This window comes from Oncorhynchus mykiss, chromosome 28 (genome assembly GCF_057628025.1).
Source record: "Oncorhynchus mykiss isolate SJ-2025 chromosome 28, ASM5762802v1, whole genome shotgun sequence".
In the NCBI taxonomy this organism is placed as follows: domain Eukaryota; kingdom Metazoa; phylum Chordata; class Actinopteri; order Salmoniformes; family Salmonidae; genus Oncorhynchus; species Oncorhynchus mykiss.
The window spans coordinates 14364350-14652688 of NC_143049.1; the positions used below are offsets into that span (position 1 = coordinate 14364350).

Genomic DNA, 288339 nt, shown 5'->3' on the forward strand with positions numbered 1-288339 from the left:
AGCCTGGCTCTTTATCTTAATCCCCCTTACTAAGAGACTATTTGGACTATTGGGGGGCCCCATGAGCAGGAAGTGGAAGGGTAGAGGGGGCAACACCACTTAGCTGAAGGGCTGGCAGAGGAAGGACGCGTCAGAGCTCTGTCCTCTGTCAAGCTCTGGTACTCCTGAAACACAATAATAACTATGGTATTCACACAATACACATTAATACCAGTTGGAATACACTAAACATTAATACTAACGGACTACACAACGTACACCAACAGGCTATCCTCAGTGTCCCAAAACTGCTGCTCATTTGAAACACAGTACTAGGAGTGGATTGTCTTTATTGTCTAACTTCAATGGATCTGACTGAGTGAAGCTGGCTATTGATCCTACATCCATGACCTACTGTATATAGAATAATACTTTTAAATGCATTAATCCTAGATATTGAAACAGGAAATCATATATTGGCACATCACATACTCATCCATGTACAGTATATCACACATACGTTTAGGTAGGAAGTGCCATTAAGAAAATGGAGGGCTTGTGTAAGACAGCTGAGTTTGAAACGTTGCCTTGGGAGTGGCCCCATGGTTTTAAGAGCGGTCGCAACGTAAGCTTCTGCTTCAGATGATGCTAGCACATAGAGTACATACACACGTACATCACTTACACAAGTCAGCCAAAGAAGATGCAAAGAGAGAGACACATTTCAAACATTTTGTTATTTCCCTAATCCAGGAAAGGCTACATTGTTTTATTGGAGTGTTTGATGAATAGGTCAAAGGTCAGCCAAGCATCCAAGCACACAACAGCTAACTCTTTAGCTTTATGCTTTGTTTCACGTTCAGAAACGTAAAGAGAGAAAAAAAATACAATAGGAAAATGAAACAAAAAAAAAAGAAAAACAATATTTACATACTGCATTATAAATATGTCAAATGTACATCATTATACACAAAGTACCTCAAATGGTCAGATAATGTAGCTACATTGAGACCTAACCAAAGTACCTAAAAATATGCTTGAGAACAATGAAGAAAAAAACATTGAAAAGATATCAAAATAGGGTTTACAAGTCAAGGAAGACTGACTGTAAAAAAACAAAAATATTTTCAAATTGTTTGACTGGGAGCTTGTCTGGTCATAGAGAATTTTGGACCCGTATCTACGTCCTGGGTACGTCCAAAATAGTAACCTACTCCCTTTATAGTGGACTACTTTTGACCAGGTATCGCATTGAACTCTGGTTAAAAGTGGTGCACTATTTAGGGAATAGGGTGCCATATCAGAACAGCCCGTCTTTGGGGGCGGGGGGGGGGAACATTTTGCTTAGAATAATGGTTATAGTTATAGTCAGGCAACGTTAAGAGTAGTGGGGAAGGGAAATATTACAAGGGTGAATATGGTCCTATGGCATCAGGTAAGTATATACCTCAAACTCCTCTATAGGAAATAATCTACTACCATATATCAGACATACGTTGAAATGTACTTGAGAATTCATTGAAATACATTGGTGCCGTGGTGGTTTGTACACGTACTGTACACCTACTGTACACCAAAGGAAAAGGCCAACTCGTCCATGTAGTTATAACGTAAGGCTGTCTACAAGCTCTGTTGACCATCAGTCTAAATGTCATTTGGTTGAATCTGAAGGCCAATTCAGGACAACAGGGATGAAAGTGTATACTGTATTTTGACACTATTCCTGATTGACCACAACTTTATATCTTGTGGGTTTGAATAAACTACAAATACCGAGGGAACACAGCGGGAGGGCAAAGCTGGTTGAAATGTCCTCATTACAACCAGTTTATAATATGGTTGTAACCAGGTTGTACTGACGTAATTCCAACCAGTTTAGCCTGCTGGGAAATAACAAAACCATGTAGGTAATGTAACAGGGTTAATATGAAGAGCCTTTGCCCTGTAAACATAAACACTGCCATAGTCAATTTAAAGACCAGAAAACTGGGTTTTAATTTCAAACCTTAAAACGGCAGAAGAGCGAGGAAAATGAAATGTCTCTATATACTTTATGCCAATACCACTTGAATGTTCCTGTTGTGAAAGTCCCTCCTCCATCTTGTTTTGTCTCGTCTAAGTACTTATATATACACATATGATATTATCATGAAGAATTACCATAAAAACTGTCAAGTTATCTTGGCTTTTCTTTCCATCCCATCTTGACCCTTTTAGTCTCTATCTCCATGGTTTGACACTTGAATGTATCTGTTTTGGTCCCTTGAGTAAGGGTGAGCGGTTGGATGGTTCGTTAAAGTCACAATAGTTGTAGAGGAATTGAGAGGGAACGCTTCAAAACGACTCCAGTAGTCAACGTTAATCCACACCACTTCAGGATAAGTCTTATTGGAGGACGAGCTACTGTTAACCAGGGGTTGGAACCAACCAAAATTACTTTCCAATCGTTTTGTTCTGAACAGAACCACTATTTATTTTATTCCGTTCCACTGTTCCGACCAGCAAAATAAAGTACTGAACCAGTTAGAATCCCCAAAAAGTACTGTTTTCTATCATTCCTTTTTGGCCTGTGTAATGAACAGTTTTTTTTTACATTTAGTTCATTAAATTACTTCACCAATCAGTGCAGATAGTGCAGCTTGCTATGGAGCGGGCAAACTAGTTGTTTACATGCGTGATGAACAGACAAGTGTAGGGGGCGAGATGCGATTCCCCCGGGTGGGGAGAGTGAGAGGGTGGAGGAGGAGGCGTGGCTTGGTATGACATGCATTCTCCGAATTCAACCCGCCGAATTATAGCCTACCTACAGAGGAGCGGTTTCTATGCAAGCGCTGGGCCTTGGTGGTCGGTGAGTCCGGTCCACTCTGAGAGTTCCGAGGTGGCTTAATGCTGGACCAGAGCTAGTTAACAAGCTTGTTTGTGCAGACCGGCACCAGAATTAAAAACACGCCTTCCTTTTCGTAGTTAATAAATCCAATGTGAAACATGATAACTATAGTATCCTTAACTAGCATTGAAAAAAAGTGAATCCATTCTTCTCTAGCCAATAAAAAAAATCTCTCCCAATCTTCTGAATCACACTTGTAATGTCAGTACAGTAGCCTATGCTTCGGAGGGGGAGGGGTAGGTAGCCTAAACACGTACAGGCAAAGATTTCCAGCTTGCAGGCAGACACTGGAATACGTTTCTGAGTGACAGAGTGAGGGCTTTGCATAGGCTCTTGGTTACGTAAACGTTATTAACCGGTTCCCATGCTTTTAAAATAACAGGTCTGTTCTGGAACAGTATAGATCATTTCCTCACTTCTGTTTCACAAAAAAAATATTTTCCTGTTTTCAGTTCCAACCCCTGCTTGTTACAGTGGTCTGTACTTGCAAACACCTTTTTTGCTCCAAAACCCTTTTAGTCAAACAACTATAAATGCTAGCCTTTTCTCCCAATGGTGTCCTACACAGATTTACCCAGTCACTTCCTCTCTCTCTTTCACTCACACAGAAGCACACGCGCACACACCCACACACGCACCACATAGTTGTTCACAGCAACAAAAGACAATTATGAGTACCAATATACAGGGCCTTCGGCTACAAGAGGTGAACAGACATTCCATTATGCCTGCAGGGGCCAGGTTATGTGATCTGTGTCAAATAGTTATCAACACTCTTCAAATCCATCCAAAAATTACTCCAACAAAGATCTCTTAATGATACAATTTCCTTCCTTCAATCATTCCTCTGAATGATTTCTGATTGAAGAGGCATCTTTTTTTTTTTTTTTTACAAAAAACAATCGACACGATGCTCATAAAACAGACCCTCAATTTCCTTATAATCATGGATGATTTGCAAGCGGGACATGATCAGGGTGGAAGAACAAATGACTCACTTAACTATCTCCCAAAATTCTCCCATTGTGCAATCATCTCTGAAATGTCAAATTATGATTTAAACCTTTTGCCCGTAAGTAAAGTATTTCAATCATTTTTGACCTTCCACCTACCTAGACATGCGTTGCTTTCTACATTTATTTTATTTTTTACATGAATGGCATGTCAAGAGTTTGATGGCTTCATAGTACCAATACTAACTGGTTAATTTCGAACCTTCTGAATTCTGAAATTGGTGGGCTATGGAGGACTTGTTGTAAACCCTATTAAACCATCTATAGGAATAGTTTCTCTCCTGCAATGACTATGGATGATACCACTCAGCAAACGCTGTGCGTCCAACATGGAAGTTCCTTTGGAGTATCTAAAAGCAAAATGTTACCACGGCGTTTATCTTTCTCTATATAGGCATGGAAACATTATCGGAGGGAATTTGTCATTTCATCAAACGGCACAATATAAACACAGTTTGGCCCCAACAGAGGACAACACGAAAGGAAATGTTCAAGCATAGAAATGAACTGTTTTAGTAGAGAGGGGAGGGGTGAGCCATTCATTTGGTTGATGCTTAATAACAATAAAAAAAGTTTTAAACTGATCATGATCGTTACTGACAAGACAGTACCGCTGTGCCAATGATATGAGGAAAACAACAACCAAACAAATACAATATACAATGTCCACCAGGTAAAACCTGCCTCTCTCAACATCTTGGAATATCTCTATCCTCTCCGTTGCGGCCCAAAAAAGCCTCCACTGCCAGTCGCTCAGTTTAGGTTACACAGTATGAAGCGGGGGACCGGGAGAGTAGTACGGTTACTGGGTCGTCTATGGGGACACAGTGTGTTTATGTTCACGGGCCTTGGTGATCGGTGAGTCAAGTCTACTCCAGTCTGGTCTGGGATGATCCACTCCTGGTCCTACATTATACTGACACTGCGGTTGAGCTCACTGAGGGCATTGTTGTTGTTGACGTTAGGGTTGGGGTTAACATTGGGGTTTCTGCGGCTCATGTTGGGGGTGGTGAGGCTGCTGCTGCTGACCGGGTCGTTGGGGCAGCCGTGCTGGAGCAGGATGTCAGAACACTCCTGGCTTCCTGCCCGCCGGGCGCAGGACAGCGGCGTCTGGCCGCGCGCGTCCCGACTTTTCACGTCCACACCGTACTGAGGGAAAAGATGAGAGGTGTGAGGAGGAGAAGAAGTGGACTGGACAGAGAGAGGTGACATCGTGGTCTAGCTAGTTGAGCAGATTCACTCAAAAAACTCAATTTTACTCCACAGCCAGGAGTTTTTCCTGGTCGTGTCAACATGCTTAGGAAACACTCCTGACCCTGACCATAACATTTTCCCTATTCATCTAACTTTTTAACCATTTATCTTATTCATTATCATTCAATCTATATTCAACCAGGAAGATAATCAACCTTTAATCAAGGTTGAAAACCATCCCCTCTCAAACCACAACGTACTCACCCAGATGAGAAGCTGGGTGATGACCACGTTGGCCATGGCACAGGACAGATGCAGGGCGGTGCGTCCGTCCCCGTCTCCGTACGTCTCGTTGACCTCCTCCTTGGTGCCGTGGGCCAGGAGCAGCACCACCAGCCTCAGGTCGTCCTCCACCACGGCCCGGAGCAGCTGCTGCCCCAAGGGCACATCCGACTGGGGGAGACCCACCAGGAACAGCTTCTGCTCATACTTAGCCCGGATCCACCGCTCCCTCTCCTCCCTGGTGGTGAGGAAAGAGAGAAGAGATATGACATAGAGGGTTAAAAAGAGGGTCAGTGAGGTTACAGAGGACTGAAAAACAAGAAACAATGATACAATTGTGAAATGGGATTTTCTATTAAATAAATAGATCGTTTGTAATCTAAAGCCATGGTAATTATTCACAAGAGGACCTTTTTTGATCGGCGGGAGGGTAGGGATCCAAGGAAATTCTGGCAGGTTTTGGAGTAACTGTAGTCCGCAGTACTCATAGGGCCTAGACCACATGCTGCCACTTAAGATCGATCCTAACAGTCACGCCATTGTCTCAATCATGTATTTTCTCTAATAGGGAGCCTAGTGTAGCCTCTGAGTGTCAGGACACTGACGATGAAAGAGCTCAGTGGAGGGGCCAGATGCTGAAACTGTATCCCACCTGATAATCGTCTGCAGCAAGAGAGTTACAGTCTAGCCAGCTATCTAAAGGTTACACATTGTGAACAGCATGTCTGCTGTGGACAATACAGGACAGGAGGAAAGGGGGACATGTTTTTATCAGTGCTGTCAGCCATCAGTCGGAAAGGGATAACTGGAGGATCCCCCACAAAGGAGACTTCCTGCGCTTGGGCCCCGGCCTCCCCTGGGGTGCCCGGGATGGGAAGCCGATCGATGGGCCTGAATGGCAGACAGAGAGGCGGACCGGAGCTGGGGCTGGGTCTCCTTCAGTTATAGAGCCAGAGAATAGAGAGGAGCAGAGGAGGAGGGATCCATCTTCCTCCACTCTCTGCTAGTCAGACTTCTATCTCTACATCGCTCTACATCTTGAATCTCGACTCCCCAGTTCTCTTTTCTCCCACCCACACACAAACTGCAATACCATCCAAATAGCATTGGATTTAAAAAAAGAAAATCAATACAGTGAATGGCTGGGCATGCTCAGTGTGGCTCTGACCCCGCGACCCCGTCAAGCGGAGTGATAAGGGAAGTAGAAAGGGGCTGTTGTTTGGGCGTCTGGGTGAGTGACAGAGAAAAGGGGCTCACACTGATATGGTAAAACGACTCTGTCGCTGGTTGGAGTGACAAGGATCCCCCAGGACACTGACTGCCAACGGGTCTGTATGGACACTAACGTCACTTTACACTTCAAACTATCAGTAAGTAAGCCTAGCCTAATTGTCCCTAGAATTTCTAAGCAAACAGCTGGCAGGGCTTTCTCCTATAGAGCGCCATTTTAATGGAACGGTCTGCCTACCCATGTCAGAGACGCAAACTCGGTCTCAACCTTTAAGTCTCTACTGAAGACTCATCTCTTCAGTGGGTCATATGATTGAGTGTAGTCTGGCCCAGGAGTGGGAGGGTGAACGGAAAGGCTCTGGAGCAACGAACCGCCCTTGCTGTCTCTGCCTGGCCGGTTCCCCTCTTTCCACTGGGATTCTCTGCCTCTAACCCTATTACAGGGACTGAGTCACTGGCTTACTGGGGCTCTCTCATGCCGTCCCTGGAGGTGGTGCGTCACCTGAGTGGGTTGATTCACTGATGTGGTCATCCTGTCTGGGTTGCCCCCCCCCCCCCCCCCCCCCCCCCCCCCCCGTGGCGGAGGTCTTTGTGGGCTATACTCAGCCTTGTCTCAGGATGGTAAGTTGGTGGTTGAAGATATCCCTCTAGTGGTGTGGGGGCTGTGCTTTGGCAAAGTGGGTGGGGTTATATCCTTCCTGTTTGGCCCTGTCCGGGGGTGTCCTCGGATGGGGCCACAGTGTCTCCTGACCCCTCCTGTCTCAGCCTCCAGTATTTATGCTGCAGTAGTTTATGTGTCGGGGGGCTAGGGTCAGTTTGTTATATCTGGAGTACTTCTCCTGTCCTATTCGGTGTCCTGTGTGAATCTAAGTGTGCGTTCTCTAATTCTCTCCTTCTCTTTTTCTCTCTCTCGGAGGACCTGAGCCCTAGGACCATGCCCCAGGACTACCTGACATGATGACTCCTTGCTGTCCCCAGTCCACCTGGCCGTGCTGCTGCTCCAGTTTCAACTGTTCTGCCTTATTATTATTCAACCATGCTGGTCATTTATGAACATTTGAACATCTTGGCCATGTTCTGTTATAATCTCCACCCGGCACAGCCAGAAGAGGACTGGCCATCCCACATATGCTCTCTCTAATTCTCTCTTTCTTTCTCTCTCTCGGAGGACCTGAGCCCTAGGACCATGCCCCAGGAATACCTGACATGATGACTCCTTGCTGTCCCCAGTCCACCTGACTGTGCTGCTGCTCCAGTTTCAACTGTTCTGCCTTATTATTATTCGACCATGCTGGTCATTTATGAACATTTGAACATCTTGACCATGTTCTGTTATAATTTCCACCCGGCACAGCCAGAAGAGGACTGGCCACCCCACATAGCCTGGTTCCTCTCTAGGTTTCTTCCTAGGTTTTGGCCTTTCTAGGGAGTTTTTCCTAGCCACCGTGCTTCTACACCTACATTGCTTGCTGTTTGGGGTTTTAGGCTGGGTTTCTGTACAGCACTTTGAGATATCAGCTGATGTACGAAGGGCTATATAAATAAATTTGATTTTGATTTGATTAGAAAGCAGACAAAATTACAAATAATTACAAATAGCTCATGGCAATGTGTCATGTTAGAATGATGCCATCGTTCTGAAGACAATGCTCAGACTGACTCGTGGCTATGTCCCAATGTCTACACTAGCACACCATCAGAAATCCATGCCCAATATGTTGCTTTATTTGAAGGGGTATGCTAGTGTGGATATTGGACCAAAGTTTACAGTATACAGTGCATTCGGGCAGTATTCAGACCCCTTGAATTTTTACACATTTTGTTACGTTACAGCCTTATTCTAAAATGGATTCAATTGTTTTTATTATTATTATTATTATCAATCAACACACAATAACCCATAATGACAAAGCAAAAACAGTTTTGCTGATTCTTTTTGCAAATGTAAAAAAACAATGTGCAACTTAAATATCACATTTACAAAAGTATTGAGACACTTTACTCAGTACTTTGTTGAAGCACTTTTGGCAGCGATTACAGCCTGGAGTCTTCTTGGGTATGAAGCTACATGCTTGGCACACCTGTATTTGGGGAGTTTCTCCCATTCTTCTCTGCAGATCCTCTCAAGTTCTATCAGGTTGGATAGGAAGCATCGCTGCACAATTATTTTCAGGTCTCTCCAGTTCGATTGGGTTCAAGTCCGGGCCACTCAAGTACATTCCGAGACTTGTCCACTCCTGGAGCCGGTTTTCATCAAGGATCTCTCTTTACTTTGCGCCGTTCATCTTTCCCTCGATCCTGGCTAGTCTCCCAGTCCCTGAAAAACATTCTCACAGCATGATTCTGCCACCACCATGCTTCACCCTAGCGATGGTGCCAGGTTTCCCCCAGACGTGACGCTTGGCATTCAGGCCAAAGAGTTCAATCTTGGTTTCATCAGACCAGAGGATCTGGTTTCTCATGGTCAGAGTCCTTTAGGTGCCTTTTGGCAACTCCAAGCGGGCTGTCATGTGCCTTTTACTGAGGAGTGGCTTCCATCTGGCCACTCTACCATAAAGGCCTGATTGGTGGAGTGCTGCAGAGATGGTTGTCCTTCTGGAATTTTCTCCCATCTCCATAGAGGAGCTCTGGAGCTCTGTCAGTGACCAACGGGTTCTTGGTCACCTCCCTGACCAAGGCCCTTCTCTCTCGATTGCCCAGTTTGGCCAGACGGCCAGCTCTAGGAAGAGTCTTGGTGGTTCCTAACTTCTTCCATTTAAGAGCGATGGAGGCAACTGAGTTCTTGGGGACCTTAGGTTTTTGCTCTAACATGCTCTGTCAACTGTGGGATCTTATATAGACAGGTGTGTGCTTCTCCAAATCATGTCCAACCAATAGAATATTCCACAGGTTGACAAACATTTTTATATATGTTTTTTTGTGTATTTTCTTAAAACTGCATTGTTGGTTAAGGGCTTGTAAGTAAGCATTTCACTGTAAGGTCGACACCTGTTGAATTTGGGGCATGTGACAAATCAAATGTTATTTTATTTTAATCAAGTTGTTGAAACACCTCAAGGATGATCAATGGAAACAGGATGCACCTGAGCTCAATTTCAAGTCTCATAGCAAAGCGGTCTGAAAGCTTATCTAAATAAGATATTTCTCAATATCTTTAATACATTTGCAAAATTTTCTAAAAATCTGTTTTTGCTTTGTCATCATGGGGTATTGTGTGTAGATTGGTGAGTCGTTTTTTATTTATTTAATCCATTTGAGAATAAGGCTGTAACGTAACAAAATGTGGGAAAAGTCAAGGGGTCTGAATACTTCCGAATGCAATGTATAGTACAGTATGTCACCTGCCAGGCCCACTAGCTTTCAGCAGCACCAGCCTTAACTAAAGGGGTTAATTAGCCTACCTCTCCTCTCCACTGACAGACCTGGCCCACATCACAGCTGCCTTTGTCAGTGCCTGCACGGAATTTGATTAACTGCTAACCACCATTAATAGTTCATAAAGCTCAGCCTAGCAGATAAAGCAGTCACCCTGAACTCTTGCATTGTCCTTTACACATTAAAGGATGTCTAATTACACTGGGAGAAGGGAAATTGTTTTAATGTTTAGTGTGGAGTTCAGTAACACCACAAAGCCTGCATACATGCTTATAACCCGTTATAAAGCATTATACCTCAAGGTTAAGTTAAGTATTACTTATGCGATTCTTCAAATTAGCTCAATGGTACAGGCATACCTCTAAACTCGCCTTACGACTTCCTGAAAAGCATTAAAACAGTGGGGAAAAGGATCTCTCTCGTGGGTGAATAACTATTTTCTTAAGGATGGCGATTGGAGCGGCGATTGGAGCAGCCAGCAGTTTTATGGTGTAAGCCCTCCATCAAACTCCAGTCTGTCATTATGTGAGAACAAGGCCGGTAGCGGATCAATGGCAGACCAGAAACAGCGGATTGCTCTGGTTAGGAGGCTGACAGCCCCACCCCCCATGGTTTTCACTTTCAAACACAGGCACCAAGTCCTTTTAAAAACATTCCCCAGCCCTTCTCTGAAACCCGAGAATCAAGTACGTGTCGAACGTTAAACTATATGTGATCGATTTGGTAATAGTCAGATGTACTGCCTAATATGTTGTTTTGGTAGAATCTGGAATTTGTGATGAAGTCAAATCGGGCAGTTAGCCAAGGTTTGCCTCCGAGAGCTAACCCACTGAATGAATGGGATCCCAGATCTAGGGAAGAGAGCCCAGTGAATTGACATGAGCTAAATGAGGCAGAAAGTTAGCGCCGGGATGTGAAACAAAAAGGCTGAGAACCATTAAGAAGATGTCAAGGTCCAAGAAAGGAGCCCAAGGCCCATACTCACAAAGCAGTCTCAAAGTAGGAGGGCTGATCTGGGATCAGGTCCTCCCTGTTGAATCTTATTCAAAACGATCTAAAAGGCAAACTGATTATATATCCTATTTGAGAATACATGGCCTCGAAGCCACAAAAAGACCTCAATCCCAGTAGTAGGGGTCCAAATGTAACCACGCTGGTACTATAGAGTTCCGTTTAAAAAACTTTAAAAAAGGGAAGCGGCCAGAGGTGGTGACCCAGATTCCTCAGCTGCTACACCACTTGAAAGGTAGTCTGTGAGAGGAAGTGAAATGGTAATCCCGCCTCTGTCTTTTGTTTGAAATAGAACAACAATCCAAACATAGGCAGGGTTTAGGCAGTCAGGGGGAAAGCCGAGATCCTTGAAAAGGACACTTCCTCTCCGCAGGAGGAAGAAAAATAGAAATCGGCAAGATTTAGCATGTCAAAGCGGGAGGAGAAAAGAGGGGGAGAAGGAGAGGAGATAGAGAGTGAACTTCGTAAGCAGGGGATGATGTTCAGGAAACCAAGCCGATGGTTACCCTCGACACACGCGCACACCGTGAAACACATGCACTCACGCATGCACACACACACACACACTGCTTTCGCCACCCTTGCACACATACTTGCTAAAAAAAAATCCTCTGTTGCTTAGGGGACAGAGGGGTCTTGCAGAAGAGAAACTGAGAGCAAAGATCTCAATAATGTCTCTTTAAACGATAAAGCATTACTGCTTGGAGCAGCATGAACTTCCTCAGTAATTCAGTGTTATGTCTGTGCGCAATGACTATACTTTCTTTACCACCTTGTAGCTGACATTTGTTGCAAAAGTTTGCTAAAAAACAAAGCAGAGATTACAGTATCAGGACTAAAGTCGAAAGGCACAGAGGAAAGGCACTAATTCCAAATGTATATAAGAGCGGCATCAGTTGCAGAATAACTTGTGAAAATAAGTGCTTTTATAATTCTATACGAGTTCTGCACGTTTAGTTCCTGAGCTGAGCACAGGATTCTGACCTCCGCTTAATTAAGTGGCAAATGGCGGAATGATTCTCCTCAACCCAGTCCACGAAGTCAACAACACATGACTGCATCCACATAAAGAGGAACAAACAAGGATAATTAGTCAAGCTCCAAAGACAAAGACAAATAGGGATTTATTGAGGGAAAGAGAGGCTGAGACAGAGGGGGCGGGACCATGGTAGCATTGAGTAAAATAGTAGTGAATAGACAAAGACCAGAGAATGACCACTCCAGGCCTCCTTTAATAAAGGTGCCATTGATTGGTCCACACATTAAGGGAGGAATCAGGATGTCCATCCCAACATTACCACCACCAAACGCACACACATGCACACACACACACACCACCCCATCCTTCAAACACAGTCTGTTCCTCCTAAACAATCAGAGTAAGCCCCAGCCCCCTACCTCCCTCCCTCCTTGCCTCTCAACATTCACTGCGGACACATCAAATAGATTCACTGAGAGTGAAGGAGTGGTGGAGGGGGGGACTAGGCAATCTAAACACCCCTCGCAGTGGGAGGGGGGCGGCTTGTATAGGACAGATTCCCATGCAACAGCCGGCCATTTCACTTTCACATATTGAGAGAGAGAGGGAGAGAGAGAGAGAGAGAGAGAGCTGGGAGAAGGGGACAGAAAGAGAGAAAAACAAAAGGGAGAGAAAAAACACACAACAGAGCGAGAAAGCAGGGCCCCAGAGCTTCAAAGGTTGCTAGGGGCGAAAAATGAGAGAGCAACCCAGTAAATGAGACTCACTACAGTCAACAACAGGGGTACAGTTTAGACGTTATCCTTAACCAAGAATAACAACTACATAACACACATGATCTAGAATATAGCTTTCTAGGATAAACACTCCTTTACTCATCTACATACTGTAGAATGTTGGGCCAGAGATAGTGGTTCTATAGTATGGCTCTAGAATGAGACTGTTGTTTTGTTTGGTTGAGCAGTCTGGTTGAACGGTCTGGCCAGTTGTTCTATTGAGAGGCCAGTAGAGGAGCATCTGTGAGCCTTGGGCTAGCAGCAGACAGGGCAGGACGAGTTGAATATATTGTGACATTAATGAGGTTGTCACCGTCCCCATGATGGAGCGGCTGTGTTTTTGTGCCAGAGAAGACTAACACCCTTAAACGCTCTCGCTGTTAACCCCCTACTGCCCCTGTCCTCTCCAACACAACGCTGGGACAATGGCATGTACACCACACATGCACCCAGTCACTTACGACAAACACCACTTGCAGAATTAATTCATTTCACCCAGCTTGACACAAATGAGCCTTCCTTTAATCAGATGGATTTGAAATGAAATGAGTCATCAAATGTAGTTGCACTACATGACCAAACGTACAGTTGAAGTCAGAAGTTTACATACACCTTAGCCAAATACATTTATACCCAGTTTTTCACAATTCCTGACATTTAATCCTCGTAAAAATTCCCTGTCTTAGGTCAGTTAGGATCACCACTTTATTTTAAGAATGTGACATGTCAGAATAATAGTAGAGAGAATGATTTATTTCAGCTTTTATTTCTTTCATCACATTCCCAGTGGGTCAGAAGTTTACATGCACTCAATTAGTATTTGGTAGCATTGCCTTTAAACTGTTTAACTTGGGTCAAACGTTTCGGGTAGCCTTCCACAAGCTTCCCACAATAAGTTGGGTGAATTTTGGCCCATTCCTCCTGACAGAGCTGGTGTAACTAAGTCAGGTTTGTAGGCCTCCTTGTCCGCACACGCTTTTTCAGTTCTGCCCACAAATGTTCTATGGGATTGAGGTCAGAGCTTTGTGATGGCCACTCTAATACCTTGACTTAAGCCATTTTGCCACAACTTTGGAAAATATGCTTGGGGTCATTGTCCATTTGGAAGACCCATTTGCGACCAAGCTTTAACTTTCTGACTGATGTCTTGAGATGTTGCTTCAAAATATCCACGTAATTTTCCTTTCTCGTTGATGCCATCTATTTTGTGAAGTACACCAGTCCCTCCCGCAGCAAAGCACCACCACAACATGATGCTGCCACCCCTGTGCTTCACGGTTGGGATGGTTTTCTTCGGCTTGCAAGCCTCCCCCTTTTTCCTGCAACATAACGATGGTCACTATGGCCAAACAGTTCTATTTTTGTCTCATCAGACTAGAGGACATTTCTCCAAAAAGTACGATCTTTGTCCCCATGTGCAGTTGCAAACCATAGTCTGGATTTTTTATGGCGGTTTTGGAGCAGTGGCTTCTTCCTTGCTGAGTGGCCTTTCAGGTTATGTCAATATAGGACTCTTTTTACTGTGGATATAGATACTTTTGTACCTGTTTCCTCCAGCATCTTCACAATGTATTTCGCTGTTGTTCTGGGATTGATTTGAACTTTTCACACCAAAGTACGTTCATCTCTAGGAGGCAGAACGCGTCTCCTTCCTGAGCGGTGTGACGGCTGTGTGGTCCCATTTTGTTTATTCTTGCGTACTATTGTTTGTACAGATGAACGTCGGACCTTCAGGCATTTGGAAATTGCTCCCAAGGATGAACCAGAATTGTGGAGGTCTACCATTTATTTTCTGATCTTGGCTGATTTCTTTTGATTTTCTCATGATGTCAAGAAAAGAGTTTGAAGGTAGGCCTTGAAATCCATCCACAGGAACACCTCCAATTGACACAAATGAGGTCAATTAGCCTATCAGAAGCTTCTTAAACCATGACATAATTTTCTGGAATTTTCCAAGCTGTTTAAAGGCACAGTCAACTTAGTGTATGTAAACTTCTGACTCACTGGAATTGTGATACAATGAATTATAAGTGAAATAATCTGTCTGTAAACAATTGTTGGAAAAATAACTTGTGTCATGCAGAAAGTAGATGTACTAACCAACTTGCCAAAACTGTAGTTTGTTAACAAGAAAAGTGTGCAGTGGTTGAAAAACTAGTTTTAATCACTCCAACATAAGTGCATGTAAACTTCCGACTTCAACTGTATGTGGACACCTGATCGTCGACCATCTCATTCCAAAATCATGGGCATAAATATGGAGTTGGTCCCCCCTTATGCTGCTAGAACAGCCTCCACTCTTCTGGGAAGGCTTTCCACTAGATGTTGGACTTGCTAACTGCGGGGACTTGCTTCCATTCAGCCACAAGAGCATTAATGAGGTCGGACAATGATGTTTGGCAATTAGGCCTGGCTCACTGTCAGCGTTCCAATTCATCCCAAAGATGTTCGATGAGGTTGAGGTCAGGGCTCGGTGCAGGCCAGTCAAGTTCTTCTACACCGTTCTCGACAAACCATTTCTGTATGGACCTCGCTTTGAACACGGGGGCATTGTCATGTTGAAAGAGGAAAGGGCCTTCACCAAACTGTTGCCACAAAGTTGGAAGCACATAATCATCTTGAATGTAATTTTATGCTGTAGCGTTAAGACTTCACTGGAACTAAGTTCACTGGAACTAAGGAGCCTAACCTGAACCATAAAAAATTATTTATTATCCACCAAACTTTACAGTTGGTACTATGCATTTGGGCAGGTAGTGTTCTTCTGGCATCTGCCAAACCCAGATTTGTCCGTTGGACTGCCAGATGGTGAAGCATGTTTCATCACTCCAGAGAACGCATTTCCACTGCTCAAGATTCCAATGGCATATGGTATATGTTGCTTTAATTATACTCTATAATTTAAAATAGAAAATAAAACACTGACAGTAATTTGCTTCAGTTGGCCTTGCAGTAAACTGTGTACGTAACAAATAAAATTAGATTTGCTAGTTAATTTCCCCTATATACCTGGCTGGTGCTGAAACCCGTGGCATATTGGGTAATTAGTGACAAATCATCTCCAGGGCAGGCTGGGCTAATCAGTGACCTGTGGGTTTCATTTGGAGAGACTGCCACGGCACGGTGCTGAACTGGACGGGAGACCCCAGCTCCGCTCATTAATTAGTCTAAATGAATTACCCCACCTCCACCAGGGCTCCTGGCAAGGCCAGCTATTCTAAAGCCTCTTTGGAGAGTTGGATAGTTGCCGGTTGGCGCTCCTCGCACCCCTAACCTGTGAGTATCCGGAAAGGCTCAGCGCTCTTTGGTTTAGGGACTGGGGCTGTTCTACAGGAGAGAGGTTATAACTGGCTCATTATAGTTTGGATCCTTGAGCAGGCTAAACTACAGCCCTTTCTGCCATCCACACTGGGTTGGTGATTCTTATAACAGCTGAGAATTAGGGATGAGAATGAGGGAAGAATATGAGGGATGACAGTGGAGGGATGCAGTATCAATTCCATTCTCCCAGCCGTGTATCCGTCCAGGAAGGACGGAGTTAAAAAGAGGGAGCAGGTTGGGAGAGGTTAGTGGTGTGATTCATTTTTATTACCGTGCAGACCCTGCAGGCGGCATGCAGGAGCGGCAAATTATTTCTGAAACAAAGTGGAGGAGGAGGCGGGCTCTTTAACTCGCTCTCTCTCCACTCCTCTGGTCGTCAGAGCAGAGCTATTACCTGGCCGTGGCCGAGGGCGATGCGCGGCACAACAACCGACAGAGGGGTGACAGTGAGGTGGGCAGCACCGGTGAGGGATAGCCTTCCACATCCGTCTACGCTCCCAGACATCTTCCACCCCCAAATGAGACATGGGGGAGGAAGGAGAGGTTTGTGTGTGTGTGTGTGTGTGTGTGTGTGAGGTGGAGCCCCCCTCTTCCTTCCCCGTCAAAATAGTCAGTAGTGTTTTCCCTCACAAGTGTGTGTGTGCTGCTTTCTCTCACGAGCGTGTGTGCGTGTGCGCACATAATGTTTTCTCTTAGGAGTGTGAGTGTATAGTGTTTCCTCTCACGTGTGTGTGCCAGACAATTAGAGGTGGCGTGGAAAACACGCCGACTGGCAGACACTAATTAAAGGAACAACTCCCTTCCAATATGCTGACTGGAGAAAGATTTCATTTCTCTATGAGATTTATGGCCCAGGAGAAATATATGTCATCATGATCTATTGATGTATACACACGTCTTTTATGGCACACCAATATCAACATCTTTCTTATTCAGACTTCATTAAATTGTTGGGTGATACATGTAAAACTCTCTCTGAAAGCTGTTGACGGCACTGGAGAAGTCTGATCAAAAATACAAAATGCATTTTGGTTCTTTAAAGATACAAACCACTGCAAAATCCCACCACGACATTAGCCTACACCATGAGTACCGATATCTACATAAATCTGACTACAAAGCAAATCGGTGCAGACCTCTTTCACATAAGAATTCCTAAAAAGCTAAGCTAATCTTGTGGATGAACACCTTTTAAGTTAACATTTAAAAAATGCGAGCCGGCAGAACTAGTGTCGCAGGAGACATTCAATCAGATGTGAGGCTCATCTTCAGGTAGTTACTGAGTCGTTTAGATTAGGTGTCACTAATGTTTAGGAGGAGGTGGGGTGGGAAGGCTACACCAGCTGCCTGGGTGCCATCACAAAGCTGCTACATGTCACCACAGTGACACAATTAACATCAGAACCACTTCGAGCCCAGGGGAGGAGCTAGTGTGGAGACAATAGAGATCTGTATATTTCATCTTAACGTTTCATCTGTATGGATGAGACAACAAAGTAATGGTGGGGATCAGAAGCAAGATAATATATTAATTCCCCTTTTTGTCTCCTAAATTTATACAATAGATGCTTTGAGGTGATATAGAGGCAGGGCCAAGATAATGGTATCTCCTTTCTTCATCAGATTTCTGATTAAAAAAAAATATTCCTCTTTCGTAAAGCAAAATATATATCCTGATTTCAATAATCATCGATCGATGATTACCGATGAGATAATGGCAACAACCTCTTTCCTCTACGATAATAATGGGATTATTATCGTTATTTGTTTGACAGACTAAACAAAGATGCATGTGCTCACACAGAATGAGATGTGATTTTCGTGACAATGAAAAACATTCCTACCCAGGGCGATATAGGAACAGTGACAGAGGTGAGACAGAGGAATCAGTATCAATAATCTTTCATCAAGTCCAGGGTGGCGGAATACTGGAGCCCACAAACCATTCAATAAGTAATCGTGGGCCATCACTCAACTCAAAGCTGCCCTGAGTTGGGTAGAATGGATCGAAGAGGATACGACATCTTTCTATGGACACAGATAACACACGCACGCACTCACGCGCACACACACACACACACACACACACACACACATACACAAACACACACGACGAGTCTATATTACTGCTTGGTATGGCAACAGCACCGCCCTCGGTCGCATGGCACTGCAGAGGGTGGTGCGGATAGCCCAGTACATCTCTTGGGCTGAGTTCCCTGCCATCCAGGAACTCTATATCAGGCGGTGTGAAAGGAAGGCCCGTAAAATAGTTAAAGACTCCAGCCACCCAAGCCATAGACTGTTCTCTGTGCATCTGCACAGAAAGCGGTACTGGTGCATCAAGTCTGGCACCAACAGGCTCCTGAATAGCTTCTATCCTCAAACCATAAGACTGCTAAATAGCTAACTAAAGGGTTAATTGGACAATTTGAGTCAACCCTTGTATTTACTTTTTTCCTTTTGCACTGTCTCTATGCACACTCACAGGACTGTACACACGCACACTGACACTCCAACACACACACACTCACTTAATTTGATCTCTCTAAGTCCTAGACCTCAGCTGAATCTGGTAATGAATGGTGTGGCTGTAGAATGGTGTGGCTGTAATGAATGGTGTGGCTGCCCTTATTGCATGGAACTTCCTTCCATCTCATATTGCTTAAATAAACAGCAACCCTGGTTTAAAAAAACAGATAAAGCAACACCTCGCGGCACAACGCCTCTCCCCCATTTGACCTAGATAGTTTGTGTGTATGCATTGATATGTCGGCTACGTGTGCCTTTTTAACCTCTCTAGGCTAGGGGGCGGTATTTTCAGGTCCGGATGAAAAGCGTGCCCAAAGTAAACTGCCTGCTACTCAGGCCCAGAAACTAGGATATGTATATTATTAGTATATGTGGATAGAAAACACTCTGACGTTTCTAAAACTGTTTGAATGATGTCTGTGAGTATAACGGAACTTATTTGGCAGGCAAAACCCCGAGGACAAACCATCCAGGAAATTGTTTTTTTGAGGTCACTCTCTTTTCAATGGATTTTCTATGGGGATCTAGATTTCTAAGGCACTTGCTTACAGTTCCTATCGCTTCCACTGGATGTCAACAGTCTTTAGAAATTGGTTGGTGTTTTTCCTTTATTTAATGAAGAAGTAGGGCAGTTCAGAACGAGGGTCGAGTGAAGTGTACTGTTTGTTAGAGGCGCGTGACCTGAAAGCTCGCTCCACTTTGTTTTTATCCGCTATTGAATGTAGTTTATCCCGTCTTAAATTTTATTGATTATTTACGTTAAAAAATACCAAAAGTTCTATTATGAAAGTTGTTTGAAATGTTTGGACAAAGATTACACGTAATTTATTTGATATTTTGTAGTCATGTTGCGCGAGTTGGAACTAGTGTTTTTCTGGATCAAATGCGCCAAATAAATGGATATATAACGACGGAATTAATCAAACAAAAGCACCATTTGTGATGTTTATGGGACATATTGGAGTGCCAACAGAAGAAGCTCGTCAAAGGTAAGGCATGAATTATATCGTTATTTCTGAGTTTCGTGTCGCACCTGGCAGGTTGAATTATGATTGTCTGTGTTTGTTTGATGGGGTGCTGTCCTCAGATAATAGCATGGTTTGCTTTCGCCGTAAAGCCTTCTGATCTGACACATTGGCTGGATTAACAACAAGTATAGCTTTAATTTGGTGTATTGCATGTGTGATTTCATGAAAGTTTAATATTTATAGTAATTTAATTTGAATTTGGTGCTCTGCCATTTCACCGGATGTTGTCAAATCGATCCCGTTAACGGGATTTGATCCCTAAGAAGAAAATGTATGTAGTTCTGTCCTTGAGCTGTTCTTGTCTAATGATGTTCTGTATGTCATTCTGTATTATGTTGTATTATGTATTATGTATTATATTATGTATTTGTGTGGACCCCAGGAAGAGTAGCTGCTGCTTTTGCAACAGCTAAATGGGGATCCTAATAAAATAGAACAACAAAAAATACCTAGTGACCTTACAATATACAATATCTTACAATATACAAAATCTACCTATATCACTCCAGTATTCCTGCACATTGTAAATATGTTATTGGAACTGACCCTGTATATAGCTTACTTACTTCTCGTGTTCTTATTTCTATTTCTCGTGTGTTTCTATTCTACATTATGTTATTTTTAGAACTAAATTAATATTGATTACTACATTTTTGGGTTTAGAGCTTGCAGGAAAGACATTTCACTGTACTTGTGCACGTGACATTAAAACAAACTTGAAACATATGTCCTCTTGATACGCAATTCCAAGCAACAATAGCTGTCATCACCTTTATTACAAGAGCATTTGAAGGTACATTTACAAGTTAGTTTACATTTCTATATATTCAAGTTTTATTGTCACATGCACAAGTTCAGTGACATAACTTAACTTGCATGCTCTACCCAACAGTGCAGTAATTAATATTAAAATAGTATTAACTAATAAAAACATGTATTTCATTATATATATATTGTGTATACTGTGTGTGTGTGTGTGTGTGTGTGTGTGTGTATGTATGTATGTATGTATGTATGTATGTATGTATGTATATATATATATACAGTGCCTTGCGAAAGTATTCGGCCCCCTTGAACTTTGCAACCTTTTGCCACATTTCAGGCTTCAAACATAAAGATATAAAACTGTATTTTTTTGTGAAGAATCAACAACAAGTGGGACACAATCATGAAGTGGAACGACATTTATTGGATATTTCAAACTTTTTTAACAAATCAAAAACGGAAAAATTGGGCGTGCAAAATTATTCAGCCCCTTTACTTTCAGTGCAGCAAACTCTCTCCAGAAGTTCAGTGAGGATCTCTGAATGATCCAATGTTGACCTAAATGACTAATGATGATAAATACAATCCACCTGTGTGTAATAAAGTCTCCGTATAAATGCACCTGCACTGTGATAGTCTCAGAGGTCCGTTAAAAGCGCAGAGAGCATCATGAAGAACAAGGAACACACCAGGCAGGTCCGAGATACTGTTGTGAAGAAGTTTAAAGCCGGATTTGGATACAAAAAGATTTCCCAAGCTTTAAACATCCCAAGGAGCACTGTGCAAGCGATAATATTGAAATGGAAGGAGTATCAGACCACTGCAAATCTACCAAGACCTGGCCGTCCCTCTAAACTTTCAGCTCATACAAGGAGAAGACTGATCAGAGATGCAGCCAAGAGGCCCATGATCACTCTGGATGAACTGCAGAGATCTACAGCTGAGGTGGGAGACTCTGTCCATAGGACAACAATCAGTCGTATATTGCACAAATCTGGCCTTCATGGAAGAGTGGCAAGAAGAAAGCCATTTCTTAAAGATATCCATAAAAAGTGTTGTTTAAAGTTTGCCACAAGCCACCTGGGAGACACACCAAACATGTGGAAGAAGGTGCGCTGGTCAGATGAAACCAAAATTGAACTTTTTGGCAACAATGCAAAACCTTATGTTTGGCGTAAAAGCAACACAGCTGAACACACCATCCCCACTGTCAAACATGGTGGTGGCAGCATCATGGTTTGGGCCTGCTTTTCTTCAGCAGGGACAGGGAAGATGGTTAAAATTGATGGGAAGATGGATGGAGCCAAATACAGGACCATTCTGGAAGAAAACCTGATGGAGTCTGCAAAAGACCTGAGACTGGGACGGAGATTTGTCTTCCAACAAGACAATGATCCAAAACATAAAGCAAAATCTACAATGGAATGGTTCAAAAATAAACATATCCAGGTGTTAGAATGGCCAAGTCAAAGTCCAGACCTGAATCCAATCGAGAATCTGTGGAAAGAACTGAAAACTGCTGTTCACAAATGCTCTCCATCCAACCTCACTGAGCTCGAGCTGTTTTGCAAGGAGGAATGGGAAAAAATGTCAGATGTGCAAAACTGATAGAGACATACCCCAAGTGACTTACAGCTGTAATCGCAGCAAAAGGTGGCGCTACAAAGTATTAACTTAAGGGGGCTGAATAATTTTGCACGCCCAATTTTTCAGTTTTTGATTTGTTAAAAAAGTTTGAAATATCCAATAAATGTCGTTCCACTTCATGATTGTGTCCCACTTGTTGTTGATTCTTCACAAAAAAATACAGTTTTATATCTTTATGTTTGAAGCCTGAAATGTGACAAAAGGTCGCAAAGTTCAAGGGGGCCGAATACTTTCGCAAGGCACTGTATATATATATATATATATATAAAGAAAGAAATATAAAGAAAGAAAACACAATAAATAAGATAGGAAGCTATATACAGGATCAGTGCAAATACCAAATGTACAATGTGCAGGGTAACAATATTACTTTACTGACTTTTACAATGCAACTATATTGACTTTCAGTCTATCTATCCACACTTGTCTTACTGACAAATGTTCATTTCAAATGACTATACCATTTTAGTAACTGCAGTACAAACATTTTTAACAATGAGACCAGCAAATCAAAAACCAAGCCGTTGATCACTTAAGTAGTATATCTTTACATATTGTCTTAATTTAGGTCACCAACAGTACAGGCACTACAGACCTGTCTTCTACAGTGGGACAGAGAGTGTGATGGGGGGGCCTCTGTGTGATAGATATGTGACAGGGCCCTTCTGGGGCCAGGGGCCTGGCCCCTGGGGCGGGCTTAAACACCATAATGGGCTCCTTAATTACCTGCTCATCCACACACAGGGTCATTAGTCAGAGAGACGCGCTGGGCCTTAACTGTCACCCAGAGACAAACAACCCTCACTGGGGAGCGGGAAGAGGGGACCAGACCTGGGTGCCCCAGCAGAGAGGAGAAGGAGGGGTGGGAACCAGGGTCTGCTCTAGGGGAAACCAGCTCAATATGTGGGGATTTCCAAACAGTTTGTTTCAAAATCCCTCCAACAAAGCTGGAAAACGGCAGATGGCAAACAAACACACACTAACAGAGAGATGTGGGTTACTGACCTGGTGCTGTCAGCGCCCACCTTGGTGTACCCCTCCAGGGCCCCCTCCCAGACACTGTTGGCCATAGCGTTGCCTATAGCCATCATCACCATGCTGAGTCCCACGGGCCAGTCATCCAGGTCCAGGGAGCGGACCCTTGACAGGTGGGTCCCCAGGTTCCTGTGGATCCCTGAACACTCGATACAGATCAGAGCCCCCAGGTTAAGACTGGCCCAGTCCGGGTCTGGGAGAGGAGGAGGAGCGGAACAAAATTAGCCCTATGTTAGTTACTAATAAGCAAGGGTGATATCTGGCCCATAGCAATCTGGAGACATCATGTTATATACAATACCTGGCACGTAAAGTATTAGGAATCATTGACATATAGCTTGAATGTTGAGAAAGTACTGTACTCACTGGCTGCATCACAGTCCACACAGATGCTGTTCCCTCTCACGTTCCTTATGGACTGAATGGACGCTGCATCACTTTGGCTGCCTAACCGGGACTTTGGGGGAGCAGAGAGAAGTTGTAAACAGGTAAGCAAGAGGGACTCCATGTGTGAGGCATCATTGTTTTGCAGTGAGAGAATGGAGGAGACAGGATTTCAACTGGCTACACAGCACAAAACAGAAGGGGAGAGAAGACTAGAGGCTTTGAAGGCCGAGTGATCATTGAGAGAGAACAAGGGTAAAGAGAGGGGAAGAGAAGAAAGAGAGGAGGAGGAGAGAGAGCGAGAGAGAAAGAGAAGAGAAAGTGGGCATTATATGAAATTGAGTCGGTGTTGCGTTGCGTTTCCTCCCCTGTGTTCTGACACAGGCCGTGTTCCCATCTCTGATGTCTGTCAGCTCTAATAAGAGCTCCCCCACGCTGCACTGCACCTGTCTGACACACAGCCCAACACATGGCAGCTCAGAGAAAGGAAGATTGGGAGGGGGAGAGAGAGAGGGGAGGGGATAGAGAGAAGGGCAAGAGAGAAGGGTGTGGGGAGAGGGGGGAGAGGGAGAGGGAGAATTTTGCATTCACACATCCTTTTGTGGGTGTGGGTGTACTATTTTTAGATTTCAGTGCAGCATTTGATTTAGTGGATCATGAAATAATTTTGATACAATTAATGCATTATGGTTTTAAGGAGGTAGCATTGAATTGGGTACAGTCATATCTAACTGACAAGAAACAGTCCACCTATATCAATGGTTAATTTTCTTCCCCTCGTATTAAACTGTGGAATACCGCAGGGCAGCTGCCTTGGGACATTTCTTTATTTAATATATACAAACGATCTTCCCTATGCTTTAGCTGAAACTCAAGGTACTATATTTGCAGATGATACTACAATTTATGCAGCAAGACAATCGGTTAAACAGGTACAGCAAGCTTTACAAGGAGATTTGGAGAATATCAGGGAGTGGGTTTGCCAAAACAAACTTGTTTTAAACATCAAGAAAACCAAAGTTATGTTGGTCTGTTCAACTAGGAAAAGGCCAAAACAGCATGGGATACAATTAATTATGGGAGTACAAATTGAAGAAGTGGCAGAAACCAAACTATTGGGAGTGCAGCTAGACAACTGCTTATCATGGTCGTTTCAAATAACCAATCTATGTAACAAAATAAAATATTAAAACAGCATGCATAATCAAAAGGATAGCTAAATATTTAACAGGAAAAATTATTCAGCAAATAACACAAGCATTAATTGAGAGTCAGGTGAACTACTGTTCTGTGGTCTGGGGAAATGCATCATTAAGTGAAGTTTGGAGGCTGCAGAATGCACAGAACAGAGCAGCAAGGATTGTTTTAAGGTGGAGATATGGTTCTTCTGTTGCAGTCATGCGCAGTGTTCTTGGTTGGTCATCAATCAACAGAATAATTGAAAAAAACATGCTTATTTGATTTCATAATATACATCATTTAAAACGGCCAAGTTCTATTCGCAACAGTATTCAGTTGGTAAGAGACAGACATTCCGTAAATACTAGGAATAGATTGTCCACCATCTATGCGTTGTCCAGACAGAAAAGAGAAATAGGCAAAATAACATTTCGATTTAGAGCAATAAAGAAATTGAATAAATTAACTGAGCAATCTAGAAACCTTTCAATATATAAATGTAAACATTATTTTAAAACAATTTAAATATAATACATAGAAATGTTGTGGGACTATAGTAGATGAAGAATCAATATTTTTTTAGATTAAGTATTTATTGGGTCATTATGTTAGTATATTATGTATGTTTGTAATAGTGTGTTATATGTGAAAATGTGTTCGTATTATAAATTGTATTTTAATGTTTAAGGACTCTTGGAAGATTAGTCCAAATGGGGACTAAAATAGATCCAAATCAAATCCAATCAAATCCTGATTAGCAACCAGAGATTTTCATAGACAAGTCACGTGGTTAGGAAAAATTCCTGACCCTGAACTAATCATGACTCGACAGACCCACAGTTTCCTCACTGTCTCTCATGCCCACCTTATTCTTCATGCTCTCACAAGACTGCAGGCTGGCAAAGATCTGGCTCTCGATAGCTGTGACCCACAGCTCCCTCTCCTCAAACGTAGACGCCTCGAAATGCCACATCTGGCCCGTCAGAGACACGATAATGAACTCAAACGACTCCTCCGACTCTGGAAAACATAAACCCACATTAGGAAAGTGTTCAGACCCCTTCACTTTTTCCCACATTGTTACGTTACAAACTTATTAAAAATGGATTAAATAAAAAATGTACTCATCAATCTACACACAATACCCCAACATTGCTATGAAACTTGAAATTTAGCTTAGGTGCATCCAGGTTCCATTGATCATCCTTGAGATGTTTCTACAACTTGATTGGAGTCCACCTGTGGTAAATTCAATTGATTGGACATGATTTGGAAATGCACACACCTGTCTATATAAGGTCCCACAGTTGACAGCGCATGTCAGAGCAAAAACCAAGGCATGAGGTCGAAGGAATTGTCTGAAGAATATGTTTGGAACCACCAAGACTCTTCCTGACACAAACTGAGCAATCGAGAGAGAAGGGCCTTGGTCAAGGAGGTGACCAAGAACCCGATGGTCACTCTGACAGAGCTCCAGAGGCGAAGGCGAAGTCCTCCCAGATTGCAGTTCCTAGGCTTCCACTAGATGTCAACAGTCTTTAGAAAGAGTTTCAGGCTGGTTTTTGGAAAAATGAGCCAGAAAATGTAGTTTTTCTAGGTGGCTCCCATTTTGGCTGTAGTGTTTCCAAGCGTGTGAATGAGAGCGCGTTCTTTGGTATTTTCCTCCAGTAAAGACAATAACGATTCTCCGTCTTAAATTGTATCGTTTATTTACATATTAGGGTACCTAAGGTTTGATTCTAAACGTTATTTGACTTGTTTGGAAAGGTTTATTAGTAACGTTTGGGATTCATTTTGTATGCATTTTGATGGAGGGAAACTGGGTGGATTATTGACTGAAGCGCGCCAGCAAAACAGAGTATTTATGGATATAAAGAAGGACATTATCGAACAAAAGGACCATTTCTGATTTAACTGGGACCTTTTTGAGTGCCAACAGAAGAAGATCATCTAAGGTAAGGCATTTATTATATCGCTATTTATGACTTTCGTGTACCACCTGCCTGGTTGAAATATGTTTTTCATGGTTTTGTATGCGGGGCGCTGTCCTCAGATAATCGCGTGGTGTGCTTTCGCTGTAAAGCCTTTTTGAAATCCGTTTCAGTGGCTGGATTAACAAGACGTTAAGCTTTATTCTGATGTATTACACTTGTGATTTTATGAAAGTTAAATATTTATAATTCTGTAGTTTGAATTGCGTGCTCTGCAATTTCACCGGATGTTGGCCAGCCTATAAGAAGTTAAGGACAATTGGGATAAATAAAAATATATACCAGTCTCATTTAAGGATCAAAACATTGACAGCTGTGCCACATAAATTGAAAAATAGTTGGGAAGAGATTTTCGATGTACCGATTCCATGGCACATGGAAAATGACGCCAGACTCAAAACGTAGAATTTTTCAATTTAAATTATTATACAAAATCCTTGCAACCAATATAATGTTATAAATATAAGGGGGATACAACCTTCCCAGCTCTGAAAATTTTGCTGCAGGGAGGCAGAATCATTAGATCATTTATTTTTGTACTGTCCATATATAGCTTGTTTTTGGTCACAGGTCCAGGAATGGCTGACGAATTGTAACATTTACCTAGAGCTAACGCTGCAGGTAGCAATACTGGGTGATTTGAAAAGTCAGAGCCGATCAATAATATAATACTTATTTTAGCAAAAATATTTATCTTTAATTTACAATCTCTAGAAACTATGAGAATGCCCAGAACTTTTGTGAAGCATCACAGCACAGTTGAAAAATATATGGCAAGTACAAATTAAAAGATAGAAGGGAGGGGTTGAATAGAGCTGAAGGGTGGGACTAATTAAAAACAAGATAACTAATGTAAAACATACGGGGTCTGTAAAATGTATATAGGTTCAGAACTTTTGTGAAATAGCACAGTTACAAATATATGGCAAATAGAAATCTGGATGGACATCAGAAGTAGAGGAAGGCCAGTACAAAAAAAAAGAAAAGAAGATAACTATTGTAAGATAGAATGTGTCCGTAAAATGTACAGTTGAAGTCGGAAGTTTACATACACTTAGGTTGGAGTCATTAAAACTTGTTTTTCAACCACTCCACACATTTCTTGTTAACAAACTATAGTTTTGGCAAGTCGGTTAGGTCATCTACTTTCTGCATGACACAAGTTATTTTTCCAACAATTGTTTACAGACAGATTATTTCACTTATAATTCACTGTATCACAATTCCAGTGGGTTAGAAGTTAACATACACTAAGTTGACTGCGCCTTTAAGGCAGTGCTGGAAAATGATGGTGGCACACAAAATATTGACACTTTGGGCCCAATTTTGACATTTTCACTTAGGGGTGTACTCACTTTTGTTGCCAGCGGATTAGACATTAATGGCTGTGTGTTGAGTTATTTTGAGGGGACAGCAAATTTACACTGTTATACAAGCTGTACACTCACTACTTTACATTGTAGCAAAGTGTCATTTCTTCAGTGTTGTCACATGAAAAGATATACTCAAATATTTACAAAAATGTGAGGGGTGTACTCACTTTTGTGATATACTGTATATAAATAAATTTGCAAAAATAAAACAACAACCGGTTTTGGTTTGTAATTATGGGGTATTATCTGTAGATTGATGAGGTGAAAAAAACAATGCAATCCATTTGAAAATAAGGCTGTAAAGTAACTAAATGTGGAAAAAGTGAAGGGATCTAAATACGTTCTGAATGCACTGATGAGTAAATACTGTGAAATAAGACCAAATGAAATCAATTAAGAAACAACATTCAAATGAGGCAAAAGTATTCCTTTACTTAGATTTGTGTTCCTTAGGTATATGTTGTGAAATTGTTAGATATTACCGCACTGTCGGAGCTAGAAACACAAGCATTTTGCTACACCCGCAATAACATCTGCTAAACATGTGTATGTGACTAATACAATTTGATTTGAATACGTTGTTCACGATGAAGCAGGCTTTATGAAAATGTCACCTGTCATCTGCCTGGGCAAGGGCTTTGCAACAACATATGCTATAATACATGTCATAATGCCTCCCCCGTTTACAAGTAATTCATTAACACAATGATAATACACTAGAAAATGACTGATGTAAATCGTCTAGTCCTCTGCACATGCTTTATCTCATAGCCAAACGATTTGTAATTACCTAATTATGGCTATGCAAATATAGCGGGCTCATTTGCATAACGCATGTTTCCCTGCCTCCAGCAGGAGACTGGGGAGGAGGGTACAGACAAGTAGGAGATTGGGCTCCTCCAACACATCTCCCATCAACCCTCTCTTTGCACACCCAGATTGTATGTAATAAACAGAGTTCACAGTCGTATAAAGAGATCAGAATTCCAAGCTCTGGTAAAATCGGTGTGTATGTAAAAAGGGCTTGTGTGTGCTGGAGTTGGGAGGGAGTCAGTACTGAGCTATTATCTGTAGACACCGGACATTTGGAGGTTGGCGACATGGACTCGCTAGTCGATCATCATACCCTTTTCAGACAGAAGATGTGGTATGTTACCCTTTCAAACCGACTCTTATTTACCACTTATTTGCAGGTATACCATTTTATACATATCAGTGGGTAACTGGCAAATTGGCAGGGGTGTTGGGTGTTGTTAAACCATGGGGGCAGTTTGCAGTTCAAATTAGAGAGGGGTTAATGAATTGTGACCCGTTTCAAGAAGCTAGGCATATGTCGCACATCACTACTTCACAGGAGAGGCATTTGAATCTATTTTTTTAATCAAAATGCTTTTTTTTGTTGCCAGAAATGCCTTCTGGAACATATGAACTTTCATGTGCCTTAATAACAAATGTGCATGCCATCTGTAAATACAAATACAATTGTTAAATTAGGAGCCTAGTTGGTTTTGCCAAAGAAAAAGTGAGGACCCTTCCCACTAGCCATGATTGGCTGAGATATAATGCAGAACTGCAAAAGTGTTGCTATTGCTTTCAACATTGCTGCCCTGAATTTAACAAAGATCATTGAGAAGATGTGATGGACTACATTCTGGAGGACGATCGCGCCATGCTCACTCTCTGAATCTGAAAATGAATCAGACGATGAGGAAATCCCTGATTTAGGTAAAATCATTTTTATTGAACCAGACATTAGAGTCATCTGATGACAGTGATGGGGAAGAAACATCAATCAACAGTGTTGTTGTCACGGAAGAAGTTGACAGCGTTTTGAAATCAGTGGAATGCCCGGTGGAAGAAGAGCATGATTGCATTTATTTGATTCGATTTATTAGGATCCCCACTAGCCGACGCCAATGGCGACAGCTAGTCTTACTGGGATCCGACACATAACAAAAAATACATTACAGACCAAAGACTTTACAATTTGAATGCATTTAAAAACATTAACATGTAGTGTGTGTGTGCATCTATCAGTTACACATACACAGAACAAGTAGACCACATGGGGGAGAGGCGTGGTGCCTTGCACTATCTATGTAAGATGGAAGGGAGTTCCATGCACTCATGGCTCTGGATAATACTCTACTTCTCCTTGAATTTGTTCTGGAGATTGTGAAAAGAAGCCTGGTGGCATGCCTGGTTGGGTAAGTGTGTGTGTCAGTGTTGTGTGTAAGTTGACTACGCAAACAATTTCCAACACATTAATGTTTCTCGTAAAAGCAAGAAGTGACGCAGTCAGTATTTCCTCAACTCTTAGCCAAGAGGGGCCTCCCGAGTTGCGCAGCGGTCTAATGCACTGCAATGCATTAGACCGCTGCTAGCAGTGCTAGCTGCGTTACTACAGATCCTGGTTCGATACCGGGCTGTGTCGCAGCCGGCCACGGCCGGGAGACCCATGAGGCGACGCACAATTGTCCCATCGTTGCCCGGGTTAGGGGATGGTTTGGATGGCCAGGTCGTCCTTGTCCCATTGCACTCCAGCGACTCCTGTGGCATGCCGGGTGCATGCACGCCGACACGGCCCCAGATGTACGGTGTTTCCTCCGACACATTGGTGCGGCTGGCTTCTGGGTTAAGCGCACATTGTGTCAAGATGCAGTGCGGCTTGGCGGGGTTGTGTTTTGGAGGACGCATGGCTCTCGACCGTCACCTCTCCCGAGTCCATATGGGAGTTGCAGCGATGGGACAAGACAGTAACTACCACTTTTACTAGGATGTATATGGCTAAGGTGTATGTAAACTTCCGACTTACTGTATGTAATGATTTGTACCAAATACAATGCTCTTAGTTTTAGAGATGTTCAGGACCAGATTATTATTGTTCACCCATCCCAAAAGAGACTGCAACTCTTTCTTAAGGGTTTCAGCGAATTAATTAGCTGTGGCTGCTGATGTTGATGCGTACATGGACACGCATGCTTTGTTTAATGCCGGTGGCAGGTCATTGGTAAAATTAGAAAAGAGTAGAGGGCCTAGACAGCTGCCCTCCGGTACACCACACTTTACATGTTTGACATTAGAGAATCTTCCATTAAAGAAAACCCTCTGAGTCCTATTAGATAGGTAGCTCTAAGGTTGAAAAGACATAACAGATACGTTTTCTCAACGACAGGTTATGGTCAATAATATCAAAGGCTGCCCTGAAATCTAACACTACAGATCCCACAATCTTCTTCTTATCAATTTATTTAAACCAATCATCAGTCATTTGTGTCAGTGCAGTACATATTACGTGCCCTTATCTATAAGCATGCTGATAGTCTGTTGTTAATTTGTTTACAGAGAAATAGCATTGTTTTTGGGCAAACACAATTTTTTTACAACAGTTTGCTAAGAGCTGGTGGCTAAGAGCTGAGCTGGTCTTCTGATAGAACCAGTAAAGGCTGCTTTACCACTCTTGGGTAGCGGAATGACTTAGGCTTCCCCACAGGTCAGAGGACAAAGATTTTCCTCTAGGCTCAGATTAAAGACATGACATAAAGGACTGGCTATAGAGTCAGCTACCATCCTCAGTAGCTTTCCATCGAAGTTGTCAATGCCAGGTGGTTTGTCATTATTGATCGATAACAAAAACATTTCCACCTCTCCCACACTAACTTTACAAAATTCTAACTTACAATGCTTTTCTTTCATTAATAATAATTGGCAACATCAAATGGTTTTGTGATGAATTAGCCATCTGAGTCTATGAAAGACGGAGTTGAATTTGTCATTTTGCCCATAATTTATTATAAACGTTTTTTTGATCTTGGCATCATAATACAGATTCTTCTTCTTTTTGTTGAGTTTAGTCACATTATTTCTCAATTTTCAGTAAGTCAGCCAGTCTGATGTGCAGCCAGACTTATTAGCCACTCCCTTTGCCACATCTCTTTCAATCCTACAGTTGTTTAATTCCTCATCAATTACTGGAGCCTTAACAGTTCTAACAGTCAGTTTATTAACAGGTACAGGTTAATCAAGAAATTCATCAAGTGTAGCATCTTGATGCTCCTTATTAATCACATCAGACTAACAAATATTTTTTAACAACCACGACTCACAACAAAATATTTAGTTTGATCTTTTACACACTATTTTAGGCCCAGCTTTTGGAACTTTGGCTTTCCTGGATATATCCACTATATTGTTATCACTGCATCCAATGGGTACGGATACAGCTTTAGAACAAAGTTCTAGAGTATTAGTAAAAATCTGACAAATACATGTGATTGATCTTGTCCTGTAGTTTTTGTAAACACCCTGGTAGGTTGGTTAATAACCTGAACGAGATTACAGGCACTGGTTACAGTAAGAAGCTTCCTCTTGAGCGCACAGCTTGATGAAAACCAGTCAATATTCAGGTCTCCAAGAAAGTAAACTAAATTTCACACATTTCATACATCAAGCATTTCACACATATTATTTAGATACTGACTGTTATCACTTGGTGGCCTACAGCAACACCCCAAAAGAAAAGTATTCAGATGTGCCAGGTAAACCTGCAACCACAACACTTCAATAACACTTGACATAAAATCTTCTCTAAACATTACAGGCATATGGCTTTTTTTCCTTTGAACCGACCTAGTCATGATTGCGGTAAAGTTTTTAACTGGGCTGTTACCAGAGTGTGTGTATATATATATATGTATATATATACAGTGGGGCAAAAACGTATTTAGTCAGCCACCAATTGTGCAAGTTCTCCCACTTAAAAAGATGAGAGAGGCCTGTAATTTTCATCATAGGTACACTTCAACTATGACAGACAAAATGAGAAAAAAAATCCAGAAAATCACATTGTAGAATTTTAAATGAATTTATTTGCAAATTATGGTGGAAAATAAGTATTTGGTCAATAACAAAAGTTTATCTCAATACTTTGTTATATACCCTTTGTTGGCAATGACAGAGGTCAAACGTTTTCTGTAAGTCTTCACAAGGTTTTCACACACTGTGGCTTGTATTTTGGCCCATTCCTCCATGCAGATCTCCTCTAGAGCAGTGATGTTTTGGGGCTGTTGCTGGGCAACACAGACTTTCAACTCCCTCCAAAGATTTTCCATGGGGTTGAGATCTGGTGACTGGCTAGGCCACTCCAGGACCTTGAAATGCTTCTTACGAAGCCACTCCTTCGTTGCCCGGGCGGTGTGTTTGGGATCATTGTCATGCTGAAATACCCAGCCACGTTTCATCTTCAATGCCCTTGCTGATGGAAGGAGGTTTTCACTCAAAATCTCACGATACATGGCCCCATTCATTCTTTCCTTTACACGGATCAGTCGTCCTGTTCCCTTTGCAGAAAAACAGCCCCAAAGCATGTTGTTTCCACCTCCATGCCGCACAGTAGGTATGGTGTTCTTTGGATGCAACTCAGCATTCTTTGTCCTTTTTTTTACCAAAAAGTTATATTTTGGTTTCATCTGACCATATGACATTCTCCCAATCTTCTTCTGGATCATCCAAATGCTCTCTAGCAAACTTCAGATGGGCCTGGACATGTACTGGATTAAGCAGGGGGACACGTCTGGCACTGCAGGATTAGAGTCCCTGGCAGCGTAGTGTGTTACTGATGGTAGGTTTTGTTACTTTGGTCCCAGCTCTCTGCAGGTCATTCACTAGGTCCCCCCCGTGTGGTTCTGGGATTTTTGCTCACCGTTGTGATCATTTTGACCCCGCAGGGTGAGATCTTGCGTGGAGCCCCAGATCGAGGGAGATTATCAGTGGTCTTGTTTGTCTTCCATTTCCTAATAATTGCTCCCACAGTTGATTTCTTCAAACCAAGCTGCTTAACTATTGCAGATTCAGTCTTCCCAGCCTGGTGCATGTCTACAATTTTGTTTCTGGTGTCCTTTGACAGCTCTTTGGTCTTGGCCATAGTGGAGTTTGGAGTGTGACTGTTTGAGGTTGTGGACAGGTGTCTTTTATACTGATAACAAGTTCAAACAGGTGCCATTAATACAGGTAACGAGTGGAGGACAGAGGAGCCTCAAAGAAGAAGTTACAGGTCTGTGAGAGCCAGAAATCTTGCTTGTTTGTAGGTGACCAAATACTTATTTTCCCCCAATAATTTGCAAATAAATTCATAAAAAATCCTACAATGTGATTTTCTGGATTTTTTCTCTTCTCATTTTGTCTGTCATAGTTGAAGTGTACCTATGATGAAAAATTACAGGCCTCTCATCTCTTTTTAAGTGGGAGAACTTGAAGTGAGAGTCGGAGAAGCAATGAAAACATGTAAGCATCCCAGAAAGTGCTCAAAATAGCCCACGTTAACATACAGTACCAGTCAAAAGTTTGGACACACCTACTCATTCAAGGGTTTTTCTTTATTTTTACTATTTTCTACATTGTAGAATAATAGTGAACAGATCAAAACTATGAAATAACACATATGGAATCATGTAGTAACTATATATTTTTAAATAAACAAATCAAAATATATTTTTGATTTTTTGAAGTAGCCACCCTTTGCCTTGATGACAGCTTTGCACACTCTTGGCATTCTCTCAACCAGCTTCACCTGGAATGCCCACATATGCTGAGCACTTGTTGGCTGCTTTTCCTTCACTCTGCAGTCCAACTCATCCCAAACCATCTAAATTTGGTTGAGATCGGGTGATTGTGGAGGCAGGTCATCTGATGTAGCAGTCCATCACTCTCTTTCTTGGTCAAATAACTCTTACACAGCATGGAGATGTGTTGGGTCATTGTCAATGTCCCGTGGATTGATGAGGAATTGAAAAATTGTATGGTTGAGATGGATGAGGCAAAAGGAATGGCAAATACATCTGGCAGAACAACTGATTGGCAAACATATTGCAAATTCAGAAATCATGTGACTAAACTGAATAATAATAATAAGAAAATACAATCTGAAACAAAGATAAATGACAAAGAATGATAGTAAAAAGCATTGGAGCACCTTAAATGACATTTTGGGAAAAAAGGCAAACTCAGCTCATTGAATCATTCATCACAAACCTCACTGATATTGCTACTTTAATATGTTTTCATTGGCAAGATTAGCAATAGTAATGACATGCCAGCAACAAAAGCTGACACTACACATCCAAGTATATCTGACCAAATTATGAAAGACAAGCATTTTAACTTTGAATTCTGTAAAGTAAGTGTGGAAGAGGTGAAAAAATTGTTGTTGTCTATCAACAATGACAAGCCACCGGGGTCTGACAACTTGGATGGAAAATTACTAAGGATAATAGCGGACGATATTGCCACTCCTATTTGCCATATATACAATTTAAGCCTACTAGAATGTGTGTGCCCCCAGGCCTGGAAAGAAGCAAAAGTCATTCCTCTACCTAAGAATAGTAAAGCCCCCTTTACTGGCTCAGCCAACCAATCAGCCTGTTACCAATACCTAGTAAACTTTTGGAAAAAATGGTGTTTGACCAGATACAATGCTATTTTACAGTAAACAAATTGACAACAGCCTTTCAGCACACTTATAGGGAAGGACATTCAACAAGCACAGCACTTACACAAATGACTGATGATTGACTGAGAGAAATTGATGACACAAAGATTGTGGGAGCTGTTTTGTTAGACTTCAGTGCAGCTTTTGACATTATCGATCATAGTCTGCTACTGGAAAAACGTATGTTGTATGTGTTATGGCTTTACACGCCCTGCTATATTGTGGATAAAGAGTTAACTGTCAAAAAGAACACAGAGGGTGTTCTTTAATGGAGGCCTCTCAAACATAATCCATGTAGAATCAGTAATTCCCCAGGGCAGCTGTCTAGGCCCCTTACTTTTTTCAATCTGTACTAACAACATACCATTGGCTTTGAGTAAAGCAAGTGTGTCTATGTATGTGGATGACTCAAAACTATACACGTCAGCTATTACAGTACCTGAAATGACTGAAACACTTAAAGAGATGCAGTTAGTTTCAGAGCGGGTGGCAAGGAATAAATTAGTCCTAAATATTTATAAAACTAAAAGCATTGTATTTGGGAGAAATCATTCACTAAATCCTAAACCTCAACTAAATCTTGTAATAAATAATGTGGAAATTGAGGTGACTAAACTGCTTGGAGTAACCCTGGATTGTAAACTGTGATGGTCAAAACATTTTTATACAACAGTAGCTAAGATGGGAAGAAGTCTGTCCACAAAAATGTGTTGTTCTACCTTCTAAACAGCACTCTTAACAAGGCAGGTCCTACAGACCCTAGTTTTGTCGCACCTGGACTACTGTTCAGTCGGGTGGTCAGGTGCCACAAAAAGGGAATTAGCTCAGAACACAGAGAGCAAACATTAATAATATGCATGTCAATCTCTCCTCGCTCAAAGTGGAAGAGAGATTGACTTCATCACTACTTGTATTTGTGAGAGGTATTGATTGACATGTTGAATGCACCGAGCTGTCTGTTTGAACTAGTGGCACACAGCTCGGACACCCTTGCATACCCCACAAGACATGCCACAAGAGGTCTCTTCACAGTCCCCAAGTCCAGAATAGTATATGGGAGGCGCACAGTACTACATAGGGCCATGACTACATGGAACTCTATTCCACATCAAGATACTGATGCAAGCAGAAAAATTTGATTTAAAAAAATATAAAAACCGCCAAACCCGGATTCCTCCGTCAGACTGTCAGATGGTGAAGCGTGATTCATCACTCCAGAGAACGCGTTTTCACTGCTCCAGAGTCCAATGGCTGCGAGCTTTACACCACTCCGGCCGACGTTTGGCATTGCGCATAGTGATCTTAGGCTTGTGTGCAGCTGCTCGGCCATGGAAACACATTTCTTGAAGCTGCCGACTATTGTGCTGACGTTGCTTCCAGAGGTAGTTTGGAACTCGGTACTGAGTGTTGCAACAGAGGACAGATTATTTGTACATGCTACGTGCTTCAGCGGTCCCGTTCTGTGAGCTTGTACAACCTACCACTTCGCGGCTGAGCCGTTGTTGCTCCTAGATGTTTCAACTTAACAACAACAGCACTTACAGTTGACTGGGGAAGCTCTAGTAGGGCAGAAATTTGACGAACTGACTTGTTGGACTTGTTATCCTATGACGGTGCCAGGTTGAATGCCACTGAGCTCTCCAGGAAGGTAATTCTACTGCCAATGTTTGTCTATAGAGATTGCATGGCTGTGTCCTCGATTATATACACCTGTCAGCAACGGGTGTGGCTGAAATAGCCGAATCCACTAATTTAAAGGGTTGTCCACATACTTTTGTATACATAGTGTATCATACCGTAAAGTCAGTGGTGGAAAAAGTATCCAATTGTCATACTTGATTAAAAGTAAAGATGCCTTAATAGAAAATGACTCAAATAAAAGTGAAATTCACCCAGTAAAAACTACTTGAGTAAAAGTCTAAAAGTATTTGGTTTTAAATATACTTAAGTATCAAAAGTAAATGTAATTTCAAAAGTATAAATAATTTCAAATTGCTTATATTAAGCAAACCAGACAGCACAATTGTCTTGTAAAAAGAGCGGGCTCCTGGCTACACTCCAATATTCAAACATAATTTACAAACTAATTTCCAGTTAATGAGTCCACCAGATCAGAGGTAGTAGGGATGACCTGGGATGTTCTCTTGATAAGTGAGTGAATTTGACCATTTCCCTGTCCTGCTAAGCATTCAAAATGTAAATAAGCACCTTTGGGTGTCAGGGAAAATGTATGGAGTATAATGTACAGAAACCCAAAATATGACTTAAGTAGTACTTTCAATTATTTTTACTTAAGCACTTTACACCACTGCATAAAGTCAGTCTGTAAAGGGTATAGGTCTTTAGGTGGCTTTTATTTTTCCCATGTTTTTTACCCACTACCCCTTTAAGATATGCAAACAAGCTTGGTTAATTATGCAGGCATGGTAAATTAGTGGGATTTGGGTCTGTGTATGAAAAGGATAATAAGTCCATACATCCATTCCCAGAACCAAAAGTAAGTAGTTGGTTCTGGCTGTGGGGATTGTAGCAATCACAATGCTCTAGTGGAGGGTCTCCTCTTCAGGGGCAAAGCTATAATCCAATTAGCTCGACACCAACTTCAATTATCTGATCTCGTTTGAGATATCGACTACAGGTAACAGAATCAATAAAGACCTCAGAGCTTCTTATTTAAACATACAGTACAGTTAAGGAGTGTTTACATATGGAAGTCTGGGTTTGAGTAATGTTACAATGACTCTCAAAGGCTTAGAGTAACATGATGTGATGCTTAGTTGGTGTCTTATTGAGTCCCTTTTGGTGTTAGAAGGTCCTATTATCCTATCAATAATCATTTGTTAAGGAAACTGAACAAACAATAAAAATATATGATTGAATAAAAAAATTCAGACATTCAGTCAGTTTTTTTGGTTTGTTTTTGTTTTTTGTAGAATTTTGACCCCTTTTTCTCCCCAATTTCGTGGTATCTAATTGTTTAGTAGCTACTATCTTGTCTCATCGCTACAACTCCCGTACGGGCTCGGGAGAGACGAAGGTTGAAAGTCATGCGCCCTCCGATACACAACCCAACCAAGCTGCACTGCTTCTTAACACAGCCCGCATCCAACCTGGAAGCCAGCCGCACCAATGTGTCGGAGTAAACACCGTGCACCTGGCAACCTTGGTTAGCGCGCACTGCGCCCGGCCCGCCACAGGAGTCGCTGGTGCGCGATGAGACAAGGATATCCCTACCAGCCAAACCCTCCCTAACCCGGACGACGCTAGGCCAATTGTGCGTCGCCCCACGGACCTCCCGGTTACGACAGAGCCTGGGCGCGAACCCAGAGTCTCTGGTGGCACAGCTGGCGCTGCAGTACAGCGCGACATTCAGTCAGTTTTATACAAGTATTGTACTTTAAAGAGTGCCTCTTTCTCCTCAACTGTCTCATAATTGTTCATTTTAAAAAAAGCATGACATTTACATTTGCAGCCTAGTTTTCCTCAGAGTCCAATGACGTTACACTTCTGCACTCAGCTTCTAAAAACCTGAACAAAGCTAATTATTTAGTTGACTGGCAATAAATTGGAGGCATTAAAACGCGTTCATTACTGAGATTAAGAAATCAACAAATCGCTGACTTCTTAAACTGTTGAGGTTACAAATCTAACTCTTCATGCGCGGAACAGAACAGTACAGGTAAGACGTGAGCACTAAAAAGGCCAAACCATCAGACAAAAACATTGACCAAACCAGATAGTAGAACAGGCAAATCCCCTAAGACCCATTGACTTTAATGGAAATATCTGTTCAAGTAATTATATTTCTGTGGTAGTATCATAGTATCATGGAGGCAACAGTAGTATTATGATATGCTTGTACAGTATGTTGATATTGCTTTTTCATGCAGGACCTGTAACACAGCCTCACTGTAGAGGTAATTCTGTGTGAAGCAAAGTAATTTCGTTCCACGATTAAGGTCAAAATGTCCTCCACCAAGACGATAAATACCAGGCGTGAACGATACAATGAGGTATTACGGCTGCTATTTCAGAGGCAGCTGTTGCCATGATGATGGCTGAGACAGCTAGCGCTAGGATCATTAGCACTCCCGATGTTCCCCAATGGGTACAGTTAGCCCACGGCTAACAGAGGAACGAATGGGGAGTTCAGTCACACATTAACACCAGCAATCAGCATTAACCCCGTGATCTGACAATATTTATCCAGCAGCTACACAATCAACAAGTCCTTTCCAATTAGATGTGGCCAGGGCAGTGGGCGGACGTGGAGCAACGTAATATGAATCCAATAGGAGGGAACAACTGTTACTGTGGAGAATCAAGAGGCAGATACGATGATTTTCCTTAATTAACATGACCACAATAAAAAATAAATGATAGCCTAATGGCTGTGGTGATGTGGAGTCAAGCAAGGAGCGAAGGCATCTTCTCCTACAGTCTACACAGTATACATGTAACTCCCCAAATAATGGAAACACTTAAGTAAATGGGGGATACAAAGTATATTGAAAGCAGGTGCACTTACACAGGTAAATGTAGTTCCCGAGTTAAATAAGCAATTAACATCCCATCTTGTGTAGGTTCATGTGTAAAAATCTTGGGCAGGCCGTTTTTTTGGCCACTATTTTGGCTACCATGGCCATGCGCCCAATGGATGACAACGCCCCCATCCACAGGGAACGAGTAGTTACTGAATGGTTTGATGTGTGTGAAAAAGATCCAAAGCATATGCCATGGCCGTCTCACGCACCAGATCTCAACCCAATTGAACACTTATTGGAGACTCTGGAGTGGTGCCTGAGACGGCGTTTTTCACCACCATCAACAAAACACAAAATTATGGAATTTCTCATGGAAGAATTGTAGCGGTTCTGGCTCGTAGTGGGCCCAGCACCATACGACACTTCACGTCGGTGTTTCCTTTATTTTGGCAGTTACCTGTATGTCCTCCTGTTCACCATTTACCGTGAATCATAAAACTGTTAGAATGCATTTAAGTCACATAGTCATGATTCATCAGACTGGATGTCTTAACAACAAATACATAGCATTTATAAATAATATAAACTGCAGATTTGGTAAATCAAGAAATTACCAAATTGGTATCATTACAGATCAACGAAGATGATCAGACCTCTGAGCATAAATATTTAGAGATCATTGGTACATGTTTGACACAGAGCTGTCTCTACTCCTAATGGCCGTCCCTCCACTCCACAGCAGATGCTCCATGGGAGAAGTGAGGACCGGAGGACCAGATTAGCACCTCTGGGGATTGGGCTGAGCCCAGCTGAGCTGTCTACGGCAGGCAGAGAGGCAGGGCCAGGGAGGGACACATCTATCCTGCCTCACACTACCTCTCTCTGGAGAGATCGATTCAATGACCGCCTCAGCAAGGCCTCAAGGTGTGAGTGTATATGTGTGTGTGTACATGTGCATGTGGGTGCAAGTGTGAAACTAATGCGTGTGTGTATTTTGACATTATATAGTAGAGACTTTGAGGTGGTGGGGGCGACAAGTCATCGAAGGTGTGGTTTTGTATGTGTGATGGTGTGTATGAGGTCTTGTGCTGGGTTGCGTATGTTGCACGCATCAGGCGGTCACTTAAAGAAGTGCTTTCTGTTCCTGTGAATTAACGTGCAGTTGGGAAGAACAGGCCAAGGCGGTGCCATCTGTAAATGTCACAGGCACTGCTTGCTCATTTTACACATCATTAAAGCCAATATTCCTAACCTGGACCAGAGCAATCAGGAGCAGGCCATTACTGAGACACACACGGCCCCGGGGGAACCGCACCGCACCAAAACGCAGAGCGAGAGGAGAATACTGACACACACACATAGGCGCACATAAACAGACACACACACAAGCCACGACCTAATAGCAAAACTACATTTAGCGATACGCGAAAAGAAAACACTGTCAATTACACGGCGTATCTGTGGGCAGGGCGTTGTGTACAGAGCCGCACAAATGAGAATCTTATTATTCCTTTCTCTGCGACGTGCATTGGGTGGCGTTTGGTTTGGAAAGCCGAGGAGCCATTACTGTAGCTGCTCTGGGCTCCGGGGACAGCTTTGCGAAATGAAACAGAGATGTACGGTATTGTCCGGGGAGGGAGTCAATGACAAAACAAAGTATTGAGATAAATACCCACTATTAGCACAGGGCTGTTAAACCTCCATTTCCCAATCCACTGCTGGACTCCAGAAGACATTAACACTGAACAAACAGAGGTGGAGGAGTCTGGGTATTTATGTACTATACTGTATAACCTTAAACATACTGAGGTAGAGGGTGGGAGTGGAGGAGTCTGGGCATTATAGTATATCGTGTACACTTTATATATAACCCTTAACACACTGAGGTGGTGGAGGGAGTGGAGGATGTTACTGGATGTACTTTATATCCTAACCTCACTGAGGTGGAGAGTTAGGGTTATGGCTAAAGGATTAGGAGGGTTAGGGATTGTAGGTTTCCCGCTCTGGATGTTAAGACATATTTATATAATCATTAAGACGTGTTACTGGGTTACCGATAGTTGGCAGGGGACGGTTATTCTCTGGGAGATGATACAACCACATCAAGGTTTCTTCTGAACGCCCACTCTAAGAAGAGCAGGACATTTGCAATGAACATTTCTCACACCAACTCATTTTCATACATCGAGTTATACATCTATCTCAAATTCACATGGAACTGAGACGACACAACATGTTAAGACATAAAAGTAACTTACGAACAAAAACAGTTAGAAAAACAATTTCAAAACTATTAAGAGACAAACTAAACACAAACAAACTAACAGTTAAAACATTACTGCTATGTCCTTGAACCCCCCCATTTCAAATAATGAACATTTGATACACTTTCCTTCCTTCTTTTAAAAGAGAAATAACATTAATGAAGCTCTCCTCCCTGACAGTCTGCATTAATCAGAAGGGCCTCCCCCAGAACACAAGTCTTTATCGCCCATCGATTTTCCAGTGTTTTTTTTTTAAGGCAGGTGGCATGCGAACGGTTTGCGAGTGGCGCGTACAGAGAGCCCCGATGCCAGGCGGCTGCTGAGAAGCACATTAACGGGCTGTCAGTTGTCTCGCTATGCATCCTGCATCATTCCTTAAGCACATGAGAAGTTCATTACACTGCACACGGCTCTGACAGTGCACTAGGATATTAGGGGCTGTGTCCGTTGTGCACTTCCTCAGAGGAAAGCGTATAGTGGAAACGCAGCCGACACAGCAAAGAGAATTCACATTGCTGCCTCCGCATGTCACACCTATACAATACTGATTCGGAGATGTGTACGTTGAAAGCTATATGTCATTGGAACTGCTCTTGACTTACATAGGAACAACTCGACTTTCAAACAATTGACTCACAATGCAGATGTTACTTTCCTGACTAAAGTGGCCCAAAATGAACCCCACATTTCCCACAGATTTACGAGGTTCTGTGCTAACTTTGCCAGTCTGTCTCTTCCCTCTTCAGTTGAAGGTTTGCATAAAGAACAGAATTAGGAATGCCCTACTGTTATTTTTAGGGACCACAAGTTCTTCAATGGAAAAACTCTGTGGAGCCAAATTGAAGTCTAATTAAGGTGCAGTGGTTTTCCTGGTCATGTCACATGGTCAGGAAAATTTCACTGCCCTACTAATTTATAAACATAACTGCCTGGCTAAGATATCTCCTTGGCTACAGCTCATGGTACAGACACACTGAGAAATCGGACTGTCGATAGGTATAGCACAGTAGGCCGTTCCTTCTCTTGCTAGAATAAAATGAGTCCATGTGTAATGGATTTCTTCCATTGACGGAGGAGAAGCGGACCAAAGCGCAGCGTGGTTGTTTTGATTCATGTTTTAATAAATAACTTAACATGAACAAACTAACAAAAACAAGAAATGTGAAACCGCAAAACAGTCCTATCCTGTGACAGCAAACACAGTGACAGGAACAATCACCCACAAACACACAGTGACACCCAGGCTACCTAAGTATGATTCTCAATCAGAGACAACTAATGACACCTGCCTCTGATTGAGAACCATACTAGGCCGAAACATAGAAATACCCAAATCATAGAAAAACAAACATAGACTGCCCACCCAACTCACGCCCTGACCATACTAACTACATACAAAACAAAGGAAATAGAGGTCAGAACGTGACAGTACCCCCCCCCCAAAGGTGCGGACTCCGGCCGCAAAACCTTGACCTATAGGGGAGGGTCTGGGTGGGCGTCTGTCCGCGGTGGCGGCTCTGGCGCGGGACGCGGACCCCACTTCACCATTGTCTTAGTCCGCCTTATTGTCCGCCTCCGTGGCTTTCTCACCATGGCCACCCCTCTCAATGACCCCACTGGACAGAGGGGCTGCTTGGGACAGAGGGGCAGCTCGGGACAGAGGTGAAGCAGCTGCTCGGGACAGAGGGGCGGCAGCTGCTCGGGACAGAGGGGCGGCAGCTGCTCGGGACAGAGGGGCGGCAGCTGCTCGGGACAGAGGGGCGGCAGCTGCTCGGGACAGAGGGGCGGCAGCTGCTCGGGACAGAGGGGCGGCAGCTGCTCGGGACAGAGGGGCAGCTGCTCGGGCGGCCCCTGGCTGACTGGCGGCACTGGCGGCCCCTGGCTGACTGGCGGCACTGGCGGCCCCTGGCTTACTGGCGGCCCCTGGCGGCACTGGCGGCCCCTGGCTGACTGGCGGCACTGGCGGTCCCTGGCTGACGGGCGGCACTGGCGGCCCCTGGCTGACGGGTGGCACTGGCGGCCCCTGGCTGACGGGCGGCACTGGCGGCCCCTGGCTGACGGGTGGCACTGGCGGCCCCTGGCTGACGGGCGGCACTGGCGGCTCCTGGCAGACGGGCGGCACTGGCGGCTCCTGGCAGACGGGCGGCACTGGCGGCTCCTGGCAGACGGGCGGCACTGGCGGCGCTGGGCAGACGGGCGGCACTGGGCAGACGGGCGGCACTGGCGGCGCTGGGCAGACGGGCGGCACTGGCGGCGCTGGGCAGACGGGCGGCACTGGCGGCGCTGGGCAGACGGGCGGCACTGGCGGCGCTGGGCAGACGGGCGGCACTGGCGGCGCTGGGCAGACGGGCGGCACTGGCGGCGCTGGGCAGACGGGCGGCACTGGCGGCGCTGGGCAGACGGGCGGCACTGGCGGCGCTGGAGAGGAGGAAGGCTCTGGAAGCGCCGGACTGAGTAGCTCTTGTAGCGCCGAACAGGCGGGAGACTCCAGCAGCGCTGGACAGGAGGAAGGCTCTGGTAGCGCCGGAGAGGCGGGAGACTCCGGCAGCGCTGGAGAGGAGGGAGCCCCTGTAAGGATGGGCCGGAGAGACAGCCTGGTACGGGGGGCTGCCACCGGAGGGCTGGTGCGTGGAGGTGGTGACGGATAGACCGGGCCGTGCAGGCGCACTGGAGCTCTTGAGCACCGAGCCTGCCCAACCTTACCCGGTTGAATGGTCCCGGTCGCCCTGCCAGTGCGGCGAGGTGGAATAGCCCGCACTGGGCTATGCAGGCGAACCGGGGACACCGTGCGCAAGGCTGGTGCCATGTAAGCCGGTCCAAGGAGACGCACTGGAGACCAGATGCGTAGAGCCGGCTTCATGGCACTTGGCTCGATACCCACTCTAGCCCGGCCGATACACGGAGCTGGAATGTACCGCACCGGGCTGTGCACCCGCACTGGGGACACCGTGCGCTCCACAGCATAACACGGTGCCTGCCCGGTCTCTCTAGCCCCCCGGTAACCACAGGAAGTTGGCTCAGGTCTCCTACCTGGCGTAGCCATACTCCCTGTTAGCCCCCCCCCAATACATTTTTGGGGCTGACTCCCGGGCTTCCTTGCCAACCGTGTTCCCTCATATCGCCGGCTCCTCTCCCCGGCTGCCTCTGCTCTCCTCGCTGCCTCCACCTGTTCCCATGGAAGGCGATCCTTTCCCGCCAGGATCTCCTCCCATGTGTAGCAACCCTTGCCGTCCAACACATCGTCCCAAGTCCATTCCTCCTTGTGCCGCTGTTGCCCGTTACCACGCCGCTTGGTCCTGTTGTGGTGGGTGATTCTGTAATGGATTTCTTCCATTGACGGAGGAGAAGCGGACCAAAGCGCAGCGTGGTTGTTTTGATTCATGTTTTAATAAATAACTTAACATGAACAAACTAACAAAAACAAGAAATGTGAAACCGCAAAACAGTCCTATCCTGTGACAGCAAACACAGTGACAGGAACAATCACCCACAAACACACAGTGACACCCAGGCTACCTAAGTGTGATTCTCAATCAGAGACAACTAATGACACCTGCCTCTGATTGAGAACCATACTAGGCCGAAACATAGAAATACCCAAATCATAGAAAAACAAACATAGACTGCCCACCCAACTCACGCCCTGACCATACTAACTACATACAAAACAAAGGAAATAGAGGTCAGAACGTGACACCATGCTGTGTACTGACTTGTTAACAACGAACCTGCCGTTTCTACGTGTAGAATCACAATGCAATGAACTTGACAATTAGAGAGCAAAAACCTCCACGTCAGGGAGCCGACAGAAGTGCCAAGAAAGATTAAACAAATGGGCACTTTTCCCAATGTAATCCACCACCTTTTCATCTGAATTGTTCTTACTAAAACAATATAGCTGCATGAAAATGTAATGGATGTACATATTTTACATCTAGCTTTGTGCTTGAATTTTTTTTTTATTTTTAGGTTCAGTTTGATCATGTGCATGCTCATTAGTTAGTTATCTAGCTAACTGAGCCAGGCAGTCACACACACACACTTCATATAGATGAATGGGGTGGTAAATGTAGCACAATGCACACAACATTAAATGTTTTACCAAGCTAGCTATCTAGCAAGATGAAGAAGATCCTTCAATTCAAATCTCCATTATCCCATACTGCCAGTGCCAGTTTGTTTGCTAGCTAACGCTAGCTAAAACGGTTAGAATCGTCATTTAGCACAACATAGCTAACAGGCAGCTGCTTCAATCAAATATTAATCCATTGTGATTATTAGTATAATGTTGCTAACTTCACTAGTTATCTAGTTGTGGCCATCTGGTTAGTATCAACAAGGGCGTACTACAAATTCTAGCTAGCTAGCAACAACATTAGTTAGCTTACATTAGCTACAGTAGGCACAAGCTAAACAACCTACTGCCACCTTGTGGCCTGGAGTATTTAAACTATTATTATTAAAACTTATTATTAAAACTATTATTACACTGGGCAGATGCGCTAAGTACCTTTTCGGCAGTCAGATTTCTCAGTGTGTCTGACCCTCTCAAGACTCCCTCACACATCCTGTTCTTCCCATGTTGACAAAACTGATTGCTCACCTTAAAACGCGCATGCCCCTTTGATTTATGATGCTTCACAACAACTAAAATTCAATTTTGGACTGTATTCCAGGGCTCTGATTGCCCTGTAAATGAGATAAACTGATAGCAATTTATTCAAGGATCCAACCTCTCCTTCCTCCCTCCCGTTCTCTCCCCTTCATTCAAGAGACACAACCTGCATCCTACACTTGAGTGATTTCGATATTTAAGCAATATGTCTGTATTCCGGAAGCGTTCAGTAGAACAGACAAGCTGATGCTAATAGAAAATCTTAGAAGAGAAGGAGAGAGAGGTAAAAAAAAATAGGAAAAAAAGAAATAAACGTGCTTCTTTGACAGAGAACAAAACTTTCTGAATCCGCACGTTTCCATTGACACCACATGCTGAACAGCATTTACAGGTCAAACTATGATCACTCATCCACAACTAGAGCAGAAAGTTCGTCATTTTAAAACACGTGGACACATTTCAATGATTCCAAGCTACTGTATATGGAACAGAACAAAAGGTTGGGACGGACATTGAGACGGGCTAATGTCCACTAATGATTCCCTCAATGCAATGTGACGAGGTGAATCCAACCAGTTTCCCAAGTCCCTAATGATAGCCATCACTCATTCAAGCCCCTAACACCATTATTGGAGTGATTCTGATAGTGTTGGTCCATTAGGGTCTAAAATATTGTTTGGTTTCTCTTTCAGGATGATACAGGGCATTGTGGGTAAGCTTACTTAGGAATACATGTAGGCAAAATCGTGGTGATGTGAATAAGGCTTATACACTGAGTGTACAAAGCATTGAGAACATCTTCCTAATATTGAGTTGTCTCAATTTGTCGGGGCATGGAAACACACACTGAACAAAAATATCAAACGCAATCATTTCAAAAGGTTTTACTGAGTTACAGTTCATATAAGGAAATCAGTCAATTGAAATGAATTCATTAGGCCCTAATCTATGGATTTCACAACACTGGGAATACAGTTATGCATTTGTATAGTCAGATACCTTAACAAAAAAAGGTAGGGGCGTGGATCAGACAACCAGTCTAGCTCCTTTGCATAGAAGCTGTTGATTGTGGCCCGTGGAACGTTATCCCACTCCTCTTCAATGGCTGTGAGAAGTTGCTGAATATTCGCGGGAACTAGAACACGCTGTCGTACACGTCGATCCAGAGCATCCCAAACATGCTCAATTGGTGACATGTCCGGTGAGTATGAAGGCCACGGAAGAACTGGTACATTTTCAGCTTCCAGGAATTGTGTACAGATCCTTACGACATGGGGCAGTGCATTATCATGCTGAAACATGAAGTGATGGATGGATGAATGGCACGACAGTGGGCCTCAGGATCTCTTCACGGTATCTCTGTGCATTCAAAATGCCATCGATAAAATGCAATTGTGTTCATTGTCCGTACCTTATGCCTGCCCATACCATATGGAGCACTCTGTTCACAACCTTGACATCAGCAAACCACTCGCCAACACAGCACAATACACGTGGTCTGTGGTTGTGAGGCCGGTTGGACGTACTGCCAAATTCTATAAAACGACGTTGGAGGCGACTTACGGTAAAAAAAAATTACATTAAATTATCTGGCAACAGGTCTGGTGGACATTCCTGCAGTCAGCATGCCAATTGCACCACCACCACTTAAAACTTGAGACATTTGTGGTATTGTGTTGTGTGACAAAATTGCTCATTTTTGAGTGTCATTTTACTGTCACCAGCACAAGGTGCACCTGTGTAATGATCATGCTTTTTAATCAGCTTCTTGATATGCCACACCTGTCTGGTGTATGGACTATATTGGCCAAAGAGATATGCTCAGTAACAGGGATGTAAACAAATTTGTGCACAGCAGAATATATATACATTTTTGTGCGCATGGAACATTTCGGGGGTCTTTTATTTCAGTTCATGAAACATGGGACCAGAACTTTACATGTTGTGTTTATATTTTTGTTCAGTGTATATATAATTTTGAGTTGCACACCCCCAAGTTTGCTGGATGTCCTTTGGGTGGTGGACCATTCTTGATACACACGGGAAACTGTTGAGCGTGAAAAACCCAGTAGCATTGCAGTTCTTGGCACAAACCGGTGTACCTGGCACCTACTACCATGCCCCACTCAAAGGTACTTAAATCTTTTGTCTTTCATTAACCTGTCTCCTCCCATTCATCTACTCTGATTGAAATGGATTTAAGAAGAGATATCAATAAGAGACCATAGGTGATCATCTGGATTCACCTGGTCAGTCTATGTCATGGAAAGAGCAGGTGTTCATAATGTTTTGTACTCTCAGTGTATGTTAAATACTGTCAAATCAATACAAAGCATTCCTCTCTGCTCCTACGGAAAAACAGAGGGTAAGAACGATCCAAGACAAATATCTTAGATAGGTTAGTGTGGTCATTGTGCTTCTCTATCTTTGACATTGAAACTACTGTACCAACATATCAACAACAGTGAAGGTGATCCGTGCTTGAAACGATGTGGTCAGTGGTCCCATTCAAACTGGAATGGGCGTGTGTCAGTGAAACCATTATAAAAGCGTAATGATTATAAATACTAAGCGTCATTAAGGAGGCGTCGGTGCCAACGCTGTTGCTATGCAGCGTATCAATCATGTTGATTGATCATCTCTGGCTCCAGTGACATCAGTTTTATGGCCTTAGAGATGGGACTGTGTTTTCACAATGCCATCCAATTAGAGCTGTCCATTCATCATCAGACTGGAGAATCATTATTAATTGGGCAGAGGGGTGGCTGCCACTCCCCTGCTGAGCTGAGGAGAGATTCACAGCTACTGGAGCTCAGGGCGGTTGGTTCACACTATGGCTAAAGACTGGAGAACATTAGGGGTGACTATACATAGACATGCACTTCAATAAGGTATGCTAACCAGATGTACTAAGTTTGCACCTTTTTTTCAGGAAGCTTGCCATTTCAGAATGTTTTGACTGGTTTTAGAATGTTTCTGTATTGTTGCAGATGGTTTCAGAATGTTTTGACTGGTTTTAGAATGTTTCTGTATTGTTGCAGACGGTTTCAGAATGTTTTGACTGGTTTTAGAATGTTTCTGTATTGTTGCAGACGGTTTCAGTATGTTTTGACTGGTTTTAGATTGTTTTGACGAGTTTGCAGAACGAGTGTCTTCGAGAACTCTTAGCCTAACTTCTGGCTTACCTTCATTGCCTGCAGACGGCCCGTCTGGCTTGGTGATGCCCGTGCTCTTTTTCCGTCTGTGTTTCTTGCGGTTGGCGTGAGGTGAGGGGGGAGGCTCCAGCTTAGGACTGGTGGCACTGCCCACTCCAGAGCTGCAGGTTAGGGGCTCGCCCATCCCGTTGGCTGTGGAAATACGGAGAAAATCACTGATCAGTAAGAGAAATCAACTATACTTTTGACAGGTTACGTACAAGATGTTTGATACTGTGTAAATACGCACACAGAAACATATTACATTTGGAATTCTAGAAGGGAAAGACGGAAGGCTATGATTCATGAGATATTGACTAGTGATGATGTACCATGTATTATAAAAAATACCAGACAGTGTTAATTCATACCAACCAAATGAACGCAAAGTGATCACAATGAAAAAGATGTCAACCCAGCACTCCGATACTAGCGATCCAAAAGTATCTATACTGCTGTGGCTTTAGAGCAGATAAAGGAAAGACAGACAGGTATGGGGGGCAGGTCAGCTAACAAATGGTTAGTTAGGTTAGCCTCAGGCCAAGCTCTCTATATGACTGTCAGTGACTGACAGGGGGCTAAGAGCCAGCTTAGTTTCTGTTAAGGTATTTTATAAATGTGATATTAACCTGCGCCACCGTTGGGCAGAGATGAGAGAGAGGGATAGAGGGCTGAAGGGATGGAGGGGGGTGTCAGCTTGCCATCTTTCTGGTTTCCTGACATTTGACATCACTTTCCCTCTTCTTTTCCCCCTCAGGATGCCATTATGAGTCCTGGGAGAGATGGGGGCCGGGGGCCTCAGGGGTCGGGGAGAGGGAGGGAGGCAGCGAGGGCCGGGGCCAGTCCATGAGCTCCATATTGCTCTCCTCCTACCACCCCGTGTGGAGAGCAGGCAGGATCCTCCATTGTCTACCATCAAAAGCTCATTGTAGTGTGGCAAACGCCATTCATTTTCCCTTCCCTCTTCCCTCCGCACCTTCCCAGCCGCAGGGGAGGAGGGCGGTAGACAAAAGAGAAGGCGGCTTGGATCAGGGATTATTGCTGTTGTTGTTGCCAGTTGCACATACTCTAATGCCGCCACTGTCGCTGGTTGTGCCATTAGCCACTAGTGTACAACATCAGACATTAGGCCTAATTTGGTCATTACCTTATGGGAGATGGGGCTGTGTTGGAGGGAGGAGAGGGATGTGGGATGGGCTCAGCAGGGGGTGAAGGATGTTAAAGTGGAGGATACTGGAGATCTTTAAAAGGCCTCAGGCGGCCAGGTTGGAGCGTGGGATCACAAATATAGGAACTAACACACTATTAGGCATACATATATGCTTGGGATTCTTTTATTTATCATTGATGTACATCAAAAAACGATGCATCATGTGTCTCCACCGATACAGCTAGTATACCTGCTAGTTGAATTATCAGAATAATATTTACATTTAGATTGTTCTTGATCTTATTTCACATAGATAATAGTCAAACGTGGACAAATGTCTAGAGGAAAGACACAAAAAACAACAAAGACTGATTATTGATTATAGCACCTTAATAGATGCTGCTGGTTTAATAAATAGTATATAGTGACTGTGATGCTCGGTGCTGGCCTAGCCTACTACATCACCAGTCCTCTCCCTCGCTCTCCCCTCCTCTACTCACCGGGTGGTTTTGAATGGCAGCAGAGCCATACATGTAGCCGTGGCGTCTGTTTCAATTTCCCTGCTTCTCCCACAACAGCCCCCCTGAGACCAGTCATTAGCTAGGCGCAGACAGCTGGGGGCACAGGGGTCCACAGAGTACCCCCCTCCCTCCCCTTTTACCTCAGCGTCTGTCCCGCCAGCACAGCTCCGTATGGCAGCTCTGAGAGGAGAACGAAGGGGCCCCACCCCTCCAACCTTGTTCAACTCTGGATGATGACAGGCAGCATTTGTTTAATGTGGCTTGAGGTGAAAGGGGAGGCCTCCCCTCTGGGGGCCCCGTCGTGTCATAAATACTTCTAATTATCAATTTTTGCCCCCAATGTTGTGGAACATGACCCATGATCCGCTGCTCTGCCTGCACCTGAAACATGGGTCATATTCATCAGGGCACACCGTAGCAAAACGTTTTGCGACGGAAAACAAATATGAGGTTGAAATACATTGCCGTTTGTCTTTGGCTCAGACTTCCCTGTCACTGACTCAATAGGTGAAATATGTTAATCTGTCAAGCTACATCCATTGGAGCCATATGATTACAAACTATTATAAAGCCATTGATAGTTGTGTGTAGACAAAATGCTATTACTCACTGATAAGAGGCTGTTAAACCACGCATACACATAAATGAGCAACGCCGTGAACCCACTCTCCGAGGGTCTCTCGAGGAGAGTTGTGACATGCAAAAAACGCATTTCCAATACACACATTCATATTAATACACACTTGTACATGTATGAAATAGGACAAATATTATCACCCACCAAATTATTATTTTTTATAGTGCAGAGTGAATGTAAAAGTCATCTAAAAAGGGACCTACTCCACATTTAAAAAGTGAATCTTTTTTATTGAATGTAAAAAAACTAAAATAATTGTAAACTAAGATGTTTAGATTGTTTTCAGACGGCTTTCCTTTAACTTTTCACCTGGGCCTTGCTCCTTTCATATTTATTTTGATCCGGACAAACTCCCCAGTCCCTGCAAATGACAAGCACCCCCATAACATGATGCTGCCTCCACGATACTTGAAGGTACAAAGGGTTTCACTCGGTGTTGTGTTTTATTGGATTTGACCCAAACTTGTAGTTTTTAATTGAGGCCAAAAATGTATTTGCGGTGTTGTCTTGCAGTATTAAATCAACTTTTATTGGTTGTGTACACAGATGTGCAGAGATAAGATAATGTTTCTAGCTCCAACAGTGCAGTCATATCTAGCAATACACACATCATCCAAAAAACAAACAAACTACAGTATTAAGAAATATCAGAATGAGCAAAATCAGAACGAGTAAATTCAGAGTCCAGCCGAACGTTTGGACACAACTACTAATTCAAGGATTTTTCTTTATTTTCAAACATTTTCTGCATTGTAGAATAATAGTGAAGACATCAAAACGGTGAAATAACACATATGGAATCATGTAGTAACCAAAAAAGTGTTAAACAAATCAAAATATATCTTAGATTGTAGATTCATCAAAGCAGCCACCCTTTGCCTTGATAACACTTTTGCACACTCTTGGCATTCTTTCAACCAGCTTCATGAGGAAGTTATCTGGAATGCATTTCAATTAACAGGTAGGCCTTTTTAAAAGTTAATTCGTGGAATTTCTTTCCTTCTTAATGTGTTTGAGCTAATCAGTTGTGTTGTGACAAGCTAGGGGTGGTATACAGAAGATAGCCCTATTTGGTAAAAGACCAAGTCCATATTATGGCAAGAACAGCTCAAATAGGCAAAGAGAAATGACAGTAAATCATTACTTTAAGACATGAAAGTCAGTCAATACGGAAAATGTCTTCTTCAAGCGCAGTCGCAAAAACCATCAAGAGCTATGATGAAACTGGCTCTCATGAGGATCGCCACAGGAAAGGAAGACCCAGAGTTACCTCTGCTGCAGAGGATAAGTTCATTAGAGCTACCAGCCTCACAAATCGACAATTAACTGCACCTCAGATTGCAGCCCAAATAGTCTTCAAAGTTCAAGTAACTGACACATCTCAACATCAACTGTTCAGAGGACACTGCGTGAATCAGGCCTTCATGGTCGATTTGCTGCAAATAAACCACTACTGAAGGACACCGATAAGAAGAAGAGAATTGTTTGGGCCAAGAAACACGAGCAATAGACTTTAGACCGGTGCAAATCCGTCCTTTGGTCTGATGATCCAAATTTGAGATTTTTGGATCCAACCGCCATGTCTTCGTGAGGCGCAGAGTAGGTGAACGGATGATCTCCGCATGTGTGGTTTCCACTGTGAAGCATGGAGGAGGAGGTGTGATGGTGCTTTGCTGGTGACACTGTCAGTGATTTATTTAGAATTCAAGGCACACAACCAGCATGGCTACCTCAGCATTCTTCAGCGATATGACATCCCATGTTGTTTGCACTTAGTGGGACAATCATTTGTTTTTCAACAGGAAAATGACCTGAAGCACTCCTCCAGGCTGTGTAAGGTCTATTTTACCAAGAAGGAGAACAATGGAGTGCTGCATCAGATGACCTGGACTCCACAATCACCCAAACTCAACTCAATTGTGATGGCTTGGGATGAGTTGGACCGCAGAGTGAAGGAAAAGCAGCCAACAAGTGCTCAGCATATGTGGGAACTCCTTCAAGACTGTTGGAAAAGCATTCCAGGTGACTAACACATGAAGGTGGTTGAGAGAATGCCAAGAGTGTGCAAAACTCAAATTCAAAGCAAAGGGTGGCTACTTGGATGAATCTAAAATAGATTTAAATTTGTTTAATACTTTTATGGTTACTACATGATTACATATGTGTTATTTCATAGTTTTGATGTCTTCACTATTATTCTAACATGTAGAAAATAGAAAGAATAAACCAAAATCCTTAAATGAGTAGCTGTGTCCAAACTTTTGACTTGTACTGTATATACACACTATAAAATGCATTCAGACTTTTTCCACATTTTGTTACGTTACAGCCTTATTCTAAGATTGATTAAATTATGTATTTTTCCTCATCAATCTACACACAATACCTGATAATGACAACCTTTTTGAAAAATTACATTTTTGCAAATGTATTAAAAATAAATAAGTATTCAGACCCTTTACTATGAGACTCGAAATTCAGCTCAGGTGCATCCTGTTTCCATTGATCATCCTTGAGATGTTTCTACAACTTGATTGGAGTCCACCTGTGGTAAATTAAATTGTTGGACATGATTTGGAAAGGCACACATCTGTCTATATGAAGTCCCACAGTTTACACGAGCAATGGACATTAGGCCGGTGGAAATCCTTTGGTCTGAGGAGTCCAAATGTGCGATTTTTGGTTCCAACCGCTGTGTCTTTGTGAGACACAGAGTAGGTGAACGTTCCCACAGTTGTCAGTTCATGTCAGATCAAAAAACCAAGCCATGAGGTCGAAGGAATTGTCCGTAGAGCTCCAAGACAGGATTGTGTTGAGGCACAGATCTGGGGAAGGGTACCAAAAAACGTCTGCAGCATTTACTGTTCCCGAAGAACACAGTGGCCTCCAACATTCTTAAATGGAAGAAGTTTGGAACCACCAAGACTCTTCCTAGAGCTGGCTGCCTGGCCAATCTGAGCAATCAGGGGAGAAGGGCCTGGGTCAGGGAGGTGACCAATTACCTGATGGTCACTCTGACAGAGTTCCAAAGTTCCTCTATGGGGATGGGAGAATCTTCCAGAAGGACAACAGTAAAAAAACATGACAGCCCGCTTGGAGTTTGCCAAAAGGCACCTAAAGGACTCTCAGACGATGAGAAACAGGATTCTCTGGTTTGATGAAACCAAGATTGAACTCTTTGGCCTGAATGCCAAGCGTCACATCTGGAGTAAACCTGGCACCATCCCTATGGTGAAGCATGGTGGTGGCAGCATCATGCTCTGGGGATGTTATTGAGTGGCAGGATCGAGGGAAAGATGAACGGAGCAAAGTATAGAGAGACCCTTGATGAAAACCTGCTCCAGAGCACTCAGGACCTCAGACTGGGGCGGAGGTTCACCCTCCAACAGGACAATGACCCTAAGCACACAGTCAAGAAAACGCAGGAATGGCTTTGGGACAAGTCTCTGAATGTCCTTGAGTGGCCCAGCTAGAGCCCGGACTTGAGCCCGATCGAACAGCTCTGGAGAGACCTGAAAATAGCTGTGCAGCAACACTCCCCATCTAATTGGCGTGAGAGGATCTGCAAAATAAATGTGGGAAACTCTCCAAATACAGGTGTATAAATAATTTTATTTTCTAAAAAACAGTTTTTGTTTTGTCATTATGGGGTATTGTGTGTAGATTGATGAGGGAAAAAACAATGTATTATATTTTAGAATAATGCTGTAACCTAACAAAATGTGGAAAAAGTCAAGGGGTCTGAACATTTTCCGAAGGCATTGTATTTATATATATATTGTGTATAGACAGTACGGACAGTATATGAATAGAAAATGTGTTTATGGTAGTAGTTATGTTGGATGACTAATGACTAGAATACAGTATATAAATATTAAGTAGGTAAAACAGTACGTAAACATTAGTGACCAGTGTTCAATGACTATCAAATCAAAGTTTATTTGTCACGCGTGCCGAATACAACAGACCTTACAGTGAAATGCTTACTTACAGGCTCTAACCAATAGTGCAAAAAAGCTATTAGGTGAATAATAGGTAAGTAAAGAAATAAAAACAACAGTAAAAAGACAGGCTATATACAGTAGCGAGGCAATAAAAGTAGCGAGGCTAAATACAGACACCAGTTAGTCGGGCTGCTTGAGGTAGGATGTTCATGTAGATATGGTTAAAGTGACTATGCATATATGATGAACAGAGAGTAGCAGTAGCGTAAAAGAGGGGTTGGCGGGTGGTGGGACACAATGCAGATAGCCCGGTTAGCCAATGTGTGGGTGCACTGGTTGGTCGGCCCAATTGAGGTAGTATGTACATGAATGTATAGTTAAAGTGACTATAAATATATGATAAACAGAGAGTAGCAGCAGCGTAAAAAGAGGAGTTAGGGGGGCACACAATGCAAATAGTCCAGGTAGCCATTATGGCTTGGGGCTAAAAACTGTTGAGAAGCCTTTTTGTCCTAGACTTGGCACTCCGGTACCACTTGCCATGCGGTAGTAGAGAGAACCGTCTATGACTGGGGTGTCTGGTGTCTTTGACAATTTTTAGGGCCTTCCTCTGACACCGCCTGGTGTAGAGGTCCTGGATGGCAGGCAGCAGAGCCCCAGTGATGTACTGGGCCATGACGAGCTAAATTGGGTTCAAGTCCGGGCTCTGGCTGGGCCACTCAAGGACATTCAGAGACTTGTCCCAAATGTACACATAGTCATTCAATGACTATGTCAGCAGTCTCTAAGGTGCAGGGTAGAGTACCGGGTTGTAGCCGGCTAGTGATGAATGTTTAACAGTCTGATGGCCTGGAGAGAGAAGCTGTTTTTAATTCTCTCTGTCCCAGCTTTGATGCACCTGTACTGTCTCCACCTTCTAGATGGTAGCAAGGATGAACAGGCTGTTGTTCGGGTGGCTGGGGTCCTTGATACTTAACATTTCAATGAACATTTTCACTGCCATCCATTTTCACTGCCATCCACTGCCAAGCCAGTAATGTGGAGTGAATGTAATGTTGTCAATCCCTTTGTATTTTCAAGTACTGTGGTGGCAGCATCACGTTATGGCTATGCTCGTCACCGACAGAGAATGGGAAGATTGACAGGGCCAAAATAAATATGAAAGGAGCAAAGCCTAGGTAAAAAGTTAGAGGAAAATCTGCCTTAGTCATCAGGAAACTTAACCCTGGAATTATGCCAAAGACAAAGACAAAATGGCCTTCCAAAAGGTATTGAGTGTTCCTGAATGGTCCAGGTTTGAATATAGCTGTCCATCAATGATTCCTAACAAAAGTTTGGGACAAAAACAACGGATATACAGTATGTTGCCCTAAGAGTTGTGCAAGGTTGGTAGAATCTTGTTCAAAATGATTCACAGCTGTAATGGCGTTCACATGTGATTCCACCCAGTATTAACTCTTGCGGTGTTCAGACACACATAATCATTACATCCTCATCTTATATCTCTTAGTCATTTTGAAAATGTTCTATCATTTTTCTTTCCCTCTGAAAATGCGGATTAGGTTGTGTAGATCTGTAGTGGGGGGGGGGGGGGGGGGGGGGATATCCCTTTTTAGATCCCATTTTAAGGCAGCAAAATGTGAAGACTGTGCGAGAGGTGTGTAGACTTCCACTAGCGACGGTATCAGGGCCAGCGCCAGAACGAATCAGTCGGGCAGGCATTTGATTTCCATACTAGAGCCATTGAGCCTCGAGGGACCCCCCCCCCCCCTTCAAGCTAATGAGCATTCTGACTGCAACATTCTAAGGGTGTAATTAATACATTTCATATGTGCTATCGCAAAAAAAATCATTTGGTTGTGTTTGTGAGGGTCTTCAGTAACATTTACAAAATACATCTGTTTCAAATAACACAAACGATGGAAACATCAGCAGCCTAAACGTCGTCGTAAGCGCCAAGTGTACTTGATAATAGTGACAATCTGCACCAAAGCAATAATGGCATTATAATGATTATAAGTGTAGATATGACAGTAGTCAGAAATGGTCAATTATTGTCAGCTCGTGCTTACATGGTGTACGTCTTCACACAACGCCATCAGTTGGAGTGTGTCCATGTCACATAAACAATCAAAGCTGGTGTGCGCGTTGCCGACGTTGTTTTTTAATTAAGACGTACGGCAACGCTCTCTCAGCGATGACATTTTGTGCTGACAATCGGCCCATAACATTGTCACCGGCTTTTTCTATCCAAGCAGTACCGTCTCTTCCTCTCTCTGATCTCGTCGGCAGTGGCGCGGGCAACTGCTCAGTGTATACCGTTATGGCTTTTTAGCTCTTAGGCTTCGGAGGTGTAGGTTCAGGCTCAGGCTCAGGCTCAGGCTCAGAACCATCAGAGATGTCATAATGATTAATTTCTTCCCCACCATCGGAGTCATTTCCATTCAGACTTCGTAGCAACGATAACGCAGCATGTGCATCCATTAGTGTTGGTCTTTTTGCCATTGTAAATTATGTACACGCTCATTTTGTACTAGGCCAGAGTGGACTGATAAGACTGCTTGGATTTGGTGGACTGATAGAGGGTCCACACCATTTTCAGTTTATAATCAGAATAGATCAATACAATAGAATGGCCCGCCCTGTTCTTCATTCACAATGGGTGATTACATAGTTATGCATCGTTCACTTCCCCTCGCTCATCAACTCGCCCTTTCATCTCCTTTCTCCCCATGATACCTTACTTCATTTATTGAATCTGTTGCTACATGTGTGAAATTAGTTTTGGTATAGTTTAGGTTCAGTTTTGAGGCAATTATCGGCGTGATTGTCAACTGGGCACGGCACCTTCAACTGTCGGGAGAAGGAGAGGAGCAGGCTCTACTGTCGTAAGAAGGATGGGGCAATGGGGGAAACCCATTTAAAAAATGACATGCCCTCCCAAAACTGGTTATAACAACGAAAGTGTGTTTTAAAGAGAAGTCAAGGACAGAGTGGGGCATGACTTAAAAAATGTCAGAGTAATAAAAAAACAACAATGAGCAGTCCAACTGACTGCTTTAGTGATACTAGAGTGGGTTTTATAGTAAATACGTCATTTAAATATGTCATTTAACTGTACAATTACCTTTTAATGTGGCATGAACACAACCAGTCATGATGGTCAAACAAATCACTTCAAAAAGTAGGTGACCTTTGCACGTTTGTCCCAAAAAATAATTCCAGCGTCCGAAAAGTGCACTATGCACCCACCAACTTTTCTTCAATTCGCAAGTGGCTGAAACTACTATCTCACCAGAGAAAGCATCGGAGAGAGCGAAACAGCGCCCCTCTGACTTACTATATGTAACCCATGTATCTGATGCTGTATGGACAAAAAGAGTATGACATGTTGCCGTCCTTAGCGTTTAATTTGCATACACTTTTTGTCCAGACAGCATCAGATACATGGGATACACATACTGACAGAGGGGTGCTGTTTTGCTCGCTCTGATGATTTATATGAGATTGATGCGTATTTCTGTCGGTGCGCATCTTGGTCAAATAAATTATCAATATTTTAATAATTTTATTTGGACGGGCAAAGAGATACAGTAGAGCGGGCCCCGTAAGGCCCGCCCATAACGCCAGCCCTGAACTGTATCAGAGATTACCTGGCTCATCTGAAGTCCTCCTCAATTCAAAGCGATCCAAATCTGATGGATCACATTCAATTTACCATAATAAAACTTAGCAGGAACGGCGCCGCCGAATGGCTCTCTGTTTAAAATGGAGGTCCTGTAGCCGACTGTTATGAACCGCTCAGAGAGTTCACTTTGGCGTTATTAGCTAGTGGTTATGAGGGGCTGTCGGGAGCGAGAGAGCGAGGAAGCGAACAGCGGTAATGAGGCGCGCTGAGGATCACGAGTCTCTCTCTCCTCTCAGCTAAGTGCCATGCAGCCCCTCTCAGCTTCTCCTCTGCTCTCCTCTCCTGGGCATGCGGGTACTGTGGAATAGGTATCAGGGCTAACCTGTGATTACAGTTTATTACACTCCCGCCAGGGAGATGACAGTTTAAACATGCTTCATGACGAAGACTGTGGACGAGACAAAGAGAGGGCTAACAGCTCGCTAACTGCCATAGAGAGTTGAAAAGAGAGAGAAAGTGAAAGAGAAAGATAGAGGGACAGAATGAGAGAGAGAAGTTTTCATTTAATTTGTAAACGCGTAATTCGAGAGGCTCTGGGAGCACTGTGATTTTGCCGGTAGGTCACTTGACACAGCAGCAGCTCACTGCCTGTCCTCAATCAACGACATCGGCTGCAATTAATGGCAAAAAAAAATTGAAACAATCACCGCTTCCCCCTTATTATCCTCAATTAGAATGCACTAATCAAGGCCTGATCACGCTCTGCTGCTCTCTTAAAACTAAATGTAAAACTTCATTACGGACCTGGCGTGGAAATCAAACTCCACATGCAACACGCTCTCCAGTACCCGATGGGAGGGCAGAGTGGAGTTACAGCAGTACCCAGTGAGGGAACCTGACAAACAGAACTGCCTGGTCCTGCATTCACTTACGCATTGCCTTCGCACTGAAATACCTTCACCAGAGAAGCCTGGGTGAATACCTTTAAAACATACATACTTCAGTGTAAAATAAATAAATAACTCTCACACCCTCAGACTTGGTCAAACTGTTTCCTGTTTCCCAGATGCCCCCATGTTAGCAGGACACTACATATTGTACAACAACAAAACTTTGACGGGGGGGGGTCAATGTTCGCAGATAATATCACAGCACTTAGGTGCCAGTTGAGTCTATTTCTCATTGAATCTAGGCGTAAAGGATGAAGTATATGAAGGAGGGAAAAAACAAGCCCTGTGCGGGTCCAGATTAAGAGTGTTCTCTTGAATTGCGAAGCAATAGACAAAATGCGGCTGAGATTTAATCAAAAGGCTGCGTTCAATATTCAAGAGACGTAGCGAGCTCCCCACGCGTCTCCTTCTGCCTCTCCCTCAATAGGTTTACAAATGAGGACATCCTTTAAATAATATGGAAATGGTTACCTGGGCTAAAATACATTTTATACTTCAGCCTATCAGCTTTTTTTTTCTATATTCATTTGGCTTCCCAGAAGGACAGTGTTTTATGTTGACTTGAAACCGTGACGAAGGATAACGGAGTGATTGGGGGCGTACTGAAGTCTATTCAAATAGTCAAACATGAAGGGTTTGAGCGGTGGACCGCCCACCTATTGATTATTGAAGAAACCACTAGGGTGAAAAAAATAAAGGGGTCACAATTAAATCAAGTATTATGTTGTTACCTTCTAGTCCTCCAGTCACATATATTGGATGACCGTATCCTGCTAACATGTTTTAATTCAGATCCTCTATTTACAAATGAATGTACGGCATACTCAAAGAATGCTTGTGAAATGTCAAAAACACACGCAAAAAAATGGCCTTAAAGTCTACTTGTTTTCAAGTTTTAAAGCCCTTCTGAATTTCCCCATTGTATGGAATTGGCAACGCAAGAACAGGGGACAAAGTAACATATTTACCCTTTGATGTGACTTCTCTAATGTATCTATCATTTTCAGCTCATTTGGCTCATTCGTGGTTACCTTAAAGAGAAGCATTTAAATAATTGAAAAAAAAAGAGAGTAACGGAGGGAATTGTAATTCTGGTCTAGGAGAAGTCTAGATGGTAGCTAATGAGTTATGTTAATATGAAGTCAAGTCCTCTTAGTTTACCAAACAAGGAAATAGATTTTAGCTGGCTGTTTAGTAAGTAGGGTGTCCATAGATTGGGATGACAGCACAGTGTTTGGCAATACACATATACAAATCACATCAACATTCACACACCACATTCACCAGACACGTGCTTCTCTCCTAAACAACATGCACAACGCATGTAGCCTAGAGTACAGACGCAAAAATACATGCGAAAACACACAAATATGCATGCACGCACACACACACACACTCACAGCCACACATTTATTTGAGAGGACCCCACCACGCTCTCTCCTCTAAGTAATTCTGCTTTGGGCATGCTGCTGATGGGAGAGGAGAGGGGTAGTGGGTGATGATAGAAGTGCCTGCCTTCCTGCGTCCAGGCAGAATTGATCGTTTGGCAGTTCCAAATGAGAGACGGGGCTCGTCTGCGGAACCACGAGGCCGTACGCGCAACGCAGCGTTGGACTCCAGCAGCGCTCGTAAAGAGCGCTCTTTAAACTGCCGGGGCCCCTGGGAGCCCGTGGGGAGAGGGCCGCCGCCGCAACCGCACTAATGAGAACTAGCAGAGTGCAAACATGCATGGAAATGACTGTTATTCTGTTGATGTGCATTTAAGTGCTTTTTTACTGCCAACCACAAAGAGAGGGGAAATAACTGGTGATGAATGGTACCCCGGAAAGCATTCATTTTCCTATTGCGGAGAGAGAGAGGGGAGGGGGGAGAGAGAGAGAGAGAGAGAGAGAGAGAGGAGCCGACACGCATAGCGAATGTATTATTTTACTTCACTCAAGTGCGCTGACAAGGCTCTATGATGGGGAGGGAGCGGAGTGAGGGTGCCGGGATGGCAAATAACCTTCGCTCACTTCCTCTCTTCCACCGTCGTCTTTCGCTTCTGTCAGATAACAATACGCGAAAAAGTCACAGCGCCCAAAGCCCTGATCACCTCATTACGAAAACAAGCTTTGTTATATTCCACCAATTCCAGGTCCTATTTATTAGGCACCAAACGGACGAAAACTGATTGAAACAAGGAGGGACTACCTGAACTTGCCCAATAAGAAATGCTCATTTTAGCTTTCTGTTGCAAAACATTTTGCTACAGTGTGGCCTAATGAATTCGACCCCGTGCACATCTGTTGTACCAACACTGATATGACTGCACCAGATCTGTTCTGGATGTTTTCTATTGTTCATTGTGTGTCTGTCTATTTCAATTACATTGAATGGCTGAGACTTCATTGAGAAAATAATGGGAGTGGAGAGGAGGAAGATAGAATGAGGGTAGAAAACAAGGAGAAAGGATGGAGGAAGAGGGCGGGGGGGGGATGCTCGTCAGTCTCACCGGCCCCGGTGCTTGCACTGGTGTTGATGACGGCCTCGTTCCATTGGTCGGCACTGGAAACAGAGAAGGAGCGTTGGTGCATGCTGTCCTTACTGCCACCGAAGCCCACCAGGCCTCCTCCGCTGACCGAACGCTCTGACTGGAGTGATGTATTGCTGTTAGAATGGGGCGCACCTGGAGAGAGAGGGCGAGAGAAAGAGAATTTAAAATAATGTAATGCATACCTGTACATGGAGGTGCATTTCACTGAAGTTAGAAGTCTCTTTTGTAAATCCAAGTGTATGTTGCATCAAACAAGCCATATACACGGAGTGGATAAAGCATGACACAGACCGACAAGGTGAGTCCAGGTGAAAGCTATGATCCAGCATAGTAAAGTTGCACAATGCTGCCGCCACCTTCCTTGTGTTCTTTCTCTGTGTTACATGTGTAAACCCTCCTAACCCGTCTGCCTCCCCTCATCTCCCCCTCTCCCTCTGCCTCGGTCTCTAATTAGCCCTTAATTAACAAGATACACTGATCGCTAATTATCTCGCCTCATCCTTCTGACTGCCACATCCATCTCTCCCGCCGTCGGCAGGCAGGTCCCCTCTTTCTCACCGACTTCCAATCAAGCAAGCCACGGATGCCTCCCTGCCTGCCTCCCTTTACTAATTCATGGGATAGGCAGCGCAGTGTGGGGTCCTTCCCTCCTGTTCCAGTCTCGACAGCCACACAACACAATAGATCCTGACTTGACTTCTTCTACAGTTATAGCTATAGTTCCACAGAATGCATATTTTCATCTAGAGTGTATATATATATATATTTTTTTTTTAAATGTATTTATTAAATTAAGCTTATAATAATGATTTTCCTTTCTACCAAAATGATGTCAATTAAAACTTAATTGATGAACTATTCCCGACACTAATTCACAAATCAAAATAACCAAAATAAGTCCTCCTTGGTTGATTAGGTAAATTATCTACATGGTATTCATCAGTAAATCAACAGCCTTATCAAGTATGGGTTTTTATTGTCAGAGGTGCAATAAATAAATACATACTATAAAAGTTGCCCATGAGAGTTTGTTACCACACACATTAAGCCCAACTAGAGATAATAGAGTGAAAGTGTAACAATACGACCTACTCCTTAGGCTGTACTAAAAACAAAGAGAGTGATCAAGTATACTATAATCTCCGCTGGATATTCTCCCAAAGAAATGATAGACTAGAAGCAATAATTTAGCAACAGACTTAATATACTCAGAGCAAAGACTTATGAGAGGGTAGCAGTCAAAAACTTTGTTTCGGTAAAAGTCCTATATTTATTTTATTAATTGTAATAAGATGACTGACAAACAGCACACACGGCAGGGCCTTTTTATATCACAATTACAAGACTTTATATTTTAAAAAAAATAATGTTTGATTGAGGTTTAACAACAACAACAGTTGCTAGATATACTGTAATGTGTGCCGTGTGTAAAGTAAACTAAGCGGCGCTGCGCTCTTGTTAGGATAATACGTCCTTCTCATTAGCGGGAGTAATAAGTGTATCAAATTCACATAATCATGTCTAATTAGTATCAGTGTTTATCTTGTTGGGCCCGGGAATATTTATCTTCAGGTCCCAGAGGGGAGGGAGGGATTGCAGCGAAAGAAGGGAGTAGAGAGGGGGAACCATGCTGGGGAGTGCTGGCTGAATTAGCATCCCCAAATCAGGGCATTGGAGAGAAGAAAGAGAGGAAGGGGAGTTCGAACCCCAGGAAACATTTATTTCAAAAATTTAACTTTCTAGACTGTAAGTGAGAGAAGATTCATCACATTTAGTGAACAGGATAGAACAGATTACAACAGATTAGAACAAAATGCCTTAAAATTCGCCTGGAAAATAGTGCCATCATCGAACAGTGCTTAGTATTATTAGTATATTTAATATACAGTGCATTCTGAAAATGTTCAGACTCCTTGACTTTTACCACATTGTTACGTTACAGCATTATTCAAAAATTTACAAAATAGTTTATTTTCCTAATCAAATCTACACATAATACTCAAAAATATAATATTGTACAAGTGTATATAAAAAAAATATGACATTTGCATAAGTATTCATACCCTTTACTCAGTACTTTGTTGAAGCAGTGATCACAGCCTCAAGTCTTCTTGGGTATGATGCTACAAGCTTGGCACACCTGTATTTGGGGAGTTTTCCCCATTTTTCATTGCAGATCCTCTCACGCTCTGCCAATTGGATGGGGAGTGTTGCTGCACAGCTATTTTTAGGTCTCTCCAGAGATGTTAGATCAGGTTCAAGTCCGGGATCCACTCACGGACATTCAGAGATTTGTGCCAAAGCCACTCCTGCGTTGTCTTGGCTGTGTGCTTAGGGTCATTGTCCTGTTAGACTGGGGCGGAGGTTCACCCTCCGAGGGCCTCTCTTTACTTTGCTCCGTTCATCTTTCCCTCGATCCTGACTAGTCTCCCAGTCCCTGCCGCTCAATAACATCCAATAACTCAATAACATCCCCACAGCATGATGCCACCACCATGCTTCACTGTAGGGGTGCTGCCAGGTTTAGTCCAGACATGACGCTTGGCATTCAGGCCATAGAGTTCAATCTTGGTTTCATCAAACCAGAGAATCTTGTTTCTCATGGTCAGAGTCCTTTAGGTGCCTTTTGGCAAACTCCAAGTGGGCATGTGTCATGTGCCTTTTGCTGAGGAGTGGCTTCTGTCTGGCCACTCTACCACGAAGGCCTGATTGGTGGAGTGCTGCAGAGATGGTTGTCCTTTTGGAAGGCTCTCTCATCTCCAGAGGAACTATATAGCTCCATCAGAGTGACCATCGGGTTCTTGGTCACCTCCCTAACATTCCAAGAATGTTTTTGACAACAAAATGTTAGTTTTTTTTCCCATACATATATTTTTACAATGACAGATTCTTGGAATGTTATGTGCACAGCATCTATAACATCCACCACAGAACATTCCCCACACATTCTCATTAGGTTTCCAAGTATTTTAATAACACAATATAGCAGTAATGTTTTTAGAACATACTGTGAGAGCAATCGAAACGGTTCTGAGAAAACATTACGGGAACATTCTGCTAATGTTGATGGAGATATTATTTTAAAAAACGCCCATAACAACAAGTAGGGAATATTCCCACAATGCTCTCATTAAGTTATAGTGTGACATTATGACATGATTGTTCCAATAACGTTCCCTAATCATTCATGTCTGGATTCAATTCAATTGGTTCTGAGAAAACATTACTGGAATGTTTCGATAACATTAATGGATATGTCATCCGAGACACCTATATCAACAAGCAGGGAAGCTTAGATTTTGTAGGATCTCTATGCAGGGAAACGTTCCCCGTTACTCTTATAAAGTCACAATGTGATGTTATGAAATGATTGTTCCAATAACGTTCCCTAAACATTTTTCAGCAATCATGTCTGGATTCAATTAAATTGGTTCTGAAAAAAACATTAAGTCTAAAAGTATCTGGTGTTAAATGTACTGAAGTACGTACAGTGGTAGAAAAATCACTCAGTTGTCATACTTGAGTAAAAGGAAAAAGGAAATGGTATAAATCAAATTCCTTGTATTAAGCAAACCAGACGACACGGTTGTCTTGTTTAAAAAAAAATTTTTTACGGACAGCCAGGGGCACAATCCAACACTCAGACATAATTTACAAACGCAGTATTCGTGTTTTTTTTTTTTTTTTTACCTTTATTTAACTAGGCAAGTCAGTTTAGAACAAATTCTTATTTTCAATGACAGCCTAGGAACAGTGGGCTAACTGCCTGTTCAGGGGCAGAACGACAGATTTGTACCTTGTCAGCTCGGGGATTTGAACTCGCAACCTTCCGGTTACTAGTCCAACGCTCTAAGCACTAGGCTATCCTGCCGAGTGAGTCCGCTAGAACAGAGGCAGTAGCGATGACAACGCGTTATATTGATAGGTGCGTGAATTGGACCATATTGCTGCCTGAACATTCAAAATATAAAGAGCATTTTGGGTGTCTGGGACAATATGTGGGAGTAAAAAGTACATACTTCTTTAGAACTGTTGTGGAGTAAAAGTAAAAGTTTTCCAAAATAAAAATAGTAAAGTACAGATACCCCAAAAAACAAATAAAGTAGCACTTCAAAGTTCTTTACTTAGTTACTTTACACCAATGCTGTAGGCTACTTAGTCTGGTGCGCCACCAGGGTCCTAATGTTTCTAGTGGATTTCCCTTTGTACTGAAATCGGATGGCCTCAAAGCTCATCACTAAGCTAAGGCCCCTGGGACTAAACACCTCCCTCTGCAACTGGATCCTAGACTTCCTGACAGGTCGCCCCAGGTGGTAAGGGTAGGCACCAACACATCTGCCACGCTGATCCTCAACACGGGGGCCCCTCAGGGGTGCGTGCTCTGTCCCCTCCTGTACTCCTTGTTCACTCATGACTGCATGGCCAGGCACGACTCCAACACCATCATTAAGTTTGCCGATGACACAACGGTGGTAGGCCTGATCACCGACAACAATGAGACAGCCTATAGGAAGGAGGTCAGAGACCTTGCCATGTGATGCCAGGATAAAAACCTCTCCCTCAACGTGATCAAGACAAAGGAGATGATTGAGGACTACAGGAAAAGTAGGACCGAGCACGCCCCCATTCTCATCGACGGGGCTGTAGTGGAGCAGGTTGAGAGCTTCAAGTTCCTTGGTGTCCACATCACCAACAAACTACCATGGTCCAAACACTCTAAGACAGTAGTGAAGAGGGCACAACAAAGCCTATTCCCCCTCAGGAGACCGAAAAGATTTGTCATGGGTCCTCAGATCCTCAAAAAGTTATACAGCTGCACCATCCAGAGCATCCTGAATGATTGCATCACTGCCTGGTACGGCAACTGCTCGGCCTCCGACCGCAAGGCACTACAGAGGGTAGTGCGAACGGCCCGGGGCCATCCAGGACCTCTATACCAGGCGATGTCAGAGGAAGGCCCCAAAAATTGTCCAAGACTCCAGCCACCCTAGTCATAGACTGTTCTCTCTGCTAACGCATGGCAAGCGGTACCGGAGCGCCAGGCCTAGGTCCAAAAGGCTTCTTAACAGCTTCTATACCCAAGCCATAAGACTCCTGAAGAGCTAATCAAATGGCTGCACAGACTATTTGCATTGCCCCCACTCCCCCTCTTTTATGCTGCTACTACTCTGTTTATTTCTATGCATAGTCACTTCAACTCTACCTACATGTTCATCTTACCTCAATTACCTTGACTAACCGGTGTCCCCTTCACATGGACTCTGTGAAGGGGACACCGGTTAGTCGCAAATGACGCAGAGTTAAAGCAGTTCTGCATAGAAGACTGGGCCAAAATTCCTCCACAGCGACGTGAAAGACTGATCAACAACTACAGGAAGCGTTTGGTTGGAGTCGTTGCGGCTCAATTTGGCACAACGAGTTATTGAGTGTAAGGGGGGGAATTACTTTTCAGACAGGGGGAGTGGGGGTTGCATAACTTTATTTATGCAATAAATTAAATAAGTATGCAATTGTTGTGTTATTTGTTCACTCAGGTTCCCTTTATCTAGTATTAGGTTTTGGTTGAAGATCTGATAACATTCAGTATCAAAAAATATTCAAAAATAGAGAAAATTTGAAAGGGGGCAAATACTTTTTCACAGCACTGTATGTCTTAGTACATATGCACATGTATGTACACCTTACCGCAATCTGCCAAGCAATAATTTAACATGATTTCTGAAATCAAGTTTGTAGGGAAAACAAAAGTCAAAACCTCCCAACTGTGTAGTATACACTGTAAACAGGATTGGTAGGGTAAGAAACAATAGAGGATACTCATTTTTCTAGATTTAGTTATCCTACCTTTTGAAAGACAAAGGCTATGAAGCAACACATTTATTTTGGTGTTAGTCCCATCCCAGTGGCACAGGAATGTACAATAAATGTCTAATAAAATGGCATGCAATTCCAAATAATTGACATATATGTTTCTACAGTACATGGAGTGTTGTACAACTAACTTCCTCAACGGTAAGATATCCCTAACACATTAAGGGAACCTCCGTGGACTGTTCAAAACAAAAAATAGAAATAACATTCTGGGAACATAGGAATAACATTCTAAGAACATTGAGGCAATGTTTTGTGCACCCGGATACAAACATTGCAAGAATGTCATCACAACTGGACAGATTTTGTGTTGTGGGAACCTAAAGAAATGTCTTACAAACCTTTAAATGACATAAAAAAAATGTGGTATGGGAACATTCTAGAAACAAATGTTTTCGCAACCAAATAGCAGATTTGTTATAATCAGCACATCTGAACAGTTTTTGTGTTTTGGGAACATATCTTCCCACCAGACTGTTCCCACAACCTAATGAAACATTATGGGAACCTTTAAAGAACAGACAAAATGTGTTCTGGGAATGTTCTTGCAACGTCAGGCAAATGTTTTATACAAACACTGTATAACCATCAGCACAAGTGGAATTTTTTTTGTGTTATGAGAACATTTGCCGTAACCTAACGAATGTTCTTGGAACTTTCACAAAACCAATTTTGATTTGCTGGGATGATTGACAATTTTAAATCTGAAGTTAACTTTTTGGGTCGACATGACTAAATTTGCATAGAAATGTGAGTTAAAGATCTGTCATTCTCATTGAAAACAAATCTAAAAAGTGCTAGATCTGTTCTAAGTCTGTTATTTCTATGATTCCTGTTCTCACGTTTAGTTTTTGCATCTTTTAACTTTCAGTTTTGTACACCAGCTTCAAACAGCTGAAAATACAATATTTTTGGTTATGGAAAAGATATTTCACAGCGGTTTAGATAGTACAGTGATTCTCTACACAATTTAGTAATTGCTTGTCTTCTCCAATAAACTGAAATTATGCAAACTATTCTCATTTTTGCAACCATAAAATGGCAGAGCGATATCTGCATAGTGCATCTTTAAAGCAGAACAGAAAAACAACATTTACAACCTTTGATATTTTGACAAGACATATGATACTGTAGTCTAATAGGTGTGCTAATACTATTTCTATGGGGCAGATAGAGAAGAGTTCTCCCCTGAGGCGACCAGCTGATTATAGCTCCAGTGTAATTACATTATCCGCTGTTTTATGCAGGAATGGTCTAGGTATACTCTGTGGGGACTAATTGATGAATACATGTTTAATTCATTAATCATTAGCATCACATTTGACAATTAGACATGATTGTTACTTGAATTTTAAATATGAATCCAAGCAGGGTTTGTGTATTTATTTAGCGGGGGGAGAAAGTCCCCTTTTGGAAGGCCAAGAGTCATACTACTTGTTAGAATGTGTTGTTGGCCTGTGTACTATCGCTAAGAAAATATCTAATGAAAACATCAAAATCCTAGCAGAAGTACTTTTGCCTTGTTAATCAATTTCTGTGGTTCTGGTGATGTTGTTGTGAATGTAAAAAATGGTGCACTCTGTATCCATGTTAGAACATTCTACTTTCTAACACCATACACATTTCCTGATTGGCAATGGGGTATTCCACCTCCACGTCAAGAAACAATACAGCATATCTCCATGTTCATTTTGTCATTCTGTCTCAGACATGTACTGTAGCACATTGTGGGGGAACCTACCTAACTTTTATTGCCCCGGGCACTGTTTCCAGCCGTCCATTCTCCATTGGTAAATGTCTGGAGGTAAGTGTTTGTAGTAATGAAATACAGCACCATCCTGAGACAATCACACACCAATTACCTGTCAAAGCTATTCAACTGGCTATTTATATAGGCGAAATTTACACAAGGTACATTGCCTTCCGAAATAATTCACACCCCTTGACTTTTCCAACATTCTGTTGTGTTACAACCTGAATTTAAAATGGCTTCAATTGAGATTTTGTGTCACTGATCTACACACAATGCCCCATAATGTCAAGGTGGAATATTGTTTGTCTCATTTTCATTAAATTAATAAAAAATGTAAAGCTGAAATGTCTTGATTCAATAAATATTCAACCCCATTGTTATGGCAAGCCCCTCAATCAAGTATTGAATGTCATGCACAGATTCAACCAAAAAGACCAGGGAGGTTTGTCAATGCCTCTCAAAGAAAGACACCAATTGGTAGATGTGTAAAAATATACCAGAAGCTGAATATCCCTTTAAGCATGCTGAAGTTATTAATTAGGCTTTGGATGGCGTATCAAAACACCCAGTCACTACAAAGATACAGGCGTCCTTCCTAACTCAGTTGCTGGAGATTTCAAACAGTTAAGAGTTGAATGATTGTGATATGAGAAAACTGAGGATGGATCAACAACATTATAGCTACTCCACAAAACCAACCTAAATGGCAGAGTGAAAATAAGGAAGCTAAGAATGTGGCAAAGAACTGAACTTTTTGTCCTGAATACAAAGAGTTGTGTTGGATTTGCCCCAAACATAGCACATAACTGAGTACCAGTCTCCATATTTTCAAGCATGTTAGTGGCTGCATCATGTTATGTGTATGCTTGTCATCGGCAAAGACTAGAGAATTTTTTGGGATAACAAATAATCCAAATACAGCTATATATAAGCCTACAGGCAAAATCCTAGAGGAAAACCTGGTTCAGTCTGCTTGCCAACAGACACTGGGAGACAAATTCACCTTGCAACAGGACAGTAACCTAAAAGTCAAGGCCAAATCTACAGTGGAGTTGCTTACCAAGACGACATTGAATGTTCCTGAGTGGCCTAGTTACAGTTTGGACTTAAATAAGCTTTAACATCTATGGCAAGACTTAAATGGTTGTCTAGCAATCATTAACAATCAACTTGAGCTTGACAGAGCTAGATGAATTTGAAAAATAATAAAAATGGGCAAATATTGTACAATCCAGGTTTGCAAAGCTCTTAGAGACTTATCAAAAAAAAACACAGCTGTAATCACTGCAAAAGGTGCTTCTACAAAGTATTGACTCAGGGGTGTGACTACTTATGTAAATGAGATCTTCCTGTATTTCATTTTCAATACATTTGCAAACATTTATAAAAACATGTCTTCACCTTGTTTTTTTTATCCATTTTGAATTCATGCTCTAACACAATGAATATGAATACTTTCTGAAGGCACTGTACTGTAGAAATACTGTCATTACAAAAATAAACTCCTGAAAAAGTTTTTGGGGAAAACTTTGGCGACAAAATAAAATCATTATTGTAATTCCTGTGATAATTTAGAAGAAACATATCCCTTTCATACCAATATGTTTTTTCGCCAACTTTTAATTTTTTAAATTTTTTATTTCACCTTTATTTAACCAGGTTAGTTGAGAACAAGTTCTCATTTGCAACTGTGAACTTCACCATACCACCTACTTTTTTCCCGCCTTTTCCTTACATGTCAAAGGTACTGCTGGTATCAAAGCCTAAACTTGTATTTCTGCCTAACGACCAAGCAATCATTTTGGTAAACTTCTGCCTACGGCTTACTATAAATGTAGCCATAATGAGACGGCACTGGCACGCTCTATGCTCTTAATCTCTTCATGGTTGCTAAGCAGCGCCAGTAACCATCCTCCTGCCCAGTTCTACATTTTGCAAGGCATGTCACTTCTAACATATTTTTGCATAGAACCCCAATAAGCATGCACTGTTTTCTTAACCATAATTGGATGCATCCAAAAATAATTACTGTGGGAATAAATATCACGGAATGACGAAAATATTGGAATAAAGTAGGCTAATGCATTTGAAGGCATGTTTCAAATTGTTGCTTACTGAACCTCCCAAAGTCATCCAATCGTTGAAATAAATTTGAAGCAATAGCCTACCCACCTGTGGTCACCTAGATGATAGTTTCAGCACCGTTTTGATTAGGACAGCACGCCATCGTGCTGCTTTGAGAGAAGCGTGTGGTCTCGTCTAGATAAATCAATCAATGTCAGATTTTTGTTTTCACTGAATCACCGTTTGTATTAGGCTACAATGGGGTACAGTTAGCTAAGTTGAGGTGAGCGCTGCTTGTGATCATCTTGTCTGGTTGGCTATTTTATTACAGCATTTCGATAGCATGTTATGTAGTTTAACAATTGGATTATTTAGTAGACTAGGCCTACTCCCGAACAAAAGCCTGTGACTTTACTGACTGGTCTCCATCAATGTGATTTTGTTTCACTGAATCACCCTCTGTATAGCGATTTGGTTAACTGGTTTCTGTCTGGGGAAATAAGTGGAGGTGGTATAGCTCATCTATTACACATTTTGTTTGCTCATCTATCATTAACCAGAAACATTTAGCTGGCAATATTGTAGCCCAAATCAAGTATAGGACTATTATTTTTGCTTGATCGAGTATAGGCAACTCCAAAAACCCAAAGGGGGGACAGCGGTACCACACGTTCCCGTGACACAAGTTGTGTGGGAAAATAAATGTGTATTTTATTCTGTTATACTCCATTATATTCTTACTTCAAAATATATGTGTGTTGACTGTGATTGGGGTAAGTGTGTCTTGTCTGTTTAAACCTTTTCATGCGTGAGTTCCAAATATCTCTAACGGTCGCCCCCAGCGTGAGTTGTTTCATGCAGGTGATGTCAGAATGCACTCACTGTTCCAAAATGTGATTGTTACGTAACAGGACAGTGCTGTCTGCTATTAATCTATAGGCTGTTTCAACTTGTCAATTTCAAGTTGTATTTTCTTACAACAGTTTGAATTGAGGTGTGTTCCGCCTCCTCATTCATTCACATAGAAGTAGCCCATTTCACTGTTGCGGACAATTTAAGTTTTACTGAGCGGGACAAACTTCTCTCTTTGAGGAGAGCCAAAGCACTTCCCCAGTGTTTCCGCAGACCAAGTATGCAGAAATTTGCGCAGTCTTGCACAAACGTTTTCCTCGTAGCACATTTTCTGTCTGATGCTCACATTGCCTTCATTCTTTTTTTACTTTCAAATAATAACTTTGAACATGTGTGCGTTCCTATCAAAGTAAGTGCCTTATTTTCTGTATTTTGTTGTTGTGTCTACTGTGGCATACAGTATGTATGTGTTTATGTAGCATCATGTATTTACAGCTTTATTCACATGTTTTCAAGTACTGGTGACAAATAATGCATTCTGATTGTAATGGACACCTATGAATGTGTGTAAATTATGATGAGCTAATGCTTAGCTATTTGCCAGCTATGTGTGGCGCCATGTTTGTTGACATTATACAATGCATTCTGGGTGTCACGTAAACATCTGTCAGACCAAAGATGTTATAATGAGGTGAAGGAATGGTTCCGGAGTAAACTTGCGGAAGTGAATGATCGTAGACGACAGACCCCCTTCAACATGCATACCGCAAACAGACCAAACTCATCTAGTCTCCACTTCTTATCTTTGGTTGACGCGAAAAAACAAACATGGTGGTGCGCAGAAACTACTCATAATCGGATTACTTTAGATTTTTTAAAAGTGTTTTACTCAATTATTTCAAGCAATGGTGAGCTCACCCATGATGTGATGAATTGTACATAGTAATCGCTGTTAGATCATTCATATGGTGGTTTCTGTCAGCCGAGAGTTAGCTAAATATGACTGCTTGTGTTATGTCAATCTTTCCTCAGTTAGCGCTAGGACTAATGTAGCCTACACTTTCCGGTTCGGATGATTGTGTTACTCTGTCTCTACTTCTATGTATGTCTGAACATTGCATCCAAAAATAAACTGGTCACATTCAGGACATAACTTTGTAAGGACTGTGTTTGTGCAACATGTTTCTGTGAGAAAAAAAACGGTGTGGCCAGCTCTAGCGCCGGATGTTCTAAATAAGCGCTCTAATCACACCGGTTTGAGCGTAAGCTGCAAGGACCACTGTAGAATGATCAAACCAGTTCAGGTGGTACGTGTCAAAGGGTTAATGAACAAAATAATGAACTATTGATTGAATTCATTTGGACGTAACATCATTTCAACTCAAAATATGCCATTCTATTTGAAAATACATTTGATTAGTTTTAGAATATTTCTTAGGACCTGCGTAAATGAATGAATAATGGATTTATTAATATAGACGGCCAACCACATCGGCACACCACAACGACCACTATTCGCCGGCATGTGCACGGGAGGTATAAAAAGAGAATGCAGTCAAGAATGAGGTAAAAATGGGCCTGTTTGTAAGGGGGTCATATAAACATTGCCCTTTTTTTTTTTACAGGCAAAATACCATCAATTCTATGTGAAAGCAGCATAAGATTGCTAGTAAACACCTGAAAGTTAATAGAAATGTCCAAAAACTCGACAGCGATCATGTAGGCCTACACCGGCATTTAAAACAATTATAGAAATATGTTCATTTGACATGTTCATTTAACAAATATAAGTGTGTAGGAGAGAGAGAAAAGGAGTGATTTCCATGCTGAATAGGAGCAGCAGCAGCAGGGCTGGCTCTTGCTGTGGCTGTTAGCTAAGTAGAAGCGATGGATTAGCGAGTAGCTACAGAGCGACGGTAGCGGTAATGTCGTCTTGACTCTCATTTCTCTTTGGGCCGGCGCGACCATGCATGCCCTCAGAGGGCTGATGAGTCGTGACGCCGAGGCCTGACCCAACCGGGGAGTTGTTGCCATTATGTACAAGTAGAAGGATAACGAGGCATTAATGCTAATGTGGGGGACCGAAGGAGGGAGGGAGGGAGGGAGGAAAGGAAGGAGAGAAGCAGCACATCATCAACGGCTGTGGCCGTGCAATCCACCACCACTATCATCACTATCACTGCTCACTAACACCGCCTGTCTGACCACCCACCCGCCACCACCACCACCCCCCTTTATGGCTCAGCCCTGTCATCTAACTATCCTCCCCTCCACAACCAGCCTCATCCTCTTTAGGAACCATTAGGGGCCAGCCCCAGCCTCCACACCCGCACCGGGCTGGTGGCCAGTGAGACAGAGACATGGTTGTGGTGGTGGTCAGTCCGTGCCCACTGGTTGGACTGTACGTATGTGTAGCCCAGAGCAAGAGGAAGAGTGGTTTACAATGTATAAGGAAGGAGTTGTACCGCGAGCAAAACACAGGCACACACCACCCCCTCCCTGCGCCTTCCCCACAGACAGTACATCTCTGCCTCCCATACGATTGATTAAAACTGATGGGCCTCATTAATACTTTGATACAATGCATCTGTCGTGGGTGACACCATTGGATGCGTATTAACGGAGAGGATCATATTTAAAACGGTTCCGCTGAACACTCAGAGAGAGGAAAAGGAATTAAGCTTGCACACTCTTTCACTCATAGACACATGGGTTCATTCATTTACTCTCTCTCTCCATCTCCCATCTCCCTCCCTCCCTTCCTCCCTCCACCCCCTGTGATTATAAAAGGTCTTTAGATCCATGGAAGTGAATGAATTACCAAAGGCAAAGACAGGGTTGCGATTCAGACGCCATGAATGACAAATTACCCCTTTGTTCCCTTCATCAATTGCATGCCTAATGAAATCAAACTCACGCCGATCGCACCAGGAGAGGAGAGGGTGCTCCAAACGGGAGACCTGCCGTGATTTGTAACCTTTCTCCCCTAAGTGGAGATTAACGCAAATCGTCTCGTATTGTTCCCCTCCCGGATGCAAAAAAAATTGAACCTCTAGAATGGGGTGTCACAAAGATATCCTTTACTAGCTCTGTATTTACAGCAGAGTGAAACTACACTGAGTGGACAAAACATATTTCCATGACATAGGCTGACCAGGTGAATCCAGGTGAAAGCTATGATGTCACTTGTTAAATTCACGTAAATCAGTGTAGATGAAGGGGAGGAGACCAGTTAAAGAAGGATTTTTAAGCCTCGAGACAATTGAGACATGGATTGTGCATGTGTGCCATTCAGAGGGTGAAAGAGCAAGACAAAATATTTAAGTGCTTTTGAACGGGGTACGGTAGTAAGTGCCAGGCGCACCGGTTTGAGTGTGTCAAGAACTGCAACGCTGCTGGATTTTTCACGCTCAATAGTTTCCCTTGTGTATCAAGGATGGTCCACCACCCAAAAGACATCCACACAACTTGACACAACTGTGGGAAGCATTGGAGTCAACATGGGCCAGTATCCCTGTGGAGTCCATGCCCTGACGAAATGAGGCTGTTCTGAGGGCAAAATGTGGGGGTGTATATACCCGTGCAAATACAGTAAAATTGTCAGAGAAAAATAAGAATTCATTATAAAAGACAAAATCATTTTCTGTGGTTTTCCTCTTTCCGGCTCCCAGAACCACTCCTCTCCCTATCTCTCCTCTCCCTAACTCTCCTCTCCCTCCTACAGATACGGGACACCTCTGCTCTTTTCTCCTCTACTTTTATCCTGAAGGTTAACTCTTGACCTTCACCCCCTATCCTTCACTCTGTAAACTCCTATATCTTCTCTACCATTTGACTAATTAATGTGGTCCAGTGGGGTCCTGATGTTCAAATCCTGGCCAGGACCCAACAAAATAAGAAAGGTCTGGGCCACAAGTGTTCTCTGCTGTCTGGACTGTCTTTTCCACTACTGCACACTCCAATTAGCTACAGCCATGGCAGGAGGTAACATGGACCCCACTCCTCGGCCGATAGAGGACGCCCTCATTACCCTCCCCCCCATCTATCCCCCCTCTGGGGACCACTCTGCTAATTAGTATTAATTACTCTTAATCCTAACCCCTAAATAGAATCACTGGCTTCTTTTTGCCTCTCTGGGCTTAGCTGCCAGAGCAGAGTAGAGCAGAGCAGGCACCCTCATTGACAGCCATCCAACCGGTCAGCTAAGTCTATTTATAGGCCCCGTGTGGACTGGAAGGAAGGCATTGGTATTGGCAGGACACGCAAGTCAAGCTCCAACCTGATAATTGTTCCTGTGACATTACATACAAATTTGGCTGATGGAATTTAGGTCACAGCAAACTTATTACATCTGGACAAAATAAAATGTCCCTCAATGGATAAATCTTATTTTTTCTTTGAAATGAATTATTATAAACAAATTAATTATATTTAACGGAGATCTCATTCATCAATTCCCTATTTAGTAATTGAAGGTAGAATCTAATAGCCTCACAAGCACTACTTCAGTAATCCTATCATTGTTTTTATATTGTGCTGGCTCATCTGCATAATGAAAAATCATACATTGAGACAATTGGCTTGTAGGGACTCATTTTATGACATTGTACCATAATCTAAAGAGCTTTCACACAATTACAGCAACAAAATACATATTACATACCTAAATCCACCTATTAGGAGCATACTTTATTGTATCCTCTGGGCAGTGAATGGTATTCATGTGAAACCCCTCCTCTGAATACTTTAGTGTCCCTGGTGTCTCTTTCAGTCCATTGAAGAACCTCTATTGATTGTCTGTTGGACTGGACATGAAGTCGATAGAGGCTTACATACAATTGGACTGGGCATCAGGTTGCTTAGCTTAAGCTATTCAGTTGATATCCTGCAAATGACTTGGTCGGTTGTCGTTCACCGTGCTTGGTTGCGGTTTGACTCGAGGTAGAAGTTGTTCCTATAACCGCAAACCTAAAATCAGATGACCTTAATCCCAAACCTGGCCATAACCGTTAGGAGGAATATCTGACCCTGTTTCAGTCATTAGTGGGGAACTTCTACCTTCTCAGTTTGTCCAAAATGCACTACATGCGCAAAAGTATGTGGACACCTGCTCGTCGAACATCTCATTCCAAAATCATAGGCATTAATATGGAGTTGGTCCCCCCTTTGGTGCTATAACAGCCTCCACTCTTCTGGGAATATTTTCCACTAGATGCTGGAACATTGCTGCGGGGACTTACTTCTATTTAGAGCATTAGTGAGGTCGGGCACTGATGTTGGGCGATTAGGCCTGGCTCGCAGTCGGCGTTCCAATTCATCCCAAAGGTTGTTTGATAGGGTTGAGGTCAGGGCTCTGTGCAGGCCAGCAAAGTCCTTCCAAACCAACCTTGACAAACCATTTCTGTATGGGCCTCACTTTGTGCATGGGGGCATTGTCACGCTGAAACAGGAAAGGGCCTTCCCTAAACTGTTGCCACAAAGTTGGAAGCACAGAATAGTCTAGAATGTCATTGTATGCTGTAGCGTTAAGATTTTCACTGGAACTAAGGGGCCTAAACAGCCCCAGACCATTATTCCTCTTCCACCAAACTTTACAGCATTCTCCTGGCATCCACCAAACCCAGATTAGTCTGTCGGACTGACAGATTGTGAAGCGTGAGTCATCACTCCAGAGAATGCGTTTCCACTGCTCCAGTGGAGGCGAGTTTACGCCACTCCAGCCAACACTTGGCATTGGGAATGGTGATCTTAGGCTTGTGTGCGGCTGCTCGGCAATAGAAACCTATTTCATGAAGCTCCCAATGAAAAATTATTGCTCTGGCGTTGCTTCCAGAGGCAGTTTAGAACTCGGTAGTGAGTGTTGCAACCCGAGGACAGACGATTTTTACACGCTACCCGCTTCAGCACTTGGCGGTCCTGTTCTGTGAGCTTGTGTGGCCTACCACTTCGCGGCTGACCCGTTGTTGCTCTTAGACATTTCCATTTCACAATAACAGTACTTACAGTTGACCGGGGCAGCTCTAGCAGGTTAGAAATTTGATGAACTGACTTGTTGGAAAGATGCCATCGTTGAAAGTCACTGAGCTCTTCAGTAACGCCATTTGAATGCCAATATTTGTCTATGGAGATTGCATGGCTGATTGCTCGGTTTTATACACCTGTCAGGAACGGGTGTCCACATATGAATGCACTAATTTGAAGGGGTGTCCACATACTTTTGCATATATAGTGTACATTTGTCTTCAAAGTATTTGAGGTGTGCTTCAAGCTTTTGGGATTCTTTTATTTGTTCTATTATAACATGTAATCTAAATCAAAGCTAGCTTGTCATATGTTTTGACCCATATCTGGTACAGAGGTCTAGAATGGACCCACAGTGTGGTGACTAGGCATTCCCTCTTACCTGTGGTGCCTACGCCCAGCTGCAGGGTGCTGCGGTCCTTGGTCAGCCCATTTGTCTTGGGGCTGGCGGTGGGGGCGATAGTGGTGACTGCTCTGGGTGGTCGTTTCCCTGGCACCTTGACCGTGGTCCTCAACAGGTCAATCTCTTTCCCGTGCACATTCTGCATGTAGTCCTGGAACACACAAGCATCACAAAACACACACAGAGTCAATGTCATTACTCTAAAACGTGGATATTTCATTACAAAAAATAAAACGCAAACTGCCCCCATTAGCTGACAAGAAATAACATTTCACTTTTGTTTTATGATATGACATATATCTTTCATCCACTTCAAAGCAAAATAAAAAAGTACCAAAAACGACTGATCGACAGCTAAGAGAATTTTCAGAACATTAGGTATCACCTGTGCTCATGCTGCCTCACAAGCTAGTTGGCTTTTAGAGGCTTAATGAGTAGACTAATGAACGCAAACAGTCATTCTCTTTCAATTTGGTCATTTGATTTCGATTTAAAACAACATCACCATCCCAAGTGGATGATGAAGGAAAGCCAAGGTGAAACTCATTGATATCAGCAGATATCAATGAGGAGAACTCTGCGCTCTGCTCGGCCTTTTACTGGGTTACTGGGTGCACCCTCCCCATCATCTCTAAATCTCTCTCCTTTCCTTTATCACATTGCCATAAAGCACTCATCTCTTCCCCTGCCTCTTCTCTAATTACCCAGCCAGCTAGCGCTCCTCATTCTCATTTCATTTTATTGCTGGAATTAACAGCCAGATCGAAGCGTGCAAAGCTATTAAGATGTGTGATTAAGCCACATTCAATTAGTTTCTACAAACAATTTAATTGATGTAGCAGATAGAATTAACAGAAGGTGATTGTGTGGATGGCTTGGCTGACTGCGAAATTAAAGGGATCCTCGCGCTCTCGTTCCATGTCTCGCTCTCCTACCCACCTTCTCTCTTTCCCGGTTGCTCTCGCTCCCAACCCACTCTCTCTCTCTATAACACCCTCTGTCTCTCTCTCTCTCTCTATAACACCCTTTGTCTCTCTCTCTCTCTCTCCATAACACCCTCTGTCTCTCACTCTCTCTCTCTACAACACCCTCTCTCTCTCTCTCTACAACACCCCCCCTCTCTCTCTCTACAACACCCTCTCTCTCTCTCTCTCTATAACACCCTTTCTCTACAACACCCTCTTTCTCTCTCTCTCTCTACAACACCCTCTTTCTCTCTCTCTCTCTCTACAACATCCTCTTTCTCTCTCTCTCTACAACACCCTCTTTCTCTCTCTCTCTCTCTCTACAACACCCTCTTTCTCTCTCTCTCTCTACAACACCCTCTTTCTCTCTCTCTCTCGCTCTACAACACCCTCTGTCTCTCTCTCTCTCTCTCTCTCTCTACAACACCCTCTGTCTCTCTCTCTACAACACCCTCTGTCTCTCTCTCTCTCGATAACGCCCTCTGTCTCGATAACGCCCTCTGTCTCGATAACGCCCTCTGTCTCGATAACGCCCTCTGTCTCTATAACACCCTCTGTCTCTATAACACCCTCTGTCTCTATCTCTCCTTCTCTCCCCTTCTCTCCCTCTGTCTGCTTGGTTGCTCAGAATGGGAATAAACAGGTGTCTAGTAATGTGACAGCAGTTCCTGTTCTGCCTCACCTCTGCTCAGTAAGTTAGCAGACAGACACTCCAGACAGAGCTTATAGACATGCCTCAGGTGACCTACGACCTATAATGATCTAGATCTACAGAGCTGCTAACTAGTCAATTACATACGGGTAAATTCCAAAATAAAGGAAACACTTGCGTAAATGAGGAACACAAATTATATTGAAAACAGGTACTTCCACACAGGTAAGTTAATTATAAAAATGCCCAGTTGTTCATTATTTTGGCTACCATGATAGAAGAGATCTCAGTGACTTTCAATGAGGGGCCTCAAAGGAGCAGAGGGGGTTTAGAAGATGTGTGTCTCAGTCACCAGATCTCAACCCAATTGAACACTTATGGGAGATTCTGGAGTGGCGCCTGAGACAGCGTTTTCCACCACCATCAGTACAACACAACATCTCTAGTGCAAGAATGGCGTCGCATCCCTCCAATAGAGTTCCAGACATGTGTAGAATCTACGCCAATGTGCATTGAAACTGTTCTGGCGGCTTGTTGTGGCCCAACTCCCTATTTTGTCAATTACCTGTACATCACTGCAATGCTACATTGCTCTGCTAACAATGGGTACTAAATTAATCCATTATCATCTCACGAGAAGAATATCATCCAATCAAATTGTACTAGTCTAATGCTCCGAATACAACAGGTGTACAGTGAAATGTGTACTCATGAGGCCCCTAATCAACAATGCAGTTAAAAAAAGAAAGAAATAAGAATAAGAAATAAAAGTAACAAGTAATTAAAGAGCAGCAGTAAAATAAAAATAGCGAGACTATATAAAGGGGGTTACCGGTACAGTCAATGTGCGGGGGTACCGCTTAGTTGAGGTATTTGAGGTAATATGTACATGTAGGTAGAGTTACCTATGCATAGTGTAAAAGAGAGAGAGGGGGGGCAATGCAAATAGTCTGGGTAGCCATTTGATTAGATGTTCAGGAGTCTAATGGCTTGAGGGTAGAAGCTGTTTAGAAGCCTCTTGGACCTAGACTTGGCGCTCGGGTACCGCTTGCCGTGCGGCAGCAGAGAGAACAGTCCATGACTTGGGTGGCTGGAGTCTGACAATTTCTAGGGCCATCCTCTGACACCGCCTGGTGTAAAGGTCCTGGATGGCAGGCAGCTTAGCCCCAGTGATGTACTGAGCCGTACAACCTACTCTCTGTAGTGGCTTGCGGTCAGCGACCGAGCAGTTGCCATACCAGGCAGTGATGCAACCAGGATGCTCTCGATGGTGCAGCTGTAGAACCTTTTGAGGATCTGAGGACCCATGTCAAATCCTTTCAGTCTCCTGAGGGGGAATAGGTTTTGTGGTGCCCTCTTCACTGTCTTGACTGTCTTGTTGTGCTTGGACCATGTTAGTTTGTTGGTGATGTGGACACAGAGGCACTTGAAGCTAATCTATGATCATTAAACCAGATTTAGTCTACTTACTGTATGTCGCAAGCAAATGACAATGCTTTTACGAGTATGAATGTCTTTTGCCGAGAAGTGTTAATCTATGATCTTGCTAATATACATTATACTATTTCAAATTGGACTCTAAGGTCAAACAAATCTGGAGTTAATGTGCACAAATACTTCTCCAACTTTCACTAAACATATTCTAACATTTGGAATTGTTTTAAGATGGTCATACAATGGATCATTTCGCTATTTGAATGAGATTTTGGGGGGTTATTTGATAAAATATTGAATTTGGCATTTACTACTATAGTCCATAGAAACGCATTCAATGACACATTCATAAACGGCAAAAAAAGACAGCCAAAAAATAAATCACCAGGAATAAGGTTTGGAAGTGTCTGTCTCATATCTAGGAGATATACACTACCGGTCAAACGTTTTAGAACACCTACTCATTCAAGGGTTTATCTTCATTTTTACTATTTTATACATTGTAGAATAGTGAAGACATCACAACTATGAGATAACACATACGGAATCATGTAGTAACCAAACAAAGTGTTAAACAAATCAAAATATATTTTATATTGAGATTCTTCAAATAGCCACCCATTGCCTTGATGACAGCTTTGCACACTCTTGGCATTCTCTCAACCAGCTTCACCTGGAATACTTTTCCAACAGTACTGAAGGAGCTCCCACATATGCTGAGCACTTGTTGTCTGCTTTTCCTTCACTCTGCGGTCCGACTCATCCCAGACCATCTCAATTTGGTTGAGGTCGGGGGATTGTGGAGGCCAGGTCATCTGATGCAGCACTCCATCACTCTCCTTCTTGGTAAAACAGCTCATACACAGCCTGGAGGTGTGTTGGGTCATAGTCCTGTTGAAAAACAAATTATAGTGGGACTAAGCCCAAACCAGATGGAATGGCGTATCGCTGCAGAATGCTATGGTAGCTACATGCTGGTTAAATGTGCCTTGAATTCTAAATAAATAATTGACAGTGTCACCAGCAAAGCACCCCCGTCACACCTCCTCCTCCATGCTTCACGTTGGGAAATACACACGCGATCATCTGTTCACCCACACCACGTCTCACAAAGACAAGGGGGCTGGAACCAAAAATCTCCAATTTGGACTCCAGACCAAAGAACACATTTCCACCTGTCTAATGTCCAATGCTCGTGTTTCTTGGCCCAAGCAAGTCTCTTCTTATTATTGGTGTCCTTTAGTAGCGGTTACTTTGCAGCAATTCAACCATGAAGGCCTGATTCACACAGTGTCCCCTGAACAGTTGATTCTGAGATGTGTCTGTTACTTGAACTCTGTGAAGCATTTACTGGGGTTGCAATTTCTGAGACTGGTAAATCTCAATGAACTTATCCTCTGCAGCAGAGATAACTCTGGGTCTTCCATTCCTGTGGCGGTCCTCCTGAGAGCCAGTTGGCTAGCGCTTGATGGTTTTTGCAACTGCACTTGAAGTAACTTTAAAAGTTCTTGAAATGTCCCTTATTGACTGACCTTCATGTCTTAAAGTAATGATAGACTGTTGTTTCTCTTTGCTTATTTGATTGTTGTTTCTCTTTGCTTATTATTTGCCATAATATGGACTTGGACTTTTGCCAAATAGGGCTATCTTCTGTATACCTCCCTACCTTGTCACAACACAACTGACTGGCTCAAATGCATTAAGAAGGAAAGAAATTCCACACATTAACTTTTAAGGCACACCTGTTAGTTGAAATGCATTCCAGGTGACTACCTCAGGAAGCTGGTTGAGAGAATGCCAAGAGTGTGTGACGCTGTCATCAAGGCAAAGGGTGGCTATCTGAAGAATCTCAAAAATAAAATATATTTTCATTCAACATTTTTTTGGTTACTACATGATTCCGGATGTGTTATTTCATAGTTTTGATGACTTTACTATTATTCTACAATGTAGAAAATAGTAAAAAAGAAAAGAAAAACCCTTGAATGAGCAGGTGTTCTAAAATGTTTATGTAAGTGTAGTGTAAGAAATCTCAGGAAATATGTTTTTTGGAGACATATTTAACCCCTTATTTTTTGTTGACACAAAAATACTTCCATCCGTTTGTATGGGTTACCTTCAGACGAGTCCCGTGCTCCTCAGTCTCCCCTTTCCATAGAGTGGTCATAATAGTTAGTAGCTAAAACGGTTTGGACGTTATAACCGTTTTCGTGAGAAGACCGCTGTAGCTCGGTATCCCACTGATGCGAATGCGGTGGATTGAGACGAAGTCCATGCCAAAAACCTGATCTCTCTCTAGCTTAAATTGACTGATTTTTTGATGGGGATTTTTTTTATTATGTTGTTATGTGTCAATAGACTCTTAAGGATTAAATGCAAAGGCGAGAACTCATGAGTGGGAGTGGGAGGGGTTAGAGGTCTGTAGACCGGGACAAGCAGGGCATGAGGCAGCCGTGTCGTGCTGTGGTGGTGGTGGGGGGGGGGGGTCCTGACTGAGCTGTCTGCCGGCAGGCTGCAGCGGAGTGTTTAAGAGGTATTAGTGGCCCAGCGGGACTCTTGACAGAGACGGATGTGGCAGGTCCCTCAGCCTCCAACAAGCGCCACGCACAGCGGCGAGCGCCATTATAAATACAAGCTAGCGTGGTGGCCCGGGCGTGGCAGGCGCACAGCAGACCCCCAGCAGTAGCAGCTAGCGCCATGCATGTCTCCATTACCATAACTCCAGGACCGGGTGTACCACGCGGGATATGAACCCGGGTCTCCCACGGGAGCAACCAACATCTTAGACTTGGACCACTAGAACAAGAGGGCAGACGCCCCTTGTTCCGTGGGCCGTCACTAATAACAGTCATCTAAGATGGAGATCTTATAATCAGAGGGTGGAAGATCTCTGCTAGCTTTTATGTCTCTCTGGAAACCTTGTTGATAAATGTACGTTAAATCGTTCATTTCAACTTTGTGTGAGGGACAAGCACGCATGTTGTCGTTTCTCTATTCCCTACATAGCTAAAACGGTCCACTGCAAACGGAACTACACCAAATGTCTGGATACTCACATGTAAACTTGGGTGGTAGGTGAGGAGGCCGTTGTCACAAAGTGTGACGTATTTCTTCTTCCACTCCTTATTCAGGGACTTCCCACTTCTCTTCAGAAGGATGCCCTGGAGGAAAGAGAAGAGGAGAATAAAGGGTCAGAAAATGTCTTCCTCCAGCTAAACACAGTGGACTAATACTGCAACAAACTTGGGATGACAATGAGAACACTTGCTCTATCCATAGATCTGACCAGAGGGGTAATTTTACAGGAGCAGGTTGCTTGTATGTATGTGAGTAAGTATGCGAGTACAACCTTTTAACTTATGATTCTCATTGGTCACTACAACCTCATAGTCAACGCAACTCAACAGCGGTCACTTGAACCTTCATAATTGGTCCTGTCCTACTGCAAACTACACTCTTACAGTCAAAGTGAGCAGAGACAATCCAATTTGCCCCTGTATGCATTCATCCCTATGTCCTGACCAGTTGAACTTTGGAGGACCTCTCCATCGAGGGATTAGGATGTGTGATCTCCCCCTCTTCAAAGGCCTGATTTAGCCCCTCTACTCCTTTCCACCACCACCATTATCTTCTGGAGCCTCTTAACTCCTCAGATGGTTGGCCTTATCTGCTTGGACAATCCAGGGTAAACAATGGCAGTTTCTCTGCAGGAGTTGGCCAAACACAGGGCTCTGTGGGGCTGTGAGGGTTCTCTGGGGGTATGGACCAGGGAGGACCAGGGGAGGGGCACGCTTAATTAGGGAATTACCAGGGGAGTGTTTGTGCTTTTACAGCCAGGGTTGTGTGTGTGTGTGTGTGTGTGTGTGTGTGTGTGTGTGTGTGTGTGTGTGTATATATATATATGTGTGAGTGTGTATGTGTGTTTTTCCTCTGTGTGTGTGTGTGTGTGTGTGTGTGTGTGTGTGTGTGTGTGTGTGTGTGTGTGTGTCTTTTTCCTCTGTGTGTGTGTGTGTGTCTTTTTCCTCTGTGTGTGTGTGTGTGTGTGTGTGTGTGTGTGTGTGTGTGTGTGTGTGTGTGTGTGTGTGTGTGTGTGTGTGTCTCAGTGTTAAATACGGTAACCTCACCCTCCGATATTGTCCTAGGCTGGGCCGTCCTGCAGAGCTGTATAATTCTAATTAACACATCAGGAGCTGACCCTAGTTGACCCAGGCACCAGGCTGGGGGCCGACTATCATCCTAATCCTGGCCCCTGCCTTGATCTGGCCCTGACCTACTCATGCTGGGGCACCAGGACAGCCTCTGTATGCCCAAGGAGAGGACCCCTATACCCTGCTGAACAACATCCATAACCCCCCTACTGGAGGGCCCTAGCAGGCCTCTGATCATCCCTTTGTGTGATGGCCTTTTCTTGAAGTTTGAGAACCACTACCCAATACCTGTTTTACCATTTTAACAAAGACATACTGCTGTTATTAGGGATATTTCAAAGACGGCTTTTAGAAACGTATTTGTATTCTCAAGTGCGAAACACATACATACACATACATACATACTGTTCATGATTTGGTCTTTGTGATCCGAAAGCTCGGTATACAAAATGACTAAAATTGATCAAAGGGTGCACAGACTCTTTTCTCCATGATTTGGTCAATAAAAGAACTGTAAACACAATGTAATGGCTTTATGATCACATGAAGTAAATGGTCCCGTCACAAGGCTTCTGGCGACGGTGTAATGCATGTTTTTACACACAAATAATGTTATACATCTCCTGTCCTTATTGAGCCAAGCCATAAATCTATACATGCAATCAGTGGACCAACATAAATTCATCACTGGTTTGAAAAGATCAATACTAATACTGAGAAGTAGTCCAATGTAGGTAATTTATACAACCCCTTAATTCATCTGACTGTCAGAAACAAAAGCAGAATAAAATTGTTTTATCCTCTAATATATTTTATTACATTGAGCTTCCATTTAAAACAATTAGAATAATTGAGTTATAATTCACATTTATGTTAAAGAATAATTTGATCACTTACAGCAACTATAGTGTTATTTTATCATGACCGAAATAGAGTCAATGGACGCATGTCGTGAATACTTAAAAAAAACATTTTTTAAATTGCGTTTCACCTTCTGTCTCTTCTTCCTTCCCTCCCGCTCTCTCTGACTTCACACTCAACCATGATCACCATGTTCAGGCTTTGTGACAAAGGAGACCGGCCAATCGCCAAACGCACTCTCCGTGTCCAGATAATTGCCATATCTACACAGAGGAGATAGCGTCTTCCCTTTCCATTGTCACGCTACCGGGAAGAAAAAAAAGAAGCTGCATCCTGCCACAGTGGCTGAGTGATAGCCCGGGCCTTTGTGACAGCCAAGCCGGAGGAGCAAAGGAGGAAGAGAAGAGGGGTTTGGGAAAGGGGGAAATAGAGAGAAGAGAGCGAAGGCCAGAATAAAAAAAAACAAGTGTTGACAGCTCCACGGCAGTGAGTGTGTTGTTGCCTTTATTTATAATATTTACAGATAGGAGGTGGCTCAGGGTCAGTGGATTGAGGGAGGGGAGGAGGTGGAGTGGGGGGCAGTGTATAATTTGCCCAATAGGGGTAATTAAGCTCACATTGGCACGTTGATTTTCCGTAGTGTGCTATTGACTGGCCAGGGCAGGCCATAAGCTACTCTTAATAGCCCACACCCACCCACCACTTCTGGGTAGATCATGGGACGAGAGCTGGCCAGGTCTTATCTTATCGTCTTATTGTAGGTTGCTATGATACCCACCAAGGGAAGAGGCCCTACTTCAGGCCATTATCATATGGGTAGAATGCATGGCAGAGCTCACAGTAAGTATGTTTGGGGGGTCTTTAAGATCTCTGTCAACTGACCTCCCTCTCACCTGGCCCTGCTGGTCTAATCCCCTTAAACATGACTTAAACCTGGTCAATGATATGGAGGGAATTGCACTGGTCATTACAGTTCCATTCTGATTGGGATCAAATGGGACTCAATAAAAAGTTTGTAAACATTATATTTGGCTTGTTTGGCAATGTTTCCTGGCTGATTTGATTTATTTGGCCATTTCTACTATGCGTTTCATCTGTCATCTTATTCTTGTATTAATTCTAATTGTGCGGAAATGTGGACAGTGTCCTGAACAGCAGGAAATGCTTGGCCCACCACGTTTAAAAACTAAGTGTATACTTTGATCGTTCCCGTAATTCCCGGGTAAGAAGGATAATGCTAGGATTAGGATACTAACCCTTGCTGAAAGCCCTCATATAATCAGGAGAGAATAGTAATCAATGTGTCAATCACTCCTCATCCTGGTTCTTAGTACAAATTACGCCAACTGAGTGTGATGTTTGATTCCACTGTACTTCATACAGGCTATTTAGCTTAATTTGAAAGGAAACTGTATACTAAAAGCCTCTATTTCTTAAGTTTTCCTGTTGAAAAACAATATCCAAAATATAAAGTCGATGTACCTTTGAGAAAGACACTTAACCCTAATTGCTCCTGTGGCGGCAGGTAGCCTAGTGGTTAGAGCGTTGGGCCAGGCTGCTGGAAAGTATCCCCGAGCTGACAAGGCAAAAACAAAAATCTGTCGATCTGCTCCTAAGCAAGGCTGTTAACCTACTGTTCCCCGGGCACTGAAGACGTGGATGTCGATTAAGGCAGACCCCCGGCACCTTTCTGATTCAGAGGGGTTGGGTTAAATGCGGAAGACACATTTCAGTTGAATACATTCAGTTGGACAACATACTAGGTATCTCCCTTTCCTGTAAATAAGTCATGTGTACACACTTAAGGTAAAAAAATAATATATATATGTTTTGAGCAAAATTGTGTTTTTTTTAGACAACTGCAAACTTCAAGAGTTGGCCATTCAAGGCGTTGGTCTGATGTCGTCTGCCCCCCTCCTTACTTGTGGGAACAATGGAGGAGTAATGGAGGGGCAATGGAACCCACCCGACCACCTTGTGTCATGTCATACCTGAAGCATCTATTGAGATGTGCCTTTAAGTCAAACAAGGTGATCAATGAGGCGAAAAGGTGACTGGAGCGCATATTCAAAGACTATTAAAACTATATTTGGAGCTTGGTTACACAGACAAGCGTGTGATCCTTACACTGGTGTCGACAGTTTTCAGTGTTTTATAGGAATATTATAATTACTCAAAGTTGTTTCCGGGAAATTGATTTCTGGGGAACGTGCAAAATATAGTGATTTAGAAGCTTACATTTTCTTGGGAAATTAAAAGACAACAAAGTGAGTATTTGTCTAATAACATTAGACGGTCAAATAAAATACAACGGGATGGATATAACAAATACTGCCTTCAACGAAATTACAAGCCACAATCTCTAATGCTGAAAATTAAACCTTGTCAATATGTGACACCTACATACTGCAATATGATCGCAGAATATATTACAAATTCTCAAGGCTAATAGTGAGTCTAAATCTTCAAACCCATCCAACCTGACAGCTACACGTCCAGAAAGTAAGTAATCTAAAGATTGTGATCTGTATGTCTTGATACTTTGCAGGGAAATTCTCCTTCTGATGTTCCTTTTCCTTTCATTCTAAGAACCCTCGGGGTTCAGACAGCACTACTTGCAATGGGATTCTAATGATTACAATCTTTAATGGTTTCTTTCATTTGAAATGTGGTATCACGGCGCCATCTGGTGGTTGTAAAGTTGTATGATTCAGCCCACCCACAAAGCAAACATTTCCTCAACACTCACATAAACACACTTGCCTGATCAGGAATAGTATGCGCAAAACTTTTTAAAATATACATACATTTTTAAATACACTCCCCTCCGTATGTGTTTGGACAGTGAAGCAAAAATGTCTATACTCCAGCATTTTGAATTTGAGATCAAATGTTGCATATGCAACAGTACAAAATGTCAACTTTTATTTGGAATATTTTCCATAGAGATCCTATTAAATTACAATTAAATGTAGTATTCTAATTCCTATGGTATTTTCATTCATATCTGCTCTAACGTTTATAAATGAAAGCACTTTGTGTTCCTAGTCCGTCCCATTTGAAGAAGTATTTGAACCAATTCACTCATAGTGTATTAAAGTAGTCAAAAGTTTAGTATTTGGTCCCATATTCCTTGCACACAATGACTACATCAAGCTTGTGACTCAAAATACTTGTTGGATGCATTTACAGCTAGTTTTGGTTGTGTTTTGCCTAACAGGAAGTGAATGGTGAATAATGTACTGTGTACATTTTGTCACTGTTATTGTAAGTGAAAATAGAAGACGTTTTTGAACACTTCTACATGAACGTGGATGCTACCATGATTGTGAATAATCATCAATGAGTAGTGAATGATGAAAGTTACAGAGGGACAAAGATCATAACCCTGAAAAATGCAAACCTCCCCAATTATTGGGAATGGTAAGAGGTTAGCATGTTTTGTTGTAGCCTCTGTAACATTCTCACTCATCCTTATTCATGATTCATTCATGATTTTTCTTAAATCATGGCATTATCAGGATTATTTAGAAGAAGAGTTCAGAAACATCTAATATACTCATTTACAAAGAAAATTACTCCAGTCATCATTCACCATTCAGTTCCTAAGGTTAATTGCGTAATGCCAGTTCTCTGAGACTGAGTGAGACGTCTCACTATGGAAGAACCAATCGCACACATATGCCGGAATCAGACATGTCGAGTGGCGAATGAGCTGAGCCCCTCCCTCTTTATAAGGAGCCATGTGCACTCGCCCCACCATCTGGTTATTCTCATGCATGTCTCTCTTCCTTGCGCTCTTGCGAGCAGGGAAATGCGGTGCGACATCTCACTCATATTCTCAGCAAACCGGGGCTTACGCAAGTAACCTTGAGTTCTCTTTCAAATACTAGTTTCAATGTCTCACTATGGGATACAGCCAACTCCCGTATAGCAGACAGACTCTCCGAAGCCAAGGCTGCAGTCACCCCTCAAGAGGCTCTGACACTGAGGACTGTGTATGTGCCAAAGAAGGAGCAGTGAAATTCAGTTAGTAAAACTGAAAAAATATATGCAGAATGGCACAAAATGCTGCATCATAAATATCTTGTACAGAAATGCCTTTGAACAGCACACAAGAGATAGCGATACCTCTGGTGGAATGAGTCCTCAGGCCCTCTAGGGGCTGTAAACCTTTGCGATTATAACCCAGTATAATAGCCTCCGCTATCCAATGGGATAGTCGTTGATGAGAGAGGTAACTAGCATTGCAGGGAGGTACCAAGGACACAAAGAATTGATCGCTCTTTCGTAATGCTCTTGTTCTATCCAAGTAAATGTGCAAAGAAAGCGCGAACTGGACACAAACGGTGGAGATGCTCCTCCTATGTAGAAGAGAAGGGCGGCGGGTGGAAAGCCAAAAGCTCTCGATGAGGCAATTATAAGTATTGCCGACCTTAGTCATAAAGGTGGGGTTAGGTAGAAAAGTCACCTTGGAAAACCCTGGGGCAAACTGTAAGCACAATTGGTGGACTGACAGTGTGTGCATCTCACTCACTCGCTTTGCAGACGTCAGGGCAATCAAGTAAAGCAGTTTTGAAGGAGATATTTATTCTACATGCTTTCCTGCGCCTCTAAAGGCTGCTGCGAAATAGCCTGAAACACAATAGACCGGCCTCAAGACGGGGCTAAATGCTTGGAGACTTAACATACAGTGAGCATGTAGAAGTGGCTCTGGCACTCTGGATAGTCTCAATTGACTGAGCGGCAAGCTTGTCACATCACATTCAGATTCATCGTCTTACGGGCCAGGGTTTCGGGGTGAGGGTGGAACATCTCTCTTCTCTTAGGTCAGAAGATCCCTGCTTAACGGTAGTTCCCGGGGCTGGTCGTAAATAAGGAGAGTGATTTCTGCTAAGCAGAGCCTCCCTGGCCATTGAGTGGCTACTAAGATGAGGGATAAGCCTGTTCCCAAGCTCTGCCTAGTATCAGGCATAGAGGAGGAAAAGCGTAGACCATCACCTTTAGCCCGAGAGGGGATGACCTTGCCGTGTTAGCTAGCCTGTTTTACGCCGTCTTGTAGACTGGATCACCGCAGGTTGGGACTGGTTCAGTTAGTAGGCACCAAGCAACTTAATGCTAGGCAAACTAAATATGACTGCTAATCTAGCTATCGGCAGATGGTGGTTAGCTAGCTAGCATTCGCTGTGAGAGCTAGTAGCATAGCTAAAGCTAGCAAAGGCCGGTACTCAGTAAAACCTTACAACACTCACAGGACTCGTTTGAGAGCTGCATAAGCATGTTTGTTTCCCATAGCATACGGGGGCCCATGATAACTCTGGGAGTAAAGTATTCAATTCAAATCAACTCAAATTGTATTTGTCACATGCACCGAATACAACAGGTGTAGACATTTCAGTGAAATGCTTACTTACAAGCCCTTGCTAACCGGGTTATGCTTGTGCTAGTCGACGCTTAGCCTTGAGGCTGTGGTGTTAGCTAGCAAGTATTCCCCTTGTTGGCTAGCGCCACAGATGGCGAAGAAAACCATTTGAATAGCGTTATAGAATAGATTATCTTTTGACCATAGCACATTGAGGTGTAACTGGTCAGTTCAGCCAACAAAACGTGTGAATGTTAAATGCACCAAGCGAATGAAAGCTGGCTTTCCAGCATCATCGAGTAGCAAACGCAAGAGCGAGGGGGTTCAAGTGCCTGCCTGAGGCAGATTAGCAATGGCCATCATTTATTGAACCAGAGTCTGACTGGGTTGCGGTCAAGCCGCTGTTACCCTTCCTTTGGCCCCAATTCATGGAAAAAGGCCTGCTAATCGAGTAGTGGCTGCTGCAAATTTAGCCTTGATAGGCATGAGCTAGCTCGATGCCTCGTGGCTAATGGCTAGCTGAAGTGAGTACTGTGTATAAATGCTAAAGCTGTGAGGCTAACGTAGGCGTTAGCTAGCTAACGTTCGCCTCGTGGGCCAATAGCCTAGCTAGTTTAGCACAATGCTAGCAGAACACAAACGTGTTGCAGCGTAGTTCTTCGGTGAACATAAAGACTGGCTTGACCGTTGAGCTGAAAAGCTGGGTCGGTCAGTTTAGTCAACACAAAACGATTCATTGCAATTTAAGCTAAACGAGAGAGGAGAGCTAGCAATTCTACCGTCTGTACAGGTAGTAAGAGCAAGTGGTGGTTAGCTGGCACAACGGGTTAGCTAGGCCTTGCGGCCTCAGCTGGCCAAGTCTCATTAGCTAGCCGTGTGACGCTAGTTACAACTAGAGACTTAGAGCAAGTAGAAAATAGCAAAAAGCTAATTCTACTTTTAGCAAAAACATTCCTTTTGGTCAGTACTCAACATGAAGGACAAGAGGGGGGGGGCACTACATTGAGCAGCGTTAACTGTTCTCAGGCGAACCACGAGGTTAAGCAGGAAGACAGTGGTCAAATCGTGCTGAGGAGAGCTTAGAGAACATAGTGATCGTTGCAAGGAAGAGAACGAGAGTAACTAGAGGGTAGGGCGAGGGGCGCCTTATAAAGAGGGAGGGGCTCACCTCATTCGCCACTCGATCTGTCTGTCTCCGACAGACGTTGTGTGATTGGTTCTTCCATAGTGATCCACCTATTCAGCGAATCCCAGAGCGAGACATCAAAACCAGTATTTGAAAGAGAACCCAAAACACAACCAAAACAAACTGCAAATGCATCCAACAAGTTTGTAGAGTCACAAGCTTGATGTAGTCATTGTGTGCTAGGAATATGGGACCAAATACAAATTCTTTGACTACTTTAATACACTAAGTGAATTTGTCCAAATACTTATGACTTCAAATCGGGGGAGTAGATTTAGAAATGAAAGCCCTTTATATACGGTAAATCAGATATGAATGAAAATACCCTCAAATAAAAGGTGACATTCTATATTGTTGTCTCATATGAAACATTTAATCTTAAATCCAAAATACTGGAGTATATAGCCAAATAAAAACATTTGTATCACTGTCCAAATACATACAGAGGGGAGTGTATGCACTAAAGGGGAGAAATGTGCTACTTACACAGTGAATGTGCTATGCTTACCTGAATACCCATTGGTGATCAGCATGGGGCACCCTAATCAATAAAATGCACTACTTTCGACCAGTGCCCTGAGCAAATGTAGTGCACTATATAGAGAATAGAGTGTGATTTCAGACACAATCTATGACTAATGTAGGAGTAGAGAGACACTCACCTGTTTGATGGGTATGGCCCTTCCACTGCCTATACTATCTGTTTTACTGTCAGTGGTCTTTGCCTGTTCACTGTTGGCTTTCCGTGACTGCAAGGAAACAAGAGAGTCAGTCGGTCACTGGAGAAAACATGGAGGGGGAGATGGGGAGATGGGAGTTGAGTGAGGTGCATGTGTCAAGATGAGCATGTGGGTCAGATGTGAGAATGTTTGGAGGTTGGGGTGTGTGGGATGTGTGTGTGTGGGGGATGTGTGAATGTATGTGTGTGTGTGTGTGTGTGGGGGGGGGGTGTCTGTGTGTGTGTGTGTGTGTGTGTGTGTGTGTGTATGCGTGTGTGTGTATGCGTGGGATGTGTGTGTGTGTGTGTATGCGTGTGCGTGTGGAGAGCGGTTGGGAGGCGAATTCAACATTGCAAAACAAAATTCTCAACAACAACAAAAGCTTTGAAAATAAACAAACAAGCAGACCAGCGTAACATACAGCGGTAACATTGACATGCGTGCAGTAATAAAAAAAGACCAGACCAGAACAGACCAGACCAGACACTGAAGAAACATCCCAACACATAATAGGTAGTAGACCAAAAGACGACCACACATTGAGTCATGACTCAGTCCTGTAAACCCATGGGAGATCCATCCCTCTGTTAGGCCCACAGTGGACCCTTCCAGATCATAGAGGAACACCCCTCTCTTAGGTCCACATTGGGCCTTTCTAGGTCAGTCCAAATCAAGTTTTAAGGCCCAGCTGGGCCGTTTTGCATAGATACATTGACAAGTCAAGTTGAAAAAGCAATAAAAAGGAGAAAAGGCAGGTAAGGGGGGGGGAAAGAAGGTTATTATGAAGAAAGTTATCATATAGGAGTTTCATAAAGCGTTTCCTTTCAAATTCCTCTGAAATTCCTATTGGAACACCAGGAGGGAAAATACATTTCAAGGCAATCACAGTGTTAGGGTTAGTACAGCTGGAGTTGAACATGGTCATTACAAACAACAGTGGAACACATCAGTGAACAGGTGCAGCAGCACATTTCACCAACACCTGCTGCCAACACATTACATTTCAAATGACAGACTGTGGAGGGAAAAAGCAGCGAAAATACAGTATTACCCCATTTTCTGACAAAACACAGTACCTGTACACAGAATATCCCCAAAGCACGGACTAACAGGTGAAATACAGGAATGTCACTCATAACCAACAGACAAGACTGTTATGGTCTCACTCAGAACAGGATGAAGGGATGCCCAATCAATCACCAATGGAGAGAGGTAGAGTCCGAGTTCAAGTAAACCAACTCTGGTTTATCATTTTCAACATTTTATTTTTTTATTCTGATTATTTTCGTTTCTATACAGACACCATACAAATCAAGTCACAGGTTTCACTCCCAAATAAGATCAACAGAATGAGCCAAACATTGCAGTTCCCACAAAATATAGGATGGACAATAAAGGCATTATTTATATATATATTTCATATATGTATATAATATACTTTCTATAGAGTACCATTGTAAATAAAATACAATACAAGATATACAGAAGTCTTATATTTGTCAATCCATAAATGATATAAAAGCGATGATGGAATAAGTTCATAATTTTCATACCAAACCGAAATTGAAATGAATAAAACCATTTTTAAAAGTAAATAAATATCAATAATAAAGGATGGGGAATGGATAATTCCAAATCATAGTCAAATTAAATAAATAGACACTACATTCATACAAGTCGGTGCAATCCATTTTCCATTAGTTATTCATTATTCTGTATGATACCACTTGTGCCTGACTCCCTACTCTTAATTTTTATGAAGGCCTTCATAAAACTACCCGACTTCACCTAACATTCCCTTATTTAAGTTTGCCACATATTCAAGTCCATTCAAGACTTTCCCTGAAAAGAAAGAGAAATGAAAGAGAAAACGATGAAAAGAAAGGGGTCGGGGGGTGGGGGGGGGGTGGGGGGGGAGTAAACCACAATGTACTTGGCACCTCTAGTCCTTGAGTCCTTGTTTTATGGCAAAAGGCAGTGTGATGTCATGTAATGGGGCCGTGTCCTTTGAGTGGTTGAATTAGAATTCCAAGCGTGACTTGACTGTACTGTACACAGACTGTTTGTAAGGGTGTGAAGCAAGGTGGGCTTGAAGGACGTGGGGGGGGGGGGCATTTCCAGCAGAGAAGAGTTCCTACAGTCTGTCACAATCCAGAGGGTGGATTTGACTGTTTTCACTTTGACCATGAACTGACTCCCAGATCTACTCAGCAACTACCAATGTTACATGTTGCTTTTTTTTTTGTCACAAAGTTCTATGGTTTCCATAGCGCACCTCCCGACGGCACAATTACGCAAAGGGGGCACTAGGGCGAAGCAGCAAAAACGCTCTAGTCCCCAGTCATTTCTCCTTCCTATTGGGTATGACAGGCCAGAGGGACAACTCATCGGGGTGAAATGTGCTTTTTTTGATAGCACAGCGCTCTTAATGCGGAAGGAGTTGGGAAGCCCTTTTTGTCAAAGAAAGGTTGGAAAATTAGCACGGATCTGGAAATATCAACAACAACAAAAAACATTCCAGGAGATTCTTTTTTTGTTTCCTTTAGAGTGGACATCCAGTGCAAAAGGAACTAAAATGGCTGACAATTATACATGGGAGTTGATGGATATGCGGTTTAGACGTGGCCAAAACAAATTTAAAAAATATGCAAGAAGGTATTTGCCATGATGGTGCTTTTGAACATAGCGAAAGAAGAAAAATGCCTCAAACAGCCCTGAAAATATATGAGATATGCCAAAACCTATTGATATGGTCACTAAACCATGGAAGCACTAGGAAATAATTTCTGTGTACTTAGCTGACACCTAGTGGCCATTACTAATCATGACAGAAGTGGGCTGAGGGTGATGATAATGGCTGGTGAGACTGACTGACTGGTGATGAAGGTGGTGAAAAGACACGGTGGATAAACCAACGTCTTTATGAGTAAAGCTTTTAGTAACTTTGAGAAATAAAAGTTCCAAAAGAGGCAGATTCACCAGTCAATTTGCAATGCACTATATAAAGCTCAAAATTTTAAAATAATCAAAGTCGCCTCAGCTCATTCTAATATTCCAATGGTACCCAGTGCCCACTAAATCTATAGTCCGTAACCTAAATAAATTCATATTTTAATTATACTTCAACATGAGTTGTTGGCAATAGCCTACACTAAAAAAAAACGTGAGTTTTTGAGATGAGTCTACTTAAAAGCACTTCAGAACCCAAATCTGACTAGAGAGCATGACATCTAATTAGATCGTGCACTGGGATAGTTTATGTGGTCACTGTTAGTACTCTGATTTCCACCCCCCCCCAGCAACCTTCGACTACACATGTAGAACAGTAATACATTGTGCTTTAGAATGTATCATACAGCCAACACACGGTCTTATCTAAACTGAAATATATCCAACAGAAAAAATATTGGAAAATTGTTCCTGGCATATTCTAACTAGCAATACTGTGAGTACAACACCTTTGTGGATTCATGAATATGACCGCAAAGTTAGCCACAGTGTTGTTTCTAATTAGTGGAGTGTGTTTTTGAAAGGTCTTTCTATCTGGTTGACAAGCCCACAAAACCCCTTAAGAAAAGGAAAACGAACCCAAAATGGTTGGGAGAGAAATAGACACTATAGTGTTGTATCATCTATCAAAATAACCCACAACGTTAAGGCTTCTTCTCTACCCTGACTACAACTCTCCGAAACGGTTAGGGATCACAACTACCCAGTACTCTGATTAGAAGAGGTGGCACTGCGAGTGTTATAATACTGACTTGCTAACTATTTGTGGCCAGAGAGAGAGAGAGAGAGATGTTCAGGACTACAGTATTGTGAATGGCACGTTAATAATTCTGTTTCCTCAAGAGGTATTCCAAATTGAGGTTGATGAAGAAGCAAAGTGAAAACGGATAGTCTTATCGTGGATGCTGCTTGGTAAACAAAACTTACATTTTTCTCTTGTATTGTAAAAAATGGCAAAAATCCTTCCTCTCCTGTGCTCTTGAAGTGTCATTTGGGAAATGGAGAGTCGTCAACCCCACTCCCCCCCGCCCCCACCCTTTGTTTCTCCTCCCTCCACCCATCTTCTGCCCCTCCCTGTCCCGGCTTGCCGCTCCTCAGAAGGTCATGAGCTGAAACTCCCGTTCAGCCTGCCAGTCGGGCACCCACACGGGATAGGTGGCATGCTTGGGCATCTCCATGATGCGGACAGGCAGAGGCTCATGTCTCTGGTGAACAGGGTTAGTCACTACCTAGCAGGGGGAGGGAGAAGACAAGGGGAGCTACTAACTGACAGACAATCTGCACTGCTCTGCTGCCCAGAGCCCCGTGATGGCTACCACAGTAGCTGGGGTAGGGGGAGATGTTAGAGGAAGTGAGGGGGCTGGGATAGATGGGAGAGGTTAGATGAAGTGAGGGGGCTGGGGTAGGGGGAGATGGGAGAGGTTAGATGAAGTGAGGGGGATGGGGGTAGGGAGAGATGAGAGAGTTTAGAGGAAGTGAGGGGGCTGGGGTTAGAAGGGAGAGGTAGAGGAAGTGAGGGGGCTGGGGTTATTGGGTAGAAGGGAGAGGAAGAGAGGGGGCTGGGGTTAGGGGTAGAAGGGAGAGGTAGAGGTATGAAAAAGGGAACCTGGGAAAGGGATGGTGGTAGGTTGGAGCAGGTGAGGCTGGGTAGAGGTAAGAGAAAGGGAGGCTAAGGATGGAGGGGAAGAGATGGAGCTGGGGAAGCTGAGGAAAGTACAGCGGTTAGTGCAAGGCTCTCATAGGTAGGGAAGGTTAGAGCTGCGTCACGGGATTGAATAAGGGAAATTCAGGTAGAAGCTAGAGTAAGGATAGAGGTTTAACTAAGGCTATCAGAAGTATGGGTAATTGGAAGAGGGTTGAGCAGGGCAAGCTGTGGTAAGTACACTGGTTAGTGGCCAGAGGACAAAGGTAAGAGCTGGGATATCTGGGGTAAGGGCAAAGGTTAGAAAAGGGATATCTAGAGTAAGGTAGGGGCGGAGGGAGAAGCGAGGGAGAGCATGCATTATCTGACTCTGTAGTGACTGAAAGGTTTATAGTCTGTCCCTGACTTTTAGTTTAGTTTAGTGTGGTTGGGTAGGGTAGGGGGGGAAGTTGCATTGCTGGCTTTGCTGGGGTGTAGCCTTGCCTCACCCTTTCTCTCCCCCAATAGGGAGTCACTGCAAAGAAAGGATCTAGTAAAAATAAGAGGGGTAGGGAGGGAGGCCAAAGATTGAGACAGAGGGGCCAGGAGGAGGGGATAAGTGAAAGATGAGTAACTCATGAGAATCTACTTTCAATTGGAAAGGAAATGTTACCAACATAACAAAGGTTTTAAAAAGCTGAGATATTTTTCCACAGTGCTTATAGCTTTGATATTTGCTTTAAAATAAGAAAACCAAAAAATAAATGAAGCATTTTGTTCATAGTATGGGTTCAAAATATAACCCAGGTGGCAACCAGCAACCGTTATCCTTATAATTTGTTTCTCTTTGCCCATTTGTGTTGCTTGTATAAGGAGTAAACCAGGAAGGCTTTCTGTGCCTGTATCTGATACAGCCAGGAAGTGGGCGGCTTTGTCTTTGTCTCCCTCTGGTGGACAGTGTGTGTGCGGTACTGCGCCCTCTAGTAGTGCGAGTGGGTGTTGCTCTGCATCAGCTGCCGCATACTTACTGTGAAGATGTTGGAGCGGCGCTTGGACTGCTTGCGGATGGGTGTGGGCGTGTTGGAGGCGGCGATGGTCTCGATGCGCATCTCCCTCTGGCTGATGCTGGGAGTGGAAGGCACCGAGGAGGAGTAGTCGCTGAACGCAACTCCGCCATTCGCCGCCTGGAAGAGGAGAGACGGAGACGGACAGAGAGAGAACAAACTAGTCAGTTAAAGAAGGAAGGATCTGGGAAAAAGGAATCATAATATATAGTTTATGAAGGCTACTGTACGCTCTGTATTTTCAGAAGATTACAGCCTACGTCTTGCAGCATGTGCCAATTACACAGAAGAAGCTCATTGTTTTTCCTGACCACGTAACCTGTAATATCCTAAAACTAGGGCCCTGAATTTTTCCTGGTCAGGTCACGTGGTCAGGAAAAACTCCTGGCCCTAGTTAGAAATAATCTGGTAGAGGGTGTGGCCTCACCTGGTTAATGTGCACAGAGGGGAGGGATGCGTTGGGGACTGATGAGTGGCTAGGCGAGTTGGGAAGGGACTTGCACGGACCAATAGACAGCTGCTGCTTTTTCCTCAGAGCCACCACCTTCTGGGCGACTGGTGGGAGAGAAAGAGAAACAGACAAAACAACAGAGGGTTAGGAATCAAACACAACAACAACAAACAACAAAGTCCACTGATATTAACCACTTCATAGCAATTCTCTTTTTCAATCAGGTCATACGTTACAGACGGGGGAAATTAACCTTATACAGTTCTCCAGAGATAACAAAGCATCTCAGTTTCCAAGGGGAAATACTCCTGCAATATGATGTTCAGAGAAATGAGCCTGTCTTAAGCCCAGGGAGATATGCGGTGTGATGTTAACCAAATGAGACTGTCAGGTGTAGTACAGAGGGACCTGATTGACCAACGCAGACGGCGTAGGCAGCCGCCCGTCACTTCGCTGTAGACTCCAGCGGGAGCGGGATCTGGGATTCTGCATGAGGTGAATGAGAGGCCGAGGGAGCGAGAAGAGTTTAAGTCTGTCTGACAGCCGGGGAACATGTTGGTATTGATAGTTACGGGGAATGGAGAATGGAGGAGCCGCTCGATCTCAAGACACAAAACACTTTTTGCTGTTGTAATTCTTTCAAAGCAAGCAATTAATACAGCGGGGAGACCCGCACGGCTCCGTGCGTCAACAAGCAACGAAAAGGAGAAAGTGAACTGCTGCGTTACGCATTCATAAAGTTGGGGAAAGAGAATGTTTGGGGACTGTTTGAAAGCTGTCGTTAATAGGATGCACTGAACCCGGCAGGGTATCGTAGTGTGGCAGGACCGGATGTTGTTGCTGTTCAAATTAAGGTTGTCATAAAGTTCCGACACGTTTTCTCCTCGAGCGCACAGGTTTCTCTCTCGTAAAGCAGACATGAGTTCCTTCTTGGCTATCGGCACCGCGTTGAAAATAGTCCTCTCTCTCTCTGCCCGTTACACGTTTCTTACCAATGGCCTTTCCATTGACATCACATTGCCATTTCTAACATGAAAGGCTCCAGCATCTGTTAGGGTAGGTTGGTTTCTGGATCGCAGTAGAAACACTATGGGCGGACATCGGCCCATACAATGACACACTGTAAACCATTATATTGTGATCCTGATCGCAAGGATCCACAGGGGTCCACAATCTATTCAGAGAGGTTGGGTTAAATGGGAAGACCCATCTCAGTTGAATACATTCAGTCGGACAACTAACTAGGTCATCCCCCTTTCCCTTTCTAGTCCCAGGCCGGCACTGACACTTCTCATTCAGCTTATCAAGAGGAGATTCATTAGTTACTAGGCTAGCTACATTATGTTCCCAATGCCCCAGCCCGTACCATCTTGGAAGACTCTCTCCACATTGAGGCCGTAGGTGGAGCAGGTCTCGTAGTAGGTGGAACGCTTCAGGTCGTTGGACAGCTTCCTGGCCCGTGAGTCATCGATCACTCTGGGGTTGGCAGCACTGATGGCATCTGGGGAAGGACAAAAAGGGCCAACAAGAATGTAATATTGTTCTGAGAACATGTCATTTGGGGGGGATTATGTACGGTGCATTCAGAAAGTATTCAGACCCCTGGACTTTTTCCACATTTTGTCAGGTTACAGCCTTATTCTAAAATTGATTAAATCGTTCCCCCCCCCCCCCCCCCCCCCCCCCATCAATCTACACACAATACCCCATAATGACAAAGTAAAAGCATGTTTTTAGAAATTTTAGCAAATGTATTAAAAAATAAAAAAGTATTCAGACCCTTTACTCAGTACTTTGTTGAAGCACCCTTGGCAGTAATTACAGCCTCAAGTCTTCTTGGGTATGACACTACAAGCCTGGCACACCTGTACGTGGGGAGTTTCTCCATTCTTCACTGCAGATCCTCTCAAGCTCTGTCGGGTTGGATTGGAAGCGTCATAGCTATTTTCAGGTCTCTCCAGAGATGTTCCATCAGGTTCAAGTCCGAGCCACTCAAGGACATTCAGAGACTTGTCCCGAAGCCACTCCTATGTTGTCTTGGCTGTGTGCTTAGGGTCCTTGTCCTGTTGGAAGGTGAACCTTCGCCCCAGTCTGAGGTCCTGAGTGCTCTGGGGCAGGTTTTCATCAAGGATCTCTGTACTTTGCTCCATTCATCTTTTCCTCAAGCCTGACTAGTCTCCCAGTCCCTGCCGCTGAAAAACATCCCCACAGCATGATGTTCCCAACACCATGCTTCACCGTAGGGATGGTGCCAGGTTTCCTGCAGATGTGACGCTTGGCATTCAGACCAAAGAGTAGAATCTTGGTTTTATCAGACCAGAGAATCTTGTTTCTCATGGTCTGAAAGTCCTTTAGGTGCCTTTTGGCAGATTCCAAGTGGGCTGTCATGTGGCTTTTACTGAGAAGTGGTTTCTGTCTGGCCACTCTACCATAAAGACCTGATTGGTAGAGTGCTGCAGAGATGGTTGTCCTTCTGGAAGGTTCTTCCATCTCCACAGAGGAACTCTGGAGCTCTGTCAGAGTGACCATCGGGTTCTTGGTCACCTCCCTGACTCAGTTTGGCTGGGCAGCCAGCTCTAGGAGGAGTCTTGGTGGTTCCAAACTTCTTCCATTTAAGAATAATGGAGGCCACTGTGTTCTTGGGGCCCTTCAATGCTGGAGAAATGTTTTGGTACCCATCCCCAGATCTGTTCCTCAACACAATTATGTAGATAGGTGTGTGCCATTCCAAATTATTTCCAATCTAAATGAATTTACCACAGGTGGACTCCAATCAAGTTGTAGAAACATCAAGGATGATCAATGGAAACAGGATGCATCTGAGCTTAATTTTGAGCCTCATTGGAAAGGATCTGAATACCTACGTAAATAAGGTATTTCAGTTTTTTTTTCAAAACCGGTTTTCACTTTGTCATTGTTGGGTATTGTGTGTAGATTGATGAGGAAAATGTTAATTTAATAAATTTTAGAATAAGGCTGTAACGAAACAAAATGTGTATAACGTCAAGGGGTCTGAATACTTTCAGAACGCACTATATGTGAAAATCCACACTGAAGTCTCAAGTCTATGCTCAAACTAAGGCCCAGAGTTCTTCCTGGTCAGGGCACAAAAGTCAAAACTCCCAGCCTACTTACATCTTCATGTCTATTTATGTCAGGTGTATGGTAACAACTGGCTACCTCCAACCCACAAACTACCACTATGGGGTGAAGCTAACATTCCAAACAATATCCATACCTTAAGGGACTTGCTAGTTAAATCAAAGTGCAATAGAAATACCTTGCGTCCCGACCAGGACCATGGGGACCTCTGCTGTGTTCCTGTAGCTGGACAGACGCAGGAAGTAGTTGTAGACTGTCTGGAAACTGATCTCATCCTCCAGACTGAAGACAAACACCACAGCGTCTACCCACGCTGCAAACTGCAGGGGACACACAGACAGAACACAGGCTTGATAGGATTCAAAAAAACACCAACATACTGAATGTGTGTGTCTGGGTGGGTGGCACTGTCTGGATCTGGGAGGACCGGAGTGTGTGGCCAAAAGGTATCGGGTAACCGGATCGGCTTCACTTGTGTATAAGATGTTGTATTTATTTATTTTTGATGTAAAAGAGAGAACCAGCTTGTGAGAATAGAAGAGATAATGACGTTTTTCACGCTGAAATAAATCTAGCCCTTATTGAGCTGTTCACATAAAAATTCATTTCAAATCAATTGATCATGGTGAACCAGGAACCACCTGAAACATAATTATCTTATGAATCCCTTGATTGTTGAATTTTTTTTTAATTACCACAGCAATTTAATGTCAACTTAATGAACAAGTGAAGCTTAATGAATAAAGTCCACCTTTGTAACAGCTTTGAAATATGCATTACTCTTTCCGACTCAATATTATTATTATTATTATTATTATTATTATTAGCATGCCAACAGTGGAGGCGGCTGAGCGGCTCATAATAGCGGCAGGAATGCAGCAAATGGAATGGCATCAAACACTTGAAACCCATGTGTTCGATTAATTTCATCCCATTCCACCGACTCCGCTCCAGTCATTACCACCAGCCTGTTCTCCCCAATTAAGGTGCCACCAACCTCCTGTGCATGCAAAACAATTCCCTTTTTATATTTGTATGGGAGTGGCTTCAGTTCCATATTTGTGCAGGAGAGGGCAGTGTAGCAACATCATTGTAATGACACGGCCTGTGTTATTGTTTTGCCTGTGTAGCCAGTTACTAGTGGGAATATCAATTAAATCTCAAATATGGCTATTACAACCCAGTGTCCCATGTTATCGGGAAGATGGAACCTGTTTTCCCCTGCACTATTCCACAAACCTAATATCCTAGTGCATCACCAGGGAGAGAAGAAAGGAAGAGGTTTCCCTTGGGCAGCAGAATAAGGTAATCATAATCACAAATGCTTCTGAGAAAGTGGTTAAGGAGGAGAGAGAGCCCAAGCACTAACAGTGTATCAACCTTCGCCTTCCCCTCCCTCCATTTAGTCATTCAGCAGCGTTCATATCTGTGGAATTAATCAGACCTGGGTTTAAATACTACTTGAAATAATGTCAACTACGGTATCTGTGCTTGATTGAGCTTACCTGTTGCAATGGAACCAATAAAATAGTCACAAAAGAACAAACTCTACCCACCTGGCACTTCAGGCAGGTAAACACCATAAAAGCACTAAAAACTCCATAAAGCAAACACAAAACGTATTTTGGAAGATTTCAAAAAGTATTTGAACCCAGGTCTAGAATGGATGGGGAGATCAAGCTTTCAGTTTAGAGTCACAGCTTCAGCTGAGACTCCAGTAAGTGGGAACGTAATGAAGGCCTCTAATTACACTGCGCTAATTACACCCAGCTAGGAACGGAGCTACAGTCATTTCCATTCCCATCTCTGGGACTGGGAGCAACATTAGCATAATGCTAGCATAACTCTGCCTGTGAGCCAACCTTGCTAATTTCTAGCATAACTCTGCCTGTGAGCCAACCTTGCTAATGCCTGTGAGCCAACCTTACTCATGCTCGCATAACTCTGCCTGTGAGCCAACCTTGCAATTGCCTGTGAGCCAACCTTGCTAATGCTAGCATAACTCTGCCTGTGAGCCAACCTTGCTAAGCCACGGAGAGGGCAGGTATCATTGACTGTTTCATCATCACAAATCCCCAATGGAGGGGTTGGAGAGCCAGGATGCTTTCACTCCAAGGCCTCTCCAGAGAGATTCCAAAAAATAGGAAAATGAGGCCTCCAGAGAGAGACAGACATGAAATGGCTCAGCCAAGAGCATCACCACACCATGTTTCCCTAATTACTGAATGAGTACCTGGCATAGAGGCACAGTCGCTAGTCCTATCAGACATTGTAATTTGTATCATATAAAGAACAAAAGCTAGAGTCTGGCAACCATATTTATTTTAGAAATGTTTAGCTTCGTATTTCTTTGGTTTGGTAAGGCCAACCTAGCCTCGTGAGCCATCCGGGTCTTGCAAGGTTAAAGCCAATTTATGCTTTATCTGAAAATGTGGTTGGAGGCTCCATAATGAGGGTGTGACGCAATTCTGGAACCTCCAGAGACATGCAGAGGCCAAATTCAGCTCCTTACCGCATCGTGCACCTACCAAATTTTGTAAAAATGCGGAGGGCTCCATATAGCTCCGCATCGACTTAATTGGTTGACGGTAGGCAGTGGCGGTTCTAGCTTTTATGGCTCCCTGGGCTCCCTTCAGCGCCCCCCAGGCAAAAAAAAAAAGAAGCACCATTCTGCACTAACTGTACTTGTTATTCAGACATTTGGAACAACATAAATAACCTTTAATAACCTTTAAAACTATATAAATATAAAACTATATACAAAAATAAGACTCATATCAAAAAGAAGTAACAAAGACAAATAGAAACAAATGTGTTGATTTGGCACTCGGGCATCAATACATTACCCATCCCCCAACACTGTCAACCAAGAGTCAAGACTAAACCAGTTCACCTTGGTGGTGTGCAGACTGGTTTTTATATTGCTCTTAACAATTTCACACAAACCAGAAGAAAATTCAACAATATGTCTGTGAAACTATATATTCACAGTATTATGAATGAATTGTGGTGTATTTGGTAGCATTTCGTAGTGTGACTGATTTTACTAATTGTATTAGTACTGTACAAAGTTAGAAGTGCGCTATTTGATAGATCCCCCCCCCCCCCCCGTTCCCCCTACCTTGGGCTTCCAATGGGGAGATCTGAGGTCAACCTACCCCCACCTCCCTCCCCATCTCGTACTTCTGAGTGTGAGACCTTCCCAGGCAGTAACCTGCCTAGCTCACAAACTAGAATCAGGGCACCTGCTCCGACCAGGTTAATTGACCCACAGTCCCACACCGTGACATGATATCCTTAACGTGATGTGCAAATGAGCGATAGAAAATCGAATCAGCAAATGCCACCATTCCCTTCAAAAAATGTGTTCGGGCCCCCAGCCGGATGCCGCCTTAGGCGGCTGCCCATGTCGCTTATACCTAAATCCGCAACTGACGATAGTTGAGGGCCGGAGCTCCTGTAAACTCACTTCCTTGACAACTTCCTTCACAACAGCGCAAGAAGTATGAATGCCCTGACTTCTGCAGAGGCCGTACCGCCATAAATGCGGCATGGCAAATGCAGACGTCATACTGATCGTGCAGTGCATTTCACATAAATCATTCACTGTAGGGCAGCAGTCATCAGTCTGGTAAAACGAGGCTACCGCCAAAATGTTCAACTCAAGGGTAAGTGTTCCAGTCTGGAAGCACGGTTTCGACTGCTCCTACAGTCTTGCTTCAGTAATGCAGTTTAACTGATGCCTGGCCCAGAAGGACAAATTCCATAGACTGCCACAACGGAATAAATCCTAATGAGACACTTTAGTCATCACCTTTGTGCACAAAACATCCACTGAATTATTCAAATAATTGTAACTCACAGCCAAAGGTATCAGCATTTTATTTTCATCCAATGTCTGCCATGTTTTTGGATGACGTGATGACGTCGTCGTTGCTCCCTGTGCGCACTGAGTGCTGGGGCGCATTGTGTTGTTGGTCCGTGTAAACCGGACGCAACCCGGATATAGACAGTCCAAGAAGGATATAGACAGTCCATGAATCGGTGTATACGAACGCGAGTAGATTACCAACAGTCGGACATCTTGGACACAGTCTCCAGGATATTATACCTCAGTGGTTCTGCTCACCAGTGCTGTGATCTGGCTCCTCCTCCTAGTAGGTGAGTTTCCACCTTTAAATGCCCAGGTGGCTCGCCTCTCATTAGGTTATTTGGTTTATCTCGTTTAAGAGGTGTTTCCAAAGTTGATTGTAAACGCTCATGTTTGAGCATATATATATATTTTTTTGAATTTTTACCCATTTTTCTCCACAATTTCGTGGTGTCCAATTGTTGTAGTAGCTACTATCTTGTCTCATCGCTACAACTCCCGTACGGGCTCGGGAGAGACGAAGGTTGAAAGTCATGCGTCCTCAGATACACAACCCAACCTAGCCGCACTGCTTCTTAACACAGCGCGCATCCAACCCGGAAGCCAGCCGCACCAATGTGTCGGAGGAAACACCGTGCACCTGGCAACCTTGGCTAGCGCGCACTGCACCCGGCCCGCCACAGGAGTCGCTGGTGCGCGATGAGACAAGGACATCCCTACCCACCAAGCCCTCCCTAACCCGGACGACGCTAGGCCAATTGTGCGTCGCCCCATGGACCTCTCGGTCGCAGCCGGTTACGACAGAGCCTGGGCGCGAACCCAGAGTCTCTGATGGCACAGCTGGCGCTGTTTTCAATAACGTGTAAAGTATTGACCATTGTTCTGAAAATGTGTGTTAGTCGTGTTTGAGAATGTAGCCTACCTTTTTAAAGGGTCGGTGCTATTCAGGATCCATGGGACGTCCCAACTCTGAAGCTACCCGATTGAAGTTGAAATCATTTAAAATTAAGGTAAGAGTTATGGTTGAGGTAGGAGTTAAGGATGTCCCAAGGATCCCAGGTAGCACTAACTATTTTAAAAGGAGTGACTGGTTTATGCCAGATTACTGCTCTCCTCATCCATAAGAGCTATTGTGCGTGTTCCTTTGCCCAGGCGTTGCTGACGCATGCCAGATCTTACAACGCCTGGATAGATATTTTAAGTATCAGCTAACCACATCATATGTTATTGCAATCTGGTTCCCGATGGCACAGTAAATGATGCAACCATTGTTCGATGCATGCAACGTTTGAGCAGGGGAACGCGACCGTTGTGTTAGTGAGTTAAATTGTCGTTACAGAGCCCTGACAATTTATACTCAAAATGTGTGCATTTATGGGCATTTTGCTCTGTATTTATGGTGCATTTGCCTTTGTACTCCTGTTGAGTTACTGCAGTATTGGCCAATTAAATTCAGTGTTTTTCAACCAAGTATTTTTGCCAATTCCTTGTCATTATCTGTATATTTTGTGTATAAACACTCCTACTGGATCTCGTCTTCCCTCCGTCACCTGCACTGTAAATACCACCTATTTTCTTCCTCGAATGAATGAATCCGGCTCAACTCTTGATGCTCCACACCAACTAGGCTGCTGGGTCCTCTATCTTAACAAGAGTGTGTGTCTGTTCTGTCTTGTCTTTCCACTATGAAATGACTTTTAGCTAGGTTTAATTGTTGGTAAGTTCTCAGGGCACAACGACTTGGTAAAAAGCAGTATGAAGCACTGCTGAGAATGGGAGAGCTGTGCAGCATTGAAATGAACCCCCCCCCAACAGAGAAGTGTTTATTAGTTCCTGTCTGGTTGTTGTGGAGGAGATCTTGCAGGCGTTAAGTGGCATTAATTGGCTGTGCTGAGGCATGCGGGATCAGAAAGCAAGTTGTGCGTACGTACCTGCAGCTCCGGGGGGCCTCCCTCGTCTCTGATCAGCAGCAGGTAGCTCTGTCCATCAACCACCATCTCCTTCTTGAACCGACCACCTGGGGAAGAGGAGAGAAATGTCAGGGTGACTTATTTGGTGGTGCGTTGCCTAGAATCATGCTTCGGCAGTATTAATACAACCAATGTAGACTGATCTACTTTACCCTGCCTATTAAAGGGGTTGTCAAAATGAAGGAAGAGCGCTAAACTCAGGCCCAAAGTGGTGTAAAGCACTTGCTACTCTACCCATTGTCACTGAAAACGTGTTTGGTTTCGCTACAGCTAAATCACCAAAATGCAATATTAATTCCAATATTCTTCACCAGCACACACCAGTAGACCTAAGCATGAGTCAGATTTCAAACTTCCCATTGATGACTTTCCATTCCAGTAAGGTTTGGTCCCATCCCGGCATGTGATTGTGAATATGCTGCGGTTTGATTTTGCCCCGCTGTCTCAATAAAACAACATTTTATAATAATCCGAAGCTGGGGGAAGAAAACTGGTCTCTAAAGTCAGTTACAATGAAGGGAAATTGCCATTTGGCATGTTTAAACGCACACAGCTGCTGAGGGAACCTTCTCCACTACACAGTCACAGAGCACTGCCACAAGCCATAGACCCAACCCCCCCCCCCCCCCACCCCAAATTCACTACAACACCACCACCAGCTAGCCTAGCGATCCGTCTCCATCATTGATGCAGAACTCCATTAAATATAAGATAGCGTGCTAGTGTGTTAGCCAGCGCAGCAGGCAGTAAGGAAGTGATAAGGCACGTCCACTAGAATGAACGTACAGCCTGGAGCCTGCGGTGGAGAGAGGGGGAAGGAGGGGATGGAAGATAATAGGAGAAGAAAAGAGCAAAATCTAAAGTTGGGTGTAGTTCACGGCCACAAGATAGTGGAGGCTAGAGCTCTGCAGGAGAAGAGTAGCTACTATAGTCAGCCTGGACTTTTTACCCGTCATCTCTTTGAACGCTTGTTCGTATTCCTCGCCTCCGGCAAGGCTGGCTGCAGATGAAATACAGACCGATGGGAATACCTCGGCACTAAATTGGATTTTGCATAACATTGGAACAGTTTGAGATCCTGCAGAGATTTCTAATATTAAAGTGAGAAAGTTGGGGAGCGAGGCAAAATAAAAAAAAACTTGCTTTTTCAAAAGCAGAAAATCTGCTTCAAGCCATCTCAAACAATATTGAATAATGTACGACTGCATGAAAGGAGTAAGAGTGGGCATATTAACGTATATCAACAAAAAAAAAACTACAGACACAAAATTAATATCTACCGCTGCGGCAACACTCGATATTTAATAATCGGCCGTGTTATCTGAACTCTCTAACTGGTACTTTGATGTGCAGATCCCACCTCTGCAACAAAAAAAAATCAAGGGAGGACACAGCGACGGGCTCCGCCTGCAGTCTTCAAGGGATAGGTAGGCAGTGTTCTAGCTAACGCCAACATGCAATACAGATCCACTTGAGCCACACTTTGCTACCCATTAATTCCACTTTAGCCCAAATGGGGAAAGGGGATTCTCCCAGACATCAGTTGAGTTGTGTAAGAGCCAAAGAGACAGACTCAAGGAAGCCAAGCCAGCTTTCCTCCACTGAAGTAACAGAGCTCTGAGATTGGAGCGCTGATCGGACTGATGAGTTGCCATATGCCAGGAAATTCCCATTTAGAGGAAATGTCAGAAAAGTGATACTCATTGTAATACCCAGTATAGTCATATCTTATGAGAAAATGACTGTATCTGGACCAAAGGGTCAGACTTCAGAGGACATTTGAAATTATTCTGGAGGATGTAAATGCGAATAGCCCTTGAAAATCGTACAATGAGAGTGTTATACCAAATAGCATCTTCTGTTGCCATGGTATAAAATGGATGTGCATTTAAGTAAAGACCTACATTTAGATTACATAACATCAACATCCTTGCTGTGTCTGTGACTGTTCACCGGCAAGCATAGACAAAAACATATCGGAGGAGAAACCATCTGTACTGTGAAACGTCTGTTGAATCTCAGTGCCAAACGAATTAAGCAAAACTACAGTAATTGTACAGCAATAACGAGAGACACTCAATCTGTATTAAGGAGGCAAGCAATTTAATGTATAATGATTTTGCCTGGACGTGGCTAATGAATAGAGTGTTTATAGCTTTTCTATCAAACTGTTGTCCAACACACACACACACACTCACACAGCCGCACACAGTCGCACACAGGTTTTGAGATGGTAGCTGGAATTGTGGGCTTGGTGAGCAGGCAATAGGCATATCCAGCTCTAGAATGGAATGTGGATGATCAGAGACCTTGACACAGAGCCACAATTCAAACAGAGCCAGTTTAGCTGTCGCCATGGCAACACCTCCCTCCCCGTCCCGATACTGCCTTTTTTTCTTCGAGATATCACAGGAACTAGCAACATAGTAGAATAAAACACCGTAAAGTAGAACTGCTGGGTTAATGAATGGTACGGACAGAACAGACAACATTAGTACTACTGCCAACTCTTCCTAGAAGCGAGGTAGCCTCTTTCAAAGCCAGTTTCTATCCGGGCTAAGCAAGGTGCTAGAAATGAGACTAAAAGGAGACCCTTTGTCACCTGTTATGGATGGGAGACGGAGCGGTATGTTGTATCACAGCAACAATGCAGTGATCTGTATAAAATGTTTCCAGAATTACCAAAACCAGCATTCAGGTTTTTGCATTCCAGCATCTATGTCATTGACTTCTCTAGGCCTAATTAGGCATCGAGGATTGTTGCTTTCCCTTGGTGAAGCAGCATCGTAATGCCAGGAACTCATTATGCACTTCATGTCTCATCATCCTCAGTACACAGTAGCCACATAAAAACAGACACTACAAACCATCCAAAATGGTAATTTAACCCAACTTTGCCAACATCTTCACGGATTTCGGGCAGCCTTCGCTTCCGATTTCCCGCCTGAGAATCAAAATGGAGAACTCTTCGGTTTTTGATTCTGTGAAGTCATAAGTGGAAGGTTCGGGAACGGGCTCCAACTGTAGGAGTAAACACAACCTCCTCGCAGAGCTACGACCTCTCGTTTCAGAGCCTCGCAGCTCCCTAAACAGAAACCTGTTTATGTTCATGGCAGCAACTATGATCCCCTTCCTCTCTGAAATGAAGGGTTAATAGTAGGATTTAGTGCTTTTACGCCCAGGTCTTAGTTTTACCTTGATGTGTTTGGGAATTATCATTCTAACGCAGAAGCCCTCTCTCTTTCATAGACAATGCTTTGCTCTAGCTGTCATTCGTTTATGCTAACGGATAATTGGCTAACGGCCAATTACCTCAGAATCGTCTCTCTCTCTCTCCACACCCTTGGGTTTGAGAGAAAATCGGACACTGCGTCGACTGATACAAAATATCAACACCAACACACCTGGCATACCGTTAATGACAAGCGAAGATGGTCTCTTCATACACCATGTGGAAAACACTCAAACTAACTGCTAATTATGAATTGAGTTTCTATTTCTTACTGCAAGCATTAAGCCCAGTCCTTGTATTTTGTCAGTATCTATCCCCAGCTAGAATAACATCAGCCAAAATGCAGACTGGCTTGCCAATTGATCATTCCAGGTGGAATTTCAACAGGTTTTGGACTGACAATAATCTGGTAAAATCTTAAATATACTTCAGGAATTATTATAAAGATCTCATGTATGATGCAGCAGGGCCAGTAGATGGACTAGTTCATGTGTTGACTGACAAGACCGTCTAGTAAAATAGACAACCTTTTTAGTTTGGTTTTTTTACGTGTGATGGTGCTCTCCTCCCTCGGGATTTCAGCAGCAGTCTCTTACCTTCAGGGGATTCCTCCTGCACGTACGTGCCTGTCAGGTACCGGTGGACAAGGGCCGATTTCCCGCTCGACAGATTACCCACAATACCCTGCAGAAACAACAAAAACACATGACACCACACTCACATGTAGTTCATTCCAGGACATGTATGTTGTATGGATGGTTACACCTGCAATCATAGCCAGAGCCTCTACAGCTTGACCTATATACAGTACAGATGATGATTGGTGAAACAGCAAGACTGCAAAATACTAGTACTATTAAAAGTCTGTTAACAAGACTAGTACCAGTAAAATGTTACACTACTAATGCCAAAGGCCTCAGCCTATGGACTTTCACATGAACAGATGGTGCTTATAGGGTAAAGGTAAGACACCAAGGGAACAGTACTGTATATGTTCAGCTAATGTTTTCCCTACTCCCCCTGGTGGGTGTCTAGGCCAAGGTCCCAGCCCTGACTGCTGTATGCCCCCAGGGGAAACCTGACGGAGGGTGGGCTGGTGCCGCTCCCAGGCTGGGGTGGCTGATGATGCCAGGGTGTCTGGGGGAGAACAAAGGCTCCTTCAACATGCCCTCACCCCCCCCCCCCCCTCTTCCTTCATCCCCCTCTTCTTTAGATCATTAGTGGGTGGTAAAGTCAGGATTGGTTTAATTACAGTGGACTGTGTGTGTTGGGGGGGTGGGATTAAGCTACCTATCCTTTCCCTCACAATACTTATGTTCTTTGTAAGGAGGAAGTTGGCTTCGGAGAGGACATGAAGACTATCAAGAACGGAAGAATAGACCGAGTGGCGCAGCGGTCTAAGGCACTGCATCGCAGTGTTAGAGGTGTCACTACAGACCCTGGTTCGATCCCGGGCTGTATCACCCCATAGGGCGGCGCACAATTGGCCCAGCGTCGTCAGTGTTAGGGGAGGGTTTGGCCGGGGTAGGCCGTCATTGTAAAATAAGAATGTGTTCTTAACTGACTTACCTAGTTAAATAAATAAATATAACAAGCTAGGAGCTACTCATAACCAAAACTAACTACAAAAGGAGCAGGGTTTGTGTTAGAACTGTAAAGCTTTGTAACCTGCTGGGTTGTAAGCCCATCATTAATAAGGCTGCTTTATGAGCATAGTTCAGGCAGATGAAAGCAGAGCAGGCACTGTGTGTAAATTCCACTAGAGACTTTTTTTTTAAGGATCAGTCTGTGGGTTCATCATCAAAGTCCAGGTTTGAATGCAATGTTTTTAATGCAAAGTTTTGGGAAGCCCGTATTACACAGTGTCAGCTCATGTCCCCCATGAGTGCAATAGCCTACATGTTGGAACGATAACATTTGTCCATGCTTTTGGGAAACATAACTCATATGAATGAACTACTTCTGTCCAATACTGCCATACGGGAACTGTGGAAGTAAATGAAGTTCTACCTCTTCTCTGACAGCAGTCCTTGTCTTTTCCCTGCTGAGTTCAGCATCAGTTCACTTAACCTCTGAAGTGTGTGGCGCTAATGAACACCGTCTACTATATAAAAAGACAATGAGCTCTATCAAATTCTCCCTGTTTAGAAAGCATGTTCTTCATAAAAGTTCCCCCATCTGATTTGTGTCTGATTCCCATAGATCTTTCTGATGCGATGCACGACCCTAACCAATTCATAGAAGACCAAAATACTATGAATACTACTACAGTATTTAACACCAGAACGGTGGAATGAGGTTTTGTGGTAATATCCCTATTGATTATGTGCGTGAAGCATTCCTTTCTTCAAGTGAGGACGTGAGCAGCGTGTGTGTGTGTGTGTGTGTGTGTGTGCGTTTGGCAGTGGTAAGAACGGTTGTGCCAGCGGCTGGATCAGACCCAGGAAGTGTCACTCGTCTAGCCCAAAACCGTCACTCATCTCTTAGTCTGCTGCAAGCCACTCTACGCTCCGCGTCACCATGCCAACGCAAAAAAAAACAGCATCATTAAAAATCACCCACAATCTCGTTTGGTGCCAGGGAATATTCCAGCCAATTTCTGTACTCTACTCTACTCTCTCTCTCTCATGCAGAATGAGAGGAAATGTTTTTGACATGCATAGAGCATGCACTGGCATTGACGTTGAAATCAATCCAATGCTAATGCTGAATTTATCTTCCTCTTGCAATGCCAATGTCAGCCGATTAACACGGGCTGAAGTTATGATGCATACCACTCACCACTTTGAGCTCTGGCACTGATCGACTCAATGTCCATTCTTGGCTGTTGACGAAAGAGTCTGGAAGAGAAAAAGACGGAGAACAAACAGCATTTAGTTAAGGTTACTGAAGGGTAAAGCAGGGTGTTGATTCCCGATCACTGTTTCGCGTCGTCACAGTTTATGTCAATGTGTTCTGTTGAACCAGAGAAAAACAGACTCTGCTCTCCCTCTTGACTCTTTGTCCTGACAATGCTTGTTGTTTGATGTTTGTTTACATTGCACCGAACATGTACTGTCTGTGGCTTGAAGGGAAGTGGTGCAATCGGGGTTTAAAAAGAGACCTCTGGCGCACGAGCAAGCAAGAACGCACACGCACACAGCTAATTCAATTCAATAGCGAGAGAAAACCAGACTTGTTCCAACATGTTCCTCTATTAATGGTGACACATATGGAAGGGACATTTGACTGGAAAAAAAAATCACCATTTAAAGACTAAGTCTAGAAAACCATTCAAGAGAACAATTACAAACTGGGTGAAAGTCAGTAGCATTGTTCAGGTCATAACCAGATACACAGAGAACTTCTCTCTCAGGACATTATCGTAAAAAAGTGTCCGGATCTGTCACAACTGTTTGACAAAATACCCCCTTCCTGTTTCGGGTCGCAGACCCTCTATTCCAAGCTAGCGACCCCCATGGAGATACCATCAACAACAGAGAAAGGTGGTGCCGGTGCAGACACGCTGTCTCCAGGCAACAAGGTGCAAAACCAGGTGGGACCCCGTGTCTACACCAGGACAATGAAGACCTACAACACCAAAGAAGGCAGCGTCATTTAAGTGCCCGTTTGGTGCAGCAACCATGTTCTCTCGTCTTGCTCAAAGCAAACAAAGAACATTGATCATCCAGAAAAATGTATTGAGGATAAACCAATGTTTCAATGACTGGAAAATATACAGTTGAGATTGAAATGATTTAAACAGCCTACAAACAGGGGTTTCAAACTATTTCATAATATCTGGAGAATTTACACACACAAAAAAAAATTACTTTAATTTAAAAATGTGTAAACTTAAAAATAAAAAACATATTCGCAAATGTTGTGGCTTAGACACTAATTTACATCATTGTAAGGTTTTTGTGTTGTGCCCAGCATCAGTTGAGACACATCATTTGTATTTATTATGGATCCCCATTAGCTGCTGCCTTCTTCCTGGGGTCCAGCAACATTAAGGCAGTTATACAATTTTAAAAACATTACAATATATTTATATATTTTTGTTTTATTTTAACCTTTATATATTTAACTAATTCTTCTTTACAATGACGGCCTACCCCAGCTGACGCTGGGCCAATGGTGCGCCGCCCTATTGGACTCCCAATCACGGCCGGTTGTACAGCCTGAAATTGAACCAGGGTCTGTAGTGACGCCTCTAGCACTGAGATGCAGTGCCTTAGACTGCTGCGCCACTCGGGAGCCATTCACAACAGATTTCACAACACATTAAGTGTGTGCCCTCAGGCCCATACTCTACTACCACATATCTACCACACAAAATCCATGTACACAGTACGTGTGTGTATAGTGCATATGTTATTGTGTGATTGTATGCATGTGTCTGTGCCTATGTTTGTGTTGCTTCACAGTCCCCGCTGTTTGTTCCATAAAGTGTGTTTTTATCTGTCTTCTAAATAAAATGTTACTGCTTGCACAAGTTACTTGATGTGGAATAGAGTTCCATGTAGTCGTGGCTCTCTGTAGTACTGTGCGCCTCCCATAGTCTTTTCTGGACTTGGGGACTGTGAAGAGACCTCTTGTGGCATGTCTGTGGGGAATGCATGGGTGTCTGAGCTGTGTGCCAGTAGTTAAAAACAGATTGCTCAGTGCACTCAACATGTCAATACCTCTCATAAATACAAAGAGTGATGAAGTCAATCTCTCCTCCACTTTGAGCCAGGAGAGATTGACATGCATATTATTCATGTTAGCTCTCTGTGTACATCTAAGGGCCAGCCGTGCTGCCCTGTTCCCTCGTTGTGGTACCTGACCACACGACTGAACAGTAGTCCAGGTGCGACAAAACTAGGGCCTGTAGGACCTGCCTTGTTGATAGTGCTGTTAAGAAGGTAGAGTAGCACTTTATTATGGACAGACTTCTCCCCATCTTAGCTACTGTTGTATCAATATGTTTTGACCATGACAGTTTACAATCCAGGATTACTCCAAGCAGTTTAGTCACCTCAGCAATTTAGTCACCTCAACTTACTCTTTACAAGATTTAGTTGAAGTTTAGGGTTTAGTGAATGATTTGTACCAAATACAGTGCTTTAAGTTTTTTGAAATATTTAGGACTAACTTATTCCTTTCCACCCATTCAGCTCTTTGTTAAGTGTTGCAATCATTTCAGTCGCTGTAGTAGCTGACGTGTATAGTGTTGAGTCGTCCGTATACATAACTTTACTCAAAGCCAGTGGCATGTCGTTAGTAAAGATTGAAAAAAGTAAGGGGCCTAAACAGCTGGACTGGAGCATTCCTGATTCTACCTGGATTATGTTGGATAGGCTTCCATTAAAAAACACCCTCTGTGTTCTGTTACCTGTCTAACACTTTATCTACAATATAGCAGGAGGTGTAAAGCCATAACACATATGCTTAACCTGCAACAGATTGTGATCGATAATGTCAGAATCCGCACTGAAGTCTAACAAAACTATTTATTTATCATCAATCTCAGCCAATCATCAGTCATTTGTGTAAGTGCTGTGCTTGTTGAATGTCCTTCCCTATAAGTGTGCTGAAAGGCTGTTGTCAATTTGTTTACTGTAAAATAACATTGTATCTGGCCAAAAACTTTTTTTTCCCCCATAAGTTTACTAAGGGTTTGTAACAGGATGATTGGTCGGCTATTTGAGCCAGTAAACGGGGGGCTTTAATATTCTTAGGTAGCGGAATTACTTTTGATTCTCTCCAGGCTTGAGAGCACACACTTTCTTAAATTGAAGATATGGCAAATAGGAGAGCTCTTGAATACAGGGGGGTTGTCATGTTTTTGCTGACAAATGTACTAAAATGGGAATAAAATAGACATTTCAACTTTCAAATGGTACCACAAAGACGGTTGGAGGTCCACACATCAGAGAATGTAGACTTAAATGGGAATATCTGTTGATTTAAATGATACTGTCCATCCCCATAGGAAACCTATTGAGATCATAGAAATATAGATAATAGAATAGACATGACCATTTACAGTGCCTTGCGAAAGTATTCGGCCCCCTTGAACTTTGCAACCTTTTGCCACATTTCAGGCTTCAAACATAAAGATATAAAACTGTATTTTTTTGTGAAGAATCAACAACAAGTGGGACACAATCATGAAGTGGAACGACATTTATTTGATATTTCAAACTTTTTGAACAAATCAAAAACTGAAAAATTGGGCGTGCAAAATTATTCAGCCCCCTTATGTTAATACTTTGTAGCGCCACCTTTTGCTGCGATTACAGCTGTAAGTCGCTTGGGCTATGTCTCTATCAGTTTTGCACATCGAGAGACTGAATTTTTTTCCCATTCCTCCTTGCAAAACAGCTCGAGCTCAGTGAGGTTGGATGGAGAGCATTTGTGAACAGCAGTTTTCAGTTCTTTCCATAGATTCTCGATTGGATTCAGGTCTGGACTTTGACTTGGCCATTCTAACACCTGGATATGTTTATTTTTGAACCATTCCATTGTAGATTTTGCTTTATGTTTTGGATCATTGTCTTGTTGGAAGACAAATCTCCGTCCCAGTCTCAGGTCTTTTGCAGACTCCATCAGGTTTTCTTCCAGAATGATCCTGTATTTGGCTCCATCCATCTTCCCATCAATTTTAACCATCTTCCCTGTCCCTGCTGAAGAAAAGCAGGCCCAAACCATGACGCTGCCACCACCATGTTTGACAGTGGGGATGGTGTGTTCTTTTACGCCAAACATAACGTTTTGCATTGTTGCCAAAAAGTTCAATTTTGGTTTCATCTGACCAGAGCACCTTCTTCCACATGTTTGGTGTGTCTCCCAGGTGGCTTGTGACAAACTTTAAACGACACTTTTTATGGATATCTTTAAGAAATGGCTTTCTTCTTGCCACTCTTCCATAAAGGCCAGATTTGTGCAATATACGACTGATTGTTGTCCTATGGACAGAGTCTCCCACCTCAGCTGTAGATCTCTGCAGTTCATCCAGAGTGATCATGGGCCTCTTGGCTGCATCTCTGATCAGTCTTCTCCTTGTATGAGCTGAACGTTTAGAGGGACGGCCAGGTCTTGGTAGATTTGCAGTGGTCTGATACTCCTTCCATTTCAATATTATCGCTTGCACAGTGCTCCTTGGGATGTTTAAAGCTTGGGAAATATTTTTGTATCCAAATCCGGCTTTAAACTTCTTCACAACAGTATCTCGGACCTGCCTGGTGTGTTCCTTGTTGTTCATGATGCTCTCTACGCTTTTAACGGACCTCTGAGACTATCACAGTGCAGGTGCATTTATACGGAGACTTGATTACACACAGGTGGATTGTATTTATCATCATTAGTCATTTAGGTCAACATTGGATCATTCAGAGATCCTCACTGAACTTCTGGAGAGAGTTTGCTGCACTGAAAGTAAAGGGGCTGAATAATTTTGCACGCCCAATTCTTCAGTTTTTGATTTGTTAAAAAAGTTTGAAATATCCAATAGATGTCGTTCCACTTCATGATTGTGTCCCACTTGTTGTTGATTCTTCACAAAAAAATACAGTTTTATATCTTTATGTTTGAAGCCTGAAATGTGGCAAAAGGTCGCAAAGTTCAAGGGGGCCGAATACTTTCGCAAGGCACTGTATGTTGACATTCAACGGTGGGTGGACCAGCAGTCATCTTTGGGGTAGTGATTAGAAGTTACATTTCAATTACATTTCAAGGTGTACTAGCTACATTTCAGTGGTCTGAAGCGATATATAATTCATATAATGGACTTTTCTATGATTGAAATGACACCCACCCTGTATTCAAGAGCATATTGTGTCTCAGCCGATGGAGGACACAACACAAAAACCTCAGATGATGTGAAATAGGGTCTAAGCTACAACATAATTATTATGTGAATTTTCTGTCAAAGTGATTCAATTCAAATGGATCGACCCTTAAACATTTTCCTATTTACCCTTGAAAATAAGTACCCATTTATAGGCATCTAAGAAGTGCACTTGGCCATCAACAAAATGTTTCATTATTTGAAAGCGGTTGTCCAATCCATAAGTAGTCGTGTAAGTCGAGAATAAGGGCCTCTTACATGATAATTAAAACATTTGCAGGATGTAGGATCAATTGTTGAAGAACATTGATTTTGTGTTCCTCCAAGGCTAATCGAAGCCATTCCAAAACGCCATTAGACTTCACTTGAGCCCCTTTTTCCAATTAAGAAAGTAAATTGTTTTGTTCACTAGATTCTTCCTTGACAAATGTAGTTGTAGAAGCAATAAGGTTGACTTAATACACGGACAATACTCCTGTATACAATAACAGGCCTCGTCGTTATGGTTATTTCACTTCATTTCAAGGTTGAGGAGTGCATCGCCCGAGGTGGATTCAACCAGTGTTGCACAGAGCGGTTCTGAATAGCAGCCCTTGTGTTGCTAAGCCCTCTCACTACCAGTTTGACTATCTTCTTGAACATGTTAGAACATGCTCTTCAAGGCCGATTTATACCCTACAGAGACGGACCATACGGTGCGTAGCGCAGCGTCGTCGCAATGTTGTTTTTCCTCACAGAAGGCGAGGCTCCTTGCAGTGCACTCCGACATCCGACTACTCCCGTGCCAAATTAAAATGGTCACTTGCCGTATCATTCCTTGCGTAGCCGTGGAGGCCGTGTTGTGTAGTAGGCAATGAAGCTCGCTTGGGTTCCTTGAATCTATAGGCTGATTTCTATTTGTAAGCTTTTAAATGATATCAAAAAGTCTACCATTTTATATTTTCCAGTGAGGAAGACATGCATCTCATGGTATGGTGGGGTATGCAAAATGGGTCAACTTTGAGCACCTTGGCATTCTGGTCCAAAAAGTAACTTTCTGTCCACTTCTTCCATGGGCAAACATGTAAGGAAAGTTTTGTTGAAATCAAAAGGTTTTCTGTCAAAAAGTGATGCAATTCAAATGGATGTACCCTTGAGACTAATTTCCTGTATTCAAGCACCTATTTATAGGCATCTAAGAAGTGCACTTGGCCATCAACAAAATGTTTCATTATTTGAAAGCGGTTGTCCAATCCATAAGTAGTCGTGTAAGTCGAGAATAAGGGCCTCTTACATGATAATTAAAACATTTGCAGGATGTAGGATCAATTGTTGAAGAACATTGATTTTGTGTTCCTCCAAGGCTAATCGAAGCCATTCCAAAACACCATTAGACTTCACTTGAGACACTTTTTTCCAATTAAGAAAGTAAATCGTTTTTTGTTCACTAGATTCTTCCTTGATAAATGTAGTTTTAGAAGCAATAAGGTTGACTTAATACACGGACAATACTCCTGTATACAATAACAGGCCTCGTTGTTGAGGAGTGCATCGCCCGAGGTGGATTCAACCTGTGTTGCACAGAGCGGTTCTGAATAGCAGCCCTTGTGTTGCTAAGCCCTCTCACTACCAGTTTGACTATCTTCTTGAACATGTTAGAACATGCTCTTCAAGGCCGATTTATACCCTACAGAGACGGTGCGTAGCAATATCGTTTTTCCTCACAAAAGGCGCGGCTCCTTGCAGTGCACTCCGACATCCGAGTACTCCCGTGCCAAATGAAAATGGTAACTTGCCGTATCATTCCTTGCGTAGCGGTGGGGGCAGTGATGTCTAGGCACTGAAGCTCGCTTGGTTCCTTGAATCTATAGGCTGAATCAAAGTAGCCTATTTTGCATTGATACGCCTTCTAATCTCATCGACTGTTCAACCAAATCAAACATCGTAGCCTTATTACAACCTGTGATCCCAGGCTATTGGTAAAAACAAAAACATATATTTTTTCTCCGCGACCAAAACATGATGACATTCTATTTGTAGCTGATACGGGAGTGAATACATGCAAGTAGCAAATCGAACTGGAATAACAGTGTAGGCTACAACGGCAAGTATAAGAATATTTGCCGCGGCATATTAGTGAATTATAAATGTGATTCTTTCACATGGCGATGTGGGAAGCTAGTCTACAAAATCACTTCAAACTTCAATATTACTGTTTTGGTTTAGCTTGGCATTAAATAAGAAGCCTATTTTGCATTGATAACCAAATATAATCTTAGCGACTTTTAAAACAATAAACCAATCAACACTGTAGCCTTATTAGAACCCCCGCCCCCCAAAAAAAGTATTTTACTGAGTGACTACCTAAAACAGCCCTAAACCATGTGCTTTTTCTTCCTGAGCATAAATGATGGCATTCTATTTTTAGCTGATACAGGTGTGAATACATTCCAGCAGCATATTCAACTGGGATGATGCTGTAGGTTACGCTGGCAAGTAAATAATATTTGCATATTATTTCGTTGATAAATCGGATTATTCCACATGGGGGTGATGTGGGAAGCTAAAATGATTGTTTGCCTGCTGTTTTTAGCCATTTCATTGAAGTGAACTAACAGTGGTGATGTTTTAAACATGATTCTTCTTTGATTCTTCTTTGTATTCCCACAAATGGGAATCACATGGACCAGAGAGGGTATCATGTTACAGAAGGTGCGTGTTGTTCCAAAAGAAAAATCGGACCACCCCAAGAGCACGAACGCGCGTAGATCTAAGCACTAAAATGTGTGGAGAACCTTAGGCTCTGCAGTTCTGCAGTTCTGACACTCCGCGTGAGTGAGTGAGGGAGTGTTTTTCACAAGTGGTAGAGAGCAGTTTAAATGAGGTTTCCACTCATTTTGTCAAGATTACTTTTTTTTTTTTTTTTTAAAGATATAGACAAGAGGACGAATAAAAACACTGATTGGAGCTCTTTTATGCAACTCTTCAGAAACCCATTACAAGAGCACTCTGACTTGAAAAGCTTTGTTCTAAACTGCAACAGTAGATTCCACTGTTCTTGAATCTCTGAAAGAGGGGCAAACACACAAGAGAAGACCCCAGAAATAGACAGGCTATCCAGTAGAATTAGGGGTCATCATACAAAAGGGTCTCTATAGTGTTGTTGACCACTTAGAGAGTTAGGAAACTGGGGCGCCACACCAGAATGGAACATTGTGTTATTACTGACCCTAACACCACCACTCATTTTGAAAATAACTTTTTTTAAAAGGCATGGAACACAGAGGGCAGAAGAACAGAGGAGATATAGAAGACCAAGTAGCATTCATTCACTCAAAGCTTTACCTAGCTATCTTTTATTAAAAAAAACACGTGACACATTGTTTGTGCTACACAAGTTACATATTAGGCCTACATGCTGTGGCTATCCAGATTGATGTAGCATACAGAGTGGCAAAAACACTTGTCCTTAGCCCTTTGCTCACACAGCTAATAGAATGCACGTGTTTCCTCCATTACAAATGAGCACCCCATCGCTACCCAGAATGCCTGTGGAAACGGAACAGAACGAGCCCCAACGTCAGTGATGCACCCTCCAGAGGACACCAGAGCCCTTGTTTGTGTGAGACGGAAAACTGCTGCCGCTTGTTTGTCCTGTCTTTCTTTTTACCTCACCGCTCACGTCCACTCTAATAAAAATGACTATTCAATCCGAGGGCAGTGAGGCATCATTAGTACCCCCCCTAATTGAGTTCTGAAAATGTGAGGAAAATACCACTCTGCTTGAGTGTGTGCGTGCACGCGTGTGTGTGTGTGTGTGTGTGTGTGTGTGTGTGTGTGTGTGTGTGTGTGTGTGTGTGTGTGTGTGTGTGTGTGTGTGTGTGTGTGTGTGTGTGTGTGTGTGTGTGTGTGGTCAGTAGGGAATGAGAGGGGAGGACAACCATGAGGTCTAAACCTCCACGCTGCTCCGGGGCCAAGATATTTTTTCCCCACAAGCTAGAAATTACAGAGTGTGAATTTAGCTTGGAATAAGTATTTTTAAATCCTTCATTGGTAACCACATAGTGGGTTGTTACCCACTGGCATTGCCTCTGACGAGGCCTAGGGTATAATTACACTGAGCAGCAGCTCCATTGTCATAATTGTTCCTGAATCATATCCCTATCTTGTAACTGTTATGACTCTGCAGCCCAATTCACAAAGCTGTCGGCTCAATTCTGCTACAGCTCTTATCTGTAGAGCTCTGAACAGCAGAATGTAATTTCACTAAGGGGATAGGTAAGTGACAAACAGAATCACTAGTGATGCAGACAGAGAGGCGGATGAGGCGGATGAGGTGGATGCTTGCCGACCAATCTATCCCATTGTGGAGGGCTATAGCAAATCTGACTTAAGGTTCTGGTCTAAGCTTTCGGTTGCTGAAGGCTTGGTATCAACCATTTCCTCTGAGCTAAATTGGACACCGGTGTTGATATGAATTCTCATTTTAACCCGAGGTAGACACATTTGGATTTTTGAGAGATCTTTTGTTCCTTGGGTTCAGTCTTAGCTGACTCGATTTAGTAGAATATGTAGCAATGAAAGTTAAATTGACGTATACGCAAACCCACGTTGACAACATACCATAAACATGGTTCTGCACAAAGGAGGGTTGTCCAACTCTTAATCAAATCAAAGTTTATTTGTCACGCCGAATACAACAGTTGTAGACCTTACAGTGAAATGCTTACTTACAGACCCTAACCAACAGAGCAAATTTAAGTAAAAAAAATAGGTATTAGGTGAACAATAGATAAGAAATAAAAAAAATAGTAAAAAGACTGAAAAATATCAGTAGCGAGGCTACATACAGTAGCGAAGCTATATACAGACACTGGTTAGTCGGGCTAATTGAGGTAGTATGTACATGTAGGCATGGTTAAAGTGACTGCATATACACTGCTCAAAAAAATAAAGGGAACACTTAAACAACACAATGTAACTCCAAGTCAATCACACTTCTGTGAAATCAAACTGTCCACTTAGGAAGCAACACTGATTGACAATTAGGTACCGAGATGAGATCCTCAGACCCCTTGTGAGACCATATGCTGGTGGGGTTGGCCATGGGTTCCTCCTAATGCAAGACAATGCTAGACCTCATGTGGCTGGAGTGTGTCAGCAGTTCCTGCAAGAGGAAGGCATTGATGCTATGGACTGGCCCGCCCGTTCCCCAGACCTGAATCCAATTGAGCACATCTAGGACATCATGTCTCGCTCCATCCACCAACGCCACGTTGCACCACAGACTGTCCAAGAGTTGGCAGATGCTTTGGTCCAGGTCTGGGAGGAGATCCCTCAGGAGACCATCCGCCACCTCATCAGGAGCATGCCCAGGCGTTGTAGGGAGGTCATACAGGCACGTGGAGGCCACACACACTACTGAGCCTCATTTTGACTTGTTTTAAGGACATTACATCAAAGTTGGATCAGCCTGTAGTGTGGTTTTCCACTTTTCATTTTGAGTGCGACTCCAAATCCAGACCTCCATGGGTTGAGAAATTTGATTTCCATTGATCATTTTTGTGTGATTTTGTTGTCAGCACATTCAACTATGTAAAGAAAAAAGTATTTAATAAGAATATTTCATTCATTCAGATCTAGGATGTGTTATTTTAGTGTTCCCTTTATTTTTTTGAGCAGTGTATGATAAACAGAGTAGCGTAAAAGGGGGGGTGGTGGGTGGCGGGACACAATGCAGATAGTCCGGGTAGCCAATGTGCGGGGGCACCAGTTCGTCGGGCCAATTGAGGTAGTATGTACACGAATTAATAGTTAAAGTGACTATGCACATATGATAAACAGAGAGTAGCAGCAGTGTAAAAAGGGGGGCTGGGGGGGACACAATACAAATAGTCCGGGTAACCATTGGTTACCTGTTCAATGCAAATAGCCCCAGGAACTCAACTTTGACCTGTGTACTGATACAGAAAGGCGTTCTTTAACCCCAGCCTTTATCTCGACTGTGCAGTTCTGTCATCACCATAACATCAAAGTGGCAATCAGCACAAAGCATATTCACCGCCCCTGTTATGGTAAACAGCTGAGGGATGGGGCTGGAGAAATGTAACCACTTAAATTCATAGACAGAGTTATGGATGCAAGGACTGACTATCCATGATAAAAAAAACAAAGTGTAGTTTTAGCCATGTTTTGAGGCTATATAGTGTTTGTTTACATTTACCTTGTTTACAAACATTGGAGTAAGTTTATATTTTTGGGTTCTGATGGGGTACAGTGGAACTATGCTCCTGAGCCATTCCGAAGTTATATTCTTCAGGAATCAATGGGTACATATCATTCATTTAGAAGTGCAAAAAAATGGATGTAGCAACTTCCGATTGGCCCTTTAAACACCCCTAACACATCATTTGGGAGTGGTCTCTCAGACTCCAGCATGTCAATGGGTTTTGATAACTTGATTCTGAGAAAGCTATTTCCCCTGAGAGGTGAATAGCAGCAGCATAGTTTGAGTCTCAAGCAGTCCTGCGGAGCAGACAAATGTAGCTGGGGATCTGTGTGGCAGCAGACGCTCAAATAAGGAGTCACATTCAAGTATTAGCAGAGCCTCCATATCCCATCTCCTTCTCGACTGTCTCTGACTAACTCACTCAACCCGCCCTCCACTCCTCTCCCAGCAGGTGGGTTTGCATTATCACACTGTCAGTGCTGTTTTGCTTGGGAGTTGACACATTCGGTTTGTCATAATGGTAAACCTAATCAGTAGTGAGGAACTTGGCTCAGAAAAGGTCTGCTGAGGGAATGAAATAAATCAGATACATCTTTCACACAACTCTGACAGAGAGTCTTCAGAGGCCTGACTCAAACTCAAGAATAGTAGAAAGACAAGATTTAGGGAAACAGAAATGCTTTTGGCCATCCTTCACAATGGCTGAACATTTTGTATGAACAGAGACATCAATCCAGATTTAAGTTGACATTTTTTGTATTTGCAGGTCCCCAGGACACCTGGAGACACACCTAAAACCGTCCACAATGAGTGCCCGGAGTTGGGATTGAACCAATGATAAAGTGCATTCGGAAAGTATTCAGACACCTTGGCTTTTTCCAAATTTTCTTACGTTATAGCCTTATTCTAAAATGGATTCAATTATTTTCTTCCCTCATCAATCTACAAACAATACCCCATAATGACAAAGCATAAACAGGCTTATAGACTGTTTTGCACATTAATAAAACATATAAAACATAAGTATTACATAAGTATTCAGACCCTTTGCTATGAAACTCAAAATTGATGCATCCTGATTCCATTGATCATCCTTGAGATGTTTCTACAACTTGATTGGAGTCCAGCTGTGGTAAATTCAATTGATTGGACATGATTTGGAAAGGCACACACCGGTCTATATAAGGTCCCACAGTTGGCAGAGCATGTCAGAGCAAAAACCAAGCCATGCGGTCAAAGGAATTGTCCATTGAGCTCCGAGACAGTATTGAACAGAACTGGGGAAGGGCACTAAAAAAGCTCTGCAGCATTGAAGGTCACCAAGAACACACTCGTGGTCTGCGGTTGTAAGGCAGGTTGGACGAACTGCCAAATTCTCTAAAACAACATTGGAGGCGGCTTATGGTAGAGCAATTAACATTAAATTCTCTGGCAACAGCTTTGGTGGACATTCCTGCAGTCAGCAGGCCAATTGCACGCTCCCTCAACTTGCTACATCTGTGGCATTGTGTTGTGACAAAACTGCTCATTTTAAAGTGGCCTTCTATTGTCCCCAGTACAAGGTGCACCTGTGTAATGATCATGCTGTTTAATCAGCTTCTTGATATGCCACACCTGCCAGGTGGATGGATTATCTTGGCAAATGAGAAATGCTCACTAACAGGCATGTAAACAAATTTGTGCACAACATGAGAGAAATAAGCTTTTTGTACACAAAGAACATTTCTGAGATGTTTTATTTCAGCTCATGAAACATGGGAGCAACACTTTTTGTTCAGTGTATTTACGTTTTTTTTTAATATAGTGTGAACAGTCACATTAGAACTGTCAAAAAATTATACTTTAAGGAAAATATTTTAATATATTTTTACATTTTTATGTTAACTCACATAATATAATTTAAAAGTATCATGAAGGTGTCTGTAATAGAACAAATCTAGACATTAATAAATGCATTTCTATAGCTTCCAAAATAGTTTTTACAAAGGTAGTGCCAAGATGGAGGTGCAGTAGCTTCAAAACAGCGCTCCTGTCTGTCATCTAGTGTATACATGAATCATTGGATTGAACTCGCAGTACATGGAGCAGGAGCTGGCTGATTAGACCGCTGCGCCATCTGTCCACAATGAGTTAGAAAGGCCAATCTTAATTAATGGCTAAACTCAACCGTGGAGTTGTTTTTCTGTTTTGACCATATCCCAAACCTGCAATAGAAAAACCTTTCATGAATGAACTTCAGTTCGCTGTGGGATTAAAAATAATAAATGCCAGGGCATTCTTAAACGCTCCACAAACAATTTAATGGATCTCTTAAAAGAGAGCAGTCGTGAGACGAACGAATAGAGACTGCACACTGACACACAGGAGACTTTGGACAAATCTCAATGAGTCATGTCAATTCTAGGCAAGATAAAGAGAGCCAGAGAGCCAGGAAGAGAGCCATTATCTGACCGAATAGTCATCCCATCCACGGGCCTGACAGGAATGACTTTGTTCACCCACCGGTGTGGGGTGGGGGTGGGAGTGAGGAGGTGAGTGGGGACAGGGGCCTCAACACCTCAGCCGTGGTGTGGGGTGGGGGTGGGGGTGGGAGTGAGGAGGTGAGTGGGGACAGGGGCCTCAACACCTCAGCCGTGGGGTGAGGGTGGGGGTGGGAGTGAGGAGGTGAGTGGGGACAGGGGCCTCAACACCTCAGCCGTGGGGTGAGGGTGGGGGTGGGAGTGAGGAGGTGAGTGGGGACAGGGGCCTCAACACCTCAGCCGTGGTGTGGGGTTACACCACCAAAGGGAAAAAAGGCATCCTGGAAAACAGCTCATCAATAGCCAGAGAAATTATATTGTAATGCCGACTAATGTGGCTATTGCAGTTTGTGTGTGTGTGTGTGTGTGTGTGTGTGTGTGTGTGTGTGTGTGTGTGTGTGTGTGTGTGTGTGTGTGTGTGTGTGTGTGTGTGTGTGTGTGTGTGTGCGCGCTAACTAAGGGCTGGACTTCAGAACTATTAGGATACATTTTGCAACCATGCAGGTAGGGTTGTCAAACACTTAGGCAGGTAGAGACAGGCAGTTAGGCCCGCCCTTGGCATTGAACACCTAGCTTGTAGTCAGTGTGAACGACACACCTACATTCCTACTGCCTGACCGACTGCCCTCTCCGAGTTTGACTACACTACATAGACAGTCACAGATATCACTAAATGTGCACTTAACACTACTACAAAGACTTTGGTGACCTTGGTATAAAAAAAAAAATCTTAAAGGGAAAACAAAAGAAAATTGCAAATCATGACGTGTACCTGTGCACCCTTATTAAGAGCCAAGGATCAGAAGGGAACAAACCTTTGCTAAAGCCAATCAATCCAAAGTACTTCTAAGGTTTTCAGGTGTGTTTTTTTTCTCACAGAGAAAGTATGCATAACAAACTAAGACATGCTTCCCTAAAAGTCTCAGTTTTCAATCTGAACGTCACTAAATTTGAATAAACCTTTCAAACCTTCATCTTTCATTCTTCTCTTGAAGATTACGGAGGCCTGAGTGGTGGATTTTGCTTAATTATGTAAATATGATGTAACACTAGAGCGTGTGTTGTGTGATGCAATGCACTTGGAGCAAACCTGTCAGATACAGGTTTTCAAGTTCAACATTGTGCAACGTGTCATCTGCTAACGCCTTTATGAAAAGAGCCATGCTTAATTCAGATTGTAACTAAACTGCAAGGGATATACAGCAAACATAAGTCTTTTCAACACATGGACAAATCGCTATAGCTCATTGTTGCGTTTCTCATTCAACTTCGATGAGTAACTTCTCAAATGCACACTGGATCCCACACTGTCAACGCTAAAAGAGCAGCACTAGGAGACTGAAAAGATTTGGCATGGGTCCCCAGATCCTCAAAAAGTTATACAGCTGCACCATTGAGAGCATATTGACCGGTTGCATCACCGCCTGGGTATGGCAACTGCTCGGCATCTGACCGTACAGAGGGTAGTGTGTACAGCCCAGTACATCACTGGGCTGTCCTGACATCCAGGACCTATATACCAGGCGGTGTCAGAGGAAGGCCCAAAAAATTGTCAAAGACTCCAGTCACCCAAGTCATAGACTGTAATCTCTCCTACCGTAAGGCAAGTACCCACGCACATCGACTCAGTACCGGTACCCCATGTATATAGCCTCATTATTGTTATGTAGTTTTCTTGTGTTACTTTTAGATTTTTATTACATTTCTTTACTTTAGTTTATTTTAAAAATATTTTCTTAACTCTATTTCTTGAACTGCATTGGTTAAGGCTTGTAAAGTCAGCATTTCACGGTAAGGTACACCTACACCTCTTGTATTTGGCGCATGTGACAAATAAAACCTGATTTTGATTTGGGCTAGCTCAACACAGTGCTTAAGATGTCGCTCTCTCAGTTCCCCATCATTACAGTGTGTAAAGCCCTCCTAATTTAGCCCTGGTTGGCTGCCAAAAGCATCTCAATGGCACGTCACCACCGTTGACCATTTTAATGCCTCCTGCTTTTAGCTGTGTCCCTACGAGGCCAGCGGCATTAGCTAGGACATGCATGACCAACCACACTGGCTCGGTCTCTGGGAAACAGAGATTCTGGAGCAGGCTGTATAGTACAGTACCAACCACCCATACTGTTACAAACTCATATGAGAGAACAGGCAAGACCCTCATCTCTCTCGGTAGAAGTAATCCAAATGACATGCATACACTCTGTGATGCAAAAAGTTTTCAGTAATTACTAGCCAAATAAGAACACAACTGTATTTGAAACGGAATGCGTGGAGGGAAAAGTACATTAACAAAACGCAAAAGCTAAAAGAGGAATGGTTTCTAACCTCTGGGGCCCGAAGCCTTGAAATGCCACCTCATCCTAAACTTTCCCTTCCATGTGTTTTCAATTTGCCCTTTTTCCTAAGAGCAGCATACCCCTGTTCTTGTTGAACTATAAAAAGGGAACTTTTTTCACAGAGTGGTTGAGGGGGGGGGGGGGGGGGGGCTGTACAGAACTCGGGGCAATAAGTGCTTAGGAATATATTCATCAATCTTACAGGGAATCTTACCTTGACCTTTGCTGCAGTCGATGCCTGCCAGAGTCTCTATGGAAACTAACTGAGGCTTTTTATTCCCAGCCAGGGGATATTTGCCAGTCTCTTTGCTCAGGGGTTGGGGCTGGAGTTTACATTTACCGTTGGGCGGTTGTTGCTGCTCCTTCCTCCTAAAGTGGCTGGCTATGAGCTGCCACACGCTGGGCTCTTCATGGGCTGGTTTAGTGGAGGAGGACAGTCTGGCTGGGTAGAGGGGCACCTCCATCCCCTTGACCTTGCACTGGCTGTGGTACTGAATGTTCTGCATCCCTCCATCATTGTCCCTCTCGTAAGGGGGTTGCAGGGACCTCCCGGTGAGGTAGGAGAAGGGCCGCGAGGGGAGAGATGTCTCTTGCCCGATACTTTTAGTGCGTGAGCGTTCCTCTGCCGTCACTTCGGATATTTCCACTCTCCCCCGCGTCCGGTTCCTCCTGATCCGCAAACTGAGACTCCGGCGTAAGGAGCTCAGGGTCTTCTTGGGGACGTCCAGCCTGCTGGGAGGCTTGGAACATGGGGCTCGGGCTCCCTCCTTATCCTTCTCCTTGTCCTGGGCTGGTCGGCCAAAGATCCTCCAGCGGCCGAATAGACCTCTAACCTGGCTTCCCCTATGGCTATCCAGCTCGTCCTGAGACCCAGAGGCCTTCTTCCTCAGCTCCAACATTGTCATACTGACTGGTCTCTGTTTCCAGGTCTGCTGCAGGACCCTGGGGACCACCTTCTCCTCAGCCACTGTCCGCTGAGGGAGCACCCCCGGCTTGAGGCCGTCCACCGCCCGCAGCTCTGCCCTCCTGGTCCAGCACTGCTGGGGGGGACCGTCCAGAGATCCTGTAGCCACCCTTCTGGAGCTCTGCTGGGAGTGGGACCTGTGGGACCCAGGCTGCGACAGGGCAGGGTTGAGGTTGGGGCCTCCCAGCATGCACACACTCCTGGGCCTCCTGGGTTTGTCTGTTCTGTCCTGGTCACTCAGCGAGCCTCGTTGCTGCCAGGCTGGGGCTCCATACATGCTCACCACCCTCCTGCTGTCTGGCGCAGCACTGTCCTGGGATGGCTTCCTGCGGAGCACTGCCCGGGGTAGACGGCCACCGCCGGCCAGAACACCACCATTATGCCCAAGGAGAGACCCTTCGTACTGGGGAGAAATGTCCTGTCCCTGGGTTTCTACCTGGGTCTTCTGTTGCTCTGGAGCTGCTGTGGCTGTATCTACCTCTACTCCTACCGCTGTAGTCTCCCAGTCTGACTGAGAAGGTTGGGCTGCTGCTGGAGCTGCTGAGTTATTGGAGGGCTGTTGCAGTTGGAGAAACCGGTCCGTTGTCATTTCCCCCCCATCCTCCTTCTCTACCTCCTCCTCCTCCTCCTCCTGCACTGCATCCTCCCTCCTCCTCTCCACTCTGCCTGTGTGGCTCAGGGAGGGCCACCTGCCAAGATCCTGCCGTATCCTGCCCAGGCTGAAGCGTCCCTCCTCCCCCTGCAGCGCCTGCTGTCGTGCCCTAGTGCTCCTGGCTGCAGGATGACTTTGCTCAAGTGCGGCATATCGGGTGGCCTGACCCGCCACCGACCTCGAACCCACCTCCTCACGGCCCAGAGTTCCATTCAGGATGACATAAATGTGGTCCACCGCGGTCTTACCTCCTCCTGACTGGTGGGCTGTGACAGCTTTACTTGTGGCCCCGGGGATAGTCCGCTCCGTTGCCTGACTGCTCAGTAGTAGCATGGCACGGCCCTGCACTCCCCCACACACACACACAGGCATGCACAATCTAGCCCAATTGAAACACACACACGCATGTGCACTCACACTCCTCTCCCCAGTGTGGTGGTGTTTACGGTTGCTCTCCGAGTCCCTCACTTCCAGGCTGCATTCCAACCCCAGGCATAATCCTTAACCTTTGACATGAAAAAAATAATGATAATAAGTCAAACAAGCCTGAGCAAAGCTTCTGTGCCAGCTGCATAACCCTAGAGCCTTATACTCCGCATTCAACAGCAGCACCGCAACAGGCTGCAGGACAGTGGGTCACTGGCTGCACTCTCTCCTCATTTCTACTTTGTTCCACTTGTACCTGTCCGACGTGAGGGTGAGCAACAGCTAAAACAACCCTTCCAGTGTTTGCCTTGGAACAACCAAATGCATGTTGGTCATACCTGCGAGGCCTTGAGCAAAATTTGAAAAACTGAGACATCCTCTCCTTCTTGGCAAGTTGTGAGTTATGAGCAATCCCTTTTCTGCCGACCGGCGCAGACAAAACTCTTCATCTCCGAGCCCTTGCCTGCTGCACATAGCTTGAGGGAGTATGTCTGTTTGAACTTTCCAGTAGCCTCCCTACCCCTCGGGACAGTTGGAAAACAAGGACCGGATCCAAACGGGGTCGTCGCTCAGCATTAAAGCACACTAACTCCCTGAACCGAGTTTCCCCTCGGGATCTCTAGAGGCATTTCAGCCCCAACAGAGTAAAATGGACGACGGTGAACAGTAAGAATAGGATCCAGGGAAGAGGGAGCTTAGCATCCACTGCTGCTGCTGCAGTCAACAAAGGCAGGATCCCCAAAACAAACTGCTATGAAAGAGAACTGTGTCTCCAGGGCCTCTCTCGGCCTCCCTCCCTCTCAGTCTTTCCCTCTCTCTACCTTTCCCCGTCTCCCTTTCGCTCTCTCTCGCCCAGTCTCACTTTCCATCAAGTTCTCTACAACCAAACAAACGGGGAGGGGGGACACAAAAAAAAGGCTGAGATTTTCCCATGGCTCACGAGAGGAGGAGGAGAAACAGGGAGTGGAAGTACCAGTGAATTCCTGGTACACAGCATCCATATATCCAGGTTTTAGACGCTACTTAAAGCACTGCTAATCCTAGGGTCTGCCAAAGGCAGACTACATGGGTCGCACACAGGTGGGTCGGATAGCTTTAAAAGGGCAAGATTAGGGGGGAAAAAAATTCTGTAGCTCTCACTGTAAAAAACAAACACTAGGAAAGCTCAAGGCAGAGTAGCCTAATTGTGTGAAAGTAAGATGAATCACAGTCACCTAACCCGACAGCGCTAAATGTAGATACATTTTATGGCAGGGGGCATTTTATTTTTTTTACAGTTTTGTTAATTACTGAAAGACTTAGTTAGTGACGACTTTTGTATGAAAACAAACTAATAATAATCCCAAATCTGTTTTTTTGGGGCCATCTCTGACGAAGTAAATTAACCTTTTGAGGGGAACAATTTAATAGCTCGTAAGTCATTGTTAGTAACAGATTGGTTGCAATAAACGTGTTATTTTAATGTCATTTCACTGATTAATTTGCCACATTCCAGCTCTACATTCTGCTTTGGCAGAGCTTTTGGTGTTCAATTAGGCTTGGCCAATCAAATGGGAACCAGTCAATAACGGCACAGTACAAATTCAATATTCTTATCTTCGTGGGACACTGAGGCAATTGATGGTGTCAAAAGCAGTACAACATGGAGGTTACAGAGGGAAACATACTGTTGAGGGCCACTAGAAAATAGCCTCACTTGAGACGAAGCCCCTTTATAAGAAGGCTAGAACTGCAAAAATAAGGTACCTGATTTTGGAACACACCTTGAGAATTCTTTCAAAAAAATCTATACATGGCACCAAAAAAACGGAATATATTATGGTAAATCTTTAGCTGCTTTTATACCTTTTTTTTGTAGTTACATTGTAATTATACTAGTAACAACATTATGTGAACATGTTGTTGTAAAATACTATAGTAATTAGTCATCAGAGCACATGTAGAGAACCAGGGTTGTACGAGGCCATGACTCCGACAGGACATCTGTACAGATTATATCTGACTGACTGCAAAACAGCACCCAGACATCACGTGTCAACTGAATCATACGAAAGGTAAACAACCAACTGTTCTCTATACAGAAAAACACCAGGCCCTTGAAAGATTCAAAACATGTTCTCAAACGGCTGCACTACTGGTGTTCAAAATAGTAATAGCCTATTTTTGACAAAACGTGACTTTATACCTAACATGAAAACTATTTCTCCATCTAGGTGTTAGCAAGTGTCGTTATTGCATAACGTGAGTAGAAACGGAGTATGAGAAATAGTGTGGTAGAAGTGGTGGATGTACTCACAATCATACAGTACAATGGTCACTGTCATCTCATACACCGTCATGCCATTGTCTGGTACAGTTTATTGTTATGTGGTGAAGGCCCCCTTCAAGACCTCCCAAGCATATTTCCAGGAAGTCTGGGTTGTGGATACCGCCTTTCAGACAGGTTTCTCAAATACGAAACAAGCCAAAGGTTTTCTGATTTTGCAAAAATATCCTCACAAAAGCACAAGGTAAATGTTCATAAAATGGTCAGAGGCAAATTGAATGAAAACACTGCTCAAATAATAGCTAGCAAATAGATTCATACTCCAGATAACAACTGCTTTGAGAGCTTGCTGCTTCAACTCAGCTGTTAGTCATAACGATCTGCTGACCTGTTGCTGCGCAGCGTGTCGTGTACAGGTTTCTGTTACCTGTGTCCAGGTAGGCAGGGTTGGAAATAACCTGCGTCTCATTAGCCAGTAGACAGTCCTCTTCACTCCAGTGGATGTGGTGGTGCCTGTTCCGTCTGCGGCCCCCGAAACACAGCATCATTGTCCCAGACTTTCAAGGGGCACGACTTCACTTACTTGTCTTATACCTTCCGCTCCTAGCGGAGCAAAGGGCCCACAAGCCACAACCGAACCATACAAATTCACCTTCCAACCCTCACGCTTCAAAATGACTGACAACCCAGCTCCTATTTTCCATCATCATCTTGTTTTTTTTCCCCTAATTTCTTTCATATTCTCTCTCTTTCCTCTCAGGTTTCTATTTCAACTTCCACTGGAGAAACTCTGGATCCAAAAGATAGTAATTGCCCTGGTCCTGTGTATGATGTAGTCGCAGGAGACTTCGTGGCAGACAGCTCTGAAGTGTTGTGGTTGGGCTGAGTTGTATCCTAACACACTGACCTGGTCAGGAAGACGACAACCATGCATCAGGTGATGGAACTCGGATCCGTTTCCTCCTCCTGGTAATCCGCTGAGCTGAGGAGGAGGGGTCTATAGGGCCTATACCTAAAACAACACTCTGATTGGATTATTAGGCTAATCCTTTGCCCCATGGCCAGAATGGAGATCCATTAATAAGCTCTGGTCAGCCATAGGATCTCTCATTCTTCGTCCATACCCTCATGGCAACAGAGGACAAGCTGTGTTGTGTGTTTCTCTCTCTTCTCTCTCACTTTGTAGACAGAGTGCTGCTACACACATCCTGTAGCCCAGGTCCTGTAACTCTTGACAGACTGGCCATGTCTGGGGGGTTTTCAATGAGAGTCAGTTTGTGTGTGTGTGTGTGTGTGTGTGTGTGTGTGTGTGTGTGTGTGTGTGTGTGTTCTCATTTGTCCTAGTCACTAACCACGTATCCATCCAACCTATTCATGTGGAAGAATTACCTGACGCATGAAAAAAAAGTTGTTCCCAGGCTGATGGAAACAATTTTATAAACGCCAACAAACAAATTTGTTCGACATGGTGGGATATTTTTGTGTAGGTAAAATTAATTACGCAGGAAATTGAGGTGGAAGTGCCTTTATGTGCAAATATTGATATAATAACCATCGTATCGAGGTAACCTTGAAGTCAAACAATGATACGTTGTGTGGTCCTCCCACTACGACACGGGAAAGCATGCAGTTTATTAAGCTACAGACTAAATACATTCTGAACTTCACAGGGTGGTGAATCTGCAAGGCGACGAGCTTGATGCTCTTTTCCAATAAATATCGAAGGTCTTAATCTGGTGACGTGATGATCGATGCTTGGCTGCTGCTTGACAAATACTAATTACATCACTGTTCTCCATAATAATCTCAAAATGTAAGTAGCCTACCTGCACTGTGTCTGAGAACTGTTGGTTAAAGCGCCAAGACCAGAGTGGGCACATTTGCTATATATAACCCAACATTTCATTAGAGTTGAAAATGTGATGGAAACCCATTTAACTTGTATTTTTCTTTCGGTACATGGGAATTTAGTGGCAGAAGTTATTTTTATGTGCACTACACACACACTACATCATCACGCACAGACTTTTATCCACAAAAAGTCTGTTTGATGGAAACACATCTCTGGTGGAAAATGTGCATATTGTTTTATGCGGATTTTTGAATTTTGGCATGAAAATCTGTTGTAAAATTGGATGGAAACCTAGCTATTATGATGTCTACAGTGTATAATAGCTCAGACACACCGGTAGGACTGTCAAACGCTTGCCTGCCGACAGAACTAAAACACCTCTAAACAGAGTGTTGGCAGTCAATCTCGGTGTTCACGCAGCAAAGACCATGAAGTCATCAGCCACTCAGCCTTGTTAAAATACTCCAAACCAGAAGGTGGCGGTAGCGTAGTTTGGCAAAGCATGTCCGTGTGTGTGTGTTTATGGTGTAGTCAATGTTAGCTAGCTAGCTGCGCAAATGTTGCTATTTCTGTAGAAAGTAGATGTGTGCCAAGTAGTCAGACAAAACGAGTATCGTAACAGATATAGGCAGTTTTCTGGATACGATTAAGATAGTATTTTTGACAGTATTTTTTTTTTACAATTAACCGTGATCGAAAAAAACATGATTTTCAGATGCCAGCGCGTATCTTTCTCATGTTAGCCAGTCAAGAGAGGTGCTGCGTGGTCTAAACTCAACTGGATAGTTTTCCTGTCTGTAAAGAGAAGGGTGGGCTGTACGTGGCGCAGCGGTCTAAGGCACTGCATCTCAGTGTTCGAGGCATCACTACAGACACAATGGTTCAAATCCAGGCAGTATCACAACCAGCCGTGATTGGGAGTCCCATAGGGCGGCACACAATTGGCCCAGTGTCGTCCGGGTTTGGCTGGTTGTGAAAGAATAACAATCTGTTATTAACTGACTTGCCTGGTTAAATAAAAAATGTAAACGATCTTGCTGGTATGATTGGATAGAGTGAAGCAGTATTTCTCTGTCCACTCGCTTCATACACTGAACAAAAATATAAAACGCAACAATTTCAAAGATTTTACTGAGGTTCACAGTTCATAAAAGGAAATCAGTCAATTGAAATAAATTCATTAGGCCCTAGTCTATGGATTTCACATGACTGGCAATGCAAATATGCATCTGTTGGTCACAGACACCTTAAAAAAAAAGGTAGGGGTGTGGATCAGAAAACCAGTCAGTATTTTGTGTGACCACCATTTGCCACTTGCAGCGTGACACATCTCCTTTGCATAGAGTTGATCAGGCTGTTAATTGTGGAATGTTGTTCCACTCCCCTTCAATGGCTGTGCAAAGTTGCTGGATATCCGCAGGAACTGAAACACGCTGTCGTACACGTTGATCCTGAGCATCCCAAACATGCTCAATGGGTGACATGTCTGGTGAGCATGCAGGCCATAGAACTTTGACATTTTCAACTTCCAGGAATTGTGTACAGATCCTTGCGACATGGGGCCGTGCATTATCATGCTGAAACAAGCGGCGGATGAATGGCACGTCAATGGGCCTCAGGAGCTCATCACTGTATTTCTGTGCATTCAAATTGCCATGGATAAAATGTCATTATGTTTGTTGCTTATGCCTGCCCATACGATAACCCCACCGCCACCATGGGGCACTCTGATCACAACCTTGACATCCAGCAAATCACTCGCCCACACAAAGCAATACAACGCTGTACAGTTGAAACTGAGATTCATCCGTGAAGAGCACACTTCTCCAGTGGTCCAGTGGCCATCAAAGGTGGGCATTTGCCCAATGAAGTAGGTTACAACACCAAACTGCAGTCAGGTCAAGACCCTGGTGAGGACAACAAGCACACAGATGAGCTTACCTGAGATGGTTTCTGACAATTTGTGCAGAAATTCTTTGGTTGCGCAAACACACAGTTTCACCAGCTGTCCGGGTGGCTAGTCTCCAACAATTCCACATGTGAAGAAGCCAGAATCCTGGCCTGGAGTGGTTACACGTGGTCTGCGGTTGTGAGGACAGTTGGACGTACTGCCAAATTTTCTAAAATATCGATGGAGGCGGCTTATGGTAGAGAAATTAACATTCCTGCAGTCAGCATGCCAATTGCACTCTCCCTCAAAACGTGTGGCATTGTGTTGTGTGACAAAACTAAACACTTTAGAGTGGCCTTCTATTGTTCCCAGCACAAGGTGCACCTGTGTAATGATCATGCTGTTTAATCAGCTTCTTGATATGTGACACCTGTCAGGTGGATGGATTATCTTGGCAAAGGAGAAATGCTCCCTAACAGGGATGTAAAGACCTTTCTGCACAAAACTGGAGAGAAATTATATTTTTGTGCATATGGAACATTTCTGGAATATTTTATTTCAGCTCAAGTTTTTTTGTTAAGTGTAATTTCACCCATTCACCTTCATTTCTCTGTTTTGGTCTGATCATTCAGACTGCTGACACCTCCCGTAGCCTGCAATTATGATAAATCAAATGGCAAAGACGTTTGCTATCAAGCAATGTACATTATATCTAACAAGTGGGGTGAGGGTAGGGAAAAAATATGAAATGCCGATGTGCATTCTGACTGATAGCAAACTTGTCAGCCTGCTGCAAGTTGAGGACATACAGACAGGTCAGACATGCCCTAATCTGCAGCTTGTTTGGTCTATAAAAGGGCCATGAAAATGGGGCCAGAGGAGATTTTTTTACGGTCGCCGTTTTACGGTCTCCTAACCAATTGTGCTATTATGTGTTTTTTATCGCGATATTTGTAAATTATTTTGTACATAATGTTTCTGCAACCGTATCTTACGGAAGAAAAGAGCTTCTGGATATCAGGACAGCGATCACTCACCTCGGATTAGACAAAGATTTCTTCAACAACAACAACAACAACAACAACAAGCAGGACTCACACAATATTCTCCAAACACCCCACAGGCCAGACATCCCAATTATTCACAAAAGGAAGCGACGCAGAGGACGAAGAGCCGGATGCCTCGTCGGGACCCACAGAAGACAACTAGGAAAGCTGCCATTACCGTCAACATTACTCGCCAACGTGCAATCATTGGATAATAAACTAGACGAGGTACGATCACGAATATCCTACCAACGGGACATCAAAAACTGTAATATCCTATGTTTCACGGAATCGTGGCTGAATGACGACATGGATATTCAGTTAGAAGGATATTCAGCTAGCAGGATATACGCTGCACCGGCAGGATAGAACAGCACACTCCAGTAAGATGAGGGGGGGTGGTCTGTGCATATTTGTAAACAGCAGCTGGTGCACGAAATCTAAGGAAGTCTCTAGATTTTGCTCGCTTGAAGTAGAGTATATTGTGATAGGCCACACTACTTGCCTAGAGAGTTTTTAGTTATACTTTTCATGGCTGTTTATTTACCACCACAGACAGATGCTGGCACTAAGACTGCACTCAGTCAGCTGTATAAGGAAATAAGCAAACAGGAAACCACTCACCCAGAGGCGGCGCTCCTAGTGGCCGGAGACTTTAATGTAGGGAAACTTAAATCAGTTCTACCAAATCTCTATCAACATGTTAAATGTGCAACCAGAGGAAAAAAAAAATCTAAATCACCTTTACTCCACACACAGAGACGCGTACAAAGATCTCCCTCATCCTCCATTTGGTAAATCCGACCACAACTCTATCCTCCCGATTCCTGCTTACAAGCAAAAATTAAAGCAGGAAGCACCAGTGACTCGGTCTATAAAAAAATGGTCAGATGACGCAGATGCTAAACTACAGGAATGCTTTGCTATCACAGACTGGAACATGTTCCGGGATTCTTCCGATGACATTGAAGAATACACCACATCAGTCACTGGCTTTATCAATAAGTGCATTGAGGACATCGTCCCCACAGTGACTGTACGTACATACCCCAACCAGAAGCCATGGATTACAGGTAACATTCGCACTGAGCTAAAGGGTAGAGCTGACGCTTTCGAGGTGCAGGACTAACCCGGAAGCTTACAAGAAATCTCGCTATGCCCTGTGACGAACCATCAAACAGGCAAAGCATCAATACAGGACTAAGATTGAATCATACACCGGCTTTGACGCTCGTCGGGCGTGGCAGGGCTTGCAAACTATTACAGACTACAAAGGGAAGCACAGCCGCAAGCTGCCCAGTGACACGAGCCTACCAGACGAGCTAAATCACTTCTATGCTCGCTTCGAGGCAAGCAACACTGAGGCATGCATGAGAGCATCAGCTGTTCCGGACGACTGTGTGATCACGCTCTCTGTAGCCGATGTGAGTAAGACCTTTAAACAGGTCAACATACACAAGGCTGTGGGGCCAGACGGATTACCATGACGTGTGCTCCGGGCATGTGCTGACCAACTGGCAGGTGTCTTCACTGACATTTTCAACATGTCCCTGATTGAGTCTGTAATACCAACATGCTTCAAGCAGACCACCATACTCCCTGTGCCCAAGAACACAAAGGCAACCTGCCTAAATGACTACAGACCCGTAGCACTCACGTCCGCAGACATGAATTGCTTTGAAAGGCTGGTAATGGCTCACATCAACACCATTATCCCAGAAACCCTAGACCCACTCCAATTTGCATACGCCCTAACAGATCCACAGATGATGCAATCTCTATTGCACTCCACACTGCCCTTTCCCACCTGGACAAAAGGAACACCTATGTGAGAATGCTGTTCATTGACTACAGCTCAGCGTTCAACACCATAGTACCCTCAAAGCTCATCACCAAGCTAAGGAACCTGGGACTAAACACCTCCCTCTGCAACTGGATCAGGTAGGTGAGGGGAGGTAACAACACATCTGCCACGCTGATCCTCAACACTGGAGCTCCCCAGGGGTGTGTGCTCAGTCCCCTTTTGTACTCCCTGTTCACCCACGACTGCATGGCCAGGCACGACTCCAACACCATCATTAAGTTTGCTGACGACACAACAGTGGTAGGCCTGATCACCGACAATGGCAAGACAGCCTATAGGGAGGAGGTCAGAGACCTGGCCGGGTGGTGCCAGAATTCCCTCAACGTAACCAAGACTAAGGAGATGATTGTGGACTACAGGAAAAGGAGCACCGAGCACGTCCCCATTCTCATCGACGGGGTTGTAGTGGAGCAGGTTGAGAGCTTCAAATTCCTTGGTGTCCACATCAACAACAAATTAGTTTGGTCCAAACACCCCCCAAGACAGTCGTGAAGAGGGCACGACAAAGCCTATTCCCCCTCAGGAAAACGAAAAAGATTTGGCATGGGTCCTGAGATCCTCAAAAGGTTCTACAGCTGCAACATCGAGAGCATCCTGACCGGTTGCATCACTGCCTGGTACGGCAATTGCTCGGCCTCCGACCGCAAGGCACTTCAGAGGGTAGTGCGTACGGCCCAGTACATCACTGGGGCAAAGCTGCCTGCCATCCAGGACCTCTATACCAGGCGGTGTCAGAGGAAGGACCTAAAAATTGTCAAAGACCACAGCCACCCCCAGTCATAGACTGTTCTCTCTGCTACCGCATGGCAAGTGGTACTAGGTCTAGGACAAAAAGGCTTCTCAACAGTTTTTACCCCAAGCCATAAGACTCCTGAACAGGTAACCAAATGGTTACCCGGACTATTTGCATTGCGTGCCCCCCCAACCCCTCTTTTACGCTGCTGCTACTCTCTGTTTATCATATATGCATAGTCACTTTAACTATACATTAATGTACATACTACCTAAATTGGCCCGACCAACCAGTGCTCCAGCACATTGGCTAACCGGGCTATCTGCATTGTGTCCCACCACCCGCCAACCCCTCTGTTTACGCTTCTGCTACTCTCTGTTCATCATATTGGCATAGTCACTTTAACGATACCTACATGTTCATACTACCTCAATAAGCCTGACTAACAGATGTCTGTATATAGCCTTTTATTTCTTTACTTTACTTCTTTACCCACACACACACACACACACACACACACACACACACACACACACACACACACACACACACACACAAATAAGTAGAAACGGAGGTTTCTTTGGTACCAGGTCGGTACACAGCAGGTACATCTTTTGTTCTAGTGTAACAGGGTTAGTTATGTTTCCACTTGACACTGAAGAAATACAGTGCCTTGCGAAAGTATTCGGCCCCCTTGAACTTTGCGACCTTTTGCCACATTTCAGGCTTCAAACATAAAGATATAAAACTGTATTTTTTTGTGAAGAATCAACAACAAGTGGGACACAATGATGAAGTGGAATGACATTTATTGGATATTTCAAACTTTTTTAACAAATCAAAAACTGAAAAATTGGGCGTGCAAAATTATTCAGCCCCTTTACTTTCAGTGCAGCAAACTCTCTCCAGAAGTTCAGTGAGGATCTCTGAATGATCCAATGTTGACCTAAATGACTAATGATGATAAATACAATCCACCTGTGTGTAATCAAGTCTCCGTATAAATGCACCTGCACTGTGATAGTCTCAGAGGTCCGTTAAAAGCGCAGAGAGCATCATGAAGAACAAGGAACACACCAGGCAGGTCCGAGATACTGTTGTGAAGAAGTTTAAAGCCGGATTTGGATACAAAAAGATTTCCCAAGCTTTAAACATCCCAAGGAGCGCTGTGCAAGCGATGATATTGAAATGGAAGGAGTATCAGACCACTGCAAATCTACCAAGACCTGGCCGTCCCTCTAAACTTTCAGCTCATACAAGGAGAAGACTGATCAGAGATGCAGCCAAGAGGCCCATGATCACTCTGGATGAACTGCAGAGATCTACAGCTGAGGTGGGAGACTCTGTCCATAGGACAACAATCAGTTGTATATTGCACAAATCTGGCCTTTATGGAAGAGTGGCAAGAAGAAAGCCATTTCTTAAAGATATCCATAAAAAGTGTTGTTTAAAGTTTGCCACAAGCCACCTGGGAGACACACCAAACATGTGGAAAAGGTGCTCTGGTCAGATGAAACCAAAATTGAACTTTTTGGCAACAATGCAAAACGTTATGTTTGGCGTAAAAGCAACACAGCTGAACACACCATCCCCACTGTCAAACATGGTGGTGGCAGCATCATGGTTTGGACCTGCTTTTCTTCAGCAGGGACAGGGAAGATGGTTAAAATTGATGGGAAGATGGATGGAGCCAAATACAGGACCATTCTGGAAGAACCTGATGGAGTCTGCAAAAGACCTGAGACTGGGACGGAGATTTGTCTTCCAACAAGACAATGATCCAAAACATAAAGCAAAATCTACAATGGAATGGTTCAAAAATAAACATATCCAGGTGTTAGAATGGCCAAGTCAAAGTCCAGACCTGAATCCAATCGAGAATCTGTGGAAAGAACTGAAAACTGCTGTTCACAAATGCTCTCCATCCAACCTCACTGAGCTCGAGCTGTTTTGCAAGGAGGAATGGGAAAAAATGTCAGTCTCTCGATGTGCAAAACTGATAGAGACATACCCCAAGCGACATACAGCTGTAATCGCAGCAAAAGGTGGCGCTACAAAGTATTAACTTAAGGGGGCTGAATAATTTTGCACGCCCAATTTTTCAGTTTTTGATTTGTTAAAAAAGTTTGAAATATCCACTAAATGTCGTTCCACTTCATGATTGTGTCCCACTTGTTGTTGATTCTTCACAAAAAAAATTCAGTTTTATATCTTTCTGTTTGAAGCCTGAAATGTGGCAAAAGGTCGCAAAGTTCAAGGGGGCCGAATACTTTCGCAAGGCACTGTATGTATTCAATGTTTACAGTATGTATTCCTATTGGCTGGTTGAATTTACATATCGGTGAGGGTGTTATGCCATTGGTCAGGCTTGCAGGTAGCGGGAGATCGTATGTGTATGGCGCCTGTTAGATATTGAGAGCATCCTGGGGTGTGTATTTGTATGTTATTGCTGTATGAGCGAGATAGCTAGTATGCTCTAATTATAATTGTTGCATTAGCTCCCTGCTAATTCAGTTATTTCCATGCTAACAGAAATCAAATCAACGAATCTACAGCCATTATAACATACTGTTATCCTGCACATCTATTGTGCTTCCTTGTGTCTATCTTACTTACATGTATTGTATTTTGAACAGTTTTCGTCATTGTTGTTTGATGACTAAATCCCCAGTCTGATATTGACATGCAAGCAACGAATCATGAATCTCCAGCCATCAGCACACTGTTGTCCTGCACATCTAAGGCGCTTCCTCGAGTCTATCGTCAGAATAAACACCAATCTAACGGGATCGTCGGCTGGACAGTCATTTCTTTAAAAACACAAAGTAAGAGAGTTACAATGTATGATCACATCCGTTACACGGGTGCTGAGACCAGTCTTCTGGTCTTCGCTGGACAGCTGGTACACTAGCAAGAGACGGAACGACCTCAGACTGTGACAAGTACCTATAGGCAATCTATAGGCACTCAGATTATCCCTGTTTCATGCTTAAGGTTACCAAGGTAAAGCTTTTGTTATGCATACATGTTTGCCTAATTCTCTCCATCGCTCCTGTGTCACAAAGCAAGGGGCACCACGAAGACCAAGGAGCTCTCCAAACAGGTCACGGACAAAGTCGTGGAGAAGTACAGATCGGGATTGGGTTATAAAAATGTTAAAAATCTGACACTTTGAACATCCCATGGAGCAGTATTAGAAGTGGTGGTGGTAGAGGGAATGAGAAAACTCTAGAAAGTGTAGACTTACTTCAAAAGTAATACAAATAAGTAATAAAGTACAAAAAAATGCAAGACATGCATCATCATGCACAGCATCTCATTTTGTTCTTAATAACTATGTTAGGCCTAGGGGATGAATGTTTAGACAGCCAAATGAATTTCAATTACCAATGAAATAGAAGTAAAAGGCAGTATTAGTCTGGCAAACTAACTCCCTAAAAGAAATGTATATTTACACTCTGCAAACTGTACCTTCAATTAAATTATGGAATCTGTCAGAAATAAATGTCCCTCTCTGAAGGAAGACAGTTTTCACTTTGAACCAACTTGAGGGCTTTGGGCTATCTTCAGGGAAATAGCATCTCCTGCATTTAATTCAGCACAGGTCTAATTAAATAGTTATATAAAAACTCATTATGGCCCTCTCGCTCTCTACTATGTGAAATGCCAGACGGGAGCAGTACATCTCACCACCAGAGGGCAGTCACATCCCTCTGACTGCTGTTGGATCCAGTCTTCTTCTAGGGCAACTCTGCTGCTTGAGACACTGTTCAAAGGCTTCTGTTCTGTTACATAAGCCCACCCTTTAACAGTCTAGGTAGCTCTGCTCTGCCAAGGATGAGAATCTAGAGCATGCAGCCAGTTTGCACTGAGTTGAGTGTCATGACGACAATAGAAGCGAAGCCAGAGGGTGAGCAGGTAGTGAGGTGATTTTACAGTGCCTTCAGAAAGTATTCATACCCCTTGACTTATTCTACATTTTGTGTTACAGCCTGAATTCAAAATCAATACAAAAAAAGTATCACCCAACTACACACAATACCAAAGTGACAATGACAAAGTGAACACTTGTTTTCAGACATTTTCTCAAAATGTATTGAAACTTAAATTTACAAGTATTCACAACCCTGAGTCAATACTTCGTAGAAGCACCTTTAGCAGTGTTTATAGCTCTTTTTTTTATTTATATTTGTTTAATTTCACCTTTTATTTAACCAGGTAGGCTAGTTGAGAACGAGTTCTCATTTGCAACTGCAACCTGGCCAAGATCAAGCAAAGCAGTTAGACACATACAACAACACAGAGTTACACATGGAATGAACAAACATACAATCAATAATACAGTAGAAAAATCTATATACAGCATGTACAAATGAGGTTGGATAAGAGAGGTAAGGCAATACATAGGCCATGGTGGCGAAGTAATTACAATATAGCAATTAAACACTGGAATGGTAGAATGTGCAGAAGATGAATGTGCTAGTAGAGATACTGGGGTGCAAAGAAGCAAGATAAATAAGTCTAAGTAAGTCTAAGAGCTTTGCACACCTGGATTGTGGAACATTTGCCCATTATTCTTTTCAAAATTCTTCAAGCTCAAATTGCTAGACAACCATTTTCAGGTTTTGCCATAGATTTTCAAGTAGATTTAAGTCAAAAATGTAACTTGGCCACTCAGGAACATTCACTGTCTTCTTGATAATCACCTCTAGTGTAGATTTGGCCTTGTGTTTTAGGTTATTGTCCTGCTAAAAGGGGAATTAATCTCCCAGTGTCTGGTGGAAAGCAGACTGAACCAGGTTTTTGTCTAGGAATTTGCCTGCGTGTGGCTCAATTCCATTTATTTTGTATTCTGTAAAACTCCTCAGTTAACCTTAACAATTGCAAGCATACCCATAACATGATGCAGCCACCACTATGCTTGAAAATATGGGGAGTGGTACTCAGTAATGTGTTGGATTGTATTTGCCCCAAACACAAAACTTTGTATTCAGGACAAAAAGTTAATTAATTTGCCACATTTTTTGCAGAATTACTTTTGTGCCTTGTTGCAAACAGATGCAAGTTTTAAAATATATTGTATTTATTTTGTGAAGGCTTCCTTTTCACTCTGTCAATTAGATTAGTAATGTGGAGTTACTACAATGTTGTTGATCCATCCTCAGTCTTCTCCGATCACATCCATTCAACTCTGTAACTGTCTTAAAGTCACCATTAGCTTCATGGTGAAATCCCTGAGCGGTTTCCTTTCTCTCCAGCAACTGAGTTAGGAAGGACACATGTATCTTCGTAGTGACTGGGTGTATTGATAGACCATCCAAAGCACAATTAATAACTTCACCATGCTCAAAGGGATATTCAATGTTTTTTTCTTCTTCTATCCATCAACCAATAGGTGTCCTTCTTTGCGAAGCATTGGGAAACCTTCCTGGTCTTTGTGGTTGAATCTGTGTTTGAAATTCACTGCTCGACAGAGGCACCTTACAGATAATTGTACGTGTGGAGAGTTGAGGTAGTCTTTCAAAAATCATGTTAAATACTAATATTGCACACAGTGAGTCCATGCAACTTATTATGTGACTTGTTAAACACATTTTTACTCCTGAACTTATTCAGACTTGCCATAACAAAGGGGTTGAATTCTTATTAAATGTTTATTAATTTGTAAACATTTTGTAAATCCACTTTGACATTATGGGGTATTGTGTGTGTGTGTGTGTAGGCCAGTGACCTACACACACACCCCTCTATCCATGGCATGTGCTACTCATTGAACAGGCTGATCGGATATAACATAATGTGGGTCTAACACTTACACTGCACAATGTATCCCTTTTATATAGCCAGCACTATACAGTAGGCTGTAACTCATAGGCAAAGCCTCAAATCAACCAGCAGACAACATTCTGGAAGTTATAGGCCATAGATCCTACAAATGTCTACAACTGTAGTCTAGCAGATGTATGATGTGTTGTCTCCTCGCGACCCTCAGTTTTAGGATGAGTTGAGTCAGTGTGAAAATGACAGACACACGCTGTTCCACTGACAATCAACAGCAGGCTGCTTCCTGGCCGGGTGGAAGAGGAGAGGAGAGGAGACCGTGGCTATCAGTATTCAGCATCCCCATTAGCACCATCATCATTGTGACACAGGAACTACATATGTACAGACGTTGATCCCTCATGCACTTTGTCTCCTAGCTAATGACTGACCTCACACACCTGCACAGTGGTAGGCTGACTACTGATGGAACCCATACAGTACATTACAATTATATGATTTTCAGAAACTCAAGGGTTGCTTTGGAAATCTCGGTTCTCAAAAAATACGAGTGAGATATCTCACTATGGGATTCAGTCCAGGCGGATCACTACTAGGAAGAACCAATCACACAACGTCTGTCGGAGACAGACAGGTTAAGTGGTGAAATAGATGAGCCCCTCCGTCCTTATAAGGCGCCACTCGCCCATCCTCTGGTCATTACATGTTGTTGTTTTTTTAAACATAGGTCTGATCTCCTTCGGTATTTTGTTATTTTCATGACAGGACAGTAGGAAGCAGAGAGAGACAGGTATGTACAGGGAGACAGAGAGGAAGGGCACAGATAGTTGCCGAGGCTCGAACGCCTGTCACCAGGGTCGGCAAATGTGGTCGGCAGTGTTGGGTATTTTATTTTCTAAATGTATCCGTTAGTTACTAGTTACCTGTCCAAAATTGTAATCAGTAACGTAACTTGGATTACCCAAACGCAGTAACGTAATCTGATTACCTTTAGTTACTTTTAAGAGGCATTAGAAGAAAAACATGAATATTACCAATTGAATGACATCTACTGCAGGAAAAATCTATGTTAGAGTTTACATAGCTGACCATAAATGGATGTTACATTTTACTTTATGGGTTGGTTATGTAGGCTTCTTCTAACCCATTGCTTTCTACTACAGATAATAATATGATTAGGCTGTAAGCCTGTCTTCAAATTAAAAACCAAAGTCTCAGATTTCCAGTCATTCAAATGAACTTAATACCCCTTGATCTTCAAGAATAGGACTTGGAAAATATGGATTACTTAAAGTGTTTAATTTGAGCATAACTCCAAAACTAAGGACTTATTAGCTACTCTGTTCTTTATGATTTTCTTGTCATGGAGGACCGATTGGGTTCATTGCGTCGAGATTGAAATAAAATACTGCTCTTGGAATGGCATGCTTTGAGCCCCACCTAGAAGTGGTATTTGCATGTGAAAAATGGATGCCATATGATGCATTTTCTATTGGCCCATTGTTAACGTTTTTGTTGGTGACATTTAAGATATTGCAATAATTTGCTACTGTTTAAGGTCTATCAAAAGTGTGCAAGTTCGAGCATGTGTCCGTTAGGCCTATAAAAAATAATGTTCATCAGCACAAATTAGATTGAGCAATACAAGTCTGACTCTAGGTCTCCTTAAATTCAACTCCTTTTTGACAGTATGGAGCACAATACCATGGAGGAGTTTAGAAGTGTAGAACTCCCACAAACTTTTATTCCATATGCTGGGATCAGTATTATTCAGCTGTTGCAAGAGCACATTTTTCAGTGGCTGTCCGCTGGTCACAAAATCAATTATTGACAGGCAGACGAAACTTCTTAAATTCTAAAATTATTCGGTTAAAATACACATAAACATATGTGAACAGCCATCCACAAACACCACAATCCATAAGGCGCAACTAGCTAAATGAGAGAGCAGGAGGTGTGATTCACATCAATGCGCTATATAGTTATCAATTATAAGTGATACCCGTATCACCCGTGGGTGACACCACTGCCGTCGTCCTTACCGCCAAGGGTTTATTCAAGTTGGAAAATCTTTGGATGCCGACAGCAGTCGCACCGTTGGAAGACATAACTTGGACTGTACCCTACAAAAGCCTATTCCTGCTCCTTTCCCGCGATCCATCAAAACGCATGTGGTGCGTCGTCATAGTGATCTCTGACTTGTGACGAGACTCGCTCAGGCGGAACAAACGTAAACGTCCCTTTTCAATTCTGATTTGGATGGCATTGAGAAAAAGTAAATCATAGAAATAAATCATCTAGTGTTTTCGATAGTATCTGTAATCCGATTACAATGTATTTGCTGGTAACAAAGTTTAACACAGTTTTTTTTTGTAATCTGCACAATAGGTCACAAAATGGGACTAAAGGCTTGGAGACTGGCCGTGGGTGACACGCTCCCTTCATAAAACATCACAACGCAGGATGTTTCTCTACTGTCCGTGGTGTCGTGGAGGGTATACGTCATATAGCCACATGTTTTTAAGCGGGCATTGTGTATACTCACTTCCAGTGGTGGAAAAAGTACCCAATTGTCAAACTTAGGTAAAAGTAAAGATACCTTAATAGAAAATGGCTCAAGTAAAAGTGAGTCACCCAGTAAAATCCTACTTGAGTAAAAGTCTAAAAGTGTGTTTTAAATATATTTTAGCATCAAAAGTAAATGTAATTGCTAAAATATAGTTAAGTATCAAAGGTAAAAGAAAAAGTATGATTATTTTCAAATTCATTATATAAAAAAGCAAACCAGGCAGCATCATTTTCTTGTTTTATAAATTTACAGATAGCAAGGGGAACGCTCCAACACTCAGACATAATTTACAAACGAAGCATGTGTTTAGTGAGTCTGCCAGATCAGAGGCAGTAGGGATGACCAGGGACGTTCTCTTGATAAGAGTGTGAATTAGACAATTTTTCTGTCCTGGTAACCATTCCAAATGTAACTTTTGGATATCAGGGAAAATGTATGAAGTAACTAAAAAAGTACAGAGTTTTCTATAGGAATGTAGTGAAGTAAAAGTAAAAGTAGTCAAAAATATAAATAGTAATGTACAGATGCCACCAAAGAATACTTAAGTAGTATTTTCAAGTATATTTACACCACTGTTCACTTCTTAAATCGACATTGATATGTACCAAAGTAGTGTAGTGGAGTGCATTCGGAAAGTATTCACACCTCTTGACTTTTTCCACATTTTGTTACGTTATTCTAAAATGGATATAGCAAAATCAAAGCAAAAACAGGTTTTTAGACATTTTTGCAAAATCTATAAATATATTTTTGTAAATATACTATTTACATAAGTATTCAGACCCTTTACTCAGTACTTTGTTGAAGTATCTTTAGCAGAAATTACAGCCTCAAGTCTTCTTGGGTACGACGCTACAAGTTTGGCACACCTGTATTTGGGGAGTTTCCCCCATTCTTCTCTGCAGATCCTCTCAAGCTCTGTCAGGTTGGATGGGGAGCGTTGCTGCACAAGTATTTTCAGGTCTCTCCAGAGATGTTCGATCAGGTTCAAGTTCGGCCTCTGGCTGGGCCACTCAAGGACATTCAGAGACATGTCCTGAAACCACTCCTGCATTGTCTTGGCTGTGTGTTTAGGATCGTTGTCCTGTTGGAAGGTAAACCTTTGCCCCAGTCTGAGGTCCTGAGTGCTCTGGAGCAGGTTTTCATCAAGGATCTCTCAGTACTTTGCTCCGTTCATCTTTCCCTCGATCCTGACTAGTATCCCCGCCCCTGCCGCTGAAAAATCTCCCCACAGCATGATGCTGCCACCAGCATGCTTCACCATAGGGATGGTGCTAGGTTTCCTCCAGACATGACACTTGGCATTCAGGCAAAAGAGTTCAATCTTGGTTTCAACAGAACAGAGAATCTTGTTTCTCATGGACCGAGAGCCCTTTAGGTGCCTTTTGGCAAACTACAAGTGGGCTGTCATGTGCCTTTTACTGAGGAGTGGCATCTGTCTAGCCACTATACCATAAAGGCCTGATTGGTGGAGTGCTGCAGAGATGGTTGTCCTTCTGGAAGTTTCTCCCATCTCCGTTGGGTTCTTGGTCACATACCTGACCAAGGCCTTTCTCCCCTGATTGCTCAGTTTGGCCGGGGCGGCCAGCTCTAGGAAGAGTCTTGGTGGTTCCAAACTTCTTCCATTTAAGAATGGAGGCCATTGTGTTCTTGGGGACCCTTACCCAGATCTCTGCCTCGACACAATCCTGTCTTGGAGCTCTACGGACAATTCCTTGGACCTCATGGCTTGGTTTTTGCTCTGACAACTGTAGGACCTTATATAAAAACAGGTGTGACTTTCCACATCATGTCCAATTTACCACAGATGGACTCCAATCAAGTAGTAGAAACATCTCAAGGATGATCAATGGAAACAGGAAGCAATTTCAAGTCTCATAGTACTTATGTAAAGAAGGTATCAGTTTTAATTTGTAAAAAAAAATAATAATCTAAAACTTGTCCCTTTGTCATTATGGGCTATTGTGTTGAGATTGATGCCAAAAAAATATGTAATCCATTTTAGAATATGGCTGTAATGTAACTAAATGTGGAAAAGGGGAAGTGGTCTGAATACTTTCTGAATGCACTATAAACGGCGTTTCAGTTAATAAGGTTCATGGAACCGATCATACTGTTTCGCTTAAAATGTTGATAAACTATTATATCTTCATATATTAGGCACAGCAATGTACTGACGGAGGTAGACCTTCGTGTGAATGATCCAAAGTGAAAACATGTTTTTAGACATTTTTGCAAATGTATTGAAAAAAGAAATACAGAAATATCTCATTTGCATAAGTATTCACAACCCTGTTTAACAGCGATTACTGTGATTCTTTCAGGGTAAGTCTAAGAACTTAGATTTTCAAGACGATTTAAGTCATAAATGTAACTAGGACACTCAGGATGATTCAATGTCGTCTTGGTAAGCAACTCCAGTGTATATTTGGCCATGTGTTTTAGGTCACTGTCCTGGTGAAAGGTGAATTTGTCTCCCAGTGTCTGTTGGAAAGCAGGCTGAACCAGGTTTTCCTCTACGATTTTGCCTTTGCCTAGCTCTATTCCGTTTATTTTTGGCCTAAAAAAAACCTCCTTAGTTCTTGTCGATGACAAGCACACCCATAACATGATGCAGCCACCACCATGCTTGAAAATATGATGAGCGGTACTCAGTGATGTGTACCACGGTTCTCTCATGCAATTTTATAGCATAGCCTGTAGAAAAGTTCCACAACATGGGCTTATAGGAACACTCACTCATTCCATGCATCAACCAGCTATGAGAAGCTGTCTCTCGCTGCACAACAGGTGATCTTATTCCATTCCAACTCTGAATGCCAGGGCGCTCAAGAAGTGTTTGATTCGATTTTCAATAGCATTTGCATTGATGTCAGAGTGATTAGAGGGACAATAGAGCCCTGAGTACCAGGCCACCAGCGATCATCAAAAGCATCAGAGCCCAGTTTTGCAGAAGCCTAGTTACCATGACTCAACGGTCACGTGGAAATTGACTGAGGTCATGACTCGTGACTGCCGATGTGGCGGTAATACGGTCACCGTAACAGCCCTAGTGGGGACCACACTGTTTACTATTCTTCCCTCGTGGACTGCACACCACCCTAGGGGGGATGCGTCTGTCGTCACCACCTTCCTCGTTGAAAAACAGCTTATATTTCAAAGCCATCAGACTGTTAAATCGCCATCACTAGTCAGCTATCACCCGGTTACTCAACCCGGCACCTTAGGAGGCTGCTGCCCTATATACATAGACATGGAATAATTGGTGACTTTAATAATGGAACACTAGTCACTTTAATAATGTTTACATACTGCTTTACTCATTTCATATGTGTATACTGTATTCTATTCTCCTGTATTTTAGTCAATGGCACTCCGACATTGCTCGTCATTATATTTACATATTTCTTTACTTTAGATGTGTGTGTATTGTTGTGAATTGTTAGATATTACTGCACTGTTGGAGCTAGGAACACAAGCATTTTGCTACACCCACAATAACATCTGCTAACTATGTGTATGTGAGCAATAACATCAGCTAACTATGTGTATGTGACCAATAAGATGTGATTTGATACTACCCCTAGCGGAAGTTCGAGGGGCTCTTCCTGTGATGCAGAGCCGAGAGACATTCTGAGGTTACTGCTATCTTTAGATGACGTCGTGTACACCGACGTTAGTCTGATACCCAACACTGGAAGTTTATCATTGAGTTTATCATTGTCAGTAGACCAAGTGGTACAACTGAGATAGTGGACGCCATCAACCCCATCAACCTCAGCACGGAGACAATTACTGAGCGTGACCAGCACCCCCTGTGGACCAGGGAGATGCCCTGTTAGAATGACGTAATGTTGCCGTTCAATAGTGTAGCCCGATAAGAGAGAGAACCCAGCTTGATGCCTTGGTATTCGAATCCGTGTGGGCACCAAACAGATCTTTGTCTGGTTTTATCTACCGTGTCTCACACTGCTTGCTCCTGTGACGGGGAGCAAAGCAGGTAATCGTTTATGTAGGGGGAGACTCTTAGTCCCCTGATTCAAAGAGGTGCTAAAGCCGCCTCCACACTTGCTGAATGTCAGGGGAACTTGTTACCTAAAGCCTTGCAGCGTGGTCCTACGTGATAGCTAGCCCGTGCGATGCTAGCTACTACTGGAGACTGATAAGTAGAAAACAAATTCTACTTGAAGTAAAACTTTCCTTTCGGTCAGTACTCATCGGTCGGTACTCATAGCCACGTCTGAGTGGGTAGACCATTTCAGATTGTCAGTGATGTGTACCCCTAGGAACATGAAGCTTTTCAGAGTGCGTGCTCCCTCTGCCATCTCCGGAAGTCCACGATCAGCTCCTCTGTTTTGTTGACATTGAGGGAAGAGGTTATTTTCCTGTCACCCTTCCGCCAGGGACCTCACTTCTTTCCTCTAGTCTGTCTTGTCATTGTTGGTAATCAGGCTGTTACCACTGTTAGGTCAACTACAAACTTGATTATTGAGTTGGAGTGCATGAGTGGCCATGCAGTCATGGGTGAACAAAGAGTGCAGGAGGGGGCTGAGCACACACCCTTGTGGGGCCCCTGTGTTGAGGATCAGAGTAGTGGAGGAGTTGTTGCCCATCTTCACCACCTGGGGGCGGCCCATCAGAAAGTCCAGGACCCAGTTGCACAGGGCAAGGTTCAGACCCAAGGCCCCAAGCTTAATGATGAGCTTGGAGCTATGTTATTGAAGGCTCAGCTGTAATCAATTTACAACATTGTTTAATTTTGCCTTAATTCTTATTTCCAATGACAGCCTAGGAACAGTGGGCGGCTGTCGTTCTGCCTTGTTCAGATGTTTACCTTGTCAGCTCGGGGATTCGATCTTGCAACCTTTCGGTTACTAGTCCAACGCTCTAACCACTTCACTTGTACACCGCTCTAACCACCTGCCGCCCCATTCTTACATAGGTATTCCTCGTCTAGATGGGATAGAGCAGTGTACAGTGCAATGGTGATTGCATCATCCGTGGATCTATTGGGGCAGTATGCAGGTCTAGGGTGTCGGATAAGGTGGAGGTGACATGAATGACTGAAGTGAGTGCTACGGGGTAAAAGGTTGACACGGGAGTGAAAATTAATTCCTGTCCCGTCCCGTCTGTTCATTTTTTTCCCCCCTGTACTGATCTCGCAACAGTTCTATAACCCCTGAACTCTCCTGTCCATTCCCGATAAAATGTAGTCTTGTCCCGTGCTCAGTTTTGCGTGCAGAAATATGAAGGCTATTGTGTTTGTTTAGGAAGTATTCAAAATAATTTCAGTCATGCAATAAGTGGTACGTGGTTGTCTTACCTATTTTCGTTAAATGCACTGACTGTAGGCGTGAGTCGCCTGGATAACAGTGTATTCTAAATGACCTAAATGTAGATTGATTTAGGCTGGAGGATGAGGACAGAGATCCCAGCAGGCATGACAGTAAAGTTGTTAGAAATAGAGCAGCTATGCCACTTCAGGCCACTTGTCCCACTTTCCCGGTTGGTAGCCTATTTGATTGAAGCGCAGCATTTTTTTTTACAGCATTTAAAACATCGCTCTATCCTTAGCTCTAATGTTAATGATGGGTCCTTGGCTGCAACAAGACCTTGCAATTCCTCTATTGAAGGCTTCTTCATTTAGCCTACTAATGTAGGTTGGCATCTGAGGTAGCGTAGTGACTGGCTACAACTGCAGTGAGGCGCAAGAGTGAGTCAACGGAAGGGGGAGGGGGAAATAATACATTTTTAATATATTTTTTATTAAGTAAACTATATTAAGCCTAGGCTACACAGTTGTTTTTTTTATGAAATGTTCCACCCATTACATATTTATACCGAAAAAACTTCACCTTTACAACTATTCCTGTACTGTTGATCCTGTCCCTGTCCCGTTCACTCCCATTCCTGCCAGAATCCCACAAGACCCAAGGGAGTCCTGTTCCCATGTCAACCTCTACTATTGGACGATAGTCATATAGTTCAGTTACCCTCACTTTCTTGGGTACAGGAACAATGGTGGACATCTTGAAGCAAGTGGGGACAACAGACTGCAATAGTGAGCGATTGAAAATGTCTGTAAACACTCCAGCCAGCTGGTTTAGGGATGTCTTCTGGGGCAGCAGCCTTTCGAGGGTTAACATGCTTAAAATGTCTTACTCGCGTTGGCCACGGAGAACGAGAGCTCACAGTCTATGCGAGCAGCCCGCGTCCCCGGCACTGTGTTAGCCCGCTTTCAGGTTAAGAAGATATTGAACTTGTCTGCCGGAAGCAAGACATCGGTGTCTGCGACGTGGCTGGTTTCCCCTATGTAATCCATGATCGTCTGGAGTCCCTGCCACATACGTTTGGTGTCTATCGTTTTGCCTGTTTGATTGCTTTACGGAAAGTATAACTGGACTGTTTGTATTCAACTATATTCCCAGTCACCTTGCCGTGGTTAAATGCAGAGGTTTGAGCTTTCAGTTTGGCCCTAATGCTGCCATCTATCCACATTTTTTTGGTTTGAATAGGTTTTAATCGTCACAGTGGGAAGAACACCCGGTTCTAGGTCGGGTGAACAAAAGGACTTGTGTTCCTGTACGTTACCACAATCACACCACGAGTAGTTAATCGTGAAACATACACTACCGCTCTTCTTCCCGGAGAGTTCTTTATTCCTACCTGCACAGTGTACTGAGAACCCAGCTGGCTGTATGGACAGGGACAGTATATCTGGAGAGAACCATGATTCCATGAAAGAGAGTATGGTACAGTCCCTGATGTGTCTTTGGAAGGAGATTCTCGTCCTGAGCTCATCTACTTTATTGTCCAATCTGAAAACCTCTTCTCCGCCGCCGGCGTCTTGGAGCAGCCTCTGGGATAAGTTCAATCGCCTTGGGGGGTACGAACAAAGGATCCAATTCAGGAAATTCGTATTGCTGGTGAGTTACCGCCGCTCTGATATCCAAAAGTTATTCCTGGCTGTAAGTAATAATGCAAAAAACTTTCTCGGCTAATAATGTGAGAAGAAAAAAATATATAAAAAATAATAATAATAATAATAATAATAATAATAATAATAATAATAAATGCAAAGTTGCTTAGGAACCAGAAACAAAGCGCCATCTTGCATTTAATGAGTGTGTTTCCTCCTCATCCTCCTACACTACAGCAATATGTGCATCAAACACTACTCACACACACAGAACGTCCACAACACACATTCCCACACAGTGTACAGCCAACAATTCTCTACCCAGACAAACCCACCCACGCACACAGCACCAAAATAAATACAACATCTCTACCCCTGACCAACCAATCTGGAGGAAATAAAAGATCAACTGTGTCATTGATTGCACACTGACCGGTCAATTCAATAATCAATGTGGCAGACTCTTACTAATATAATTCTGTCCGTTGTGCATTTACACAGAATTAATGTAGGCACACGAATAAGTCAAAAGACCGATAAACGGAGACAGTCACACACAGCAGAAGGGGGCTACAGAGCAAAGTTAAGGATAATGATGCTTGCAGTAGTGATATCGAGCGTGGGTGTGTGTGGCTTTTTAAAATTCAGCTGCACTACAGACTAGCGTTCATCACAATTCTTCCACTGCAGAGAAAATTATAGGTTTGAGGAAGTCTGTGGGAGGCTGATGCCGGAGAGAAGAAATTCCAGACGCTTCTCGGTCTCTGAAACGTGCTTAGATTCGAATGTGTATTTAGTATTGTGTGTGTGTATTAGTGTATATGTACTGTTCTTGAGCGGATAGATGCATAGGTGGGGGGGGGGGCTTGACTCGGCGCCCAAACTCCCTCTTCATAACCATCAAAACACTACACTCTGTGCTACTGTGGCAGCTGATTATATTCAGTACCATATCTACAGTTCTGGGTTGGTTAAAAACATGTTTATCTCACTAAGAAGAACAGGACAAAAATCAGTGTTGTTTTTAAGAGCGAGAGAGAAGGGTTCAAATCTCCTTGAATGCTTGGTTGGTTGGGGCTGAGGACTGGAGCCTGATGGTGAGGTGAGGCTTTCGGTTGGTCTATGGAGGGAAGCTGCTAGGAGAACAGCCAAAGCACGGGGGAGGATTCAATCTTGAATGCACAGTATTCACAGCTTTGCCTGCGTGGGCTGGTGGCTCCCAGTCCTCCTCCTCCTCCTCACTACACTACAGCACTTAGGTTTTTTTTTAGGTGTGTGTGTGTGTCCTCCTCGTCCTCCTCTTCGCTACACTACCGGCCCCGCTTCAAATCAAAGCCTCTTAAAAGAGTGAGACAGAGAAACACATAGAGAGAGAAAGAAAGCAAATCCTCAAACAACATTCTTAGCCATGTGTGGGGATGAAGAAATAACATTATTTTGAAATCAAAGGTTCTTCACACCAAAACATTATGTTGGGGCCTTCACCTTCAGATGCTACTGAGAAATAATGATGTGAAATACCTTTCCTTTTCTATCCATGCCCTGTGAGGTATGATGAGTTGGGCGGTAACCATTGACAACCCTGACCTTCACATGAATGTTGCTGGGAGGACAGAGTTCGGACACTGGTCCAATGTATTCTCAGCGTATAGCATTTCAAACATATTCTCTGTCATTTCAACACACACAGGAGAAAGAAGACCGAGTCACAGCACACCAGCGGTTATGAAATGTGTTTAAGGCTGTTCCTCCTCTTAAATAAAAACGTTCTGTCACAACATTTATTGATGCCCTTTCTGACAGCTAGCAATGTTTCCTACCTATATTACAGCTAACCAACCAACCGACTAATGAATGAATGAAATATATCTATATATCAATAGCTCTTTATAAATCTGTCTCTTTCAATCCCTTTCAATGTTTCAGTGACGCCTGAAAAGGATGCCCGGAATAGCTGTGCGAGCATATTTTGTCTGTGTCCCTGTGCCGTGCTTTGCCACCCACCCACACATGTCAAGACAATGAGCTGGGTGCATCATTATGTTAGCTGACAACAGTGTTCACAACCCGTGCTGAGTTGCGGCTAGGGTTGGGCTGTATGCAGATTTTCAAACCGTTCCTGTCCCATACCGGTGTATACGGTTTTAACGGCAGTGCACACAACTGCCGCTATTTACCCCAAAAATTCAAATGATATATATACAGTGGGGCAAAAAAAGTATTTAGTCAGCCACCAATTGTGCAAGTTCTCCAACTTAAAAAGATGAGAAGCCTGTAATTTTCATCATAGGTACACTTCAACTATGACAGACAAAATGAGAAGAAAAAAATCCAGAAAATCCCATTGTAAGATTAATGAATTTATTTGCAAATTATGGTGGAAAATAAGTATGCAGATTGCAGACCTAGTGAATGACCTGCAGAGAGCTGGGACCAAAGTAACAAAGCCTACCATCACTAACACACTACGCCGCCAGGGACTCAAATCCAGTGCCAGACGTCTCCCCCTGCATAAGCCAGTACATGTCCAGGCCCATCTGAAGTTTGCTAGAGAGCATTTGGATGATCCAGAAGAAGATTGGGAGAATGTCATATGGTCAGATGAAACCAAAATATAACTTTTTGGTAAAAACTCAACTCGTCATGTTTGGAGGACAAAGAATGCTGAGTTGCATCCAAAGAACACCATACCTACTGTGAAGCATGGGGGTGCAAACATCATGCTTTGGTGCTGTTTTTCTGCAAAGGGACCAGGACGACTGATCCGTGTAAAGGAAAGAATGAATGGGGCCATGTATTGTGAGATTTTGAGTGAAAACCTCCTTCCATCAGCAAGGGCATTGAAGATGAAACGTGGCTGGGTCTTTCAGCATGACAATGATCCCAAACACACCGACCGGGCAACGAAGGAGTGGCCTAGACAGTCTCCAGATCTCAACCCCATAGAAAATATTTTGGAGGGAGTTGAAAGTCCGTGTTGCCCAGCAACAGCCCCAAAACATCACTGCTCTAGAGGAGATCTGCATGGAGGAATGGGCCAAAATACCAGCAACAGTGTGTGAAAACCTTGTGAAGACTTACAGAAAACGTTTGACCTCTGTCATTGCCAACAAAGGGTATATAACAAAGTATTGAGATAAACTTTTGTTATTGACCAAATACTACTTTTCCACCATAATTTGCAAATAAATTCATAAAAAATCCTACAATGTGGTTTTCTGGATTTTTTTTCTTCTCATTTTGTCTGTCATAGTTGAAGTGTACCTATGATGAAAATTACAGGCTTCTCATCTTTTTAAGTTGGAGAACTTGCACAATTGGTGGCTGACTAAATACTTTTTTTGGTTACTACATGTTTCCATGTGTGTCATATCTCTCATAAATAAATACATAAATAAATAAATAAATAAATATAGAGAGCGGGCGAGACAGAGATATGATATACACACATACATTACCAGTCAAAAGTTTTAGAACACCTACTCATTCAAGGGTTTTTCTTTATCTTACTATTTTCTACATTGTAGAATAACAGTGAAGACAACAACACTATGAAATAACACACATGGAATCATGTAGTAATCAAAAAAAAGTGTAAAACAAATCATAATACATTTTAGATTCCTTAAATTAGCCACCCTTTGCCTTGATGACAGTGTCGCACACTCTTGGCATTCTCTCAACCAGCTTCATGAGGTAGTCATTTCAGTGAAATACGGAACTGTTCGGTATTTTATCTAACGGGTGCAACCCTACGTCTAAATATTCTTGTTACATTACACAACCTTCAATGTATGTCATACGTACGTAAAATTGTGGCAAATTAGTTTGCAATGAGCCAGGCGGCCCAAACTGTTGCATATACACTGACTCTGCGTGCAATGAACGCAGGAGAAATGACACAATTTCACCAGGTTAATATTGCCTGCTAAACTGGATTAGTAGTTATAACTAGTGATTATGATGATTGATTGTTTTTTATAAGATAAGTTTAATGCTAGCTAGCAATTTACCTTGGCTTCTACTGCATTCGCGTAACAGGCAGGCTACTCGTGGAGTGCAATGGTTAGAGCGTTGGACTAGTTAACTGTGCGGTTGCAAGATTGGAACCCCTAAACTGACAAGGTAAAAATCTGTCGTTCTGCCCCTGAACAAGGCAGTTAACCCACAGTTCCTAGGCAGTCATTGAAAATAAGAATGTGTTCTTAACTGACTTGCCTAGTTAAATAAAAGGTATAAAAAAAATAATCAGAAATCGGCGCCAAAAAAAATACAGATTTCCGATTGTTATGAAAACTTGAAAATCGGCCCTAATTAAATCGGCCATTCCGGTTTATCGGTCGACCTCTAGTAGAAACAGTAAAAAATAAAGGAAAACCCTTTGAATGAGTAGGTGTGCAAACTTTATATAGGTACATTTTTGATGTTGGACGCACAAAAATCATTTTAAACGGCAGGGATCTTGAACCAGGAACTGATTGATTGCGTTAACCTATCATTTTTATCTTGCAATCTGGCCACTAGCGAAGTTACCAAACCAAACATAGCTGGAGCCCTGAACGGAAATTATTTTATATATCTGGTACAACTTAGAGTTAAAAGCAGTGGCGTAGCACACACCCAACCAAGCTATTGTTGACGCTATTGAAATTGATACCGTTAGCATTTCAAAATACCCCGGTATACCGCCCAAGCCTAGATGCGGCACTACAAATCAGGAGGAATCCTATAATTACTAGCACATCCTCTTCATGCACTTAACATAGAGATCTACAACAGCAGCTTGTCTGGGAGACACGGTGCTACGGAAATGCAGGTCACACTATCAACAATAGGCATCAGGCGCAGTCATTTATTATAATGTGGTTATAATGCATCATAAGACTTAGGCATCAATGACCACTTTAGAATGTTTTATTATTATCTCATGAAATCCTGACAAATAACAGCTACTTTCAATCAGTACTAATTGTAAATTATAAACATTATAAAAGGCTTATACCTGAAGTATTACAAATATGCATATTAGTATTCATGTATGATCCACTGAGGATGCTTTGTATGGATCACATGATAAAAAAACAGTTAATACTAAACCAAAAAATATAAACGCAACATGCAACAATTTCTAAGATTTTACTGAGTTACAGTTCATTTAAAGAAATCAGTCAATTGAAATAAATTCATTCGGCCCTAATCTATGGATTTCACATGACTGGGAATACAGATATACATCTGTTGGTCACAGATACCTTTAAAAAATGTAGGGGCGTGGATCAGAAAAGCAGTCAGTATCTGGTGTGACTACCCTTGCCTCTTCTTCGCATAGAGTTGATACGGCTGTTGATTGTGGCCTGTGGAATGTTGTCCCACTCCTATTCAATGGCTGTGCGAAGTTGCTGGATATTGGCGGGTACTGGAACACGCTGTCCTACACGTCGATTCAGAGCATCCCAAACATGCTCAATGGGTGACATGTCTGGTGAGTATGCAGGCCATGGAAGAACTGGGACATTTTCAGCTTCCGGGAATTGTGTACAGATCCTTGGGGCCGTGCATTATCATGTTGAAACATGAGGTGATGTTGGCGGATGAATGGCACGACAATGGGCCTCAGGATCACGGTATCTCTGTGCATTCAAATTGACGTCGATGAAATGAAATTGTGTTGGTTTTCCGTAGCTTATGCTTGCTCATACTATAAACCCACCGCAACCATGGGGCACTCTGTTCACAACGTTGACATCAGCAAACCGCTCGCCAACAAGACGCCATCTGCCTGGTACAGTTGAGAACCGGGATAAATCCGTGAAGTGCACACTTCCCCAGCGTGCCAGTGGCCAGCGAAGGTGAGCATTTGCCTACTGAAGTTGGTTACGACGCCGAACTGTGGTCAGGTCAAGACCCCGGTGAGGACGACAAGCATGCAGATGAGTTTCCCTGAGATGGTTTCTGACAGTTTGTAGAAAATCCTTGGTTGTGCAAACAAACAGTTTCATCAGCTGTCTGGGTGGCTGGTCTCAGACAATCTTGCAGGTGAAGAAGCCGGATGTGGAGGTCCTGGGCTGGCGCGGTTACCGTGTTCTGCAGTTGTGTGGCCAGTTGGGCGTACTTCCAAATTCTCTAAAACGACGTTGGAGGCGGCTTATGGTAGAGAAATTAACATTAAATTGGCAATATCTCTGGCAATAGCTCTGGTGGTCATTCCTGCAATCAACATGCCAATTGCACGCTCCCTCAAAACTTGAGACATCTGTGGCATTGTGTTGTGTGACAAAACTGCACATTTTAGAGTTGCCTTATATTTTCCCCAGCACAAGGTGCACCTGTGTAAGTATCATGCTGTTTAATCAGCTTGTTGATATGCCACACCTGTCAGGTGGATGGATTATCTTGGAAAATGAGAAATGCTCCCTAACAGGAATGTAAACAAATTTGTGCACAGCATTTGAGATAAATATGCTTTTTGTGTGTATGGAACATTTCTGGGATCTTTTATTTCAGCTCGTGAAACCAACACTTTACATGTATTGTTTATATTTTTGTTCAGTATAAACATGCAAATCAAATTCAACACTCCAAATGGTATTCATATGAATTAGAGCCCTGGCTGTTGCGTAATTCTTTTCAGAATGGAAAAGGCTCTTGGTTCCAGCTGCCCATTTAGTGGTGTATTACATGCTGCGTTCAGGGTTGTTATGGTGGTGCCTTGGAAACGTGGCACATCTGTGAATGATAACAATCCTCAACCATCTCGAAAAGAGGAGCGGAGACTAATTTGGTTTCACTTAATTAGTTCCATAGGTGACTGACAGTACTGATACACTATGCTGTAAGTCACTCACACATACTCTCTCTCTCTCTCTCTCTCTATGGCGTAGCCTTTGTGGCGACATTACGTTAAATGATTAAAAACAATTATCATGGCCTAGGGTGAGTGATGGGCGAATAACAGCAGAGGACAGATTGGAAAATATATAAATAAATGTGATGTCCAGAGCCTCCGTTCAATTCCGTCTCTAATGACATCTGAATATCAAAGACACCAAAATCAACAGATGCTTAATTCCGTATTCCTCCGTCCTCCATAAAGAATCAAATTGAATAACCCCCAAAACAATCTAGTGAACACTCTAAGGCATCTATCCCACCAAGATGACATGGCATTACCCTGTCTATTATATTCTTAATGACGGGTATCATCATAATCATCATCATGTCCCATAGCACCACCAGGACTGACATTTCCTGACTCCAACACTGTATTACTCACAGTGACTGACAGTCAAGGTGATTTAACCAGAAAAGAACATGGTGAAACCAACAAAAGTGACTGTATTCTGGCAGGTCAGAAGACTTTATCCTAAGAGGGCGTAACGCATAACATGGTACCAGTAAGGAAGTTGCTGCTCACTAAAAGATTGTTGCTGCTATGTGATTATAATCTGATTGGAACTGAAATGTGATTATAATGCTGCTTTTTTTTAGGAATTACCATATCAATGTTATGCCATCAGTAGTTTTCAAATTCATATGCTGATGTCAAAAAGACCTTATGCTTCAGGACAGTAAAATCGCTGTCGTCACAGACAGTCTTACAGAGGACAGTGACATTGATGAGAACATTGACATCATGGACAGAATGGTACCGGTCATGTGGCTAGTAGTACACACTAAAACAACATTTCATTTCGTAGGCTACTCTCAGTAGAGTCACTTAAAGTATTATTATTTCAGTGACTACAGAAAAGGGCAGTATTTTTCTTATCAAATAAACCAACAAAAAGAAGAGAAATCGAATTTGTTAGCTAAATAAATAAATTAGGAGTTCAAAGGGACGAACAGCATTAGTATCCTGAGAAGATCATAAACCCGGCCGTGTCTCTCTAGTACACCATTCCTGTGTACTCAGACAAGAGAGAGAAAAGCATGTGTCACGCCCTGACCTTAGAGATCCTTTTTGTCTCTATTTTGGTTTGGTCAGGGCGTGAGTTGGGGTGGGCATCCTATGTTTTGTGTTCTATGTTTTCTATTTCTGTGTGTTTGGCCCGGGGTGTGGTTCACAATCAGAGGCAGCTATCGTCTATCGTTGTCTCTGATTGAGAACCATACTTAGGTAGCCTTTTCCCACCGGTGTTTTGTGGGTAGTTGTTTTCTGTTTTTGTGTCTGCACCAGACAGAACTGTTTCGGTTTCGTTCTCTTTGTTATTTTAGTTATTTCAGTGTTCAGTTCAAATAAACGTATGAACACGTACCACGCTGCACCTTGGTCCTCTCCTTCCAAGAGCCGTTACAGCATGAGGATGAATTTCCTTTCGGGAATTTTGCTTCATATCTTCTGACAATCGTCGAAAAATAATCAAATCAAACTCCTTTTCCCAGGAAACATCCTAGACCTAAAAGAGACAACATCAGAAAATCTAAAACCGCTTGAATCAACAAACAAACAAAAAATGTTTTGGGCGGGCGGGCTGTCGGGATTCAATTGTTCCAAATGCTGACCAGAGTAGTCGGCTGTATTGCATTGGAGGGAGAGGTGATGTCCCCTTGGGTGGTGTCAAAGCATAGCCAGTTTAATGGAAGCACAGAGCCGCTGTGCCAAAGAGACTTATGTTATACACTGCGCTGCTCCAAGGCAGGGCACAACACCGAGACCGACAGCTGCCATAGAGGCTATATTCCACTGTCCATTCTAGCATAGGCCTACTACTTAGAATGAGCAAACTATTGGGCACGCATGCTAAGTGGCATGCTAATGTGGACGTGCTTCTACACCTGCATTGCTTGCGGTTTGAGGGTTTTAGGCTGGGTTTCTGTTACAGCACTTTGAGATATCAGCTGATGTACGAAGGGCTTTATAAATACATTTGATTGAAATTTGATTGATTAAGACAAAGAGTTGCGAATCCACAGAGCCACACTGGTCATAGTAAAGACGTGCCGCCGGTATGTTGACCCCTATATATGTAAATGAGGAAACTATTTTGCTCTGCACTGTAAGTGTATGTAGACTATTTGGTATTATGGGTCCACCTGAATTTGTTTGATGATGACATGCCGCGGGAACAAATTGCCTGCTGGGGGACAATAAAGCAGGGCTCTACAGAGAGAAAATGTGCTGCACTGAAGATACCAAGCTCCACACACACACACACACACACACACACACACACACACACACACACAGAACCTTTGAACACATTCAATGCCACTGATGTGATATGCTGGACAAGTAAAACACTACTTAGTCTACCCATAATGCCTTATTTGACATGTCATCACCTCCTACATATACTCTTGGGTCCAATCTCTGGTAACTTTTACCCAACAGTTTTTTATATTTCACTGAAGCGTAGTGTGCACACGCACACACTCCCGCAGACGCAAACACACACACAGTGATCCTCTTTCCCACAGCAACCCGGAGGGAGCGAGACGGGCTAACGAGAAGAGATGTTGGGCCACGGGAAAAAACCTTAGGAAGCAGAAATTAGATCAGAACCTCTCTCTCTTCAACCCCCCCCCCCCCCCCCTTAATACACCTCTCTCCATCCTCCCCTTAATTCCTCTTCCCTCCATCCTACCAGTCTGATGAATACTGCATCAGCAGCACCTCGGGAGAAGGGGAGGAGAACTGTTCTTGACTTTCACTAGATCATTAAGAACTGCCTATCAGCCCAAACCCAAAAGAAATATCCAACCAACTTTATCACAATTAAAAAGAACTACCAACCCAAACCAGAAAAGACGTCTACCTAGCCGACTTCATGAGCAATATGCTATTTCTACGCCGTCCAGCCCCCTTCAAGAGAGAGATGAGATTGAATAGCGCGACTCTGTTCTGTAATCTAAGCGTGATAGAGAACTGCAGCAGACATTCTAGAAGAATGACTCCTTGTATTCAGGGAGGCCTGGGAAGCCCGATGCACCGCCTGTGTCAAGACAGCAGGGATCGTTTCAGCTGTTTTTACTCCGGCATCTTCACAGGTCACGTGGTTATGGGCCATTGGTACCACCACACTGCTGTCGTGGGATATTTCTGGGTCTCTGCCGGGATGCTGGGCAAGAGGGCAGAGATGGGTGTGAGGGCACATGTTGGGAGGACAAACCAAACCATGGAAGGTACAGTACTGTAGCACTTCCACCCTGCACCACTAGGGACTAACGGTAGAAAGATGCAGTGCCCAAGCATAATTGGGACACCAACCCAATTACAGTACTTTGCTTTCTGCTTGCGTAGCCAAACCAGGGGCCAATCTAGTAAAGTGAAATGTTCAGAACATTGCCGATATAAATGCTATGTGCTAAATAGAGCAGAAATCATGACGGCTTACAAACCATGACAAATAATCAGGCTCGTGTTCTGTAGCGCACACTAGGTATTACAAAAATCACTGTTCCTTTTAGTCAAGTTTAGGTAGGTAGCAGCCCACCTCTCTGTTTCAAAACGTTTTGTCCCATTTCATGCCTACTGAACACGGCCCAGGTGCTGCTTAAAGTGATGAGAAGTGAAGTGGGGGATAAGTGGTTAATAAGTGGCAGTGCTGTGGCTAGCCCACCGTTGTTTCTACATATTCCCCTCGGCAGTATTGTCTGTGACCGCTGGGCTGAATGCTGAAATGTGCATGCCAATGAGATGAGCACAGTGGTTGTGTCAGTCTCACAGAAGGACGCCTCATGTCATGGCAGAGAGAGCAACAGCTGCAGGCCCACTGGCGGGCAGGCTGGCAGGCGTCACCCCACACTGACCCTACCTCAACAGCTTCTCTCTCTCTCTCTCTGCAGTGTGCCCCCACCCAACCCCGACAGCCATTTTCTGCATGCCCCAGTCAGTCAGAGGACCGCTGGCATCACCCCGTCTGAACCCCTTCCCACCACAGGCACACACCCGACAGCGTGCGCTCCACTGCACCCCATCCTGACAACCTCTCTCTCTCTCTCTCTGCGTGCCATGCCCCAGACAGTCAGTCAGAGGACTGCTAGGCTGGTGGCCTAATCAAGACAGAGAGAGCAAAGAACATCATTAAATACAATAAAACTCTCTATAGGCTTTTACTCCATACTTCCTCGAACTTTGAAAGTATGGAATCACTATCAAGAGTTATCGGCCTAGATGACAACTTGCTCCGAATCCTGTGCCAACTTGATTTCAAACTTCAGCAACAGAAAAGAGCTAGGGGTGTTCAGAGTTCCCATTCCTTTAAGGACAGATACTCAATAAGATTGGTGTATAAGAGTAATATGCCCACTGGAAAAATATGTTTGGCCATTTACAGTCGCTTCTGAAAAACCTTGACTCATGGCACATCCGAGCCAAGACGCGACAGTCACAGACAGCAGACGTTTTCAATCAGTTTTCAAGAGATAAAACTAGACTGACCGTGAATATCTACTGCTCCATTGAAAGGGTTAGTAGCAGGGGAGAGGAGACACAGCCTCTCGTGAAGTCTTTGCTCAGCATACCGTACAACAAAGAAGTCAAATAATGTTCACGCCATTATTTTGCTGGCTTGTTTTCAGCAATCTAGTGCACCAGGTACCAGTGACTTGGTCGGCTGAATTTAAAATAGCAGTTAACACCCAAAATTATTTACGTCCCATGCCATCTGTGTCGCGCCTCCTAAAGTATGTGTCAATCCCAAATGAATTTGAAAGATATGCATAATCTTGAATACAAAAATTGCGTATATTTTTCGCCATTATTTTCAGATTGGGGCATATTGCTTTATCTACCTAAACAGATGGCATGGGATGTGGACTCCTCTAGATATAACGTGGGTATTGTGATCTGAAAACATCTGGCTTCCTTGGATTTCGCAATGAACCATCACATCAATATCGAAGACCATCTTTTTTTTAGGTTGCAACATTGCCACCGTCACCAATTAACAGTCTGAACTGTTGAACCCGGTCACCCAATATCTGGTGATAACAAGACAGGAAAGACGAGGGACAATGAAAGAGAAATGAGTGACGATTTCAACGTCGGGATCATCATCACTGCCACAGCCTACTATTGTGTCGCTGCTCATATGTGAATTGGGACTAATCTAAATTCATTTTGTTCCGATAATGGAGTATAATTATCCTGGTGATGATAACGTGCGTGCTCCATGCTCTCGAGTGGCTCAAGGCCAAGAATAAGCTCTTAGAAAATGGCAGGTAATGGAGCCCCAGTGCAGGTCAGTGATTGAACACCTGTTTTGTCTACGGTGGCCGTGGTGACAGAGATACGTTTTTTTTCCTAGGTTGCGGGAATGACCTCCGGGGAAGGGTCATCTGATGATCTCATGACCGTATTTGACGAAAAGCAGCTCATATACACCAAACGCTCACCAAGGCGTGAACGGACTGGGCGTGTGTGTACATTGGGAAAGAAACTACATGCAAAGATGATCACATATCCTCTCAAAATGATCTCGGATGCCTCGTATCGACAGCGATGCGTTTGGTTACTCACGTCTAATGCATTTCAAACACGAAGACAAGTCAGGTGGTGAAACGCTTGGTCATTGGTCAGCGGCTTTCACAGTATAGGCCTAGACTTATGGCTAGTGTAGTTGCCATTCTGAATCGGAGTCCCTTGAAAAAGGTTTAGTTCAGAGTACTTCTTCCACAACAATGAACAGTGACACCAGGCCACTATACACCACTTCAATAGATCTGAAACAAAAAAAAGACCCATTCACTTTACTTTCTCTCTCCTCCATTGTCGTGGAATTAGGCTAAGAGCTAGCTAGTCAAAGACTTGGTACGGTTGTGTTATTGGGGGGGGGGGGGGGGGGGGGGGGGGGTCAGTGACCCCGCATGGACTCATCTGACTACTCTAAGAACAAAAGGCAGGTACATGGGGACAGAGAGAGAGAGAAAGAGGGAGGCAGCGAGCAAATTGTTATCCACGCGTACACACTGCGCTGCCTACCAGTTTCACAGGTGACTCAACGTCTCCCGCTGCTAGTCAGCGGCATCGCAGGTCAACTGCATAGAAATATGAGCATGAGGAATTCCCACTTCTATATCAGCAAACATTGACCTGGAATAGCTGAATCATTGTTTTCACCGTGGGATGAAATAAGTGATGTGAGTCAGCTAGAATGGCCCATGTTAAATGCATATGCACATTAAAAAACACAAGTCACTGCAAATCATGACAGTCCCGAGGAGATGAAAACTGACAGTCACAATCACCAAGTGAGAGGGTAAGGAACCAGCACTTCACAGTTTCACTTTGGGTTTTTTGAAAAGATCCCTTTTCAAACTACAGAAATAGGTGACACTGGGAAAAAAAACAAGTATAGTGGCAGTGTGGCACACATCGTAGCCTTTTGCAGCAGTGCAGAAGAGACCAACCCGATATGATCCAGAGAAAATAACTTCAAAATCATAGCAGCATCTCCAGCCCGCTTACAGGCTCCCAGAGGGGAGGACAGCTGAGCCGAGGAGGGTAGACAAATAGCTAATCTGACATTAGTCAACGCTTGAACACTGTGACACAATAAACGGAGGCGATCCAGCTAAATCCCAACGTAAGCGCTGTCTGCCCACGTGAGCACAGAGCCAAAGCACGACAAAACAACACGCTTTCTGCAGTGGTTCTAGAATGGTCTCTCCCTACATACAGCTGGATAGCAGCCAGTCTAAGTTTGGAATCAGAGCATCGTTCAGGAAGATGATGCTCTAATAGGACTGCATCAAAGGTGGACCAGTGGTGTTGTTACACACTAACCAGAAGGTGTCGCTGTTGCTACATGCAATTATTATTTTTATCACATTGTTCAGTTACAAATACAGCACATTTCCTCCTAAAGAAGGACAATGATGTTTAATGGCAGTTCTAGGAAATCTTAAGAATGACTTCAGCCTAAATCAGGGTGACAGGGAGGGTTTGTTCACAGCATTTCTCTGTACGTGGGATAATTAGGTGTCAGTCAGACACCCCTAACTAGCAGAAGTAAGGAACACATTCCAGTCAGGATGAAAGAAAGCTAGGGATCCATTCTTTTTTTTTGAATCTCCCATCTCACAGACATCACCTAATCCATTAAATAAGGGAATATAATATTGTGCTCAACAGTATTCCATGGTAACTACCATCACATTATTAGCGCCACACAAGTAGATGAAATATAAAGAAAGTGTATTATTAAAGCATATTTTTTTGGTTAATTACTGTTTAGTTTATCAAATCATACAGACGACTCAATGTACAATACAGAGTCCACAAAATAGCTAAAATCTTGCCTGTTCACGTCATTCCTTTGCTTTGCCCTGAGCGGGCGAGTGACAGAGATGACATAACAGGCTCATCAGTGGGGTACGGTACGGCTAGCCCACGCACCCCATCCACAATCCTCAGCAGCCAGCCCTCAGTGGATTGGCCTAGGGTGAATCTCGACAGTATTTCCTTGAGTCCTTCCGTCCTCTTTGCTTGTCTCCTTCTCAAAACACAATGGAGGAGAAGATCTGAGGAGATGATCAATGGATCTTCTGCTCCAATGTGTTTAGAGAGGGAGAGTTAGCCTAAAACCAAAATGTTCTCAAAAGTTAGGATTCAAACAAAATAGCAGAGGAAGACCGCTTAGCTGAAGAAGGAAAAAAAAGGAGCAAAAATAAACATTTATTACCATGAATAATCACATTCTGTAACGGGAAGATGTTCCAAACGTCTCAGTGTTTCAATGCAAATCATTTTGGATGATGAGCGTAGCTGTGCATTGTTAAACAGAATGTCTCTCACCATATATAATGAACAAAAATATAAAGTAGTGTTAGCCCCATGTTTCATGAGCTGAAATAAAATATCCCAGAAATGTTGAATAGTCACAAAAAGCATATTTCTCTCATTTTTGGGGGGCACAAATTTGTTTACGTCGCTGTTAGTGAGAATTTCTCCTTTTCCAAGATAAGTACAGGAGTGGTGTGTGTTTCAAATAGGACATGAATCAGCTACCAAAATCAGCTAACACGCCAACATGGAACATGGGGGCCGGGAGAATGCTGAGAAATGCTTTAAAAAAATAAATAAAAGAGAGCCAACCTTTTCATTTAAGTGCTTCATTGACACACAATGACGTTTTCACAAACCACCGCTAACTTCCACAATCCGCACCCTGAATAACTACAGCAGGTGTGTGGTGACACTGTATGTGGCATATCGCAAATGTTGTGACTGTACTCCGATTGTGTTCGTTTGAGGGGGTGGAGGCGGGGCTGGGGGTGGAGGGGTCACCCGTGCATCTTCGCCGTTGGTTGGTCCCTGTGTGGCATGCCGTGCGCCAATCGTCCGTGCCTGCCTCCACTCCAACAGCCCCTACTGACTCCTGCACACCCACTCACCCCTTCTTTCCGACATCCACCCGGCCAACAGACAGAGAACCTGTTGCCTAGGCAACCCCAAAGCACTCACATCTACTCTGTCTGAGAGTGAAAACAAAAAATGTCAATATCTTATTTGTTTAACCATGTATTTTTCATTCATCTCCCTTTCATCCTGTCCAGCCATCCATGTAGGCTATTAAGCCCTCCCCTTCCTCAATACTACTTTCATCCGATTCCCCCCCCCCCCCCCTCCATCTGTCCACTACCCTCTTTATGTGGATTCCATCGAAGCAGACACACTTACAACGTAGACTCTTCTGCTCTATAAACCTCAATGTTTATACTGATTGTCACAGTGACTGATTGTCACAGTTAAACGGATCTGTTTTCTCCGTCAAGGCTCAACCTAGAGAATGTTCCTCCGTCTGAGGGTTACGGCATGGACAGATAATGCTGATTTGTCCATTTCCACTGCAGTGCACCCGTCAGTCCCCGCAACAGCTCCCTTTCCTCCAGCGTCCATCCAGGTCTATCCAGCCATTTTGCTTTGTGTCAGAGTTGTGCCTGCGGGTGTCAACCCACAATGACAACGCTGTAATGAAGTTTGGAAGGGGATATGACGGGGGGAATGTGAACTGCATCGACGGTGTTCAATGGGCCAAATCAGAAATCTATTCATTGAGGGATAAAATAGGAATTCATGGAAGACTGAAAAGGAACACGCTTAAAATTCTACAGAAAGGAAACCTAATGTACTGCTTAATGAGGCTCATTTACATGTTTTAGTGATTGTTGATGCTCACAGTTAAACTGATGGGTCCTGCTAATTTCCTAATTCCTCTGTGTCAGAGAAATAAAGAACCACAGCAAACAGAAACAGAAACCCATACATCAACTGTGTGTGTGTGTGTGTGTGTGCGTGTCACAGCAAACCTACTGCTGGAGGCTGATGCTGCATGCATCAATGCCGTTAAGAGGGTGTGTGACACACACACACACAGCCTTTGCTGCACATAGAACAGCAGGAATGTTGCCCGCAAAAGAAAAAAGGATGCTAACATAAAACCAAGCTACCATAGAAATGTACCTGGAAGAAGGTGACACACACACACACACGCACACACACACACTTAGTACTATCCTCTGACCTATATGGATTACATGTATGCAGGTATGCAGGTCTTTCTCAGTATTTCATTAGCAGTGTATTTCTTTCCTTCTCGTCTCAACCCTCCCTGCATTCAGAGAGATGCTGCCACGCTCTGAACAACCGCCCACGTCCACCCTCACAGAGAAAGAAAGAGACGGAGAGAGAGAGAGAGCGAGAGAATGAGAGAGAGGGTGGAAGAGCCGGAAGTGCTTTCACAGTAAGAGTGCAAAAAAAATACACAATAGGGACACAAGGTTTATTCCTCCATGCTGTGCTCCTAACGAATGACAGCACGAGGGTGTGCACAAAACACACACACACACACGGTCAAGTGTGTGTATGCCAGGTGTTGTTTGTAGTGGACATGGTTAAAGGGCTGAAATTACAGATAAATACACACGGGATATAATTGTGTTGTGGATTCCAGTGGACACCTGATGGGTGAATGCTCACTGTCATGTATTGTCATGTTGTGTCTTGTTTCTGTCCTTTCCCTTCACCCTGTCTCCCTCTGCTGGTCGTTATTAGGTTACCTTTTCTCCCCCTCTTTCCCCCAGCTGTTCCTTGTCTCCTCCTAACTACCTCGTCACCCCTTTTCCCACCTGTTCCCTTTTTCCCTCTGATTAGTCCTCTATATCTCTCTCTGTTTTTGTTCCTGTCTTTGTCGGATTCTTGTTTGTGTTATTCATGCCTGAACCAGACTATCGTCATGTTTGCTGCAACCTTGTCCTGTCCTGTCGGAATCTGCCGGTCCATCTGAGCCTACGTTTGTTTTGTTATTAAAGAAGCTCTGTTTACGTTAATTCGCTTTTGGGTCCTCCTTCACGCACCGTAACACTCACACTGTTTACTGTACACCTCAGTTTGTAATAGCTCAATAGATTAAATATCTACAAAAAAAAAATATATATATATATATATAAACCGCTGTTTGTTTGCTTGCCAGACCCCTACAAGACACGGGTACTTTTGGGTCCTCAGGGCACATAGCTACAACAATATTGATTGTGTTGAAAAGAATAGCAGAGCAGCTGAGGTATAGGTAGTTTCTCCGTGGTATACTGTAACATATTGTAGGAATCTCCACTTCCTTCATCTATAGGTTCTTCCTACTGTACATCTCGGTCTTGACAACAACAACAAACAAAAAAAAATCAACAAAAACCCTCAAGAGGAATATGTAAAGTACTCTCAAATACCAAACAGCTGAAAAATATACTTGGCTGCAAATCTTCTAATTTTAAAGGAATTCCTTGAAAGGAAGAACATCAAGAAACTATGACAACAGTCAAGTAAAATGCCAAGGTTTAAAAACACCAAAACAATTATGTTTCCTCCCACCATCCTTCTGTTAAGACTTCAGATCCCAGAGCAGAGGAGGAGATGAGGGCACTATAGGGACTGTGTGGAAGCAGGAACAGTAGCTCAAAAACAGGTTTGTCTGGATAGGGATACATACAGTTGAAGTCAGAAGTTTACATACACTTAGGTTGGAGTCATTAACTCGTTTTTCAACCACTCCACAAATTTCTTGTTGACAAACTATAGTTTTGGCAAGTCGGATAGGCCATCTACTTTGTGCATGACAAGCCATTTTTCCAACAATTGTTTACAGACAGACTATTTCACTGTATCACAATTCCAGTGGGTCAGAAGTTTACATACACTAAGTTGACTGTCCCTTTAAACAGCTTGGAAAACTCCAGAAAATGATGTCATGGCTTTAGAAGCTTCTGATAGGCTAATTGACATAAGTTGAGTCAATTGGAGGTGTACCTGTGGATGTATTTCAAGGCCTACCTTCAAACTCAGTGCCTCTCTGATTGACATCATGAGAAAATCCAAATAAATCAGCCAAGACCTCAAAAAAAAGTGTAGACCTCCACAAGTCTGGTTCATGGTTGGGAGCAATTTCCAAACGCCTGAAGGTACCACGTTCATCTGTATAAACAATAGTACGCAAGTATAAACACCATGGGACCACGCGGCCGTCATACCGCTCAGGAAGAAGATGTCTCCTAGAGATGAACATACGTTGGTGCGAAAAGTGCAAATCAATCCCAGGACAACAGCAAAGGACCTTGTGAAGATACTGGAGGAAACAGGTAAAAAAGTATTTATATCCACAGTAAAACAAGTCCTATATCGACATAACCTGAAGGGACGCTTATCAAGGAAGAAGCCACTGCTCCAAAACCGCCATAAAAAATCCAGACTATGGTTTGCAACTGCACATGGGGACAAAGATTGTACTTTTTGGAGAAATGTCCTCTAGTCTGATGAAACAAAAATAGAACTGTTTGGCCATAATGACCATCGTTATGTTTGGAGGAAAAGAGGGAGTCTTGCAAGCCAAAGAACACCATCCCAACCGTGAAGCACAGGGTGGTAGCATCATGTTGTGGGGGTGCTTTGCTGCAGAAGGGACTAGTACACTTCACAAAATAGATGGCATCATGAGGTAGGGAAATTATGTGAATATACTGAAGCAAGATCTCAAGACATCAGTCAGGAAGTTAAAGCTTGGTCGCAAATGGATCTTCCAAATGGACATTGACCCAAAGCATACTTCCAAAGTTGTGGCAAAATGGCTTAAGGACAACAAAGTCAAAGTATTGGAGTAGCCATCACAAAGCCCTGACCACAATCCTATAGAAAATTTGTGGGCAGAACTGTGCAAGCAAGGAGGCCTACAAACCTGACTCGGTTACACCAGCTCTGTCAGGAGGAATGGGCCAAAATGCACTTAACTTATTGTGGGAAGCTTGTGGAAGGCTTCCCGAAACATTTGACCCAAGTTAAACAATTTAAAGGCAATGCTACCAAATACTAATTGAGTGTATGTAAACCTCTGACCCACTGGGAATGTGATGAAAGAAATGAAAGCTGAAATAAATTATTCTCTCTACTATTATTCTGACATTTCACATTCTTAAAATAAAGTCGTGATCCTAACTAACCTAAGACAGGGATTTTTTACTAGGATTAAATGTCAGGAATTATGAAAAACTGAGTTTAAATGTATTTGGCTACGGCGTATGTAAACTTCCGACTTCAACTGTACATGTCTGGGAGTGAGTCTGTTAGCTGGGTTGTGTTCATTAGGCACCAAACGGAAGAAAACTGACTGAAACAGGGAAGGACTACCTGGATAAGTAACACTTATTTTCATTTTCAGTTGCAAAGTTGTTGTTTTTTTAAACAATTCCCAATGCATGCCATAATGAACACAACCCTAATGACTGGGTACTGCTGTGAGTGTCAGAAACACATCATCATCGGAGATGAGCTCTCCTGTGACGACGAGGCTTCTGGCTCTCTGTCAATGCTAATCATTTGTGTAAACACACACAAACACTGGCTCGGTCCCAATAGTTTTTAACAGCTTCTTGTCCTCTCCCCTCCACCTCACCAACCACTGATCTGATAGGACATGAAAGTGTAAGCAATACGGAGGAAACCTATCCATTCTATTTACCTTTCATCGATCATGAAGGAAAACAGTTCACCTCAGTTTATTGGGACAAAACCAGTCGCCACTGCCTGAAGAGTCATCTACAGACCTTCATTTGACCCTACTTCACTTCTTATTGTGTAGATTCAAATTAAATGGACATTTTTTGTAAGGGGTCGATGCATTTTGTCGTTAGGGCAAATCCAGTCAGGAAAGTTCTCTTGCGACAACAGAGTGATCAAATTAAGATGGCAGATCTGTAGCTGGCAGACAATGACGTCCAGTCGAAACAAACATATGCCGCATTAGATGGCTCCATCAATATGAGAAGCAGCAACTCAAAGCTGGATACTGGTTACCATGGGGAAAGGGTGCGTTAGTAACTCTACCACCGCCCTATTACGAAATACATGGAATGAATGAAAAGACTAGATGGGCAGATAAAAAGACATCAGCAAAAGACTAGAGCACTTTCCATTATTCCTTTTAAAGAATAGGTTGGAGAGTGTTATCCATTTACGAAAAAATAACCCACACGCATTAAGCACACACTCCCTATTAATAGGTATAGAAGCACTGACATAGACGGACACACACTTCTCTTGGTGCTTTGGGCTCCTTATATTAGCAGGCAGCCTGTGTTTTCATTAAGTAGACTCTGCAGCAGAGCACTCCCCTGGGACGAGAGAGAGAGAGAGAGAGAGCAAGAGAGAAAAAGAGAGCGAGAAAGAGGAAAAGAGAGAGAGAAAGAGAGACAGATAAAGAGAGTAGAGAAGGAGACTACCACTACCTGAGACCTGACCCGGAGTGCTGCTTTAGATTAAGTAACAGCAGAGGTGACGTTAGCGCCCCGGTAACATTACACGGGGAATATTTGGTTGTTTGCACTTCTTAATTAAAACAAGGAGACATCGTCTGGGAATTTGTAATGTGCTGCTCAAATAAGCCAACGACCAGACCAAGTTAGCGACAGACAGAGCACGTGCGTTGGTCCAAGTTCCCATGCCGAGCATGTAGTCGATGAGATGAGACTAGCTGCGGTGTATGTTGACGTGGAGAAAACCAGCCAACAGCGGCCTACGTCAACACTTTGGGCTGCTGTCCAAGCCAACAGTCAGACGGAGCAGGAAAAGACATGGCGTGAACTTCAAAATGGCCTTTTCCCTACAGGATTTTCCCCCTTGCCTTGGCTGTGCCCTGGCAGCAGTCCTGGCCGTGGCGTGCTTCTAATTCTGCCGCCATGCAGGCCAGCGAGGCCATGGCAACCTCTCCAGATGGTGCTGCTGGGGGTGAACGGAACGAAATTGGAAGTGAGTGATGACTCTGGGTCCTGACTACACATCCGGCAGGCTGCACACATAGTGCCCAGGCATACACTCCTCCTCATACTGGGCCCACACTCCTCCTCCTCTCTTCCACCTCTCCTCCTCCTCCTCTTCTTCTTCTGCATACGTCAGGCAGGGCCAGAGAGACCGGATGCTCCTAGAAGAAGCTTTGGCAAAGTGCTGTGAACTTGTTATTTGTCCCCATGGCTTTATGATGCTTCGGTGGCCCCATAATATTAGACAAAATATGTCATGTTAATATAGCTTGATGTTAATGCAAAGCTGCAACTGTTATGGAGGAAAACAGATAGAAAAATGGGTCCCTCCCGAGTTCCATAAGGTGCAGAAATGTGTACAGTTCCTGTATCTAAGCTTGATTTTTCCTCATAATTTTCTTCACTTACAATGGCTGCAGAAACGCTGACAGCATTTAAACAATAATTGCAAACATACTGTACTAGGGGTGATGCTAATACGTTGCCAAGTGAAAAACCAATTGGGAGACTTTTGAACAGATTATGTGATTTAGCCAACAACGAACAAATCCCTTCTTTGCAAAAATAAATCACGTCTTTGTGAAATCAAAGCACAATGCAGATTTGACGTGACTTACTGTGTTCTACTGTAATCTCTGAAACAGTAAGTAGAAAATCACAAGTGCAGTAAAATGATAAAATCGGCAAAAAGAGACAAACACCTGTGCTTTTTTCAGTGTGTGCATGAGCGAGCGAGAGAGAGAGAACCAGAAACAATGAGAGAGAGAGAGAGAGAGAGAGAGAGACAGAGAAAGAGACAGAGACCGTGAGAGAGACAGAGACCGCGAGAGAGAGAGAGAGAGAGAGACTGGGAGAAAGAGACAGAGACCGTGAGAGAGAGAAAGAGATCTGAGAAAGTGCCACAACACATTTCACACTCTCAAGCTGGCAAAGCGAATCATCTGGCCCAAAATGTCAAACGCAACTAGTGTGGAAAGAGTTGCATCAGCTCCCATTCTCCAAGTTCTGGAGCTTTTTCAGGAGATTCTCCCCGCCAAAAACTCTTTTACGCAGCGCTCCAAGAATGTTTAGAAACGGTAGGAAAAACGTCTACTTTTGTGATGACACCAGGGAAAGTAGCAACGCTCCTAAAAGACTGTATAAAAATGTATAAAATGAGGGATCATCGATTGCCACAGTGAATAAATATTGTCACCGGGTTGACTAGTTACATTATTCATCAGAATAATTGACTTGTTCAACTTCATAACAATCCTTCTCAGCATCATCGAAAAATCCTTTGGAATGATTCTAATCAGCAACCAAACCTCTGCACCATAACATTACATAAGCTGTACCATCATCATCATCACGATCCACCTCAGGATCATTTCCTTGACCTTCTGACTCTCTCTCTCTCTCTCTCTCTCTCTCTCTCTCTCTCTCTCTCTCCCTGATTGGCAATAGCTATGTTTCCATTAACTTGTCCAGTGATTTTTGTTTGTCGACATTTAGAAAGTTTGCATAAAAAAAATAGATTTTGCAAGCAGTAGGCATTTGAAATTAAATGCAGAGTGGAACTTATGTGATGAGATCAGGTGCCCCAAGTACTTTCAAAAGTATTTGGAGATCATCATTTACTAAAAAAATACAAAATAAAACCGTTTCCATCATCATCATTTGCAGCAATAAAGAAAGTTAGACAAAAAGGCAAATCCATCACTGTCAAACGGATACAAATCTCGATAATTAGAACATTTCTCCTATATCTGCCATTTAAAATTACACGTCGCACAGGGGGTTTTGTGAGACATTGCTTTTAGTCAGATAAACCTGGGTCAATGGAAACCTGCCTGGTGTTACGGAGGATAAAGCTAGAGGGAAGAGATAAAAATGTGCCCCTAAATACTGATACGGGGTCAGATATGGTGTCATCCCTTCTCATGCTTTAAGGTTAGAATTCAGGGTGTGGCACTCTGATCCAGGCTTTCACCTAGAATATTCAGGATAGGAACAACTGAAACCAATGGAAGCCAAAACTCTTTTGAGGTGGGAGGCAAGAAAACTAAGTGCAGGGTAGAAGAAACGCTGCTCTGATCCTAGATGTGTTGTGAGGGTGGACAGAGAGAGAGAGAGAGAGAGGCGGAGGAGGCGAACAGGCATGGTTGGCGTTGGTGTTGTCATTGTGCGTGCACCAGGTTGATTTATGACTGGTGTTTAAGTAGGAGCTGCAAGCCTTACATAACGCCACTCGCGCACACACACTGCTCTCCATAAGGGTAATAATGAATTAATCTCTGCCTTTTCGCCCGCCTGCATCCATGCCTCTCACATTCTTTGATATGACCATTATTACATTGACAGAGAAGGGACGTCATTAACTGTGTTATCGAAGCCTCTGGTCGTAGCCATCTTTGTCAAGCGGATCGTGAACACGAAGATCGGTCGACTTAATTCAATAGAAGACTTTTATTTGACCAGGCAAGTTGACTGAGAAGACATTCTCATTTACAGCAACGACCTGGGGATTAGTTACAGGGGAGATGAATGAGCCAATTGTAAGCTGGGGATGATTAGGTGACTGTATGAGGGCCAGATTGGGAATTTAGCCAGGACACCAGGGTTAAACACCCCTACTCTAACAATAAGTGCCATGGGATATTTAGTGACCACAGAGAGTCGGGACACCCGTTTAACGTCCCATCCGAAAGACAGCACCCTCCTACACAGCGAAATATCCCAAATAACTTCCCTGGGCTATTTTGTTTATTTTTTTAACCAGAGGAAAGGGTGCCTCCTACTGGCCCTCCAACACCACTTCCAGCAGCATCTGGTCTCCCATCCAAGGACCGAACAGGACCAACTCTGCTTAGCTTCAGAAGCAAGCCAGCAGTGGGATGCAGGGTGGTATGCTGCTGGCAACAGACTACTTATAGAGTAAATGCAAACCGTATGCAAAAGTACCTATCCTCAGTCATACCTCACCTAGCCATAGACTGCTTATCCAAAACCAACTAATGCATTGCTCATTTCGTACTGCATCAGCTGCATCTAAGGGATAAATCAACTTCAACATGACATTATTTACTACTGCACTGGAAGTGCTTTGGTCTGGAAATGAGCAGTGCTCCACTGGCCAACAGCCACCCAGCTCAGAGAGACAAATAACTGCAGAGACAGACAGGACAGAAATGGATAGATAGTGCTGATTTGGGAGTGTGTGGGGTGGGTCTGGTCTATAATCCTACTGTTTGACTCTCACTGCTCTCTGTTGTGGCTGTCCCTCCCAATCCCACACAGGCAGCATTGGGCTGAGGAGACAGTCTGGTTTAGTTTGGCATAGTGTTGGAGAGGCAAACAGCAATAATAATAGATTTTAAAAACTCAAGTGGCATAATGCTCTGCTTTCTGTGCTACACTGTGTTCGTGCTTCTGTGCTACTCTGTGTTCGTGTTTCTGTGTATGAGTGTTATGGGAGCAGAGCAGAAGAAGTTCTGTCTCACCAGAGGACGACTTATAAAAAGTACAATTCTTATGCAGTAGGTAGAAAAATAAGTCTACAGCTGATAACCTCTATTGCTATTAGCCATGTTATCCCACTGCGGTAAGAATGATGACAGACAAACGCGTAGTTAGTGGGTTCATTATTACGCATTTTATTTTTAGATTACTTCTCTATTTTCTTTCTCTCTGCATTGTTGGGAAGAGCCCGTAAGTAAGCATTGCACTGTTAGTCCACGCTTGTTCTGGAAGCATGTGACGAATACAATTTGATTTGAGACTACATATCTCTACTCTTTCAGGTACAGTACATAGTCCTCCATAAAACACAGTCCAGGGTAACACTTTACATGAAGGTCAAATCAAATCATATTTGTCACATGTGCCGAATGCAACAGGTGTAGACCTTGCCGTGAAATGCTTACTTACAAGTCCTTAACCAACATTGCAGTTCAAGACTTAAGAAGATAATTGCTAAATAAACTAAAAGTAAAATATCTTGTAAAAAGTACAATAACGAGGCTATATACAGGGGGTACCAGTACCGAGTCAATGTGCGAAGGTACAGGTTAGTCGAGGTCATTTGTACATGTAGGTAGGGGAAAAGTGACTATGCACAGATAATAAACAGCGAGTTACTCCAGTGTAAAAACAAATGAAATAGTCCTGGTGGCCATTTAATTAATTGTTCAGCAGTCTATGGCTTGGGGGTAGAATCTGTTAAGGAGCCTTTTGGACCTAGACTTGGCGCTCCGGTACCACTTGCTGTGCGGTAGCAGAGAAAACAGTCTATGACTTGGGTGACTTGAGTCTGACAATTTTTGGGGACTTCCTCTGACACCGCCTAGTATATAGGTCCTGGCTGGCAGGAAGCTTGGCCCTAGTGATTTATTGGGCCGTACACACTCTGTAGCGCCTTACGGTCAGATGCCGAGAAGTTGCCATACCATACTCGATGGTGCAGCTGTAGAACGTTTTGAGGATCTGGGGACCCGTGCCAAATCTTTTCAGTCTCCTGAAGGGGAAAAGGTTTTGTCGTGCCCTCTTTGCAACTGTCTTGGTGTGTTTGGACCATGATAGTTCTATGGTGATGTGGACACCATGGAACTTGAAACTCTCGACCCACTCCACTACAGCCCCGTCGATGTTAACGATCATCTCCCTTGTCTTGCTCACATTGAGGGAGAGGTTGTTGTCCTAGCAACACACTGCCAGGTCTCTGACCTCCTCCCTAAATGCTGTCTCATCGTTGATGATGATCAGGCCTACCACTGTTGTGTCATCAGCAAACTTGATGGTGTTGGAGTCGTGCTTGGCCACACAGTCATGGGTGAACAGGGAGTACAGGAGGGGACTACGCATGCACCCGAGGGGCACCTGGTGTTGAGGATCAGCGTGGCAGATGTGTAGTTGCCTACCCTTACCATGTGGGAGCGGCACGTCTGGAAGTCAAGGATCCAGATCTAGAGGGAGGTGGTTAGTCCCAGGGTCCTTAGCTTCGTGATGAGCTTTGTGGGCACTATGGTGTTGAATGCTGAGCTGTAGTCAATGAACAGCATTCTCACATAGGTGTTACTTTTGTCCATGTGGGAAAGGGCGGTGTGGAGTGTGATTGAGATTGTGTCATCTGTGGATCTGTTGGGGCGGTATGCAAATTGGAGTGAGTCTAGGGTTTCCGGGATGATGGTGTTGATGTGAGCGAGTGCCACGGGGCGGTAGTCATTTAGGCAGGTTACCATCGCATTCTTGGGCACAGGGCCTATGGTGGTCTGCTTGAAACATGTAGGTATTACAGAGTCGGTCAGGGAGAGGTTGAAAATGTCAGTGAAGACACTTGCCAGCTGGTCCATGCATGCTTTGAGTACATGCCCTGGTAATCTGTCAGGCCCCGCGGCCTTGTAAATGTTGACCTGTTTAAAGGTCTTGCTCACATCGGCTACAGAAAGAGTCGTCCGGAACAGCTGGTGCTCATGCATCCTAAGGCATGCTTCAGTGTTGCTTGACTCGAAGCAAGCATAAAAGGCATTTAGCTCTTCTGGTAGGCTCACGTCACTGGGCAGCTCGCGGCTGGGTTTCCCTTTGTGGTCTGTAATAGTTTGCGAGCCCTGCTACATCCCACGAGTATCAGAGCCGTTGTAGTAGGCTTCAATCTTAGTTCTGTATTGACGCTTTGCCTGTTTGATGGTTCGTCTGAGGGCATAGCGGGATTAGTGTCCTGCTCCTTGAAAGCGGCAGCTCTAGCCTTTAGCTCAGATGTTCCCTGGTTGGGATTTGTACATACGATCACTGTGGGGACGACGTTGTCAATGCACTTAATGATGATGGTCATTAAGTGACTGAGGTGGTATACTCCTCAATGCCATGGGATGAATCACGGAACATATTCCAGTCTGTGCGAGCAAAACAGTTCTGTAGCGTAGCATCCTTATGTGACCACTTCCGTATTGAGTGAGTCACTGGTACTTCCTGCTGTGGTTGCTGCTTGTAAGAAGGAATCAGGAGGATATAATTATGGTCAGATTTGCCAAATAGAGGGTGAGGGAGAGCTTTGTATGCATCTCTGTGTGTGGAGGAAAGGTGGTCTAGAGTTTTTTTTCTTGTTTTCTTGTTTGCTTATGGCCTTAGAGCTCGTTGAGTGCCGTCTTAGTGCCAGCATCGGTTTGTGGTGGTAAATAGACGGCTACGAATAATATAGATGAGAACTCTCTTCGTAGATAGTATGGTCTACAGCTTATCATTAGGTACTCTACCTCAGGCGAGCAATACCTCAAGACTTCTTTAATATTAGACATCGCACACTAGCTGACAAATAGACCCCCCCCCCCCCCCCCCCCGTTGGCCAATAGAACCGATGGTAGTGGCAATTTAGTCACTTGCCTACGAATCCTCACAAGGCACCCTGACTTTCGCCCCCTGGAACTTAGTCTTTTCTTCACACAAATGATAGGGATTTGGGCCTGGTCTCCGGGAAGCAGTACATCCTTCAAGTCGTACTCTTTAAAGAAAATAATGTGTGTCCAGTTCGAGCTGAGTAATTACTGTTCTGATGTACAGAAACAATTTTTGGGTCATAAGAGGCGGTAGCAGCAACTTTATGTAAAAATTAAGTTACAAACAATGCAAAAAAAATAATAAAATAGCACAGTTGGTTAGGAGCCCGTAAAATGGCAGCCAACCCATCCGGTGACATTATTATATTGCTCTTTCACCTGCAATTACTACACTAACAATATTGTTGTTATTACCAATCACAGCCCTAGCACCAATCCCATACCAGCCTCATTGCCTAGTCACAACTAATCAGAGGAAACAGTCTTTAAATCATCCCATGTAGTATGCATCACAATGTTTGTGCCATACAGCCTGCAATGTAAACTAGAGGAGCCTACTGCCTGCTGCCTGTGGGTATTGGGTCGTATTGATGCGGTATTAAAAAGTCTTAAGACCAGGGGGGCGATTGGATCTGCCTGGCTGATCCGGGGAGCCTGATTGCTCTTGCCCTCAGCCTCCAGAGGGGCTCTGCTCCCAGATGTTGGGTGCCACCCACCCCCTTACCCCCTCCTCTCCTGCCTGTCCTACTTCTCCTCCTCTCCACCACAGCAATTTGTCCAATCCTCCTGCGCTTCTCTTCTTTCTCTTTAAGCCAGGCATGTAATTACTGTGTATGCTCGGGTCTCGCTCCAGTGGCATAGAGGGCGTCTTGCTGTCCTTCTCCCATCCTTGGCGGTGCCACCCCGGTAGTGACACATTGCTACTGCTAGCTACTGGGGCTACAACTGTGTGGTCTAGCTGTAGCACTGCACACCACAACAAGAGGATATGTGGCAGTGTTCTAACAATCTGAAATACAGAATGTGCAAGAAGAAATACCATTACACGCTTCACCCACTGTAAATATGCAGTGGGGAGGGGGGGTTTGGCCAGAGGCATTACTGTTTCTTAGTCTTGTCCGTGGCTGTAACCTTGTGTACAGCCCCTGTTCCACAGTGCCAGGATCATGAGCGAGGAGACGGAACATAGCGTTAGGCCCAGGTGGAAAAGCACAGAGTTGTTACTTTAACAGCTGGCAATCTGAACTGCTGACAGAACAGGGCAGGGCACAGTCTGGTAGGGTTACAGCAGGGCACACTAAGGTGAATGCTTATCTGTGGCACATCATAGGAAAAAAATGGCCATATGTCCCAAACGGTTGTGTCAATTTGTTCTGTGTAGCTTCATTTAGGAATAAACTAGGTCCTACTTACCGGCCATGTGCCTTGCTATGACACCAACTAAGCTTGGCGCGCAAGGCTAGAAATAATCTGTGATGATTCAGAGTAAGACCTAAATATCTCCTAAGTACGTTGGACATGGGCCTGGAATATACTGTATTCACACAAAATATGACTTACCTTCAGGGTTGAATTATGGTGAGAATCCATCATATAGACCAGGGACAGGGCATGGGGGAAAAGGAAAGAAAATCAATCAATAGGTCTGACAAATCTGTGTCATCACAAAAAACATGAAAGGGAATTCATCCTTCCAGACATGGGTTGTTATGGGTTGACAACATTTGACAGTTGGTTCGGGTTCAACTCTTCATATTGTAGTACGAATAACAATATCCATACACACTGAGTACAGAAAACATTAGGAACACCTTCCTAATATTGAGTTGCAACATCTTTTGCCCATGTTGACCTCAATGCTTCCCACAGTTGTGTCAAGTTGGCTGGATGTCCTTTGGGTTGATACCCACTGGAAACTGTTGAGCATTAAAAACTCAGCAGCGTTGCAGTTCTTGACACCATCAAATCAGTGCGCCTGGCACCTGCTACCATACCCCGTTCAAAGGCACTTAAATCTTGTGTTTTGCCCATTCACCCTCTGAATGGCACACATACACAATCCATGTCTCAATTGTCTCAAGGCCTAAAAATTATTCTTTAACCTGTCTCCTCCCCTTCATCTACACAGACTGAAGTGGATTTAACAAGTGACATCAATAAGGGATCACAGCTTCCACCTGGATTCACGTGGTCAGTCGGTCATGGAAAGAGCAGGAGTTCCTAATGTTCTGTACACTCAGTGTATATCCAATTCCTGGAGACAAGCACCGGTAATTATTCTATCTGGGTGAGAGCACTGCTTTTAAAACTGATTTCACACTGCCAAAGTACTTTGTAACGAAACAAGCCTCTTAAAACAAGCCTCTATTTGCATCTCAGAGAACATGATTTGAATGATTCATGAATCAGTCACAAAGTGTTGAAAGCTGTCAAAATATGATTGATGAATTGTCCATGTTCCCATATGGTTAACATGTTGATATTTTGCCATTTTGTCAGATGTAAGAACGCATGGTAATAGTTTGAGAGGGTTTTCATGTAGCCACCTCATAACAAATGCGTGGTTGGGCAGTATTTGAATGATAGTTTGCCATGGATATCCTTTATGTTTATGGAGACCCAAACTAGACCAAGCAATTTCAGGTCTTTCTCCAGTGTGCAAAATATTTTGGGGAATATATGGATCATGGTGTATGATCAATCTCAGGGTCTGTCTATACTTGACAGTTCATGCAGCTTTTGTGTTCTGATCAAGGAATTCTGATCATGGAATTCAGAACACGTCATGCATCTACATTTACATGTGTCCACCATGTCTACATTGTCTCCGTTCCCGCACTATATTCCAATACCAGTATGCATTCTACAAAATGAAGGAATAGGCAAAATATGTTAATAAAACAACAATAGCTGATGGCAGTACCTAACTACCGTAGCTATGTACAGTGGTGGAAAAAGTACCAAATGCTCATACTTGAGTAAAAGTAAAGATACCTTCATAGAAAATGACAAGTAAAAGTCACCCAGTAAAATTCTACTTGAGTAAAAGTCTAAAAGTATTTGGTTTTAAATATACTTAAGTATCAAAAGTAAATGTAATTGCTAAAATATACTTAAGTATAAAAAGTAAAAAATCATTTCAAATTCCTTACATTAAGCAAATCAGACGGCACCATTTAAAAAAGATATATGTTTTATGGATAGCCAGGGGCACGCTCCAACAGCTAGATATTATTTACAAACCAAGCACGTGTTTAATGAGTCCGCCAGATCAGAGGCAGTAGAGATGACCAGGGATGTTCTCTTGATAAGTGTGTGAACTAGACCATTTTCCTGTCCTGCTAAGCATTCAAAATGTAATGAGTACTTTTGGGTGTCAGAGAAAATGTATGGAGTAAAAAGTACATAATTTTCTTAAGGAATGTAGTGAAGTAAAAGTTGTCAAAAATATAAATAGTAAAGTACAGATATATATTTTTGTTAACTCCTTAGGTAGTACTTTCAAGTATTTTTAATAAAATACTTTACACCACTGGCTAAGTAGCCAGCTAACCTCTGTAGCTAGCCAGCAAGCTAGCATAGCAAGCAACGCTAAAGGGATTGCAAACAAGTTACTCTAACTTTAGCCAAACAATTTTTTTTTACGTTAGCTAGCTGGCTAGAATTTATGAGGCCAGCAAACACGTTCCAACGTTACAATGAAAAGGTGCCTCTCAGGCACAAAACACACGGTTTCTGGAGACTTGTGGGAGGAGTTCTGATGACGTCATCCACTGTATGCACGTTCGGTAGCCTGAATGCGTCCAGCCTAAGGATAAATCCAAACACAATGCATCTCTGACCACCTCCTGAAGTGGTCAGACAGGTCTGAACACAATCAGACCACAAAGCGACTTGTGTGTGTGCGTCTAGACCGGTCTTTTCGATGCAATCGTCGTATTTTGATAGCAGAAGTCGCATGTAAGTGTAGACACGACCTCAGGCAACGAGTCAGCAACAACAAAGAAATCCCAGAATGTGTAAAGTAAAAATGTGATGTCAGCTTACTGCCAGCCAGCATGACATTAGTTAGAGTGGACAGTTTCAATCGAGTTTAAGTAAGCCTGGTTAAGAGGTGCTGTCTTCAGTCCTCTGAATCTGCTGACTACTGGAGGCTCAATTAAGTTACTGCAGTCTGGTCCTCCATCTACCTTCCTCTGTCTGCCACAGCTCTGATTCTGGACCCAGATCTGAGCTCAGACATAAGAGTTTATTCTAGCCAATTGTAGAACCAAAGCCTACTGCATTATTCTGCACAATGGGGAAAAAAAGATAATTGAATCAAGGTCCGTCCGTAGTTCTCTTTCCAAGTGTGTGGTTTTGGATACTCAATTGTTCCTGCCAGAATCGGCAGCTTGAACAAGACGTACTGCTGTGCGTTGGGCCTGTACCTCTTTTTGTGGTACTGGGGCATTGGAGGAAAAAGAGGATAGCCAATGGAAACAGAATATATCTGATTTTATTCAGGGTTTCCATCTTTTTGTGATGTTCTGCAATCTGTAATTCACTGTCCATCCACCCACCCAACCACCCACCTATACACACACACACACACACACACACACACACACACACACACACACACACACACACACACACACACACACACACACACACACACACACACACACACACACACACACACACACACACACACGTCTTTGTGATGGTAAATGACTGTGGCTGAATACAAACCTGAAATCGTGTTCTCTTCAGAAATTAAAATGATCTGAATAATGGATATTGGACAAGCAGCTCAGTTTTCTGAGCTATTTGCTGTCGTTCAGCTGATACTTTTACGTTTTTTATAGGTTCGAAGTGAGGAGCATTTCTAATTTACCTCTATAAAAATCTATTTCTTTAAAGGCCGGGAATTCCCCCCAAAAATGTCACAATGTTTAGTTCCACCTGGCAAGCCAATGCAGTCATTTCTATATCATTATCAAATAATTTCTTGGTAAAAATTAAGTACCATACTGTAATAGATTTATTAAAATGGGCAAAAATAGATTTTTAGCAAAGAACTTTCTAAATCAAGAATTTTGCTAGGACTGTCTGGGAGCAGTCTGAGTGGGGGAGGGGGAAACTGAAAACGAATAGTTTTCGGCAGAGTGGTTAGGGAACATTTTGTCATTGGTATATTAAAAAGGCCTAGTGCAGTCAAAAATGTGATGTTCCTGTGTTTTATATATTTCCACATGTTGAGGTTGGAATAATACTGTGAAATTGTGGAAATTGTGAGAATGCCATTTTAGTGTAAGAGCTGTTTGAAAAGACCGCCTGAAATTTCTGACCGTTTTGGTGGGAGGGAGTTTTGGCATTCCATGGTGACATGACCATGTGTTGAATTAATGAATAGACTATAAGAAAGGTAGTTCCAAACCGCTCTGCCAATAACAGACCATTTTCAGTTTCCCCCCTCCCCATTCAAACCACTCCCAGACAGTCCCAACACAATTCTTGCTTGAGAAAAAGAAGCTATTTGTTCATTTTTACCATTTTAATTGAAAACAATTCATCATAGTATGATGCTTAAATTGTTACCAATTGGATGTTTCACCAATATACTGCATGGTGATGTCACCATGGAAAGCTGAAACTCCCGCCCATGCAAACCTGCTGATTAGAAGGGCTTGTGTAGATTGTATTTTCAACCAGCATCTATCGGGAAAATACACTGATCGTGTTTTCACACTTTTACAGTGTCAGTTCCATCAGCTGTTGTACAATATGATATAAAAACACAGGAAAACTGAATTTGGACTGCACTGGGCCTTTAAAGAGAACTCGCACTGGAAGAGGTTCAGGTAGGGTTCAAAACAAGGCTCCCAACACGGCAAGCTTCTTCTTCAACAAATGGAATGAAAGTTGAAGGGGTGGAATGGTTCTTCTCATAGCATTTCCAACCATCCAAAAACCTCCCATGTTTGGCTTTGCCGTTGTCTTACAGACACACACACACACACACACACACACACACACACAAAGTCCTTGAGAATGTGCAGGCTAAAAGAGTAGCATAGCTCAGCTAACATTTTAACTGCTACAATACATCATTTTCACCTTATCATGAGCACACTGTATATACATTTACAGACACTCCTTTTTCACACTTTCATGTACTCCTGCACCTTTGAGTCTTTTGGTTGGGTCTGCAGCAGATCACCTCATTACATGCTGTACATATGCAGAGCAAGTGACTCCAACAAAGTGGTGCAGCCTTCAAGCAGCCGTGACATTGCCATCTCTAGACAGTCCAAGGAGAAGTCAACAAAGCCCAAGCCCTACACAAATCAGACAAATAATAGCCCCGGTCAAAACAAAAACATCCAAGCTGTCATATACAGGGAGTGCTTCAACAGGAGTTTTGCAGAGAAGTGTGTTTCAATTGCAGTCAGAGGCCTTGTTATGAATGCAGTAGAGACAATAGAATCCATTGATCGGCCCTCCTGAGCAGCTATGCGCTGCAACCAACTGCTCGCTGCATGACGTGTGATGCCTTTTAATAACATTCCTATCTACAGTTGCTACTTCATTTCTAAGGCCAGTGATTTGTTCATTGAGGCAGTGCCATGAGGACAAGAGTCAGACAGCCCTCTGTATTGATGGCACCGACTGACATGGCAGCTCTGATCTTAGCTCCTAAGTAACTTTGCAGTATTTCATTTTTTGGGGGTGTTAATTCTTATATTATTAGCCCAGAAAGTTTGTTATTACATACAGCTGGAAATAACTTTTGGATATCAGAGCGGCGGTAACTCACCAGTATTATGACCAGGAATACGACTTTACTGAATTAGAACCTTTGTTCGTACCCCCCAGTGCAATTGAACTTTTCCCAGAGGCTGCCGTCGGCGTCTTGAAGAAGTATTCGGAGTGGACTTCTAGTCAGACTCAGGAGGCGTGCACACCATCCCCATCTTCTGAGTATATTACTTGCTAATGTTCGATCTCCGGACAATAAAGTAGACGATCTCAGGTCGAGGATCTCCTTCCAGAGAGACATCAGGGACTGTAACATACTGTTTCACGGAATCATGGCTCTCTCCGGCTATACTGTCCCCGTCCACACGGGCCAGCTGGGTTCTCACAAGACAGGAATAAAGAACTCTCTGTGAAGAAGAAAGGTCGGGGTGTAGTTTTCATGAGTAACTACTCATGGTGTGATTGTGATAACGTACAGAAACTCAAGTATATTTATTAATCTGACCTAGAATACCTCACAATCAAATGCCGATCGTATTACCTCCCAAGATAATTATCTTCGGTTATAGTCACATCCGTGTAAATTCCCCCTCAAGCAGAAACCATGACAGACCTCAAGGAACTACACTGGACTTTGTGCAAACTGGAAACCACATATCCTGAGGCCGCTTTTGTTGTGCCTGGGGATTTTAACAAAGCAAATTTGAGGAAAACACTAACAAAGTTCTATTCACACAGACTAGTACGTGTGCTGCTAAAACACTCAACTGCTACTCCAACTTCCGGGATGCCTACAAGGCCCTCCCCCGCCCTCCCTTCGGCAAATCAGATCATGACTCCATTTAGCTCATCCCTTCAAATAGCACAGGTACTTTCTGTTTGAGATTCTGCCTAAGGTCTATTCAACGCTGGTCTGACCAAATGGAATCCATGCATCAAGATTGTTTTGATCACGTGGACTGGGATATGTTCCGGGTGGCCTCTGAGAAAATAACATTGACGTATACACCGACACAATGAAGTGTACGTGTGAGTGTAGCGGATGTTGTTCCCACTTTGACTATTAAAACCTATCCAAAATCAGTATTTCAATATTGCAGCTAGATTGTAGCTTCCATCAATGTAATTGTCTGTATCATTTCCAATCCCCCATATAAATGTATTATTTTGGTAAATATATACACTACAGTTCAAAAGTTTGGGGTCACTTAGAAATGTCCTTGTCAAATTGATCAGAAATACAGTGTAGACATTGTTAATGTTGTAAATTACTATTGTAGGTGGAAACAGCAGATTTCTATGGAATATCTACATAGGCGTAAACAGGCCCATTATCAGCAACCAACAATCCTGTGTTCCAATGGCACGTTGTGTTAGCTAATCCAAGTTTATCATTTTAAAAGGCTAATTGATCATTATAAAACACTTTTGAAATTATGTTAGCACAGCTGAAAACTGTTGTTCTGATTAAAGAAGCTATATAACTGGCCTTCTTTAGACTAGTTGAGTATCTGGAGCATCAGCATTTGTGGGTTTGATTACAAGCTCAAAATGGCCAGAAACAAAAAACGTTCTGCCGAATCTCGTCAGTCTATTCTTGTTCTGAGTAATATGAAGGCTATTCCATGTGAGAAACTGCCAAGAAAATGAAGATCTCGTACAACGCTGTGTACTACTCCCTTCACAGAACAGCGCAAACTGGCCCTAACCAGAATAGAAAGAGTGGGAGGCCCCGGTGCACAACTGAGCAAGAGGACAAGTACATTAGAGTGTCTAGTTAGAGAAACAGACACCTCACAAGTCCTTAACTGGCAGCTTCATTAAATAGTACCCACAAAACACCAGTCTCAACGTCAACAGGGAAGAGGCGACTCAGGGGTACTGGCCTTCTAGGCAAAGTTGCAAAGAAAAATCCATATCTCAGACTGGCCATTAAAACGAAAAGATGGGCAAAAGAACACAGACGCTGGACAGAGATAAAGCTTTTCTTTGTAACTCTGCCCAGAAGGCCAGCATCCTGGAATCGCCTCTGTACGCCTATGTAGATATTCCATTTAAAAAGAAAATCTGCCGTTTCCAGCTACAATAGTCATTAACAACATTAACAATGTCTACACTGTATTTCTGATCATTTCGATGCACAAAAATGTGCAAAAATGTGATTATTTCAAAAACAAGGACATTTCTAAGTGACCCCAAACTTTTGAACGGTAATGTGTGTGTGTATATATATAAATATATATATTTCCTTTATTATTCCCTGCAAACCCTACCACCGCTCCACTAATTATAGTAAACTAATTTTAAAAATTACACTTAGGCTTCTACTTTCAGCTTATACATACTATATACACTACAGGTCAAAAGTTTTAGAACACCTGGTGTATCGATGCTGTGGTAGCCATGCTGGTTAAGTGTGCCTTGAATTCTAAATAAATCACTGACAGTGTCACCAGCACAGCACACCATAACACCTCCATACTTTACGGTGGGAAATACACATGCAGAGATAATCCATTCACCCACACCGTGTCTCACAAAGACACTGCGGTTGAAACCAAACAACTCCAATTTGGACTCCAGACCAAAAGGACAGACTTCCACTGGTCTAATGTCCATTGCTCGTGTTTCTTGGCCCAAGCAGTCTCCTCTTTTTATTGGTGTCCTTTAGTAGTGGTTTCTTTGCAGCAATTCGACCATGAAGGCCTGATTCACACAGTCTCCTCTGAACAGTTGTTGAGATGTCCGTTATTTGAACTATGTGAAGCATTTATTTGGGCTGCAATTCCTGAGGCTGGTAACTCTAATGAACTTATCCTCAAAGTTCTTGACATTTTCCATATTGACTGATCTTCATGTCTTAAAGTAATGATGGACTCTCGTTTCTCCTTGCTTATTTAAGCTGTTCTTGCCATAATATGGACCTGGTCTTTTACCAAATAGTACTGCAACAGGGTCTCTTCAACCTCAGGGGCACACTGCCTGCCCTCCAGGACACCTACAGCACCCAGTGTCACAGGAAGGCCAAAAAAGATCATCAAGGACATCAACCACCCGAGCCATGGCCTGTTCACCCCACTACCATCCAGAAGGCGAGGTCAGGGCAGGTGCATCAAAGCTGGGACAGAGAGACTGAAAAACAGCTTCTATCTCAAGGCCATCAGACTGTTAAATAGCCATCACTAGCCGGCTACCACCCGGTTACTCAACCTGGCACCTTAGAGGCTGCTTCCCCATATACATAGAATCATTGGTCACTTTAATAATGGAACACTAGTCACTTTAATAATGTTTACATACTGCATTACTCATTTCATATGTGTATACTGTATTCTATTCTCCTGTATTTTAGTCAATGCCATGCCGACATTGCTCGTACTAATATCTATATATATAATATCCATTATTTTACTTTAGATTTGTGTGAATTATTAGATATTACTGCACTGTAGAAACACAAGCATTTCACTACACTCGCAATAACATGTGCTAAATATGTGTGTGTGACCAATACATTTGATTTGGATGATCTGTCCTCAGATGGGTGGCAGTAGCCTGTCTGACAAGATCACATTTCTTTGTCAGGAATGGGGTATCTGGGAGGGCTGCAAACAAAAGGGGAGTCATACCAACACTAGTCAGTGTGATAGGGGAGCGATTACAGAGGAGATTGAGGAGAGAGAGGGAGCTAGAGATAAAAACCAGAGAGAGATAGCAAGAGAGAGAGTGTGTAAGGAGGGGGTTGTTAGCCGTGGAAGTGGTGTGTGAATTGGCCCTGTCAGGCAACTAGGGTGAGGGGGTGAGGGGAGGGGAGGGCTGCTGAGGCGGCAAACTACTCTATTGCCCACACACTCAACCTCCCCCCAACCAACCCAAACCCCCATTACATCCCATTCATCAAACCCCTCAGGGCTTCGCACTAAACAGCCTTCCTTCCACCCAGGCAGGCAGGCGAGGAAGGGAGGGGGATGTCAAGAGATGGCTAAATCCTTTCTTGCCGGTTACATAACAGGCAGCCGCACCTTGCTACCCCTCACCAGCGGCTTCGCACTGTCCTCAAACACAGTTATAAAGAAAGAGATGCACATATAGATGCAGATATCTCGATGTTTGTGAATCTCTATTTATGGATAGTGAGCACATGGAAGATGCACATTCCTACTCAAACTGACAGCTAGGCAGATCCTACCTCCTGCAAGAACAGCTATGAATGGAGAAGGCTGTGGAGGTCAAAACGTTGGTACAAAATAAATGTTAGGCCTTTATTAATAGGCAAGTTTGTGCTTTGGGTGGGGTTTCTTTTGCTTTACTATTCAACATTTCCTACTATGCACATCCCTACATGTACTACTGACTGAGTGCACTATGATTCTGGTTCACATCAGGACAAACTGTCAAACTACGACACTCCCAGGATTTGCATTGACACAGGAGGCTAATGTTGTTCAACCTCCGTCTGCATGTCCAGATACTGTCTGTAAACTGAGCTACCCGTCTGTCAGATGGCTTCCCTCAACCAGACATCTGGCCCTGCTTCAGGGTCTATTTGATTTGACCCTCACCCCTTTGTTTTCAAAGCTGAGGAACAGATCATCCCCAAACCAACTCTCACTCACCTACGGTACGCCAGAGCTCCAGGGCTCTGTACAAATACTACAAGCATTAATGGTGTTCTCTCCACCCCAACTAGCCACTAGGGCTGGGCGTTATACTGTATTTGACTATATAACTGTTTTGATGCACAGACGGATTTGGGTTATTACTTTACCTTCTATAACGGTATTTGAATGTGGTTTGTTGAATGTGATGTGCTACATGTAACATCCATTTTTATAGTTTATACTCTACTGGAGTCATCCCTCTCCGCTCTCTCTTACCATGCTACTTTCCACACATATCTAGCCCCGCCCACTGCCACACAAGGAGCACATTTGTTGTTGCTTGACCACGAGACACTTGCATTCAGTCTGCATGGTCCATAGAGCCTTACAGTGGCAGTATCATAATACCCATAAAACCTAGCGGTTTTTCCACCATTCATTTTTCCCCATAGGAAATTTTAGAAACACTTAAAATAAGGGCTGTGTTTCATGTAGGCTTACCCTGGCGTGACCATGTAAATCTCTCTCAGACAATGTGACTTTTATCAACATATTCGGATCTATTGACTCTCAGATTCTAAAATGCTAATTGGCATCAAAGTAGACATCATGCAAAATCTACAAATCACTGCACGTGACCTCTGCCTACATCAGCATGTTGCTTGTGCAATAGTATCTTCTAAATCAAAGAAAAATAGGCGAAGCATGAATATGTTGGCTACATGAAGAAACATTTAATGGAGCCAAATATTATAGGGTCCCCTAGGAAACACTGACCATCACTTTGTTCCTACCCTATCACAACAACTCCTCCCTGGCATTTTCATCCGTTGTCATGTCAAACAACACTGCATTCAAAGTGCCCACTATTATTTAGAGTATATTCTAACTATAGAATCAGAATAAACATTCTATTTCCATGATTCCAACAGTTCACCCAAGTGTTTTTCATCTTCATCGCAAGTCAAATTGCAACATTTGGTTAAAAATAAGGCCTAGTTTTTTGGCCCATATCGTGCAGCCCTACATGGCAGTGTGGAAATCATCTCAAATTAGTGCAGGAAATGCAGAAATGTATGGAAATGCAGGATATTCTTTGAGGTTGAAGTTGAATTAAACAGTATAAAACAATTGGAATGGCGAAAGACCCATTAAAATCACGTTGCCATCGTAGAGTAACACTACTCAAATTTAGAATTTGTATTATTCAGAACATAAAATACCGTCATCAATTAGAAAAATACCGTGATATGGAATGATAAAACAGTGGTGGCTAATAGGGTCAATTCCTGACAGAATATCTTACAAATTGAGATAAAAAAGATCAAATGTCCTCATGCAGAAAGAAAAACAAAACAAATATTTTGACTATACTCAGTCCAAGGGTTATGGCACCACTTGATCCTGAGCTGTACCAGAGCAGACTGATCTGTACTGTGTGTTAATGCAAGAATCATAATTCTCTCTTTCATTTAACCTTACAGTATTTTCTGTGAGGCCTGCAGTTTGGCCTAGGTGTGAGAGAGATGGCAGAAAATAGAGGAGAGCTCATCTTCTGAGAGCTGTTTTCTGCAAAGCCTGCTGAACACTGCACTTTTTCTGCCAGCTCTCTCCCTCTCTTATACCAGCCACTGAGGAGCACCTCATCATCCAAACTTGTCCTCTTGCATAAATAAAACAAGTTGAGCATTTGAGCTATAGTCGCTAAGCCTTTTCTTTCAAATGGAGAGAAGAGTTGGCATATTATTTTGCGGAATATGCAGTGTAGAAGATCCATTTGCACAGAGACAATAGGTCTACATTTAATCTCAAGTTTTGTCATGTGCATTTTTGCATTGAAAGTTCCGCCTCGGAGCATAGTATCGCACTGGAGATGAAAGGAAGGCAAAAATCACAGTGTTTAGAGAAAGTGTGATCGGAAAAAGAGTCTGTCTGTGTGACATGGCTGCTCGTTCAATGCAGAGTTCGGAGGACCTTGTTGTGCCCAAATCTCCATAGTAACACCTTTCCTAATCGCCCCACAAAGCTATTGAGGAGCAGGTCATTGATATTAATACCTTAGGATGCAACCCAAGCTTTGGCTCCAATCTTTAATCATATTTGCCTTCTGGTCCTTCTTATAGCCTCACTTTTTGTTTCTTGTCGGTGCTTTTTTTTTCTCTATACCGAGTGCATGTGGTTGATCCCCTTGAATAATGTATTGTTGTTTTGCCAGTAGGGTCTACTTATTTAACACAGCACAGGGTCTCTTAGTGCTCTGTTCGCTGTATACACACACTACCGGTCAAAAGTTTTAGAACACCTACTCATTCAAGGGTTTTATTTATTTTACAATTTTCTACATTGAAGAATAATAGCAAAGACATCAAAGCTATGAATAAACACATATGGAATCATGTAGTAACCAAAAAAAGTGTTAAACAAATCCAAATATATTTGAGATTCTTCAAATAGCCACCCTTTGCCTTGAAAACAGCTTTGCAGACTCTTGGCATTCTCTCAACCAGCTTCATGAGGTAGTCACCTGGAAAGCATTTCAATTAACAGGTGTGCCTTCTTAAAAGTTACTTTGTGGAATTTTTTCCTTCTTAATGTGTTTGAGCCAATCAGTTGTGTTGTGACAAGGTAGGGGGGATATACAGCAGATAGCCCTATTTGGTAAAATACAAAGTCCATATTATGGCAAGAACAGCTGAAATATGTAAAGAGAAATGACAGTCCATCCTTACTTTAAGACATGAAGGTCAGTCAATATGGAACATTTCAAGAACTTTGAATGTTTCTTCAAGTGCAGTCGCAAAAACCATTAAGCTCTTTGATGAAACTGGTTCTCATGAGGACCGCCACAGGAATGGAAGACCCAGAGTTGTCTCTGCTGCAGAGGATAAGTTCATTAGAGTTACCAGCCTCAGAAATTGCAGCCCAAATATAGGCTTCACAGAGTTCAGTTCACAAGTAACAGATATCTCAACATTAACTGTTCAGATGAGTGTATGAATCAGTCCTCCATTGTCGAATTGCTGCAAAGAAACCACTACTTAAAGACACCAATAAGAAGAGACTTAAAATGAGCAATGGACATTAGACTGGTGGAAATCTGTCATTTGGTCTGGAGTCCAAATTGGAGATTTTTGGTTCCAACCGCAGTGTCTTTGTGAGACACGGTGTGGGTGAACGGATTATCTCTGCATGTGGTGTTATGGTGTGAGGGTGATTTGCTGGTGACACTGTCTGTGATTTATTTAGAATTCAAGGCACACTTAACCAGCATGGCTACCACAGCATTCTGCAGCGATACACCATCCCATCTGGTTTGCGCTTAGTGGGACTATCATTTGTTTTTCAACAGGACAAAGACCCAACACACATCCGGGCTGTGTAAGGCCTATTTGACCAAGAAGGAGTGATGGAGTGCTGCATCAGATGACCTGGCCTCCACAATCACCTGACCTCAACCCAGTTGAGATGGTTTGGGATGAGTTGGACCGCAGAGTGAAGGAAAAGCAGCCAACAAGTGTTCAGCATATGTGGGAACTCCTTCAAGACGGTTGGAAAAGCATTCCAGGTGAAGCTAGTTGAAAGAATGCCAAGAGTAGGCAAAGCTGTCAAGGCAAAGGGTGGTTATTTGAAGAATCAAATATATTTTGATTTGTTTAACACTTGATTAATACATGATTCCATGTGTGTTATTTCATAGTGTTGTTGTCTTCACTGTTATTCTACAATGTAGAAAATAGTAAAATAAAGAAAAACCCTTGAATGAGTAGGTGTTCTAAAACTTTTGACCAGTAGTGTATATATATGTCTGCAAAGCTGCGGTGTTGCATTCATTACTATGCCTTTCCCACCTTAACTAATGGATCTTTAGAACTGTTAGAATATAATGGCTTAGAATACAAAACCACCTGTGTGTAATGCATTGTGGGTGCATTAAGGCATACAATAGGATATTCTAAAGGGGTATGAGCTGTATAGCATTCTCATGATGTTCTATACCTCTGTGAAAATATTGTATAGCATGAACCACATCCAGCCAAGACTGACAGAGACAGGAAACAAACAAAAACCTCCTCACAGCTTGGAGCTTGTCAGTGCCCTGGCCCCTACCAGTTACCCAACCAGTGCTAACGGATGAATGACCATCCTGGAAACTACCTCAGAGGTGGGGTCCAAAATGGCTGCCAACCGTGTACGTGTTCCTTCCTAGGTCATAGTTACAAACAACGTTCACATTCTACACCACATGACACGGGTCCCGGGTCAGGGCCAAAGGGAGTGCAGTGGAACGGCTTTGGGTTATTCCTGTCAGGGAATGCAGGAAATGGGGGAATAAACAGTAATGGGGTCCCATTACACTTCCTCTCTGGTGTGATTCTCTTTGCTCCTTTAGACTGGTATCTGTATTACAAAGGCCTAGCCTCTACAGTAGTGATAATCTCATGGACAGACGTAAACATAACAGGTACTGTAGAAACTGTCGGGAAGGAATGGCATGCATGGGATAACTAGCAGCGGAGTTCCAGTGTTTGGGTTTTTCGACACTTGTTATTTGGACAAATCACGATTTTGCATTTCGGAAGGGGATGGGGCATTTGGCCCGTAACTTGCAAAGGAAGAGGATGGAGGTCTTAGTTCCAGTTCCGCTCCTTGTTCTAGCATCTCTTCATGTCTTCTCTTAATACGTATAGACCCAGAACTTAATCAAGAAGCTGACCAATTACGCAAGACTATAGTTCTGGGTTCAGCGAGATCACAGTAGTGATAAACAATCCATGGACGGAATCCAAAAATCTACATGGAGAGAAGGACCGTGTGAAAAGCATGTTGGGTTCAAGACTCATACAGCATTTTTTTTTAAAACTGTTTACATTTTCTAATCTAAATATCTATGAAAATGTCCAGTTAATACGCTATGTTTACAGAAGCCACACCTTTTATGTTTCGGCCTGCAATGTTACTACGGTCACTGAAATGTGCCTAAAGTTGGTCAGGATAGCTCTAAAAAGGAAACTTGAAAAGAAACAGTTTGTGTTTGTAGTTAGTTGCTCTATTTGGCACATTTCCAGCGGAAGTCCTTTGAAGGCAGTGCGCACAAGGCCACGGGGCTGGCTGCTAGGCCTTTAACATGATGACATCTACACCAGGAATGTAGGACTGAGGCGATAATACAGCTCTGACAAATGTTAAACAAGCTCTACTGACAACCGACTTGCCTCAATAAAACAACCCCGAACACCTACACTTTTGTGTTCTGTTATACAATACATTGAAACTGACAAGAAAACGGATATGCTTGTTGTGTTGTCTTACATTATTAAAGTCCTAGCCTCAGAAAAACCCCAACCTACACTTATATCTAATTCCATCAGACGAATAAGTGTCCTTGTGTTGTGTAATATATTATTATCTAATTCTATTTCAAATATTGGACTGTACCTTACCTAGAAACTATACCCAAAGACCAAATATCCCAAGTGATTTTGCCCGTATAGTGTTAGGGAAAGTGGGCGTCTTCTTGTCTCTGTACTTTCTGGTGGAAAACAGATTCATCATTTCATGGCAATGTGACCTCTGAAATTTCCACTGAGACTTTAAAATGAGAGCAGACCTTTACAGGAAATCCGTGCGGCACACTCAACTGCACTGAGGTGTTAGTAATGCTGGCAGTGAAGGGAGCAATAAGACACTCCAAGAACATTACCCTTCAACGAAATCCATTCCCATCCTTCAACATCAACTCATCAAAACAACTCCAACAGCTAGCTATTCGTCGCCCTTTTGGTAGCATGGCAACACTCAAAACGATCGACAAATGTCCTTGAGAGGTGATTGATGCATAAGAACTGTGACATGGCCTAGTGCTATAATTGCTATTTAAGAAATTTGATTTAATTTCAAGTTCCACAGCATGAAACCCTTAAATAGGCTGCCCATTCCCAATTAGCTTTCAAGTAGGGGGAGTTACAGACTCCTGACTCCAATTCAATAACCAGCACCAGGTTAGCCCATGCTGTCATGATACTACTCTACATTATGGCCCTGCATATGCTGCTTCCGTCTTGGCTTTCCTTATCCAGCATTTTCTAATCAAGGAGGAAAACATGGTGGACCTTGAGGGAAAGAGAAAAAAATGTTACGGTGTGAAGGTCCTCACTTTTCAGAGGCTGAGTAAAGTAAAGCCCTGTGCCTGTGGTTCAGCCTATCACAGCTCTCCGCTACACGTCCGTCCCCAACCTGCAGGCCCGGAGCCTGCCTGGATCTCCCCACAGTGAACCACGGGACTGCTGGCACTCTGGGGGAATTGGAGGCATATGCGCCTTTCCATCTGTTGCTCCCTCCCCCCTCAGTCACTGCCTTCCAAATCAAAACCCCTTCTCTTCCAGAGACCCGTGTGTGTGTGTGTGTGTGTGTGTGTATATGTGTGTGTGTGTGTGTCAGTCAATGTTTTCCAAAGTCCCTTCCCTTCCCTTCTCTTCCCTTCCTGTCAGTGGCCATCTGCTTGCAGGTCCAGCCCCGATATCTGGCAGGAGAGACAGAGAACTTCCATGATGTGATCTGGATGGATAGAACACAGCCAGATTGAGAAACCAGGACAAATTAATTTGACTACCGCCTCATCCTCTTGAAAAAAAAGGTAGCATTGGCGACAAGGTAATTACAGGTATCAAGTGACAATACACTAATTTGTTCATGCGGTGCACACAGATAGTGCCGAAAAGACAAGACTTCTACAAAATTTTCAGAGATAAATTTCTAATCATAATGCCTAACTAGCAGTAATTGTAAATATCAAACTAGCTTTTAAATGTAATACCACATCTGAGCTCCTCTCCACACTCATTCTGCTTCTATTCCTGGTGTGGTCATACATTCCCAGAGAAATTGAGTATGTGGAAACAGACTCCGAAAGGATTTAAGTTTTCCTGGAGATTAGGCAAAGACAGAGTAGATCTTATTACAATTTCCCTTTAAAAAAAAAAAACACCCTCCTCGCCCCCCCACCCCAACTCTCCACAGTCGAAACCAAAGAAAAAAAAAACATAAACTGTCCATCAATGGGAGAGAGAACCTTTGTTCAACAGAACAATGGAGAACATTCTGCTGCGGAGGAGGCATAGCGTCATAGAGACACTGCATACTGCACACAGGCAGACCTACCACAACCTCAGACGCATTCATACCCCGTGATTGGCCTGTCGTTGGGCACGTCGCTGATGAGTGTCGAGGTCAGAGGTCAGATGTTGGAACTCATCTGAATGAGGATGGATGTAATGAGCGTTTTGACGCCGTGAATGAGTGGAATCGTATGGAGTAACAACGGGACAAAGGGGCTTTTGAGGCTGAGGGCGAGGCGTGTCCAAGCGCCATGTCAACTGACACCCATGCATCTGTCAGTGCTTAGGGGAAAGTCTCTTTCTCTACTCCTAGATTAAAATCATTAAATGTTACAGGAGGCTGACTGTAAAAACACATTAAGAGGATCTTTGACACTTCTCTTCAAGATTCAACATGGAATAAGGAAACTTAATTTTCTTATTTTCCCCTCCAGAAAATCAACACCGAGCCGCTGGGTTGGTCGATATTCTGTTGCAGGTATAGATCTGACAGTCTTTCTTATCTAAAGTGAAGGTAAAAAGTAACTGTAGAGAACACCGCACAATGAGCAATCTCCACAAGGGTGACTGACATGATGGTTTCGTGGACCTTGCAGGAGTTCAATCCAACGTTTTTTGACATCACATCAATGAAAGCAAGGGGACGTTTGACACTGTACATTAAGGCTGCACAATTAATCAAATTCACATTGAAATTGCAATATTGACATGTGCGATATCTATATCATAAGAGAGCTACAATACCTTCAGAAAGTAATCGTAACCCTTGACTTTTCCCACATTTTGCTGTGTTACAGCCCAAATTCAAAATGGATGAAATGTATATTTTCCCCCTCACCCATGTACACACAATACCCCCTAAATGACAAAGTGAAAACAATGGTTTTTTAGAACATTTATTGAAAATGAAATACAGAAATATCTCATTTACACCCTTGAGTGACTAACGTAGATACGTTAGTCACCTTTGGCAGTGATTACAGATGTGAGTCTTTCTGGTTAAGTCTGTGGCGAAATACTGCACGGAGCCTTCATAAGTCTAAGAAATTTGCACACCTGTTCTGTACAATGTTTTTCCATTAATATTTTAAAAATTCTTCAAACTCTGTCAAATTGGTTGGTGAACATTGCTAGACAACCATTTTCAAGTCTTGCCATAGATTTTCAAGCAGATTTAAGTCAAAAATGTAACTAGGCCACTCAGGAACATTCACTGTCTTCTTGGTAAGCAACTCCAGTGTAGATTTGGCCTTGTGTTTTAGGTTATTGTCCTGCTGAAAGGTGAATTGATCTCCCAGTGTCTGGTGGAAAGCAGGCTGAACCAGGTTTTCCTCTAGGATTTTGCCTGTGCTTATCTCCATTACGTTTAGTTTTTTTTATCCAGAAAAACTCCCCAGTCCTTATTAATGATTACAAGCATACCCATAACAAGACGCAGCCACCACTATGCTTGAAAATATGGAGAGTGGTACTCAGTAATGTGATGTGTTGGATTTGCCCCAAACATAACACTTTGTATTCAGGACAAAAAGTCAATTGCTTTGATAACTTTTTTGCAGTATTGCTTTAGTGCCTTATTGCAAACAGGATGCATGTGCACTTCACAGCGTTGTATGGGTTTTGACTGAGCCATTCTGAACTGAAGTTGGTCCTATCCCTCCCACTAATTGGTAAACTTTTTCACATTTTGGGTTGTCTGATTGAGGGAAATGCTGTAAATTCTCTATGTGTTTTGAATGATAAAAAGTTGAGGATTATAATAAATACTGCTTTGACGTCATACAAGCAAGTCCAAATGTGCACTTCACATTTCCATATGATAAAACTCATAAAACTGAAATATCCAATCAATGTCGTTCCACTTCATGATTGTGTCCCACTTGTTGTTGATTCTTCACAAAAAAATACAGTTTTATATCTTTATGTTTGAAGCCTGAAATGTGGCAAAAGGTCGCAAAGTTCAAGGGGGCCGAATACTTTCGCAAGGCACTGTATTTCCATATCAAAAACTCATGTCATGGACATTGTCAACATTTATGATCACCGTTTGATGTACAGTTACAAGATGACATGGCGTCATACCCGGGGTTGTTCTGAACAGAATGAGCCTGTTTGTCTATTGTGAAGAAAATTCTCCTGCACACACACACGCACCTCTATGCACTCATCACTCCTTTCTATACGCACCAAAATTATAATCCGTTTCCCTGAATTTCATTGTTAAAGCCGAACACTGTAATATCGTATTTTATAACTTAGCTATGTTGGCAGTAGAACAGGCTTTCAAACGATGCCCACCTGACCCAGATTGCAATTTATAAAAATGGAACGTTTTTGGATTGTGTAAACAACAACAGTAATTGTGTGAAGGCGGGGATGCAGGGTCGTGTTCCAAATAAAACAACGACAAGTGTGCTTGCTCTAGTTCCCCAACGGCACAGCTGAGAGAGCTCAAAAAGAGCACCTTATATTTGAAGACTCTTTTGAGTTAGAAAAGTGATTTGAAATGACTTAGGAACTATGCATACTTTGGAGGTGTGTGGCCACTTGGAGACACCAGTTAGTCCTCTCCTCTCAAACCCATGTCATGTTTCTGTCTTATGTTGCACCTACCCCACATCTTCCAGGAATATTCTTATCATGTTACTGACTGTATAAAAGAGTATTTTCAGATTTCGCGATCAACAAATGCAGCAAAAAGTACAGAAAATGTAAAACATGCACATAACAATGTCATGTTGGGATTCAGTCTTGTGTCGAGTGAACTGATGTGCCCTCAACTTGTCAAAAATTGTTTCCCATAATCTCCAAACTGTTCCTTTCAATTTCTACCATGCCTTTCCTATTTTATCTGTAAGAAACATTTCAATGTATCCCTATTCATATTAGGCCAACTCACACAAGTGTAAAGGGTTCATGTAAATCATTCTATGTTAATGACGCCAATAGTTCACCCAAGTGTTTTGATCTACTGTATATCGCAAGTCAAATCGCAATATTTCGTGAAGAAAAATTGCAATCGCATATCGTGCCCTACAGCACATCGCTTTGATGAAAAAGGAAGCTTTGCAGCCAGACTTTAGAGCCCTCAAACTCAACTCTGGACCTCGATGCCAGTTCCGTTCCACTGCATTTTTCCCCCACATTGTTCCCCTATTACCAGGGACTGATTTAGACCTGGGACAGCAGGTGGGTGCAATTAATTATCAGGTAGAACAGAAAACCAGTAGGCTCCAGACCTCGTAAGGTAAGAGTTGAATACCCCTGATATAGAGCATAAACCTACCAGCTTACAGCGTTTCCCAAACTCAGTCCTCAGGACCCCAAGTCCCAAAACTACACAGCTGATTCAGACTATGAACGCTAGATGGTGAGTTGATTATTTGAAATCAGCTGTGTAGTGCTAGGGCAAAAATCTAAACCTGCAACCGTGCGTTTACGATGAGTTTGGGAAACCATACTATAGTAACAGCTGAGGTGCAATGTGCATTTTATTGCTTTCTTCCTTAAAATGAGACACAATTTGCCCAATGACAACACATTTGAAATTCAAAACCGTAGGTGTCAAGATAAATCGTTGAAACTGTCAGAGAAACAAAAGTAAAGATTGTACTTCAAGCAATGTGTCTGACTGACAGTCTAAAAAAGTGACCGTTGTAAATTTGTTACAGTTTATGCTTCTCTCAGTGGTTGAATACATGAGAAATCCAACAAGCTGCGGGTTCATTCCAGGGCGTACTAGCGTCTCAGGCACATGTGTTTATACACCCGGCTTTACTTAGGTACAGATCTACAGCCAGTAAACAGTCTCCCAGCTTCCCCATAAACACAACATTCCACATTAAAACACTTCATAAGAGATGCAGGTGGTGGGGTTGACTGACTTTCACTCTGCTCTCTAGTAAATGACTGGTTCTGTGATGAAAAACTGAAATATATTGGGCTTTATAAACTATACTAGCAGCAGTGCCTTGTCTTCGACAAGGACGCTCTATAGTGATCGATACCTGTGGATGTGGGGGGGGGGGGGGGGTGACTGAAGGTTAATTGCATGTACAAAATAAGTTAAGAAGAGAAACAGGTGCCTTGGTTGGCATACACAAACCACTTTGTCCATACTACCCCAAGAGAAAATAAATCTAGAGGAGGCCTTACCGCCTTTAATGTTCGTTTTAACTATCAGCCCGATAGGCGGTGTCAGCATCACCCTGAGAGCATTGACAATGCAAACAGTAATTGCCATAACGCCACTTAAAATGATCGACATCACTGAGCAGGACTGCAATTACAGTCATTTCAGTCTCATTTCAACATAATGGCTATGAGGAGAAATCAATGACTTTTTTCCATTGCAAAAAGAGGGAGAGACGCAATGTTGTCACTAGGTTCTTGCGGGCCTGTAGAGGCGCTACGTTCAGTCTGGTAATTGACTTGGAGAGATGCATAGTGTATGGGCAGGCTGCTTGTGCCAGAGGACAACTTATGTCATGTGCCACACTCTGGCAGCAGGCTGGGCTCCCCTGTGTCTTCTCCCTATCGCTCCCTCTCCCGCTCTGTGTGTCTCCTCTGCATCTCTCTGTGTCCTCTACTGGCATTTCTGTGCACAATGTACCATTGTGCTCGACTCAAAATTGAAGTGAGTGCAGGCTTGTTAGCCCATGCTTGAGATCCCCTTTCTGCATCCCTACATGCGCCGTTGTGGGTTCAGGAGGTAAGGCCACTTGCCCTTTCTTTAACATTGGATGCCAGGGTTAGTGTGTGGATGATTCTCTTAGAGCCAATGCCAGTTACAAACACAAATTAAGGTTCATGAATAGTAAAAGAACAATGAACATACAGTGCATTCGGAAAGTATTCAGGCCCCTTCACTTTTCCCACATTTTATTACATTACAGCCTTATTCTAAAAATGGATTGCGTAGATTGAGGATCCATCAATCTACACACAATACCACACAATTACTTGTATTTGGGGAGTTCCTCCCATTCTTCTCTGCAGATCCTCTCAAACTCTGTCAGGTTGGATGGGGAGCGTCGCTGCGCAGCCATCTTCAGGTCTCTCCAGAGATGTTCGATCGGGTTTGTGTCTGGGCTCTCATTGGGCAACTCAAGGACATTCAGAGACTAGTCCCGAAGCCACTCCTGTGTTGTTTTGGTTGTGTGCTTAGGGTGGTTGTCCTGTTGGAAGGTGAACCTTCGCCCCAGTCGGAGGTCCTGAGCGCTCTGGAGCAGGTTTTCATCAAGGTTCTCTACTTTGTTCCATTCTTCTTTCCCTCCATCCTGACTAGTCTCCCAGTCCCTGTACCGGAAAATCATCCCCACAGCATGATGTTCCCAACACCATGCTTCACTGTAGGGAAGGTGCCAGGTTTCCTCCAGATGTGACGCTTGGCACTCAGGCCAAAGAGTTCACTCTTGGTTTCATCAGAGCAGAGAATCTTGTTTCTCATGGTCTGAGAGTCTTTAGGTGCCTTTTGGCAAACTCCAAGTGGACGGTCAAGTGTCTTTTACTAAGGACTTTATGGCCACTCTACCATAAAGTCCTGATTGGTGAAGTGCTGCAGAGGTAATTGTTCTTCTGGAAGTTTCTCCCATCTCCACAGACGAACTCTGGAGCTCTGTCAGCGTGACCATCAGGTTCTTGGTCACCTCCCTGACAAAGGCCCTTCTCCGCCGATTGCTCAGTTTGGCCAGACGGCCAGCTCTAGGAGGAGTCTTGGTGGTTCCAAACTTCTTCCATTTAAGAATGATGGCGGCCACTGTGTTCTTGGGGACCTTCAATGCTACAGAAACGTTTTTGTACCCTTCCCCAGATCTGTGCCTCGACACAATCCTGTCTCAAAGCTCTATGGACATTTACTTTGAACTCATGGCTTGATTTTTTCTCTGACATGAACTGTCAACTGTGGGACCTTATATAGACCGGTGTGTGGCTTTCCAAATCATGTCCAATCAATTGAATTTGCCACAGGTGGACTCCAATTAAGTTGTAGAAACATCTCAAGGATGATCAATGGAAACGATGCACCTGAGCTCAACTTCGAGTCTCATATCGAAGAGTCTGAATACGTGTGTAAATAAGGTATTTCTGTTTTACATTTTTTATACATTCGCAAAAATGTCTAAACTTGTTTTCGCTTTGTCATTATGGGGTATTGTATGTAGAATATTTTAGAATAAGGCTGTAACCTAACAAAATTAGGAAAAAGTCAAGGGGTCTAAATACTTTCCGAATGCACTATATGCTATTGTAAAAAACTGCTGTTTCATGGTTGTTTGGTTTTTACTCTACAACTGTCGACTACAACATCATTGTTGGACATACCTCAAATACAAGACAATTGAAAACCTGAGATTCTTTACTATAAGAAAGCAGGGCAACCTCAAGATAACTTTCCAGTTTAGTATGAATGTAGAAGGTAAGATGAAACACAAATGAGGGTCGCAATTAGAACAGCCGTCACCAAATGAAACCGGGGAAACAAAAGAAACTAGCAATATTCCCAAGGCAAGCAGTCTTATTAATGGAACACTACCCCGGCCCTCATTGGAATGACTGTCTAAAAATAAACACTGAAATCACATTAGAGATAACAATCTGTGAGGAGCTGCTTCTGTATCTCAACGATCTGGATGTTAGTTTCACACTTTTCACAGCTAACACAAAAGTGCTTTTTCCTTTCTAAAGCAAGCATACCCTGATTAGAATCCTGACTACCGGTAATTCCATTGAGGTTACGAGGTGTGAACGATACTACAGTTTCAAAAATAACAAGCCTCTCTTCCCAGCCTTTGACCTAGAAAAATCTCATTCACACCTGAGGTGAAAGTCTTAACTCTGGTCGGTGTCCCCCTCTCTTTTAAAACAAATCAATTATACAGAGGGGATGTAATATCATCTCTTGCCTGATGATTATCAGCTGTATATTAGCATAGTACGCATAACAATCAGTTCATTAAAGATACATTAAAACAATGAATAAGTCATCTCTTCTTCTAATTGGATAAAAAAACAAGGCCCAGAAGTCAAACAGAGGATATTTTAATGACCGACTGATCAGATTCAGCTTCTTTTTAGATTTGGGTAACAGTCGACTGCACATGATTATCGCTCTGGTCCTTCTGTATTAAGCCAGGGACAATGAGCCATTGGTCATAGCGGTCATTATGCATGACAATCACAAACTGACCCAAATTCATCTCCTGCTTTGATCCTAACCCCTCTGAAAGACAGACATACACACACACAGGTTGGAGGTTGGAGCAGGTTGGAGAGGGTTGGAGAGGTGTTCCACCTAAAAATCTATGGAATCTATGACAGAGGCTTCTAGTGGAACGCACATTCCCCTTTACACGCTTCTTTCTATACATGCATTACGCGCTTCTCCAAAAAAATGCACATTCATAGCTTATCATCTTCCTCGGTAGCAGAACATTTTGCACTAATGGCTAGTCTGTAATATCGGACTGATCTGCAAACAAACCGGATTAAACGCTCATATTAGCTAAGGGTAATTTAAAACCTTGCTTTGTGCACTACGTTGTTTGTATGATGGTGAAAAGCCTTGGTTGTGCTGTATTTGCTAAACCAATAAAACTTTGATTGCAAAAAAAAACCAACGCGATCTCCTGCTGCACCTTTGTCTCGGTTCTTGTGATTGCAGTAAATGTGCTCACTGAGACCAACTAGTGCATGGAATATCAACCACTACTGCAAAGGGAGTGGTGACAAGAGAAACAATCACCTAGTACTTTTACTACTTCGTACGATCGGTCTCCAATAATAATTTTTTTTTAAAGGGTGTTTTCCACTAGGTGAAAACCTCAATTCACAAAGAAGATATGTTAAAAAGGAGGCTGCCTTTTTTCTGAGGGTGGTAGAATTTTTATTCTCTCTAGCACTTTCAAATGAAGGCATGAGAGCCAGCGGTTTCTTAGCAACAGAGACTCAGCAATGATGCAAGATTGGAGGGGAATGTGCAGTTCTAACGTACAGGTGAATTCTGTCAACTACACTAATTTCTCCTGTTAAAGCTTTCTGCAAACGGGGACATTACAGCACTGTACATTAGAATGCTAAAACACATGTCCAAGACGAATGCATCTTAAAATGGGGAGCTTGCTGACAAAAAGTAGCCATAGACACGCATTGTTCTTGGGGCACTCAACGTTGTCATAAAAGGTACACAACCACACTATTAACTGGCTCTTAGCTCAAAACAAATGTAAAAAAATTTGTAATTGAAGATGCTCAAAACTATCCAGTTTTTACAAGGAAAATAATAGATACTAATTCGTGTCACACACTACGACTAGGCAGTGAACCAGAAAACGGCTCAAATCTCATTAAAGCAAATGCGCTGCATTTTGTAAGAGGGCGACATAAAAGGATCTAGTGTTACCCTATCAAGCCATTGCATAAAGCCTTGCCTTCATGGAGAAAATTGTCACCATTTGTATCAAACCAAGTCGGTGCTACTCCTCAAAGCCTAAAAGGAGGCGCTACCCAAGCTGTGACTTCACAAGTCACAGGTTTTATCTTGCCGCATCCGTGACAAGTACTAGAGGACCAACCCCATTCACTGAAACAACACTGCTGTGTCAACCAAGGTGAATGTTATAATGGTACGTGGCACCGGTCGTTATATCTCATCATATACCAATGTAACAGTGTTACGTCGGTCCCTCTCCTTGCCCCAACCTGGGCTCGAACCAGGGACCCTCTAAAAACATCAACAACTGCCTCCCACAAAGTAAGGGAAACAACTACTTCAAGGTCTAAGAGCGAGTGACATCACCGATTGAAACGCTACTAGCGCGCACCGCTAACTAGCTAGCCATTTCACATTGGTTACACTCACCCCCCTTTGACCTTCTCCACAGCAACCCCAGCAGCTGGGCAGGCAAAACTTTACCAATCTGGGTCAACAGCATCAATGTAACAGTGTTATTTCCATCCTTCTCCTTGGCCCTTAAACTAGGGGCCTTCTGAACACGTCGATAAGTCAGTCAGTCATGAAGCATCGTTACCCATCGCTCCACAAAAGCCGTGGCCCTTGCAGAGCAAGGGAAACAACTACTTCCAGGTCTGAGCGAGTGACGTCACCGATTGAAATGCTACTAGCACGCACTGCTAACTAGCTTGCCATTTCACACCGGTTACACCCACGCCAAGGGAACACGTCTCATACACTAGTGGCTCACGCCTGAGTACAGTTGCTACTGAACCGACACTGTGAAGCAGTTTCTCAGTTTCTCAAGAAAAATTAGGTAATTCACATTTAAATAGGGAATAAAGAAGTGTTTGTCCATGTAACTTGGAGGTTGAAGCCGATGGAAACAAGGTTATGGTTAGTGACAATACACAGCGTACCCAGTCTAATCCAAAGATCAAATCTAATATAACTGCAGCTCTACTCAATAGTAATCAAAACCATACAACAGTAAGTGTCACTCTAGCAAGTCTAGCATAATGGTACAGATGATTTCTGTCAAACAACCCAATTGATTCTACCTGTTCTCTTACTGCTTTGTTGAGAAGTTTATACCTGTGAATAATAGCATTGCTCCAATGTATTGATATGCTGCACTGTCTGAGACATGGGAAAATTCTTTCACTGTGAAATTGAACGTGTGGGTTTCTCATTGTAAGCTAAGGATCCTGGGACTAAACACCTCCCTCTGCAACTGGACCCTGGACTTCCTGACGGGCCGCCCCCAGGTGCTGAGGGTAGGTAGCAACACATCTGCCACACCGATCCTCAACACTGGAGCGCCACAGGGGTGCGTGCTCAGTCCTCTCCTGCACTCCCTGTTCACCCACGACTGCATGACCAGGCACGACTCCAACACCATCATGAAGTTTGCAGACTACACAACAAAAAAGTAGGCCTGATCACCGACAACAGTGAGACAGCCTATAGGGAGGAGGTCAAAGACCTGACCGGGTGGTGACAGAATAACAACCTATCCCTCAACGTAACCAAGACTAAGGAGATGATTGTGGACTACAGGAAAAGGAGGACCGAGCATGCCCCCATTCTCATCGACGGGGCTATAGTGGAGCAGGTTGAGAGCTTCAAGTTCATTGGTGTTCACATCAACAAACTAAATGGTCCAAACACACCAAGACAGTCGTGAAGAGAGCAGAACAAAGCCTATTCCCCCTCAAAAAAACTAAAAAGATTTGGCATGGGTCCTGAGATCCTCAAAAGGTTCTACAGCTGCAACATCGAGAGCATCCTGACTGGTTGCATCACTGCCTGGTACGGCAATTGCTTGGCCTCTGACTGCAAGGCACTACAGAGGGTAGTGCGTACGGCCCAGTACATCACTTGGGCTAAGCTGCCTGGCATCCAGGACCTCTACACCAGGCAGTGTCAAAGACCCCAGCCACCCCAGTCATAGACTGTTCTCTCTACTACCGCATGGCAAGCGGTTCTGGAGTGCCAAGTCTAGGACAAAAAGGCTTCTCAACAGTTTTTATCCCCAAGCCATCAGACTCCTGAACAGGTAATCAAATGGCTACCCGGACTATGTGCATTGTGTTCCCCCCCAACAACCTTTTTTTTACGCTGCTGCTACTCTCTGTTCATCATATATGCATAGTCACTTTAACCATATCTACATGTACATACTACCTCAATCAGCCTGACTAACCGGTGACTGTATGTATCCTCTACTTTTATAGCCTCGCTACTTTTATAGTCTTTTACTGTTGTTTTATTTCTTTACTTACCTATACCTTTTTTGCACTATTGGTTAGAGCCTGTAAGTAAGCATTTCACTGTAAGGTCTACTACACCTGTTGTAGTCGGCACACGTGACAAATAAACTTTGATTTTATCTGTTGTATTTGGCGCATGTGACGAATAAAATTGATTTGATGTAGTTAGGGGTGAAAGTGACTAGCCAATCAGGATAGATAAAAATAGTAGCAGCAGCGTGTGTGAAAGAGTGTCTGTGTGGTGTAAATATGCATGTGTGAGCGTTTGTAGTGTGTGTGTGTGTGTGTGTGTGTGTGTGTGTGTGTGTGTGTGTGTGTGTGTGTGTGTGTGTGTGTGTGTGTGTGTGTGTGTGTGTGTGTGTGCGCTCGTTGAAGTGTCAGTGTAGTATGTGTCAGTAGAGACTACTGAGTGTGCATAGAGCCAGTGCAAGAGAGTCAGTGCAAAAAAAGGGAGTCAGTGCAAATAGTTTGGATAGCCATTTAACTGTTCAGCAGTCTTATGGCTTGATGGTAGAAGCTGTTCAGGAGCCTTAGCGCTTGCCATACGATATAACAGTCTATGACTTGGGCGTGTGGAGTCTGACAATTTTTAGGTCCTTCTGACACTGCCTAGTATAGAGGTCCTGGACGGCAGGGAGCTTTGCCCCAGTGATGTACACACTACTCTCTATAGCGTATTGCGGCCGGATGCCAAACTGTTGCCATACCAAGGGGTGATGCAGCCAGTCAAGATGCTCTCAATGGTGCAGCTGTAGAACTTGAGGATCTGAGGGCCCATGCCAAATCTTTTCAGCCTCCTGAGGGGACAGAGGGGTTGTCGTGCCCTCTTCACGACTATGTTGGGGTATTTGGACCATGAGAGGTCCTTAGCGAGGAACTTGAAGCTCTCGGCCCACTCCACTACAGCCCCGTCGACGTGAATGGGGGCGTGCTCGGCAGTTAGTTTCCTGTAGTCCATGATTAGCTCCTTTGTCTTGCTGACGTTGAGGCAGAGGTTGTTGTACTGGCACCACACTGCCAGGTCTCTGACCTCCTCCCTGTAGGGTGTCTCATCGTCATCGGTGATCAGGCCTACCAACATTGTGTCGTCAGCAAACTTAAATGATGGTGTTGGAGTCGTCTGCAGTCACGCAGTCGTGATGAACAGAGAGTACAGGAGGGGACTAAGCACACACCCCTGAGAGGCCCTCGTGTTGAAGGTCAGCATGGCGAATGTGTTGTTGCCTACCCTCACCACCTGGGGGCGGCCTGTCAGGAAGTTCAGAATCCAGTTACAGAGGTGGGTGTTTAATCCCAGGGTTGTTAATTTAGTGAATATATTGGAGGGCACTGGTGTTGAACTCTGAGCTGCAGTCAATGAACAGCATTCTCACGTAGGTGTTCATTTTATCCAGGTGGTAAAGGGCAATGTGGAGAGCAATAGAGATTGCGTCATCTGTGGATCTGTTGGTGCGGTATGTGAATTGGAGTGGGTCCAGGATGTCTGGGATGACCGTGTTGAGGTGAGCAATGACCAGTCTTTCAAAAGATTTCATGGCTACAAATGTGAGTGCTACAGGGCAAGTCATTTAACAGGTTACCTTGGCATTCTTGGGCACAGGGACTGTGGTTGTCTGCTTGAAACATGTAGGTATTTTAGGCGGTCTGGGAGAGGTTGAAAATGTCAGTGAAGACACTTGCCAGCTGTCAGCAAATGCTCAGAGTACATGTCATGGTAATCCATCTGGCCCTGCGGCCTTGTGAATGTCAACCTGTTTACAGGTCTTACTTACATAGAAAGTGTGATGACACAGTCATCCGGAACAGCTGGTGCTCTCATACATGGTTCAGTGATGCTTGCCTTGAATTTAGCATAGAAGTAATTTAGCTCATCTGGTAGGCTCTCAGCTGGGTTTCACTTTGTAATCTGTGATAGTTTGCAATCCCTGCAACATCCGACGAGCGTCAGAGCCAGTGCAGTAGGATTTCATCTTGGTCCTGTATTGACACTTTGCCTATTTGTTGGTTCATCAGAGTTTAGCGGGATTTCTTATAAGTGTCCGGATTAGTGTCCCACTCCTTGAAAGCGGCAGCTCGAGCCTTTAGCTCGGTGAGCATGTTGACTGTAATCCATGGCTTCTAGTTGGAATATGTACAGTACCAGTAAAATGTTGATACAACTACTCATTCAAGGGTTTTTCTTAATTTTTTACATTGCAGAATAATAGTGAAGACATCAAAACTATAAAATAACACATATGGAATCATGTAGTAACCAAAAAGGTGTTAAACAAATCAAAATATATTTTATATTTGAGATTCATCAAAGTAGCCACCCTTTACCTTGATGACAGCTTTGCACACTCTTGACATTCTCTCAGCCAGCTTCATGAGGCAGTCACCTGGAATGCATTTCAATTAACAGGTGTGCCTTGTTAAAAGTTAATGTGTGGAATTTCTTTCTTTCTTAATGCGTTTGAGCCAATCAGTTGTGTTGTGACAAGGTACAGTAGGGGTGTCATACAGAATAAAATACCAAGTGCCATATTATGGAAAGAACAGCTCAAATAAGAAAAGAGAAACAACAGTACATCATTACTTTAAGACATGAAGGTCAGTCAAAGATTCTTCAAGAGCAGTCGCAAAAACCATCAAGAAATATGGTGAAACTAGCTCTCATGAGGACCGCCACAGGAAAGGAAGACACAGAGTTACCTCTGCTGCAGAGAATAAGTTCATTAGAGCTTCACAAAATTCAATGAACGGACACATCAACTGTTCAAAGGAGACTGCGTGAATCAGACATTCATGGTCGAATTTCTGCAAAGAAACCATTACTAAAGGACACCAATAAGAAGAGACTTGCTAGGGCAGAGCAACATGAGCAATGGACATTAGACTGGTGGAAATCTGTCATTTGGTCTGATGTGTCCAAATGTGAGATTTTTGGTTCCAACCGCCATGTCTCTATGAGACACAGAGTAGGTGAACGGATGATCGCCGCATGTGTGGTTCCCACCGTGAAGCTTGGAGGAGGTGTGATGGTGTGGGGCTGATTTGCTGGTGACACTGCCTGTGATTTATTAAGAATTCAAGGCACATTTAACCAGCATTGCTACCACAGCATTCTGCAGCAATATGCCATCCCATCTGGTTTGCGCTTAGTGGGACTATCATTTGTTTTTCAATAGGACAATGACCCTACACACCTCCAGGCTGTGTTAGGGCTATTTCACCAAGGAGAGTGATGGAGTACTGCATCAGATGACCTGGCTTCCACAATCACCTGACCTCAACCCAATTGAGATGGTTTGGAATGAGTTGGACTGCAGAGTGAAGGAAAAGCAGCCAACAAGTGCTCAGCATATGTGGAAAAGCATTCTAGGTGAAGCTGGTTGAGAGAATGCCAAGAGTGTGCAAAGCTGTCATCAAGGCAAAGTGTGGCTACTTTGAAGAATTTAAAATATATTTGGATTTGTTTAAAATTTTTCTGGATACTACATGATTCCATATGTGTTATTTCATAGTTTTCTTTATTTCATGTCTTCACTAATATTATACAATGTAGAAAATAGTAAAAATAAAGGAAAACAAACCCTGGAATGAGTAGGTGTGTCCAAACCTTTGACTGATACTGTGGTCTCATCAGGTGTCCCGCATGCCAGCCTCTATAATGCCGCTTGTTCATCCTCAGAGTGTCAGGGATTTGGGCCTGGTTCGAATCATAGGTTTGTTCAGTTCCTCTTATTTTTTTTTTACAATGACTTTGACCCTTGACCTATGTCATGTTACAGGTACTATTACCACACACACAACCAGTCTCTCTGTTTTGAACTCTGTGGCTACTTTTTCAGTCTCCTATGCAAGAAACAAAATACGTTGGTAAACACGTTGTTAGCATAAGCCTTTCGCCGCCACTAAGACCAGCTCTTTATCTTAAATACTTAAACACGAGTGTGCAAATTAGTTTCTAAATCAAAATGAAGATTTAAGCCAATTGAGACTTATTCAAACATTTAGAAAATGGATAGAGGTGGTGGTGGAAACGTGCATTAGATCTTTGTGTACGCGAGTTCGTCATAATCCCTATATCTCTTTAAGTCTCAGCACAGTTTATAGTGTTGGACTGAATCAAAACCCCTATATCACAGGGGATGTGGAGTATAATGGTTTGAGTGGCATGCATAGAAATAGGTGCCCTTACTGTGTGTTTGAGAACTAGTGTGTGCTGCTGGCAGTGAGGAGTCACTACGCAAATCTGTAGGCTATTGAACTCAGATTTCAATGTACAGCAAGTATCCACGCATATATGTTTTCTGCGGTTATTCTCATTCTGTAAGTGTTGTTTGGTGACTTGTTATTGTGTCAATTGTGACATCTATGTCTCTGTGTCGGCCTACTATATGTCACAACTAAGGCATAATAAATGCAAAGGAAATGGTGGTTCAACACTGTTCTGGTTCAGGAGCAACATTTTTATATTCACCACTAATGACAAGAGAATAATCAGGCATATCAAATCCAGATATAATAATGCATCTGCCTGTATCAGAACGTGAGACTGTTGTCACCAAACAAAGAGTTGTAGGCTACCTCCATGGCGACAATGTTGCTATTGCCCATCATGGAGATGACCGACAATACTAGGGGTGACTGCGAGTACTTGTGACAATATATGCTTCCCCTGCTGCTCACCTTCAATAGAGATCACATGTTCTCGGATCTGGTTCTGGAGGGCCAGGTCATCAATGCGTTCGATCAGGTCGTAGATTGAGTAAATGTTCGGGTGGACCGATTCGAACCGATGGATCTCAGCCCGGATGGCTGCCGAGTTGGACAAAACAAACTGCTGGTTGCCTTGTTGGCCGGCCTGGGAAGCCTGGCCCGATACTGTTCCCGAACCGAACTGACCCTGCCCTGAGCCTCCGGATGATCCTGATCCGAACTGGGACGGGATGGACTGGGGTACTGGTACCGGAACGGGCGCTGGGACCGTGCCTGGGGTGGACATGGCCGGTTGGGACTGCTGCGAGATACCGGACACCGACCCCGATTGGAAATTCATCTTGGTTTGAACAAGTAACTATTGAGAATAGGAAAATAAATGAATAGACCCGACGTAACAATTTCAAAATGATGTGATCAAAAGGAGTCCGCGGGAACTAGTGGTCTGAAAACGAGACGGCACAGACGCATCAATTGGTCGCCAATTGCAACACAACGCGGTTCTTACTCATATTATTAAAACTTGACGTGGTTCATTTTCCGTTATAAGCTATGTACTAAGCGCTTTGGCCGTGTCCTGCCCTTTTCTGTAAAACACAAACCGCAATGCCTGCCTACCACTAGATACTCCTTTTCGTGGCTATCCGCTCCCTTTTAGTGATTTAATCGAACGGTTTTCCTTGGCTGCTCTGTCAAAAGCAGACAATGGGCTTGGCTTCGGCAAGACGCCCGGGTCCACTGCCTACTGAATCCGTTGTTTCTGCGTTGAAATTAAATCACGTCGAGTCCTCTTTGGTCCAAGTGGTCCCTGCCCAGCGCCCTCCTCCGCATTTTGTAACGTCACCCATCACGTAATTGTAGTCTACTTGAGATGGGGGAGGATGTTCTTTGATTGGATGCTTATGTGGAGGAAGAATAAAGCAACGTGCTCATAATTTTTTATAACCTAGCCTACCTGACAGTTACGCAACCAAATCATTGGGATGATAAGGGGGGGAAAATGACTCTAATACATTTTATGTAGGATACTATATTTCTATATTCCCTTGCACCACCTCCGCAATAGTCCACACACACACATTATGCACTCGGCTGCCAGTTGTTCTGGTGTCTCCTCTCTTATAGTTTACCTAAAAAAACAATGTTGTTATCATCTTTGTGTGTCTTCCACATTTTTCACATTTGACACAATACCATAAGGGAAATCTTGTCAGACGTACCAAACAATCAACACTATTTTGACCTATATAACATACAACCAAATGTGACATTTAGACAATTTCTGCTTTCATATATTGAGTTCAGACTATTCTCTGAGGAGGGTCCCTTCCTCTAATGCTTATCCCTGAAAGGACAAAACTAATCATGATTCTCTAAGGAAATTATGTGAGCAGTGTTAAAGTTTAAAAAAAAACATACAGAACACTCTTCAGCAAATTAAGTTGAAAAGGAGCCTTCTGAAATGCAACATGGCTGATCTCCGAATATTTATAGATATGTCGAGCAAAACACACTAACCAGCTTTACAGAGAGATATTCCATGACAATAAATAAAAAACATACCATTGGATACTCCCAACCCACATTGGCTAAATAAAGGTTAAATAAAAGTAAAATAAAATGTTAAAAAAAACACATTGGCTTCACATACTGTATAGGCTACAACAACTGGAGTAGTACATCACATGAGAAATGATGCTTCAATCAAATGATTTCTCAAACAGTTGAAAAATGTAATCTATTTCATCTTCCAAATATATTTCAGCCAGAACAATGGTATAGGCCTATGAGACGTTAGGTATCCTTAGTTAGAATTCACTCCAAGTGAAGAGAAAGAGAAATCTACTGGTCTGTCTGTAAAACACCCATTCTGCAGTGGGGTGGTGTGTTGTGTTGTGTTGTGGGGTGGTGTGGGGTGGTGTGAGAGTCTGGAGAAAGAATACATGACAATAAATCAAGAAACTGACTGCTATAGCTGAAAAATCCCCATGGATAGATGATGAATTGAAAAACTGTATGGCTGAGAGGGATGAGGCAAAGGGAATAGCAAATAAGTCTGACAACACAGCAGATTGGCAAACATACAGTAAACTGAGAAATCACGTCACTAAACTTAACAAAAATAAGAAGAAAGTATACCATGGAATAAAGATAAATTATATAAAGAACGATAGTAAAAAGCTCTGAAGTACTTTAAATGATATTCAGGCAAAAAAATATGGCTTGTTAGTAACAAAACCCTTTGATATTGCAAACCACTTTAATACTTTTTTTGTTGACAAGATTAGCAAACAACAAAAGCTGAGCCTTCATATTCATACATAACGGACCAAATAATGAAAGATAAGCACTGTAGCTTTGAGTTCCGCAAAGTTGGTGTGGAAGCAAGGATTTTTTTCTTTCTATCTTTAAATAAGGACAAGCCACCTGGTACCAACAATGTGGATGGTAAATGTCTTTGTAGTGGAATACATTGCGACTCCTGTTTGCCACATCTTCAATTTAAGCCTAGAAGACGCTGTGTGCCTTCAGGCCTGGAGGGAGGCAAAGGTCATAACGCTGCCCAAGAATAGCACTCTTTAATGGTTCAAACAGCCGACCAATCACACTTTTGAGCGTGGTGTACTGCAGGGCAGCCAGCTTGGGCCATTATTGTTTTACATTTTTATAATGACCTTCCCCTGACCCTGAATAAAGCCTGTGTGTCTATGTACGCTGACGACTCAACCTTATACATGTCAGCTACGATAGTAAAATAAATAACTGACACCCTTAACATAGAGCTCCAGTCAGTTTTAGAATTGGTAGCTAGCAATAGGCTGGTGTTAAATATCTCAAACACTAAAATAATAATTTTTGTGGACAAATCACTCACCAGTCAACCCTAAACCTCATCTAGATCTATTACTGAATAATACAATAGAGCATTTCACATTATTCTGTACGTAACTCCGAGATATCCATTTAGTATGTATGATATTTTACATTTTGTATGGTATGTATTAATTTCTGGATGTCCATCATCCATTTCATATGATATGCTACGAGTTGCAATTCGGACAATATGTTACGAATTGCAAATCGTACATTATGTTACGAATTTGCAAAACTTAAAATATTTTACGAATTTGCTAAACGTATGAAATGTTAGCTATGTGGCTAGGTGGCTAATGATAGCTAGCTCTAGGGGTTAGGGGTTAAGGTTAGGGTTAAAATTAGGAGTTTGGTTAAAGGGTTAAGTTTAGGTTTAGGGGAAGGGTTAGCTAAAAGGGTTAAGGTTAGGGTTCATTGAAGGGTTAGCTAAAAGGAATAAGGTTAGGATTAATTTAAGGGTTTGCTAAAAGAGTTAAGGTTAGGATTAAAGTTAGGAGTTAGGTTAAAGGATTACGGTCAGGGTTAGGGGAAGGTTTAGCTAACATGCTAAGTAGTTGCAAAGTAGCTAAAAAGTAGTAAGTAGTAGGAAAGTTGCTAACGTAACATACTATATCATACTAATGTGTCCCAGATGTACGCTTATTATGTTATGTCTAGTCTATGAGACCAGTCTGAAATAGTCTATGAGACCGGTCTGCTTGGCGTAACCCTAGATAGCAAGCTGCCATGGTTGCTAAAATGGGAAGAGGAAAAATACATTGCTCTGCTTACTTGACATCTAAATCAACCAGGCAGGTCCTACAGGCCCGAGTTTTGTCTCACCTGGACTACTGCTCAGTTGTGTGGTCATGTGCGGCAAAGAAGGACATAGGAAAATTGCAGTTGGTCCAGAACAGAGCGGCACGTATTGCACTTAGAAGTGCACGGAGGACGAATGTCAGGGTATGCATGTCAATCTCTCCTGGCTCAAAGTTGAGGTATTGTTGGGTTAATGGTACCGAACTATCTGTTCAAGATGTTGGCACACAGTTCTGACACTCATCGGTACCACACAATACATGCAGCCAGAGGTCTCTTCACAGCCCCCAGGTCCAGAACAGAGGCTGGAAAACTCATAGCATTAAATAGAGCAATGACTACATGGAAGAAACAACTATTTGACCTTTTTATTTACCAGGGAATACATATTGAGACCTAAGTCTATTTTTCAAATGTGCCCTGCACCACACAACACAAGTATACACAACAACCAACATTTTTTTCCATATGCACAAAAAGCTTATTTCTCTCAAATTTTGTGCAGAAATTTGTTTACATCCCTGTTAGCGAGCAAGTCTCTGAATGTTCTTGAGTGGCCCAGCCACAGCCCGGACTTCAACCCTATCGAACATCTCTAGAGAGACCTGAAAATAGCTGTGCAGTGACACTACCCATCCAACCTGACCGAGTTTGAGAGGATATGCAGAGAAGAATGGGAGAAACTCCCCAAATACAGGTGTGCAAAGCCAGTAGCGTTCCCAAGAAGACTCGGCTGTAATCGCTGCCAAAGGTGCGTCAACAAAGTACTGAGTAAAGGTTCTGTATAGTTATGAAAATGTGATATTTACGTTATTGTTATTTTTTTGCTTGAAAAAAAGTCTAAAACACAGTTTTTGCTTTGTCATTATGGGGTAATGTGTGTAGATTGATGAGAGGGGTAAACCATTTAATCCATTTTAGAATGAGGCTGTAATGTAACAAAATATGGAAAAAGTCAAGGGGTCGGAATACCTTCCAAAATATACTGTATATGTTTTTTAAACGTCAAATCCATATCAATCCAAATGCCTAACTATTTACTGTATAGGCGGGAACACGTTCAATTGGAAAACCATCTAATGAGTGAACATGCAGTTTCTCTGAAGCATTCTTACGCAAGATTAAAAACAACATGTATTTTGTTTTGCCTGTTTTAAGTTTTAAATCAGCAGGGGATTCCTGCATAGGTACGTATTACATCTGACTGTAGTTTTGGGCAATAGAATACATAATAGTATCTGTATATAGAGTGGGGCAAGAAAGTATTTAGTCAAGCACCAATTGTGCAAGTTCTCCCACTTAAAAAGATGAGAGGCCTGTAATTTTCATCATAGGTACACTTCAACTATGACAGACAAAATGAGAAAAAAAATCCAGAAAATCACATTGTAGGATTTTTAATTAATTAATTTGCAAATTATGGTGGAAAATAAGTATTTGGTCACCTACAAATAAGCAAGATTTCTGGCTTTCACAGACCTGTAACTTCTTTAAGAGGCTCCTCTGTCCTCCACTCGTTACCTGTATTAATGGCACCTGTTTGAACTTGTTATCAGTATAAAAGACGCCTGACCACAACCTCGAACAGTCACACTCCAAACTCCACTATGGCCAAGACCAAAGAGCTGTCAAAGGACACCAGAAACAAAATTGTAGACCTGCACCAGGCTGGAAAGACTGAATCTGCAATAGGTAAGCAGCTTGGTTTGAAGAAATCAACTGTGGGAGCAATTATTAGGAAATGGGAGACATACAAGACCACTGATAATCTCCCTCGATCTTGGGCTCCACGCAAGATCTCACCCCGTGGGGTCAAAATGATCACAAGAACGGTGAGCAAAAATCCCAGAACCACACGGGGGGGCCTAGTGAATGACCTGCAGAGAGCTGGGACCAAAGTAACAAAGCCTACCATCAGTAACACACTACGCCGCCAGGGACTCAAATCCTGCAGTGCCAGACGTGTCCCCCTGCTTAAGCCAGTACATGTCCAGGCCCGTCTGAAGTTTGCTAGAGAGCATTTGGATGATCCAGAAGAAGATTGGGAGAATGTCATATGGTCAGATGAAACCAAAAAATAACTTTTTGGTAAAAACTCAACTCGTCGTGTTTGGAGGACAAAGAATGCTGAGTTGCATCCAAAGAACCCCATACCTACTGTGAAGCATGGGGGTGGAAACATCATGCTTTGGGGCTGTTTTTCTGCAAAGGGACCAGGACAACTGATCCGTGTAAAGGAAAGAATGAATGGGGCCATGTATCGTGAGATTTTGAGTGAAAACCTCCTTCCATCATCAAGGGCATTGAAGAGGAAATGTGGCTGGGTCTTTCAGCATGACAATGATCCCAAACACACCGCCCGGGCAACAAAGGAGTGGCTTCGTAAGAAGTATTTCAAGGTCCTGGAGTGGCCTAGCCAGTCTCCAGATCTCAACCCCATAGAAAATCTTTGGAGGGAGTTGAAAGTCCGTGTTGCCCAGCAACAGCCCCAAAACATCACTGCTCTAGAAGAGGTCTGCATGGAGGAATGGACCAAAATACCAGCAACAGTGTGTGAAAACCTTGTGAAGACTTACAGAAAACGTTTGACCTCTGTCATTGCCAACAAAGGGTATATAACAAAGTATTGAGATAAACTTTTGTTATTGACCAAATACTTATTTTCCACCATAATTTGCAAATAAATTCATTAAAAATCCTACAATGTGATTTTCTGGATTTTTTTTTCCGATTTTGTCTGTCATAGTTGAAGTGTACCTATGATGAAAATTACAAGCCTCTCTCATCTTTTTAAGTGGGAGAACGTTGACCATTGGTGGCTGACTAAATACTTTTTTGCCCCACTGTTGATGGCGTTTAATCTTTTTTTTACAGATTGACAAATGGTGTTTATATAAATAGTGAACAGAACAGGTCCCAAAATCGACCCCATCAAAATCAGATTTAACCCCATCAATCACGATGGTGTGAGTTCTGTCACTAAGATAATCATGAAACCATCAACAGGCCTCAGAGCTCAGACCTATTGAGGACAACTTATTTAATAAAATAGCATGATCAACAGTATCAAAAGCTTTTGAAAGGTCCACAAACAAAGCAACACCTTTAATTTTAGTGTCTAAAGCATTTACCAGATCATTAACAACTAAAGTGCTTGCTTCTATGCCCAGGCCTAAACCCTGATTGGTTTACATTCAAAATACATTTCTCAGATAAAAAAAAAGAGCAAAGTTGCACATTTACCAAGGATTCTAGAATCTTAGCTAGACAAGGAAACCTTCTAATGGGGCGACACTTATTAACATCACTACTATCCCCACCCTTATGGAGTGTCAGGACAAGAGCTGATTTCCATACTTTTGGAATATTTCCTGAGAACAATGTTAAATAAAACAATGTGAGTTATTGAGCCAACAATGATGGGCGCTGCACACTTAAGCAGACCAGGATCCAATTGGTCGGCCCCTGTGGATTTCTTGTTGTCTATTGCTAGAAAATCATTCAGGATGTTTTTTCCCTGTAAATAGCCTAAAAGAAAAGCTTTGACTATAATTTCTCTGATCATTCAGCAAGTTTCCCTTATCAGCATCCAGCCCAGTATCATTGTGAGTAGGCTTAGAAGTTCTTTCAAAGAGAACGCCTGCTTAAATAAAATGGTGATTAAATGCATCAATGATGACAATTTTTCCTTTAATGAGTCTGGTGTTTGAATTAATTTGTTGTGGCAGAGAGGAGGAAGTAGAACCCTTCAGGGATTTGACAGTATTCCAGAATTTAGCTAGGTTCCCATTACAATCCGAAAGAGCGGATACATAATAATCAGATTTAGCCTTTCTAATTTGTCTTACACAATGATTCCTCAGTTGCTTAAAAGCTTGCCAGTTCGGGCCTAAGCCTGTGTTCCTTGCCTTGACCCAAGCATCATCTCTTTTATGAATGACTTCTGATACCTCGGGGGTGTACCAGGCATTCGACCTACCTTTAACCCTTTGTTTTAAAAGAACTATGATTATTCACAATAGTATTGAAGACATCTGAAAAAAGGCTGAAAGCTAAATCAGGTTCAGGGATAGTGGGAAATACAATCAAGGTGACTAAAATAAAGATCATGTAACAAAGCCTGTTCACTGAAGTTTTTAAAGTTCCTCTTTGGGATGGCACGAGGCTTAGATGTTTCTATTCTCACATCTGTAACACTAACAACTGGGCAATGGTCACTAATATCTTGGTTCGAAGACACCAGTAGAACCATATATCTCTGGGGTACTCGTTAGAATAGGATCTATCAGAGTTGAGTTTGAAGGATCTTTGAGGTCGGGCCGTGTAGGCTTAGTAAGCAGATTTAGATCATTACACATGTCTTTTAGATTGTCTGAAACCTGCATTTCCCAATCATACATTTAGGTCACCCAGGATAATAACTTCTGATTTAGTAAAATAAGACAACAAACTAGTTAACTTCTTGAGTGCACTAAGGTTAGCCGAGGGAGGACGGTAAAGACCCCTATAACAGACAAAGACTTAAATACTGTATCAAAAACATTTGGCAAGGTAGATGGATTTCAGTAAATTATTTTTCATAAGAATGGCCACTCAACCACCTCTACCCTGTCTGTCAGCTCTGAACACATTATAACCCTCAATATTAATACCAGAGTCCAGAATGCCCCCAGAAAACCAAGTTTCAGTCAATACCAGAATGTCCGGATTTGTCTGCATAGCCCAGATCTTGATGTAATCCAATTAAGGAACTAAGCTCCTAATGTTCAGATGCATCTACCCAAGTCCTTTATGATTTTTAGTCACATGGAGTCACCAACTCAAACAAGCTATGTTGAATAGGTGGTTGCAGGCCCTGTCTAATGGTTGGTATTGATATAGTTGGTATGGCTATAAGATTGCATAGAACTGCACTGTTTGTTCTATCCCTATTTGTAATAATAGGGAATTTTGAAATACTTTTCCAAGGAGGGCACCAAAGGGCCTGAAACCGCAACAAATGTCAGTATGAGTAACTCTCAGAGTAACCAATGATGAAATGTCAAAAACTGACTTACATGGGCTTTGGTTGCTTTTGTGCAACAGCCTAAGCCCCCTACGTAATTTGAAAACCAAGGGGTTATTCAAGTTTATAAAATTCACATTTGAACTAATAGTACTGGGTGAGCAGACCACAGTGTTCTCCTCTTTTGAGCTAACAATAGCAGATCTAAGAGTGGAGTATAAACAAATGGGTACAAGATTACAAGTGACAACACCTCTGGCAGTATAGACAACAGTATGACAATAAGGCTTAGAATGGATGGGAGGTATTACCTGAGCGAGGCTTGGTCAGTCTGAGTCAATTTCTTAACTCAGCCTTAAAATATGAAGAGAGGGTCCAGGCTCCTGGAAGGTTGGGGTGGATTCCATCATCTCTGTAGAGCTGGATGGGAAGTGCGGGTGAGATGGGAGGGGAAACGTGGCTTCACTAGGAGGGGTCATTGCAGGGCTGCCCTGGCCAGTCAGAGAGTGTCGACACAGTGGCGAGGCAGTGGCACGACGTCCAGGCTGAGGAGTGGAAAAGGAAAAGGTCTTAGAGTGCGACCCTTCCAAGATATGCTGCAATGTCGCAATTTGCTTATTCTGGATGTCCAGCTCAGACATACAGTGAATTAGGAAAGTAGTCAGACCACTTGACTTTTTCCACATTTTGTAACATTACAGCCTTTTTCTAAAATAGGATTAATTTGTTGTTTTTCCTCATCAATTTACACACAATATCCCATAATGACAGAGCAAAAACTGTATAGACAGTTTTGCAAATGTGTCAAAAAAAAAAAAGCTGAAATATCACATTTACATAAGTATTCAGACCCTTTACTTCGGGTCTTCTTTAGGGAGTTTCCCCCATTCTTCTCTGCAGATATACAAAATGTATTAAAAATAAAAACATAAGTATTCAGACCCTTTGCTATGAGACTCGAAATTGAGCTCTGGTGCATCCTGCTTCCAATGATCATCCTTGAGATGTTGCTAGGAGTCCAGCTGTGGTAAATTCAATTGATTGGACATGATTTGGAAAGGCATACACCTGTCTTTATAAGGTCCCACAGTTGACAGTGCATGTCAGAGCAAAAACCAAGCCATGAGGTTGAAGGAATTGTCCATAGAGATCCGAGACAGGATTGTGTTGAGGCACAGATCTGTGGAAGGGTACCAAAAAATGTCTGCAGCTTGGAAGGTCCCCAAGAACACAGTGGCCTTCCTCATTCTTAAATGGAAGAAGTTTGGAATCACCAAGACTCTTCCTAGAGCTGGCCGCCCAGCCAAACTGAGCAATCGGGGGAGAAAGGCCTTGGTCAGGGAGGTGACCAAGAACCCAATGGTCACTCCAGAGTACCAGAGTTCCTCTGTGGAGATGGGAGAAACTTCCAGAAAGTCAACCATCTCTTCAGCACTCCACCAATCAGGACTTTATGGTAGAGTGACCAGACGGAAGCCGTTTCTTATTAAAATGCACATGACAGCCTGCTTGGAGTTTGCCAAAAGGCACCTAAAGGACTTTCAGACCATGATAAACAAGACTCTCTGGTCTGATGAAACCAAGATTGAAGTCTTTGGACTGAATGCCAAGCGTCACGTCTGGAGGAAACCTGGCACCATCCCTACGGTGAAGCATGGTGGTGGCAGTATCATCCTGTGGGGATGTTTTTCAGCGACAGGGACTGGGAGACAAGTCAGGATTGAGGAAAGGATAGACAGAGCAAAGTGCAGAGCGATCCTTGATGAAAACCTGCTCCAGAGCTCTCAGAACCTCAGACTGGGGCAAAGGTTCACCTTCCAACAGGACAAAGACCCTAAGAACACAGCCGAGACAACGCAGGAGTGGCATAGGGACAAGTCTCTGAATTTCCTTGAGTGGCCCAGTTTTTGCTTTGTCATTATGGGGTATTGTGTGTAGCTCGATGAGGAAAGACAACAACAATTTAATCCAGTTTAGAATAAGGCTGTAACGTAACAAAATGTGGAAAAAGTCAAGGGGTCTGAATATTTTCCGAATGCACTGTGCATACAGGAATAGTGAATGGTGTGTAATGAAACAATGTTATTTAATCTAGGTTAGCCAGGCATAAGATTACCACTTTGAGTCAGGTGTTTTATACATTTTGAGTTGCCTTAAGAGTGAATTTCAATGGCACTATGTAAAACTGAGCATTCAGATGATCAAGGTAACTTTTTCACATCAATTCCCAAGAGAAGCACATTTTTTGCCTTTAGAAACAGAATAGAAAATGTAATTAGGGCTGATTTGTACTAAGTGTAGAAAATGGTACATATATATGGTATATATATATATATATACAGTATCTATAGAATGTGCATTTTGTTGTCGAAATTCTAATCAAGTGAGAGAAACTTTGTTATTTCTTCAAACAGCCAATCTTTATTATACGAATTGCAATAAGGGAGCTGGTCGATCCCACACTCTTGAGTGTAAGACTGAGAACTTAAAATCGTGCAGAGAATACAGGGTATATTATGGCAGACCTAAAAATGCTTAGTCATGGCTGGTTCCACTCCTCCCGGCAGATCAGGGCATCATAAGTCACCTTGTTTTCTTCTTGTGGGTATGTGTTGTCAGTTCACAGCACACAAACAAGTGATAACGTTACTACTTTCTGCTTATAGAATTGTTAACAGTGCTCAAGCCAGCCTCTGTTCACCTCATATCTCCACGGCTGTGCCCTTGAAAGATTATGACAAGAACAGGATGGATCAAAGAACTGTGGTCACTCTGGTACTCTGGAGTGACCATTGGCTTCTTGGTCACCTCCCTGACCAAGGCCTTTCTCCCCCGATTGCTCAGTTTGGCTGGGCGGCCAGCTCTAGGAAGAGTCTTGGTGATTCCAAACTTCTTCCATTTAAGAATGAGGAAGGCCACTGTGTTCTCACGGGTGACCAAGTTACTCAGTGACAGAAAATTATTTTGTAACAGTACAGATCTATTTTGCTCCACAGGTTTATCTCTTTCCCACCCCATGTCCTTGACTATACGTCTAAACCAGCTGCAGGTATCTAGCGTGGAACCATCCCTTTAAGAAACACAGCATTAGTAGAACAGAAAGGTCTTACTATTGTTATTAAGGATCTGCCCCTTTTTTTCAATTTTCACCTAAATTGACACACCCAAATCTAACCACCTTTAGCTCAGGCCCTGAAACAAGGATATGCATATTCTTGATACCATTTAAAACGAAACACTTTGAAGTTTGTGGAAATGTGAAATTAATGTAGGAGAAGATAACACATTAGATCATAACTGTGCACTCTCCTCAAACAATGTTATGGTATTCTTTCACTGTAATAGCTACTGTAAATTGGACTTCACAAGAAGCAAGCTTCACAAGAATTTAAGCTTTCTGCCGATATCAGATATGTCTATGTCCTGGGAAATGTTCTTGTTACTTACAACCTCATGCTGATCACATTAGCCTACGTTAGCTCAAACGTCCCGTGTGCGACCCACCGATCCTGTAGAGGTTGGATATAATATTAATATTAAACAATATTACATAATGCACTTGTAATATACCTTAGCATGCTATCCTATGTCCAATAACCAAATTAATTCTTAATGCATATTAATTAAAAAAGAGACGAGTAAAGATTACTTGCATAACTCAGGATCTCTGATATTATTTGTGAGCTATCTCACACATGGGATTCACCAGAATCTCAGAAGTCCGAAGAACCTACTACACACATCTGTCAGAAACAGAATGGTCGAGTGGCGAATGAGGTGAGTCTCTCCCCTCATTATAAGGAGCCACTCGCCCACCATCTGGTAATTCTCGAGCATGCCAAACTTCCTCGCACTCTTGAGAGTGGTGGAATGCGATGAGATATCCCACTCATAATATTAGAGAACCTCGGTTACACAAGTAACCTTGAGTTCTCATTCAATTATTATTATTTTTAAATTTAAAAATGTTTTTAATTAAAATTGTACCCCCTTTTTCTCCCCAATTTTGTGGTATCCAATTGTTGTTAGTAATTACTATCTTGTCTCATCTTGTCTCATCGCTACAACTCCCAGGGTCTCTGGTGGCACAGCTAGCGCTGCGATGCGGTGCCGTAGACCACTGCGCCACCCGGGAGGCCCCTTATTCAATGATTTGTTTCGATATCTCACATGTAGGATGTGACCAACTCCCGTATCGCAAACATGCTCTCCAAAGCCAGCTAGTCTCAACATATCAATCCTCAGAGGCCTGACACTGAAGTCAGTATGTGCCAAAGAAGGTGAAGTAACGTCTAGCCGGTAGAACTTCATAAAAGTATGAGGGAATGAGCAACAAGCCGCACTGCAAATCTCTTGTAAGGAGATGCCCTTGAACAGTGCCCAAGAGTTAGCCATACCTCTGGTGGAGTAAGCCCACAGGCCCTAAGGCCCTCCGGAGGGTGTAACCCCTTGCTACTACACAAAAATATAAATGCAAGATGCAACAGATTTTACTGAGTCACAGTTCACATAAGGAAATCAGTCAATTGAAATAAATTCATGAGGCCCTAATCTATGGATTTCGCATGACTGGGAACACAGATATGCATCTGTTGGTCACACATACAAAGGTAGGGGTGTTGATCAGAAAACCAGTCAGTATCTGATGTGACCACTATCCTTAGCAAAAATATGAATGCAACATGCAACAACTTCAAAGATTTTACAGGTCATATAAAGAAATCAGTCAATTGAAATAAATCCATTAGGCCCTAATCTATGGATTTCACATGACTAGGAATACAGATATGCATCTGTTGGTTATAGATACCTTTTTAAAAAATTGCCTTGTGGATCACAAATCAGTCAGTATCTGGTGTGACCACCATTTGCCTCATGCAGTGTGACACATCTCCTTCGCATAGAGTTGATTAGGCTGTTGATTGTGGCCTGCAGAATGTTGACCACTCCTCTTCAATGGCTGTGCGAAGTTGCTGGATATTGGCGGGAACTGGAACAAGCTGTCATACACATCAATCCAGAGCATCCCAAATATACTCAATGGGTGACTGTCAATGGTGTATTGGAGGCGAAGTCAGGTGCAGGAGAGCAGAGTATAATGAACAGGCACACTTTTATTATAGTTCCAAAAACGAGAGCACTACATAAAACAAACGCGCTCAAAAAACGGAACATAAAAGTAAAGCCCGTAAACGAACACCACATAACATGAAACAATTACACACAAAACATGATGGGAAACAGAGGGTGAAAAACAAGTAGATTGATTGGGGAACTGGTGGAGGTGGTCCTGAGATATGGTCCTAGGGCTCAGGTCCTCCAGGAGGGGAGGGTGAAAGGGAGATATAGAATTAGAGGGAGCATACTTAACATACAGGACACCAGATAAGTCAGGATAATTACACCAGATATAACAGACTGACCCTAGCTCCCTGGCACATAGACTATTGCACCATAGATACTGGATGCTGAGACAGGGGCGTGTCGGGGGACACTGTGACCCCGTCAGACGATACCAGGGCCAGCCAGGCAGGATATAACCCCATCCCCATACCACTAGAGGGGTCAACAGACCACCAACTTACTACCCTGAGACAAGGCTGAGTATAGCCCACGAAGATCTCCTCCACCGCAGAAGCCTGTATGCAGGCCATTGAAGAACTGGGACATTTTCAGCTGCTGAAACATGATGTGATGGCGGTGGATGAATGGCACGACAACGTACCTCAGGATCTCGTCACGGTATCTCTGTGCATTCAAATTGCCATCAATAAAATGCAACTGTGTTCGGTGTCCGTTGCTTATGCACTCTGTTCACAATTATGACATCAGCAAACCGCTCGACCACAAGATGCCATACCCGACATCTGCCCGGTACTGTTGAAACAGAGATTGATCTGTGAAGAGCACACTTCTCCAGCATGCCAGTGGCCATCGAAGGTGAGCATTTGCCCACTGAAGTCGGTTACGACGCCGAGCTGCAGTCAGGTCAAGATCCGGAAGAGGACGACGAGCATGCAGATGAGCTTCCGGGAGATGGTTCCTGACAGTTTGTGCAGAAATTCTTTGGTTGTGCAAACCCACAGTTTCATCAGCTGTCTGGGGGCTGGTCTCAGACGATCCTGGCAGGCGAGTAAGCTGGATGTGGAGGTCCTGGGCTGGAGTGATTACATGTGGTCTGCGGTTGTGAGGCCGGTTGGACGTAGTGCCAAATTCTTTAAAACGACGTTGGAGGTGGCTTATGGTAGAGACATGAACATTCAATTATCTGGCAACAGCTCTAGTGGACATTCCTGCAGTGAGCATGCCAATTGCAAACTTCCTCAAAACTTGAGACATTTTGGCAAAACTGCACATTTTGGAGTGGCCTTTTATTGTCCCCTGCACAAGGTGCACCGGTGTAATGATCTTGCTGTTTAATCAGCTTCTTGATATGCCACACCTGTCAGGTAGAAGGATTATCTTGGCAAATAAGAAATGCTCACTAACAGGGATGTAAAGAAACGTCTGCACAAACTTCAGGAGAAATACGATTTTTGTGTGTATGGAACATTTTGGGGATCTTTTATTTCAGCTCATGAAACCAAGAGTTTACATGTTGCGTTTATATTTTTGTTCACTATAATAGCTTCCACAATCCAATGCGATAACTTGCACACAAAGAGTTGGTCGCTCTTCAGCAAAACTCTCGTTCTATCATAGTAAATGTGCAATGCGTGTACTGGACAGAAACAGTGGAGATGCTCTTCTTCCATATAAGGGAAAGGTCAACAGGTGGAAAGCCACAAGCTCCAAGTCGAGACAATTGTCATTACCTCTGACCTTAAGGTTAAAGGCAGGTTGGGCAACAAGGAAACTTTTGAAAAACCCTGGGCAAACTGTAGGCAGAAATGGTGAACTGACAGTGCATTCAGCAAGTGGTGGAAAAAGTGCCCAATTTTCATATTTGAGTAAAAGTAAACATACCTGTATAGAAAATGACTCAAGTAAAAGTGAAAGTCACCCACTAAAATCGTACTTAAGTAAAAAAGTATTTGGTTTTAAATATACTTAAGTATCAAAAGTAAATGTAATTGCTAAATTATACTTAAGCATCAAAATATAAAAGTAAAAGTATAAATCGTTTCAAATTCCTTATATCCAGAAAACCAGATGCTGCGATTTTATCGTTTTTTATATTTACGGATAGCGAGGGGCACACTCCAACACTCAGACATAATTTACAAACTAAGCATTTGTGTTTAGTGAGACCGCCAGATCAGATAGAGTAGGGACGGACAGGGATTTTCTCTTTAAGTGTGTGAATTAGACCATTTTCCTGTCCTGCGAAGCATTCAAAATGTAACGAGTATTTTCACATTATTTGCTTTAGGAATGTAGTGGAGTAAAAGTAAAAGTAGTAAAAAATAAGTCAGTAGTACTTACGTAGTACTTTCAAGTATTTTTACTTAAGTACTTCACACGGCTCCATGCAGCTCACTCACTCAGACTAAAGTGGGGGAGGCTTAGAGGAGAATACGTGTTTCAGCACTTGGGGATGGAGTCTCCATTCCTGGTGATGGGGATTCCCTCTGGACAATAATTCCGCTCCTACTTTTAGTATGCCTGAGATATGAGTTGCACGTAGTGAAAGTAGGTACAGTGCCTTGCGAAAGTATTCGGCCCCCTTGAACTTTGCGACCTTTTGCCACATTTCAGGCTTCAAACATAAAGATATAAACTGTATTTGTTTGTGAAGAATCAACAACAAGTGGGACACAATCATAAAGTGGAACCACATTTATTGGATATTTCAAAATTTTTTAACAAATCAAAAACTGAAAAATTGGGCGTGCAAAATTATTCAGCCCCTTTACTTTCAGTGCAGCAAACTCTCTCCAGAAGTTCAGTGAGGATCTCTGAATGATCCAATGTTGACCTAAATGACTAATGATGATAAATACAATCCACCTGTGTGTAATCAAGTCTCCGTATAAATGCACCTGCACTGTGATAGTCTCAGAGGTCCGTTAAAAGCGCAGAGAGCATCATGAAGAACAAGGAACACACCAGGCAGGTCCGAGATACTGTTGTGAAGAAGTTTAAAGCCGGATTTGGATACAAAAAGATTTCCCAAGCTTTAAACATCCCAAGGAGCACTGTGCAAGCGATAATATTGAAATGGAAGGAGTATCAGACCACTGCAAATCTACCAAGACCTGGCCGTCCCTCTAAACTTTCAGCTCATACAAGGAGAAGACTGATCAGAGATGCAGCCAAGAGGCCCATGATCACTCTGGATGAACTGCAGAGATCTACAGCTGAGGTGGGAGACTCTATCCATAGGACAACAATCAGTCGTATATTGCACAAATCTGGCCTTTAGGGAAGAGTGGCAAGAAGAAAGCCATTTCTTAAAGATATCCATAAAAAGTGTTGTTTAAAGTTTGCCACAAGCCACCTGGGAGACACACCAAACATGTGGAAGAAGGTGCTCTGGTCAGATGAAACCAAAATTGAACTTTTTGGCAACAATGCAAAACGTTATGTTTGGCGTAAAAGCAACACAGCTGAACACACCATCCCCACTGTCAAACATGGTGGTGGCAGCATCATGGTTTGGGCCTGCTTTTCTTCAGCAGGGACAGGGAAGATGGTTAGAATTGATGGGAAGATGGATGGAGCCAAATACAGGACCATTCTGGAAGAAAACCTGATGGAGTCTGCAAGAGACTGGGACGGAGATTTGTCTTCCAACAAGACAATGATCCAAAACATAAAGCAAAATCTACAATGGAATGGTTCAAAAATAAACATATCCAGGTGTTAGAATGGCCAAGTCAAAGTCCAGACCTGAATCCAATCGAGAATCTGTGGAAAGAACTGAAAACTGTTGTTCACAAATGCTCTCCATCCAACCTCACTGAGCTCGAGCTGTTTTGCATGGAGGAATGGGAAAAAAATTCAGTCTCTCGATGTGCAAAACTGATAGAGACATACCCCAAGCGACTTACAGCTGTAATCACTGCAAAAGGTGGCGCTACAAAGTATTATTAACTTAAGGGGGCTGAATAATTTTGCACTCCCAATTTTTCAGTTTTTGATTTGTTAAAAAAGTTTGAAATATCCAATAAATGTCGTTCCACTTCATGATTGTGTCCCACTTGTTGTTGATTCTTCACAAAAAAATACAGTTTTATATCTTTATGTTTGAAGCCTGAAATGTGGCAAAAGGTCGCAAAGTTCAAGGGGGCCGAATACTTTCGCAAGGCACTGTATGCTCTGCTCAACAGAATAATCCTTACGGATAGTCTGTGTATGAGCAGGGAGTGAGTGCCACCCCAGCAGTTGATGTAAGCCACCACAGTCGTATTGTCCGTTCTGATCAAGACGTAACAATTCCGAAGGGAGGGTCGAAAGTGTCTCAACGAAAGAAACACTGTCAGCAATTTGAGGTAATTTATGCGAGTAATGTGGAGTTGTGGGGTCTCCACTCCGTTTATTGCATTCCCCTCGTGAACTGTGTCCCAGCCTGTGAGTGATGCATCTGTCATCACCACCTTCCTCGTTGCCACTACCCGTATGGGACTGCCAGAAACGAAGATCAAGAGGCTCTTCCAGTGGCAAAGAGCGAGGGACAAGCAGAGGTCACATTATCTGACGATTGAGGTGACGCCATGTACACAGGCAATGGGCAGACACCCAGTGCCGGAAGTCTCTCATCCTCAGTAGCAGTGGGGTTTTAGCATTGAAATCTTGTGGGATGCATGCCAGCAAAGCCACTACACAACATAACACAACTCAACACTAAACAATACATTAATTGCACTATAACGGTGACAAACGGTTCCCAGAAACTGTTAGGGCCTACATAAAGCTGTCCCAACAGCAGTCCCAACACCTTACCACCGCTACACCTAGCTATCAGCGGAGCCTTATCTGGCAGCGAAAAGGTTCCTTCAGCCTCATTTACTGCCTTTAAAAAAATATATAGCTGATATGGCTGTCTTGCTTAAACAAATGTGGTTTCTACTGACAATTGAGATGTACAAACTATGGCATAAGGGGACGACAATCTGCAATTTCGACTAAGACATTAAGAAGCGAGCCAGGCAGACGTAGACAGTATAACTGTTTAGCACTTTTGAAATGTACAGCGACAGAATTCAGAACATGGGCCGTTCTTACAGCGTTCTCCCTGTACAGCAAGTCAGAACCATAGGATAAATAAAGGGGGCATGTAAGCAGACAATGAAAGCTCTTACAATATTCAATGATTACATTTCTCAAAAAAAGGTTATAGGCTGCATGTGCACCACCGAGTCAAATCAGTAGGCGAAATTAAGAGGTGAAAATAGACCAAATGAATAGGGTGAAGCACATGAGCAGGTTACTACACAACATACACTTAGTATTACTTTCTCAGTTACAGTACACATATTTTGTCATCAAAGAAAAAGAGGCCGGATTTACAATTCCAAGATGGACCATTCAAAAACATATTTTCCCAATCTGAGCTTGCTTATTCTGTGTGTTTGCACCAAACAGCTCTTTATCTGATTGATCTATAACCCCAGCTCTGAGAGGTAGGTTAGAAGGGAAGCTGTGTCTCATACCGTTTGCTCCTGGGATGGGGAGCATAGCAGGTAATCATCTATGTAGGCAGAGACTCTCAGCCCCTTGTTTCTGAGGGGTATGAGAGCTGCCTCTACACATTTGCTGAATGAGACAGCGAGGTATTCATGGGCTGTGTCCTGAAAAGCAAACGCTGAAAGCATTCTACATTTTCTGGGGGTCCGAGTGTGTATAAATTCACACGGTCATTATAGATTTTTCAGTTAGGAGACCTGGTTATGTTTGATTGAATAATGCTCACCATTATTCTAGTTACCACTAAAGGTTAGAGTAAGGTTAGTGTACGAGGATAACAGACGTACTTTTCCATTGATATTTGTAAAAATGACAGAAGTTGTGCAAAACCCATCATAGCCGTGGCAGAGCCAAAAGTAGAGCCAAACTATGGGTTAGTCACAGACTTCTGCCACCATCTGGTGACTAAATCTGGAACTCTCTCCACCACATTCTAATCTAAACACATCATTACACTCACATGTTTGGAATACACTTGTGTTTAGCAGTATCGTCTGATCTGACTGGCTGTTCGGGTCGATGTGGCATGAGGAGGGAAGAGAGGGGGATGACTAAATTGTAGAGAATATATGAGTGGATATATAGAGAGATGTTTTGAATATCTTCTCTTTAACCCCATTTTCAAGCATACGACTCTCAAAAGTGAAATAAAACGTTATGTGGTGCATCTGGTCTATAAACTGTGTGTGAAATGCCTGTATTAAAAATACTTATCAAGTAATCGGCACAGCCCTAATCAGCATATTTCTGTACATTCTGTGCATATCAGTCTCACATAGAAACCATGCAGCCCATTCCTCTTATACCCATTTCTATCCTGATGGCAGATGGCTTTATTGGCATGACTATTATGGAGTGCAATCTCATCCAACCAATGAGGGATATGAGTATCTAGTCGGCAGGGTTTTCCTCTCTGGCATTGGCCAACATCCATAACCAGCTGTCAGGACTACAACAGTCCAAAACTAACTTCCTTCCACCCACCTGCTCTCTGACTGAGGGCGAGATCTGATAGCATGGTGATATGGTGTGTATGTATGTTACTGTATGTATGTATATTCAATACATCATATTCCATTATCTCTGATTTTATATTTAGGCCACGTATGAACAGATTTTTACTGAAAATGGCTCTATGGTTAAGCCAGTGTTACACGTTTTCTGTACATATACTGTATGTGCTTGGCATTTTTGCCGAGCACATATAGTATATGTAGCTTACTTACAGAAAAACATTACATGCACACACACACACACGTAGGCGTGTACGAACACAAACACATGCACAATATATTTATAGACTATGAGTTTGCTCCCATTTCCACCTACCATGGTATTTACCACCTACCATGGTATTTATGGTCTCTGTAGATGAAGAGTGTCTCTGTCATACTCCTTCCCCTTCCTCCCTGTGTTTCCAGGGGAGCCTCCGGGAGCATGCTCCAGGACACTGAGAGCTGACGTGAATACAGAATCATCAGCAGAGATTAATTGGCACAGAACAAAAAGGCCTGCTGAGGCAATATATACTGTATGAAACCTCTCTGAATTATTGATCTTCATTGTTCCCCCTGTAGGAATGGAGACTAATTATTCAAATTCAAGAGGACTTTAGTCCCTGTTTGAAAGGTCTTCAAGTGTCCAAACTTGAGTGTTAAATGTTTAATCTGTTCTCCCATTTCCCAGCCATTAATATGAAGTATGAATTGGAACCTTTTTATTAATTCAGTGGGGAACTAATTTATGGCGGCACCTGTAAAGCCTAAAGGAGCTCGATTCTGTGTACCCCAGTTGAATGGGATAGAACGGGTGGGAGAAGTTCCCAACTGACTTCTATGAATTTGCACGAGGCAATGGTGCAACATATATAGACCAGGGTCCAACATTTAGTCACACTTCATCATTAAGTGGCTAAGAACTCAAGTTATTACATAGGTAGCTAAATTATAACTGCTTTTTTGGTGCAAATGTTTTTATACATGAGCTCTATCTGCTGGATATTCTGATAATTACACCCTCCTCTGCGAAGCTATGTCGAATGAATACTGTGTGGCCTACAATACAATCCAAAGAAAATAGTGGTACTCTATAACCGACTCATTGTTGTTCAGTATAGAACTAACAACAAGTTAGAGGCCTGTGTGTATCGCAACAGTCTGAAGCAGATACACAAAATACAAGCAACGTTTAATAAAGGACTGGGGTTTAAGTTTGCTTGTAGTAATAGGTAAGTGTAGAAAGCATAGACAAGATGGAATAGGCTACTCATGATGTTCTCAGTACTGCTTCTGCTGGAGGGTTACCTCACAACAGTGCAACAATGGTTTACCCGCCCTGTGCACTAATAAACTGATCCAAATCCCAGACTACTGTGTAAACATGGACAATCATTACTTCTGATCAAACAAAAAGAGATTTAGAAATAAACTGTAAATGTTGCATTGTAATTCATTTAAATCTAGGTATACAGAATGTAGAACAATCACCTTAGTTTACTTGAGGATGGGTTCATTAGTGCTTGAATAAACTGCATACAAAATACATTATTGCGGTGGCATAACGTTCAAACAACAGGCCTTAATCTCTTGAATTATTGTATAATGTAAATACAGAAACGCTGATGACAAAATTCAACACATACCTTCTCATCACATTCGACCACACCCCAAACATTTCTTCTAAAAGACTACATGGCCCTTAATAGTCAAACAGACACAGCTCAGCAGCGACACCACACAGCCTCGACACACCTCCAGGATTTAAAAAAAAACTCTCACCTGGGCCTCCATGATCAGGGACTTCTCAGAAACATTGACCAAAACAAAAGCTTCTATCGTTTCACATTATCTACACAATCAATTATGTGTCATCATATTTAACCCCCAATGCTACAAATACAATATAAAGAGATGAAAACCAGATGAAAAACTGAGGCATGCTAATCCACAAAATCCTTTACATCGATAGATGTACTAAACAAATGTGCGTTGAAAAAAAAACAGCTACATTTGTCATTACAGTAATGCATGAAGTACGCCTATCACATTGATATAAGTCCGATAACAAATAATATCAAATCCGTGTGCCATCATGCAAAATAGTATATGTATATATTTGAATAGTTTAATAGTATATTTCACATTTTGGACAGATACGGCTCATTACCAGTGGACGGCTGCAAAGATACGTTATAATGAGCTCAAATTGCTGGAAGGCAAATTAAATACATTCAAATGTTCTCTCCCAGCCTGCCTAATCAACCGAAGCAACACCTGTGCTTTACATCTCCTGGGTCATCAAAGCAACACAGTCTCTGACATCCCCGTCCATCCACAGTCTGGCTGCACCACAGAACTGACCATATTCGCTAGTATAAGCCTTCTTGTCTGTTTATTTTCGGGGCTTCTCACCCTTTTGTAGATTTTTATTGTTGATTGAAATGATTGTTAATAGTTGCTCCAACTCAGTATATGACTGCTAGCTACCAGTAAATGCTAATATTACTACTACTTTCCCAATCATATAAGCCTTGTAAAAGCCCCTCTAGTTATTTGTTCAAATGTCTTATTGTAAATAAACCACCCTGAATTGTATAGTCAGATGGCAAACAGTAGGACTACATGTAGGCTGAGTGGAATTTGTCAAGAGCAGCTTCTGCCTGGACCTTCACTAGGTGTGTACTTGTACTCAATCATCATGGTGCTTTTTGATGGTAAGTTTACAGACGTTGATTGTGGTAAGTATAACTTACCATTATGGTAAGTGGGGAAATAAGTATAGTCAGTTACAAATGTAATGGCTTAGCAGATCCTAAAAAAGAAGATATATTTTTACCTGGCAAAAGATAAAGAATATAATATCTATATTTTCCAGGGAAACTCACTTTACAACTATAGATGAGGTGGTGTGGAAAAAGGACTGGGAGGGAGAAATATATGTTTGTCTTGGCCAAAGAAACTGAAAAGGGGTGAATATAATAATTAACAGATCATTTTGATCTGATTGTGCAAACTGTGCAAACAGATCCTCAAGGAAGATAGATCCTTTAAAATATGTTATTGGACCAAAAACAGATTTTAATAATTCATCTATATGGTCCAAATAGTGATGATCCACACTTCTTTTAAAAAATATATAATAATCTATTGAGCTCACAAGTAACAAATTAATCTATTTTTTTGTTTGGTGGGAGATTATAATATGGTTTTAAGTACCTCAAAGGACCGAGAAGGAAATGATTCACACTACAAACTATCACCCGCATGCGCTTTTAAGGAGATCATGCATATCATATCATGGATACATTAGAATTAGTGGATATATGGAGGATGAAAAATCCTGACCTAGTGAGATATACATGGAGGAGGCTTAATCAAGCTAGTTCGTCTTGACTACTTCCTTGTGTCATTCTTGATGGCATCATAAGTTTAAAAAGTATTCATAGGAGACTGACTGGGATCGGACCAGCATCTAATTGGCCTTACAGAATTTCCACATGGATATTGGACATTTGGTAACACTTTACATGCCACCCAGTGTCATACACGTTAACTATGTCATAATATGTCATAACCACTGACATAACGTGTCATAACCTGTCATAACACTGTCATGACCCATATATTTACACCTGTTGTAACAAACACTACATGACCAAAAGTATGTGGATACCTGCTCGTCGAACATCTCATTCCAAAATCTTCTGGGAAGGCTTTCAACTAGATATTGGAACATTGCTGCGGGGACTTGCTCTCGTGGCTGAATGAAAGCATTATTGATGTCGGGCACTGATGCTGGACGATTAGGCCTGGCTCGCAGTCAGCGTTCCAATTCATCCTAAAGGTGTTGGATGGACTTGAGGTGGGGGCTCTGTGCAGGCCAGTCAAGTTCTTCCACACCGATCTCGACAAACCATTTCTGTATGGACCTCGCTTTGTTCACCAAACTGTCACCACAAAGTTGGAAGCACAGAATCATCTACAATGTCATTGTATGCTATAGCGTTAAGATTTCCCTTCACTGGAACTAAGGGGTCTAGTCCAAAACATGAAATACAGCCCCAGACCATTATTCGAGCTCCACTAAACTTTACAGTTGGCACTATGCATTGGGGCAGGTAGTGTTCTTCTGGCATCCGCCAAACCCAGATTCGTCCATCGGACTGCCAGATGGTGAAGCATGATTCTTCGATCCAGAGTACGCGTTTCCACTGCTGCAGAGTCCAATGGCAGCGAGCTTTACGCAACTCCAGCCGACCCTTGACATTGCGCATGGTGATCTTAGGCTTGTGTACGGCTGCTCGGCCATGGAAACCCATTTCATTAAGCTCCCCACAAACAGTTATTGTGCTGATGTTGGTTCCAGAGGCAGTTTGGAACTTGGTAGTGAGTTTTGCAACCGAGGACAGACGATTTTTACGTGCTACTTGCTTTAGCACTCCCGTTATGACCGATGTCACAGGAAGGCCATAAAGATCATCAAGGACATCAACCACCCGAGCCACTGCCTGTTCACCCCGCTATCATCCAGAAGGCGAGGTCAGTACAGGTGCATCAAAGCTGGGACCGAGAGACTGAAAAACAGCTTCTATCTCAAGGCCATCAGACTGTTAAACAGCCACCACTAACATTGTGGCTGCTGCCAACACACTGACACTGACTCAACTCCAGCCACTTTAATAATGGGAATTGATGGGAAATGATGTAAATATATCACTAGCCACTTTAAACAATGCTACCTTATATAATGTTACTTACCCTACATTATTCATCTCATATGCATACGTATATACTGTACTCTATATCATCGACTGTATCCTTATGTAATACATGTATCACTAGCCACTTTAACTATGCCACTTTGTTTACATACTCATCTCATATGTATATACTGTACTCGATACCATCTACTGTATCTTGCCTATGCTGCTCTGTACCATCACTCATTCATATATCCTTATGTACATATTCTTTATCCCCTTACACTGTGTACAAGACAGTAGTTTTGGAATTGTTAGTTAGATTACTTGTTGGTTATTACTGCATTGTCGGAACTAGAAGCACAAGCATTTCGCTACACTCGCATTAACATCTGCTAACCATGTGTATGTGACAAATAAAATTTGATTTGATTTGATTTGTGTGGCCTACCACTTCGCGGCTGAGCCGTTGTTGCTCCTAGACGTTTCCACTTCACAATAACAGCACATACAGTTGACCGGAGCAGCTCTAACAAGGGAGATATTTGCCAAACTGACTTGTTGAAACGAGGGCATCCTATGACTGTTATGCACGTGAGTGAGGACCCAAAAGCGGTTTAACAAAAACAGAGTCCTTTAATGTCAAAACAAACAACCCGCAGAGAGGGCGACAAATGAAACACAAGGTCCTTCTGAAATCACAGAAGAGTTCCCCTTCTAGCAGGAGAGGAGAATAGCTGGGTTAGAGTCCCCTTCTAGCAGCAGAGGAGATTAGCTGGGTTGTAGAGGACAGAGGTACCTGATCACACGTAGCCTCAGGTGAACAGGCAGATTCCGACAGGACAGGACAAGGTTGAAGCAAACAAGACGATAGTTTGGTTCTGGCATGAGAAACTCAAACGAGAATCTGACAAAGACAGAAGCAGGAACAGAGAGAGAAATAGAGACCCAATCAGAGGGAAAAAGGGAACAGGTGGGAAAAGGGTGAACGAGGTAGTTAGAGAAGACAAGGAACAGCTGGGGGAAGGAGGGGAAGAGAAGGCAACCCAATACGACCAGCAGAGGGAGACAGGGTGAAGAGAAAGAACAGGAACAAGACACAACATGACAATACATGACAGTACCCCCCCCACTCACCGAGCGCCTCCTGGCGCACTCGAGGAGGAAACCTGGCGGCAACGGAGGAAATCATCGATCAGCGAACGGTCCAGCACGTCCCGAGAGGGAACCCAACTCCTTTCCTCAGGACCGTACCCCTCCCAATCCACTAGGTACTGATGACCACGGCCCCGAGGACGCATGTCCAAAATCTTACGGACCCTGTAGATAGGTGCGCCCTCGACAAGGATGGGGGGGGGGTGGAAGACGAGCGGGGGTGCGAAGAACGGGCTTAACACAGGAGACATGGAAGACCGGGTGGACGCGACGAAGATATCGCGGAAGAAGAAGTCGCACTGCGACAGGATTAATGATCTGAGAAATACGGAACGGACCAATGAACCGCGGGGTCAACTTGCGAGAAGCTGTCTTAAGGGGAAGGTTCTGAGTGGAGAGCCAAACTCTCTGACCGCGACAATATCTAGGACTCTTAGTTCTACGCTTATTAGCGGCTCTCACAGTCTGCGCTCTATAACGGCAAAGTGCCGACCTGACCCTCTTCCAGGTTCGCTCGCAACGTTGGACAAAAGCCTGAGCGGAGGGGACGCTGGACTCGGCGAACTGAGACGAGAACAGCGGAGGCTGGTACCCGAGGCTACTCTGAAAAGGAGATAGCCCGGTCGCAGACGAAGGAAGCGAGTTGTGGGTGTATTCTGCCCAGGGGAGCTGTTCTGACCAAGACGCAGGGTTACGAAAAGAAAGACTGCGTAAGATGCGACCAATAGTCTGATTGGCCCGTTCTGCTTGACCGTTAGACTGGGGGTGAAAGCCGGAAGAGAGACTGACGGAAGCCCCAATCAAACGGCAAAACTCCCTCCAAAATTGAGACGTGAATTGCGGACCCCTGTCCGAAACGACGTCTGACGGAAGGCCATGAATTCTGAAAACATTCTCGATGATGATTTGTGCCGTTTCTTTAGCAGAAGGGAGCTTAGCGAGGGGAATAAAATGAGCCGCCTTAGAGAACCTATCGACAACCGTAAGAATAACAGTCTTCCCCGCTGACGAAGGCAGTCCGGTGATAAAATCTAAGGCGATGTGAGACCACGGTCGAGAGGGAATGGGAAGCGGTCTGAGACGGCCGGCAGGAGGGGAGTTACCAGACTTAGTCTGCGCGCAGACCGAACAAGCAGCCACGAAACGACGCGTGTCATGCTCCTGGGTGGGCCACCAAAAACGCTGGCGAATGGAAGCAAGCGTACCCCGAACGCCGGGGTGGCCGGCTAACTTGGCAGAGTGAGCCCACTGAAGAACGGCCAGACGAGTAGGAACGGGAACGAAAAGAAGGTTCCTAGGACAAGCGCGCGGCGACGGAGTGTGAGTGAGTGCTTGCTTTACCTGCCTCTCAATTCCCCAGACAGTCAACCCGACAACACGCCCCTCAGGGAGAATCCCCTCGGGGTCAGTGGAGGCTACTGAAGAACTGAAGAGACGAGATAAAGCATCAGGCTTGGTGTTCTTAGAGCCCGGACGATAAGAAATCACGAACTCGAAACGAGCGAAAAACAGCGGCCAACGAGCCTGACGCGCATTAAGTCGTTTGGCAGAACGGATGTACTCAAGGTTCCTATGGTCAGTCCAAACGACAAAAGGAACGGTCGCCCCCTCCAACCACTGTCGCCATTCGCCTAGGGCTAAGCGGATGGCGAGCAGTTTGCGGTTTCCCACATCATAGTTACGTTCCGACGGCGACAGGCGATGAGAAAAATACGCGCAAGGGTGGACTTTGTCGTCAGAGAGGGAGCGCTGAGAAAGAATGGCTCCCACGCCCACCTCTGACGCGTCAACCTCGACAACGAACTGTCTAGAGACGTCAGGTGTAACAAGGATAGGTGCGGATGTAAAACGATTCTTGAGGAGATCAAAAGCCCCCTGGGCGGAAACGGACCACTTAAAGCACGTCTTGACAGAAGTAAGGGCTGTGAGAGGAGCTGCCACCTGACCGAAATTACGGATGAAACGACGATAGAAATTTGCGAAGCCGAGAAAGCGCTGCAGCTCGACGCGTGACTTAGGGACGGGCCAATCAATGACAGCTTGGACCTTAGCGGGATCCATCTTAATGCCTTCAGCGGAAATAACAGAACCGAGAAATGTGACGGAGGAGGCATGAAAAGTGCACTTCTCAGCCTTCACAAAAAGACAATTCTCTAAAAGGCGCTGGAGGACACGTCGAACGTGCTGAACATGAATCTGGAGTGACGGTGAAAAAATCAGGATATCGTCAAGGTAAACGAAAACAAAGATGTTCAGCATGTCTCTCAGGACATCATTGACTAATGCCTGAAAGACAGCTGGAGCGTTAGCGAGGCCGAAAGGAAGAACCCGGTATTCAAAGTGCCCTAACGGAGTGTTAAACGCAGTCTTCCACTCGTCCCCCTCCCTGATGCGCACGAGATGGTAAGCGTTACGAAGGTCCAACTTAGTGAAAAACCTGGCTCCCTGCAGGATCTCGAAGGCTGAAGACATAAGAGGAAGCGGATAACGATTCTTCACTGTTATGTCATTCAGCCCTCGATAATCTATGCAGGGGCGCAGGGACCCGTCCTTCTTCTTAACAAAAAAAACCCCCGCTCCGGCGGGAGAGGAGGAGGGGACTATGGTACCGGCGTCAAGAGCTACAGACAAATAATCTTCGAGAGCCTTACGTTCGGGAGCCGACAGAGAGTATAGTCTACCCCGGGGGGGAGTGGTTCCCGGAAGGAGATCAATACTACAATCATACGACCGGTGTGGAGGAAGAGAGGTGGCCCTGGACCGACTGAACACCGTGCGCAGATCGTGATATTCCTCCGGCACCCCTGTCAAATCACCAGGCTCCTCCTGAGAAGAAGAGACAGAGGAAACAGGAGGGATAGCAGACATTAAACATTTCACATGACAAGAGACGTTCCAGGAGAGGATAGAATTACTAGACCAATTAATAGAAGGATTATGACAAACTAGCCAGGGATGGCCCAAAACAACAGGTGTAAAAGGTGAATGAAAAATTAAAAAAGAAAGTGTTTCGCTATGATTACCAGAGACAGTGAGGGTTAAAGGTAGCGTCTCACGCTGAATCCTGGGGAGAGGATTACCATCCAAAGCGAACAAGGCCGTGGGCTTCCTTAACTGTCTGAGAGGAATGTCATGTTCCCGAGCCCAGGTCTCGTCCATAAAACAGCCCTCCGCCCCAGAGTCTATCAAGGCACTGCAGGAAGCTGACGAACCGGTCCAGCGTAGATGGACCGACAAGGTAGTGCAGGATCTTGAACTAGAGACCAGAGTAGTAGCGCTCACCAGTAGCCCTCCGCTTACTGATGAGCTCTGGCTTTTACTGGACATGAAGTGACAAAATGACCAGCGGAACCGCAATAGAGACAGAGGCGATTGGTGATTCTCCGTTCCCTCTCCTTAGTTGAGATGTGGATACCCCCCAGCTGCATAGGCTCAGCACCCGAGCCGGCGGAGGAAGATGGTAGTGATGCGGAGAAGGGGGCAACGGAGAACGCGAGCTCCTTTCCACGAGCTCGGTGACGAAGATCAACCCGTCGCTCTATGCGAATAGCGAGTTCAATCAAGGAATCCACGCTGGAAGGAACCTCCCGGGAGAGAATCTCATCCTTTACCTCCGCGCGGAGACCCTCCAGAAAACGAGCGAGCAAAGCCGGCTCGTTCCAGTCACTGGAGGCAGCAAGAGTGCGAAACTCAATGGAGTAATCTGTTATGGATCGATTACCTTGACATAGGGAAGACAGGACCCTGGAAGCCTCCTCCCCAAAAACAGAACGATCAAAAACCCGTATCATCTCCTCCTTAAAGTCCTGATACTGGTTAGTACACTCAGCCCTCGCCTCCCAGATTGCCGTGCCCCACTCACGAGCCCGTCCAGTAAGGAGAGATATGACGTAGGCGATACGAGCTGTGCTCCTGGAGTAAGTGTTGGGCTGGAGAGAAAACACAATATCACACTGGGTGAGGAACGAGCGGCATTCAGTGGGCTCCCCAGAGTAACACGGCGGGTTATTGATTCTGGGCTCCGGAGATTCGAAAGCCCTGGAAGTGGCCGGTGGATCGAGGCGGAGATGGTGAATCTGTTCTGTGAGGTTGGAGACTTGGGCGGCCAGGGTCTCAACGGCATGTTGAGCAGCAGACAATTCCTGCTCGTGTCTGCCTAGCATCGCTCCCTGGATCTCGACGGCTGAGTGGAGAGGATCCGAAGTCGCTGGGTCCATTCTTGGTCAGATTCTTCTGTTATGCACGTGAGTGAGGACCCAAAAGCGGTTTAACAAAAACAGAGTCCTTTAATGTCAAAACAAACAACCCGCAGAGAGGGCGACAAATGAAACACAAGGTCCTTCTGAAATCACAGAAGAGTTCCCCTTCTAGCAGCAGAGGAGAATAGCTGGGTTAGAGTCCCCTTCTAGCAGCAGAGGAGATTAGCTGGGTTGTAGAGGACAGAGGTACCTGATCACACGTAGATTCAGATGAACAGGCAGATTCCGACAGGACAGGACAAGGTTGAAGCAAACAAGACGATAGTTTGGTTCTGGCATGAGAAACTCAAACGAGAATCTGACAAAGACAGAAGCAGGAACAGAGAGAGAAATAGAGACCCAATCAGAGGGAAAAAGGGAACAGGTGGGAAAAGGGTGAACGAGGTAGTTAGAGAAGACAAGGAACAGCTGGGGGAAGGAGGGGAAGAGAAGGCAACCCAATACGACCAGCAGAGGGAGACAGGGTGAAGAGAAAGAACAGGAACAAGACACAACATGACAATACATGACAATGACGGTGCCAATGTTTGTCTATGGAAATTGCACTTTCGGAACTAGAAGCAAACAAAATACATTATTGCAGTGGCATAACGTTCAAACAACAGGCCTTAAACTCTTGAATTATTGTATAATGTAAATACAGAAACACTGATAACAAAATTCAACACATACCTTCTCATCACATTTGACCACACCCCAAACATTTCTTCTAAAAGACTGCATGGCCCTTAAAATAGTCAAACAGACACAGCACAGCAGCGACACCACACCCTCGACACACCTCCAGGATAAAAAAACTCTCACCTGGGCCTCCATGATCAGAGTCAAAACCCACATTTATTCAAATAGGTTTTTCCCTGCCAAGAAGTTTCCTTTAGTTTGAAAGTTTGATTCGTAAGTACTTTGATGTTATTGCAATAAATTCTTCACAGTCATGCTTTTTTCATCATATTTTAAATAACTTGTAGAAAATACTTTATGACTGTCATAAACCATTATGTCTGTCACGACTTCTGCCGAAGTTGGCCCCCCTGCCTGTTCAGGCGGTGCTCGGCGGTCGTCCTCACCGGCCTACTAGCCGCCACCGATCCCTCGGTCACCCCAGGTGAGTCAGCACCAGACTCACCCAGAGCTTCCTGCCGGTCATATGTTTGTGTTAACCTCTTTTCCTGAGTTTTCTCCCTCTCTACAGCATCGATTCAGGCGCAGCTGGGAACTTCATGGATCGTGGGCTCGCGTTAAGGCTAGGGATTCCCCTGGTGTCGTTAGACCTACCTTTCCCCGTGCACTCCTTAGATAGCCGACCATTAGGGTCAGGAGTGGTCAGGGAGGCCACGGTGCCACTGGACATGGTTACGCAGGGGGGTCATAAGGAGCGGATTAGTCTGTTCCTTATCGATTCACCTGCGTTTCCAGTGGTGTTGGGAATTCCCTGGCTAGCTCAGCACAACCCGTTGATTTCCTGGCGACAGGGGGCTCTTAGAGGGTGGTCAGAGGAGTGTTCAGGCGGGTGTATAGGAGTTGCCGTTGGTGCGACTACGGTGGAGAGTCCAGACCAGGTTTCCACCGTGCGCATTCCTTCTGAATATGCCGATTTGGCTATCGCTACGGCGGTGGAATCATTTCACGGGGCGCACTTCTTCACAAAACTGGACCTGAGGAGTGCTTATAATCTGGTACATATCTGGGGAGGAGATGAGAGGAAAACCGCATTTAGTACTACATCTGGCCATTATGAGCACCGCGTCATGCCATATGGGTTGAAGAATGCTCCAGCAGTCTTCCAATCCTTCGTAGATGAGATGTGGTAGTGTACATCGATGACATCTTGATCTATTCTGCCACACGAGCGGCGCACGTGTCTCTGGTGCGAAACTATGATGTGGGGGACCGGGAGTTGTTAGCTGTAGTCAAGGCTCTGAAGGTGTGGAGACATTGGCTTGAGGGGGCTAAGCACCCTTTTCTCATCTGGACTGACAGTTGTAATCTTGAGTATACCCGGGCAGCGAGGAGACTAAATCCGCGTCAGGCTAGATGGGCCATGTTTTTTACCCACCTAAATAACGCACACACATAACACAAGAATAATCCTGCACGAAATAAGGGCGGGTAAACGTACTTTAAATTAGGAAGTCCATCAAGCACACAAATAGACACAGGTGCAACTAATAAGACAAAACAAACAGACAACGAAAAGGGGATCGGTGGCAGCTAGTAGGCCGGTAACGACGACCGCCGAGCACCGCCTGAACAGGCAGGGGAGCCGACTTCAGCGAAAGTCGTGACAGTACCTCGAGAGCGACCCGGAGGATGAGGCGCTGGGTGATCCGGGTGAAGGCGGTGGAAGTCTCTCAGGAGGGAAGGATCCAAAATGTCCTCCACCGGTACCCAGCACCTCTCCTCCGGACCGTACCCCTCCCAGTCCACGAGGTACTGTAGGCCCCTCACCCGGCGTCTCGAGTCCAGAATGCCACGTACTGTGTACGCCGGGGACCCCTCGATGTCCAGAGGGGGCGGAGGGACCTCAGGCACCTCACCTTCCTGAAGGGGACCAGCCACCACTGGCCCGAGGAGAGACACATGAAACGAGGGGTTAATACGATAATACCTAGGAAGTTGTAACCTGTAACACACCTTGTTTATTCTCCTCAGGACCCACACACTGCGGCCCCAGCTTCCGGAAGGACAGGCGGAGGGGCAGGTTTCGGGTCGAGAGCCAGACCTGGTCCCCCGGTGCGAACACGGGGGCCTCACTGCAGTGCTGGTCAGCGCTCCTCTTCTGCCATCCCCCCGCCAGTCTCAGAGACTCCTGGACGGCCTTCCAGGTGTCCTTTGAGAGCTGTACCCATTCCTCTACCGCAGGAGCCTCGGTCTGGCTCTGATGCCATGGGGCCAGGACCGGCTGGTAACCCAATACACACTGAAAAGGGGACATACCTCGCCCACTCACCTGGCCGGTCCCGGCAATATGACCGCAGAAACCTGCCCACATCCTGGTTTACGTGCTCCACCTGCCCATTACTCTCGGGGTGAAAACCCGAGGTCAAGCTGACCGAGACCCCCAGTCTCTCCATAAACGCCCTCCAAACTTTGGATGTGAATTGGGGGCGCCAATCAGAAACAATGTCCTCAGGCACCCCATAGTGCCGGAAGACATGGGTAAACAGGGCCTCCGCAGTCTGCAGGGCCATAGGGAAACCGGGCAACGGGATGAGACAGCAGGACTTAGAAAACCGATCCACAATGACCAGGATCGAAGTACTTCCCTGGGACGGGGGAAGGTCGGTAAGAAAGTCCACCGATAAGTGTGTCCACGGCCATTGTGGAACGGGGAGGGGCTGTAACTTCCCTCTAGGCAAGTGTCGAGTAGCCTTGCTCTGAGCGCACACCGAGCAGGAGGAGACATAAAATCTCACATCCTTATCCAACGTGGGCCACCAGTATCTCCCCCTAAGACTCCGCACTCTCTTCTCGATGCCAGGATGACCCGAGGAGGGTAGAGTATGAGCCCAACGGATTAGTTTATCTCGGACCCCCCTCGGCACGTACTGAGCCCCTGCTAGACACTTGAGGGAGGGCCGGCTCTAACCGTGATGGCCGGTACGAGATGGTGAAACAAAACTGGGTAAAAAACATGTAGCCTGATGCGGATTTAGTCTCCTCGCTGCCCGGGTATACTCAAGATTACAACTGTCAGTCCAGATGAGAAAAGGGTGCTTAGCCCCCTCAAGCCAATGTCTCCACACCTTCAGAACCTTTACTACAGCTAACAACTCCCGGTCCCCCACATCATAGTTTCGCTCCGCCGGACCGAGCTTCCTCGAAAAAAAGGCACAAGGGCGGAGCTTTGGTGGCACGCCCGATCGCTGGGACAGCACGACTCCAACCCCAGCCTCGGACGCGTTCACCTCCACTATGAACGCTAAAGAGGGGTCCGGATGTGCCAACACGGGCGCATTGGTGAAAAGCTCCTTCAGACGATTGAAAGCTCTGCCCGCCTCTGCTGACCAACGTGAACAGCCATACTTTCTGTCCGAGTCGGAGCCGGGGTCCGGTGGCAATCCGCTTGTCGTCAATACCTGGAGGTGGTCTTGAGAGGGGCCGACCGGGCTCTCTTTCAGGTATGCCGACCTTTCCTCCTGCTCATGGAAGAACGGGGGTTGATATGCCAGGGAACACTCAAAGGGCGATAGACCCGTGGCAGAGAAAGGAAGGGTGTTGTGGGCGTATTCGACACTTCACTAGTTGCTGTGTCGTTGGCGGAGACCAGGCAGCGCAGAGTCGTCTCAAGGTCTTGGTTGGCTTGCTCCGACTGGCCGTTGAAATGGGGTGGAACCCGGAGGACAGGCTGGCCGACGACCCAATGACTATGCAGAACGCCTTCCAGAACCGGGGTGAGAACTGAGGACCCCGGTCAGAGACCATGTCCACTGGCAGTCCATGGATCCAGAAGATGTGCTGCACCATGAGCTGGGCCGTCTCTTGGCAGAGGGTAGCTTGGGGAGAGGAATGAAGTTGGCAGCTTTGGAAAACCAATCCACTACGGTCAGGGTGGCAGTGTTGCCATCAGACGGGGGGAGACCCGTGACAAAATCCAGGGGATATGTGAGACCAGGGACAGGCAGAGGTTGAAGGTGACCAGCTGGAGCTTGCCAGGGAGTCTTGTTCTGTCCACAGATCGTGCATGCGGCAACAAACACAAAGACATCAGGAACTATGGTAGGCCACGAAAAGCGTTGTCGCACAAAGGCCAGGGTCAACTGGGAGCCCGGGTGGCAGGCAAGCCTCGAGGAGTGGGCCCACTCCAGGCCCGAGGAGCGAATATCCGGATATTCGGGGTTCGGCCTTGAACGCTGCGCCTCACGAACATGCTTCCCTATTCCCCAGCTGAGTGCCGTTGCCAGGCATGAGGTGGGAAGGATGGTTTCTGGTTCCGGGGTTGAAGCCGTGGGGCTGTAGCGGCATAACAGTGCATTCCAGGCAAGCTAGGTGGGCCCTGCTGTTCAACCGGTTCAACTTCTCCCTCTCATACTGGCCCGGGATCCAAGAATGTCAAGCGGATAGGGTGCAAAGGGTCCAGAACGGCAGGCAGTATCAGGGTCAGAGCAGGCAGGGGTCAATAATCCAGTGTGGTGTGGCAGAACGGCAGACAGGCTCAGAGTAGGTAGAATGGTCAAAACCGGGAAAAACTAGAAAACAGAAACTAGAACAGACGGGAGCAAGGGGGAAACCGCTGGCAGGTTTCCCGAAACAAAATGAACTGGCAACAGACAAACAGAGAACACAGGTATAAATACACTGCTGATAAAGGGAAGATTGGCGACACCTGGAGGGGGTTGGAGACAAGCGCAAAGACAGGTGAAACAGATCAGGCTGTGACACCTACATTCATCCAAGTAATCAGAAACAGAGCATTGGAATAGGTACGTAAATGTCTGTCATCAATATGGTTTTGTGGGTTTTGACACTCTTATGTACGTGTCATAACCAGCCATAAAATAGCTATTATGGTAGGTTTTGACACTCTTATGTAGGTGTAATAACCAGCCATAAAAAATCAGGTCTAAATATATTTGTCATGACAGTTTTATGACCATATTATGACAGGTTATGACAAGTTACGTCAGCTGTTATGACATATTATGACTTGGTTATGTCAAGTAAACTGTTACCGGAAATGTTATCAAACCTACTGGATGACAATTTGTTCTTAAAAACTTATTCGGAATCTGTGTCCCTTTCACGAAACAGTTGAGCTAACGTAGGCTAATGCGATTAGCATGAGGTTGTAAGTAACAAGACAGTTTACCAGGATATAGACATGTCTGATATTGGCAGAAAGCTTAAATTCTTGTTAATCTAACTTCACTGTCCAATTAACAGTAGCTATTACAGTGAAATAATTCCATGCTATTATTTGAGGAGAGTGCACAATTTTAAACATAAAACGTTATTAATAAACAAATTAGGCCATTTTGGGCGGTTTTGATACAACATTTTGAACAGAAATGCAATGGTTCATTGGATCAGCCTAAAACTTTGCACATTCATTGCTTACATCTAGTGGCCAAAATGTATATTGAACCTGGGCTGGAATAATACATTATGGCCTTTCTCTTGCCTTTCAAAGATCATGGTACAAAAAAAATACAAAAGAAAGTTTTTTTTTTCTTTGTATTATCTTTTACCAGATCTATTGTGTTATAGTCTCCTACATTCAAATGGTACCAAGAATATACATATCCTTGCTTCGGGGCCTGAGCTACAGGCAGTTAGAATTGTGTATGTCATTTCAGGCGAAATTTGAAAAAAGGGGGCGGATCCTTGGGAGGTTTTAATAACTAAGACAAAATCATTAATAATTAACTTTTTTTCTGCACAACATAGGTACAGCAGATCCCCTTATTGTATTGGACACTTTCCAATATACTTTTAGAGGCCATTCAATACAATAATCATGAGAACAAAAGCAATTTCAGTTAAGAGATTAGACTAATAAAGGAAATATAGGAAATAACAGCGCAGGTAGATAGCAATAAAAACTACTATAGAGGCACAAAATAAGTTAGAGGAAAAACAAAAAGAATTGTAGGAATTTATTTAAGAATTTATTACAAAAATAAAGCAAACTGGGTGGAAAATTGTAAATATTCAACATTATGGTGGTATAGCAGTAGAGGTATCTAAGACCTTTTTTGAGGTACTGAAAGATCCATTATTAGCATGTTTTAACTACTCCTATAAAAGTAGTAGACTATCAGGTACTCAGCAAGAAGGTATGATTCCATTACTACTGAAACAGGACCCAGGTTGTAAGTATAAAGATCCAGTCCATTTAAAAATCTGGAGGTTTACATGTTGTGGTGTGAACATCCTGGCGAAATGCATAGCACAGGTTTTTTACAGGGACAATATATTGGAGATAATATACAACAACTACTTGAAACAATTGAACATTATGAACCATCAAATAAACCAGGCCTGGTCTTCATAGCATATTCCGAAAAGGCTTTGGTGAATCTCTTACTGTATACAATGGGTTAAAGTTATGTATAGCAACCCCATTTTTGACAGCTGTGCAATAGAGGCTGCAAAATAGCTGGGAAGAGATTTTCTCGATGTACAGATTCAGTGGCACATGGTATATGACCTGATACAAAAAACAACACTTGATTCAACACTTCAAGTTTTTCAATTTAAATTATTTAGCAAAATTCTTGCCACCAATAATATAGAATGTTATATATACTGGGCATACAACAATCTCAGCTCTGAAGATTTTTCTGCGAAGAGACAGAACCATTTATTCTAGTATTGTATACTGAACAAAAATATCAATGCAACATGTAACAATTTCAATGATTTACTGAGTTACAGTGAAATCAGTCAAAAGGAAATGAGTGAATTGAAATATGGATTTCACAAGACTGGGCAGGGGAAGCCAGGCCCACCCACTGGGGAGCCAGGCCCAGACAATCAGAATACGTTTTTCCCCACAAAAGAGTTTTATTACAGACACTCCTCAGTTTCATCAGCTGTCCGGGTGGCTGGTCTCATACGATCCCGCAGGTGAAGAAGCCGGATGTGGAGGTCCTGGACTGGCATGGTTACACGTGGTCTGCTGTTGTGAGGCCAGTTGGACGTACTGCCAAATTCTCTAAACAAAGTTAGATGTGGGTTATGGTAGACAAATGAACATTCAATACTCTGGCGGACATTCCTGTAGTAAGCATGCCAATTGCATGCTCCCTCAAAACTTGAGACACCTGTGGCATTGTGTTGTGTGACAAAACTGCACATTTTAGAGTGGCCTTTTATTGTCCCCAGCACAAGGTGCACCTGTGTAATGATCTGTTAAACAGCCATCACTAGCACATTAGAGGCTGCTGCCTATAGGCATAGACTAGGAATCACTGACCACTTTAAGGAATGGAACACTAGTCACTAATAATGTTTACATATCTGGCATTACTCATCTCATACGTAAATACTGTATTCTATACTATTCTACGGTATCTTAGTCACTTAATAATGTTTACCTTCTTGCATTACTCATCTCATATGTATATACTGTTTTTCTATACTATTCCACTGTATATTAGTCTGTTCCACTCTGACATCTCTCGTCCATATGTATATAGTCTTAATTCATTCCTACTTAGATTTGTGTATATTGGGTATATGTTGTGTTATTTGTTAGATATTAATTGTTAGATATTATTGCACTGTCGGAGCTACAAGCACAAGCATTTCGCTACACCCGCAATAACATCTGCCAATCACGTGTATGTGACCAATAACATTTGATTCGACCATACTGTTTAATCAGATTCTTGATATGACACACCTGTCATGTGGATGGATTACTTTGGCAAAGGAGAAATGCTCACTAACAGAGGCGTAAACAAATGTTTGTTTTTTTTTGTGCATTTGGAACATACAGATATGCATTTGTTGGTCACAGACACCTTTTCAAAAAAGGTAGGGGCATGGATCTGAAAACCAGTCAGTATCTGGTGTGGCCACCATTTGCCTCACACAGTGTGACACATCTCCTTTGCATAAAGTTGATCAGGCTATTGATTGTGGCCTGAGGAATGTTGTCCCACCCCTCTTCAAAGGCTGTGCGAAGTTGCTGGATATTGGCAGGAACTGGAACACACTTCGATCCAGAGCATCCCAAACATGTCTGCTGAGTATGCAGGCCATTATCATGCTGAAACATGAGGTGATGGCAGCGGATGAATGGCACAACAATGGGCATCAGGATCTCGTCACGGTATCTTTGCGCATTCAAATTGCCATCGATAAAATGCAATTGTGTTCGTTGTCCATCGCTTATGCCTGCCCATACCATAACCCCCCCGTCACCATGGGGCCCTCTGTTCATAACGTTGACATCAGCAAACGTTGACACCGCTCGCCCACACGACGCCACACATGCGAAGAGGATGGGTTAATTTATCTATTATATTTCTTTAAATTGTGTGCACTTCTTCAGATTCTTCTGTATTTTTAGTATGTGTATGTGCTGTGAAAATTATTTGTCTATATATTCTGTCAGTAAATTATAATTGTTGTAGTCAGCACCATTTCACCAGGTCAAATTCTTGGTGCATAGGCCCATTGATGAATGAAGGTAATTCTGATTCTGAAAGCCAATGCCTTACTACTTGAAATGTTGATTGCAAGTATACTCCAGTGACGCATTTTTTTCTTCATGCATTCTAATGTTGCATGGATGTCTGGTTTCAAGTAGAGTTAGAGAGAGAGTGAATCAATTTCTCTCTACATTCAATGCCATGTGTTCAAATCAAATCCAATTGTATTGGTCACCTACACATTTAGCAGATGTTATTGTGGGTGTAGAGAAATGTTTGTCGTTGGATGATCAATTTGGTGGGTTAATTAATAAATAAATAAATAAATTATAAGATACTATTGTATCCTTTGTGCTATTATGGGCCTTTCTCTACTGCAATTGGACAAACCACACCCCTTTCATGTTGCACCAAAACACAGCCATTACTTGTTCTTCTCCCAGAATGCACCTCGCTGTGCAGTGACGATGAGCACAACAACAAAACACAGCTAGCTGCAGAATAGGGTGTTAGCTTGCTAGCTACTTGAAATAAACATTAGCTGGTGTTACACAACCCATGGCGAAGAAAATAGATCAGTGACAAGCGAAATGAGAAACCATAAAAATGTGTACATAGCAATATGAATCGACCGTAAAAACTAAGATTGAGTCAGCTACATTAAAGACTAGATAATCATACCTCATAGCTAACTAACAACATTTTCGGCTAGTTTTCTAAAACTAGCTAGCGCTATGCCATTCAAGCTAAACCAAGTTAGCCAGCTAGCTCGCCAAGGCGGGGGGAAGGATTGGAGTAAACAACAACGGTAAGAATAGGTTTCTCATTGCTAGACATGTCAGTCATATAAAATTACATACCGACCGCTTCACTGTCATGGGTGTAAACTTAAAAGAAAGATATGGCTAGTTAGCCAATGTTAGCTAACCTAGCTAACGTTACCTAAGTTGATGAGAAACTGCGTTAATCTAGCCAGCTATTAAAACCGTCAGAGGAAACTAAATGATTTAAACTAGACATGTATTAGTTAATTCGTTAACCAGCTAGTTATGTCGATAGTAATCAATGTATGTTATATTTGCATGTCCCTTTGTCGTCTTTCCTTTGTCCATCTAGCTAACGTTAGCTAGCTAATGGTCTGTTAAGTTACGCAAGCGCATAAAGTACTAACGAACTAAAGCTTTCTAGACACCGACAGTGTCAAGCAAGGCCTCGTAGCGGATCGTCGGAGAGCCATAGCTTTCCCCGCAGGTACTTGCCACTTTCGGTAACTAGCCAACGAACGTTAGATTGCTACAGCGCATTCATTGACCCAGGGCGTATTTCCCCAATACTTTTACTTGTGTTGTGTTGGGGCCGACCAAACCACAGCAGAATGCCATTAAGTTATCTAATTTAGCTGTCAACTAGCCATTGTTTGTGATAGTGTCTAGCCAAGTTTCAAGGTGAGACAGGCGTTATCTTGTTTACAACGTGAATAGCCAACTTAGAATGCTAGTTCGCCGATGTTAGCTTTTGCTAGCTTGTTACCTAACCTAGCTAATTTAATAGCCAACATGACTCAGCCTGTAACGTTAGCTACAGCACTTGACTGCCTATATAATATAGTGACTGTGTCCATTAACATTTCTCCTGAGAAATTTTGCTGGGCAAAGCAGCAACGTCTATATATTAATGTTACAACTAGCAAAACGTATATGGTCGCGTTCAAGTAACACGTTTAGGCTAGAAGCCCCACGTCTGTGGCTGCTTTTCAGTTCTCACCTTTGAAAATATCGAAATACATTGCTAAAACACGTGTATGCAATCTCATGTAGCTAGAAGTTACATGTTAGTGAGGTAAACGGCAAAGTATTCCAAAGTCTTTTGTAAAGTATTTTGTTTGTATTTCATGTATATGTTTTGGATAAGCCTTATGTGATACAGGCCAATTAACGTTAGATGATGTAGTTTATGTGTCAATAAGTGTATTTGGTGGACCTTGTAGCTTCCAGTAATGAATAGTATACAGTCGCAACCAAAAGTCAATACTTATTGGACCTTTTTTGTCTTACACAGGGTGGTGTTGAATGACTAAATGATCAAGATAAAGGAGTGTGACGATCGCTGGAGGATTCGACATGAAGTTGTATGTGTTCCAGGTCAACAATGGAAGCACTCTGGCATTTGACACAGAGCTCGCTGTCCAAACGTAAGAGCCATTTAAAAAAAAAAAATATTTCGGATGACCTACATCCATTTTCAATTTATCTCAGTCATAACAGAAAATTTAATGTATGCTTAAATCAAAAAGTTGTCTGAATTTGATCATGTGGCCTACATGTCTTGCAGAGTGTTGGACCTCAAACATGCCATCCAGGTCAAATACAAGATTGCAACCCAGCATCAAGTTCTGGTTGTCAATGGAGGGGAGTGTATGGTTGCAGAGAGGAGAGTCTGCAGCTACAGTGCCGGCACTGTAAGTTTGCACCATTTGGAATCATTGTTTTTTTTATTTTTATGATTATGTTGCATAAAGGAGCTAGTTTTGACGTAAACAAAATTTGGTGACAGTTTTCTGAAGCCCCTGTGCAAGATGTTGAATTAAAGAAAACGTTTTTATTCCAGACGTGTTCAGTTCAAGTGTCTTGACAATTGTGCTTTTTTTTTGCCCAGGACACCAACCCCATATTCTTGTTCAACAAAGAGATGATTTTGTGTGACCGGGCTCCGACGATCCCTAAAACCACCTTCTCTATTGAGAATGAAATGGAGCTCAAGGTGGAGGAGTCACTAATGATGCCAGCAGTCTTTCACACCGTTGCCTCGCGAACACAACTTGCGGTGGTAAATGTTTTGTTTGTTCTGGTGCAGATACTACTTTCTCAAAATAAGCCACCAATGTTGCTGTACCTTGTTTCACCATGCTACAACATTAAAATCAGATATGAAAATGTAATCTTCTCAGTATTCGAGAAAGGAAAGCTAATGGAACTTATGATTGTTTTGTAATTTCTAGTGTGTTCTAACTTCTGAGTACCTTTCTTTTGCTTCTCCAGGAAATGTTTGAAGTCGCCAAGAAACTTTGCTCTTTCTGCGAACGCCTGGTTCATGATGAACACCTCCAACACCAAGGTTGGGCTGCTATCATGGCAAACCTGGATGACTGCACCCTGTCTTATCAGAAGCTACTGTGGAAATTTGACACGGCGTACATTAATTATCAACAAGAATTTGAGGATATCAAATTGAAACTGACAAAGTAAGTGACCCCCCCTGCATAAACATTAAGTTCAATGCAATTTGAAAGGGGTGGGTGGGGTATGAATGAAACAAATATATGGAAGGATTGTCCTGCTGTGACAGTATAGTCAATAGGTTAAATTTCAATTAATTATTCAGGTTAAATACATATTTCTCACAGAGAATGTGCCTTTTAAGGTTAAGAGATTTTTGCAGGTGTGTTGCGTACCACACTGGCACGTGTGGAATCATCTGCTAATTACGTTTCCCATGTCCCTCTCTGCTGTGCCACACTTGCCTTAATTAATCTGTATCAAAAGACCGTGCCACATGTGACCTGTATCCAAAGATCTAAATTCTATGGGTGTGAACTGACATTTGACATGTACATTTTTAGACTGGGGACAGCAGTTTCAGTCATGGCCAATATCCCCCTGCTGGAGTGTCTGACCCGCCACAGCTACAAAGAATGCATAGAGAAGTCCTGCTCCACTCCAAACAACTACTCTGACGAGACCGAGGAGGAGAAGTCCACCGACTCGGTGCTCTGCCCCTCCCCCAACAAGCTACCTGCATCGTTCTCTGCTCCGGGGGCGGGGGACTCGCCCGACACCGCCGAAGCCCAGGAAAGCAGTGAGATGACGGACAGTAGTGGGCTGAGGGCAGCCCTGCAAGAGGCAGACTCTCCAGAGAGGGCCAGCCCCCTGTCCTTCAACGTCACACTGCTGGACTGGATAAATGTTCAAGACAGGCCCAATGACGTGGAATCAGTCGTGAGGAAATGCTTTGACTCCATCAATAGGGTGAGTCGCTGTTGTATGTTTCTGTCTGTTTTTTCTGTTATGTTTGTCTCTTTGTTTCTGTGTGGCTGAATTGGTCTCTGTCAGTGGAGTGGTCTTGCCATGACTACTAAATGAATCAACATTGGGTGTAAATTCATTTATGAGAGTCTATTCAGTGATGTGTCTTGGTTGTAAAATGCAAAGCAACACAGACAAAATGGAACCATAATGTAAATGTCCTTTCTATTTCAGCTCGACCCACGGGTCATTCAACCATTCTTAGCGGAATGTCGAGACACGATTGCCAAACTGGATAATCAGAACATGAAAGCCATCAAAGGACTTGAGGACAGGTTATACGCTCTAGACCAAATGATAGCGAGCTGTAAAAAGTTGGTCAATGAACAGAAGGAACTTGCTCAGGTAGGCAAAATAAGGCGTGATCTAAATGAGGTAATATCAATGGTGAATAACACACTGTATAAAATGTGCCTATTCATTCACATACTGTATGATGTACTGTATAATGCAATCCAGCTGAAAACTTGTGAATTAAAATATAAAACTAAAGTCACTTGTCTATCTGTTGGCTGTTAGGGCTTTCTGGCCAATCAGAAGCGTGCTGAGAACCTGAAGGATACGTCCGTGCTGCCTGACCTGTGTCTCAGTCACGCCAATCAGCTGATGATCATGCTGACCAACCACAGGAAGCTGCTGGACATCAAACAGAAGTGCACCACTGCCAAACAGGAGCTGGCGAACAACCTACAAGTTCGTCTCAAGTAAGGCATCTGTTAATTCTTCTCATTTATTTTTTCTGTCTCTTTTGGTGCATCTTTATTCCTTTTGAGCGATGCGGCAAACCAAAATCACTCCAATAAATTCACCATAAGTGGTCATGTGCAAGCTACTTTTCTATATATGCAAGCCAAGCTAACACTGACCCTAACCATTGTGAATGTAGATGGTGCTGCTACGTGATGCTGCATGCGGACCAGGATGGGGAGAAGCTGCAGGCCCTGCTGAGGCTGCTGACCGAGCTGATGGAGAGAGTCCGGGTGGTGGACGCCCTCAGCACCGTGCCTCAGATGTACTGCCTGGCCGTGGTGGAGGTGGTCCGCAGGAAGCTCTTCATCGGCCACTACAGGGAGGTCAGTCAGAGCACAGGACTCACTCACAAACCCTTTTCAAAACCCAAGGCCAGCCCACGTCTCTCTTCAGTCCCTACTTGCAGACCTACTGTAACACGATCCTCAACCTCCGGCCAGGCCTACAGATATGCTAGGAACTCAAACAATTAGATGAAAAACGGTGTAAATTGTGCTCTTCTGTTATCTCTCTTCTCAGTGGGCCTGTGCTCTCGTGAAGGATGGAAAGCATCTCTATGAGACCGAGAAGTATAAAAGGGAAACGTTTGGCAAGTTGTTCAGTAAGTTCCATTTTAAAAGTCCTATTTGGTGATTTTTTTTTACGAGTATCCCCTCTGAAATGAACATCCATTAATTCAAACCCAACAGCTGAGCTTTGTGATCCTCTTTGCAGGGAAATGTTTTCTCCGAAATCGGTTGTTTAGAGGACTTGACTCATGGCCCCCCACTTCATTTTGCGTAAGTAGTCAGTCACTTACCGTGTTCTATGAACGTCTATTTCATTTCCAAAATGTTATAATCCAACCCATTTCTCTCTTGTTTTTGTTGTCTCTTTTATTGTGTAGACAAGAAAGCCCAGAAAGTTTGACTTTGAGCTTCCCGATATTTCCCTTGGTGACCTGCAGTACTTAAAGACCTGTTGTCCTACAGAGGTGCAGCCTTTCCTCAGGTAGGCCGTGGTTTCCCTCACGTGCATAGTAAAGAAATAACCATGTCTTGTAACTTGGCACGGTTAATTGAATATCCTAACGGTCGTTGGTATTCAAATCTGTGTTCTTTTTTTGGAGAAAAACGACTGTAGGCCTATTATAACATCGAAAAACTTTGTCTAGATGAAATAATCCGTGTGACATTTTTACCGACAAGGATATACCATGACATTTTAAATTGTACATTTAATAAAATAAACTTATTTTAAACCTTTACACTCGTACCCCTATACATATTGAAAATGGCAGATTTGTGCTTTGATAAACGCCTAAATTGAAACTCAGTGGCTGTACAGTAACATGCGTCACATGACGTCAGAGCTCTGCACTTCACAGATCTGTATGTATGGACTTTGACTGACAGCCGTTCTGAACTTGAGCACCTCGCGAGACAAGAAGTTGCCTCCATCCCTCCCGCTAATTGGGCAACTTTAGCAAATGTTTTGTTGTCTTGAGTTTGGAAATGCTGTAAATGAAGAGGACTGTGTATTTTGAAAGATGAAACATTAAGAATTATAGTAAATACTGCTTTGATGTCATACAAGCAAGCCAAACACAGAGTCCAAATGTGCACTTGGCATTTCCATATCAAAAACTCATGTTGTGTACATTGTCAACGTTTATGATCACCGTTTGATGTACAGTTACAAGATGACATGGTGCCATATGCATTTGCTTCATTATGAGTCAATAGCCCAAAAATCGTTTTTCTCGAATTTCTATTATCCAGATATCTGAAAAAATGTCAGGATATTATTTGAGTAATATAATCATTTCCAGTGTTCATCCCTACTTGTTACAGGCCTACTACCTGTATGATTAGTTTACTTGTGAACACTTGGCTGTATTCTCTGTTGCAACATTCAGTGCAATAGCCCTGGGAGACTGTCCATTTCGTATTGGAGTAAAGTTAGTCCCATGTTTCTTTCCCCCAGGGTTCCAACACTGTGTGATTTTGAGCCTTTGCATCTGCATGTGGAGATGCTTCAACAGTTGGTCCTTGCTTCTCAAGCTGCAAGTGTGGATGAGATGTCTCAAACTATCACCGATTTACTCAGCGAACAAAGGGTAATGACACATTTCAGTGGAATATGGAATGGCAGCTATCTAAAAGCACAGTAAACACTGTCCCTTTAGTGCATATTCTCCACTCACTCCCCTTCTTATTTCTGTTCCTCCAGGGGTCGTGCAGCCAGAGTGCTCAGAGATCCACGGCTGCGGTGACCCCACGGTCCGACAGCACCCCAGGGACTTCCTCCCCCAAGACCCCCTCCTCTCTCAGTCTCCCGGGCCCCCCCTGCCAGCCCCTCCCTGGCCCCACTGCCCTGGAGGACCTGTCCCCAGACAGCATCGATGCCCAAACCTTTGACTTTGAGACAATTGGCCACCCCAACATGGACCCCGTCCTGCAGCAGGCCGGCTCCCTGGACCTGGACTCCCTGGCTGAGAGCCCCGAGTCAGACTTCTTGTCGGCGGTCAACGAGTTTGTGATCGAAAACTCGCCCACCCCCATCAGCGACCCCACCAGCCCAGAGATGATGGTGGAGTCGCTGTACTCGTCGGTCATCAACGCCATCGACAGCAAGCGCATGCATGACACCACCACATTAGAGAGGGAAAACTCCAAGGTGGCTACGCTGAATCTGAGCATCGAGAAGTACCGCTCTGCTGCCGAGGAGTCCCAGGCCAACTTGCGGAGCGTCAAGGATGACCTGTACCGCTTCAGAGGCCTGGTGCTGAAGGAGCAGCGAGACTTTGGCTTTGCCCTGAAGAGCATGACCATTGAGGTGCGCAACATGGTGGACACCATCCGTAAGAGGGAGGAGGAGGAGCTGAGAGAGCAGCACCAGGCCGAGCTCCTCTCTGTGCAGCAGGACCATGAGAAGCAACTTCAGACTCTGACGGAGGAGAACCGGGTCAACCGGAACATCGTGAAAGACGTGCAGCGGGCCATGCTGGAGCTGGAGGGGCTGCTGGAGCGCAAGGAGAAGGAGCTGACCCAGCTCGAGGCTGAGAGGCAGTGCTGGACCGAGGCGGAGAGCGGACACACTCAGAGCCTCAGTGTCCTGGAGCAGAAAATCAGCAATCAGGCCCAAGAGTTGCTGACTGTGGCTGCCTCCAGAGACTCCCTGTACAGCCAGTTGGAGACACTCCACATTGAGATCGAGCGCGGCCAGCAGAAGATCCGCCAGGAGCTGGAGGGGGCTGAGCAGGTCCACCTGCAGGAACTGGAGGAGAGGATGAGGCAGCAGCACCAGGCCCAGCTAGACACCCTAGCCCGGGAGAACCAGGAGGCCATGGAGTGCCTGGCAACGGTGAACAGGGTCAAGCTGAGTGAGGTCACAGACCGCCACGCCGCCTCTCTGACAGAGAGGGACGGCCAGCTGAGGGACCTGGAGGCCCGGGCAACCGAGCTGGCTGACCTACGCTGCAAGCTGGAGGTGGAGCTGGCCCTGAAGGAGTCAGAGATGGAAGTTGTGAGGCTTCTCTACGAGGAGGCCAAGCAGGGGCAGCAGGAAGCCAATGTGAGGAAGGCTACTGTAGAGGCAGAGACCCAGTCCCTCAACGAACAGCTAGTTCAGGTCAACGGGCAGCTGCATGCTAAGAACGAAGAGTACGAGAAGGGCCTGGCCGAGCTCCGGACGCTGATGCGCATGGAGAAAGACCAGTGCATCTCGGAGCTGGTGGGCAGGCATGAGGAAGAGAGGAACCAGCGCCGCAGCGAGCTGACCGCCTTGCAGCAGCAGGCCCAGGACGCAGGAAGGAGCCATGCAGAACAGCTGCAGAACCTCCAACTAGACCTCGACCTGCAGACGGCAGCACTGCGCAACGATAAGGAAGTGCAGCAGAGGAGTTTTGAGGAGCGGGAGCAACACTTGAGGACTGTTATCTGCGATTTGCAGACAGAAAATGATCTGCTCACCAAAAGATTAGAGCAGGACACCCAAGCAGCCCAGGAACGTTTGGAGAAAGAGGAGTCCTTGAAGGCTGCAGTACCAGATGCCTTCAAAGACTTTGAGCAACAAAAGGAGGAGATGGAGAAAAGACTTCTAGACAAAATTAGACAGCTTGAAAATGAGCTTCAGGAAAGACAATCCTCAGAAAGGTAAGAGAGACTCATGTACCACTGTTACCAGGTAACCAATAACTGTGATTTGTAATAAACATTTAATCAGCCTTGTAATGAACAAGATGACTAGTTTTAGAGTTCATTCCCTACAATTTTGCATGTTTGCTGAAATTCTACACATTTTGCCATTGGGCTGAGAGAGATGATTTAGCAATTGTATAGATAATTTCAGTCAATTCTACAAATTTTCCCATACGCTGGAATGAAAAATGTGCTGTTTTACAGCTAATTTCCAGTAATTCTACACATTTTGCCATAGGGTGGAGAGAAAGGTTTACAGTTTTTTTTTATATAGGATATCTGAGTGAGAGTGACTAACAAATCAATGGAGGTCGATGATTACTACAAGTTTAAATAGCTGGCTAGACTAATGCCGACAGATAATTTATTTGTTGGACATGGTGGGATCTATTTGTCTGTCAAATTAATTAAGCGGGAAATGGCAGTGGAAAAGCCTTTATGTGCAAATATTGACATAATAACCATCATCTCGAGGTCAACTTGGAGGGTCTATGATATGGTGTGTGTGATCCTCCCACTACGACTTGGGAAATGCAGTTTATTAGGCTACAGATGGAATAAGTTATGACGAACTTCACAGGGTGGTGAAAGTGTATGGTGATGAACTTGATGCTCCTTTAAAAAAACAAAAATGATCGAGGGTCTTATTCTGATGACATGATGATCGATGCTTGCCTGCCATTTGTCAAATAAAAATATCCATAGTAAATTCATCACGTAGACGAGCCTACCCGCACAGCACCTGCGACCAGAGTAGGCACATTTGCTATTTAACACAAACGTTTTTTTGCGACAAAACAACCGGTAGAGTTTAGAATGCGATGGAAACACACTTAACTTTTAGGTTTTTATTCGGTACTTCAAACTGAACCTCTTTAGCATCCGCCCCCCCCCTTTTTGTTATTTTGTAACTCAGTCCCTGAAGCAAGGATGTGCATATTCTTGATACCATTTGAAAGGAAACACTTGGAAGTTTGTGGAAATGTGAAATGAATGTAGGAGAATATAACACAATAGATCTGGTCGAAGATAATACAAAGGATTATCTTAGTGCCGTCTTTGAAATGCAAGAGAGAGGCCATGATGTATTATTCCAGCCCAGCTGCAAATTAGATTTTGCCCACTAGATTTGAGAATATTTGCCTGAAAATTGGTTGCCAATTGGATGGAGACCTAGCTAGAGACTAACATAAGAGGGAAAACTGATACACAATCAAATTTAGAAATGTTCCCTTGTGTATTCTAACTCAACAGTAAGTTCAGACCCCGACTGAGTTAGGATTACACAAACTCGTGTAGACTTCAATTAGCTTTAGTATACACTGAAAATAGCTATTTTCTTGCGTTACGTAGCTGTGTTTAGGGTTTACATCCTGAAAAAGGCCCAGAGGTGAACACTTAAGGGAACCATAACATGTACTGCATGCTTTGTCAAGCTTGCAGGCTATCGGATATTTAAAGGTCTCAGTGCCTGTCATTTTATGTTCCGAGACGAGAACTCACTAGGAACTCCTCACGACACTAACTTGTGAAGAGTATTTAATTTGACCCGTTGACCTACCTGATGTCTACGGTGTGTGACTTGTCTCTGTTACTTATGTCTCTTTCTATCTCTGTGTGTGTGTGCGCTACAGAGAGGCGGGGTTGTCGAAGGTGCAGACAGAGAGTCGGGGATCCGAAGCAGGAGCTCCTCTCTCCCTGGACTCTGCCTTGCAGGAGCGTCTGCAGCAGGAGACGGCCTCCCTGCACACCCAGCTGGAGCTCCTGGAGAGGAGGAAGGACGAGGAGATGCAGAACCTCAAGACCTCCCTCATCGCAGAACAACAGGTCCGTGTTGGAATAGTCCTCACATCCTATTCAGAGGGTTCTTCTGTCGATATTGACCGGCACTGAATCTAGGAGCAGCACCATATTGTGATACACTGCAATGTACTTCCTATACTTTGTACTGTAGTTCGTTTTCCTACATTTTATTTTATAGCTTTTAGCTAAGTGTTTGAGCTTTTTAGCATTTGTCCCATTACCGTTCTTCTGAGGAGGTCTAATTTTGATTCACTGGCAACTGCAAGCAAACTGACTACGTGACCAACACCTGAAATGCTAAAAATACTCCATTACCTCACTACTACCACTATGTGCCCATGAGGCAGCCTTAGTCAGCCCCTACATGAAAGCAGGTCTGTGAGGCACTGTGTGTGTCATAATTATAGCACACAGTGTTCTCATGACCTCATCTTGGCTATGTGACCCTCTTGGAGGAATGAGGTTAAACCACGTTGTTCATTAGAACACAATGTTTTGCCTCTCAAATTGAAAACTGCACCACAAATACACTGCTCAAAAAAATAAAGGGAACACTAAAATAACACATCCTAGATCTGAATGAATGAAATATTCTTATTAAATACTTTTTACTTTACATAGTTGAATGTGCTGACAACAAAATCACACAAAAATGATCAATGGAAATCAAATTTATCAACCCATGGAGGTCTGGATTTGGAGTCACACTCAAAATTAAAGTGGAAAACCACACTACAGGCTGATCCAACTTTGATGTAATGTCCTTAAAACAAGTCAAAATGAGGCTCAGTAGTGTGTGTGGCCTCCACGTGCCTGTATGACCTCTTTACAACGCCTGGGCATGCTCCTGATGAGGTGGCAGATGGTCTCCTGAGGGATCTCCTCCCAGACCTGGACTAAAGCATCTGCCAACTCCTTGACAGTCTGTGGTGCGGATGGAGCGAGACATATGTCCCAGATGTGCTCAATTGGGTTCAGGTCTGGGAAACGGGCGGGCCAGTCCATAGCATCAATGCCTTCCTCTTACAGGAACTGCTGACACACTCCAGCCACATGAGGTCTAGCATTGTCTTGCATTAGGAGGAACCCAGGGCCAACCGCACCAGCCTATGGTCTCACAAGGGGTCTGAGGATCTCATCTCGGTACCTAATGGCAGTCAGGCTACCTCTAGCGAGCACATGGAGGGCTGTGCGGCCCCCCAAAGAAATGTCACCCCACCCCATGACTGACCCACCGCCAAACCTGCTGCTGGGTTGTTGCCCTCCTACGGCCTCCAAAAACATCTCCTGATGTACTGGCCTGTCTCCTGGTAGCGCCTCCATGCTCTGGACACTACGCTGACAGACACAGCAAACCTTCTTGCCACAGCTCGCATTGATGTGCCATCCTGGATGAGCTGCACTACCTGAGCCACTTGTGTGGGTTATAGACTCCGTCTCATGCTACCACTAGAGTGAAAGCACCGCCAGCATTCAAAAGTGACCAAAACATCAGCCAGGAAACATAGGAACTGAGAAGTGGTCTGTGGTCACCACCTACAGAACCATTCCTTTATTGGGGGTGTCTTGCTAATTGCCTATAATTTCCACCTGTTGTCTTCCATTTGCACAACAGCATGTGCAATTTATTGTCAATCAGTGTTGCTTCCTAAGTGGACAGTTTGATTTCACAGAAGTGTGATTGACTTGGAGTTACATTGTGTTGTTTAAGGGTTCCCTTTTATTTTTTTGAGCAGTGTATAAACATTTACTACGCAATGTTAGTTTTTCTATAAATTGGCATTATCATAGGTTTTGCTACCAGCCTAAAACCCAGTGGTCCTCCAAGCCTAAGCTCTTATGGTAAAGCGAGCAGGCTTGATTGACGTCTGTGGTTCTGAGCTCAACCCTCAATTGACTCACTCAGCCTCACCTGTCACCTGTCTGGTAGTTCTTTGTCCTCTGTGACTGCCTCGTTGTGTTTTACTGCTGCTCTATTGCCTAGGTGTCTGAAAGCCTTCATGTCCCCCTCCTCCCTCCCCCCCAGACTAACTTCAACACTGTTCTGATGAGAGAGAAGCTGAAAAAGGAACAGATCATCAGTGAGCTCACAGAGGAGCTGCGGAAGGTTATCCAGCAGCAGGAGAAGGACAAAGGTACCCGACAGTCACGTACAGCTAGGACACTGAGAGAACAGAATGATTTCTGCCCTTTGAACTCTTAATGGGCTGGATGTGCTGGAACTAGATAGCATTTTCTATGCTGTTATTGTTTTCAGAGGTTATTTTGTTGATTGTATTGAAAGTAAGCCGTGCTGCAGTTCATTCATTAGGGGTGGCAGGTAGCCTAGTGGTTTGAGCGTTGGACTAGTAACCGAAAGGTTGCAAGATCGGATCCCCGAGCTGGCAAGGTAAGAAATCGTTCTGCCCCTGAACAAGGCAGTTAACACACTGTTCCTAGGCCGTCATTGAAAATAAGAATTTGTTCTTACCTGACTTGCCAAGTTAAATAAAGGTCAAATTAAAAAATGTATCCTGATATGTTAATTTTGTGTCTTCAGGTCTGATAGAGATGCTGTCTGAGGACCGTGCCATCGTCATGCAGGAGAAGAAGCAGTTGGAGGAGGATCTGAACCGGCTGCGCAGCACAGCCCTGGTGTCCTCTGCCTACTACAGCCCTAACCCCTTAGCTCTAGAGCCCACTGGAGCCGGGGCTAGACTTGGATCTGGAGCATGTCCTGGACCTGGGACTGAGGTTGGGGCTGGAGCCTGCTCCTCGGAGCTCTTCCCTGACCCAGACAGACTGGCCTCTGTGGCTGCCACCAGAGAGGACGACAGAGTGGACTCGGCTGTGGAGGCCAGCATGGTGACTGTGCAGTAAGCATCCCCCAAACACAAACAGTTCAATAAACAGTGATTCAGAAGGACCCCCCCCCCCCCCCCAATCACAATCAATCTGTTGTTTTATAGAAATAAGCTTTGACAGATATACTTCGGCAAAATATTGTTTAAACATATATATATATATATATATATATATATATACTATATGTATAGTATGGAGACATATTTGGTGGAACTGAGGACAGTGAGGACTTTGAAGGTGCTCCTTATTGGATCATGAAGATAAATTATGAATATAAGTTGTCATCTTTCAAAGAATGTTGTCAGTTTTTTAATGTGTAAAAGATTAAAAAAGGATGTTGAAAGTGCTTGTTTGAGATGGCCAGACAAGGATGGACAAAGTGAGGACAAATAACAGAGCGAGGGAGGCTAGGATTGGGAAATGTAAGTTATATTGTTTTTTTCCCCTTCTGTTAACTAACAGTTATGCAGGCTAGCAATCATCATTGCCATCTCAAACAAAAGTCACTTTAAATTCATATTCATGCTTGATGAATTTTTTTCTTCTTTCCCAGAGCCACTATTTGTTTGAATGATTGTCAAATGTGTTAAAAGCTGTCGCCAAAATTGGTCTGATTATTGGCCCTTTGTCTCTTTTATCAGCGATAACATCCTGATGATGTCAGAGGAGAAACAGCGGATACTGTTACTTGAGAGGGTGAGTAAGACATCTAAATGGAACCTGATGAAGTTGGGGTTGGATTGTTGTAGAATTTGACTTGAGCTGTAACACCTTCTGCCATATTTCAGACTTTACACATGAAGGAAGAAGAAAACAAGCGCCTCAGTCAAAGACTGGTAGGTTTTTGTTGACTTTGATGGCTGATTAGAGGAGGAGGAAATGTTGATTTTAATATCATGTGATTGTTTAAGCCAACCATTCTAGCCCCCCCCCCCCCCCAAAATGAACATGTTTTTTCACTTGGTTACCATGTGTATTGTTTACTTCTAGATATACACAGAGTGTATAAAACATTAGGAACACCTGCTCTTTCCATGACAGACTGACCACGCGAATCCAGGTGAAAGCTATGAACCCTTATTGAGGTCACCTGTTAAATCCACTTCAATCAGTGTAGTTGAAGAGGAGATTGATTTTTAAAGAAGGATTTTTAGGCCTTGAGACAATTGAGACATGGATTGTGTTTGTGTGCCATTCGGAGGGGGAATGGGCAAGACAAAATATTTAAGTGCCTTTGAAGGGGGTATGGTCGTAGGTGCAAGGTGCACCGGTTTGAGTGTGTCAAGAACTGCAACGCTGCTGGGTTTTTCACTCAACAGGTTCCCATGTGTATCAAGAATGGTCCACTACCCAAAGGACATCCAGCTGTCATTGGTGGAAGAGGACAAAGGAGGCTGACACGAATTGTGCGGAGCAACAGACTGGCTACAGTTAGTCCAGTGACAGTTCAGTACAACATTGGTGCACAAAGACCCATAAAATAATTCATAACTTGTCATGCCTTGACAAGAATGGGGTATGGCAGCTGATGACCTTACAAAGTTCCACTTCTTTCAGCTAAAAAACTAAAAACTGCGTTTGCAGTGGGCTGAACGAAAACAAGGAACGAAAACACTGGACACTGGAGAATTGAAAAGACATGGTCTGACGAGTCCCCGTTCCTGCTGTTTCATGCTGATGGGAGGACTAGGGTAAAAACATGAGTATATGCATCCGTCATACCGCGTGTCAACTTTGCAGACTGGTGTTGGGGGTGTGATGGTGTGATTTCATGGCACACATTGGGCCCCTTGATAAAAGTTTGAAAGCCACATGAAGTCTGAACATTGTTGCTAATCATGTGCATCCCTTCATGGCAGCAGTGAATCGAGCTGCCAATGTTTTATTTTTTAACAGGATAATGCCCCATGCCATAACGCTAGGATTGTACAGGAATGGTTCTGCGAACATGAAAGTGAATTTGACTTCCTGCAGTGGCCCGCCTAGTCACCAGATCTCAATTCAGTTGTGTATCTGTGGGAGGAGATGGAACAAGCTATTTGGATTAGAGCTCCACTACCAGCCAACTTGACGCTGTGGGAAGCATTGGAGTCAACATGTCCCTAGCATCCCTGTGGAACTCTTTCGAAACCTTGTACAGTCCATGCCCTGACGAATCAAGGCTGTTCTGAGGGCTGTTCTGAGGTGCAACTCAGTATTCGGAAGGTGTTCCTAATGTTTTATACACTCGGTGAATAGGCTGATATAATTCATTTAGCTTTTCACAGGCTTTATCAGTGTACCCCAAGCTATTTTACCCCACCACCACTAGATGGCAATAGCATCAATGCTTCAATCTCTGTTCAGCAGACCTAGGAGCTTTCTGAGCGGCAACAGTAACTTCCTCTATCAAAAGCCTTCTGATAAAGGGGAATCAAAACAATCATACAGGCAGTTTGACATATTGCAGCACTATTGCTCACATACCTAAACAAAAGCATAACAATGCATGCCAAAATGTATCCGTTCCAGCAAGTACATTTCACGCCGCACAACATACGGTACTATTGATGGCTGCTATGCAAAGATCAGTCAGTATACATTTTGGCCAGGAACGCATCCATGGCCAGCAGTGTCAAGAAGATTATCGTCTCACTCTTAACAACCATGACCGTTCTCTCTTTGTAGATGTCTCAAAGCATGTCCTCGGTGTCGTCACGGCATTCTGAGAAAATTGCCATCCGAGAGTAAGCATACGAAGATTGACACACAAAAGTGCTGATGTGTAGTGTATATAGACTCAGTGGCTGTACGTTTTCTCTAGCATATCAAAGTAAGAATCTAGCACCATTTTTGTGTGAAGGTTGACCGCTGTGTCCGTTTCAGTTTCCAGGTTGGCGACTTGGTTCTGATCATCCTCGATGAAAGGCATGACAACTATGTGCTATTCACCGTGGGTCCCACCCTGTACTTCCTCCACTCTGAGTCCCTCACGGCCCTGGACCTCAAACCAGGTCAGAAAATCACCTTTTAATTGTAGGCCTCAATTCTTAAAAAGCATTAAGTTATTATAGAATAAAGTTATAATATACAAAAATTTACAATTGAACTTTTGTTGTATATAATAGACAATTATACTAAGTTATTGTGTAATGTGGTTTTGAAGAGCAAGTTATGTGCAAAAACAAGCAGGTGTCTCTTCACAAGCTGTAAATACTGTTGAATTTATTAACTTGGACAGATAAGTGATTTTGAGTAACCCGTGTCAAAGTTTGTGTACTGAGCATTGGTTTTATTGTGTCGATCACTGACAGATCCTATGTTTACTTCAGCATCAGGAGCCTCAAGACGGCCGTGGGTTCTCGGAAAAGTTATGGAGAAAGAATATTGCCAGGCGAAAAAGGTAAAGTATAGTAGTATATAGGTCATGAATTGTAATAGTCTAGTAGTAGAGCACAGTAGCTTTTTTGAATATAGATGGCCATTAAAGGAGGTCAAATAATCAATAATTAAAATAAAATAATGAACAATCAAAGGATGACTTTCTAAGAGCACGTATGTTGTGTATGTTTCCCATCTTAGGCTCAAAACCGGTTCAAAGTTCCTTTGGGCACCAAGTTCTACAGGGTGAAAGCTGTTCCGTGGAACAAGAAAGTATAGTACAGCCAAGTTATGAGCTGAAATGTATATTTATATTGCATAAAGTTTTAAACACTCACATCATACATCATTTATAGATCTCTTATCAACTTGAAAATGAAAAGAAAGATCATAATCATGGTATTATTTTGGCCTTCAGTTCAACATCTCATCAACCCCGTCTTTCTTTTTAAACTAGAGTATTTGTTGTTGTGGACCAAATGCTATTTCTTTATTAGGGCATGGCCCTAAACACTGGCAGAAAGCATTAATACCCGTGTGTTAATTTGAACAAAAACTATTTGAATGTTTATATATTTAGTTCTCATTCATTATCAGCATTTGTCCTCTTTTGTGGAAAATAGTTCATCATTATCAGCAATATAATTCAAATGAAAATATACATTTATTGTAAATGTTTATGGATGAATGTTCATGGCATGCATATTGATATATTTTCTTTGGTTTTACTTATCCAGATAAATGTTGTAGTTGGAAGTGTAGTCAATGCCGTTTTGTTACTCACGACGCAGTATGGCCCTGAGTTAATACTGAAATGTACATTTTGGCTGACTGACGCAAGCGGTCATCATTGCAATCATTGACGATGCACTTTCCAAAAACAATGCTTTTTGTTCATTCAAAAGGGAAGGAATTGTGCTATTAAATAAAATAAATACAGAGAAAACTAACAGCGCAAAACTTCCCGCTATCATAGAATATTGATATGTAGAAAGGAATACTTGTTTGACTGTGTTTCATGATTGGATGACATTGTACATTTACCCATCATTCAAATCACGGAAGTAACAATAAAGGACTGTATTGTAAAATAATTTAGAGTTTTGAAACAATAAAGGATTGATCCCAAATAACTTTACTCCACATAGTTATTTCAACATATCAGGTACACAACTGACATACTTGCCCATTACAAAATATACACATATAAGATGTAAAGACAGGACAGATGTTTAAAAAGATGTTTCATAAAAAATATGACATTCATTTAACATGATGAGCAACACCTCGGAAGTGCAGCATTGGAGAGAGTATCATATATTGAATATACCTCAATGACCTGCATATGGGGATTTCAGTGGACACTAATTTATGTAAATCATGTCACTGAGCCGAGCCTGCCTTTGGAATGCTGTTAATTAAGGACATAGGAGGAAATGCTGCTTCTGTAGTTCAAGGACAATCAAGTCATTCAATACGCTCCGTGACCACCTGCCTGTTTAAAAACCAGGCTTGTTGGCTCCTTAAGAAATATAGTAGGCCAATATCTATGCTCACTATCTAAGAACATTTAATTAGAGATTTTCATTGTACTACACCAAAAACATTGAATGTAAAGAGACCAAAGAAAAAAGCTCATTATTGCTATTGATTTATTTTAATGGAATGGTGTAGTCCCCCCCCCCCCCCCCCCCCTAACCATTATGCTCAATTGAAAATGTACAAATAGACAAAAGAAAATGTGTAACATTTTGATAATAGCAGTTGTTTCTGAAATCGTTGGTTTGGAAATCCATGTCAGTTCGCACAAGCTATAAAGAAATCATTCTTATTTGATTTAGAATTTCTTCCTTTTGTGGGAAGCATTAGCTAATGTGGTTGTGGTGTTGGCATGCTATGGCAGGAAACAGACTTCAAAAAGGCTTCAAATCAGGAAGAACGGTGCGGCCCTCATGGAGAAGGAAGCACACCAACATCACTTTCCCAGATCACAGTAGGGTGCATCGCAGCTCTCCCTAACCATGTGGGTCTAGGGGTGTTTTAACAATGTTTAGCTCTATTTTCTCCATTAAGCATAAGCCTGTTGTCACATTTGGACGGCTTCTTCATAAATTGATGGTGTGATTCCTACAAAAAAAAAATCAGGACGGGCTTGAATGAGATATGTGACTCTACACACAGAATTCGATGATACCGAGGTGGCCTGGCACACACCAACCATGTGCACTGGATAGGCTCTTAGTGTAAATGTTTACGACCCCCCTCTGAGCATGGAGCTGCTGGGAGTCGCTCTCATCAGGCACAATTGGATTTTAGCATTGCCGTGTTAACGGTCAGCGGTTTAGGATTGTACTCAAACTACACTGAACAAAAACAAAAATATGAATGCAACATGCAACAACTTCAAAGATTTTACAGGTCATATAAAGAAATCAGTCAATTGAAATGAATCCATTAGGCCCTAATCTATGGATTTCACATGACTAGGAATACAGATATGCATCTGTTGGTTATAGATACCTTTTTAAAAAATTGCCTTGTGGATCACAAATCAGTCAGTATCTGGTGTGACCACCATTTGCCTCATGCAGTGTGACACATCTCCTTCGCATAGAGTTGGTCAGGCTGTTGGTTGTGGCCTGTGGAATGTTGTCCCACTCCTCTTCAAAGTCTGTTGCAAAGTTGCTGGATATTGGTGGGAACTGGAACACGCTGTCGTACACGTCGATCCAGAGCATCCCAAACATGCTCAATGGGTGACATGTCTGAGTATGCAGGCCATGAAAGAACTAGGCCGTTTTCAGCTTCCAGGAATTGTGTACAGATCCTTGCGACATGGGGCTGTGCATTATCATGCTGAAACCTGAGATGATGCTGGTGGATGAATGGCACGACAATTGGCCTTTGATTCTCGTCACGGTATCTCTGTGCATTCAAATTTCCATTGATTAAAATGCAATTGTGTTGTCTGTAGCTTATTCCTGCCCATATCATAACCCCACCGCCACCTTGGGGCACTCTGTTCACAATGTTGAGATCAGAAAACCGCTCGCCTACACAGCGCCATTTCTAATTGGTCACATACACATGTTTAGCAGATGTTATTGCGGGTGTAGCGAAATGCTTGTGTTCTTAGCTCCAACAGTGCAGTAGAATCACAGCGTGCCAGTGTCCATCAAAGGTGAGCATTTGCGCACTAAAGTAGGTTACAACGCCGAACAGCAGTCAGGTCAAGACCCTGGTGAGGTCGACGAGCACGCAGATGTGCTTCCCAGAGACGGCTTCTGACAATTTATGCAGATATTCTTCGGGTGTGCAAGCCCACAGTTTCATCAGCTGTCCGGGTGGCTGGTCTCAGACAATCCCGCAGGTGAAGGAGCCAGATGTGGAGGTTGTGAGGCCGGTGGGACGTACTGCCAAATTCTTTCAAACAACATTCTCTGGCGACAGCTCTGGTGGACATTCCTGCAGTCGGCATGCCAATTGCACGCTCCCTCAGAACTTGAGACATCCGTGGCATTGTGTTGAGTGACAAAACGGCACATTTTAGAGTGGCCTTTAACTGTCCCCGGCACAAGGTGCACCTGTGTAATGATCATGCTGTTCAATCAGCTTCTTGATATGCCAAACCTGTCAGGTGGATGAATTATCTTGGCAAAGGAGAAATGCTCAACAACAGGGATGGAAACACATTTGAGAGAAATAATAATTTAGTTTTTTGGGAAAAAAATCTGCGATCTTTTATTTCAGCTCATGAAACATGGGAGCAACACTTTACATGTTGCGTTTAGTTTTTTGTTCAGTGTAGTTCCATCAGTATCAGTTTGACTGATACCTCTCTCAAATGTGTCTCAACTCATCAGCTAAACTATTACCCCAAATAGGCCAATCCGTTATTCAAGTCAATAGACCTTGTGCTGCTCCAAATGCATCAGAATAGAGCTATACCATACAAAATATTAAACAACTCACAATTAGTTTGAAGGCGAATGAGGAACTCAAAGTAGCTAGCAGGGAAGAAAGTGTTGTCTGTCTGAAAACCAGACTGTTCTCTGTATGTGGAGAGGCATTTGAAGGCTGGAAGGAGACAGTATTTAGTCGGCCACAGAAAGAGAAAATGACTGCAATGCAGGAACTTTGAGAGTTATTTGTAATACTATACAACTGCAGTAAATGTACAACCTGTTTTTCCAAAACATACAAGAAAAAAACATTTTAAAACGTCATATTAGAGATTGGATGCATCATACCCTGAATGTTACCTATGCATAACACAGTAGCAGCTTGTCATATTGAATTGGTCTCTTTAATACCATCAGCGCAACAAGTTGATATTAAAGAAGCATCTCCTCTTGACTGCTCATGTATGAAAGAACAATAATAATCATCAAAGATACTCCAAACTGTAAAATGCAAGGGATAACCAACTACCCCTGCTTTGAAATGGCATATATGAAGAATTATTTCCTCCAGGCTTTTAGTTACGTGTCGTCAGATGCAATTCAAACACTCTAATGTTGTAGAGTTATAGTGACATATCAAAAAGATTAAGTGAAAGAGAGCACGCACAATGAATGTCATATTTAGACTGTTAGATTCTAACCTTTGTTACTCATCTCTCTATTTCAAGATCATACATAAGTTGAATGTGATTTTCTTGCCTCTTTGACGCTATAAATTAGATAGAGGGGCAGCAAATAAACAAGTATTATTCACTGAGTAAATATATGCATGAACTCAAAATGGGTAAATTAAAATGAATGGGAAAGCATTATAGCAATCTTATTTTTTCAACATCTAACTGAAGGGTCTGTTGGAGAAGAACCAGTGGCATCGCGAAGGCTGAAACTGCAAACCAAGGAGTAAATAGACTTAATGCCATCAAATTTTCACCTATTCATGATATAAGAATGGGGTTAGGGAAAGAGATTAGGTTATACATCTGCTGTCAGAGACTGGAGAGACCAAGCAGAGAACTTCACCTTAAACAGAATGATCATCAAACAGGCATGTCTCCTATCTTCTCCTTTATTGTCCCTTCTTTCATTCGACTACAGGCACAAACCCAGACAGGTGCAGATTTAATACCTGATGAAATGAGCGAGACATATGAGGGAGTAAGCAGCAATATCTGGATCGTACATTTTCTACCCAGCACATATGAAGAAAAAACACTGTCACTATTAGTAACACATGTTCACATCAATACGGATATTTTTTTCATTCAACACTGCTACTTACTGTGTTGTTACTGCAAATGTACTTCTGATGGCATAGTTTTGTACGTAATTACTACCATAGAGAGAACTCACCATAGGAAATCGGGGGTTTTGGGGCTCCTGCACTCACTAGGAAGAGACAGTGCGTAGGTTTATTGTTGAGTAGCTGTGCTGTGCCCTAAAGGCAAATATGAGGCAAAGTTTGGTAAGTAACATTCTAACGTGTGGTTAACGAGATTTCTTTCTTATCTTGAGTGCAACAGAAAGTATAACAAAGTATACTATATGCATTTGACGTGCTCTTTAAGTAATTTCCACATTCAGTTCAGAATCGTATGTAATCCTCTCAAATATAGAGTGAACTATTCCATTTGCAAATGAGAATAATTATTCAAATACCACACACAACACTAAATCCCATTGATTTCAGTGCATGACACCATTTTTCCATTTCCTCCTCCCCCGAAACAAAACAGCAAAGAAGCCAGTAAACATTAAATATCTGTTGTTTTATTGGGGTAATCTGGCTGCTTAGTAACTGACAAGTAAAAAAATCTATACAAATACTTTTTGGAGGGTCTGAAAATAGATAGTCATTTAAACTGTAACTAACAGCCATGCGTTTTCCAGCTGCAGCTGCAGTACAAAACTATGGCAGTGTTGAGGAAATGACACCAGCTTTGATGGGTTGTATAGCTTTTGAGATGAGCCTCTTTATGCCGCTTGCAGTTCCATTATGGCTTTGTTCGAAAGCTTGTTTACCTGCTGATAACATACACTGGTGGATTCAGGAGCACCGATCCAAAATCTGCTGCCAAAGTCACTCAAGTCTCATTGTACCGCAGGAGGAGAAGAATGAAATGTTTACGCGGAGGGGAATGCAAAATGCTAAATGTGAAATCAAACTATGGGACCAATAAGAGATCAGAATAACTTTGCCAAGGTTTTATTTTTAGGCCCAGTTGCAATGCTAGCTTTCTGGAAAACAGTATATATGTTTTGCCTGTGTGCTCTCTATGGCTAAGCTTGCACTCTATATTGGGGGGGTTTCTATCATTTTTACAAAATGGACAAACATTTATTCATGATGAAATTGAATTAAATCATGGATTCAAACAAACAATCTATTCTATACCATGCATCTCAGTTGGTCTGTAGGTGTTTAATTTTAGAGAAGATGCTATGTTTGCAGATCAAAGGCCTCCTTTTGCTTTGTATATATAATAACATGGGCATGCAGGACCAGGCCCTCTGTGAGTCATGGCCCCAACATTGGGCCACACACCCAACCACAGGCAGGTCTCCAGGGGGCCAGCAGGGCCCCCAGACGGCCATCCATGAGGGCCAGGTGACCCTGTCTCTGGGGTTAGCAGGAAACACTAAAGAGGGATGGGTAGAGAGGCTGAGGAGATACTGAGTGTGAGTGTACGAGGCTGGTGACGGCAGCTGTCAATGGTTTGGAAGGAGAAGCCAGACAGATTGTGCGTTCTGCTGGTGCAGCCAATCGCCACCTGGCAGGCTTTTCCTTGTTAGAACTTCTTGCTGTTTCTGTTCTCGTTGTCAGAGAGATGTTTTTTCCCCTCTCTCCTCGTTTGCGTTTTCATCCAGGAGGGAGATTTGAGATTTGCCAAATGGTTTAGAATGCTTTTGTATGAAATTATTGAAAATGTGCACTCTACGTTCTCGACAAAGTAGGCAGGTTAATCAGTGGCACTATGTCACATCACATCTAAAGCTGTAGAAGTATCCCATTGATTCCCACAATAACATGAGTGATCAGCTCCTCCATGCCCATAAAACACATTACCCATTATAGCTTATTATGACAGTAATTAAGCAGTTTGATCATTTTAATATTGCCCTCATCGTGAGTTCTTAAAGAGGCATTGATTACCATGAATTAATGAACATGTACAATATTGATTAATGATTGATTCAAGTTGAATCACCTCTCCCTCTCCAGGCATCGGATTGACAAGATAAAGTATAACACGTAGATGTTATTCTTTTTTCTTTTTTCAAAAGCTAACAGCCTGATGCAATGAGTTAGTCATTCCCACATGTACTGTATCACACCCGGAATCTAGATGTGGCTTCACAATTTCCTCCTATAATGCATATCTCTCACCACCACTCACTTCACAACAGCCACTGCCATCTCACAAGTGAATACAGAGGGACGTGATTCAGTTCCAGGTTTGAGATAATGACAGCAAGAGTCTGAAGCTGGAGGTTGTCAATCCATTCTGGGGATTTAGAATCACGATGTAGCCCACCAGTCATCTATGGTAAGATGTCTACAGACGATTTATTGTAGACTATACACCAGATGTCAATATAAGTACTAGACCTTTTCCTCAAACACTGCCTAACAAGTTGCAGAAGTGCCTTTCCAATAGCTGAAACCCCTTCACATGCACTTAATGACCTCTTAATTCCTTAAAGAGATTCAGATGTGCAAATGCTAATACTGTGCATGCACCATGCCATTGCTCTCTCTCGCTCTTCTGTGTGTGCATCTTGCTAGCTGTCACTCAAAATGGCGAGGGACTGAAGCTCATTGATTAGAATTCGAATTGCTAAGAGGCTGTGGCCCACGTGGGATACATGTAGGGAAAATGCTGCAGGACAGCTTCCAGAGAAACTGGGGCTTTCAAACTACTGATTTTGTGTCCAATTGAGGTAAAACAGTAATTCTGCTCATAGAATAGGTATTTATGAACGACACATTGACACATCCAGCCCAAAGTGGCAGGTTTAAAAAATACTAAGTAGTCGCCAAAGTTCCAGAGCATGTCTTGAACATGCATAACTATAAACTATAAGGATTGCAGAGTGCTCTATGACAGAGGTATCAAAGGTCAGAGGAAGTTCCCTCCAACCAGTCACAGTAGTAGGTGGAGACTATTATGGCGAATTGCCACCAGAGATTTACCAAAAAGGCTTATGAGGTTGAAACACACTGTGGCTTGTGTTTCCCAGCTCCACGGCATGGCTGCAGTGTCCCAGTGGGCAATGGCCTCAGTGGATCTGCTCTGACTTGGGGCCAAGGCCACGTCACTGGCATTTACATAACAATGGATAACTCTGGACTAATTGTGGGTTTAAAGGTAGACTCAGCTAAATGAAGTTGACACGAGCAGCACTGCAGAGACAGTATTGAGATGAGCGAGATGCTAGACTTCGCTCTCACAGACACACACAGTATTTGTGCATGTGCATGGGTTCGCTTCACGCTGCTCACAGCATGGTAGCCAGGGCACCAAAACGGGGGAGAAGTTGAGGCTAGCGCTTCAACGCTCTTAGTTGTTTGCGGAATTTGACCCAATATGCCGTTTACTTTCAGCATCTACACCCTGTTGCTGAGTCTACCTTTAGCACCTTCCACGGTTAACACATTACAAAACACCTTCTCATAAAGCAACTGTCTTGACGATGCGGAGGATACAGACCTGCCTGGATACAGACCTTAGCCGCGGTATACTGGCCATATACCACCAACCATCGAGGTGCCTTATTGCTATTATAAACTGGTCACCAATGTAATTAGAGCAGTACAAATAAATGTTTTGTCATACCCGTGGTGTACGGTCTGATATACCACGGCTGACAGCCTATCAGCATTCTGGGCTGGAACCACCCAGTTTATAAATTCACATAAACACTGGCAACACTGTAGGTTAAGTCTCAGTTGGAATTGCGCCCCATTAGAAATCCAGTAGAGAACCACCATCTTTGATACAGCATTCCTTTTGTAAGACGTAGGGGAGTGACATCAAAAGTAATGTATGAATTGTATAAAGTCAAAAACTTAAGCAAGACATGAATCAACTTACAATAAACATGTGTGTGAAAAATGTGTGTGGTCCACCTGTCCACGATTTGTGAAGCTAAACTATAAGAAGTGAAAATATATAAATTCTGAATTTAGAGCCTTTAATGTTTTTGTGACATTACAACCTTGCAAAACTAACTACGTGCAATTTCAGAACGGGAATGCTTCTGAACACAACTAGAGGTAGCTATGGAAATCAATGTGCTGATATAATTCATCCTATTTTTGTTTGTTATTTCCCAACTGCCACAACTCAATAGAGAGACTACAGTACAAACATGGCTGTGTCCCCCAAAAGAAAAACAAGGAGTTGTAGAGGTGAAGCGTCAAAGCCAGCTGCTAAACAGAAAAGCTCACTGTCTGTTCAAGTTGGGAGGGGAGATTTTTTTTCTCTCCAGAAGATAGTTTGCAACAAAAGTTGCACTGTTGGCCTGTTGAGTGTGGTGGTGTGGTGTCAGCTGGTCCCAGGCCCAGTGGCCCTCACCGGGCTCTGCTCTGCTGACGGGAGGGAGAGGGGCTGGTGGCTGGCCACAGCTCAGGACATGGCCTCGTTTGTTCACGGTCCCCCATCTCTGAAAAGAGTTATGCTGTCTGTTTTGAATGGACAGCGTTTTTCTTTGTGTGCTGGATCAGAACAGAGGGGTAAAGTTAGTCAGCAAGTTGCATCTGCATTCTAATTCTTCAAGCCTCTTTTGTATGAAGTTTGGACACCAAGTTTCACACTGTGTTTGACGTGACTGGGATGCTGGAGGTAAGAGATACATTTTTACCTCCCCCAAAATACAAAATAGAACAGGCTAGATTGTAATTCAATAGTCAGCTACTTCTCAAATATATTGACTACAGTACTGTACAGTAGCCTACAATCATCATAAAACCTCAGAATAAAATAAATGATGGTACAGTGAGTATAGGCTATGTAGCTCAAATATTTATATGCTTTTTTAAATTATTTTTTTTTTTTTTAAATCTGATCTATTTTCTAACCACAAGGTATTTGACTATGAATCCCTGGCACTTTTCATATTACCTGAAGGCAAATGGTACAGATTTCTACAAGTTATTTACAACAACAGCCAAACCATTCCTCTGGAAACTAGGCTGCAGATCAAAGGATTGGTTTGATCTCTACTTAGCATATTTGTTTAACCTAGCCAGTGATTCTGAAAAGTGCACAAGCTTTTGCCGTGATATGCAGAGCACCCTTTATCCGTCTTTTTCTTGTGTTAGCTCTGGATTTAAGTACTTTCTGTATTTAGGAGACAACTGGATTTGCCAGCTTTTGAAATTTAGTTGCCCACTGCTAGCAGTCTTGGCAGCCAGGGATAGATAACTAGGTATGTTCCACCGCTAATCCTGATCGCCCTTCTAATAGTATTTGTGGACTGTACAGCACTCAATTAGGGCATAATGTGCTATTTTTATTTCCTTTAAGTTGGATTAAAGGAGAAAATGTGTTTTGC

The 288339-nt window shown here is 43.3% G+C and overlaps 2 protein-coding genes across 11 annotated transcripts; one reads left to right on the plus strand and one right to left on the minus strand.

Annotated features, from left to right (window-relative positions):
- Positions 1 to 710: 710 nt before the first annotated feature.
- Positions 711 to 222122, minus strand: LOC110508590 (arf-GAP with GTPase, ANK repeat and PH domain-containing protein 3). 5 transcript variants are annotated; one of them, XM_021589215.3, is made up of 18 exons: positions 221254 to 222122; positions 116777 to 116835; positions 114592 to 114679; positions 110725 to 110810; positions 105101 to 105242; positions 103187 to 103321; positions 101797 to 101924; positions 101334 to 101489; positions 95619 to 95705; positions 86456 to 86560; positions 80328 to 80499; positions 63343 to 63516; positions 50013 to 50174; positions 25480 to 25634; positions 23418 to 23508; positions 23022 to 23244; positions 5338 to 5593; positions 711 to 5028 (listed from the first exon to the last, which is right to left on the minus strand). In XM_021589215.3, exons 1-18 carry the CDS (start codon positions 221621 to 221623, stop codon positions 4786 to 4788), a joined length of 2832 nt encoding a protein of 943 aa, XP_021444890.1. In that variant the 5' UTR covers positions 221624 to 222122; the 3' UTR covers positions 711 to 4785. The 5 variants fall into 5 exon arrangements, with proteins under 5 accessions (XP_021444890.1, XP_036822785.2, XP_021444889.3 ...); XM_036966890.2 differs by lacking the exon at positions 221254 to 222122 and adding an exon at positions 133218 to 136878; XM_021589214.3 differs by lacking the exon at positions 221254 to 222122 and adding an exon at positions 133092 to 136878.
- Positions 222123 to 261228: 39106 nt separating this feature from the next.
- Positions 261229 to 278952, plus strand: rb1cc1 (RB1-inducible coiled-coil 1). 6 transcript variants are annotated; one of them, XM_021589216.3, is made up of 23 exons: positions 261229 to 261610; positions 262861 to 262993; positions 263134 to 263260; positions 263458 to 263628; positions 263841 to 264043; positions 264422 to 264827; positions 265059 to 265229; positions 265404 to 265588; positions 265771 to 265957; positions 266154 to 266235; positions 266349 to 266413; positions 266521 to 266624; positions 267600 to 267732; positions 267846 to 269770; positions 271450 to 271642; positions 273645 to 273753; positions 274158 to 274473; positions 275104 to 275158; positions 275251 to 275298; positions 277130 to 277188; positions 277328 to 277455; positions 277756 to 277844; positions 278024 to 278952. In XM_021589216.3, exons 2-23 carry the CDS (start codon positions 262923 to 262925, stop codon positions 278099 to 278101), a joined length of 4905 nt encoding a protein of 1634 aa, XP_021444891.3. In that variant the 5' UTR covers positions 261229 to 261610; positions 262861 to 262922; the 3' UTR covers positions 278102 to 278952. The 6 variants fall into 6 exon arrangements, with proteins under 6 accessions (XP_021444891.3, XP_021444893.3, XP_021444892.3 ...); XM_021589218.3 differs by having other exon boundaries at positions 277774 to 277844; XM_021589217.3 differs by having other exon boundaries at positions 261244 to 262053.
- Positions 278953 to 288339: the final 9387 nt, after the last annotated feature.

Bases quoted from the DNA above. Each gene is read 5' to 3' on its own strand.
- LOC110508590 (XM_021589214.3), bottom strand. From the start codon at position 134,865: ATGCCTGTGTGTGTGTGTGGGGGAGTGCAGGGCCGTGCCATGCTACTA. The intron at 110,811-114,591 runs GTAAGAGACTGC...CCTCTTCCCCAG, and splicing joins GCAGGAGGAATCCCCTGAAG to GTGGTCGGTTCAAGAAGGAG. The intron at 80,500-86,455 runs GTGAGTATCCAG...TGTGTGTTCCAG, and splicing joins CCTACCACCCAAGTTTACAT to GACTACATGCAGAATGTGCA.
- rb1cc1 (XM_021589216.3), top strand. From the start codon at position 262,923: ATGAAGTTGTATGTGTTCCAGGTCAACAATGGAAGCACTCTGGCATTT. The intron at 263,629-263,840 runs GTAAATGTTTTG...TTGCTTCTCCAG, and splicing joins CGCGAACACAACTTGCGGTG to GAAATGTTTGAAGTCGCCAA. The intron at 264,044-264,421 runs GTAAGTGACCCC...GTACATTTTTAG, and splicing joins ATCAAATTGAAACTGACAAA to ACTGGGGACAGCAGTTTCAG.